The sequence below is a fragment of the Petromyzon marinus genome, chromosome 64 (genome assembly GCF_048934315.1).
Source record: "Petromyzon marinus isolate PM22_M1 ecotype Great Lakes invasive population chromosome 64, UKy_Petmar_22M1.pri1.0, whole genome shotgun sequence".
Classification (NCBI taxonomy): Eukaryota; Metazoa; Chordata; class Hyperoartia; order Petromyzontiformes; family Petromyzontidae; genus Petromyzon; species Petromyzon marinus.
The window spans coordinates 3409012-3645000 of record NC_133730.1 but is presented as its reverse complement, the minus strand read 5'-3'; the positions used below and the strand labels follow the sequence as shown (position 1 = coordinate 3645000).

The window sequence follows — 235989 nt, the reverse complement described above, 5'->3', positions numbered from 1 at the left end:
TGTAGGAGAAAACATTTATTAAAAAGTCTATTTAATTAAGTAGAACGTTATATTCTTGGTTCTTTCGGTAAAGTCACGTAGAAGGGAAAACAATAAAATTATGAAAATAAAAAAACAATAAAATTCACACGACGTTTCGACTGCAACACAAGCAAACATCATCATCAGGTGTGAAAACCACAGCAAGAATATGAATCCCTGCAGTCACGAAAGCTTTAAATTAAAAATGTAAGTAGAACGTGTTGTCTGTGACGTCACATTTCTCAACCCCCCCCCCCCCATCGTCACACATCGTCACAAATGTCTGACCCCCCCCCCCTTAGGTGCGTGACGTCATTACGGACGGCCCCTAAGAGGCGGGGGTGAGGGTGAATGCAATTATGTAATAGATCAGTAATCAGCGACTTAGCATGTAACTCACCTGTAAGGAATTGCAATGTGTGTTGAGTATTACTTAATAATACGCTTCCAGGCTGCCTGAGTCTGTAGCTATCACAGCGGTTGAAATTATTTTGATTCTTCTCAATTTAGATTGATTCTCTAACTAGTCTTGGCTAGTAATCATTAGTTATGCATAACACTTGAACGTTACCAGAATCAATTGAATGCCCTTGTTGGCAAGCATGCTCTGCCACTGCTGACAGCTGTGTTTGGGAGAATTAAATGTTCCTTTGGTGTTTTTTTCATTTAGTCTGAAGATAATGTTACGTCCCGTCTGTCCAATATCACCATTCGTGTAACTTCATTGACACCGGGCACAAAGTTTGGTGGTGGTGTGTGCATCTATCTTTGACAAGGGCAACCTGATCACGAGTTAGAAAAGTACAGGGGAGCGTGGGTTAATAATTATATTTCGCGAGAACAACGTGCACACGTGGGAATGTGTACAATTTCGAGACGGTTCCATGCCGAACGAAAGACATTCCAAAGAAATGGCAAAATCAAAACAAGCCCAGTACTCACAACGGCGCTCGATTCACGAGCACGTGGCCTTCGAAATACCTTGCTGCTATTAACCAAACAAACAAAAAAAGTCACGCAAGATCGAGGGCGCATCCCCGCAATTGCACGCCAAAGTCACCCGCTGGTAGAAGGCCCTCTGCTAGAGGGAGCTCTCGGGTGTTTTTCGGCCTCCTCTTCCACGCTGACCGGAGCGCCCACACTTTAACCCCACCACCACCGCGACCACCACCACGCCACCCGCCAATCGGCTCAACTTGTGACGTACGGAGGTGGCGGGCGGCGTTGGCGGCTTGTTGCGGATTTCGAGAAAACTTTGCCAGGCGCCGCCGCCGCCGTCGTTGAAACCTGCCGAGCCGCGAGATGGCACCGAAAAACCGACGAACCTCTACGGGTTCATGGGTTTCAAATCCAGCGCGCGAGCCGATGGCACTCGTCAGAATCGGAATAATTCATTGACACCGGAGGAAATCCGATGAGCCGGCATGTCCAGGAGACTCAAGTGCCGGCACTAAGCGGCCGCGCGCAAGCAGCGAATACCCCCTTCCCCTGTACCTCCGCCGTGCCGAAAACGCGATCGATGGTCAGCGCCACGTTGCTCGCCTTCGTAACTCCTGCGTCGGTCCGGGTGCTCCGTCAAAGCCGCCGGTGTGCGCGCCTCTTTCCGTCGGGGTGCCTTCAAAGTTTTTTGCCGTGCCGGCCACAGGCATCTCCGCCGAATTCTAAAAAGCTTTCTCACCCCACACCCCCCCCCCCCCCACCAAAGCGGTGTCTCTTAGTATGGCTGCGAAACTTAAACATTCACACTGCAACCCTGAGGAGGGCGCCAGATGTTGCCCGTCGCTCGCCGTCCCCGGGTTTCAGGGGAATCGTCGGCTCCGTGACGAATCGTCGACGCCTGCGTTCAAGAGTTCAGGGTACGTCTGGAACGTTCTTCCTTCCAATACCAGGAAGCCGCTGGGAGCTATGCGCTTTTAAATCATCATCTAGATTGACAAACTAATTTCTTCAGGACTGCTTGTTTGTGGTTTCAGTTTGTCGTCCGTTCCTCCACCCCCCCCCCCGCCGCACCTCCGATTAGCGCGCGGTTGGCTACGTACGGTGCGAAAAAAGTTCAATGTACATACAAGGCAGCAAAATGGTTCAGGAGCTCGATGCCAATGTCGAGGTCTGCTCGTGGCCACGACGAGAGGGCTTCAGCAGAGCGAGAGAGATGGAGAGTTGGTCTCGTTTTGAATATCCTCCTCCGTGAAAGGAGCTCAGGCTGCAGTGGTTTTACTCTGCGGTCCATCGGAGTAAAAAATAAATTACATGCATGGATTCTGCAACACGATTGTCCTCGGAAAGTATCCGTATCGTGACAACGGTCAATTTTCGACAGGGCAGTGGGTTCGTTTTAATTTTCCTGGCTGCATTCGGCGATTCACGACTAACCCTCTGCCAGATGTCTAACAAACCAACCAACGCACCGAACGGCATATTTTCGCAGAATGAATAACTCCCATCTCGAGTCGATACCCCCCGGCTGGGTTGGTGAGACATCGGTGCGGGTATAAACAGCTGTTGTGTAACGGCCAGCAAACACGTTTTTTTTTTACGTGGCATTTTCTAAATCGCAACAAAAAAAAATGTCGTAACATGTGCTGTAACAGCTCTGCAGACCACTTCCCGTGGCCTTGTGAACCACGCAAGACCTTGATTAATGTGGCATGAGGAAGGCCCGTTGCCCAAAACGTTGTCAATATGTAAATGTTTTGCTTTTAAGGTCACAGCGTTATTGTTGACGAATGCGTTGTGTTGTTTATGGGTTCAAATTCTTGGTTCTTTCGGTAAAGTCAGCACTTAGAAGGGAAACAATAAAATAATAAAAATATAAAACAATAAAATTCTCACGACGTTTCGACTGCAACACAAGCAATCATCATCAGGTGTGAAACCCACAGCAAGAAAATTTGAAAAAAAGTGGCGTTTTTTTCTTAACGTTAGCACCACGGAGAGCGATTTTGGCAGTTTGTTCAGATGGAGGAGTCCATCTATGCTCGGAAAAGAGGAGGGGGGAGACGAAGAGAATGGAATGCGGTCTGAAAGCCACCGTAAGCGTGAACACAATCAATTAAGACCCGCAATGGTTTATCAAATCCTTCCGATGATTGCTAAGCCAGAATCCATCTTCTTGACTTTACGGAAAGAACCAAGAATATGAATCCCTGCAGTCACGAAAGCTTTAAATCAAAATTGTTTATGGGTTGTTTGTTTACTGTGCACCACTGCCAATCGATTTCGAAGACAACGCATCAAATATTATAATCAGAGCCACGTGTTCTTTTTGCATGTTCACCACAAAGTACGTGTGGTTAGTGCGAACTTGATTCCTTACAGAATTAATATATTTGACAAACCCCTACTAATTGGCCGTGTCGGGTGGTGACGGGTTTAACGACACATTTATATATTTACGCGATCTAAACCCCCCCCCCCCCCTGTATTGTGGATGATATTGGTCACGAAAGCCTACGCGTTACGCCAATCTATTTGGTGTTCGAACATCTGAACACCTGTTTTATTGCCGGAAAGGGGGAAACGCCTACTCTTATCTTTATACTTTGTCATACTAAAGTTTGGTTGAAACTATTTAAAAATATTAAAATATCATATTTTTGCAACAGACAGGACGGACGCACCTACAGAGGGACAGAGCTGTCACACTGAGCCATCGATGATTGTTTGCAGAGTTCACAGTGGGAGCTGGTGTGGGTTGTTGTTGTTGTCGTCGTCATCGTGAGATTTCAGCCGGACCTCAAACACATTCTCCTGCGGAGGGAGGAGCTGGTAGGAACGTTGGGTTGCTCGGTCAATGGCCAGGGTCAACGGCGGCACCACCACGTGGTGTATTCCGCACAATATGCCCGACTGTGAGGGCGGGCACAAGCCGGCGTGAGTAGGTTGAACGTTGAGTTTTATAAGGGCACCACGGGGTGACCAGCCCCACCCCTCCCACCCCCCACCCAGCCCCACTCTCCCCACCCAGCCCCTCCCCACCCTCCCCTCTCCACCCAGCCCCACCCCTCCCATTTTTGGATGCACGACGGACGGACACAATAATCCCCTGTGGGCTGGTGGTGTAACCAGGAGGTTCCTACCAGTATAAAGGTGATGCATTGAGAGGCATTCCCACAGCGCACCGAGGGAGAATCACTCGTGTCGCTGCGTCGCCCAGAGGTGCCCATCGCAGTCACTTGTGTCATGAGGTGAGACTCGCACGCATCGGGCGTGATGACGCAACAACAACAACTCGCCTATAATTTAAGGTTTACATTCAACACTTACGTGTGTAAAAAATAAAACGTTGAGCTTCTTTCGCACCATACGTAGCCAACCGTGCTAAACGGAGGTGCGGGGGAAGGACAAGAAACTATGTGTCTGTGTGAGTCTATGGGTCTCTGTGCGAGTGTCTATGGGTCTCTGAGTCTGTGTGTCTGTGTGAGTCTATGGGTTTCTGTGTGAGTGTCTATGGGTCTCTGTGTGAGTCTATGGGTTTCTGTGCGAGTGTCTATGGGTCTCTGTGTGAGTTTATTGGTCTCTGTGTGAGTCTGTGGGTCTCTGTGCGAGTGTCTATGGGTCTCTGAGTCTGTATGTCTGTGTGAGTCTATGGGTCTCTGTGTGAGTCTATAGGTCTCTGTGTAAGTCTGTGGGTCTCTGTGTGAGTCTATGGGTCTCTGTGTGAGTCTATGGGTCTCCGTGTGAGTCTGTGGGTCTCTGTGCGAGTGTCTATGGGTCTCTGTGTGAGTCTATGGGTCTCCGTGTGAGTCTGTGGGTCTCTGTGCGAGTCTGTGGGTCTCCGTGTGAGTCTGTGGGTCTCTGTGTGAGTCTGTGGGTCTGTGTGTGAGTCTATGGGTCTCTGTGTGAGTGCCTATGTGTCTCTGTGTGAGTCGATGGGTCTCTGTGTGAGGGTCTATGGGTCTCTGTTTGAGTCTACGGGTCTCTGTGTGAGTTTATGTGTCTTTGTGTGAGTCGATGGGTCTATGAATGTTAAACTTCTTTCGCACCGTGCGCAGCCACCCGCGCTAATCCGAAGTGCGGGGGAAGGACAACACTCTCTCTGCAGATACAATAGTAGAAGTTACCGAACAAAAAGTCTTACGTTAATATGTTAATACACATCGTACATTTAACGCCACATTCAACATTAAATATCCCTTATTATGAATAATATTATTATTGTTATTCTTGGTTCTTTCGGTAAAGTCACATAGAAGGGAAACAATGAAATAATACAAATATAAAACGATAAAATTCTCACGACGTTTCGACTGCAACACAAGCAATCATCATCAGGTGTGAAAACCATCGCCTTGCCAGGCACGCTGAGGAGAGGCTTGCGGAGCCCCAATGCGGTTTCAGGAAAGGGCAGTCCTGCACAGATGCCATATTTTCTGTCCGTCTGCTACAGCAGAGGTGTAGGGAATTCCAACAAGACCTATATCTCTACTTTATTGACCTGGTCAAGGCCTATGACACACACAGACGCACACAGACACACACAGACACATTGACACACACAGACACATTGACACACACATTGGCACATTGACACACACAGACACACACAGACACATTGACACACACACAGACACATTGACACACACACACAGACACACACAGACACACACAGACACACACAGACACATTGACACACACAAACCCATTGACACACACAGGCACACAGAGACACATTGACACACACACAGACACATTGACACACACACAGACACAAACAGACACACACAGACACATTGACACACACAGACACATTGACACACACAGACACACACAGACACACACAGACACATTGACACACACACAGACACATTGACACACACACAGACACACACAGACACACACACAAACACATTGACACACACAGACACATACAGACACACACACAGACACATTGACACACACAGACACACACAGACACACACAGACACACACAGACACACACAGACACATTGACACACACAAACCCATTGACACACACAGGCACACAGAGACACATTGACACACACACAGACACATTGACACACACACAGACACAAACAGACACACACAGACACATTGACACACACAGACACATTGACACACACAGACACACACAGACACACACAGACACATTGACACACACACAGACACATTGACACACACACAGACACACACAGACACACACACAAACACATTGACACACACAGACACATACAGACACACACACAGACACATTGACACACACAGACACACACAGAGACACATTGACACACACAGACACATTGACACACACAGACACACATTGACACACATTGACACACAGACACAACAACAACAGCCGCCATTCGCCACTAAGTGGCGGTAACGTCACCACGACGCTTGTGCCAGGCCATGTGCACCTTGAGGCCACGTGAAGTGTCGAACGCCCGCTGGCAGAAGGTCACGGGGCAGACCCAAGTGCCACGGGTCGACTGACCAAGATGACTGAGATGACTGGCTGATGCACCACCTGTGCCCCCTACTGTGCCAACCTGCTGTGCTTTGGCCACCCGGCGCACCGCTCGTTGTTGTGAGCGTCGCTCCTCTGCCCTCCGTTGTTGTTGGAGGGCAACTGCCTCCAACTGCCCAGTAGCGTCCTTCACGAGCCTCCTCCACAGAGGCCGATCTTGACACCGCTGGTACCAGTCATGGGCAAGTCCACTCAGCTCCACGTCCTCCTCTACCACATCACTCCATCTCTTCTCTAGCCGGTGCCGTGCCCGTTTAGCCCCCTCGATCCGGCCGAACAAAACCTGCTTCGGCATGCGGTGGTTGGGCATGCGGGCTACATGACCTAGCCAACGCAACCTTGCCTGCCGGAGGAGCTCTCCGATGGGACCTTGCCCAGATCTTTCAAGGATTTGAGAGCTCCTCACACAATCCAGCCTGGTTAAACCCAGGATGGATCGTAGGCAGGCTAGCCTAAATGTTTCTAACCGGCGAAGATGTTCCATTAGGGGGGTCCACGTTTCGCAAGCGTAGAGAAGGGAGGGAATGACCGTGGCCGAGAAGACCTGAAGCTTAGCGACAGAACTGGTAGCTTCCACACAGCGTTATGCAACCGATGAAAAGATATTGCCGCTCGACTGATTCGGAGTGAGACCTCTGCTGTTAAACTGGAACCGGTCATAAGCACACTGCCCGGTACAGCTATTGAAGGCTTCACGAACAACGTGGTTAAAATAGATGTTAAATGATGTGGGAGCCAGAGGACATCCCTGTTGCACCCGAAGGTGTACAGGGAATGGCTCTGACTCCCGGCCACGTAGTTTTTTTCCGGGCCCGCTCACCATCATGAAGGTCCTTAATGATCGTGAGCAGAGGGTCAGGGACCCCAAAAGCACGAAGAACAACCCAGAGCCCAGGCCTACTGATGTTATCATAAGCCTTGACCAGGTCAATAAAGCAGAGATGTAGGTCTTGCTGGAATTCTCTACACCTCTGCTGTAGCAGACGGACAGAAAATATGGCATCTGTGCAGGACCGCCCTTTCCTGAAACCGCATTGGGGCTCCACAAGCCTCTCCTCAGCGTGCCTGGCAAGGCGATGTTGAATAATCCTTGCCAGGACCTTTCCCGGAACACTGAGGAGTGAGATGCCCTGTCGTTGTTACAGTCTGTGCGGTCCCCCTTCTTAAAAAGGGGGACCACTAGGCATCCTTCCAATTTTGTGGAACCCGTCCAGTGGTCCAGACTGTTGTTATGATGTCATATAGGGCAGTCTGTGCACAAACGCCACCCTCCCTCAGCATTTCGCTTGGGAGATCATCTCTGCCCGCTGCCTTTCCTGGTCTCAGACTCCGGATCGCCTTCAGTACTTCCTCAACAGATGGCACCTCAGCCAGCCACTCACAGGGGGTGACTTCTTCCAATATTTGAGGCACCGCAGCCTCAGCAGGGTCATCCCCACTTTGTGCCACGATGTTTTTCTGGCTGAGGGATTTCCCTCCCCCAGGACCTAAAAGAAATGCTCAGCAAATCTGCCAACCTGTTCCTGGGGGTCGGAGATAGGATCACCGTTTTTTCCCCTAATGATGGTAATAGGTGTGGCGCTGCAGGTTACTTTTTTGATGGAGTTAAATAGAGATTTGTGATCGCGGACCACTGAGGCAGACTCCATCTCCTCAGCAACCCGCGACCACCACCCATCCTTGCAGCGCCTCACGGCTCTCCGAACCTCCGAGCGAAGGCTGCGGTAAGCCTCCTCATTCTCTGACGTGGGATTCTGTAGCCGATGACAGTGGGCCTGTCGCTTTTTCTCAACTATCCTGAACACCTCCTCTGTCAGCCAGGGTCTCTGCAGCTGCATGAGTCACAGTCCTAGACCTCGCCCATTTACCCTCGACATCAGGAGGAGTAGGGAACGATGCCAACCTCAGCCACAAGCGATGATGAAATTCTCGCTTGCAACTTTCATCAGATAACTGAGACCAGGCCACTTTAGGTTGGAATGGGGTCCTGGGTGTACACCCACCACCGGAGCGGAAGAATGACAGGCACATCTTACAGATGACAAGTCGATGGTCAGAGGGCAGATCAAATCCACGGTAGGTCCTGGTGTCAAGGACATGGGCTCGCATCCGCTGATCCGTCACTATGTAGTCCAGCAGATGTTCTTTCTTGGACCCGGCATGCATCCATGATGTTGTGTGGATGCGCCGATGCCGGAATAGCGTGTTGGTAATTACAAGCCCATGGGCTGCACAACAATCTAGCACCCTCCTACCGTTGTTATTGAGCTGATCTGGCCCATGCCCTCCATTCACTCCAGACCAGGTGCCAGCATCATGACCAACTTTGGCATTGAAGTCACCCAACAAGATGACTCTATCCCGAGGGTCCACTTTAGCCAGCACCTGTGACAGGAGGTCATAGAAGGCATCTGACTCATCAGCTTTGCCTGCATCCCTCCACGGATGTTCGTTTTCGGTGGGGGCATAAGTAACCACGACCACCATTCAGACACACACAGACACACACAAACACATACACACACAGACACACACAACAACAGCCGCCATTCGCCACTAAGTGGCGGTGACGTCACCATGACGCTTGTGCCAGGCTATGTGCACCCTGAGGCCACGTGAAGTGTCGAACGCCCACTGGCAGGAGGTCACGGGGCAGACCCAGGTGCCACGGGTCGACTGACTGAGATGACTGGCTGGTGCACCACCTGTGCCCCTACTGTGCCAACCTGCTGTGCTTTAGCCACCCGGCGCTCCGCTTGTTGTTATGAGCGTCGCTCCTCCGCCCTCCGTTGTTGTTGGAGGGCGACTGCCTCCAACTGCGCAATAACGTCCTTCACGAGCCTCCTCCACAGAGGCCGATCTTGACACCGCTGGTACCAGTCATCGGCAAGTCCACTCAGCTCCACGTCCTCCTGTACCACATTACTCCATCATTTCTCTAGCCCGTGCCGCGTCCGTTTAGCCCCCTCGATCCGGCCGAACAAAAGCTGTTTCGACATGCGGTGGCTGGGCATGCGGGCTACATGACCCAGCCAACGCAGCCTTGCCTGCCGGAGGAGCTCACCGATGGGACCCTGCCCAGATCTTTCAAGGATTTGTGAGCTCCTCACACAATCCAGCCTGGTTAAACCCAGGATGGATCATAGGCAGGCCAGGCTAAATGTTTCTAACCGGCAAAGATGCTCCATTAAGGGGGTCCACGTTTCACAAGCGTAGAGAAGGGAGGGATTGACCGTGGCCGAGAAGACCTGAAGCTTAGTGCGGAGCGACAGACCAGGTAGCTTCCACACAGCGTTACGCAACCGATGAAAATATATTGCCGCTCGACTGATTCGGAGTGAGACCTCCGCTGTTAAACTGGAGCCGGTCATAAGTACACTGCCCAGGTATGGGAAACTCTCCACTCTCTCCACAACTGCCCCATCACCGATTGGGAGTTGTGGGGGTGGAGTGTTCGATGGTACAAAATACCCAGGCAGGTGCTTAGTTTTGGTGGGGCTGATGGTAAGGCCCCATCTCTTAGTGGCACGCTCCAGTCTCAGCAGCAACGTCCCCAACTCCTCCTCCGAAGGAGCAGCTATTACCAAATCATCGGCATACATAACGTGGCTGAGCAATAGGGAGCCATCTCTTGACCGCACCCGGGCATCGATCAGCCTCCCATTATATCTGTACCAAATGGAGATTCCCCCGGTACAGCTATTGAAGGCTTCACGAACTACGTGATCAAAATAGATGTTAAATAATGTGGGAGCCAGAGGACATCCCTGTCGCACCCCAAGGTGTACAGGGAATGGCTCTGACTCCCGGCCACGTAGTTTTACCCGGGCCCGCTCACCATCATGAAGGTCCTTAATGATCGTGAGCAGAGGGTCAGGGACTCCAAAAGCACGAAGAACAACCCAGAGCCCAGGCCTACTGATGGTATCATAGGCCTTGACCAGGTCAATAAAGTAGAGATGTAGGACTTGTTGGAATTCCCTACACCTCTGCTGTAGCAGACGGACAGAAAATATGGCATCTGTGCAGGACTGCCCTTTCCTGAAACCGCAGACACACACACAGACACACACAACAACAACCGCCATTCGCCACTAAGTGGCGGTGACGTCACCACGACGCTTGTGCCAGGCCATGTGCACCTTGAGGCCACGTGGAGTGTCGAACGCCCGCTGGCAGGAGGTCACGGGGCAGACCCAGGTGCCACGGGTCGACTGACTGAGATGACTTGCTGATGCACCACCTGTGCCCCCTACTGTGCCAACCTGCTGTGCTTTAGTCACCCGGCGCTCCGCTCGTTGTTGTGAGCGTCGCTCCTCCGCCCTCCGTTGTTGTTGGAGGGCGACTACCTCCAACTGCCCAATAGCGTCCTTCACGAGCCTCCTCCACAGAGGCCGATCTTGACACCGCTGGTACCGGTCATCGGCAAGTCCACTCAGCTCCACGTCCTCCTGTACCACATCACTCCATCTCTTCTCTAGCCCGTGCCGCGCCCGCCTAGCCCCCTCGATCACACACACAGACACATTGACACACACAGACACACACAGACATATTGACACACACAGACACACACAGACACATTGACACACACATAGACACAGACAGACACACACAGACAGACAGACACACACAGACACACATAGACAGACACACACAGACACATTGACACAGACAGATACACACAGACACATTGACACAGACACACACAGACACACACAGACACATTGACACAGACACACACAGACACATTGACACACACAGACACATTGACACAGACACATTGACACAGACACATTGACACAGACACACATAGACACACAGACAGACACACACAGACACATTGACACAGACAGACACACACAGACAGACACACACAGACACATTGACACAGACAGACACACACAGACAGACACACACAGACACACACACACATTGACACACACATTGACACACTGCCCTCCACCACCCAGCCCCCGTGTGAGTGAGACCCCCCCCTCCCCCCAGTGGAGAGATGGGGAGGGAGGAGGGCAGGGAGGGGAGGGGGCTGGGGGAGGACGAGGGGAGGGGAGCGAGGGGAGGGGTGGGAGGAGGCGAGGGAGCGAGGGGGAGGAGCGAGAGGGTGGGAGGAGTGGAGGGACCTGGGGGAGGGGCTTAGGGGAGCCACCCTAAGGACGCCCCCCCCCACTCTGCCGGGTTAAATGCCACAGGCTCGGGGCGTCTTTGTATGAAATGCAGATGCTTGAGCAGCCATCCTCCGCTCCTCATACGCATCCGCACACCGTCGCCATAATCACCACGGAACCCGGACAATATCTACAGCAGCAGCAGTCGTAGCAGCAGCAGCAACAACAGGAGGAGGAGGTGGAGGAGGTGGCCACGGGAGTGTTTTAGAGTCTGCCGGAGGAGGTGGTGGGGGTGGACGGCTGCCGCTGTTTTGTGGTCGTCCCGAGGCGAACTCTTCCCATCGCCCTGCGTGGTGGTGGTCGTGGTGGTAGTGGTGGTCGTGGTGGAGGTACTGGCGCAGGCAAAGTTCCTACCCGCCGCGTCGAAGTTTCGCGACAACAACAACAAAGTTTCGCGACAACAACAACAAAGTTTCGCGACAACAACAACAAAGTTTCGCGACAACAACAACAAAGTTTCGCGACAACAACAACAAAGTTTCGCGACAACAACAACAAAGTTTCGCGACAACAACAACAAAGTTTCGCGGTTGCGGGGGTGAGTTCCGTCACGTGACTCGAATCTCTTTTTTTTGTGTCACTTTCGTTTCTGAGACGCGCGGTTTCCGTTTATGCAAAAACAAATTGTTGTGTTGTTCGCGTGTGCCCTTACCGATGATGGTGGTGGTGGTGATGTTTACTCTTAAATAGTGTCATCAGCAGCGTGCGTTATGCCCTGTGATGTTCTAAATAGTGTCATCAGCTGCGTGCGTTATGCCGTGTGATGTTCTAAATAGTGTCATCAGCGTTAGTTATGCCGTGTGATGTTCTAAATAGTGTCATCAGCAGTGTGCGTTATGCCCTGTGATGTTACTTCTAAATAGTGTCATCAGCAGCGTGAGTTATACCCTGTGATGTTCTAAATAGTGTCATCAGCAGCGTGAGTTATACCCTGTGATGTTACTTCTAAATAGTGTCATCAGCAGCGTGCGTTATACCCTGTGATGTTCTAAATAGTGTCATCAGCAGCGTCAGTTATGCCCTGTGATGTTACTTCTAAATAGTGTCATCAGCAGCGTCAGTTATGCCCTGTGATGTTACTTCTAAATAGTGTCATCAGCAGCGTTAGTTATGCCCTGTGATGTTACTTCTAAATAGTGTCATCAGCAGCGTGCGTTATGCCGTGTGATGTTCTAAATAGTGTCATCAGCAGTGTGCGTTATGCCGTGTGATGTTACTTCTAAATAGTGTCATCAGCAGCGTTAGTTATGCCCTGTGATGTTCCAAATAGTGTCATCAGCAGCGTGTGTTTTACCCTGTAATGTTCTAAATAGTGTCATCAGCAGCGTGTGTTATTCCCTGTGATGTTCTAAATAGTGTCATCAGCAGCGTTAGTTATGCCCTGTGATGTTCTAAATAGTGTCATCAGCAGCGTGAGTTATACCCTGTGACGTTCTAAATAGTGTCATCAGCAGCGGGCGTTATGCCCTGTGATGTTCTAAATAGTGTCATCAGCAGCGTGAGTTATGTCCTGTGATGTTACTCCTAAATAGTGTCATCAGCAGCGTGAGTTATGCCCTGTGATGTTCTAAATAGTGTCATCAGCGTTAGTTATGCCCTGTGATGTTCTAAATAGTGTCATCAGCAGCGTCAGTTATGCCCTGTGATGTTCTAAATAGTGTCATCAGCAGCGTGAGTTATGCCCTGTGATGTTCTAAATAGTGTCATCAGCAGCGTCAGTTATGCCCTGTGATGTTACTCCTAAATAGTGTCATCAGCAGCGTGCGTTATACCCTGTGATGTTCTAAATATTATCAGCAGCGTGCGTTATGTCTTGTGATGTTACTTCTAAATAGTGTCATCAGCAGCGTGAGTTATGCCCTGTGATGTTCTAAATAGTGTCATCAGCAGCGTGGGTTGTGCCCTGTGATGTTACTCCTAAATAGTGTCATCAGCAGCGTGGGTTATGCCCTGTGATGGTCTAAATAGTGTCATCAGCAGCGTGAGTTATACCGTGATGTTCTAAATAGTGTCATCAGCAGCGTGCGTTATACCCTGTGATGTTACTCCTAAATAGTGTCATCAGCAGCGTGGGTTATGCCCTGTGATGTTCTAAATAGTGTCATCAGCAGCGTGAGTTATGCCCTGTTGTGTCCTCGTTCTTCCACCCATTAACTCGACAATTACCGTGAAGGAAACATTCTGTAGGATGCAAGGAGACGTCTCCTGCGAATTTGTTCCATTTCTGTTTTAAAAACAACTACTAACTCGCTAGCTTCCATAAGTTTATTTCATGATAAGAAAGAAATTCACGTGGTTTTTCCCCCCCCCCTCTCTCTCTCTCTGTCTCTCTCATCGACTGTGAATTATAGTCGCGTTGTAACTAATAACCAGGGGGTTTGCGTGCAATATTGAGAGTGTTTGGGCACTTTGTTCAAAGTAATTTGTGCCGTAATGCATTATTATTACCACTCAACGCGAATTGCTCTACTCGACTAAACGTTACCCAAAGTTTGTCGCGCGATTTCACTGTGGTTGCGCTTAACGTATGGATGTGTAGTGTATAATGTAAACTTCACCACACACACACACACTGATAAACAAATACAAAGATACCACTATGTAGCCTTTAACACGGCTGGGGCAAGTTCTGTTTGCGAACACCTATGGGCATACGGGGTGGGTGGTGGTGGTGGTGGTGTAGACAACACCCCGGCCAAGCCGCCTTTGTCTCACCAGTACTGATGTTTTACACACCGCACCAGGTACTCCTTGTTAAGGCTGAGTCGACCTAAGGGTGGCCCGGGTAACTTCACCACACTCACGGCTGTTGGGCCCCCCCACACACACACTACTTTATAGATATACACACAAACACAAAGATTGCCACCATGTCTTCCGCAATGTTTATGGTCTAATGAGAACAGGTTGAAGGGATTTCGTATTGCGCCGTTATTATTGAGTACCTTGCACGGTGTTTTCTTATTTTTTAAAAATGACTTTTAAAAAGTGTACAAAGTGACGAGAGAGATGATATTCCTGAACCCTGAAAGTGCGCTCATGGCTGATTCAGACTATGCAGCTTAAACAAACAAAAAGCATCCTCTCTCTCTTCGTGCGATTGTCTTGATTTATTATAGAATGTGTTCTTATAAAAGTACAATATTGTTTATCAGCTGCAGGCTGTTGTTTTGGTCTTCGGGTAAAGTTGACCTGGGTTCCTCATTCATTGGGGTCCTGTGTAGGTCTATGGGGTCCTGTGTAGGTCTATGGGGTCCTGTGTAGGTCTATGGGGTCCTGTGTAGGTCTATGGGGTCGTGTGTAGGTCTATGGGGTCGTGTGTCGGTCTATGGGGTCCTGTGTAGGTCTATGGGGTCCTGTGTCGGTCTATGGGGTCGTGTGTCGGTCTATGGGGTCCTGTGTCGGTCTATGGGGTCCTGTGTCGGTCTGTGGGTCCTGTGTCGGTCTGTGGGTCCTGTGTCGGTCTGTGGGTCCTGTGTAGGTCTATGGGGTCCTGTGTAGGTCTATGGGGTCCTGTGTAGGTGTATGGGGTCCTGTGAAGGTCTATGGGGTCCTGTGTCGGTCTATGGGGTCCTGTGTCGGTCTATGGGGTCCTGTGTCGGTCTGTGGGTCCTGTGTAGGCCTATGGGGTCCTGTGTAGGCCTATGGGGTCCTGTGTAGGTCTATGGGCCCTGCGTAGGCCCTGCGTAGGCCTATGGGCCCTGCGTAGGCCCTGCGTAGGCCTATGGGCCCTGCGTAGGTCCTGCGTAGGCCTATGGGCCCTGTGTAGGTCCTGCGTAGGCCTATGGGCCCTGCGTAGGCCCTGCATAGGCCTATGGGCCCTGCGTAGTCCTGTAGGCCCTGCGTAGGCCTATGGGCCCTGCGTAGGCCTGTAGGCCCTGCGTAGGCCTATGGGCCCTGCGTAGACCTGTAGGCCCTGCGTAGGCCTATGGGCCCTGCGTAGGCCCTGCGTAGGCCTGTAGGTCTCGTAGGCCTGTAGGCCCTGCGTATGCCTGTGGGCCCTGCGTGGGCCCTGCGTAGGTTCTGCGTAGGCCTATGGGCCCTGCGTAGGCCCAGCGTAGGCCTATGGGCCCTGCGTAGGTCTATGGGCCCTGTGTAGGTCCTGCGTAGGTCTATGGGCCCTGCGTAGGTCCTGCGTAGGCCTATGGGCCCTGTGTAGGCCCTGCGTAGGCCTATGGGCCCTGCGTAGACCTATGGGCCCTATGTAGGCCCTGCGTAGGCCTATGGACCCTGTATAGGCCCTGCGTAGGCCTATGGACCCTGCGTAGGTCCTGCGTAGGCCTATGGGCCCTGCGTAGGCCCTGCGTAGGCCTATGGGTCCTGCGTAGGCCTGTAGGCTCTGCGTGGGCCTGTAGGCCCTGCGTAGGCCTGTGGGCTCTGCGTAGGCCTATGGGCCCTGCGTAGGCCTATGGGCCCTGCGTAGGCCCAGCGTAGGCCTATAGGCCCAGCGTAGGCCTATGGGCCCTGCGTAGGCCTATAGGCCCAGCGTAGGCCTATGGGCCCTGCGTAGGCCTATGGGCCCTGCATAGGCCATGCGTAGGCCTATGGGCCCTGCGTAGGCCCTGCGTAGGCCTATGGGCCCTGCGTAGGTCCTGCGTAGGCCTATGGGCCCTGCGTAGGTCCTGCGTAGGCCTATGGGCCCTGCGTAGGTCCTGCGTAGGCCTATGGGCCCTGCGTAGGTCCTGCGTAGGTCCTGCGTAGGCCTATGGGCCCTGCGTAGGTCCTGCGTAGGTCCTGCGTAGGCCTATGGGCCCTGCGTAGGCCCTGCCTAGGCCTGTGGGCCCTGCGTAGGCCCTGCCTAGGCCTGTGGGCCCTGCGTAGGCCCTGCCTAGGCCTGTGGGCCCTGCGTAGGCCCTGCCTAGGCCTGTGGGCCCTGCGTAGGCCCTGCGTAGGCCTGTGGGCCCTGCGTAGGCCCTGCGTAGGCCTGTGGGCCCTGCGTAGGCCCTGCGTAGGCCTGTGGGCCCTGCGTAGGCCCTGCGTAGGCCTGTGGGCCCTGCGTAGGTCCTGCGTAGGCCTGTGGGCCCTGCGTAGGCCCTGCGTAGGCCTGTGGGCCCTGCGTAGGCCTGTGGGCCCTGCGTAGGCCTTTGGGCCCTGCGTAGGCCCATGTTCTGCAGCCCCCGTAGCTGGCAGCACAAATTGTCGCTTGTCCACCGCAATGGATGTGTGCACGAAGCGTGGCGTTCAATCCCCACTCCGTCTTTCCCTCTCCACCTTGCCAAAACGTACAAATGTGTTGCACTTTCCATATCTGTCGCACCTGCGACCCGCAGGTAGCTTTTGAGGTGGTGTCGTGTTCACACAATTTTAAAATGAGTTTGAGCAGCTTTGCAGATCAGGTGGTGGCTTCTAAAAGAAAACGAGAGAAGAAAAATAAACTCGTTTTAAAAAAAAAAGTTTTTTTTTTTAAAAACAACGGTTTTATTTTAAAGTGCGCTAAAAAGTAAATGCTGTAACTCGATTGGACAAGGGTAAGTGGACGACATCATGATGACAGGGGGACACGCGGCGCCTGCCTCTGGGGCGAGGGGGTCCCAGAGTTTAGGGACCGCGGTCGTTTTTGACCCATCCAAATACATATTTAACTAATAAGCCGCCCGTACAAAATGTGAATTGCTTTCAAACGGCCAAGTAATTAATTTAATTGACGCCGATTTTGATACAGGCATGCATCGTCACCGGATCTGTGCACGTGTGCAAATTTTGGAATCGATCGGACAACGGGAAAGTGGACGCAATTTTGATCGCAAGATTTGAACCCGGACAAACATTGGAGTCAAGTTGAGTGAAACCGTTGAAAAAAGAAAAGCCAAACCGAATTTTCGTTTTGCCAGTGGCACATCTTTAATGCCGATTTTTTTTTGTCTGTTGCATTGCGAACCGTCGTGTGTGTCGCTCTTGCTGCTCGCGTTGCCTGCAGAATGATGGACACACGTGGACGGTAGATCCGGCACCTTCGGGGCGAATTTTATTTGATTGTTTGCGCCCAAGCGGCGAGGCTCCATTCGGACGACTTGTCGAGGGAGACGTGGGAGCACAAAAGGCAAAGGGATTAAAGCGTTTGCCACAAACAAAACAATTTCTACAAAGCTGTCAACCCATACGGTGTAACCCCGTATTCTTGTACAGGCTAATTGAGTCTTCATGGTCCATACGGCCTACAGCCGTTTCAATACGGACAAAAAACATAGTTTTGTTTGTGTGTATGGGACTTTGTAGGATGAACGTTGAAATTGATAAGAGCACGGGGTGACCAATGCGGTCTGAATTGGTTGTAATAAGGTAGGGCACTGGTAAGGGGTTGACAGGTTTGGTAGTGAGACGCTGGGTAGTGTGACACGGGTAGTGAGACACTGGGTAGTGAGACACTGGGTAGTGAGACACTGGGTAGAGTGACACTGGGTAGAGAGACACTGGGTAGAGAGACACTGGGTAGAGAGACACTGGGTAGAGAGACACTGGGTAGTGAGACGCTGGGTAGTGAGACACTGGGTACAGAGACACTGGGTACAGAGACACTGGGTAGAGTGACACTGGGTAGAGTGACACTGGGTACAGAGACACTGGGTAGAGAGACACTGGGTAGAGAGACACTGGGTAGAGAGACACTGGGTAGTGAGACACTGGGTAGTGAGACACTGGGTAGTGAGACACTGCTAGTGAGACACTGGGTAGTGAGACACTGGGTAGTGAGACACTGCTATTGAGACACTGGGTAGAGAGACACTGGGTAGAGAGACACTGGGTAGTGAGACACTGGGTACAGAGACACTGGGTACAGAGACACTGTGTAGAGAGACACTTGGTAGAGAGACACTGGGTAGTGAGACACTGGGTAGTGAGACACTGGGTACAGAGACACTGGGTACAGAGACACTGGTACAGAGACACTGGGTAGTGAGACACTGGGTAGAGAGACACTGGGTACAGAGACACTGGGTAGTGAGACACTGGGTACAGAGACACTGGGTACAGAGACACTGGGTACAGAGACACTGGGTAGTGAGACACTGGGTAGTGAGACACTGGGTACAGAGACACTGGGTACAGAGACACTGGGTAGAGAGACACTGGGTAGAGAGACACTGGGTAGTGAGACACTGGTAGTGAGACACTGGGTAGTGAGACACTGGGTAGTAAGACACTGGGTACAGAGACACTGGGTAGTGAGACACTGGGTAGTGAGACACTGGGTGGTGAGACTGGGTAGTGAGACACTACTAGTGAGACACTGGGTAGTGAGACACTGCTAGTGAGACACTGCTAGTGAGACACTGCTAGTGAGACACTGGGTAGTGAGACACTGGGTAGTGAGACACTGGTAGTGAGACACTGGGTAGTGCGACACTGGGTAGAGAGACACTGGGTAGTGAGACACTGGTAGTGAGACACTGGGTAGTGAGACACTGGGTACAGAGACACTGGGTACAGAGACACTGGGTACAGAGACACTGGGTACAGAGACACTGGGTAGTGCGACACTGCTATTGAGACACTGGGTAGAGAGACACTGGGTAGAGAGACACTGGGTAGAGAGACACTGGGTAGAGAGACACTGGGTAGAGAGACACTGGGTAGAAAGACACTGGGTAGAGAGACACTGGGTAGAGAGACACTGGGTAGAAAGACACTGGGTAGTGAGACACTGGGTAGTGCGACACTGGGTACAGAGACACTGGGTAGAGAGACACTGGGTAGAGAGACACTGGGTAGAGAGACACTGGGTAGTGAGACACTGGGTAGAGAGACACTGGGTAGAGAGACACTGGGTAGAGAGACACTGGGTAGAGAGACACTGGGTAGAGAGACACTGGGTAGAGAGACACTGGGTAGTGAGACACTGGGTAGAGAGACACTGCTATTGAGACACTGGTACAGAGACACTGGGTAGAGAGACACTGGGTACAGAGACATTGGGTAGTGAGACACTGGGTAGAGAGACACTGGGTACAGAGACACTGGGTACAGAGACACTGGGTACAGAGACACTGGGTAGTGCGACACTGGGTAGTGTGACACTGGGTACAGAGACACTGGGTAGAGAGACACTGTGTACAGAGACACTGGGTAGAGAGACACTGGGTAGAGAGACACTGGTACAGAGACACTGGGTACAGAGACACTGGGTAGAGAGACACTGGGTAGAGAGACACTGGTACAGAGACACTGGGTACAGAGACACTGGGTAGTGTGACACTGGGTAGTGAGACACTGGGTAGTGAGACACTGGGTAGTGAGACACTGGGTAGAGAGACACTGGGTAGTGTGACACTGGTAGTGAGACACTGGGTAGAGAGACACTGGGTAGAGAGACACTGGGTAGAGAGACACTGGGTAGAGAGACACTGGGTAGAGAGACACTGGGTAGAAAGACACTGGGTAGAGAGACACTGGGTAGAGAGACACTGAGTAGTGTGACACTGGTAGTGAGACACTGGGTAGAGAGACACTGGGTAGAGAGACACTGGGTAGAGCGACACTGGGTAGAAAGACACTGGGTAGAGAGACACTGGGTAGAGAGACACTGGGTAGAGAGACACTGGGTAGTGAGACACTGGGTAGTGCGACACTGGGTACAGAGACACTGGGTAGAGAGACACTGGGTAGAGAGACACTGGGTAGTGAGACACTGGGTACAGAGACACTTGGTAGAGAGACACTTGGTAGAGAGACACTTGGTAGAGAGACACTGGGTAGAGAGACACTGGGTAGAGAGACACTGGGTAGAGAGACACTGGGTAGAGAGACACTGGGTAGAGAGACACTGGTACAGAGACACTGGGTAGTGAGACACTGGGTAGAGAGACACTGGGTACAGAGACATTGGGTAGTGAGACACTGGGTAGAGAGACACTGGGTACAGAGACACTGGGTACAGAGACACTGGGTACAGAGACACTGGGTAGTGCGACACTGGGTAGTGTGACACTGGGTACAGAGACACTGGGTAGAGAGACACTGGGTAGAGAGACACTGGGTAGAGAGACACTGGGTACAGAGACACTGGGTACAGAGACACTGGGTACAGAGACACTGGGTACAGAGACACTGGGTACAGAGACACTGGGTAGTGCGACACTGGGTAGTGTGACACTGGGTACAGAGACACTGGGTAGAGAGACACTGTACAGAGACACTGGGTAGAGAGACACTGGGTACAGAGACACTGGGTACAGAGACACTGGGTACAGAGACACTGGGTACAGAGACACTGGGTAGTGCGACACTGGGTAGTGTGACACTGGGTACAGAGACACTGGGTAGAGAGACACTGTGTACAGAGACACTGGGTAGAGAGACACTGGGTACAGAGACACTGGGTACAGAGACACTGGGTAGAGAGACACTGGGTAGAGAGACACTGGTACAGAGACACTGGGTACAGAGACACTGGGTAGTGTGACACTGGGTAGTGAGACACTGGGTAGTGAGACACTGGGTAGTGAGACACTGGGTAGAGAGACACTGGGTAGTGTGACACTGGGTAGAGAGACACTGGGTAGAGAGACACTGGGTAGAGAGACACTGGGTAGAGAGACACTGGGTAGAAAGACACTGGGTAGAGAGACACTGGGTAGAGAGACACTGGGTAGTGTGACACTGGTAGTGAGACACTGGGTAGAGAGACACTGGGTAGAGACACACTGGGTAGAGAGACACTGGGTAGAGAGACACTGGGTAGAGAGACACTGGGTAGAGAGACACTGGGTAGAGAGACACTGGGTAGAGAGACACTGGGTAGTGAGACACTGGGTAGTGCGACACTGGGTACAGAGACACTGGGTAGAGAGACACTGGGTAGAGAGACACTGGGTAGTGAGACACTGGGTACAGAGACACTGGGTAGAGAGACACTTGGTAGAGAGACACTGGGTAGAGAGACACTGGGTAGAGAGACACTGGGTAGAGAGACACTGGGTAGAGAGACACTGCTATTGAGACACTGGTACAGAGACACTGGGTAGTGAGACACTGGGTAGAGAGACACTGGGTACAGAGACATTGGGTAGTGAGACACTGGGTAGAGAGACACTGGGTACAGAGACACTGGGTACAGAGACACTGGGTACAGAGACACTGGGTAGTGCGACACTGGGTAGTGTGACACTGGGTACAGAGACACTGGGTAGAGAGACACTGTACAGAGACACTGGGTAGAGAGACACTGGGTACAGAGACACTGGGTACAGAGACACTGGGTACAGAGACACTGGGTACAGAGACACTGGGTACAGAGACACTGGGTAGAGAGACACTGGGTAGAGAGACACTGGTACAGAGACACTGGGTAGTGTGACACTGGGTAGTGAGACACTGGGTAGTGAGACACTGGGTAGTGAGACACTGGGTAGAGAGACACTGGGTAGAGAGACACTGGGTAGAGAGACACTGGGTAGTGTGACACTGGTAGTGAGACACTGGGTAGAGAGACACTGGGTAGAGAGACACTGGGTAGAGAGACACTGGGTAGAGAGACACTGGGTAGAGAGACACTGGGTAGTGAGACACTGGGTAGTGAGACACTGGGTAGTGAGACACTGGGTAGTGAGACACTGGATAGAGAGACACTGGATAGAGAGACACTGGGTAGAGAGACACTGGGTACAGAGACACTGGGTAGTGTGACACTGGTAGTGAGACACTGGGTACAGAGACACTGGTAGTGAGACACTGGGTAGAGAGACACTGGGTAGTGAGACACTGGGTAGAGAGACACTGGGTAGAGAGACACTGGGTAGAGAGACACTGGTACAGAGACACTGGGTAGTGAGACACTGGGTACAGAGACACTGGGTAGAGAGACACTGGGTAGAGAGACACTGGGTAGAGAGACACTGGGTAGAGAGACACTGGGTAGTGAGACACTGGGTAGTGAGACACTGGGTACAGAGACACTGGGTACAGAGACACTGGGTAGAGAGACGCTGGGTAGAGAGACACTGGGTAGAGAGACACTGGGTAGAGAGACACTGGGTAGAGAGACACTGGGTAGTGAGACACTGGGTACAGAGACACTGGGTAGAGAGACACTGGGTAGTGAGACACTGGGTACAGAGACACTGGTAGTGAGACACTGGTAGTGAGACACTGGTAGTGAGACACTGGGTACAGAGACACTGGGTACAGAGACACTGGGTACAGAGACACTGGTACAGAGACACTGGGTAGTGCATACCTGACAACCCATATGGTTTTCCCCGTATGCGCGTACATGCAAATTCAGTTTTCAGGACCATACGGCGTACAGCCGTTTCAATACGGGAAATAAAAAACGTGTCTTTGTTTGTGTTTCTCCCTTGTGATGGGACTTTGTAGGATGAACGTCGATATTTCTAAGGCTACAGGGTGACCAATAAGGTCTGAATTGGTCTGTAACAAGGTAGGCACTGATAAGGGGTTGACAGGTATGGGAGTGTTGTTCATACCTGTAAACTCGTACGGTTTAGCCGTATTCTTGTGCAGGGAAACTAAGTTTTGAGGTCCGTATGGCGTACAGTCACTTCACTACGGGGGCACAGCACTGTTAATGCGTGACAGTTTATTTGCCTGCAACGTAAATATTGATCAACGATTATAATCGATTATAATCGTTGTGCGATGATGTAAATGTGACCGCATTTTGCCCCCGCACGGATCTCTTGCCGCCTTACGGAAAGAGCCGTCTCTTTGTCTGTTGCAGTAATCATAACAATGGCAACTTGCAGTCCTTTTATCGATCCACTGCTGGATGAAGAGATCCCCCACTCTGTCCGCCGCACTCATCAGTGTGGGGTTTGTGCGAAGCGGTCCGGGGTGGTTGAGAAGGAGGCGTATCATTTGCTAATGATGTTATCAGCGGCTGGGAATTGAACTCTGCTCACCATTTATCGCTCGACGCATTCGTCGCTCCAAAACTGTGGCCTCGGAGGGTACAAAATGCGGGGACGTTTCAGGCGACGGCCCTTTATTCAGAGCGTCCCATGGCTGCTGCCGGGTTCACGGCGCGGTGTTTCAAGTCGGACGGCGTCAGAAGGCTTGGACGAATGATGAAAAAAAATATATAATGTGAAGTTTGGAGTTTATTTTGTCTTAACCGGGTGAGAACTCTTAACCTCTTTCTCGTTCCGAGACGTTTGCAAGTTGCAGGGTGTGCAGCTTGCATTCTATTTACATTTTATTTAGAGGCGTAAGCAGCGCCGCTTTTTAAAGGCGTTGTTACTCGCCGCAGGAGAACCATAGCGACATGCCCGTAGCGCTCTACGATATAGCTGGCTCCAAACTGCGCCACGCGCCCTGTCGCGTGACCTTTTGTGGGAGCCCCGGTACCGACAAAGTGATTTATTTATTATTCCGATGACGTTACACCACCACGTGTCACGTACGTCATCGGAAAGGGAAAGGATTAAAAGGTGCCGGCGTTAAATCTGTGTTTTTGCTAGCGCGACCTGGGGCACCAGCGCCTCCGATTTTAACCACGGTCGGCTACGTACGGCGCGGAAGAAGTTCAACGTTGCAACACGACGAGGGAAGGAAGGAAAAAAAAAGTACGGGCGAAGAGAAAACGGAAAAATCGGTGTTTACCCTCTCTGGCAATAATAAAACAGCAGTTGCGTTAAGATGTTCAAACACCAGATACATACCTTTTGCAACGAACAAAGTAACTGGACTAACCACAGGTGTTTATTGCAAACATGCAAACAATCATGCTCATCGGTCCTCTTGTTTGGCAGTGCGATGCCGTACCGGACAATATTGTTTTCCGAAACTGCAGTTTTGTAAGGGGGGGGCAAGCTTAGTTGTTAATAATAATTATTTTATTATTATTTGCAAAACAATTTTTTTAACATCTTTTACCGTACTATAACGACACTGCTGCGTCACTACTGTACGGCCCGCGGTTACATTTTTTTTTGCCCGACGCGTTTTTCTACGCCGCCACCGCCCACTGCAGCCACTTATTTATTTCGCGGTTTTTCTGATTGCTTTATTGATGTTCCCGTCGCCCGGTACGTTGTCAAATATCCATCGCGCGGTTTGCGCGCCCGTGCCGGACCCTAGTCGTTACGTTCGCGACTTGAAGCCTCGCTGTGCATTTGCCCTCCGCCACCTAGCGGGCACATGTTTCGGTGTAAAACTATAAAGCTGTGAACAAAATTTTTTTTTTTCAATTTAGCCACGTAAGGCCGACCTGAGCTGCTATGTAGCTCTTTTTCAGGAGCGATCTAACCGCAAATGATAGCTCAACGGAGTGGCTATGTCGCGTGGAAATTTATAGCAGCCAAAATACTCTGCATACACACACACACGCCGATTCTAAATGTGGTGGGAAAAACCAGAGGACCCGGTGGAAAAAAATACACGCGACCACGGGGAGATAGCATGTGCAAACAGGCGTCAGGGTCGGGATCGAACCCACGACCTCCTGTATACCAGGCGAGGTAGTTAACATCTCCAAGCCACCGTTGCACGGTGGCCCTGTGCTCTATCAACACAGCCAGGACCGCCACCCACTGTGATGTGCGTGGTGACACATTTTTGTCCGCGTCTGTTTTTTTTTTGCCACGGATCAAAGGTCACACGCATGGCTTCTACACGTGAGTAGTTGTTGTTGCTGCTGCTGCTGCGCATAGACCTTGTAAAAATTCTACACCGTTGGCTCTTGCGCTGGTCCAGACCGGGGGCGGCTTAGCAGCTTGGCTGGCGCGGGCCCCGGTGCCAAGGAACTTGGTTTAGTGTGGCGTGGCCTGGGCACTTATTCTGGCCGATGGGCCACTTGCAAACCCCGATGGCTGCATGTCACCGGATCGGTGGCGAAAGCTTTCGAGTGTGCAGGGCAGTCAAACTGCACCGGGGGGCTCGCAGGTCGGAGTGATGGAGACGCCGGGGGAGGGGGCTGGAAAGAGGGGGAGGAGGGGGCGGGGAGGTGCCGGGGGGTGCGGGGGCATTGAATTCCTTGCGCTGAGACCCATGCCAACCACGCTACACCGTTGCGCACGCAGGCCGCACAGCAGAAAGGTCTACGTCACCGGGGGGGGTCTCTTAAGTCCCATCGGGGAACGAAGAGGATTAACTAACTAACTAACGAACTACACCGCCGGGGCCTCGCGTTGGTCAGCGCGCAGACGCAGACCCTCCGGACGTCCGCGTGGACGTCGCGCGGTTGGCAGTGGCTGCAGCCGAGGCGGAGGAACCGGCTCGTTCGCAAACAGATTTATTCAAAAAATGAAGGAAGGAAAAACTAAACGCCGTACTTACCGCACACACCGACTCGGATCCACCGGCCCCCACACTCCCCCCCCCCCCCATCTGCGCCGGTTTAGACACGGGTACTAAAGTACTCGCAGCTGTATCGCATTGGATCTCGTCGGATCTCGAAAGCCAAGCGGGTTGCAGCCCGGAGGATGATGCCTGCTCGGAGTGGTACCACGGTGGCGATAAATGTCAACGACCTCGCCCGGTATACGGGAGGTCGTGGGTTTGATCTGCGACTCTGACGCCGTCTAGTCTAAACGGACTGTTGGGGCCGGTGCTGTTAGCGAGCGCCTATTAAGGCCTGCACGAGGAGGTGGAGGTGTACGGGTTGCCACCTGTTCGTTTTTTTAAGCTCTACTCGTGGTGCAGCAGAACAGCAACAATCGCATTGGTCAATGCGGGTCATGTGAATTGCGCATCACCCTGGAGGATAGTCCCTCAATGCCGCGGTGCACTGTGGACTACCGCACGCACACACACACAAAGATCCCCCGTGTAGCCTTAACGGACTCGGAGCAAGTGCTGTTGGCGAGTAGCACCTGTGAAGGCTGGCACGGCACACGAGGGGGTTGGGAGGCTAACACCATTCCCGGCCGCCTTTGTCTCCCCAGTGGCGATGTTTACACACCACACCAGGTCCTCGTTTAAGGCCGAGTTGACTTAGGGGAGGAGGCCCAGGCGAGTTTCAGGTAATCGTAACCGGTGTCGACCGGGAATCGAACTCGGATCGCCGCCTTCGTAGTGAATCGCACGAACCGCTGCGCCCACCGCACGCGCACGCACACGCACTCACGCACGCACTCACTCACGCACTCACGCACGCACACACACTCAGGCACACACACGCACATACTCTCGCACACGCGCACTCACACATGCGCTCGCACGCACTCTCGCACACACACACACACACGCGCATGCACTCTCGCACGCACGCACTCGCACACGCACACACTCACGCGCACACTCACGCGCACACTCACGCACGCACGCACTCGCACGCACTCGCACGCACACACGCGCACGCACACACGCACACACACACACACACACGCGCACACACGCAGTCTCTTTATCCTCAAATGCACTTTGCGTTGCCGTGTGGTCGGCTGGGCTGTGCACACTTGGCCCCGTGGAACACGAAGCGTACAAACACGTGCCTGGAGATTGTGCCCCCGTGTTGTTTCCAGGATGTGGCTCTTTGAAGGAGTGGCCGGGTCCTTTGACCCGCCGCTCGTGTGTAGAGGGCCTCTCGTGGCCGAGGCAGCCACTCGTCGTTTCGGCCGCCGCCGCTTTCCCTCGACCCAAGGCCGGTGCGTGTTGGGGGAAGAAAACAAAAAAATTACAAACAAAATTATCCAAAAAAATAATTACAAAAAGTGATAAATTTGTAGCGGTCCTAGGGTTACGCGGCCAGCCTGGGAGGACGCGGCGCTTGGGCCCCTGGGTGATCGGCGGGACATCCGCCATGGTGGCTAGGAGATGTTGACTACCTCGCCTGGTATGCAGGAGGTCGTGGGTTCGATCCCGACCCTGGCACCAGCTGCTGTATATTTGGAGTTTTCGTGTGTCTCTCTCACCCTCTCCCCGTGGTCGCGTGGATTTTTCTCGGGGTCCTCCGGATTTTCCCCTCCACATTTCAGAATCGACGTCACGTGTTTAGAGTCTTTGGCCCCTGCTAAAAATTTGCACTTGACGAGAAGCTGCGTTGTGTTGAGCTCTCGTTGGTGATAACCAGGTCGCTCATGAAAAAGAGCTACTGCATAGCTCAGTTTTGGGCTTACCTGGTAAAAGATAAAAAAATCTTTAATAGTTTATGTCCATTTTATGAGCGCACATAGTGGTGGGGGGGTGGGGGGAGTTAAAATTTGGGACGCCCACGGGGGGACCCACTTTGAGCGTTCGTTCGCTCGGCTGCGACGGAGCGATCGCTGTTTGTGCTCGGTGCTAATGCCGTACCTTTATTATTATTATTATTGTAGTCCGAGTCAACCCTCAACCAGGATGTGAACTCGCAACTTTTTAAATTGCAAGCCGCTCTCTCCCACCACTGAGCCATCTGGCCCGGTGATGCTTTGTCCTTGAGTGGTGCATTATTACCATCATCATCTCCACCGCCGCTGCCACCAGGACCTCTCAGTGTCCCGAGAAGCCCTAAAGATGTCCCACGATAGCAGCTGCCTCAAAACAGAGGGGGGCGATTCTGGGTGTACGTATGTACGTACGTAAGTTGAACTTCTTTCGCACCGTGAATCGGAGGGTGAGCCAGGACCGGTGTAAAACAAACCCTAGCCCCTGTCTCTTGACGAAACCGGGCCAAATAAGGTAGTTTACCCGGCACTTAGCCACAAGTGATGCCTAATGGCTCTGCTGGTTTGTGGTGGTGCATGTGGTGGTGTGTACGGTGACTATGCGGGTTTGTGGTGGTGCGTGCGGTGGCAGCCGCTGCCAGGCAGTAAACTTAGCCTTAGGCCTTGACGTGCTCTGACCACGGCGTGGTCGCGTCCCCAGGTAACGCCCCGTTGTCCGGTTGGCAGCGAAGAGAGAGCCAGACGTGAGTTACGGTATGGCCCATTCACGACGTGGATTCTTCAGCGACGTGCGGCGGCTTCCAGGAGCGTTTGGGCCACTGTTCTTCATTATTAAGGCCCTGCCGGCCCCCGGCTGCCCCTTGGTGGCATTTAGTGTAGCCCCTGACGTGTGTCCCCCCCCCCCCCCCGACAATATGCAAAATACGAAAACACCCCCCCCCCAATCATCATCATCGTGCTGCTGTCAACACCCCCGCCAATGGTTTAAAACGTGTGGCGGCACCCTCGCACTGATGTCCTTTCGGCGAAAGTGGCCCCCCTCTGAAAATGAGTGAAGGACACCGGTTTTGACGTTACCGTAAGATCGTACGGCACTCGGACAGAATGTCAATCTGTACTATTTACCCCCCCCCACTCCCCGCCCTGGTTTAGACACGGCTACTGAAGTACTTACAGCTGCATCACAGTGGATCGCGTCGGATCTCGAAAGCTAAGCAGGGTGCAAGCCCGGAGATGATGCTTGCGTGGAGCTCCATCTAGAGTGGCGCCATGGTGGCTGGGGGGGGGGTGTTAACTACCTCGCCTGGTATACAGGAGGTCGTGGGTTCGATCCCTGGACCCTGACGCCACGGTGGCTATGAGATGTTAACTACCTCGCCTTGTATACAGGAGGTCGTGGGTTTGATCCCTGGACCCTGACGCCACGGTGGCTATGAGATGTTAACTTCCTCGCCTGGTATACAGGAGGTCGTGGGTTCGATCCCTGGACCCTGATGCTACGGTGGCTAGGAGATGTTAAATACCTCACCTGGTATACAGGAGGTCGTGGGTTCAATCCCTGGACCCTGACGCTACGGTGGCTATGAGATGTTAACTACCTCGCCTGGTATACAGGAGGTCGTGGGTTCGATCCCTGGACCCTGACGCCACGGTGGCTATAAGATGTTAACTACCTCGCCTGGTATACAGGAGGTCGTGGGTTCGACGTTTGCTGTACATTTGGAGTTTGCATGTGTCTCTCTCCGTGGTCGCGTGGATTTTTCTCCGGGTCCTCCGTTTTTTTTTTTCCCCCCTCCACATTTAGAATCGACGTCACGCGTTCAAAGTATTCGGCTGCAATAAATGTCCACGTTGACGCTAAGCCCACTTCGTTGGGCTGTCATTTGCGATTTCCAGGTCGCCTCCGATAACAGAGGCTGCTTAGCTCCGTTGGGGCCCTTACCTGGTAATTAGTTTTAAAATTTCGTTTAGGGACCCTTCCACCTTCAGTGGAAGTGTTGAGTGAGCAGTCGCCTACCCCCTTTTATTTGACTGCTTTTGGAACGAGACTTGCCGACCAACCCGTTCGTGAACTCTATAAAAGTGAGCAGCCGTCCCGTGAGAAGCCTCACGTGGGATTTAACTAAAAGCTAAACTATTTTTTTTGACCAGGTAAGGGCCCACACTGTACGATACAGTAAAACCCCTCTTAATGACCACCCCTGTTAATGACTAATCGCTTAACGACGTGCCTCCATAGAGCCCAATGTGTAGTTTATAGTGGTGTAGTGTATAGTGGTGTAGTGTGGTGGATAGTGGTGTAGTGTATAGTAGTGTAAGGTATAGTCGTGTAGTGTATAGTAATATGTGTTTATAATGTTAGTATCTTCCCATTGTTTAACTATGATAAAGTATGTTTTTTTTGGGTGAAAAAGGGTAAACTTTTCGATGCTATCGGAACGAATCAAGCCCTTTGAATGTGTATTTGCCAAACTCGTTTAACGACCAGATCGCCTAACGACCGGTACTGTGGAACCAATCGCCGTCGTTAAGAGGCGGGGTTCTACTGCATAGCTGGAATCCTAAACTACAAATCCTAAACACTCCCGAAGCCTCGTGAATTTCCCCAAAGGTGCAATCCGGCGCTTCGTCTACCAGGTGGCGCCACCGCTCCCATCTTCATCTGGCATTGTCGTGACCAATTTGTGGGGTCCCTCCCCATCGCAACAATGGTTTTTGTGGGTTGGATCGCGTGAATGTTGTGTGTCGCTAAGCACGCCACCGTCACCCGACGCGGCCGATTTCGCGAGGGCTTGTCACGTAAACCAAAACGTGGCTGCTTTAACGACGCGCATTTAAATGTACGGAATCTAACCAGTGAAACCTCTTGTGGCTAATATTGGTCGCGAAAGTCTACGTGTTTAAACTGGTATTGGGGTCTTCTGTGGATTTTTTTTTTAGGCTTAGGCGAGAGGTCAAATATCATATAATCACCATTATCATTGACGCACGCACACACACACACACGTGCGCGTGGACTTCGTCAAAATGGGCCTCTTCTCCACTCTGTTGAATGTTCACCAAAGTTAGTGCCCGCCACGACTGACCGCTGAACAAATAAATTGCACCGTGCGGGGATTTCAACTCGGGTTTGAAGTGTAAATGGGGGGGCTTCATCAGGAACGCTTGTGGTGCGATCGAAACGTCGTAGTTTTTATTTTTTTGTTTTTTTTCTTTGAACCTATCTACGTGACTTTACCGAAAGACTCAGAATATCACTTCAACAATATTAAGTTCTAGGGATTTAAATTGGGGTCACAAGATATCTGGATTTCCCCCCCCCCCCTACCCTACCCCCCGGCTGAATTGGCTAAATGGGACCAGTTGCACCGTGCGGGGATTTCAACTCGGGTACGAAGCGTGAATGCACGGGGGGGGGGGAGGGCTATGTCCGTCTGTGTCGGCTTTTGTAGCTCTCGCAGACGGTCGGCTCAAACTCGGATGAACATTGAAAATAATAATAATAATAATAATACAAATTCCATCGTAATACGCGAACCATTTAAATATCGCTCGATATACACACCTTGCCAGAGTTATATCAATGTTGCGTTCTTAGCGGAGATTTAGCCAACAGGAAACCCAACCACCGTGGATCGACAGCTTCCCCCCAAAACTCGGTGGCAGACGCCAAGCGGCGTCCGCCGTGAAACCTCCTTGCTCGGTGTTGCGGTGTTGGCAGTGGTGCCCAAACGCATAGCTGTGGCTGTGGCCCTTCCTCATAGCTGTGGCTCTTCCTCATAGCTGTGGCCCTTCCTCATAGCTATAGCTGTGGCCCTTCCTCATACAGTGAGGGGAAAAAAGTATTTGATCCCCTGCTGATTTTGTACGTTTGCCCACTGACAAAGAAATGATCAGTCTATAATTTTAATGGTAGGTTTATTTGAACAGTGAGAGACAGAATAACTACAAAAAAATCCGGAAAAACGCATGTCAAAAATGTTATAAATTGATTTGCATTTTAATGTGGGAAATAAGTATTTGACCCCTCTGCAAAACATGACTTAGTACTTGGTGGCAAACCCCTTGTTGGCAATCACAGAAATCAGACGTTTCTTGTAGTTGGCCACCAGGTTTGCACACATCTCAGGAGGGATTTTGTCCCACTCCTCTTTGCAGATCTTCTCCAAGTCATTAAGGTTTCGAGGCTGACGTTTGGCAACTCGAACCTTCAGCTCCCTCCACAGATTTTCTATGGGATTAAGGTCTGGAGACTGGCTAGGCCACTCCAGGACCTTCATGTGCTTCTTCGTGAGCCACTCCTTTGTTGCCTTGGCCGTGTGTTTTGGGTCATTGTCATGCTGGAATACCCATCCATGACCCATTTTCAATGCCCTGGCTGAGGGAAGGAGGTTCTCGCCCAAGATTTGACGCTACATGGCCCCGTCCATTGTCCCTTTGATGCTGTGAAGTTGTCCTGTCCCCTTAGCAGAAAAACACCCCCAAAGCGTAATGTTTCCACCTCTATGTTTGACGGTGGGGATGGTGTTCTTGGGGTCATAGGCAGCATTCCTCCTCCAAACACGGCGAGTTGAGTTGATGCCAAAGAGCTCCGTTTTGGTTTCATCTGACCACAACACTTTCACCCAGTTGTCCTCTGAATCATTCAGATGTTTATTGGCAAACTTCAGACGGGCATGTATATGTGCTTTCTTGAGCAGGGGGACCTTGCGGGCGCTGCAGGATTTCAGTCCTTCACGGCGTAGTGTGTTACCAATTGTTTTCCTGGTGACTGGTCCCAGCTGCCTTGAGATCATTGACAAGATCTTCCCGTGTAGTTCTGGGCTGATTCCTCACCGTTCTCATGATCATTGTAACTCCACGAGGTGAGATCTTTCATGGAGCCCCAGGCCGAGGGAGATTGACAGTTCTTTTGTGTTTCTTCCATTTGCGAATAATCGCACCAACTGTTGTCACCTTCTCACCAAGCTGCTTGGCAATGGTCTTGTAGCCCATTCCAGCCTTGTGTAAGTCTACAATCTTGTCCCTGACATCCTTGGAGAGCTCTTTGGTCTTGGCCATGGTGGAGAGTTTGGAATCTGATTGATTGATTGCTTCTGTGGACAGGTGTCTTTTATACAGGTAACAAGCTGAGATTAGGAGCACTCCCTTTAAGAGTGTGCTCCTAATCTCAGTTCGTTACCTGTATAAAAGACACCTGGGAGCCAGAAATCTTTCTGATTGAGAGGGGGTCAAATGCTTATTTCCCTCATTAAAATGCAAATCAATTTATAACATTTTTAACATGCGTTTTTCTGGATTTTGTTGTTGTTATTCTGTCTCTCACTGTTCAAATAAACCTACAATTAAAATTAGACTGATCATTTCTTTGTCAGTGGGCAAACGTACAAAATCAGCAGGGGATCAAATACTTTTTCCCCTCACTAGCTGTGGCCCTTTCTCATGGCTATAGCTGTGGCCCTTCCTCATGGCGATGGCCCTCATCGTTGTTGCCGATCTCCGAAGTTCGCGAGCCGACCCAGTGGCTCCGCTGCCCGCCCTGCTGTGCGGAGGTTTTTATGCGGGACCCCGCATGCCAGCTGTCTGATAAACGATACCTGGCATCGATGCCCTTATTCCCCCCCCCCCCATCCCCACTCCACCCGATGCATTGGGTGTCTCGCCAAGAACGGACCGCGTAGGATTCACAGAGGCTCGTGTCTCTCACGGGGGTTTTTTTTTGCGGCAGCTATTTATTAATTTACTATGTTATACAACGCTGTTTTTTTATTTTACAAGGTAAGGTCCACTTGAGCTACGTAGCTCTTTTTTTGGAAGCGAGCCAGCTACCGCAAATTGTGGCTCAACGAAGTGGCTCTCCATCGCGTGGAAATTTATAGCAGTAGCGAAATATTAAATCTGGGGGGGGGGGGGGGGGAAATCTGGAGACAAATTCCAGATACGAAGACGTTGTGTGCATCAGCCTGTTGATGATGTCCTGATGCCATTGATGGTTTCTGCCAGCCGTGTCCTCCAGGAGGAGGAATGTCAAAGCCAAAGGCGGTTGTGCTATGATGATGCTCGGCTCTCCAATCAGGAAGTGTTTATATTGTGGGGGTCCGCGTTGTTCCACGCTGTTCACGCGGCGGCACCGGCGGCACCGGCGGCACATGTGTGGCTGCGGCCCTCTCACTACTGATGATGATGTCTCGTCGGCAAAAGTGCCCCCGCTCCCCCACCCCCCGAAGAACACCGGCGTAAGGCGTCAGAAGATTCCCCGCGAGATATTTTATATGGTCGCGGGTGTGCCGCTTGGCCATTGTGCGATGCGGAGGTGGGGGTGGGGATCGACGCCAATGTGTGCCCACTCTTTGATCTCTCCGTCTGGCCGCGCGTGGGCAATGCCACAAAATGAGCAAACTCGCTACTCTCTCCGTCTGGCCGTGCTTGGGCCCTCCGCTGAAAGGACCGCCGCTAATTGTGGGGGGGCCAACGTAGGGGTTTTACTTTTGTAAAAAATAAAAAAACAGCGATGAGACTGGAGCCCTGTGACACGTCTGCGGGGGGGGGGGGGTCGGTGTGCTGGGAGGAATGAGAGAAGTCGAAAAGTCGTGCCCGTCTTGGCGAAGACAAAGAAGTCCCGCGTTTCTTCTGCCGGTAAAAATCCGCGCATTGTCTCCGCCGCTCGTGCGTTTCAGGTGGAACGCAGGGAGAAAGATTTTTCTTGGGAAGCATCTCCCCCCCCCCCCGTCTCCTCACGCCTGTGCGCCCATGTTCTTGTACGTACGCGTGTTGAACTTCTTTCACGTCTCACGTAGCACACTCGTGGTAATCGGAGGTGCGGGGGGAGGACAACAAACGATGCGTCTCTGTTTGAGTCTCTGGATCTCTGAGTCTATGAGTCTCTGTGCGAGTCTATGTTTGTTGGACTTCTTTCGCGCCGTACGTAGCACAGCCGTGCTGAACGGGAGGTGCGCAGGAAAGACACGCGGCCACGGGGATAACACGCAAACTCCGCATATGCAGCAGGCGTCAGGGTCGGGATCCAACCCACGACCTCCTGCATACCAGGAGAGGCGGTTAACATCTAGCCACCGTGGCAGTTGAAACAAATGGGCGGTCACCTTTGCGTATTCTTATCTTTGGTACTCCAGAGTTTTTATTGAGGGGCTGGCAAGGTAGAGATAGGTGTGGGTGTTGTGCAGGAATCTTGAAGGCTCCCGGCTTGGAGAGAAGCTGCTGACTCGTGAAGTCAAAACGTGGCCCCAATGCTCCACCCGGCACGAACACCGCGGCCAGTCACCGGTGGCACGCTACCACCCGGCACGAACACCGCGGCCAGTCACCGGTGGCATGCTACCACCCGGCACGAACACCGCGGCCAGTCACCGGTGGCACGCTACCACCCAGCACGAACACCGCGGCCAGTCACCGGTGGCACGCTACCACCCGGCACGAACACCGCGGCCAGTCACCGGTGGCACGCTACCACCCGGCACGAACACCGCGGCCAGTCACCGGTGGCACGCTACCACCCGGCACGAACACCGCGGCCAGTCACCGGTGGCACGCTACCACCCGGCACGAACACCGCGGCCAGTCACCGGTGGCACGCTACCACCCGGCACGAACACCGCGGACAGTCACCGGTGGCACGCTACCACCCAGCACGAACACCGCGGCCAGTCACCGGTGGCACGCTACCACCCGGCACGAACACCGCGGCCAGTCACCGGTGGCACGCTACCACCCAGCACGAACACCGCGGCCAGTCACCGGTGGCACGCTACCACCCGGCACGAACACCGCGGCCAGTCACCGGTGGCACGCTACCACCCGGCACTTTAACTTGATCACTCGGCGCTGGCACCATAGCAGCCCTGCAGTTGAGCCACGCTGGCCACACGTTCTGTAAGAGGTGGGAGTACCCACGCTGTGCCCCACCACACCAACCGATCTACTGCTCAACTAACCGGTGTTGCGGGCACGTACGTTGAAATTCTTCCGCACCGTACTTAGCCAGCCGCGTTAATCGGACGTGCGGATTCGCACGGTTGGCTCCTGCTGGGTGGACAAAGGTGTGGGGGGAGACGGTTAAAGTGCGGGGACGAGAGCGACGGTTGGCGAGTCGCAGATTTTTTGCACAGGCGACGTTAAAACGCCGTCGGCGGAGCGACGGGCGCGCACGCAGGGGACGCCAAATTCACGCGCGGCGGCGGCGGCGACCGCCGGCGGGGGGTGGGGGTGACGCCGCGGCCGTGTTCTGCGCAAAGTTTCCGATGAGCGGCGCAGTGGCGAACGTGCGGCAAGTCGACGGGAGTGGTTCGCCGGTTTACGTGGCCATCAACAGCCGGGGAAATCGTTTTTTTGAGTTCGGTCTGCGAGCTGAATGTGCCGACGGTAGCCGCCAGCAGTTCCCCGTGGCCTCGGCTTCTCCGGGGTAATTTTGCATTCGTGATTTGCCAATCGTCCGATTTTTGGTTCGTGGAGTTGAAGGTGTACCCAGGTGGCCGCGGATGATTGGTTGAGACGGGAGACACGATGCGTGCCCTCCCATTCCGTGTGTTAGGGGGAGAGGTAGGGGAGTGCGTGGAGGGGAGGAGAGTGAGATGAGAGGTTTGAGAGCGTGGAGGGAAGTAGTAGGGTGAGGTTGAGAGGTGTTTGACCGAGTAGGTCATCGTAGATCATCGTAATGGTCGTGCTGCTGTGTGGCTCTGCCGACGGCGCGCCTTCGGGTCGTGCCTGCGCGTCGCTCGGCACGACGTCCGACGGTTCGCTTGGGAGCCTCTTCCGGGAGCAGCATTTGGTTCCCGAGACGTTGAATGTTGTTGCCGCCTGACGGCACACGTCAGCAACCCGAAAGCGGATTCCTCCTCGGGAGAGTTGGGACAATGAGATCGCGGGTTGGGTCATTTTTTTTCCCGTTCGCCTCTGCTCCTGCATCACAACGACATTCCAGTTGTGTTTAGCGGGCTCTCGTCGTGGGACCGATGCGTCTACATAATATTATACTGAGCCTCTTGTACGTGTGTGTGTATATATGGTTAAACGTTAACCGATGATAGTGACGCGATCTGACCCAAAAGAAACGAACTCGTGCAGCCTAAAGTGCACTTACCATTTGAGGATTCTCATAGGCAGCAGTGCACCGAACGCTACGACGCGGAACCAGTCCCCCAACAAGTTGACGTCGTGGAACTGCAGCCAAAGTCCCCTCCTGAATGGCCTCTCCATGCACGCCGTGGCATGGCTCTCGCGTGCGCTTCTAAAGAGAGTTCGTCGCGCGTCAATCAAACTCAAAGCCGGAATTTTTGTCACTTGGAAGCGAAAATCCAGTTCTGGTGTCATACCTGTCAACCCATACGGTTCACTCCTTATTCTTGTACAGGGAAATTGAGTTGTAAGGTCCATATGGTTTACAGCCGTTTCAATATGGGCCCAAAAATAAAGAATTAGTAAGTAACAATGATTTGTGTCTATTTGTGCTTCTCCCTTGTGATGGGACTTTGTAGGTTCAACGTTGAGATGTATAAGGACACGGGGTGACCAATATGATAAGGTAGGGCACTGATAAGGGATGTGATGGGATTTTGTTGTTGTTGTTGCTGCTGCTGATGTGTGGTCACTGGTGATGGGGCTGACCCCCATTGGCTCAACTCGCACAGATTTTGTTAATGATGGGCGGGCCACGGGGAGTTGAACCCGAGCTGCTACTGGTGCTGGTTTGGTGACCTCTGACCTCTTGAGTTTTTATTCATTTTCCCCACTGCTTCTCCGAGAGTCGTACTTTCTGACACGGCGGAGAGCTCGATTTTGTTTAATTCTCGTGAGCGAAAATGGGTTGGGGAAAGTGGACATGGGGATGGCTCGGAGGCCGACTCCACGCACCTGGAGTCGCGCACGTACGTTGAACTTCTTTTTCACCGTACAGTACATGGAGTCCGTACAATGAGCACAGCACCACAGTGTGTACTGCACGCATGCTGAACTTCTTTCGTACTGTACAGTACAGATTGTACAGTGCGTACCGTACGCGCGTTGAACGACTTGGCGTCGGCGAAGCGGTCGTGAGATTTCCCCAGGAGCGGCTCGGACATCGCTCGGAGCCGCCCAACGTCCTTGAAGCCGTGGACGGGAGTCGAACCCGGACCCGACGACGCGGGGCGACGACCGTCGTTCCGCGCCGTCGGGGGAAGGCGGTGCACGTTGCTCCGGGGGGTCCGCGAGGAGGGGGGCCCCCCCCCCCCCCACCTACCTCGCAGCTGAGCCAAGAGCCGTTGAGGCGCTACGGGGTGGGGGGGCGGGCGGGGGGGTGGTCGGCAGGGTGGGGAGGCACTGCCACTCTGCGCCACAGTGGATTGTTTTAAGGTCTGACTGGCGCTCTAGCGAGACTTAATTACATCATTGCCTAAGTGTGCCCCCCCCCCTCCTGTCCACCCCCCGCAAACCAACCCCCCTCCCCCCCCCCCCCCCCCAAATTTAATCCGCTGCCTTCGTCGCCAGCAACGGGAGTTTTTTTTCTTCCAAGCAAGTTGCCCCCTCCCCCCCGCCGCCGCCCCTACCAAGCCAAGACAAAGATCCCCCGTGCAGCCTTTACCAGACTGTTGGAGCAAGGGCTGTTGGGCGGCAGCACCTCATGAAGGCCGGCGCTGCGGCGCACGAGGCGGTGGGCGGCCAGAGCCGCGCCCCCGGCCGCCTTCGTCTCCCGAGTTGCGACGTTCGCGCGTCGCACCGGGTGCTCGATTTGAGGCCGAGTCGACCTAGGGGGGGCGGGGGGGGGGAGTCCCGGGGCCGTTGGTGGTTCGTGAGCGGGCCTCCGCCGTGTCCCCAACACGATCACCGCCGCTCCCCACCGGCAATAGCCACGCGTGGTGAAGTACGGTCGAACACCACCCCCCCCCCCCCCCCGCGTGGCCCGGTACGACTTGGATCGACCCGAGGGATGTGTAAATGATTTAATGTTGGATTCGGACGTAGGGAGAGGGGGGGGGGCGACGTCAGCCTCTTCCGGCCGAAAGAGAACACAAAAAAAGTGGTGATAGCGGCTCAATTCCATCGAGTGGTTTCGCGACTCCTCCGGGCGTTGAAGGAGCGCGGAGACTACGCTGGGTTTACACCACACGGCTCACAGTTTGGGGTTGCATGGCCAAAGTCGCATGCTGCGGCTTTGTGGTTTTCGCTTTCCACGTGGTGCGCATCGAGCGTTTGACGTTGTGATGCGTTCACGGTTCCACCACCGGTGTTTTTGAGGAGGGGGAGGGAGGAGGAGGAGGAGGCGGGGAGCAGGAGACGTGAAAGCCTGGACGTGGTGCGATGTTTGGGACACACAATGAGCTGTACATTCCGGACGTCCGTGATGCCCCCCCCCCCCCCCACTCTTCCATGACACAGGTTTTTGTTTGTGGGTTTGATGGCGTATTTACGTGATCTAACCCTAAAAAAACAAGCCGTCATGGATGGTATAAAAACAAACCTGTATCGTGGATGATATTGGTGGTGAAAGCCCGAAGCGTGAAACTTCCTCCCACTCTGCCCGTCGTCACCAAGGCGGCATCGCCGCTATACTTAACGTGCGTCTGGCAACGCCGCGATCCCCCAAACTCCAAACCGAAGGCACCCGCACCAAGACGACTCCAGACTCCCGACTCCGTCTCCGGATTTCCATCGCACCCACGGCGACGCCGTTGGAGGAGTGTGCAGAGTTAACCCCCCCCCCCCCCGCCGGCCTCCGCCGGCCCCCCGCCGTGGCTGTGTTGACTCTTCCCATGGGAGTCTGGGTTCACGCGCGGTGGTGCCTCTAAATCAAGCCACGCTTGTTCCTGGAGTGGCTGTTGTTAATGGGTCGGGGGAGTGGCGGTGGGAGGGGGGCGGCAGTGGGGGGGGGGGGGGGGGGTAGGCACTTGGCGCTCCGTGTCGTTGTTACGGCTGTCACTTGTAATGAAAATTTACGGGCAAAGGTGTTGGGGATTGGTGGGTGGGGGAGGACAGGGAGGGACAATTCCATGGAACACGGTGGGGCAATGCCCCTCTTGTAAACACACACCTTTGGAAATAAAATGTGAGCATATTACAGATTTACTGTGTACATATGTTGTTGCTTTAATTTCAAAAACCTCAACCGAATTTTTATCTTAATTTTGACATGACGTAGGCTTCACCCGACCAAAGTTCGTGGTTTCAATAATCCGTTTTATTTTTGCGTGGGGCACAGTGAAGGTGGGCAACCGGGGCATCTCACTCCATCCAAAATCCGATGGAATAAGATGATAATGAAAATTCATAAAGTGCCCTTAAGCGATCGTTCTTGGGAGCGCGAGATGCCCGGTTGCCCACCTCTCTCCCCACCCCGTCCCCCACCCGATAGATCCTCCCTAAAAATACCGATTCTCAGCTCGTGATGTCTAGCAAGATTTTTTTTTAAAGTAATAAATGGGTGTCACCAATCTAATGTGTGTCTATAGCCCAGGTCCGGTTCAGCTTTCAATGAGTACCTGGGTCGGCATATAAATATCAGCACTGGGGAGATAAAGGCGGCCGGGCGTGGTGCTGGCCACCCACTCCCTCGTGTGCTGTGCCAGCCTTCATAGGCGCTCGCTAACAGCACTTGCCCCTACAGTCTGTTAAGGCTACACGGGGGATCTTTTGTCTTTGTCCTGTTTGCAGGAGCGGTCGTGCATTAGTCGGCGCGCTGGGCTACAAACACAGCTACAAACACAGCTACAAACACAGCTACAAACACAGCTACAAACACAGCTACAAACACAGCTACAAACACAGCTACAAACACAGCTACAAACACAGCTACCTGGGGTTCGATTCCCGCTCGCGGCTGCCAACACCAGTGACGATTATCTGAACCGGTCCTGGGCCTCCCCTAGGTCGACTCGGCCTCAAACGAGTACCCGGTGTGGTGCGTAAACGTCGTAACCGGGGAGACACCGGCGGCTGGGCGTGGCGCTGGCCACCTCTACCCCCTTCTGCGCATCGTGGCGGCCTTCACAGGTGGCAGTCTCCAACTACAACAACAACAACAGTGCTTGCTACACTGTGGACCTTTGTCTTTGTTGCGTGCGTGCAGGAGAGCCGGGGGCCTCGATGAATGTCTCGGTGGGTGGCGATGAGTGAGCAGCAGCACCACCTCGATGGACCCTCGCTCCTGAACGGAGACGTCCCCATGATACCCCTCATTCAACCCGCCGGAGATGGCTCGCAGCAGGTACGATTGTGCGCATCCAGTGGCGTGTGTAATAATATGTGTGTGTGTGTGTGTAATAATGTGTGTGTGTGTAGTCTGATGGTGATGATTTCGTATGGCCAATGTGGAGCAACTTGGGGAGAGGTTCCGTGAAGCAGTTTTTAGCCAATCGATTCGTTTGTCCGAGGTGGAGAATTGCAGGTACACTTTACCCGCCTGTACAGCCACACCAATCCTACCCTAACCCACCCACACTGACCCACCCTGACCCACCCAATGCCAACCACACCCTAACCCACCCTACCACATCCTAATCCAGCCTACCACACCCTAACCCACACCCTAACCCCCACCCTTCCACACCCACACCCTAACCCCCACCCTACCACACCCACACCCTAACCTCCACCCTACCACACCCTAACCCACCCTACCACACCCTAACCCACCCTACTACACCCTAACCCACCCTACCACACCCACACCCTAACCCACCCTACCACATCCACACTCTACCACACCCTACCACACGCTAACCCCCACCCACCCTACCACACCCTAACCCACGCCCACACCCTAACCCACCCCCTAACCCACCCCCTAACCCACCTCTACGTGTATATTGAGTGGCAGTGCGAGGTTCTTTTTGCCGCGTGGTTTTGGCGTTTGTGGCCGTGGTGGTGCACGGCGACCGGGACGGGGGAGGAGCCTCCCCACGCCCTTCAGAATTGTGCAAGTTTTTTTGTTTTTGATTACGATAATTTTGTGTCCCTGCACCGAGTCTCGTTCCGCTGACGACCCCCCCTCCCCGTCACGTGAGCAATGCCCTGCTCGTGGCCCAAGCCCCGTTGTGCCATCTTGTGACTCGGCACAGCTTGGCACGACATGAAACAACGAGGCAGTGTTGTTGTGGGCGGCGTGGCCACACTATCTCTCTTTTTTGCTGTACACGCGGACAAATAAAAGAGTTCGGCTTGGGGAGATACATGTCAAAGTCTTTGGGGGGAGGGGGGGGGGGTTTGTGGATCATGAGTTTGGATCTTGATAAGCTATTTGTTTTTTTATTTAAGTTAACAAAACATTTGTCCCTTTGTCGACATTTATCTGAGTCGTGTGACCACGTGGCTAAAGGGTGAAGAGAGTTGACCCTTAACGCGGGTCACCAAATCGACGTTGTCACCTGGGTCACCACATGAACCGCCGGTGGGTCGCTGAGAACCGCACTTTGATGAACCAGGGGGTGGGTCGCTGTGAACCACACTTTGATGAACCAGCGGTGGGTTGCTGTGAACCACACTTTGATGAACCGCCGGTGGGTCGCTGTGAACCGCACTTTGATGAACCAGGGGGTGGGTCGCTGTGAACCACACTTTGATGAACCAGCGGTGGGTTGCTGTTAACCGCACTTTGATGAGCCAGCGGTGGGTCGCTGTGAACCACACTTTGATGAACCAGCGGTGGGTCGCTGTGAACTGCACTTTGATGAGCCAGCGGTGGGTCGCTGTGAACCACACTTTGATGAACCAGGGGTGGGTCGCTGTGAATCGCACTTTGATGAACCAGGCGTGGGTCGCTGTGAACCGCACTTTGGTGAGCCAGCGGTGGGTCACTGTGAACCGCACTTTGATGAACGAGGGGTGGGTCGCTGTGGACCGCACTTTGATGAACCAGGGGCGGGTCGCTGTGAACCGCACTTTGATGAGCCAGCGGTGGGTCGCTGTGAACCGCACTTTGATGAACCAGGCGTGGGTCACTGTGAACCACACTTTGATGAACCAGGCGTGGGTCACTGTGAACCGCACTTTGATGAGCCAGCGGTGGGTCGCTGTGAACCGCACTTTGATGAACCAGGGGCGGGTCGCTGTGAACCGCACTTTGATGAGCCAGCGGTGGGTCACTGTGAACCGCACTTTGATGAGCCAGCGGTGGGTCGCTGTGAACCGCACTTTGATGAACCAGCGGTGGGTCGCTGTGAACCGCACTTTGATGAATGAGGGGTGGGTCGCTGTGAACCGCACTTTGATGAGCCAGCGGTTGGTCGCTGTGAACCGCACTTTGATGAACCAGGCGTGGGTCGCTGTTAACCGCACTTTGATGAACCAGGGGTGGGTCGCTGTTAACCGCACACGCGCGTGGAGGCGTCTGCCCACCGTTGGCGACGATGGAGGAGCCGGAGGCTGAAAATTCCGCGTGTGCGAACCGCGCTGGCTCCCTTTGTGTCGTGCGAGTTTGGATGCGGGGGTGGTGGGGGGGTGGTGGGGGGGGTGTGCCGATGCATCTGCACCATTAAAATGTGTGACGTGATGCGTCAGGACAAACGAGTAATGAGTTTGTAAACAGTTTCGGTTTTTGTTGTGTTGCGCTTCCTTGCCTCCACTGAACCGAGCCTCATCGTTTAGATTGAGAGCTCTTTTGCCGATAACATCTGCGGCAGCATTTGTTTAAGAAGCCTGCTACTGCCGATTTTAGGCCCAGAGCTTGTGATTCGTGATTTTTTTTCCATTGGATTAGATCGCGTAGATGTAGCGTCCGTTTAACCATAACCTTTTTACCATCTGACAGAGCCAATCAGCTCAAATTGTGTGTGTGTGTGTGTATGGTGAACTTCTTTCGCTCACTGTACGTAGCCAACCGTGCTAATCGGAGGTGCGGGGGAAGGACGACAAATCACGCACACAAATCAGTTGTAAAGAAATGAGTTTTCAATGTTGATTGAAAAAGTGCATCGTCGCTCCAGTGGCTTCCGAACATCGTAAGGAGGAGCGTTCCAGACGGCCGCAGAAGCTCATCTGTGAAAGCGCCGCGACGCGGTGACCATCGTCTTTGTTCGACAGTCAGCCAAATGCCTCTGCTGCGAGGATTACCGCAGAGTTCGCATGACTATGGTTCAAGTTGTCACTTGCGGGGGTGGGCGGGGGGGGGGGCAAATTTTCCAATTGATCTGTTATTGTTTTCAGCAAAACCGGAGGTGTTAATGTTACATAACCGAGCAAAATAGTTGACGATTGCTTGATTAAATGCCCCCCCCCACGCGACTGAAAATGCCCCCCCCACGCGACTGAAAATGCTGAGTGTTTCCTGGAGGGAGTGTCCTTGTGCTGTTGTGCTAATTGAGTTGTCTTTTTTTTTCGAAACGTCTCCGACTCTCTTCTCTAGCATTGTCGATGGGGAAAAAAAATCAGTTGAGGGTTGGGAGATGGGGGGGATAGTTTTTTTTTTTTAAAAACAAGGCCTCGGGTTACGCAGTGCACTTTTGTTAAGGATTCGGTTTGTGAAGGAGGGAGGGGGAGGGAGAAGGGGTAGCTCATTCATCGGACAGGTTATACCAGCTCGTTGTAGAAATAACCATTCGCTTGTTGTCTGTAACATAGCCGAAGTTATGTTTACATTTAATGGCAAGGGCTTATAGGCCACCTTAAATCCTTGGGATTTCAGAGTTCATTGTTAATGCACGAGGTTCACGGATCCAGACTCCAGTATGTGTACAGTCATACATTTTATGATTATTATTAATGTTGTTTATTTTTACAAGACGAGAGAGCCGGCTGAGATTTACGGATCCTCACGATGGGGGTTCTCGGTCAAAATGAGAGAGCCATTTGCAGGAAGTTATTTACCTCCTGCGATGTCCTTTAGTTAATCAAGTGAGAAGCCGCTCACATTCATTATCTCCCGTCAGCTGACAGCTTTTCCTTTTTTTAGACCAAAAGTGCGAGCCGTCGGGATTCATCGTTATTTGAGAATTTTTTTTTAATCTCCATTATTTAACCGTTGCAAGAGCCGTTGAGGTTCGTAGCAGCTTTTTTTCACGATATACATGCTTTTTTTTACATTGAAATAAATGAAAAGTAACCATCTCGTTCCACGATGGTGTTTATTTAATCGGGCGAGGAGGATCCGTTCAGATTCGTTGAAGTTCATAGCTCCCGGTCGCTTCCTAACATCGGAAAGGAAGAGCGTTCCAGACGACCGCTGGGGCGCATGTGAAAGCGCCGAGCGATGCGGTCACCCCACCGTCTTTGTCCGATGGCCCGCCAAGTGGCTGCAGTGAGCCGGTGCCAAGAGCCAGTTCAGGCCTAGTTGAGTCAAGGAGTGGGGGGGGGGTCGGCCAAATGCCGTGTAGCTCCTGGGCCGTTCGAAGTGTGGATGCTCGCAAACGAAGGCGGGACGGCTCTCTTCTGAATTTTGAAGATAACTTAACTTCATGGGATCACAAAAAAATACAAACACATCTGTCGTGGCATTCGAATGGGGGGGGAGGCAACGGAGCCAGGCGCGGGAAGATACAGTCCCACCCGGTGGCACTTCCGCAGATAAAAAAAATCGAAACTCCCACGGGACAATTGACGTGAAAGAACCGGCCATGTGACCACCCCCCCCCCCGCCAACGTGAGACTCGTGTCGGGTGATTTGGTCGACGGCCCGTCACGCGGCCTAACCCCACCCCCCGCCCAGACGTCAATCTGTGACGAGCAACCGGGCCGCCAGTTCACGTGTGTCGTGCGGGCCGTGGGACGCGCGACGTTGCGGCGATGACGCCGTGCCGTCGCACTCCGAGCTCAACCTCTCGCGTTCGCGTCGCGCTGCGTCGGCGTCACGCGCTCGTCACACGGAGATTACATTTTAGCCGATGGGCCGAGTTTAAACGGACGGGAACTGTCGATGCTAGTCCGACCGTCTCTCTCCTTATCGTCCTTCCTGCAACACGTCCGACTCGTCGCACCCTGATCGCTTTTGGTTTCCGGTGAATTTGTTTGAGCATGTGCCCCGAGTGCGCCGCTGACGCTCTTCGCTTGTGCTCGTTCAGCGTGTCGTCCGACGTTTCGCTCCGCAAGCCGCGGCTCTGAACGGTGCCGTCGTTGCCGCGCGCTTGATATCCTGGCCCACGCGGCCACCCGATGTCTGTCTTAATTTTGGTCATGGAGTATATAAATATGTTTATTTGGCTGCTGCTATAAGTATCCACGTGAGGAGCTTCGTTGAGTTCCATAGCTCGGTGGAGCTTTACCTGTAGTAGTAGTAATAATAATAAATAACGCATTAAACTCGAGGGCCCCCTGCCAAATTGCCCAAACAAATATACCGAACGGCTCAACCGCACAGCGCCATGATGAATCGTCCCGTTTGTTCCGGGGTTCTTCCCGTCGCTGAAAATAAATAAAAAAAACCCGTTAACCCCTTCCCCTGCAGGGGCAGCGGGCCCTCAATCCGGATTGCGAGGGTCCCGATGCCCCCTCCCCCCTCGCCGCTAAAACCAACAAAGTTTCCCCGGCCTCCCCACGAAACGACAATTTACCCTCCCTCCACGGGTGTTTCTGCTTGACGCTTGCGAGAGCTAACCCAGAGGATGCTAGGGGCGAGACGTTAACTAACCTCGCCTGGTATACAGGAGGGTCATGGGTTAGATCCCGACCCTGACGACGCCTGCTGCTGTGTATTTGGAGTCTGCGTGTCTCTCTCTCTCTCATCATCATCACGCTCGCTCAGAGATGTTGACTACCTCGCCTGGTATACAGGAGGGTCACGGGTTAGATCCCGACCCTGACGACGCCTGCTGTGTATTTGGAGTCTGCGTGTCTCTCTCTCTCTCATCATCATCACGCTCGCTCAGAGATGTTAACTACCTCGCCTGGTATACAGGAGGGTCACGGGTTAGATCCCGACCCTGACGATGCCTGCTGTGCATTTGGAGTCTGCGTGTCTCTTTATATTCCTGTGGTCCTCCGGTTTTTCCCCTGCACATTTAGAATCAACATCACGCGGTTTAGGGTATTTGGCCCGCTGTAGATTCCCACGTGATAAGCCCACTTCGTTGAGCTATCTATCATCTGTGATGGCCAGGTCGCTTCTGAAAAAAAGAGGCTATATAACTCGGTGCGGTCTTACTTGGTAAAATAAACATTTGAACAAGCAAAACGGATGAAGCCGTCCGTACTCCAAACTAGTTTAAATTCTCTCTCTCTCTCGCTCGCCATTTGTCCTGTGCGGCCGCGGTGTAAACGGTTAATGTCCGTGAGCTGTTAGGTGACGATACTGCTGGGGAGCGGGGGGGGTGGTGGTGGTGGTGGTGGTGGTTAGCCGGTGGCCAGGTGGACACGATAAATTGTCTGACCGCCTCTGGAGAGCGTATGGAGCAGAGCGGGTGCGTGCGTGTGCGTGCGTGTGCGTGTGCTTTTCTTCCGGTTGATTCACCGCAGTGTGTCATCTCAACGCGATGACGGCAAGGGAAGAATTGTATGGCGCCACGCCACGAAAACCCCGGCGACCCGGGTTCGATTCCCGCCCGCGCCCACCGAGGCCCGACACCGGCGACGGCGATTGATCCGATCCCCAGTCCTGGGCCTCGCCTGGGTCCACTCGGCCGCAAACGGAGTACCCCGGTGCGGTGGGCAGACATCATCGCCACCGACACCGGCCGGTGGGGGCGGGGGGGGTGGGTGCCCACTGCTTTACCACCCTCGCGAGAGAGCGAGAGAGAGGGAGAGAGAGAGAGCGCGCGTGGCCTCGCTTCCTTTGCAGCTAGGCAACAGGTGGCGGCGCCCGTCGTCGCAGGCGCCGCCATAGGGCGCGCCGGTTCAATCTCCTTTCCGCACACACTGATGCCACGCGTCGCGGGCGGGCGGGCGGGCAAAAAATTGCACGCACGCAATCGCGGTCCACGCGCCCCCCCCCCACTCCCCCCTCCCCACCGTAAACCGTGCGTGGAGAGGGGATGAATCGCGTCTGTCGAAGACGACCTCCTCCTACCGTTGAATGGAAACATTTTTTGTGTTCCGCCGATGTCACGCATCCCCACCCCGCCCCCGTCACCCGGCAACCCCCGCCGCTCGCAGCATCATCAGCATCATCATCAGCATCATCATCAGCATCATCATCATCAGCATCATCATCCCGCCTTGGTTCCATGACGATCCGTGTCCAAATGCCACGTAGTGGCGCGCTCCCGCGGTGGTGCTTGCCCGGTGGTGGGGGATGGGTGGGGGGGGGAACGTTGTCTTGGTGCGACACGGCAGATGAATCGAGAGACGAAGGGGGGGAAAAAAACCGGGAGAGGGCTGGGATTTACCCTCTGCCAACAACGCGAGAGGTGTTAAGATGTCCGAATGCCAAACGGGGGTTTGCGACTCGCAAGGCGTCGAGTCTGCATGAACCACCGCGTTAAGATCTGTCTCTGCTCGCCTATTTTTCTTTCCTCCCCCCCCCCCAAATCCAGGTGCCCCTGAGCACCCGGGGCTCCTAAGCCTTTGCTCGCCCCGCTTTCCGCTCGGAGGCCGCCGCTGACGTACGCGGCCGTAAGCCGATAGCTCTGTTTGCCCGGCGCTGGAGAATTGCGTGCGTGAGTGCGGCGTGTGTGTGTGTGTGAGAAAGAGCGCTAGAGAGAGAGAGAGAGGAAAAAAAGGATTTCTGGCTGCGCTTGTCACTTCCGATCGCAGGCGACTTACGTCGGGGGGGGGGGAGGGCGGCTGTGACGCCAGAGGTGCAAGTGGACGTCGAGAGAGGAGGGGGGGGGGTATGTTGAGTGGTGGGTCAGCACACGGAGAAATACAGTGCGTACGCACGGCGGGCCTGACCACACCGACCCTGCTGAGTCTCCAGGGGGGTGGTGGTGGGGTGGGGGGAGAAAGGTCTCCGGCACCCGACGACTTTGGACCCGGTGACCTGGCGGATGTGCGGTATCCATCCTCTTGAGTCCATTTTGCAATCGGACTCGGCACTGTGGTGTTATTATTCAGGGCGCCATCATGAGATCATGAGATGTTAACTGCCTCGCCTGGTGTACAGGAGGTTGTGGGTTCGATCCCAACCCTGACGCCTGCTGCTGTATATTTGGAGATTGCGGTGTCTCTCTCTCCCCGTGGTCGCGTGGATTTTTCTCCTGGTCCTATGGTTTCCCCCCCCTCCCCCCGCCACATTTAGAAACAACAACAACAACGCGCGTTTCCAATGTTTGGCCGCTGTAAATGAACATGTGAGAAGCCACTCCGTTGAGCGTCTGAAAAAGAGCGAAACAACTGTGGGCCTTACCTGGGGAAAAAAAAAAACCCGGCTAATATTTTAGGTTCTAGTATGCTAGCGAGCTCGCAGTCTGTGTGTGTGTGTGTGTGACCAGCACAGCGCATTGGTGATGGTACGCGGCGGCGAGCGGTCAGATTCCACGGTTAACGGAGAGTGGGGGAGGGGGTTACCTAAGCAACTGCTCTGCGGTGCCTTGGTTTTGCGGGGACCTCCCCTCGCCACCCCCCCCCCGCAAATAAACCCACGGAGTCTCCAGATCAGCTGTTCACCACCTACCCTGTGGGTCTGCAGGCCGCCTGGTGGTCCCCCGATGCTACTGCTACTACCACAGGGGGGCGTCCACGGTAAAAGACGACAAAATTAATAACGACATCCTCGCCAAGGAAATGAATGTGCAATGTCAAATCACCGGGTAGTCGATGTAGGGTGTGGCGGTCCGAGAAATGTTTGGAGGTTCAAAAAGTGGATCCGCCACGGCCCGGTGTGCTGCGGCAAGGCGGGGCAAGGCGGGGCAAGCCGCGCCGGCGCTGATCACGGACACCAAAACGGCGTGCACACGCGCGGCACTTTTAACTTCGGCACTGAACAAGGGTGGCAGGACGGAGCATACAAAAGGTGCGTTTTAGAGTCTTCAACTGCTGCTTTATAACATTTTCCGTCGCGGTGACAAGCCACTTCGTTGAGCCGTATGTTTGCGCGTCGTCTCTCTCTCTCTCTCTCACTGTTCCCCGTGGTCGCGTGGATTTTTCTCCGGGTCCTCCGGTTTTTCCCCCCTCCCCTCCTCCACGTATGGAATCGACGTCACGGCGCGCTCAAAGATAATGTCCACGTGACGACGACCCGCGTCGTTGGGGGCTTGTCATCTGCGACAAAAAGAGACTTTCGTAGCGGCTCCGGGTGGGCCTTGCCTGGTTAAATAAAAAAAAAAGTTTTCTTGACGGCTAGGGGAGAGGATTTTTTTCTCTCTCTGTCGTAGAAACGTCAGCGTGGTGCCGGGCGATCTCGCGACGAACTTGAGCACCGCGCCGAGGTGGCGGATTGAAGCCTTCCCATCCTGTGTTGTGGCGGTAGAGGGATTTATTTTGACCATATTTCACCACGCCGATCGGTGTGGATTGGTGAAACGTGGGTGGGTCCGGGGGGTGGCGGCGGCGGCGGAGGCTGCGCCAGGAGCGGCTCGGCCGATGTCACTCGCCACTGATGCTGGCCGTGGCTCGCAAATCGAACCGAGACCGTTGCGCCACCATGCCTCCACTAATCTCGTGGGGTCTGCTTTAAAAAAATAAATAAACACTTGCCCCCGGCACGCCTCGAGCGTAAAAACTGCCTGGTGTGTCTGATACTTTATCTCTGTAACCGAGGTTAAAATAACTCCAGATTTATTGACGGTGTACGCACAGGCTGTAGGGGCAAGTGCTGTTTGCGAGCGCCTATGAAGGCCGGCACGGCACAGGAGGGGGTGGGTGGCCAGCACCACGCCCGACCACCTTTGTCTCATTTGAGGCTGAGTCTACCTAGGGGGAGGCCCAGTACCGTTTCAGATAACCGTCACTGGGTGATGGCTGTTGGCGGGAATCGAACTCGTGGTCGCCGTGTTCGTAGCGCAGCGCGCTAACCCCTACACTACCGCTCCCCACGTGCACACACACACGCGCACACGCACACACGCACACATAATCACGGTGTGATCCTCTGTAGTACGTGCAGAGAAGGTCCGCGGGTTTAAAGACGGCGACTCTCGTGTGCGAAGAAACGTTACGCGTGGGGGCCCCGCCGTTTGCCTCTCCGTAACAGCGCGTTTGACTTTCTGTTCTAATTATTAATCTCGTACAGTCACTGTGTGGCCAAACCGGAAGAGGACTCCTCTGTGTGCGCCGTGTGAATCTGTTCCCCCAAAGCGTTTCATGTCGCGTCCGATCAGACTCAGCCGAGCGTTTAAACACGTGGGGGGTGACCCTCTTGTGGGGGCTGCAATGGTTGGTAGCCCCCCCCCCCCCGCAGCCCTCCCCTCGCTCTTCTCTCCGCTGCCCCCCCCCCCCTCGAGTAGTCGGTGTGGTTCGTGGCTGGACAATTCCTCGCCTCCGTGAATGTGGTCGCTGTTTTTACATCTTCACAATTCCCGCGCGCGCGCGAGCTTGCGTTCCCGCACGCACGCGCTTTGTTGGAACGATTGATTTTGCATGTTTATGATTTTGTTAAACAGAACGACCTGCGTTTAATATGTTCCCCTGAGGTGAGTTGTTCAATTGCGTGACAATTTACATGTTTTAGTAGTTCGTGAATTCCTTACAGATGGATTGTCGCGTTTTGACGTCAGTTTCGATTCTGGAATCTATTTGTTGTCCGTCGAATATGTTTCGTGCGGTTCCTTGTGTGTGTGTCTGTGTGTGTGTCTCTGTGTGTGTGTCTCTGTGTGTGTGTGTGTCTCTGTGTGTGTGTCTCTGTGTGTGTGTGTGTCTCTGTGTGTGTGTCTCTGTGTGTGTGTGTGTGTCTCTGTGTGTGTGTGTCTCTGTGTGTGTCTGTGTGTCTCTGTGTGTGTCTGTGTGTCTCTGTGTGTGTGTGTGGGGAGTGGTCGTGTAGCGGTTAGCGCTGCGCTGCGCTACGAACCTGGCGACCCGAGTTCAATTCCCGCTCACGGCCAACACCCAGTAATGATTATCTGAACCCATCCTGGGCTTCTCCTAGGACGACTCAATCTCAAATCAGTACCTGGTGTGCTGTGTAAACATCACCACCGGGGAGACAAAGGCGGTCGGGCTTAACAGCACTTGCCCCAACAGTCTGTTAAGGCTACACGGGGGATCTTTTTCATTGTTGTGTGTTGATGAGTTGTGCTGCCTAATTTGCATAATTTTGGTCACTCCCAATTAGGCTGATTGTGACATCAAGTTTTAATAATTTCCAGGGCATCGTTGTTAATCGACGGCTCGTGGGTTCTTCTCCGCGTGGGGTTGCGTGCGAGCGTCAGGAATCGATGTCACAATCGACGAGCGAATGAAGACAAATTGCACCGTTGTATTTTTTGACGGTGGGGTAAACCTTCACCCCGAAAATGTGACCCTGGCGATGAGCCGCGATCGGGAACCTCGCTGCCATCGACTATCGCATCAAAGTTTGAATCCTGACCCATTATTTTTTTTTTTATCCAAAGCCTCCTCATCGCCAGTCCATTTAAAAGAACATTCTGTAAAAAAAAATTCTAATTCAATGACTGGATGGCTGAGTGTGTCGGATGGACACCGCCGGGAATCCTTGATTCTCGGCGGTGCCCAGCTGATCCCAGGCAAGCCACTCGTAGTCAAGCCGGGTTCTCACTTCTACCGAGTCGTTGGTGTCAGCCCGGTTACTAATTATTAAAAAAAAAGTCCCCATCACGTAACGTTGCACTCAGTTCCGCATTAAAATGTTTCTGAATTCTGAGAATTTAAAATTATCGGTTTGACTGCCTTGCAACCCGACGTTACTCTCCGTGGCAGAGTGGGGCGGGGATACTACCGCCCCTCGTGAGAGCGGACAGGAAGAGGGATCTCTCAGAACTACCTGCGTGACATCTCCTTCCACAGGCCGTTCTCTAAAAGAGTTGGGGGGGGGGGGGGGGTTCACCTTGTGTCGTCACGCCAATAGCAACGTTAGGGTTTGAAAGCTGGGAGAGACGAAAGGAAACGTATTTTCTGTTCTTGGCCTATGATGGCGGAATGTTCATGAGCTCAATGCCAATGTTAAGGTCTGCTGCTGGCCATGACGAGAGTGCTTGAGTGAGCCGAGAGAGAGTTTGTGTCGTTTTGCTGTTCATCCTCCTCTGTTGGAGCGCAGACCACAGTGAGTTTACTCTGCAGCCCATAGTTTGGGCTGCATGGCCACAATCGCACTGCTGTGGCTTGTGTCTTTAATGTATCTCCTTGTATCTAATGAGTCTCTACGTGTCTCTATGGGTTTAATGCATCTCCATGGGTCTCTGTGTCTCTACGTGTCTCTGGGTTTACTACAGGATCCATAGTTTGGGCTGCATGGCCACAATCGCACTGCTGTGGCTTGTGTCTTTAATGTATCTCCTTGTATCTAATGAGTCTCTACGTGTCTCTATGGGTTTAATGCATCTCCATGGGTCTCTGTGTCTCTACGTGTCTCTGGGTTTACTACAGGATCCATAGTTTGGGCTGCATGGCCACAATCGCACTGCTGTGGCTTGTGTCTTTAATGTATCTCCTTGTATCTAATGAGTATCTACGTGTCTCTATGGGTTTAATGCATCTCCATGGGTCTCTGTGTCTCTACGTGTCTCTGGGTTTACTACAGGATCCATAGTTTGGGCTGCATGGCCACAATCGCACTGCTGTGGCTTTTGTGTCTTTAATGTATCTCCATGTATCTAATGAGAGTCTACGTGTCTCTATGGGTTTAATGCATCTCCATGGGTCTCTGTGTCTCTACGTGTCTCTGGGTTTACTACAGGATCCATAGTTTGGGCTGCATGGCCACAATCGCACTGCTGTGGCTTTTGTGTCTTTTAATGTATCTCCATGTATCTAATGAGAGTCTACGTGTCTCTGTGGGTTTAATGCATCTCCATGGGTCTCTGCGAGTTTAATACAGGGTCCAGAGTTTGGGTTGCATGGCCACCAATCGCACTCCTGTGGCTTAAAGTGCCTTTCATTTTCCATTCGTGAAGGAGATTTGGTGCGCATCGTCCCGGGATGAGGTGTTTTTTTAATTCTGGACGTCCACGTTGCTCCGCTCCGCGTCCGCCTTCCCTCCGTTCCGGATCTGGGCGAAATTCGTGGATTGTCGACGGCGGCAGTGCGATCCCAGAAGGGGGCAATCGGGTGATTGAAAGATTCAAGAAAAAAATGAAGGATGTAAACAAAAATAAAGGATTTTTAAAACGGATGTTGGCCATCATCTCCAGCATCCGACCAAGCACCACGACCACCTCCGAGTTATTTCCAGCCCCTATCCCCCCCTCCTCCCCCCCCCCCGGTAGTTCCCCGCATTCGTTTGACCTCTTGCGATGCTGAATCCTGGCTGTGGGGTGAGGGGGGGGGGCAGGTTCACTCCGGCAGAGCTGGGGGGCAGCACGGCGGAAAACGGTGATGGGCGCGGATGCGTTGTTGGCACATTCGGAGTCTGGAGGGGGGGACTGCTGAACGTCGGCATCGGTAGGTGGTGGGAATCTTGGGGGGCGCGGGGGGCTGGGGGAAGGAGGAGGGAGACGGAGAGAGGCTGGGAGAGGGGGTGGTGTGTGTATGATGTGTGTGTGTGTAAATGTATGCTGTGTGTGTGTGTAAATGTATGCTGTGTGTGTGTGTATGTGGTGTGTGACGTTGGTCGGGGGCGGTGGTTTGGGTGGCTTCCTCGATCCGTAGGGTTCGGCCTTCCCACCGGTTGGTCACGGCCGCGCCGAATTCACCCACTGCCCCCCCTCCTCCTCCTCCTCTTTCCCTCCTCCACGCCCCCCCCCCGCCTCCCCTCGCAACGGAAGATACCGAGATCCGCGGCGGCAGATGGCACAGTCCCCGTTGTTACGTTGAGTCTGTTTCCCGGGCAACCTCCGTGTGCTAAACGACGGCGGGGGGGGGGGGGCGGTGAGCCGGAGGGGGGGGGGGGCTGTAAATAATAAATAATAAAACGCAGACTCCGCCGAGGCGTTTTATTTACGCGCGCGCGCGACGTTTATTCTTTTTAAAAGAGCCGAGGAAAAGGGAAGGGTCCTCCAGCCCTCGGGCTGCCCCCCACCGGATCTCGCTGCTGCTGCGGCGGCTGCGGCGGCGGTGGCTTTGGGCGCTGCTTGTGGGGGCTTTTTTTTTGGGGGGGGGGGGGGGGCTAGCGTGGCGAGCGGAACGAGAGATCCGCGTGTCCGTTCGGAGGCTCACGCCGCTTTCCTGCGCGGAGTGAATCCAGCCGTCGCCGCTGTGTTTTTCTACAAATATAAAACAACAGCGGCAGCAGCAACAACAACAACAGCAACAAAAATCTGTTGCTGCTCAGCCAACAAGTTGATTCATTTTTTTTCTTCCGCGGCGGCGGGGGGGCGGGGGGAGCGGGTGGTGGGGGTTATTAATCACCGAAGCGCCGCGCACGGTCGGGGCGGCATCGCCGCTCCTCCGCATGCCCCGCGGTGTCGACTCCGGGTGGTGCCTCTTCTTGCACGGGGGGGGGGGGGGACGACTGTCAGTGAAGGGTGGAGTGGGGGGGGGATGTGGTGCGGACAGCAATAAGCGGCTGCTGCTGCCGCCTCTGCTGTCGCCGGCTACCGCTGCTGCCGCTGCTGCTCGCGGTATGAGACTGCCGTCGGCGCTGCTCGTGGCTGGATGGTGGTGAAAATGAGAGCCACGGTGAGTGACGGGGACGCGGGGACACGGAGGCGGAGAGACGCGCGTACTGCGAAGGCGCTCGTGTGTGTGTGTCCTGACGTCTCTGTGTGTGTGTGTGTCCTGACGTCTCTGTGTGTGTGTGTGTCCTGACGTCTCTGTGTGTCCTGACGTCTGTGTGTGTGTCCTGACGTCTCTGTGTGTCCTGACGTCTCTGTGTGTGTGTGTCCTGACGTCTCTGTGTGTCCTGACGTCTCTGTGTGTCCTGACGCCTGTGTGTGTGTGTCCTGACGTCTCTGTGTGTGTGTGTGTGTGTCCTGATGTCTCTGTGTGTCCTGACGTCTCTGTGTGTCCTGACGTCTCTGTGTGTGTGTGTCCTGACGTCTGTGTGTGTGTCCTGACGTCTCTGTGTGTGTGTGTGTCCTGACGTCTCTGTGTGTCCTGACGTCTGTGTGTGTGTCCTGACGTCTCTGTGTGTCCTGACGTCTCTGTGTGTGTGTGTCCTGACGTCTCTGTGTGTCCTGACGTCTCTGTGTGTCCTGACGCCTGTGTGTGTGTGTCCTGACGTCTCTGTGTGTGTGTGTGTGTGTCCTGATGTCTCTGTGTGTCCTGACGTCTCTGTGTGTCCTGACGTCTCTGTGTGTGTGTGTCCTGACGTCTGTGTGTGTGTCCTGACGTCTCTGTGTGTGTGTGTGTCCTGACGTCTCTGTGTGTCCTGACGTCTGTGTGTGTGTCCTGACGTCTCTGTGTGTCCTGACGTCTCTGTGTGTGTGTGTCCTGACGTCTCTGTGTGTCCTGACGTCTCTGTGTGTCCTGACGCCTGTGTGTGTGTGTCCTGACGTCTCTGTGTGTGTGTGTGTGTCCTGATGTCTCTGTGTGTCCTGACGTCTCTGTGTGTCCTGACGTCTCTGTGTGTGTGTGTCCTGACGTCTGTGTGTGTGTCCTGACGTCTCTGTGTGTGTGTGTGTGTCCTGACGTCTCTGTGTGTGTGTGTGTGTCCTGACGTCTCTGTGTGTCCTGACGTCTGTGTGTGTGTGTGTCCTGACGTCTCTGTGTGTGTCCTGACGTCTCTGTGTGTGTGTGTGTCCTGACGTCTCTGTGTGTGTCCTGACGTCTCTGTGTGTGTCCTGACGTCTCTGTGTGTCCTGACGCCTGTGTGTCCTGACGTCTCTGTGTGTGTGTGTGTCCTGACGTCTCTGTGTGTCCTGACGTCTCTGTGTGTCCTGACGTCTCTGTGTGTCCTGACGTCTCTGTGTGTGTGTGTCCTGACGTCTCTGTGTGTCCTGACGTCTCTGTGTGTCCTGACGCCTGTGTGTGTGTGTCCTGACGTCTCTGTGTGTGTGTGTGTGTGTCCTGATGTCTCTGTGTGTCCTGACGTCTCTGTGTGTCCTGACGCCTGTGTGTGTGTGTCCTGACGTCTCTGTGTGTGTGTGTGTCCTGATGTCTCTGTGTGTCCTGACGCCTGTGTGTGTGTGTGTCCTGACGTCTCTGTGTGTCCTGACGTCTCTGTGTGTCCTGACGCCTGTGTGTGTGTGTGTGTCCCGACTACGAACCCGGCGACCCGAGTTGGGATCCCGCTCATGGCCACCGACGCCAGCGATGATTATTTGAACCGCTCCCAGACCTCTTTTTAGCTCGACTCGGCCTCAAATGGGTACTTGGTGCGGTGTGTAAACGGCAGCACTGGGGAGACAAAGGCGGCCTGGCGTGGTACTGGCCCCCCATCACCTCGTGCGCCGGGCCGGCATTCATAGGTGCTCGCGAACAGCACTTGCCCCAAAAGTCTGTGAAGGCTACGCGGGGGATCTTTGTCTCCGTGTCTGCATCGCATGCGGTTGTCACAGCGATGTCTGTGTGTGTGTGTGTGCGCGCGTGTTGGTTTGCTTATTTCGCTCTGTCTGTTTCACTGTGTGGTGTGTGGTGTGTGCGTGTATCAGAAGACGTGTTTTCGCAGCAGTGTCTCTGTATCGCATTCGTTTCGCACGATTGTCGCGGGACATGTGTGTCGCCTGTGCGTCGCTTTGGTTTATATGTTGCCCGGCGGATCTGTGCGTCGCGGGTCGTCTCGGTTATTCGGCTGCCGTTGCTGTGCATCGGACGTGCATCGGACGTGCTCGTGTAGCTATTGCAGCGATACCGTCTCCGTGCCTGGCGATTGTTTAGTCTCGCGATTGTGTCGCTGTAATAAGATGTGCGATTATTACAGCGACGTGGTGGGGGGTGGGGGTGGGGTGGGACTCTGCTGCGTTTTGTGTCCGTGGCCACGTCAATATGACAGATGCGCGTGCACGTGTGTTCACGTCATTGTCGTATCAACGCCGTGCTGAGTTATTTATCCTGTGTGTCAGATGTGTTTACAAACACGATCACGCGCACACTTGTGTCTCTTGGGTTATTTAGTCTTCGTTCGTGTGTGTGTGTGTAATCGCACGTCTTGGTATCATGAACACAGCGTTGTGTGTATCCCGTGTGTTAGTTTCGTTGTGTGTATCCCGTGTGTTCGTTTCGTTGTGTGTATCCGTGTGTTCGTTTCGTTGGTACGGCTGTGCGCGTGTGTTTTTGTTAATTTGAATCTTCGTGTCCGCGTGTGTTAAATTAATTATTCATTCTTGTGTGTCTCCGGGTTGTGCGTAATCGCATGATTATTACTCCGGCAATGTGTGTGCGTGTGTGTGCGTGTGTTCATTGTGGTTGATTAGACTCTGTGTGTGTTTAGTCGTTTGCTCTGTGTGTGTCCTGTGAATTGGATGTATTCATGTAATTATTGCGGTCATCTGTCAATCTAAGGTTATTTAATCTGTCTAGGGATTCAAGTGGGTTTTTATTCACCGTTCGTACGATACACATTGCCGTGCGTACATGTGTGTGTTCATGTGGGTTGTGTTAATGGTACGTGGAGCGGGAATGTAGCGGTTAGCGCGCTGCGCTATGAACCTGGTGACCCGAGTTCGATTCCGGCTCACGGCCAACACCGGTGATGATTATCTGAACCGGTCGTTGGCTTCCCCCTAGATTGACTCGGCCTCAAATGAGTACCTGGTGTGGTTTGTAAACATCGTCACTGGGGAGACAAAGGCGGTCGGGCGTGGTGCTGGCCACCCGCGCCCCTCGTGTGCCGTGCCGGCCTTCATAGGTGCTTGCCGACAGCACTTGCCCCAACGGTCTGTTAAAGCTATACGGGGGATCTTTTTCTTTGTGTTAATGTCACAGTATTGTTGGCAGGAGTACATTATGAATGTGCTGTTTAAACGTCGGGTACACCGAGACAGATCACGGAAGCTAAGCAGATTGGAAGCCTGTAGGGTGCCACGGTGTCTAGGAGATGTTAACTACATCGCCTGGTATGCAGGAGGTCGTGGGTTCGATCCTGACGCCTGTTGCTGTATATTTGGAGTTTGCGTTTCTCTCTCGCTCGCTGTCCCCGTGGTCGCGTGGATTTTTTTCTCCGGTGTCCTCCGGTTTCCCCCCCCTCCCCCCCACATTTAGAATCGACGTCACGCGTTTAGGGCATTTGGCCGCTAGCTATAAATTTCCACGTGACGGTGAGCCACTTTGGTTGAGCTATCGTCATTTGCGGGCAGGTGGCTTCTGCAAAAAAGAGCGAGACAGCTCAGTGTGGGTGAAATTTAAAAAAACACCCAGTTTATTAGTATATATCGCTTGGACGGACGACCAGCATTCGGACAGGTGTTATAGGCTGCTGCTGACGCTGCTGATGCTGCTGCGGGGCGATCACGTGGTGGGGTGTAGCGGATGTGAGTGCGGCAATATTTCGTAGCTGCCCAGCAACTTCCATGCTTCCACGCCTGTGCTGCCTTTCGCCTCTACAATCCCCGCCCCCCCCCCTCACGCCACGGCCGTGACCGGCATGGGGTGGAGGCAGACCCTCATCCAGCAGCGGATTGGTTAAAAGGGCTGTAACGCGTACCTGCACTCGCGTTGGTCAGCCAGCGCGTCCGTGCGGGTGCCGGCGGTGTGGTGGGTTAGTGGCGCGCTGCGCTAAAAACCCGGCGGACCCGAGTTCGATTCCTGCGCATGGTCCATGCCGTTGACGGATATCTGAATTGGTCCCGGGCCTCCCCTGGGTCGGCCCTGGCCTTGAATGAGTACCTGGTGTGGTGTGTAAACGTCAGGACAGTGCTGGGGAGACAAAGGCGGCCGGGCGTGGTGTTGGCCACCCGCCCGCCGAGTGTTGCGGTGCCGGCATTCATAGGTGCTCCTCGCTCACAGCAGCACTTTCCCCAAACGGCCTGTTGAAGGCTATACGGGGGATCTTTGACTTTGTGTGCTATCAATGCGCTTATGAATTATGGATTTCATTTAAAGGGTTGCAAGTTGCGTGTATTTGGATGCACCCTTTCACAATGTATAATATATTCTTTGGTTCTTTCGGTAAAGTCGCGTATATAGAAAATAAATGAAAATAGAAAAAGCAAAAGCTAACGACGTTTCGATCGCAACGCAAGCAGTCGTCATCAGGCGGAGAGAATAGGGAGGGCAAGCCTCCAACTGCAACTGTTTATTATTTTAATTTAATTTTATTTTCTATCTACGTGACTTTATCAAAAGAACCAAAGAATATGAATTCCTGCAGTCACGAAAGTTTTAAGTCAAATTTGAAGTGTAATATTTTTTTGCAAGTGCGTACACTTTGCAGTTTGTTCGTAGGGACCGTGTACATGCATATGTGGTCACAAGTATGTGTTCATATGGGATGCCTGTGCATTTGTTTAATGTGTGTGGTTTTTTTTTTACATGTGATCGTCCTATGTGTTTGCATATTTATAGGAATTTCTATCAGTCTGTGATGCTGCATGGTGTATCTGTGTCCCATTGGTGCATTGATATACACAGTACACTGCAGTGTGTGTGTGTGATACAGGTCACATTAAAATGGGACCTTTTTACCAGTATTAAATTATGAAAAAAATAACAATAGCTTTTAACCTTTCTGGCAATAGAACAGGAGCTGTGCTAAGATGTTCAAACACCAAATAGAGCTTTTGCAAACAATCAAGTAACTGCATTAGCCCACACACAGTGCTCGTGGTGAACATGCAAACAAACACGTGGCTCTGATAATGTATGGGCATCGTCTTTGAAACTCATTGGCCTACACCAGAGGCGGCAGCCTTCTTTAGGGCCCAGTCTCACCACCAGTGTCAGACCGGAGAACAACGCCAAAAGGCGACCAGTACAAGGACAATGCCACACGTTTACATTATGAGACCTCCTTTGCCAGTAACAAAATATAGGAATAGGTTTTACCCTTTTAACTGGCACAAAAACTGACACCTTTATCGCCTTTTGGCATCTTCTGGTCCAACACCAATGGAGACTAGGCTCTAAGAAAAGCCCTCTCGGGTGTGGACCAATCAAATTCAAGGACAGTGCATATTATTATCAGAGTTGTCTCTTTTGTTTGCATTTTGACTGCTTGTGTTGTGGTTATTGCAAACATGATGCCTTGAATAAAGGTGTCAGTTTTTGTGCCAGTTAAAAGTGTAAAACCTATTCCTAATGCCACACGTGTCAGAGCGTTTCTAGCTCGATGCAGGCCAATCTGTGTGTGTAGACTGCGTTGTATTTTGTCATTGAGATGTGATTGCTCTGGTGCACTCTGTGACCCCGAGTTTCGATTCCCGCTCACGGCCAACATCGGTGACGAATATCTGAACCGGTCCTGGGCCTCTCCCCAGATGGACTCTGTTTTTAATGAGCACATCGGCACTGGGGGATACAAACGCAGCCGGGCTGGGTCGCTGACCCACCCCACCCAGCTCACGCGCCGTACCGGCTTTCATGAGGTGCTCGCAAACACCACTTGCCCAACTCCCCAACAGCCTTCTAAAGGCTACACGGGGGGGGGGGCGGGTGGAATATTTGCCTTTGTGTCTTTGCTGTCGGCCCTTTCGTCCAATCCACTGCTGGACGAGGGCCTCCCCTCGCCTGTGCGGGTCGCTCGCGTCGATTCGGCCGTACTTCGCCGCGCTGCTCGGCACGATTCGACGAAGGGGTCGCGAAAACCTCGGGGAGCCGTTTGGGGCATCGCCCCTTGGCCGCGTCTGGGAATCGGAATTTGGTTTCTGCAGGCGTTTGGTTTTGCTGGGAGCGCTATCCCTGCTGCCCCCCCCCCCCCACCGCATCGGATATTTATTTTGCGTGTGGGAATTATGATCGCATGCAAATGTTACGTGGTGGGGCAGTGGGAGTGGGGTCGTTGAAAGGGTTTGGCATTTTAATGTCCCGCGTGTCCTGAGCTGCTCTTCGTGCCTGTGCGGAGCGGCGATGTTGCTGGGTGAGAGTTGATCAATCCGTGTGCGTGCGTGCGTGCGTTCATCTTGACAAAAAAAGTAATTTGGTAATTATAGCAAAAATAAACGAGGTAATTGTTTTGGCAAGCGCCCAAAAACGTTGTTGCCATTCCCACAGCCAGTGCCTATCTTGGCGTTTTTTTCGTTCTATTTCCTACAACATTATTTTACATGGTGTCTGTTTTCCAGTGCAGGTATGGCCATTGCACATCTCTCGAATGGCTATGTGAATGTCATCAACCTATATGATCAATAATAATATTTCACATCCCTTTGTTTATCCACTGCTGGATGAATGCCTCTCCATCCCATGGCGGCCTGTTTGTGTGACCATACTTCACCCCTCGCTGGTCAACGCGGCTCTGGGTGAATACACGTCATGGTGGAGGAACGTAATGCGTTTACGTTGCTACCGGGGAAGTCCTTCGTTAGTCTTTAAGACCTTTTTTTTTTGGTCCGCAGTGTCAGGCTTCGGGGAAGTCTCTCTCCGCCGTCGTGCATTCGATTCCGCCGAGCCGGTCACCGCAATTCAATTTGACTCTATTTCACCATGCCGGATTTTGGCGAAGGCCGTTCGAAGCCGGAGATCACCGGGAACACGTGGAGGCACGGCGCCACGGCACCACGGCGACACAGATCCGGCTCGCCCCGCTGCGTCGTCGCGTACGACCATCGTGCAGTGCCACCACCCTGTTTGCGCGAGGGTGGGTGGGCGTACGCTGGCGCTGGCGCTGGCACTGGCACGGTGGCGCGGGTGGGCGCACGCTGGCGCTGACGCGGGCGGGCGGCCACCTGGTCGATAGCACCGGTGAAGGCGCAACCAAACCCTGCTTGGCTTGCGAGATATACAATTCGTTCGGCCGGCCGATCGGGCGTATATTTCCGGGTATCGGAATGGGAAAAATTTCTTTATGCCAGAGGAAATCCGATGCGCTACGAAGCTTTTTTTTTCACAGACGTCGTCCTCGAGTCTCTTGTTCACAAGTGCGTGCGCGAGCTCTCTCCACGGCGTCCGCACCTTTGCCTTCTTAAACCGAGAAATCCAGAGCACAAATAGACCACGCCATGACTTGGGCCGCCGTGCGGTTCGTTCGTACGTTCGTGCGTTCGTTCGCGCGCCTGCCCTTGCACTTGAAACCGCGTCGCAACAGCAGCAATGACGACAACGGCCTCGGTTCGCTACTAAGTGCCAGTGACGTCACCGTGGCGCAGGTGCCAGGCTGGGTGGACGTTTGAGTGAATTGTCAAAGGCTCGCTGCTGGCAGGAGGTCACGGGACGGACCCCACGTATTTATTGGGTCAACCGGCCGAGGTGGCACCCGTGAGAACGATGAGCGGAGCGCGGACGCAACTCCGGCCTCCCCAGGGCCACGGAACCCGCTCGGCAACTTGCGGACTCTCCGCCCCGCCTCGGACGGAGTTGGGGGCGGGGGTGGGGTCGGGGTTAGGGCAGTGCCACCGCAAACGTCCGTGGCGCTTTCGCTGAATACGGAAGCGAGGAATTCTGCAAATGAGGATGTGGGCACGGGGGTCACCACCCCACCTCGACTCATCGTGGCGACCCGCGACGTTCGAGCGAAACGCCCGCGCACGTGGGCGCCGTTCCGTGTGGGTTTTACAACCTCCGCACAGGTTGTAGGGCCGCCGCGGTGGCGAGATGTTAAGGACCTCGCCCGGTACGCAGCAGGTCGTGGGCTGGTTTGATGCCGACCCTGACGCCTGCTGCTGTATATTTGGAGTTTGCGTGTCTCTCTCTCTCATCATCATCATCACGGTGGCTCGGAGATGTTAACTACCTCGCCTGGTATATAGGAGGTCGTGGGTTCGATCCCGACCCTGACGATGCCTGCTGTATATTTGGAGTTTGCGTGTCTCTCTCCCCGTTGCCGCGTGGGTTTTTCTCCGCTGTCTCCGGTTTTTCCCCTCCGCATTTAGAAACAACGTCACCGTGCCTTCAGAGTATTTGGCCGCTGCTGTAAATTCCCACACGATGATAAAATCCACTTTGTTGTGGCCAGAGTGGCTTCTGAGAAAGAGCTACGTAGCTCAGTGGGGTTTCCCTCGTAAAATAAAAATCGTGAATAGTGCTTAGGAGTTAACAGTTAATTCGTTAAATGAGTTCTAACCCCTTGGTGACCTTTATTTCACCGATCTCAGCAGATCGTCGCTTGGTTAATTTCAGGTTTTGAACCTAACTGAGGTCTGACAAGCTCTGCTGCCCCCCCCCACCACCCCGCAACCCTTTTGATTACCCTGGACTGACACAATGTGGTGAAGTACGGTCAAACAGGACATCATCCGTCGGTTCGATTGACGCAGGGTGTTACGTTTCCGTGGGCGTATCGCGCCCGTCAGAATTTCCACCTCCCCCCCCCCCCCTTGGAATTTGTATTCCCACCGCCCCCTGCGCGCACGCCACACAAAAAAAATGTATTCCACGTGAACCCTGGCGCCCTTTGGACAGATTCGCTCTGCTTCCTGCCTGTGAGCACTCGACTCGGACCGCGGCGGTGGCGGTGACGGCCGTGGCGGTGACGGCCGTGGCGGTGACGGCGACCGTGGCGGCGACCGTGGCGGCCAATGAGGAAGAGGCAGGATGTGCGTAGGGAAGCCGTCGCCACGGTGTGCGGTGGATTTGGTGCGCCCTCGCCGCTCCGGCTCCCATTCTCCTGGCGTGGCACTGTAAACGGTTCTGAGGCAGGTTCCTGAATCCTGCCTCTGTATCCCCCCCGCCCACCACTCCCAACCCCCGTGGGTATCCGTGGGTTCATCCGAGGCTTAATTTCTCATGGAATATTTTCTGGAGCCCCTCACCCCCACGCCCCCCTCCCCGAACCTCAAATCTCCCAGACATCAAAACCCAGACTTGGCAGTAGGGGTTTGGAGAAGGTGGAGGGAGGGGAAATCTTTTTTGGCGCTCAGCCCCTGGACAGCTCCGGCTGAAAGAAATTATTGGCTATTCCACGATTAGTCGCTCGGCAGGTTTGCGTGCGGTGGGGTCGAGTGCGGGTTACCCCCACAACCCTCTTACGAGACGGGATGTCTGGCCGGCGTGGAAGAGGAGGCCAAATTACCCTCTTGGTGGAAGCCCGTTCTCTCTTGAGCCCTCTCATCGCGGCGGCGGTGGCGGCGGCGGAGCGAGCGATTGCAGGGCTGCACCTTTGCCCTCCTTTCGTTTTTGTTTGTGAGGACGTGCGTGTTGCTGTTGGCACAGTGGCGGTGACGGCAACGGCGGCTTCCTCATTAGCGTTCAGCCCACGCCCGCTCACGCAGCCCCACGTGGGCCGCGCTGACCGGGCGTCTGGGTTCCTCAGCGGGCGCTCGGCTGCACCGCCGACCGCCACCTTACCCCAACGTGCCCCTTCACCTTCCGCTCGGCTCGCTCCTTCGGCTTTCGCGGTATCTCTCTCCCCGATCGGTTCCATGCCCAAACTCCCCCCCGCCCCCGCCCTCCCCTCCTCTTTTTCCCGACGCGCCCGCGTGGTGGGCACGCGCCCGCGGGCCCCGGCCACCGTAGTTTCGGCGGGCCGGCGTCTCTTTGTAACCGGGCGGTGACGGCACGGCGACCCGCGGGCTCGCGTCGATCCCTCCGCTCGCGACGTGAGCGCGCCGAGCCGAGCCGAATCCGGCACGGTCGGTCGATCGGCAGCTCTCGCGCGTCTGGGCGGGGTGAAGCGTGGGCAACTCCGCACCTCTATCAAAGATGTGTGGCAAGCGTGGAAGAGTAGGCCAGCATGCCTACTAACTAAAGCGGCTCTGTAGAGTTTTTTCCTCTGGTGGAAGCCCTTCCGCCAGCAGTTGCATGGGGAAGAAATTGCAGGGCTGCGCCTGTTTTTTTTCTTGCCTTGTAGGCTCAATGCGGCTCACGCCTCGCAATAAAACTGCTGACGGCTATTGGCTTCCTGTCTCTGGCAAATCCCTTCTGCCCTCCTTCGTGTCCATTCACTTTTTCATTCCTTGCAATATCCTACTTTCTCATCTCCACGCAAGTCCTTCCGGTGGGACAATCTGCCGTGAGAATCATCTCCCGGCGGAGGAATGGGGGGGGGGGGGGTGGTGGTGAATCCGCGTCCGCGAGCGGCCACGAAGGCAACGGCACGGCGTGGCGGGGGTCAAGCGGCGGCAGTGCCCGTCTTGGCAACGACGTCGCCGCCGCGCGTTGCAAGGTGCGCTGTCGTGGAGCGATGCAGTCGGGAGCACCTGACGAAATCGGCCATCGGAGATCTTGCCACCCCCCCCCACCCCTTCCCCCCCCATGTGCGTGGAAGAAAGTAAAGGGGGGGGGGGGGGGGGGTGGGAGTGTCGTTGCCCCATGCCACGGTCGTTGCGGATCGTGAGTCGAGGTTTTAATTTGCATCGATTTCGCTCGGTCGATCCGGCACCCGGCTCGGAGTTGATCGGGCCAGCCGTCTCCAAAATAATCGATTCGTTGGCGCGCAATACTTGGATCGAGCAGTCGTGTGACGCGCACGCCCCCTTCTTCATTTTGATTGGCTAACGTCGGCGAGGAATCGGCGATTCCGTCGCAGTCCGCTTTTATTGTACCACGGCGCTCTGCGTTTCTCCCGTGGCCGGTGCTGGCCGCACCGCCAAAATATTTGGCACTCGTGCGTGGGAGACGCAGGACGGAATTTCGACGATGTACGTAGAAGAAGATGATGGTGATGATAAAAAGAAAGGTGATTTATCAGCACCTCCCAATTACCACGTTTGGCCAACGTAGGGTGCGAAAGAAGTTCTGCGTGCGTACGTATGTACGTACGTTATCACACTCGAGTATTTTGCGAATCGTCACGAAATGTTCAATCGGGGAACTCCGAGCCGGAGCTCAAAGTCTTTCACGTGGCAGCTTGGACGGGGTGATGGCCATGAAATGGGTGGTGACAGCCTTCAACTGTCGCTTGAAAGTGGATGATGGTGGTGCTTGGATGCTAATGCTGCTCCTGCGAGTACGCAGCAGCGGGAGAGAGAGTTCCAGATGGCTGCTGCCGGTGCAGCTGCGGAGAGATGGCACGGTCCTGGCCCTTGGTACGATGAGCAACTTGTCAGACGTTGTCGGTGGGACACGCGGGTTTACTGGTGATCATGAGACGGCGGGGGGGGGGGGGTGAGGAGCGTGTGGGTAGGTTTGGCGGGAGACGCTGTCGGTTTTCAACGCGGCTTGGCACGGGGGGGTGGGGGGGGGGTGACTTTGAAACTATCGCAAAGGGGCACCTCGTTTTCACAAATCGTCGTCGGGGCCACCACGTGGCGGCGCCGTTCATCGTAAAGGGAAATCTGGCTGTCGCCTGATGATGCCGCTTGTTGTAATTACTGACGAAACGTCGTACTCTGATTGTAAATGTTGTGGCTTTGCTCTCAAGAACACACCGGTGTGCTGTACTAGTAACGAATTGGCACGTTCTGTTTACGTGACAAACCTTACCAATTGGCTTTGTCGGGCGGTGGCGGGTTTCACGACACATTTATATATTTTCGCGATCTAACCCAAAACAAACCTCTTATGGATGATGTTGGTCGCGAAAGCCTCCGACTCGGTGTTAAACTGAAGGGACGGTCGGTTTGAAAAGAGGAGCAAACGGGCGGCTCGCTCGGACGCCACCAACTGACGCCTTCGGTCGGGGCCAAGAGGACTCCGCCGTTGGTTTGGGCCGCGCGCGGTCCCGTGGTATACCCGTGTGTGTGCGAATGCGTGTCGAACTTCTTTCGCGCACCGTACGTAGCCAAAGGTGCGGGGGAAGGACAACACAATCAGTTCTAAAGAATTTTTTCTTTTGAAATCGAGATGATTAAAAAGTGCACAGCTCCCTTTGGCTTCCTAGCATCGGAAGGAAGAGAGCGTTCCAGATGGTCACGGAGGAGCATCTGAAAGCGCTGCGCGACGCGGTGACCACAGTCTTTGTTCGATGGCCGAGCCAAAAGCCGCAGCCGCCGCTGCAAGAATGACACCGGATTTGGTGCGATGGTGGTTTATGCTCCTTGACAAGATGAGCGAGGCATTGCAGTTCATTTGTGCTCGGCACTTGGTGTGTGTGATGAGTGCGACCGGTTATAAACATTTAGACTGGCCTGCCTACGATCCATCCAGGGTTTAACCAGGCTGGATTGTGTGAGGAGCTCACAAATCCTTGAAAGATCTGGGCAAAGTCCCATCGGTGAGCTCCTCCGGCAGGCAAGGCTGCGTTGGCTGGGTCATGTAGCCCGTATGCCCAGCCACCGCATGCCGAAACAGCTTTTGTTCGGCCGGATCGAGAAAACCCTCTTCACGACGGCAATTGGTTCGACGAAACTGGTCGTTAAGCGAGTTTAGAAAATGCACGTTATACAGGAGGTCGTGGGTTCGATCCCTAACCTCTGACGCCTGCTGTATGCAGTAGAACTCCTCTGAGCGACCACCCTTGTTAACGACTAATTGCTTAACGACGGGCCTCCATAAGATCCCAATGTGTAGTGCATAATGCTCTAATTAGCGCGCAACTTTATCTGTGATGAACGCTGCACTTTCCGTCGTTTTCATGCGGCGCCCCTCGCAAGCATTTGCGGCCTTCAGGCCAGAAAAGTCACTGAAAAAAATTGCACACGAACGACGCATTCACGCAAGCACCCGATGCTCCGTTTCGAAGTATTAAAATTAAACGTACTTGAATTGTATTACGTTTTGAATGAGATGATTGTATTTCTTCATTAAAAGCTTATATAATTTTACATCTGGAAGGCTTCATTGAAAAGGACATTTCGTGTGAGTTTTCTCTCGTCGTTAAGTAGATGGCTTTGCCAGGGGTTCGGTTCGACGCGGACTTTCACCCGTTTGGGATTGCGGGATCGAGATAAGGCGACGTAGAGCTGCTGGCCGTGCGAGAAGACCGCCGTCTGCAGATCGATTCCAACGTTATCGAACGTCTTGTCCCTGCGCCTCCGTCGTTCATGCAGAGGGGGCGCGTGTAGGTCTGCAGCGCCCCCTCTGCATGAAAACAACGCAAAGTGCGGCGTTCATCACAGATAGATAAAGTTGTGCGCTTATTATGACATTATACACTACACATTGGGTTCTATGGAGGTCCGTCGTTAAGCAATTAGTCGTTAACAGGGGGTGGTCGTTAAGAGGAGTTCTATTGTATACAGCAGGCGTCAGGGTCGGGATCGAACCCACGACCTCCTGTATACCAGGCGGGGAAGTTAACATCTCTGAGCCACCGTGATAATGATGAGAGAGAGAGAGACACGCAAACTCCAAATATACAGCAGCAGGCGTCAGGGTCGGGATCGAACCCACGACCTCCTGTACACCAGGCGGGGAAGTTAACATCTCTGAGCCACCGTGGCGCCCCACTCGGCAGGCTTACTCGTGCCCTCATCGCACGAACGCTTCACGGTTGCGTGCAAGTGTCCCCCCCCCCCCCCCACCTGGAGTCCGATTCTCCAAGGGAACAAAATATCGCCACGGTGCGAGCGCGTCCCGCGGGGCGCTCTCTTGGAGACAGACCCCGAGGCCCTGCGGCGCGAGGCCTTTATCCGTAAACAAGGAAATTGCCTCCGTGGATAAATGATGACTGGCTGCGCGTCGCCGACGGTGAATATCGCCACTGCGGGTTTCCAGACACACGTGCCAATTATTTGATCCCGTCCCGGTGCCGCATGAAAGCAAACAGAATCGGCCTGCCCGTCAGGGTGGGGCTTGAAAAGATTTGACGCTGTAAATCACGTGCCCGCGCCTTTTTTGCAAACTCGCGTACAGCCAAGACTAGCTGCTGCGCCTCTCCGTGGCCCGAATCGTCCGCGCGGCGCCTCCGACAATTTGTGGAAAGGCCCCCATCGGCCCGCGCATTTGTCGCTTCTTCCCGTCGTCCACCACGGCTCGGCAACTCCTCGGTTCCCTCCGTTGTGCACGAGGAACGCAACGCCGACCTTGCTGTGGAGCCCCGCAGACTCGCGTAGACGCGCTCGCCGCGTTACGCACGGTGACGCGAGTCCGGCGACGGATCGCGCTTCGTGGCCTCGCGCTGAGACCCGTGGAGAGGCTTCGCGGAGACACCCGAGCTTGAGCGCAGTGATGGTTACGTCGACCTGCTCATCTCCCCCACCCTGCCCCTCCCCCCTCGTGTGTGTGGAGGGTGGGGGGGGGCCACCAGCTCCCCCGCGCGCGCAACCACGCGGTTCGGTACTGACTCTGCCTCGTCTCTGCGCGTCTCCGTGTGCCGCAGGTGATCGTGGTGCACGTCAATCCTGGGGAGACGTTCACGATACGAGCCAAGGATGGCTCGGTGCAGTGCATACAGGGTAAGCCACCCACCGATAATCACCACCATGACCTACCGCCACCACCACCATGGGCGGTGGCGCTGTTTACTGTTCAGTCGGCGTTGGGGCTTCGTGGCGACGCGGAACGACGCCTGGTGGAGCGAGCGGCTCGCGGTCGGGGAAGGTTTGCGAGTTTGACTCCCGGCTGGGGGGGAGGGGGTTTGACTCGGCCCATCGATAAAACCAGTAGGGGGGACTTGACCTCGCCATACGGATGTGGAATTGCAATTACTGGCTCGCCAGGTGTGAACGGGATGTTGAGCACCACGATGCCTCCGCTGTGGCTCATTCGAGCGGGAAATCGCTTGGGACTGCTTTTGTAGTTTCTTGAGCTTTCACAGAAGTGTTTATCCGAAATGAAACGACGCTTTGTCGGGGGGGTGGACTCTGTACAACCCACGTGGATCGAAAGCCCCATGAGCTCGCCCACCATAGGGAAAAGTGTCGTCTTGAGGCCGCGACCGTGAAATGTAGATCTGAGTCGAAACGAAGTGTAGTGTGCACTCATAAGGGGAAAGGATCAAGTAAGTTGTGCAAATGTGGCTAATTTGCGTTGCGCAAGTGCAGTGAACAAAAACGTAAAAAATAAAAAAACCCCCGTCGCTTTCGGGAGAATTCGCTCCTAAACCGAAGCCGGTCCCTTTTTTTTTTTTGGCGAATCGCCGTGACAAAAAGGGTTGCAACGCTTTTAAGTTTCCGCGAATTTTTGCGATTTATTTAAGGAAGCCGGTGAGTTTTGGAAACCTCCCCCCCCCCCAACTTCGGCATTTCCTCAACGGCAGCCACCCCCGCCATCGTGTTAGGAGGAGGGGGGGGGATGGAAGGGGGGGGGCGATGTCGCTGCTGCTGCTCTGCGTAATTTCGGATTGTGTAATTGGCAAGTATGTTTTTGAGTGTTGAGAAAGTTTGTCCATTTTGGGTGACACTTGGCGTGGTTTTAAATTTAACTGTGGAAGGGAAAGCCGGTTGAACCTGGAGATAAACTGATGCCGAACAGCTTGGCGTGGTTGGCTAGGCACGGTGCGAAAGAAGGTCGAGTTAAACTAAACTATTTTTTTCATTTTACCAGGTAAGGCCACTGAGCTACGAAGCTCTTTGTCAGAAGCGACCTGGCCACAAATAATAGCTCGACAAAGTGGCTTATCGTTTTGTGGAAATTTAAAGCAGCCAAATAGTCCAAACGCGTGTTGTTGATTCTAAATGTAGAGGGGAAAATCCAGAGGACCCGGAGAAAATCAACACGACCACGGGGAGAGAGACACGCAAACTCCAAATATAAACCCACGACCTCCTGTATACCAGGCGTGACACCCCCAACACACAACGTAAAAACGGCACACAGAGAGTCACCCGGGTCGAGAATCGAACCTCAGGGGCTCGGCGCTGTGAAGCGTGTGCGGTGTTCCCACCACCGCCCATGTGTTCTATAAGTGTGTGTGTGTGTGCGGTGTTCCCACCACCGCCCATGTGTTCTATAAGTGTGTGTGTGTGTGTGCGGTGTTCCCACCACCGCCCATGTGTTCTATAAGTGTGTGTGTGTGTGCAGTGTTCCCACCACCGCCCATGTGTTCTATAAGTGTGTGTGTGTGCAGTGTTCCCACCACCGTCCATGTGTTCTATAAGTGTGTGTGTGTGTGCGGTGTTCCCACCACCGCCCATGTGTTCTATAAGTGTGTGTGTGTGTGCGGTGTTCCCACCATCGCCCATGTGTTCTATAAGTGTGTGTGCGGTGTTCCCACCACCGCCCATGTGTTCTATAAGTGTGTGTGTGTGCAGTGTTCCCACCACCGCCCATGTGTTCTATAAGTGTGTGTGTGTGTGCGGTGTTCCCACCATCGCCCATGTGTTCTATAAGTGTGTGTGCGGTGTTCCCACCACCGCCCATGTGTTCTATAAGTGTGTGTGTGTGCAGTGTTCCCACCACCGCCCATGTGTTCTATAAGTGTGTGTGTGTGTGCGGTGTTCCCACCATCGCCCATGTGTTCTATAAGTGTGTGTGCGGTGTTCCCACCACCGCCCATGTGTTCTAGAAGTGTGTGTGTGTGCGGTGTTCCCACCACCGCCCATGTGTTCTATAAGTGTGTGTGTGTGTGTGCAGTGTTCCCACCACTGCCCATGTGTTCTATAAGTGTGTGTGTGCGGTGTTCCCACCATCGCCCATGTGTTCTAGAAGTGTGTGTGTGCCTGTGCAGTGTTCCCACCACCGCCCATGTGTTCTATAAGTGTGTGTGTGTGTGTGCAGTGTTCCCACCACTGCCCATGTGTTCTAGAAGTGTGTGTGTGTGTGCGGTGTTCCCACCACGCCCATGTGTTCTATAAGTGTGTGTGTGTGTGTGCAGTGTTCCCACCACTGCCCATGTGTTCTAGAAGTGTGTGTGTGTGTGCGGTGTTCCCACCACCGCCCATGTGTTCTATAAGTGTGTGTGTGTGTGTGCGGTGTTCCCACCACCGCCCATGTGTTCTAGAAGTGTGTGCGTGTGTGTGTGTGGGCGCGGGCGTCTGGCAACCCGGTCTCCCCGAGGCCTGTGGCTCTGTAATTGGGTTAACGCCCCCGCACGGTCTGCAGGAACAATCCCCACGGCTGAGAGGCGTCCCGCAGCGAGGCTGTCTGGTGTAATGCACCCAGACGGGGGCCCCTCACTAAAGACGTAATCCCCCCCCCCCATAATTCCTGGATCGTCTTCCCTCTTTAATGAAGAAGATTGACTGACGCGTGTTTGCTGGCCAGGTGCCCTCCATCCCTCCCTCGGTGTGCTGGGGCGAAGTGTGGGTACACCCACCGATTGCAAGATGTCTGGTCGGCATGGAAGAGTAGGCCTGAAATATCCCCTGGAGAAGAGGGGGCCCTCTAGAGCAAGCAATTGCAGGGTTGCACCTTTACCCCTCGTTTGAGTAAAGACTGCTTCTGCAGTTGAACACGGTGCTGCTGGTGGTGGTGGTGGTGACGATGTGGTCATACTTATTAACTCCAAAGTGAAACGGATAACATTATCACCGTCGTCGTCACCGTATTCCCATCGTTGCTCGCCATGCTTTTATGTGAATATGCTTTGGGATCAATCCTCGTTTTGATGAACAGCGTTGCGCTTCTGATAGAAATTTTTACTTGGTTTCAGTCGACGAGGTGCTGCCCCCCTCACCCCCACCTCACCGCCCCCCCTTCCCCCCACCCCCCACCGCGTGTCCCTCGTCTCACTGTTAGATTTGGACCGTCGCGAACCGTCTAAATCGGCTTTTCAAGGAGAGCCACTCGTCAGAGGTCCCGGCGTGTTTAGATTTGCCGAAGAGACGCACCCGGCCAGGGGGGGGGGGGGGCTCATCGGTGGAGCGAGAGCGGCTCGCAAAACCGTAAGGTTGCGAGTTCACATCCTGTTTGGGGGGTTAGCCCGTAGCGAATGGCCGTGGTGGCGAGACGTTAACTACCCCGCCTGGTATGCAGGAGGTCACGGGTGTATAGTTGGAGTTTGCGTGTCTGTCTCCCCGCGGTCGCGTGGATTTTTCTCCGGGTCCTCCGGTTGTTCCCCTCCACATTTAAAATCAACGTCACGCTTTCAGAGTGTTTGGCTGCTATGCAATTCCACGTGACGATGAGCCACTTCTTTGGGATATAATTTACGGCCCAGGTCATTTTCTGAAAGCGAGCTTTATAGCTCAGTGGGGCTTGCCTGGTAAAATAAAAATAGTTTATTTTTTAATTTAGTTTCGAATTGCCTCCGGGAATGTTAAAATGAGTATCACCTTATGGTTGTCATTCCATCACAGGAATGTGGAATGTTTTTACGACTGGCTGATTGTGCTCTCAACAGGATATTGAGCATCGCGCCTTGTTGCTCATTGGAGTAGAAACTCCCTTCTGACTATATATTTTAAAGAGACCCTCTCCGCTGCACTCGATGGGCCCACTTGTCCATCCCCATTCCCCAAGGGAACGCCGAAGCGGAGTGCACCGAGGATATTTGTACTGTGTGTGTTGAACTGCTTTCATCATCATCATCACCACCACCAGCATCAGCCTTGATCAGTCCACTTCTGTGAATGTCCAAATGATGTGCCGCTTTTGTTGAGCAATCACTTTGTGGCCAAGTTGCTTCTAAGAAAATAAGTTAATAGCTCAAGTGGGCTTTGCCTGGTAGGATGATGGTTTAGTTTTATTTATATATTATTTATTTATGTGTTTGGGTGATTTGTTTACCTTGTACTTTGCACTACTGTCATATTTTTTATATTGGTTGTTGTAACGTTCCTACACAACCCTACTGTTAAAATAGCTTAATAGCTCATCAGATTCCTCCAGTATAAATACACATTCTGAAACTGCAACTGTCATTGGATTGGTATATTTCATCATCACCACCAGTCATGATTAATCCACTGCTGGATGAAGGCCTCCCCAAGCGCTCACCATCTCTCACGCTCCTGCACTTAGCAGCTAGCTACAAGCCGATGTTAGCACCTCATCTGAACTGATGATGTCCTGTTGGATGCATTCTATTCCTTTATTACCGCTCCTTCACTGCTCGAGACTGTCAGCCATCATCCCTTTTTGCGAGGTGTCTTGTCCCCAAGCCCACTTTCACAGTTATAATGATGCAATTAACCTGCGAATGCTCTCTCATCCATGTTGCTCCTCATATGTGCACGTTGAACTTCTTTTGCACCGTACATAGGCAACTGCGCTAAATCGGAGGTGCGGGGGGAAAGGACAACAACCTTGGGTCTCTGTGTGCGAGTCTATCGGTCTCTGCGTGTCTGTGGGTCTCTGAGCGAGTCTGTGGGTCTCTATGCGTGTCTGTGGATCTCTATGCGCGTCTGTGGGTCTCTGAGCGAGTCTGCGGGTCTCTGTGCGAGTCTGCGGGTCTCTGAGCGAGTCTGCGGGTCTCCGTGTGAGTCTGCGGGTCTCTGAGTGAGTATGTATGTTGAACTTCTTTTGTAGCGTACGTAGCCAACCGCGCTAATTGGAGGTGCGAGGGGAAGGGACAACAAACTAAACACGCACGCAAAAAAGATCTTAAAACGCTCAGCGGTGTTGCGTGTGTGCGCAGTCGGCTCGGCATGCAGAGTCCGCGGCCGGTGGTCGCATTTGCACAACCTGCTACACCTGGCCGCGGCTACACCTGACCACCTTTGCGGCTCACCAGCTAGCGCCACCACCACCGGGGGGGGGGGGCCCCATTTGGCGAGCGACGGTGGCTCCCCAACTCCCACAAGACGCGGCAACGCCCCCCCCCCCACCTCGCTGGCATTTGGCACCAACTTTATTCTCAGGATTTATCCCACACGTTCATCACACCCACACCCCACACCAGCCCCCCTCCCGAAATTTTGAAGGAAACGTCGGGTGGGTGCGTCTTCTAATTTAGTGGGCGCATGTGCCTGCCCGTGTGGCGTGGGTGAAGAAATTTCCCGCAATCTTGATTGACGCCCGGGCTCAAGTTTGGGTTTTGCCGTCGGTGCCATTCCGGGAGCGTCTTCTCAAACTCAGAGAATATGCTGCCGGAGAGAACCGCCCGGCTGTGCTATCGTCACACCGGCTCGTTGAACGGCGTTCGAACGGTTTGTGGAGTGAGCCAGCGGGAAAATTATTGTTAAAAAGTTGTGCCGGTCCCAATTATTCATTTAGACAATTTGCAACGCGCGCGCGGTTTTCGTTCACGCTCGGAGAGAGAGAAATTCGGAGGCTTGGGAAACCACAGACAAGGCCGCCAAGGATTTGGTGGTGACGGCTTTCGGACAGGTCTCCATCCAGCCGGTCGCCCGCAGGAATTACGACGGTCGGCTCCGCGGCAACAATCTGCCGCCCGCCGTTCTGCGACAGAGCGGCAAGGATTGTCCGTGTCGCGACGCGTCGCCGTTCGGGGGAAGGGAACGAGATTTTCACAATATGACGGGGAAGATTTTTTTTAAAAAAAACCAGAGGCGGTGGCACGGCCAGAATCTTTCCATTCACCCCCGCCGAGTCGACCGGTGAATGCGCTCAACGTGGAGGGCTCACCGGGTCGGTGGGTGGGGGGGGTTCGCCGCTTGAATGGCGTAAATGTCACTGAGCGCGATGATGCCCCAACATGCGAGGCAGTAGTACAACGCATCGATTTTTCACGCCATCGCTCGCGTGAAAACCAATTGATACAATGCCCGGTATTGGGGCTGCAATTCCCGTGGGGCCGCATAGTGGCGGCGGTGGCGACAGCGGCGGCGTCCGTGCACCAGTCTTCCCCCCGATCCTGCGATCCTGCCCCCCTCAAGCCTCTGCCCCCCTCCACCCGACCCACCCCCTCCCCCCACCCCCCGGCCGTTTTGTTTTTGAGCGGCTTTCAAAGGGCAAAGCTTGACAGAGCAGGCAAAACGTGCTTTTCATGTTGGTGCCATTTCTTAATTTGTATATTCACTTTTGTTTGGTAGTAGTAGTTGGGTTTTAACTTGCTTGGCAGTGGCTGTATGTGGGATTTGGTCCTTTCTGTATAATTAATGTACAGCGTTATGGGACGCCGTTGGTGTGGGGGTGACGCCTGTGTAAAATGAAAGTGTTATTGTCGGCAGATAAAGAGACACGGGGAACCGAGATGGTTGCACGGGCAACACAGTTGATGGCGACTTCTAACGTCACAAGCAGCGGGTTCAGGGGTTAAGCCAGCGTCAAGATTCGTAATTCATGTTTGGGTTGGCGGTGCCACATCATGATCTGGCCATGTGTTTTTTGTGTGTGTGTGTGTGCGCGCGTGTGTGTATGTCGTGTGTCGTGCCGTGAGACCTTCCACCACCCGGCCGAAACGGCGTAAGCGAAGTGAAATGGTCTTGCGTCCCGAGCGTTTTTTGACGACGATGGTTGTTGTCGTCAGAGCGCACCGGCGAGTTGGAAGGACGATGCTCGTCGTCGGAGCGTAACAGTTGGATACGGTGAGCCCCCCCCCGCCTCCTTCAGTCGTCCAATCGCTGAGTTTGGAAAAGAACCAATTCTTGAATCGAACCGTGGGCTCCCCCCCGAGTCGTAGCATTGCATCGAATCCCCTCGGAGTGGGGGGAGGAGGAGGGAGGGGAGTGGAGGGGGGGGGGACCCAGGGTGGGTGGTGGGGTGGGTGGTGGGGTGGGTGGTGAACCTTTTCATGAAAAATAATTGGGGGGAAATATCGTCTCTGATTCGCATCCGAATAACGAGAAGCTACTGAGAAAAAAATTAAGCCTCTCCCATCTCTCGTCTCACTCCGTCTCCATCTCTCGTCTCACCCCGTCTCTATCTCTCGTCTCTCTCCGTCTCTATCTCTCGTCCCACCCTGTCTCTATCTCTTGTCTAACTCCGCCGTCTCCATCTCTCATCTCACTCCGTCTCCATCTCTCGTCTCACTCCGTCTCTATCTCTCATCTCACCCCGTCTCTATCTCTCATCTCACTCCGTCTCTATCTCTCATCTCACTCCGTCTCCATCTCTCATCTCACCCCGTCTCCATCTCTCATCTCACTCCGTCTCCATCTCTCATCTCACCCCGTCTCCATCTCTCATCTCACCCCGTCTCCATCTCTCATCTCACTCCGTCTCCATCTCTCATCTCACTCCGTCTCTATCTCTCATCTCACTCCGTCTCTATCTCTCATCTCACCCCGTCTCTATCTCTCATCTCACCACGTCTCTATCTCTCGTCTCACCCCGTCTCTATCTCTCATCTCACTTCGTCTCTATCTCTCATCTCACTCCGTCTCTGTCTCTCGTCTCACCCCGTCTCTATCTCTCATCTCACTCCGTCTCTATCTCTTGTCTCACTCCATCTCTCGTCTCACTCCGTCTCTATCTCTCATCTCACCACGTCTCTATCTCTCATCTCACTCCGTCTCTGTCTCTCGTCTCACTCCGTCTCTATCTCTCATCTCACTCCGTCTCTGTCTCTCGTCTCACTCCGTCTCTATCTCTCATCTCACTCCATCTCTCATCTCACTCCGTCTCTATCTCTCATCTCACTCCGTCTCCATCTCTCGTCTCACCCCGTCTCTGTCTCTCGTCTCACTCCGCCGTCTCTATCTCTCATCTCACTCCGTCTCTGTCTCTCGTCTCACTCCGTCTCTATCTCTCATCTCACTCCGTCTCTATCTCTCATCTCACTCCGTCTCTATCTCTCATCTCACTCCGTCTCCATCTCTCGTCTCACCCCGTCTCTGTCTCTCGTCTCACTCCGCCGTCTCTATCTCTCATCTCACTCCGTCTCTGTCTCTCGTCTTACTCCGTCTCTATCTCTCATCTCACTCCGTCTCCATCTCTCATCTCACTCCGTCTCTATCTCTCATCTCACCCCGTCTCTATCTCTCGTCTCACTCCGTCTCTATCTCTCGTCTCACTCCATCTCTCATCTCACCCCGTCTCTGTCTCTCGTCTCACTCCGCCGTCTCTACGTCTCCCTCGTGCTGCCGCCACTTCCCCCGTCTCGTGCGAATCTCTCCTCGCCTCTCGCCGCCGCCCCCCCTCTCATTTTCTCAACTTGTTTCTCTCGTCCAGCTTGCGCGGCATCCCTCTCCCTGAAAGCGCCTCTCATCTCTCCCGGTCGTGTCGCGACAATCTTACACGGTCAAATTGAAAGTGGGGAGGATGCGGATGGTGGGTGGAGGGGGGGGGCCGGCGGTGAGGGAGGAGGGGGGAGCAAAAAAAATGTATTCTGGCTGTCCGCCTGGTGAAGCTAGTTGTAATTACTGGCGAAACGTCGTCGTACTCAGATTGTAAATGTTGTGGATTTGCTCTTCAACACACCGGTTCGCGCTGTGCTGGTAACGAATTGGCCACGTTCTGTTTACGTGACAAACCTTACTAGTTGGCTGTGTCGGGTGGTGGCGGGTTTAACGACACGCATTTTATACATTTACGCGATCTAACCCGAAACACAAAAAAAAAATACTTTTCCGAAATGTTGTCTGCCTCAGGCCCGCATTGGTGGGCCTGCAGGGTTCCCCTACGCTAAACGAAGAGAGCCGGCTTTGATCTTTGGTACGAAACGTCTTCACGGTGCAGACACAAAACAAATGAAACAATTGAAAAGGCATCCGTTAATGCCTCTGCTGCTACTGCTGCTGCTGCTGCACATATCAATTAAGCAGCAGGAGCAGCAAGCCCCGGCCGCTGGCTGGAAGGCTTACACACTCGGCCTATAGCCATGGCTACCGCGAGGCTGTCGCCGTGGCAACCGCTCAGCGCCGTCACCAGGGAGACCCGGGGCCGCGTGAAGCCATTAAGGGAACAGATTGGCCGCTGGAGAAATGGCCGCCGCGCGCGTGTGTGTGAGAGACTTGGCCCTGGGTGTGTGTGTGTGTGCGCGTGTGCGCGTGTGTGTGTGTGTGTGTGGGGAGCGGTGGTGGTAGCGGTTAGCGCTACGCTGCGCTACGAACAACGGCCACCCGAGTTGGATTCCCCGCTCACGGTCACCACCGGTGACGATTATCTGAACCGGTCCTGGCCCTTCCCTAGGTCGACTCGGCCTCAAATGAGTACCTGGCGCGGTGCGTAAACATCGCCACTGGGGAGATAAAGGCGGCCGGGCGTGGTGCTGTGCCGTGCCGGCCTTCAAAGGTGCTCGCTGAACAGCACTTGCCCCAGCAGTCTGTTAAGGCCATAGGGGGGATCTTTGCCTTTGTGTGTACGTCTGTGTGTCTGTGTGTGGGGAGCGGGTAGTAGTGTAGCGGTTAGCGTGCTGCGGCTACGAACCCGGCCACCTGAGTTCGATTCCCTCTCACGGATTCCATCCGGGGACAATTATGTGAACCGGTCCTGGGCCTCCCCGAGGTCGATTCCGCCTGAAATGAGTACCAGGTACGGTGTGTAAACATCGCCACTGGGAAGACAAACACAGCCGCGCGTGGTGCTGGCCACCCACCCGCTCACGCGCCGTACCGGCTTTCACAGATACTACTCACCAATAGCACTTTCCCCAACAGTCTATAAAGGCTATATGGGGGGAGGGTGGGCCTTTGTTATGTGTGTGTGTACGTGTGCGCTACAAAGCCTGCAAGCCGCGTTCGATTCCAGGCCAAGGCCAACAACAGTGATGAATATCTGAACCGGGTTCAGAGCCTCCCTTAGGTCAACTCAGCCTAAATTGCTTTCCTGTGGTTGGTTACATAAAACACCCTTGGTTTTTCCATTGCCTTATAATGGAAACTTAAGGTGAACTTTTTTTTTCAATGAAGTCATCTAAACATTGACATTGGGAAGACAAAGATGGCCGGTTCACAGGTGCCACGCTGCCCCACACCCACCCACACCCCTTCGTTTGCCGTGCCGGCGTTAATAGGTGCTCGCTAACAGCACTTTACTTGAGCTTGTGTGTGTGTGTGTGCGTGTTTCACATCCTGCTCTGGGAAAAAAAAAATCCTTGAAAATCCGAACAGTGTGGCCTAAAACGCAAAACCCGGCGCGTTTTTACCGCGCCGAACTTTCATTTCTTATAAATCGAATAAAACCAAACGCAATAATCGTAACGCTAACGTAATTACATCGGCGTTGTGCGGCTAATGCACGGGGCTGCGGGAGTGATTGAATCTCGGGCGCGTGTCACGCCACGTCCCCATGGCTCCTGGAGTTGGGGGTGGGGGGGTGGTGGACGATGCGGACGCCGCCGCCACGTCGCGTGGCCCTGCCACCTCGATCCGTCGTCGGCGGAGAACGTGATTGGCTTGGAGGTTGAGAGGAGAATTAGTCCACTTTGCGGACACGATGGGTAGGGGGGGGGGGTGCAGCAGTGCCTGATGGGACAGACCACTTGTTCAACTTTATTTTTTTAATTATCTTCGAGCTGCTGGCCCTTTTGATAATACGGTCACACGGTCAGCTCCGTCGAGCCGGTGGTCGAGGCAAGGCTGAGAGAATCGTATGCGCAGTGGTGGTGGACACACGATGTGCACGCAAGGCATATGGGATGGGAGCCGTGCCTCCCCTGCTGTATGTGAGCAGCAGCAGCAGCAGCAGGCTTCTGCTTGTCGTTAAATCTCTCCCCAAGTCGTCGCCATCACATTTTTATTTATTTGCGCTCTGCACAACCCCAACGTTAATCGAGCAAAAGCGCTGAGCGACTCCGAATGTTGCGTTCGGCATGTGGGGGGGGGGCTTAGGGATGATGCGGCCACGGTGGTTGTTGTTAGCAGGTGGGACTCTGGGCAGGTAGGACTCTGGGCAGACGAAACTACGCTCACCTGGCAGTCTAAAACGCCACCTTAGCAAGCCTGCAAACAGCTGGGGTCTTCCCTATCAGTCGACCATCCAAGTAACCCCCCCCCCCCGGCTTAGCGTCTGAGATCTGATGTGATTGCGCACATTCGTGGGTAGGGGGTCGGGGTGGGCAATTTGGTTTCCGATGTAATCTTTGTCGGTGGGCAGATGGTGCAGACGAGTCGGCCCTCGTGCGGGACGCTCGCCGTTCGCGTGGTGCCGTAGCAAGAGGTTGCATGGGGGGGCATCTCAGCCACGTGTCCCCCCCCCCACCCCGTAACCCCACGTGTGTCCTTTCTTAACTCAGCGGTTGAATAAAAACAAAAACGGGGGGCATCTGCGCGAGACGCCGCTCGCCACCTCTTAAAGAGGGGGGGGGGGGGGGGGGGTGGTGGTGGTGGTGGTGATCTGGCTGCCTGGAAAAGTACAACGACAAAGATGCCCCCCCGTATGACCATAACAAGACTGTTGGGGGCAAGTGCTGTTTGCGAGCAGCACCTGTGAAGGCCGGTAATGTGGCACACGGAGGTGGCCAGCACCAGGCCCGACTGCCTTTGTCTCTCCCATCGGCGATGTTTACACACACCGGCGCCAGGTGTACTCATTTGAGGCTGAGTCCACCTAGGGGATGCCCCGGGACCGGCTCGGATAATTGTCGCTGGTGTTGGCCTTGAGCGGGATTCGAACCCGGGTCGCCGGGGTCGCGGTGCGTCGCGCTCACCGCTGCGCCACCGCTCCCCACCGTCATCACACCGATCGGACACGAAACCTCCACCCCCCCCCCCCCCGTACCCCCACCATCACGTTGTGACTAAGGGCATGGCACTGCGCACGGGGAAGTGATAATTTAATCACAGTACTTCACACGCAGTTGTCTGAGGTAATTAAGTTAATACACTTAATTACATTAACACAGGGGGGTTTACATTTTTTTTTACACTCTATCCAGATTTGAGCCAGTTTGGCGTTAATTATTTCAGCCGGAGAATCGCTGGCCGCACCTGGCTCTTTGCCAGATGGTCGTGAGGAATCCACGCACCCGCTGCTGAACGACGACAAGAAACTTCACCGTAAATGAACGCTCGCTTTTGTTGCGTAACAGTTGCCGCTTGCGACCGTTACATTTCTTTCCCCTCGACGAAGCCGAGCTCAACTCCTGCAGGCGATGCCGCCCCGCGCAAGCAGCGAGTGGCGGAAGCACGGGGCGGAAGAAATTACTGGACCCTGGCGAGAGCCGCACTTGAGCGGAGATTTTGGCGTGGCATTGAAGTCGTCCCCCGGTGTCTGCAGCTGCCGAGTGGGCCCAGCGAGGGCCGCTGTTGCCCCGAGTGCTCCCTCGCTGCACGGCGGAGCCCGTTGCTGTTCCGCTATCCCTTGCCTGGCTCGTGCACCCCTGTGCTTGAGCTGGCGGGGGGGGGGGGCCCCGCCGAGGTGCATCATTGCTCGGACGCTCTTCAACGTGATAATGTCTCCCGCGGGAACCCCGTTGCTGCCACCCTGCCGCTGTGCCGGCACCGCCGGCCTTTTGTAAACGGTCCGATTTAGAGGTCGGCATGGAATGGCGTTGGCCGAGGAGGCGATTTAAAGGTGCAGCCCTGAAATCGCTTGCTCGCGCCACCGCTGCCAGAAGGGCCTACGTCGAGGGTGCTTTATTATTGGCCTACTCTTCCACGCTGTGGCCGGTCGTCTCGGGGAGAAGTGGCAGCGTACCCCGCCTCACACAACGTACGCCGATTTGACAAACGTCGACCGTGATATGCGCCGCCCCCCATCGTAAGCTGCCCGATGCCACATGTTTAACAACGAATTCCCAGCACCATGGCCAGGGCGGTGGGGGGGGGGGTGTTACGCGAATCTCACATCCGGCGTGCAGTGTATCATCGCCGAGCCTTGCGTCGCCACGCACTCGTTGGCACCGTGGTGACGGTCCCGTGGTTCGTGATGAGCGCGAGGCGAGGGATCGGTGCCCGTGTGTGTGTGTGTGCGTGCGCGCGGGGGGGGGGGGGGGGGTGCTGTGCCGTTGGAAGTCCGTCGTGCGCCAGCTTCCTAGCCAAATTAACGGAGGTAATTGTCCTCTTTTTATTGTCATCGCGAGCGAGCGGCCTCCCGATTGAGATTAATGACCGCTTTGAGCGGGCGACAAAAAACCCAGTGTTACCGTATTAGGCGAGGGCTGACCGCGCTGTTACGCAATTCAAGAGCAAAGGGAGACCGTCTCCGCCAATGTTACACCAAAGACAACCCGTATCGCCGGAACGGATGCGTCGGGGCAAGTACTGTTCGTAAGCAACTATTAAGGCCGGCACGCCCGCGCAACGGGTTGGTGTGTGTGGTGAGCGTGATGGATGATGGGTTGGTGTGTGTGGTGAGCATGATGGATGGGATGGTGTGTGCGGTGAGCATGATGGATGATGGGATGGTGTGTGCGGTGAGCGTGATGGATGATGGGTTGGTGTGTGTGGTGAGCATGATGGATGGGATGGTGTGTGCGGTGAGCATGATGGATGATGGGATGGTGTGTGCGGTGAGCGTGATTGATGGGTTGGTGTGTGCGGTGAGCATGATGGATGGGACTGTGTGTGCGGTGAGCGTGATGGATGGGTTGGTGTGTGCGGTGAGCATGATGGATGGGATGGTGTGTGCGGTGAGCATGATGGATGGGATGGTGTGTGCGGTGAGCATGATGGATGATGGGTTGGTGTGTGCGGTGAGCATGATGGATGGGACGGTGTGTGTGGTGAGCATGATGGATGGGTTGGTGTGTGCGGTGAGCATGATGGATGATGGGTTGGTGTGTGCGGTGAGCATGATGGATGATGGGTTGGTGTGTGCGGTGAGTCCGATGGATGGGTTGGTGTGTGCGGTGAGCATGATGGATGATGGGTTGGTGTGTGCGGTGAGCATGATGGATGGGTTGGTGTGTGCGGTGAGCATGATGGATGGGACTGTGTGCGGTGAGCGTGATGGATGGGTTGGTGTGTGCGGTGAGCATGATGGATGGGACTGTGTGTGCGGTGAGCGTGATGGATGGGTTGGTGTGTGCGGTGAGCATGATGGATGGGATGGTGTGTGCGGTGAGCATGATGGATGGGATGGTGTGTGCGGTGAGCATGATGGATGATGGGTTGGTGTGTGCGGTGAGCATGATGGATGGGACGGTGTGTGTGGTGAGCATGATGGATGGGTTGGTGTGTGCGGTGAGCATGATGGATGGGATGGTGTGTGCGGTGAGCATGATGGATGATGGGATGGTGTGTGCGGTGAGCGTGATTGATGGGTTGGTGTGTGCGGTGAGCATGATGGATGGGACTGTGTGTGCGGTGAGCGTGATGGATGGGTTGGTGTGTGCGGTGAGCATGATGGATGGGATGGTGTGTGCGGTGAGCATGATGGATGGGATGGTGTGTGCGGTGAGCATGATGGATGATGGGTTGGTGTGTGCGGTGAGCATGATGGATGGGACGGTGTGTGTGGTGAGCATGATGGATGGGTTGGTGTGTGCGGTGAGCATGATGGATGATGGGTTGGTGTGTGCGGTGAGCATGATGGATGGGTTGGTGTGTGCGGTGAGTCCGATGGATGGGTTGGTGTGTGCGGTGAGCATGATGGATGATGGGTTGGTGTGTGCGGTGAGCATGATGGATGGGACGGTGTGTGTGGTGAGCATGATGGATGGGTTGGTGTGGGTGGTGAGCATGATGGATGATGGGTTGGTGTGTGCGGTGAGCATGATTGATGGGTTGGTGTGTGCGGTGAGTCCGATGGATGGGTTGGTGTGTGCGGTGAGCATGATGGATGATGGGTTGGTGTGTGCGGTGAGCATGATGGATGGGTTGGTGTGTGCGGTGAGTCCGATGGATGGGTTGGTGTGTGCGGTGAGCATGATGGATGATGGGTTGGTGTGTGCGGTGAGTGCGATGGATGGGTTGGTGTGTGCGGTGAGCGCGATGGATGATGGGTTGGTGTGTGCGGTGAGCATGATGCTGCTAATCGCTACGCCGCCACCACCCTGCAGTGCCACCATGGCACATCTATCACTGTCGTCGCTGCGATGGCGGTTTTGGTGACCTGCCTCCCCCCTCGGTCCTCCATCTCGCACGTATGGTCCCACCCTACTGCCTGCAGGCTCCTCTTCCAAATCGACCAGAAATCTTGACTAACAACTATAAACTCTTTAAAAAAAATGTCATTTCACCAGGTAAAGGTCCACTGAGCTCTACCGCTATTTTTCAGAAGCGACCTGGACACAAATGATAGCTGAACGAAGTGGCCTGTCACGTGGAAATTTATAGCAGCCATAATACTCTCAACGCACGTGTTGATTCTAAATGTGGAGGGATAAACCGGAGGACCCAGGAGAAAAATCCACGCGACCACCGGGAGAGAGAGAGAGAGAGAGCATTCTAACTCCAAATATACAGCAGGCGTCAGGGTTTGGATTGAACCCACGGCCTCCTGTATACCAGACGAGGTAGTTAACATCCCCTAGCCACCGTGGCGCCACTTATGAGCAGGCATTATTCGTGACCTCTGGTTAAATGACCGTGCGGTAATGCTATTGTATAACTTCGGGCGATGGTCGTGACGTGAACTTTAATTTCATTACGCCGATTTACTTGTCAAGTCGGCAGCGTCTCGTCCTAAGGGTCGCCGCGGCCCTCGTTACCGCGTGGACGTCGCTCGGCGTATGGAGCCAAGCGGAGTTGAAGGGCAGCTTCACGAGTGTAAAATTAGACCGTGTTAGATTAATAGACCGCACGCGCGCCGCTTCTGCCGAGTGACAGGCGACGCGGCGCGCCAAGTCCGCCGAATGCGCGGCGCGCCGACCGATCCCACCGGCGCCGGACGAGCGACCGGGCCCACGCTGCTTTTCCCCCCCGCACGCGCCGCGTGGGTCCGTCGCGCGGGGGGGGGGGGGGGGGCGGCAGTGGGGGGGCGGCAGTGGGGGGGCGGCAGTGGGGGGGCGGCAGTGGGGGGGCGGCAGTGGGGGGGCGGCGGGGGGGGGGGCGTAATTTGCGAGCGAGGTGGAGATTAGGGAAGTTCAGGAGTGGGGGTGCGGTGTGGCGAGTGTGGTGCAGGAGGTTTGGGGGGATGATGGGATATCGTAAACTGTCGGTGGGAGGAGAGTAAGAGTAGAGGGGAGCGTTTAAAACAAAGGCGGGAGACGGAGGCGGAATGCAGAAACGAGAGGAAGACGGTGGGGGTGGGGTGGAGGTCGCGGGGAGAAGCAGAGGGAGAGAGAGAATGGAGAGAGCAGAGAAATGCGGTGCGAGATAGTGAGATGGTGAAACACGGAGAGAAAGGAATGGAAGGTCAGAGAGCGAGCGAGAGAGGTGTGAGGAAGAGAGAAATTTTGAAGAGGATGCGAGCGCTGATTTCTGCAGTTTGGACCAGAGGTCACGTGAAGGGATGTCAGCGGTGGTTCTGCGATATGCGTTTTCACGGGCTGTCCTCTAATTACAAAGGGGCCCCGTCAGGTTGCCACGTCGTGAGGACGTATCATTGGCAGAAGAATCCCACGATACTGCATCCGCCGTCTCGAGCGGTGTGACATTAGCAGCTGCCTCGACAAAAGAGGACAGCCCCGGGACTAACGGGACAGGTGACAGCCCCACTTGGACTGCACTGCGAGGCACCCAAAACGGGATCGTCCGTCTCCCGACGCGGACGCAGATGGCGCGGTCGGGATAACGCCGGGGGAAGAAATTGACGTGGCGCAAAAAAACGTATGCACAAACGAAAGAGGATGGGCGAGAGAGAAAGATGTTGGGAGGGAAGGAGGGAGAAGAGAGGAGAGGGAGCGAGCGCATGGCCTCCCGCTTAATTATCATTAACGACGGGCGCGCACCGTTCCCGGCCGGTGGGCTTGATGCGCTCCCGTGACGCAAATGCGGGCGTCTCGCTGTCGTCACAGGTGCCTCGGTGATGTCATTGAGTGGGCGTGTGACTTATCCACAGCCCTGAATGAAAGAGGGCTCCCCCCCCCCCCCCACCGTGGAAAGTGGAAAGTGAAAAAAACCCCAACCGCATTTCGTGTCCTCGCGAGAGAATGGAAATAGATTTCGGAGGCACGGAAATAGCTCGGGTAAATAAAATGTGCGTACGTTGTGCCTGGCGACAGGACTTTGAGGCTCACGGGTAATAATAGACCGATTGTTTTAATGCGTCTTTGGTGAGGCAGAGCGCCTGTTTTATGAGCTATTTTTAAATGCGTTGTGGCTACGCCGTCTTAGCGGCAAGAATTCAGCCGACCTCGCATCGTCAATATCTGTCACGTGCTCGGCAGAGAATCCCTAATTAAATGAAAGAAACATATTGTGCTGTTGGTCATTTTCCACAAAAAAAACAAGTTTAATTTACAGTGACCCTGTAAGTTCACATGTACAAAAATATCATGGGAGCATGTACAATTTTCCCTCAATTTAAATTATAAAATTGTTCAATTTAATGATGTACAAATACCATTACACTCGATACTTGCAATCTAATGTACGATGCAAAAAAAATCCCACAAAATCTAATATAAAAAAATTACAACAGAATAATCCCTAACATCTATATTTCCCTCAAATTTTAAATTCTGAATTGTGCCATCGTAAGAATAAAATTATGTTTGTTAAATGGTTTTTTTTAATATTCCGTGTGTGTAAAAAAAAACCCACCGCTGGGGTTCTCAATGAGCAGGCGTCTGTGACTTGCATTTAGAATAAGAGTGAGTCATAGCTCGATGCAGCACACGAACGAGGATTACCAAAGAAATTCCAACTGCGTACCACCACAAGGCCCTCCGTTTCCACCGCATGCAGCAACAATGCCTGTCAAGGGGGTGGTGGTGGTGGTGGGGGGGGGGGGAAGTCTGTCCCATTCGGAAAATAAGAAGCACATTTTCGAGCAACGTTTGCCACTTTCGCTCGGTTCTTCTGCCAGCCTCGATTGGAAGCACGTGTCACACGAGGTTCCTCTCGCTGTCTCTCTCTCGTGTCCGCTGTTGTGCTCGCAATAATTGGCCATGCTCGACCCACGGTGGCTAGGAGATGTTAAACACCTCGCCTGGTATGCAGGAGGTCGTGGGTTCGATTCCGAACCTGACGACTTTTGTATATTTGGAGTTTGGATGTTCTCCCCATGGTCGTGTGGACTTTTTTTCAGGGTCCTCCTATTTTTTCCCCCTCCACATTTACAATTGACATCACACGTTTAGAGTATTTTTGCTGCTGTAAATGTCCACGTTGATGAGCCACTTTGTTGAGCTATCTGATAGCCAGGTTGCTTCCGAAAACAAACTACATGGCTCAGTCGACCTTACCTGCTAAAATAAAAATAGTTGACAGTTTTTATTATTATTATAATAATCCACCTGCTGCTTGTACACACGGCTGATTGCATCGCTCCATCTCCTCCGTGGACGGCCTGTCGTGTACGCGTTCCATTCCTCGGTAGCCGCCCTGTCGTTATTCTGGACCGTCGATTGTCATTCCGTCCAGCCCAGGACCCGTCTGGACCCCCAGTCCCCCACCGACTTCTCTTCAGCCAATGTGGTGCCATTTAAGCTGCGTACATCCATCCCGCTATTTAAGGAACGGAACAGGAGGATTTCTACACAAATCTGGCTGTCGCCTGATGAAGCTCGTGGTAATTACTGGCGGAACGTCGTACTATAATTGTAAATGTTGTGGGTTTACTCTCCAACACACCGGTGTGCTGTACCAGTAGCGGGCGAATTGGCACGTTCCGTTTACGTGACAAACCTTACTAATTGGCTGTGCCGGGTGGTGGCGGGTTTATCGACACGTTTATATTTATGCGATCTAACCCAAACCCCCCCCCCCCCCCTATATTATGGATGTGTACATGCCGTCGCATCCTTGATTTTTTTGTTACGTAGAGGGTCCTATAGGAGGGGGGGAGGCGTTTTTACATCCATTCACTCTTCGTCGCTGGGCGGACGAGTAGCCGTCGCTCGCCCACCGGGATTAGCCCGTGACGGGGAATCGAACTCTGTTCGGCGACAGTTTGCCGGCTGGGGTGCGGTTATTCGCCGCGGCCTCTTTTGCCTGTTGTGAGTTGAGACGTGGCGGGGGGGGCCTGTGTCCCGTAGATTGAGCGTTGGGAAGCGAGAGAGAGCGGAGGGAGAGAGATGACAATTACGGACGCAGTGCCCCCTGATGGACACGCTCGGGAGGGTGCGGACGGACACGGGCTCCGGACGCTCTCGCCTCGGACGGAGGGGGAGCACGGCGTTTGTTTATCCACCGGACGGACGGCACACGCCAGAGCTGTGACGCCGCTCATTTGCCATCGAAATGACCCCGCGTGTGCCGCTCGGGTTTTACAAATAAAAACGACTTTCGTTTTTTTTCAAGAGCCATATATATTTTTTTAGGTTTCCATGCCCTCTGCTGTTTTTGCCCCGACCAAAAAAAGGATGTCCCCGACCAAAGAAAAACGGAACAAAAGCTGAACTACGCGCCACCGCCACTGAACTAAATTAGGAGCGGATGTTTTGCAACGAAAGCTTTTGTTTGCTCGATGGACCTGAGCACGTGGGTGGCAATGAATACGAATTTGGGGAATTTTAACTCTAATTGAGCGATCGGCAGGCGAGCAACGGTTTACCCTCCCGCCTATGGCGAAGCTGACGGATCGTCAACGATGTAGAGGTGGCGGATCGATTGAGGGATCGACTCCTCCCTCGTCCCCCGTTGTTTGTGTTGCTCTCCGTCCGTCCTACGCTCTGTTCAGTTTAACGCATCGGTGAAGTCAAGCGTAACATCGGCATCTCGTTTGCACAACGTCGTCGTCGTCGTCGTGATGGCTTCCCCGAGAAGTCGCCATCGATCTTACAATCCTCCGATATAATAATCAACCCAAGCACCCACAAGCGAACTGATTTTATTGCTCCCAATCTCCTCGATGCAACGGTCCTCATAGATGCGTGTGCCATTCCTTGGCTGCCCCTCGTTGGCATATCATTTCCATGAGCCAAAAACGCCTGTCTTTATACACACTCACGATTCGTTCCCCTGTACAATGAGCCTCAGGAATCGTTCATAATCGATTCATCGTTGACACCCCTGATAACCACCGATAACCCAGGGCCCCCACCCCCTCCTTACCGGAGAGAAAGTGAATCTCAGAATGTGCCACAAGGTAGAGCTGGAATTTTATTTCTTTGTTATCAATGACTCTCTCGATTTACCGGTTCCATGTGACCCTCTTTCTTTCTGTCTCGCAGAGTTATTCCAAGTGCGCGTCTCTCTCCACACTTTTGTGCACTTTTAAGTTTTCGTTCTTATTTCCGACTAACCTGAGAACACGAGGACAGTTGGAGAACGTCCACCGCAATGAGTGATTGATCATCTGCATGTAATACACAGTCTCTCTCTCCCCACCTTGCCCAAACATGCTGTGCTGCACACTCTCTTCGATATTCGCCTTAATATCCATTGTGTTACTTTGACTCGCAGATGCCAGTGAGGAGGAGGTGCTCTCCAAGCTCTTCAATTCTCATGACTTGTATACAGTGGACTCTCGATTTATCCGCCTGCGTTTAATCAAATTTGCGCATTAACCGCACACCTGAGATTTTGACAACAAATAAATAACTCGTGGATCTTTCCCTTAAGCCCAAATGAATAATATAAAAACGGTTATACATTGTTACTTTTTGGAAATGTTTACTACAACTCGCGTGCTTGAACCGAACAAAATATGTTGCTCCGCTTAATCCGCAATAGACGTGATATACCCTTTTTAGTGTTTTTTGGCATAAATGTCCGTGGGAAATTGATATTGTTGAATTGTACGCGACCTTGAATTATTCGCGGCCGTCCTCCCCGTCATTAGCGCGAGATAATCGAGAGAGAGTCTCCTGGATTTTTGCAAACTCTCCAGGCCAGCTCGCACACTCAAAACACAAAAACGCGTTCTTTGAGCGACAGACAAAAAGAAAAAACGTCTTTCGATGACGCCGGCGGCCGTCGTCGTCGTTGTGTGTGCACGCAGTAATGGACGCGCATATTAATCGTGGAACGTGCGTTCACTTTTTATTCAGGGAAAATATGCGCAAACGCGCCCGCTAATCAAAAGCGGAGCCTTGTGGTATAACGAGACTGTCCCCTGGCGCCTCGTAACACGTATATTTGTATAAATGAAGTACATTGAAAGGTAAGAAACGGAACTGGATAATTTCTCTTTAAATGCGTGCGGCCGATGAGTTGTAAGGCAGCGGCAACAACGGTGCTGCTTTTGGATGAGCACACAAAGAGAGAGAGAGAGGCCTTTGGAAAGATGAAAGGGGGACCGTGAGCAGGTCCTGGTCAGGAGCGGCGCTCGCAGCGAATTATGCACAACACCTGCGTGTTGCCGCTTCGCTTTATGCTTTCCATTGCGTAGGAAGAAAGTTTATTGTTGTTGTTGTTTTCGATCGGTGCGTACGGACATTTAAATGGAGGAAACGGAACGGGGGGGGGGGTGGGGGGGGGGAAACGACAGCTTGGGAAAAGAAGCGTGGACAGAGACGCACGCTTGAAATTCTGGCGAGAGATGCAAAGATGGAGGGGACGCGCACGCGCATCGGAGAACGTACGCAGGGCGATTCGCGTGATTCAAAGCCTGCTGTCAAGGACGCGTCGATAGAATGGATGGTGGTCGGTGGTTGCGACGAACGAGAGAGGGTGGCAGCCCAAAAGAAGAGTAAGCGACCTGCAGGGCCCCGATTGCCGTGGAGACGGGGCTGTGAAGTCGGCCTGTACGCAGGTTGCTAGGTGAATACTGCATCGCGGGCGCTGCAGGATTTCAGCCCTTCACGGCATAGTATGTTACCAATTGTTTTCTTGGTGACTATGGTTCCAGCTGCCTTGAGATCATTGACAAGATACTCCCGTGTAGTTCTGGGCTGATTCCTCACCGTTCTCATGATCATTGCAACTCCACGAGGTGAGATCTTGCATGGAGCCCCAGGCCAAGGGAGATTGACAGTTCTTTTGTGTTTCTTCCATTTGCGAATAATTGCACCAACTGTTGTCACCTTGTCACCAAGCTGCTTGGCAATGGTCTTGTAGCCCATTCCAGCTTTGTGTAGGTCTACAATCTTGCCCCTGACATCCTTGGAGAGCTCTTTGGTCTTGGCCATGGTGGAGAGTTTGGAATCTGATTGATTGCTTCTGTGGACAGGTGCCTTTTATACAGGCAACAAGCTGAGATTAGGAGCACTCCCTTTAAGAGTGTGCTCCTAATCTCGGCTCGTTACCTGTATAAAAGACATCTGGGAGCGAGACATCGTTCTGATTGAGAGGGGGTGAAATACTTATTTCCCTCATTAAAATGCAAATCAATTTATAACATTTTTGACATGCGGTTTTTTGGATTTTGTTATTCTGTCTCTCACTTTCAAATAAACCTACCATTAAAATTATAGACTGATTATTTCTTTGTCAGTGGGCAAACGTACAAAATCAGCAGGGGATCAAATACTTTTTTCCCTCACTGTAATTGCCATCTGTTCCCGTCTGTACGGGGATCGAGTGTCGCCCACGCGCCCTCTACCCCCCGTATGTGGGAGCATTAGAAATGTTACAGCACTGCCCTCTGCCGCTCAATATGTAGCCATGCAGTGGCCTAACGTAACACCTGCCCCTGCACATTGCTGACCCATCCAAGCGCTATTGGGCTCGTCGCGTGTTCTATTATGTCCTCGCGTGAGGTGGTGGCGGCAGCAGCAGCAGCGATGTATTTCATGTGCTCGAGGTTTTGCTGCTGGCGAAGACGACGAGAGGGCTTCAGGAGAGAGAGAGAGAGAGTTTGTGTCGTGACCTCTGCGTCCGTGCCACCGCCACACACCTCGTCCCTTCGTTGATCTTAACATTTAGCATTTCCCGTTGGGGTCACGGAACATGATGCAGAGAGACAGAGCCTTGGGGCGGGCTATTTTTGCACATGATGGCACCTCTCGATTAGCACGGTTGGCTACGAAACGGTGCTAATGAATTTCAACGTACGTATGTGCATGGCAACAGCGATATGTTTCAGGAGCACAATGCAAATGCAGAGCTCTCCTGCTGGCCATGACGAGAGGTCTTCAGCAGAGAGAGAGAATTTGTGTCGTTTCGCTGTTTCCTCCTCCTCCTCCTCTGTTGAAGGAGCCCAGACAAAAAGTGGATTTTCTACTCGGTCCATAGCTTGGGTTGCATGGCCACGATCATTCTCCTCTGTGGCTTGTCTTCAACGTATCTCTCCGAGCCTCTATGTATCTCCCGTGGGTTTACTTGCACGGTTCCATAGCTCGGGTTGCACATCCACGATCGCACTACCGCGGCACGTTTTTAATTTTCCGTTCATGAAGGAAATGCGCGCGCATTTGCTGCGCCGCCAAATTTCGAAACGCCTCAAAAAAGCCACCGTGCCGAAACCGAACGGGCGCGCGGTGGGAGCGAGAGATGCTGTCCAACGCGAGGGCGGTGGAGGGGGGGCTTGGGCGGCGTGAGCGTCGTTCGGCATTTATTTTGACGCGCGCCCACGTTGGTGGCGCGCAAAGGACCGCCGCGACGGGAACGATTTGTGCACGACGAGCATCACGTTGAAATTGAAACTCCGCGTTCGACGCAGGCTCGGAAAACCGCGCGCGCGCGCGTGCGCGCAACACCCTCTTCTGTTCGTGGATTTTACGGAGCGCCGGGACTCTCCGTCTGTCTGTGGGATTGATGACGGCGTGTGTGTGCGTGTGTCTACGGCCTTAATAGGTGGACGCTAACAGCACTTGCCTCTACAGTCTGTAAAGGCTATATGGGGGGGGGGGTCTTTGTGTGTCTATCAACGAAGTGAGCGAGCGGTAGCGGTTAGCGCGCTGCGCTACGAACCCAGAGACTCGAGTTCGATTCCCGCACACGGCCAACACCGCGGACGAATACCTGAATCGCTCCTGGGCCTCCCCTAGGTCGACTCGGCCTCAAATGAGTACCTGGTGCAGTGTGTAAACATCACCACTCGGGCGTAGTGCTGGCCACCCCAACCCCCTCTTGTGCCGTTCCGGCCTTCATAGGTGCTGCTCGCTAACAGCACTTGCCCCAACAGTCTTCATCATTGACGTATTAAAATGTCAGCGTGCATCCGTTATTCCGTCACCAGCGTTGCATCGCTCTGCGCGTCTTTGTTCCACTGCCCCAGTTTGCCTTCACGTTTCTCTGTTTACGCGTTTGCACGCGGTGGATGATTTTTTTGCCGGGGCGATGGTGGCGCATGCCTGTAAGTCGAGCACTGGGGAGGCGGCGGCAGCGCGGGTTGGTGGATCGCACAAATGCCGTCTTTTAGCGTCTCAAAAAGCGAGCAAGCCCCCCCCCCCTTTCCCTGTCACCAATATGCCATACAGACGCATAGAGACCCACAGAGACGCACAGATATGCACAGACACACAGAGACACACACACAGATAGGGGGATGCACAGAGCTGCATAGTTTTCACAGTTTCAAATGTGTGTTTGAACCAGGTGTGAGCACTCCAGAGACCAGGATAATGTAGTCGTCTCATCTGTCAGACGAGTGCCCTGGAGGAATTGTTGTGCTGAATTTGGCATCAACAACAACTGCTGCTCCTACTGCTCCCAACAGCGACCGCATCCAACTCCCTCGTCCACTCCGATTAGCGTGTTTGGCTACGTCCGGTGCGAAAGAAGTTCAACATACCTACTCGCACAGATACCCATAGACTCACACAGAGACCCATAGTTTGTTGTCCTTCCCACGCACCTCCGATCAGCACTGTTAGCTATGTACGGTGCGAAAGAAGTTCAACATACATAGACTCACAGAGAGACCCATAGACTCGCACACAGAACCACAGACTCGCACAGACCCACAGATACCCACAGCCTCACACACAGAGACCCGCAGACTCACACAGAGACCCACAGACTCGCACAGAGTTCCACAGACTCGCACAGAGACCCACAGACTGACACAGAGACCCACAGACTCACACAGAGACCCACAGACTGACACAGAGACCCACAGACTGACACAGAGACCCACAGACTGACAGAGACCCTCTCTGTTGGCTACGTACGGCGCCAAATAAGTTAAACGTGTACCCCCCATCTCATAAACCCCCCACTATCACCCTCCCACTATCACCCCCCCCCCCCCACTATCACCCCCCCCACTATCACACCCCCCCCCACTATCACACCCCCCCCCCCACTATCACCCTCCCCCCCACTATATCACCCTCCCCCCCCACTATATCACCCTCCCCCCCCACTATATCACCCTCCCCCCCTCACTATATCACCCTCCCCCCCCCCACTATCACCCTCCCCCCCACTATCACCACCTCCCCCCCCCCCCACTATCACACCCTCCCCCCCCACTATCACACCCTCCCCCCCCCCCCACTATATCACCCTCCCTCCCCCACTATATCACCCTCCCCCCCCTCACTATATCATCCTCCCCCCCACTATCACCCTCCCCCCCACTATCACCACCCCCCCACTATCACCCCCCCACTATCACCCCCCCCCCACTATATCACCCTCCCCCCCTCACTATATCACCCCCCCCCCCATCACCCTCCCCCCCCGACTATCACCCCCCCCCCCCACTATCACCACCCCCCCTCCCCCCACTATCACCCCCCCCACTATCACCCCCCCCCACTATCACTCCCCCCCCCCACTATCACCCCCCACTATCACCCCCCCCCCCACTATCACCCCCCACTATCACCACCCCCCTTCTCCCACTATCACCCCCCCACTATCACCCCCCCACTATCACCCCCCCCACTATCACCCCCCCCACTATCACCCCCCCACTATCACCCCCCCCACTATCACCCCCCCACTATCACCCCCCCACTATCACCCCCCCACTATCACCCCCCCCACTATCCCCCCCCCCACTATCACCCAAGCTGCTGCTGCTATTCTCGCCTCAGCAGCAGCTTGTTGAGGAGCTGCGTGTCTGTGACGTGGCCTGCCAACACAGGCGGCTGCGCAGCGCGCCTCAACAACTTCCTCTTCCTTCTCACGGCTGCGGCTGCTGTTGCTGCTGCTGCTGTTGTTGTTGTAACAACGACCCCCTTACAGCCTGGCCTTGCCTGCCTTCGGCTGGCTCGGATCGCCATCACGTTTGTTACATTCCCTCTCGCCTCCTCACCTCTTCATACAAAGAACCGCCGCTGTCCTTAGAGCACGGGATAATGCAGGAGGAGTCTGGTAAGCAGCCACGGTGTACCCGTGTGTGTGCTGTGTGGTGTGTGTGTGCTGTGTATTTCTAGCTATAGCCGTCGGCAAGAGTTTTCTGAGGTAAATTACGTGACGATAATCGCTGTTGAGGCCATGGGAAGTGAGAGGGGAGAGATGAGAGAGATGAGAGAGGAGATGAGATAAGCCCCGGGGGCTGACTTGAGGCCTAGTTGTTGACGCGGGCCCCCATGCACACAACACAGGCTCGAGCGGCTGGGCTTCGTGTGTCACCTTTTATTATAAGTCGCGGTTCGCGAATGTCTTTTGTTTGTTTGTCGTCGTCGTAGTTACTGTTGCGGTGTCATCGTAATGAAGTAGAGGTGGTGGTGGTGTTGTTGTGGTGGTGTTTACACACACACAAAACCTAACTCCCACAAGGCTGCCCTGTCAAGCGAACAACCCCCTTATACCAATACAGTCGGGCATGTGCCCGTGTGTGTCTGTAGTGGGGAGCGGTGGTGTTGTGGTTAGCGCGCTACGCTGCGCTACGAACCTGGCGAATCGGTGACGATTCTCTGAACCGGTCCTGGGCCTCCCCTAGGTCAGCTCAGCCTCAAATGAGTACCTGGTGCGGTGTGCAAACATCGCCACTGGGGAGACAAAGGCGGCCGGGCGTGGTGTTGGCCACCCACTCCCTCGTGTGCCGTGCCGGCCTTAATTGGCGCTCGCTAACAGCACTTGCCCCTACAGTCTGTTAAGGCTACACGGGGGGATCTTTGTCTTTGTTGTTGTGTTGTTGTTGGGGGAGCGGCAGTGTCGTGGTTAGGAGACCTCCAGAGTTCGATTCCCGCTGCTTCACAGCCAACGTCGGTGACGATTGTTTGAACCGGTCCTGCGCCATGCCCTCCCCCTAGGTCGACTCGGCCTCAAACGAGTACCTCGTGCCGGTGTCTGGTAGACACCGTCACGAGGGAGACAAAGGCGGTCGGGCGTGGTGTTGGCCACCTCACCCCCCCCCCCTCGTGTGCTGTGCCGGCCTTCACAGGTGCTGCTCGCTAACAGCACTTGCCCCTCCAGTCTTGTTAAGGCTACACGGGAGGGTCTTTCTTTGTACAGGGCGGTCCAGATGTCTTGTGACCCATTCCCCGATTGAATTCCCTATAACGTAATGGTTTTTTTAAAGTAAGGTTTAATTTTAAACAATTTTTAAAAAGGGAAGAAAAAAACAATTTTAGGGCTGAATTAATGGGGGGGGGGGGGTCACAAGACATCTGGACCACCCTGTACGTACTGTGGTGGGTGGGTTAGACAGTCTGGTCCCTTCACCTGATGAAGGCCACTTGTGTTGTGGCCGAAACGTCGTGATTTTTGTTGCTTTATTTTTTACCTACGTGACTTTACCGAATAGAACCAAAGAGTATGGATCCTTGCAGTCACGAAAGCTTTAAATCTAGAATCACCAAGTACATTCCAGCATCCGCTGCACTTTCCATCTGCCGCACACCGGCACAGCTCCGCCTGGAGCAAACAAAGTTGGTGCGAAGTGCAAGGTCGTCGTCCCGTCTGTCACGAAGGCCACTTTCCAGGCCACGATCCCGCTTGGCTTCCGAGATGTTGCGCCGAGGTCACGAGCCAACAACGATGGACACGCTGGCAGTTTTGGTAGTTTAAAAAAAAATTTACAGACTGTTTGCTTTACTGTTTAAACAGTGCGTTGGCAAATGATAACCCGAATTTCTGGCTTCACATCGCTTCAGTAGCTAGCTAGTGGCTGGTATTGTGCATTTACGTTTCATGCTGACACTGCCCGACTAAGGCTGTTTGATAACAATAGCGATAATTATAAGTAATCTACAAATTATCCGGTGGAGCTGCTGCTGCTGTTGATTTGTTAGCAGTGGTGCACAAACACAAATAACAACAACAACAAAGGCTCAACTCATTCGTCAATAACAACCACTGCCTTGAGCCACCTTCTCTGGATTCTCTATTATAAGGTCGCGCTAATTTTACAAGGACACACTCATTACACACAAAGTGCGTGCCGCAAATAAGCCGCAATACTTTTCTGACCTCGTCAAGGAGCATACACCATAATTGCGCGAACTCCGGTGATCCTCGTAACCATCGGACAAAGACGGTCACCGCATCGCGTGCTTTCAGGTGCGCTCCTGCGGCCGTCTGGAACGCTCTTCCTTTCCGATATTGGGAAGCCACTGGGAGCTATGCACTTGCAAAGCTAGAGTGAAAACTAATTTCTTCAGAACCTCTCTTTGTGTAGGGTTTTTGTTGTCCTGCCCCCCGCACCTCCGGTTAGCACGGTTGGCTACGTACGGTGCGAAAGAAGCTCGACTTATGTACATACAAACAACTTGTAACGTAGTGCCAGACAGTATTCGCTCTCTCTTGAGGAGATAGAACGATTCAGAGGTGCGAGGAACTATGCAAGGGGGAAGGCAGCAGCGGCGAGCCGCCACAAAATTCCCCCCCTCACCCTAGGCTCCAGCTCTGCGGTCCTCTCTTTCTCGGTGTTCTCGGCCGATTAACCCTTTCCCGTTCTGAGACGTCTGCAAGTTGCAGGGTGGGTGGTATCCAGTTCACCGCTGACTCTCAGAACGTGCAAGTGGCTCGGCGTAAATTTTATTTAGCGGCGTAGTGCCGTTGTTTTTAAAGACGTTGTGTTCACCGCAGAGAACCGAAACCACACGACCGCATTCTTTGATAGTTGGCCAAACTTTGCCGCACACCCTCCCGCATGGCCTTGTGGGAGCCTCGGTAGCGACAAAGTTAATTTATTTTAGTTTTCATTCCGATTCCGTTCCGATAACGTTCACATACGTCAATGGGAAAGGCTAAATAAGTGTTTTACGTGTGGTAGGAAACCGGAGCACCTGGAGAAAACTCGATCCCATACAGATGGAGTCCACATTTTTGCTGTACCGCTTTTCCCTAACAAGCCGGGGTATGGTACTTCTTTGATGCCCACGGGAATGGAGTTTCATGACATTTGCGCAGTCGACCAACCCTCCTCGCTGCCTCCACAGTGCTGGATTACAGGCCAAGTGCGTGGCCACCTTTATGGCTGCATTGTTATTAAATACTGAGCTGACAGCGTCATTGCTTCTTCACTCATTAAAACCTTTCTGCCCCTATGGGCACAAGCGAGGGTAATATTGGTAGTGTGCTGCTATCGACCGCCTAGTGGGAAGGATGTTGAAGCTGCATCTGCACTGAGAGAGCTTTTTGGGGGTCTCCCTAAAGGTGAAATAGTTTTAGTAGGTGATCTAAATTGAAATTGGCTAAACCCGCCGGCCATGGTCACAAATTTTGCAGATTAATTTAATCTGTTTCGATTAATAAATGTTCCCACAAGACCAAACCTAAAAAAATCCAGGACAGTCATATCTGCTTGACGTCATATTGACAAATGCACCTCACAATTTCACACTGACTGGTATTCTGGGTAATAACCTTAGTGATCACTCCATTTTTGAGATGAGATCATCAGCCAGACCCAAAGCCCCCCCTAAATTGGTTGAGAAGCACTCTGAGACACTTCAGCACTCAGGCATTTACTAATGATGTGCTTCACTCGGATATTGACAAGGTCTGTGATATCCCCAACCTGACTTCAGCTTGGGAGACTTTCTGGTAGACGTTTCTCCAAATTCTTAACAAACATGCTCCATTGGTTAGATTTCAAACTAAAGATAACCGCCCACCATGGTTTGATCCTTTGATTACAAAGCTCATGAAAACTAGGGACAAGGCTTGGGCATGTGCTCAGAAAAGTAATTTGGTCAATGACTGGCTAGAAAACAGGATTTGAAGGAATAGATGCGTCAAAAAAATACAGCATGCAAAAAATGCCTACTTTTCCTCCACTCTCCTGGACTCACATGGAAATGCCAGGATTTTGTGGAAAACAATCAAATGTATTGAAAAGGCATCCAAAACAGACAAATCTGCCCGTTGAGCTTAACCGAAATGGGGAATATTTTTCAGATCCCCAAAAAATAGTTGACAAATTTAACCTTCATTTTTCTGAAGCTGGGAATCTTTTTGATAATGTATTGGGAGTCACCCCTGCTCATGCAAATTCCTACACCCCTGTCCAAACTTTAAACAAATTTAGTTTCCAGCCAATCCATGAAAGTAATGTTCTGAAACAACTGTCCTCCCTCAAAGGGTCCTCCTCTACCGGAGCAGATAGTATTCCCGTCTTTGCTCTACTAACTGTTGGTCACCTAACATACAAACCTATAGCCCATATTTTCAACCTGTCCATCAAAGAAGCATCAGTTCCTCTAGAATGGAAACATTCCTATGTCCGTCCACTTCACAAAGGGGGCCCTAAAGATGATCCAAATAACTACCGACCTATCTCAATTTTATCCCTGTTGATGAAAAATTTTGAAAAATTATTGACCTACCAAATTAGCAGTTTCCTGTCCAACAATCTACTACATCTAAAACAATCTGGGTTCCGAAAAAAATACAGCACCACATCTGCTGCATTAGACTTCCTGAATTACATTTACAGTAGCCTTGATAATAACCAGTACTGTGCCTGTCTGCTTCTAGACCTGTCCAAAGCTTTTGATACAGTAGACCACACCTGCTTAGTAAACTAAGTTGCCTCGGTTTTTCCGAAAACGCAGTAAAATGGTTACAAAATTACCTTTCATCTCGCACCCAAAATGTATTCAAACAGTGTTAAGATAACAAAAGGGGTTCCACAGGGTTCCATCCTCGGCCCCCTTTTGTTCTCTCTTTATGTCAATGACTTGGGCACTGACCTGGATCATTCCAGGGTAAATCTTTTTGCAGATGACACGATACTGATTACTGCTGGCCGCTCTCCGGATGACGTGATTGCTAAGTTACAGGGTGATTTCAACAAACTACAACATCAGCTAGTTGCTCTTAAACTAGTCCTGAATACCTCCAAATCCAAGGTGCTATGCTTCTCACCAGGACTAAAGCAGGAAGTTATTTTTCCCCAATTACATTCCTTAAATAATTATCAAATAGAGCAAGTCAAGATCTATAAGTATCTTGGGGTCATCCTGGATTCAAATCTGAATTTTGAAGATCACATTGATTATATTGGTAAAAAGACAAATAAAAATAGGTTTTCTGTATTCACACAAGCACTGCTTCCCCCCAATGTTCCGTTTGGAATTGATAAAAGCTACCATACTGCCTCTACTTGACTACTGTGACATCGTGTATAAATCAGCCCCAAGTACTGTACTGAAGAAGCTTGATTCCACCTATAACTCGGCCTTAAGATTTATATTGAACTGCCCATATAGGACTCACCACTGTGATCTCTCATTGGGTCAAACTTAACATCTCTTAATGTTCGACGGCTTGTGCACCAGATCTTATTTATTCACGATGTACTTTAAAAAAATCCGCAGACTACCTGCTGGATCTCCTCTCTGTTTAAAAGAACAAATTTTACCTCAGGTCTTCGCTCATTTATCAGCTTCACATTCCCTGTTGCCCCCAGGGTCTGCAATGCTATTGCCAATAAACTGCAACTTGAATCTCTACCAATGAGATCTTCTCTCAAAACTGCTCTAGAGGAGTTGTACACCCCTAGCTGCCACTGCTATTCATTGGCGTAAAATAAAATAAAAAGTTTCGCTCCGGATGACGTTTGAAAGTATTATCTGTATTTTGATTTAGCGTGCCGATCTTAAAGGTGCATTGAAAAATTTAATACTCCGACTGATGCTTCTGTTGTTGTAGAGTAACTCATGCAGCCAGCTACGGCTCTAGAATTTGGTGTTATTTATGTAGTTTATTGTAAAAATTCGGTCACAGTCCCCGTGATCACTGTTGCGTTGCAATTTTGGCTTTATTCTTTGGTGATTTCGAAAAGTTTTTTTGTTTGGACATGTTTGTTTTGTTATAGTACGGAGTTAGACTGATGGCCTTAATCTAGGTTTTCTTGTTGTTGTTTGACTTGCATCCCACTGGGATTTTTTTGCACACAGCGTTGGTGTACGGTGCTTTTTTCAGGAATATTTTGCCGTTTTTTCATGGATTTTCTGTTTGCACAGTCACATAGTCACTTTAAGATGTTTTTTTGTTCGTGTTTTTGTTTTTTTATTTGTTGTGGTTGCACCCGATTCAAGAGCCGAATGGCTCACAAGGCTGTACCAAAAAAAACCCTGCACACAGGAGTCACAGTCTCAATACAGCGGAACCAATTAAATATCTTAATAATCGCTCCTTTATCCAGGACGGCCTCACCATTCCCCGGATGCTCCTCCACATACAATGCATTCTTGCTTGGCGAACGTGCCTCACTGTCGTCCATTTGCTTCACGAACGGGGGGGGGGGGGGGGGGGGCAAACAGCAGTGTGGAACGTAAGCGGTGGAAACTCGGACTCCATTATTTTTTCGTATGGATGTGAATTGAGTAGCCACCAAGTTCTGTGAAGTAAGTCAAGTCGATGTCCTGAGTTATGAATCCAGCTCCTGGCTCTTAGAGGATGGCAAGTGAATGCCACAATTCATAATCAAGTTCTGGATTTGGCCACGCATTGATCTGACCGTTGTTAAGAACCCTCCACCACCTGATGCAGCAAATCAAATTGATTGTCAAGCGGTATACACGCGTCTAACGGCCTGCCGATTATTATCGTGTCGGCTCACCGGGAAGCTGAAGAACGATTCTCACAATCAAGTTTTTCCTTGAGATTTAAATTTAGCCTTGATCATTGTGGCCTTACCCACGTGTTGTTGCTTGTGTTGAGTGGAATCCCACTCAATGCCACCAGAGGGATGCTCTCAGTGGACACGAGCTCGCGCAGAGACCCACAGGCCCGTATTTTGAGAAATTACTTTACTTTCTCTTCGTGAAGGCGATAGTAGCATTTGCCATGGCCGGTGCGAATATAATGCTAGGCAGTTCACTGCTTGATGATCAGGTGTATATTTATATCGAATGCATTCACACGGCACAAAAAGTAGAGAACACGGTGCTCCGGATATACGCCTACGTATGTATGCACTTCTTTCGCACCGTACGTAGCTAACCGAGCTCATCAGAGGTGTGAGAGAAGGACACAATATGGGTGACTGTGTGAGTCTATGGGTCTCTGTGTGAGTCTATGGGTCTCTGTGTGAGTCTATGGGTCTATGCGTGTGAGTCTATGGGTCTCTGTGTGAGTCTATGGGTCTATGCGTGTGAGGCTATGGGTCTCTGCGTGTGTGTCTATGTACTTTGAACTTCTTTCGCACCACATGTAGCCAACCATGCTAATCGGAGGTGCGGGGGAAGGACAGACTTTCTGCCACGTGCCGCATCGTTTTGGTTTATGTCAGTTCGTGTGATTTGCCCAAAATCCCGGAAAGTTGGATTAATTTGTCCTGTTGAGCTTTCTCAGTGAAGTTAAGCTTTAGCAGTAAGTGCAATAATGATGTTTTTTTCAATAGCAATGGCAAATCTTTAGCCGGCAAAAGCTTTCGTTCGAGTACCAGGCCTTTGTTTCTGAATGGCCATGCTTGGCATTAGGGGCTTCGAGGGCTGCAATGGTTTGCTGCCCCCCCCCCCACATCTGCCGCAATGAAATCGAAGTCGCGATTCAGGATCGCGATTAAATTCGAGGATTGATTGATTAATGTTCGACGGCTTGTGCACCAGATCTTATTTATTCACGATGTACTTACAAAAAATTTCGCAGACTACCTACTGGATCTCCTCTCTGTTTCAAAGAACTAATTTGACCTTAGGTCTTCGCTCATTTACCAGCTTCACATTCCCTATTGCCGTACAAAAACTGGAGGGAAGGGCCTTTGCTATTGAGGCCCCCAGGGTCTGGAATGCTATTGCCAATAAACTGCAACTTGAATCACTACCTATGAGATCTTCACTCAAAACTGCTCTAGAGGAGTTGTACACCCCTAGCTGCCACTGCTATTCAGTGGCCTAAAATATGGCTCTAGATTTTGGTGTTATAATTTATTTATGTAGTTTATTGTTAAAAATTCGGTCACATTTCCTATGATCACTGTTACATTGCATTCATGGCTTTATTTTTGGTGATTTCAAAAACTTTTTTTTGTTTTGGCCATGTTTTTGTTTATTGTAGTACGGAGTTAGACTGATGGCCTTAATCTTAGTTGTCTTGTGGTTGTTGTTGTTGTTATTTGACTTGCATCCCACTGGGATTTTTGCACACAGCGTTGGTGTACGGTGCTATTTCAGGAATATTTCGATATTTTTTTCCTGGATTTTCTGTTTGCACAGTCACATAGTCACTTTAAGATGTTTTCTTGTTCATGTTTTTTGTTTGTTGCGGTTGCACCGGATTCAAGAGCCGAATGGCTCACAGGGCTATACCAAATAAATGAACTACTTTTTTACGTGTCGGGGTGAACGTTGCGGCCCTGTAGTGGCCGCAGCGGTCACATGAAGCCGTCACACGCAGCATCTACGACTTGAATCCGTTGCGTTGTCCCAACCCGGCTTTGGTAGACTTTGCACAGGTGCCGCGTGTTACGCAAGCTGCTTTGGGGAGTCTGGCGCGTCTGCGACACTTCAATTCCCCTGCGTGGGTGTTCGCCATGGCGCCGTACACCTCTCACGTTGCGCTCTCGGGTTGTGCCGCCGCCGCTCCCGGCACGTGGCAGCGAAACGTCGGACATCGTGCCAAACAACGCGCGGCGGGGGGCACGGCTCGCACACACACACACACTGGTTAGAGAGCTTATTCCTGTTGCGCAGAGCGAAACTTGGAATGAACGCCACGGAACAGAGGACTGAGCTTTTCTTCATTGCAGCGCGGAACGTGAGTGATGCGCAGGTCGCCAGACCAACACCACTTTTTAGGGAGAAGACACGTATGCAGGCATCGCGATGCTGGCTTGGACTCCTGCCAAGGCTTGCCTTTCCGCAGCCTTAACAGGCACTGCTGGCCAATAAACTCTTGGCCCAGGAGTCAACACTGGCGGGGGGTGGGAGGCGTATTTTGCGCTTGTTGTTGTATGCTCGTGTTTGGGTTTGTCGGGCGAGAACGGTGGGCGAGGTTGAGCGAAGTGTTCGATGTTGCCGCTTTGGATGCGTGCGTGCGTGCGGTGGCGGGATGACGGGGTGGAAGGTTGGTGTTTTTTTCTCTCGGCGCGGTGTCATGGCAGGGTGGCTCGCGCGGCTGGCTTCAGGAGCATGGAGAAACCCAGACGTGCAGAGAAAGCCAGACGGCCAGATCAATTCTCTATAAATAGTCCTATCAGGCTGATATGAGTGCTTTGACCTTTTGTGTATGTGTCTGTTGAGTCTTTATGTTTCTGTGTGGGTGTGGTTGCTGGCCACACGCCAACCCCTTAGTGCGCCGTACTGCCCAGAGCAATATCTCGATGGTTATGCTGGCAATTGCCGTCACTGTCTGAGCGTGGAATTTGGGAAGAAATCGTCCAGGGGTTGATAACGTTGCACGGTTGAAACTGGTGACCTGAGCTCAGATACCTGGACACAGCTTTCGTTGGTGGCAAGTGGGTATCGGGACCTGTTCCAGAGCCTCACCTGGTTGACTCAGCCTTAAATTAGAAACCGGTGTTGGATGTGTAAACGTTAGCACTGGAGAGAAAACGATTTGGCCGGGCATGATGCTGGTCCACATCACCCAACCCTGTTTTTTGCTGTGGCGGTCTTAATTGGTCCTCGCCAAACAGCGCCTGCCCCAGTGCAGCCTGTTAAAGGCAACACGGGGCATCTTCTTCGCCTCTGCTGGGTGTGTGTGGAGCGGTGGAGTTTTTAGGTTAGCCAGCTCACGGGTACTTTACTGCGGCAGCCGCTGGTCCGAATCCTGGGCACAGTAATGGGCAGCGGCGTTTGGTGTCAGAGATTGGCTTGGCTCAAATGAGTCATTTTATAAAGTAATTGCAGGTTTTAAATTCGCCCCCCCTCCTCCCACATTTTATATTTTATACTCCGAAGATTAGACATCGCATGCTGCGCGGTCTTAATTTATGTTATGAAAGGTTTCCTTTTTTGTTAGCTAAAGTTTCTGAGAAGCTGCATTTGTTTCGTCAAACTAATACCGTATTCTCCGGATTATGAGACCCTCCGGGAAAATAAGACGCACCTTCCCCCCCCCCCCTCCCCCAAACTTGGTCCTGGCCTCAATAAGCAATCACGGTATGCAAATCTGGTTAATTGCACGCACACTCACACACCTACCGGATTATTAAGCACCCCCTCAAACACTTGGGTAGGGAGGGGAATGAGTGGGTCACGATCTGGAGAATACAGCACTGCCTCTTTGGGGTAAGGCCCCATTAGCTCTCACGAGCTAATGCCTCAGATGGATTGCAGGCCGTTAATAAAGTTCGCCTTTGAAGCCGAGTAAAATATGCCCCAGGAGCGGTGGTTAATCCTTTACGAGCTCTGACCGCTCAGAAGCCGATAACTTTGGCCTATTTATTATGTTTATAACCTTGCAAATTGTGCCATGATGGCACATTAAATAGCAAAACGGAACGGTCAAGGTGCAGCCCTGCAATGTCTTGCTCATTCCGCTGCTGGTGGAAAGCACCTCTACTTGAGGGGGCCCGTAGCTCTAGAGAAGATCCCCTCTAGAGAGAGCGTGTGTTTTGGCCTACTCCTCCACGCTCAGCTAAATGCCTTCCATGCCCGGCATTTTGTTTGAAGAAGAAAATTCCAGGCCAGCTTCAACCTTTTTCCGTGTCATCAGCGATGCAGTTGAACTAATATTTGCCGTGTCGCAAGATATTATCAGTACGAGTATTCCCTCTAAATGTTGTATCCTAATGAGTGCAAAAAGCAATATTCCATATGAACCCATTATCTGAATTTCTCTACAACGGTGTATAATGAGTTAAATGCATTCCTGCTTTCCTTTGTATAAACATCATACTTTTTGTCTTTTTTTATGTGGAGGCAGAGACTAATAGAATTGTGCTTAATCACCCATAATATTTCATAACACCGCATAATGAGTTTTTTTTTATACAAGAAATAAGTAGTTCTGCTGCAGCGTCAAAATAAAATGTTTAAAGTCTACAAGTAGACAAAGGCGTTGCTCTGCAACAGAAAATAAGAGGCATCTGTCATTTTCATATTATCTTGTACTCGGAACACAACAAGTAATCTGCATTTTACGTAATAAAATGCCAAGGTAATATTCTCTGGAATTTAAAATGTTTTTTTATCTGGCGTAATAATTACATTGCTAGGGCAATTTTAAATGAACAGTGGTCAGTCTTTTTGTATTCGTTACTCCAACCTCTTCGGTGTCGATATCTATTATTGTTATTAAATGTCTTCCGAACATTTCCGCCGTTTCAATTTAACTCAATGCACCCACTAACAATAGACTTATTGTTAGGGTGGATAGGAGGCCAGCCAGCAGCTAGCCAGGACACTCGAGGCATCGATTATTTTTAACCGTAGCATGATTAAATGACGTCCCTGCTGAAGGAATGTGTTCTGGTGGCTTGATTTCAAACAAGGTTCTTGAGCTAGGCTAATTGTTGTCGTCTAATTCATCATCATGATCAGCCATAAGCTGGGCGGCTGTGGCTATGCACGTGGTCTGTAATCTAATACTGTGGAGGCAGCAAGAGATTGGTGTGTATCACTGCGCAATTTTTTGCTAAACTCCCTTCCCATGCCAGGCAAGGTGGTTGTCTACCCTTGCTCGCCAGGAGAAGGCGGTGCAGGAAAGTTCCGACGAATATCACCTGTCTATTGAGCAGGGAATCGAGTGTTGCACCCTCGCACGCACTTGTGGGTTTCCTCCAGGTGCTACGGTTTTCTCCCCACATGTATAAACACTCAGTAATACTGGTAGGAAACGTAGTGGACTGGAAGCCCAACCGGGATTAATTCACAGGAGGCAGGGGATTATACAATGCACTTTCTGGTGTGACCTCTTTTACGCTGCACTTTCTGGCGTCGTTTTAGAATTCTCCTCACTTTTCATTTTGCTTTCTTCTGCGCACGACCCTAACAAGTTTGGCTTAAATATCCGTACATAATTACTTCATAATTACTTCAAAATTTCCTACCAGCCCCCTCCGCAGGAATGTGTTTGTCTGAAAACATCTTCATGCCTCCGCACACACCTTTGTGTTTGCAAATTGTGCGGCATTTGCAGATTGTGCAGCGTGTGGATAGGCAGTTTTGCCTGAATGAGGCTGTGTAAAAGTATTTGTTAGTATTGTTATTAATTATTTAAAGCTGATATCTTCTGTGTGTGTGCTCTTATTCTCATTTTCAGGTCCAGCCCAGGTTCCCATGATGTCTCCCAATGGGTCCATACCTCCCATCCACGTGCCACCAGGCTACGTGTCGCAGGTGAGCCCCAGCACAGCACTGACATTTCAGTTGTATTCCGGAGAACTCCGCTTATCCTCCGGCCCTGTTGCCTGCAGGTGACTCCTCTCTTATCCTTGAACGATTTACGGATAACGGTATGATGCCGTTCCACGGTGCAGGGATGGGAAAACAAATGTGTATAACCGCAGGTGATATGAAGAACAGCGGTGTGAGTAATAGGAGTTATTTGTTGACCGTATAGGACCGGCGGATCACAAGATCCGAGGGTAATATCTGTGCGGACAAGAGTTGTATTTGCACTCTTGTTTTCTCCCATGCGTGACAATACTGAGACGGTACTGGTCAGGTATTTTGCAAAGCAGGACTCACCAAAGTGTGTTGTGAGACTCATCAAAGGTTTGCAGAACGAATTAATTTATTATTAAAAATAGATTTTAAGTGGGTGTTTTATTTTTATGAAACATGCTGGCTGTTTTGATTAGGCTTTAAATACATGTAATTGTGACTTAAGTCGTCTTTAAACACCACAATGCGAATGCCATCGATTTGCATATGAAGAATGCAGCTCAGCAGATCTTTGACAATCCACTGCTAGATGAAAGCCTTACTTTTGCCGTGTTGGTTATCAGGGTTGTTTGACCATACTTCTTCACCACGCTGGTCAGCGTGCGTTGGCGAAGAACGGTGCTTCAGGGATCACTGACCATTGATGTTGGCCATGGCTGGGAATTGAAGTCGGATCTCCGACTTTGTCGTGCATTGTATGTATGTTGAACTTCTTTCACGCCGTGCATAGCCAACCGTGCTAACCGGAGGTGCGTTAACCACTGTGCTGCACTCTTGAGAGCATATTAGCCATTGCATGTCAAATCAATTCCTGACTGGCAATTAAACAATTAACCCTTTCGACGTGTACGCCATCTGTTTTTCTTCCTATTCCTTTCCGATGACGCAATAAAAACGAAACCGGAAGGAAAAATGAATTAAAATAACTTTATCGGTACCGAGGCTCCTACAAGGCCATGCCGGAGTGTGTGTGGCACAGTTTGGCGCTAGCGATCACAGAGCGCGGGTGTGTCGCTAAAGTTCTCTGCGGCGAGTACAGTGTCTTTAAAAACAATGGCGGCGCTACTAAGCCTCAAAATTCAAATTTACACTGAACAAATTCAGCGGTGAATGGGACCCCCACCCTACAACTTACAGACGTTTCAGAATGGGAAAGGGTTCAGTGGACTACTTTGTATGGCCAGCTGGTTAAGCAGGTGAGTGAGTAGCTCGCTATCGGATGGTTCGAAGTTCACAACCTGGTCGGGGGTTGACTCAACCCATTGACAATCTGGGGTCTATAAAACGAGTATCGCTTTGTGGGGAAGTCTACGATGGTTGTCCTATGGGTAGACTCGCCCCTTCCCTGCCAAAGGAATGTGGAATTTCCACCACTGGTTTAAGGCCGTCATAAGCAAGATATGATCACCAATGCATCAATGCTTATTTGACCTGACAATCACTTTAAGCTAGACTTGACCTTTGTGTCAGTCATGTGCAGGAGTGCGCACACGGTTTATATATCATCGCATACACACAGCATGGAATGTGATGTACAGTAAAACCTCGTTATTTCGATATTTGATGATTCGTAATTGGGGGGGGGGGGAGAATTCGGCAGGGCTGCGTTTTTTGGCATATACTATATATTAGTAATTCGCCATGAGCCAAATTGCGGTGCCGACTGGTCCAATTTCGGCATAAATGTAGTGCGACGCCGCGCGCCACAACCAAAACAATGACTCGGTCCAGTGGTGGAGCGCGTGGTGAGCGTTGGTGCAGACCCCGTTGCCTTGCACTTTAACTTTGTTTATGCGCTCTGTGCAAGCCAACACTTTCAGAATTGTCGTCTACACCTCCATCAAGAGGTAATGGAAAGGGTTCGAAGTATAAATCCCTTGGTCTCTGAGAATTGATGCAGGTGTGTCAATGTGTATCGTGTGTGAAGAGTTTGGAAAACAAATTTGGGAGAATTTTTTTTATTGGAGTACCATTGTACATACTTCGGAATATTGGATAATTTCGCAAAGGCCAGAAACCCCTTATGTGTTGCATTAACAAGTGTTTACTGTACATGCACGATGTTTAAGTGTGTGTGTGTTGAGCACATATAATGCACCTTATTCTCATGCACCGCAATCCACATCCACACGTACGACGCGTTGACAACTGCGGTGAGGAACACAAGTTTTATTGTTTAAAATAACTCCCCCACTCCCGCCCACCACGACCAAAATGGCAATGTCCACCAAAGGGAGCAGCAGAGAGCCCCTCTAAAGCAACCATTTTGGTCTGGTGCTGTTCCTTCCGCCTGTGTGAGTGTGTGCGCTGGTCTTGGTGCGTGCATTGCTGCATATTGTTCGTGCTAATCGTTCGCTACCAGACCACCTGGTATGGGGAGCAGTCTTCATGTTAATGTGAATCCATTGGGATCTCGATACTTGAGCCATGGTGGGACGTCTTCAGCGTCACGGCGGGGACGCCGACGGCGCCGCGTGCGGCGCGGACGGGCAAACCACACCGGAGGACCAGCTCCGGCGGGCGCATCGGTGGTGGTGGCGGCGGTGGCGGCGGTGGATTGTGGCGGAGTGACGAGCAGCGGTGTTTTTTGCCCGCGGTAACCATCACGAGCGCTGGTACCCGGCGGCGATGTAACGATAGACATCAGCGAAGGGATGCCTCGCTGGCTAGCGTCGCGAGCGCTGGTCTTTGCCGGTGCTGGAAGTGTGGGCATCAGTGGAGGTGGGCTCAGCTGGCAGGGATCATGGGACTTGGTCTCCGCCGGCACTGGAGGGGTAGGCATGGGTGGGCTCAGCTGGCAGGGATCCTCAGCGCTGGTCTCCGCCGGCACTGGAGGGGTAGGCATGGGTGGGCTCAGCTGGCAGGGATCCTCAGCGCTGGTCTCCGCCGGCACTGGAAGGGTAGGCATGGGTGGGCTCAGCTGGCAGGGATCCTCAGCGCTGGTCTCCGCCGGCACTGGAGGGGTAGGCATGGGTGGGCTCAGCTGGCAGGGATCCTCGGCGCTGGTCTCCGCGGGTGCTGGAGGCGTGGGCAGCAGCGGAGGCTGGGGGACGTGGGCTTGGTTGCGGCCGCGTTTACTCGCAGCATTGCGTGCGCGTCTTCTCCGGGCTGCAGCCGCCCGAAGAGCAGGGGCGAGGGCTTGTCTGTGGCCTCTGACCCTGCCCACAATGGGCGCCACCAGCGTTGTTGGTTTCTGCAATTCAGCACAAAATAAACCGGATTGAATGTCTTCAAAGGTAACAAAGATAAAGGTGCAAATCCTGAAACTGCCTGCTCAAGCCACCGCCAGTGGACGGGCCTACACTAAAGAACTCTCGAGCGCGCCTATTGTAGAGGGCATTTGGCCTACGTTACACTGGAAAAAATTGGAGTACCCACACTTTTCATCGCTAAACAGTCCAATCGGTTGAATGGCTGTGGTGTAGCCATTTCTGCTGCTGAGTGGATAAGAGACTGGGAGGCATTTAAACCAACTGGCCCTTGGTTTCAGTGAGAAACGCTGGGACACGGAATGGAATCTGGGAACCTCTGGATTGCAAGTGCAGTATATCGTATCAAACGTATATTTGAGCTGTGTCATCATTTTCCTTTATATATTAGAATTTTTTTTATTTAACAAAATGTGAGCATATTGTAGCCTGTCGCGCACTTTGCAAGTCTGGGGGAGTCAACAGTAGTGGAGAACCGTCTAATATCGGTGGCAAATTGCATTTGAACCAACAATTAATCTTCACCTTTAGAAGACCAGCTCGGACTATCTTGGTGAAGTGTGGTCAAAACAACCCCGCGAATAACACGGCATGGGGGAGGCCGTCATCCAGCAGTGGATGAATCATGACTGGTGGTGATGATGAAATATACCAGTCCAATAACAGTTGCAGGATCAGAATGTTTATTTATACTGGAGGAATCTGATGATCTATTAAGCTCTTTTTATCAGCTGCCCAATAGGGTTGTGTAAGAACGTTACAACAAACAGTATAAAAATATGACAGTAGTGCAAAGAACAAGGTAAACAAATCACCCAAACACATAAATAAAACATTAAGAAAACTAAACCATCATCCTACCAGGCAAAGCCCACTTGGGCTATTAACTTATCTTCTTAGAAGCAACTTGGACATTAACGGCAGCCAAAATAATAATAATAATAATCTCTGTAATCTCAACGCGAGCTTCTAACCGCCCGCTCGCTCGCTCACCTTGCGACGCACAGAGAACCACAGCTGCACGAGGGTGATGACGACTTGGCACAGAACGTTGAGGCGGTCGAAGGTTTTGACTTTGGCCCAGAGTGGGAGTCTGCCGAAGGGACGCTGAGCCTGGACGTTGTAGACGGCCGAGGTCTCGTTGGTTCTGTTGGGACAGCAGCAGACGGACAACGTCGACAACGTGAGACGGGGGGGGGGTTACATGGGGTCCGCTCCCTTGGGAGCCCCGTCGCGTTGGTTCGCGTTTGCGTCGCGACCCGGGGGGGGGGGGCACTGCTACGGGGGGGGGGGGGTGTTGGTGGCACTGCTACGGGGGGGGGGGGTGTTGGTGGCACTGCTACGGGGGGGTGGGGGTGTTAGTGGCCCTGCTACGCGGGGGGGGGCACTGCAACGCGGGGGGGGGGGTTGGTGGCCCTGCTACGCGGGGGGGCCCTGCTACGTAGAGGAGGGGGGGCCCTGCTATGTCGGGGGGGGGGCTGCTACGTAGAGGAGGGGGCCCTGCTACGTAGGGGGGGGGCCCTGCTACGTAGAGGAGGGGGGGGCCCTGCTACGTAAGGGGGGGGGCTGCTACGTAGGGGGGGGGGGCTGCTCCTTACCTGGCCGCGTCGTCCTCTATCCGCCTGGCGCGTCCACCGCGGGGCCGGATGGGCTCCCGTCCCCACGCGGCGTGCGACGTTGCGGGGCTGCTGGCGTCAAACGCGACGGCGTCTTCGCCGTCTCGGAGAGACGATTGGTGGTTGCTGTTGTTGTTGTTGTTGATCATCTCGTAGAAGGTTGTTGTAGCGTTATCGATCGCGGACATCGCTGGCTGATCCCCACGATGGATTAGGAGGATGCCCAGAAGCCACAAGACGGTTTTGACGCAACTCGCCATGTTTATGAAGAATTTTTTTTATTTTATTTTTAACAAAACAAAATAAAATAAAAAAAATCTCCTCAGCGATGTCAAAGTTCGCGGCTGCCCTCTCGCGGCGCGTCCCCGAGCGAGCGAGCGAGCGAGCGGCGTGACGTCAGCGCGTGACGACAGCGCGTGACGACAGCCAGTGGATATTACGTCACTAGCACGTGACGGACACCACGTGGGGTGGGGCGGTTTTTGAATGGCGGTGAACAGAAAGTTTGTTACGGGTTACAAAGAATGGACTTGTCCCCGTCGTACGAACGTGGAAATGCAACCGCTTACTCCAGGGTCCGTAACATGGTAAGATGAACACCGCCTCTTATGCTCATTTTGTCTTTATTTGATATTTACCAGATAAGTTTACAATAACTTCCCACATGTAGGGTCCTATCAAAATGAACTTTTAAGTTTATAAATCGTCAAATTTTAATGGAAATGAAGTAATTTCAATAGTGTGAAATGTGCATTTAATTGTACATGTACATCTCAATTGCATGTTTGAAGACTTAACTTTTAAGTATTTAACCCTCGGTGGCTCTGCGGCTGAGTAAGCAAGACCCACGTAAAGTTAGTACAGTGCCTCTGTGTGAGTAAGTTCACACTGGTTGTTAAATGGATGGACTTAACCCCGTCATACGATTGTGGAATTTCAACCGGTGGACTGCAGGGCCAGGAGATGAACACGAACTCTGATGCTTCATTTGAGCAGCAAATCACCTTTGACGTGCCTTTACTTACACTGAGAGTTAACTATACTGTACATCTAATTAATCTTTAACAAATGAGCGGTTCCTCTACTCCACAAAGCTAACCCACTGCTCACTAAAGAGCCCCCCCCCCCCCCCGTGTTTTCGCTGCACCTCTGAGTGAGCTCTTGTAGAGTTTTAACCACGAGCTAAAGTTAGCAAAAGTTATAAACACAAACAGCATTCACTTGACGCCCTTGTCCAGAGCCTACACAGAGCACCAAACTTACACACAATAAACACTTTGCTGGCTCTCTTGACTCTGCCTGTATCTTTCACCTCCCCCTTCTATCTCGGTGTGTGTTGTGGTTATTTTTAAAACAAATAAACAGTTTAATTAACTCGCGGTTACTGTACAATTTAGTTTTGTCCTATACTCCGTTGAGCTACGAATTATCATTTGTGAGAGCCGGGTCGCTTCTGAAGAATAGAGCCACGATGTTGTGGCTCAGTGGGGGCCTTAACTGAGAAAATAAAATAAACTTTATCGTGTTCTCGGTTCTTTCGGTAAAGTCACGTAGAGGGGAAACAAATAATACAAATATAAAACAGTACAATTCTGACGACGTTTCGACTGCAACGTAAGCAATCATCATCAGGTGTGAAAACCACGGCAAGAAGTATCTTATTGTTTCCCTTCTACGTGACTTTACCGAAAGAGCCAAGAATATGAATCCCTGCAGTCACGAAAGCTTTAAATCAAAATCTAAACTGTTTATCGTTTTAGTTCGCACACGCGCGTGTGATTGTGTGTGTGGCGTTGACGACTTTGGGGTTACTGCATCTCTTAAACAAAAACAACATTCGTCGTTTAACAATTAACGCAAGACACCGGTTCTGTTCAACAATTGCTGCACTGTTTTTTTGTCCCGTCTCTTTCTGTGTCTACGTGGCTCTGTAACTGCGATCAGCACGGTCGGCTACGTACGGTGCGAAAGAAGTTTAACGCGCATGCTGCTGCGTCTGCGTTTGAACTTTGTGTGGGTTGGGTTTGGTGGATGTCCATGCGTGGGCAAGCGAGTGTGGTTTTTGGTGTTTCTAGTACACTTGCCTCAAGGTGCACCTAGCCTGGCACAAGCGCCGTGTGGTTGACGTCTCCTTGCCAACTTAGTCGTGAAAGGCGGCGGCTGTTTGTTGTTTCTAGGCACTGGTTGTTGAGCTATCATTGAAACGCTCTACAAAGACAAAGATCCCCCGTGTAGCCGTTACAGACTTTCGGGCAAGTGCTGTAAGTGAGCACCTGCGAAGGCCGGCGCTGTGGCACACGAGGGCGTGGTGGCCAGTACCACGCCCGACCGCCTTTGTCTCCCTCGTGGCGGTGTGCCCATTACGGTATAAGGCCATCAATAATTCACCTGCACAACTAATCGGCTTAAATGATAATTTTGCTCGGGGTGGGGGGGATAAAATACAAAAAACCCCACTTATAATTAACAATAAGAAACTGATGTTTATTTTATTATTTCACCCCAGGAGAGCCTCACAGTTACTGGACTTGTTCAGGCGGGGTGGGGGTCTCTGCAATATTTTTCGTCCAATGTTGCTGTTGTGTGCTGTGTACGTAATCCCAATTTAACTAATTTTAAGGGATTTGTTTCAGGATTGCGATATGTATGGCCGGATACCAGTTACCTTGTAGGGTAACTACTGGACAGTTTTAACAGAGGCACAAACGTAGAGACACTCCACGCAGGCACACCCGAGTCTAGAATCGAACCCAGGTGGCTTGTGTGGCCGTGATGAACAACAAGTGGTTAGCTTGCTGCATTCGCCACCCTAATTCAAACTGGTGTCGCGCGATCAAATAAATGCATTGATTTTGGCTCTGAAAATGGGGGTCTATAAAACGAGTATCGCTTTGTGGGGAAGTCTACGATGGTTGTCCTATGGGTAGACTCGCCCCTTCCCTGCCAAAGGAATGTGGAATTTCCACCACTGGTTTAAGGCCGTCATAAGCAAGATATGATCACCAATGCATCAATGCTTATTTGACCTGACAATCACTTTAAGCTAGACTTGACCTTTGTGTCAGTCATGTGCAGGAGTGCGCACACGGTTTATATATCATCGCATACACACAGCATGGAATGTGATGTACAGTAAAACCTCGTTATTTCGATATTTGATGATTCGTAATTGGGGGGGGGGGAGAATTCGGCAGGGCTGCGTTTTTTGGCATATACTATATATTAGTAATTCGCCATGAGCCAAATTGCGGTACCGACTGGTCCAATTTCGGCATAAATGTAGTGCGACGCCGCGCGCCACAACCAAAACAATCACTCGGTCCAGTGGCGGAGCGCGTGGTGAGCGTTGGTGCAGACCCCGTTGCCTTGCACTTTAACTTTGTTTATGCACTCTGTGCAAGCCAACACTTTCAGAATTGTCGTCTACACCTCCATCAAGAGGTAATGGAAAGGGTTCGAAGTATAAATCCCTTGGTCTCTGAGAATTGATGCAGGTGTGTCAATGTGTATCGTGTGTGAAGAGTTTGGAAAACAAATTTGGGAGAATTTTTTTTATTGGAGTACCATTGTACATACTTCGGAATATTGGATAATTTCGCAAAGGCCAGAAACCCCTTATGTGTTGCATTAACAAGTGTTTACTGTACATGCACGATGTTTAAGTGTGTGTGTGTTGAGCACATATAATGCACCTTATTCTCATGCACCGCAATCCACATCCACACGTACGACGCGTTGACAACTGCGGTGAGGAACACAAGTTTTATTGTTTAAAATAACTCCCCCACTCCCGCCCACCACGACCAAAATGGCAATGTCCACCAAAGGGAGCAGCAGAGAGCCCCTCTAAAGCAACCATTTTGGTCTGGTGCTGTTCCTTCCGCCTGTGTGAGTGTGTGCGCTGGTCTTGGTGCGTGCATTGCTGCATATTGTTCGTGCTAATCGTTCGCTACCAGACCACTTGGTATGGGGAGCAGTCTTCATGTTAATGTGAATCCATTGGGATCTCGATACTTGAGCCATGGTGGGACGTCTTCAGCGTCACGGCGGGGACGCCGACGGCGCCGCGTGCGGCGCGGACGGGCAAACCACACCGGAGGACCAGCTCCGGCGGGCGCATCGGTGGTGGTGGCGGCGGTGGCGGCGGTGGATTGTGGCGGAGTGACGAGCAGCGGTGTTTTTTGCCCGCGGTAACCATCACGAGCGCTGGTACCCGGCGGCGATGTAACGATAGACATCAGCGAAGGGATGCCTCGCTGGCTAGCGTCGCGAGCGCTGGTCTTTGCCGGTGCTGGAAGTGTGGGCATCAGTGGAGGTGGGCTCAGCTGGCAGGGATCATGGGACTTGGTCTCCGCCGGCACTGGAGGGGTAGGCATGGGTGGGCTCAGCTGGCAGGGATCCTCAGCGCTGGTCTCCGCCGGCACTGGAGGGGTAGGCATGGGTGGGCTCAGCTGGCAGGGATCCTCAGCGCTGGTCTCCGCCGGCACTGGAAGGGTAGGCATGGGTGGGCTCAGCTGGCAGGGATCCTCGGCGCTGGTCTCCGCGGGTGCTGGAGGCGTGGGCAGCAGCGGAGGCTGGGGGACGTGGGCTTGGTTGCGGCCGCGTTTACTCGCAGCATTGCGTGCGCGTCTTCTCCGGGCTGCAGCCGCCCGAAGAGCAGGGGCGAGGGCTTGTCTGTGGCCTCTGACCCTGCCCACAATGGGCGCCACCAGCATCGTTGGTTTCTGCAATTCAGCACAAAATAAACCGGATTGAATGTCTTCAAAGGTAACAAAGATAAAGGTGCAAATCCTGAAACTGCCTGCTCAAGCCACCGCCAGTGGACGGGCCTACACTAAAGAACTCTCGAGCGCGCCTATTGTAGAGGGCATTTGGCCTACGTTACACTGGAAAAAATTGGAGTACCCACACTTTTCATCGCTAAACAGTCCAATCGGTTGAATGGCTGTGGTGTAGCCATTTCTGCTGCTGAGTGGATAAGAGACTGGGAGGCATTTAAACCAACTGGCCCTTGGTTTCAGTGAGAAACGCTGGGACACGGAATGGAATCTGGGAACCTCTGGATTGCAAGTGCAGTATATCGTATCAAACGTATATTTGAGCTGTGTCATCATTTTCCTTTATATATTAGAATTTTTTTTATTTAACAAAATGTGAGCATATTGTAGCCTGTCGCGCACTTTGCAAGTCTGGGGGAGTCAACAGTAGTGGAGAACCGTCTAATATCGGTGGCAAATTGCATTTGAACCAACAATTAATCTTCACCTTTAGAAGACCAGCTCGGACTATCTTGGTGAAGTGTGGTCAAAACAACCCCGCGAATAACACGGCATGGGGGAGGCCGTCATCCAGCAGTGGATTAATCATGACTGGTGGTGATGATGAAATATACCAGTCCAATAACAGTTGCAGGATCAGAATGTTTATTTATACTGGAGGAATCTGATGAGCTATTAAGCTCTTTTTTATCAGCTGTCCAATAGGGTTGTGTAAGAACGTTACAACAAACAGTATAAAAATATGACAGTAGTGCAAAGAACAAGGTAAACAAATCACCCAAACACATAAATAAAACATTAAGAAAACTAAACCATCATCCTACCAGGCAAAGCCCACTTGGGCTATTAACTTATCTTCTTAGAAGCAACTTGGACATTAACGGCAGCCAAAATAATAATAATAATCTCTGTAATCTCAACGCGAGCTTCTAACCGCCCGCTCGCTCGCTCGCTCACCTTGCGACGCACAGAGAACCACAGCTGCAGGAGGGTGATGACGACTTGGCACAGAACGTTGAGGCGGTCGGAGGTTTTGACTTTGGCCCAGAGTGGGAGTCTGCCGAAGGGACGCTGAGCCTGGACGTTGTAGACGGCCGAGGTCTCGTTGGTTCTGTTGGGACAGCAGCAGACGGACAACGTCGACAACGTGAGACGGGGGGGGGGGTTACATGGGGTCCGCTCCCTTGGGAGCCCCGTCGCGTTGGTTCGCGTTTGCGTCGCGACCCGGGGGGGGGGGGGCACTGCTACGGGGGGGGGGGGGGGGTGTTGGTGGCACTGCTACGGGGGGGGGGGGGGGTGTTGGTGGCACTGCTACGGGGGGGTGGGGGTGTTAGTGGCCCTGCTACGCGGGGGGGGGCACTGCAACGCGGGGGGGGGGTTGGTGGCCCTGCTACGCGGGGGGGGGCCCTGCTACGTAGAGGAGGGGGGGCCCTGCTATGTCGGGGGGGGGCTGCTACGTAGAGGAGGGGGCCCTGCTACGTAGGGGGGGGGGGCCCTGCTACGTAGAGGAGGGGGGGGCCCTGCTACGTAAGGGGGGGGGCTGCTACGTAGGGGGGGGGGCCTGCTCCTTACCTGGCCGCGTCGTCCTCTATCCGCCTGGCGCGTCCACCGCGGGGCCGGATGGGCTCCCGTCCCCACGCGGCGTGCGACGTTGCGGGGCTGCTGGCGTCAAACGCGACGGCGTCTTCGCCGTCTCGGAGAGACGATTGGTGGTTGCTGTTGTTGTTGTTGTTGATCATCTCGTAGAAGGTTGTTGTAGCGTTATCGATCGCGGACATCGCTGGCTGATCCCCACGATGGATTAGGAGGATGCCCAGAAGCCACAAGACGGTTTTGACGCAACTCGCCATGTTTATGAAGAAATTTTTTTATTTTATTTTTAACAAAACAAAATAAAATAACAAAAAATCTCCTCAGCGATGTCAAAGTTCGCGGCTGCCCTCTCGCGGCGCGTCCCCGAGCGAGCGAGCGAGCGAGCGGCGTGACGTCAGCGCGTGACGACAGCGCGTGACGACAGCCAGTGGATATTACGTCACTAGCACGTGACGGACACCACGTGGGGTGGGGCGGTTTTTGAATGGCGGTGAACAGAAAGTTTGTTACGGGTTACAAAGAATGGACTTGTCCCCGTCGTACGAACGTGGAAATGCAACCGCTTACTCCAGGGTCCGTAACATGGTAAGATGAACACCGCCTCTTATGCTCATTTTGTCTTTATTTGATATTTACCAGATAAGTTTACAATAACTTCCCACATGTAGGGTCCTATCAAAATGAACTTTTAAGTTTATAAATCGTCAAATTTTAATGGAAATGAAGTAATTTCAATAGTGTGAAATGTGCATTTAATTGTACATGTACATCTCAATTGCATGTTTGAAGACTTAACTTTTAAGTATTTAACCCTCGGTGGCTCTGCGGCTGAGTAAGCAAGACCCACGTAAAGTTAGTACAGTGCCTCTGTGTGAGTAAGTTCACACTGGTTGTTAAATGGATGGACTTAACCCCGTCATACGATTGTGGAATTTCAACCGGTGGACTGCAGGGCCAGGAGATGAACACGAACTCTGATGCTTCATTTGAGCAGCAAATCACCTTTGACGTGCCTTTACTTACACTGAGAGTTAACTATACTGTACATCTAATTAATCTTTAACAAATGAGCGGTTCCTCTACTCCACAAAGCTAACCCACTGCTCACTAAAGAGCCCCCCCCCCCCCCGTGTTTTCGCTGCACCTCTGAGTGAGCTCTTGTAGAGTTTTAACCACGAGCTAAAGTTAGCAAAAGTTATAAACACAAACAGCATTCACTTGACGCCCTTGTCCAGAGCCTACACAGAGCACCAAACTTACACACAATAAACACTTTGCTGGCTCTCTTGACTCTGCCTGTATCTTTCACCTCCCCCTTCTATCTCGGTGTGTGTTGTGGTTATTTTTAAAACAAATAAACAGTTTAATTAACTCGCGGTTACTGTACAATTTAGTTTTGTCCTATACTCCGTTGAGCTACGAATTATCATTTGTGAGAGCCGGGTCGCTTCTGAAGAATAGAGCCACGATGTTGTGGCTCAGTGGGGGCCTTAACTGAGAAAATAAAATAAACTTTATCGTGTTCTCGGTTCTTTCGGTAAAGTCACGTAGAGGGGAAACAAATAATACAAATATAAAACAGTGCAATTCTGACGACGTTTCGACTGCAACGTAAGCAATCATCATCAGGTGTGAAAACCACGGCAAGAAGTATCTTATTGTTTCCCTTCTACGTGACTTTACCGAAAGAGCCAAGAATATGAATCCCTGCAGTCACGAAAGCTTTAAATCAAAATCTAAACTGTTTATCGTTTTAGTTCGCACACGCGCGTGTGATTGTGTGTGTGGCGTTGACGACTTTGGGGTTACTGCATCTCTTAAACAAAAACAACATTCGTCGTTTAACAATTAACGCAAGACACCGGTTCTGTTCAACAATTGCTGCACTGTTTTTTTGTCCCGTCTCTTTCTGTGTCTACGTGGCTCTGTAACTGCGATCAGCACGGTCGGCTACGTACGGTGTGAAAGAAGTTTAACGCGCATGCTGCTGCGTCTGCGTTTGAACTTTGTGTGGGTTGGGTTTGGTGGATGTCCATGCGTGGGCAAGCGAGTGTGGTTTTTGGTGTTTCTAGTACACTTGCCTCAAGGTGCACCTAGCCTGGCACAAGCGCCGTGTGGTTGACGTCTCCTTGCCAACTTAGTCGTGAAAGGCGGCGGCTGTTTGTTGTTGTTTCTAGGCACTGGTTGTTGAGCTATCATTGAAACGCTCTACAAAGACAAAGATCCCCCGTGTAGCCGTTACAGACTTTCGGGCAAGTGCTGTAAGTGAGCACCTGCGAAGGCCGGCGCTGTGGCACACGAGGGCGTGGTGGCCAGTACCACGCCCGACCGCCTTTGTCTCCCTCGTGGCGGTGTGCCCATTACGGTATAAGGCCATCAATAATTCACCTGCACAACTAATCGGCTTAAATGATAATTTTGCTCGGGGTGGGGGGGATAAAATACAAAAAACCCCACTTATAATTAACAATAAGAAACTGATGTTTATTTTATTATTTCACCCCAGGAGAGCCTCACAGTTACTGGACTTGTTCAGGCGGGGTGGGGGTCTCTGCAATATTTTTCGTCCAATGTTGCTGTTGCTGTTGTGTGCTGTGTACGTAATCCCAATTTAACTAATTTTAAGGGATTTGTTTCAGGATTGCGATATGTATGGCCGGATACCAGTTACCTTGTAGGGTAACTACTGGACAGTTTTAACAGAGGCACAAACGTAGAGACACTCCACGCAGGCACACCCGAGTCTAGAATCGAACCCAGGTGGCTTGTGTGGCCGTGATGAACAACAAGTGGTTAGCTTGCTGCATTTGCCACCCTAATTCAAACTGGTGTCGCGCGATCAAATAAATGCATTGATTTTGGCTCTGAAAATGGGGGGGGGTCAAACAAACAAACATCCCCGAATCCTAGAAAGAGTCACCCGGAGTGAATCTACTGCTGGATCAATCTGGAAACTCCCCCCCCCCCCCTTCCCGTCATGGCCCTCTCGCATTAGCCACCGATTAATCGGCTCAATCGAACAAATTGTCCAGGCTCACAATTGCAGTTGTGAATGCAAAACCAAGTGAAAAATATCAATGATGATCAACTCGAAACGTCTCGCATCCTATCGGTTATGCGAATCGTCGCCATTTGGCGATTCCGTTTTGTTGCGATTAGATTCGAGACTTAAGATTCCAGAATGTATTTTAGCATTGTGGTGCGAGCGTTGTGTGGGGACGGTGGGTTGGTTAACATGGACCCATTGCGTGTATAACGGTAACCGAGTACTGTGGTTAATGCAGACTTGATTCCTTGCAAAACGTTTCTTTCAATTTGGTGTTTGGACATCTTAACACCTGCTGTTTTATTGCCAGAAAGGGTTAAAAGCTATTATTATGTTTTAATACTTTTGTTGTGTTCAACACGGAGGCAACACTTTTTATTTAACAACTTCCCTAGCGGGTAACACTGACCGTGACTCGGGTTCTATAGTAGGTGATGTGGCTAACTACGTGAGTAGCGAGTTAACTCGAGACGAAGACCCGGAGACGATGAGACGCGGGACCCAGGCTTGCTTTCCACAACACGAGCCAAGAACGTTCTCGGGAGTGCCCCTTGATGCTGCTGAGCGTGGCCTCGCTTCGCCGTTTTCGGCCACGCCCCCTTCGAGACCTTTCCCTTTAGGATCTCGACCGAGCATCACGTGTCCTCTCGGGTTCACTCGGGCTACCGCGTCCTCACTCGCCCTCTCTCAGGCCATCACCAGGACGATGCCCCCCGAGGGCTGGCTGACATGCCGTACTTACTCTGGTGCTAGAGAGAGGCTCCAGACGCACAGTTGCACTCCTGTAACAGTAGGTGGCGTGAACACCCTTGTGACACCATTTATGTCACTACACTGATACTGGCAAAAAGGTCCCGTTTTTTTAATGGTAACCGGTTCGCCAGATATCGCACCGCCGCTGGTGTTATGCCATGAATGCAAACCGAACTCGGGTAGCGATATTGATAGTCAGAATCAGTATACGTATATATGCTGAAGGAATCCGATGAGCTGTATAACTCTTTTTCACAAATGTTCAGTAGGGGCGGGTCAGAAAGTTACAACCTATAAAACTATAAAACTACTATAGGAGTGCAAAGTATAGGAAAGATAAGAAAATCACTAAATATATAAATGATACTAAACTATATCCTTTTTATTTTACCAGGTAAAGCCCACTGAGCCACAAATAAAAGTTCAACAAAGTGGCTTATGTAAAAATGTATAGCTGTCAAATAATAAAAATAATTTACTGCAATGCGCTAACCACTGTGTCACCACTCCCAGCATCTGAGTCTGGGGAGAAATATAATAATCCTAACAGCTTCCCGAAAAATTATTAATCATGCTTTAAAAAGGTGCTCTTGTGACATAAATATCTATCTTCATAAATGGATCTTACAAATATAAGCAACCTTATTCAAAACTGATTATAAGGATATTAATGATTTACTGTATAGCTTGTAATGCAATGCAGCAAACGTGTTCATAATTTATGAGAAATTTAACTCATTTTGGAGAAATTCAGTTTTTTTGTTCAGGAGGTGGTGTCATTAACATGATACCATTTTGAAGAAGATATAATTAACATGCCTTCTTGCTATTATATAATATACTGTTATTTCTTATGTATGTTTTCCTGACTTTTATTTAAAGTTGTTTTCCTTTACTCTACGACGCTCTGATACCTCTTTGCGGCCTGTTGCGCTTCATGCATTTCTAAAGTACCTAAATAATAAATAAGATTAATTAAGTAAGAAATGTATTAAACTGATGGTCATGGCTCGTTTAAACATTAATATTGTTTGAGTAAAATAACTTAATAATGAGAATGAAACTGCCAAATCAACGGGAGGCGTTGATGCGGTCTAGCGGTTTTGCGTTTGCTCATTGCAGAGGTTCTGTGGTTCGCATCCATCGGCTGCCCCGCTAAATACTGTGGAGTATGAACCATAAAAATACCACGCTCCATTTCCTTCACTCGCAGCAGACGTTAAAGATCCTGTGACATCACGAGCAAGAGTTAGGCCCTTGCAAAGTGTAGTCTTGGTCCAAATTTGCCGCGTTTGGAAAGTTGCTCGCAAATTACTCGGTTGGAATCTGCATAGGAATCATCTCCCTCCCCCACCACTGCGAGAACTTGGCAGGACCTTCCTGAGAGTTACGAGACTCGGTGAGGCTCTTGCAACAAAAGATTTAATACCTAAATTGAAATCTGTATATTCCAGTATGAGACATCTCACCTTCATATAGCTGATGACTATACCGCATCTTTGAGATTACACATTCAGACGCTGTATACATCCACATTGTTTTGCGTGATGTATATACTCACACAAACATCCATAGACGCACACACAGAGACAGACCAATGGAGCAACCGAACTAGGCTGACTTGTCTCCCACTCGTTTTTTTGTGCTGCAGCAACCTCTTGAGACACGGTTGTGCTTATACGCTGCGCAAATCCACGTTGCACCGCGTTTGCGCTCGGGCGTTTTGCAATACCTCGGGGAAGGCAATCTGCTGGTCTGTTTGTCCGTGACTTTCTGGTCATCGATCAAGACTCTCTAAATAGAGAGGAAGGAAATGAAGCGTCCCGTGGAGGCTGCGTATGGGCGATGCCACTGATCACGATAGCACCTCGTGACGGACCGATGCGGTACCAATCATCTATCGTGCGCATTGCCGTGGAAATACGTTGCAGTTATCGTTGGAGCGCAGCGCTTGCGTCGACCGTTCGTGCGCTGCAAACGTTCGCCCCGACGTTTGGTGGCCATGCACGTGGCCTGTAGCCCAGCGCTGTGGAGTCGGCGAGGAGTTTGGTGGATCGCACAGATTCGCGAGACTCCTCAACTCCTCGCTTGCCAGGGTTTGGTGGCAGAACATAAAGTAGGATTTATTTTTTATCTGCATTCCATCTGTGCGGAGATTGAGTGTTACATCCCTTGCAGTTGTAGGTTTTCTCTGTTCTCCAGATTTCCTCCCACATGTGTATATAAAGAATCGTTGATGAGGTTGAGCAAACATCCCAATATAGGGCCACAGAGCTTGGGCAATTGTTGGTGCCAGTTCTGGCTGACTTCCCCATTTCTGTGACTTCCACGCTTCTAGATATATTTTATTTAAATAGTGTCAGAAGTGCACCTTGCCTCTTCAAAACAGTTGATAAAAGCAACTTGAACAATCGACAAGCCCATTATCCACTTATCACACGTTTATAAAGACACAAATAGTATAGAAACCCATATTAGGCTTTCCTGGATAAATTAGGGACATTTTATTTTGATGCAGCAGATATGTCAACCTCTGGTCACCGAGATGGCAACATTGAGCGAGTAATCGCTGAAATTTCCAGAAAGCGATCCAAGGCTCCCCAAATTAAAACGAGAGGGCACAAAGCAACCCATGCGGTGACTGACTTGGTGAAATATGGTTAAACATCCTTCTGGACCAACTCGGCTTCGGGAGTAGATAGACAAAGGGTCTGTTAAGCTGCGCTGTTCATATTGAACCAGTGCTGTTCAATTTAAATCGATGCTCATTACATTTCAGGTTTTAAAGACTTAAGGCTGAAGTCATCATTTCATTTTTTTATGTAACTTAATCAAAACAGACAGCACATTTCATTAAAACACCCATTATTGCCTTTATTATTATATAGGCCCTCAATTGCTTCAGTTACTAGACCGTGTGTGAACCTTAGTCTTTGAATGCAATTTACTTGAGGGGGAGAGTTGGGGCTGTGGTTTGATCCTGGCGGATGTGGGTAACTGTGGTTGACCTTTCTTCCATTTCTTTCTCCTCTGTCCCCTCTCCATCCTCCCCTACTCACCCCCAAACCCACGCTCACCCACCCACAAACCCACTCACTAACTCACTCGCCCACCCGCTCGCCTACCCGCTCGCCTACCCACACGCTCACTCAACCACTTGACTATCCACATTCACCCACACACTCATCCACCCACCCACTCGCTCACCGGCCCACTCACTCACTCAACCACCCACTCCACCTCCTCCAAACCGCCACAACACTTTCCCCCCCCCCTTCCCCTCCAAAACCCAGGTGATCGAAGACAATGGCGTGCGGAGGGTGGTGGTGACACCGCAGTCCCACGAATTCCACCCGCACGGCCACCCCAGCCTGCCCCCCCCGCACATGCATCCGCACTACATGCACCACCCGCCGGCGCACCTCATCCCGCACCCCCAGCACATGTACGCGCAGGTCGCGGAGGTGCCGCCACAGTACCTCGCTCAGCCGCTGCCCCCGCAGGTCTACGAACCAGGTGACGACGACGATAATAATAACAAGAACGTTAATCCACGTGTTTTTTTTTCGTATTTAAGTATGGCTCTTAACACGTAGTACGCTTATCGCAATGAATATTATTCGTAATAATAAAGTTTTTCTTTCGGGTTAGTTGGTGCCAGGGGATGGAGCTGAACCGGTGACCTCTAGCAGGTCGAGTCCGCTGGACCCGTTGCACCATCGCGTCTTGACAGCATTGGCTACTGTGTTGGGGAGGGGCGGTCATCGTTATCTGTGGTCGCGTGGATTTTTTTTCCGGGTATTCTGGTTTTTCTAGTTTTGAAGCTTTCGTGACTGCAAGGATCCATACTCTTTGGTTCTATTCGGTAAAGTCACGTAGGTAAAAAATAAAACAACAAAAATCACGACGTTTCGGCCACAACACAAGCGGCCTTCATCAGGTGAAGGGACCAGATTGTCTTGAGGACAGCGCTGGAGTGAAACACAGCCAAGCTCAGACCGCGACCTTTAAGCTGTGTGAGAGTAATTAAGGTGCTTTGACAAAGGAATTGCATAAAAATTTGCATTTTAATAGGCGGACTTAGCATGATGAAAGATAGGGAGGGGGTCGACCTGTGCAGGCTGGCGAGGTGACACGGCAGAGTCTACATGCTGGTTGTGTGAAAAGGGGATTTTAAGCTGCGAAAGTTTGAGGTACCACTACTTGAAAAATATACTGTACCATTGAAAAATTTGTTTAATGTTTGGTTCGATTTAGAACATCTTTCCAATGGTTGACTAATTTGAAACCATCTTCTCGGTTGAAATTGTGTCTGTTTTGTAGATCTGAATTTGCCTCGTGAACAAATCTCTGATAAAAACCCGTGGGTTTGCAAAGAACCTTGGTATCGGAGAAAATTATATCGTGATCACCCACAGCGTTGTAACAGTGATCAGCTACGGCAGAAGATTTCGTTCTGCCGTGTTTCAAATCTGATTTGTGCTCGCGAATTCGTTCAGAGACATGTCGCTTCGTCTCCCCGATATAGCAATCACCGCAGGTACAACTCAATTTGTAGATTTGAATCGGACGCCATCCAGACTTCCACCCTCAGACCTTCCCTGTGGAAGAGATATCTGGATGACACTTTTGTCATTTATCCACATGGCCTCCCAGCTCTGAACCTTTTCCTACACCACATCAATTCCAGACATCCTGCCATCAAATTCACCATGGAAGTGGAGAAGGATGGCAGGCTACCATTCTTGGATGTTCTGTTTGAGAGGAGACCTGATGGCTCGTTGGGGCATTCTGTCTACAGGAAACCCACCCACACGGATTCCTACTTGAAGCCTGATTCCCACCACCACCCAGCTCAGAAGAATTCTCTCATCAAAACTTTATACCATAGGGCTCATTGCATTTCGGACCAACACCACCTGACCAGTGAATTAAAACATGTACACCTTGCCCTCAAAAGGAATGAATACTCTGACCGTACCATCCGCCAAGCTGTTTCTCCCTCCATACAGAAACAAACACTTGATACTCCGGTCAAAACCATCACACTACCATATATAGCAGGCGTTACTAAAAAGATTTCCAAAATTCTAAACAAACACAAGATCCAGGTCCGGTTCAATACAGTACACAAAATTCGTGATCTGATCACATCCGTGAAGGATGTCATTCCTGACTTACAGTACCCCGGGGTTTACAAATTGAGTTGTACCTGCGGTGATTGCTATATCGGGGAGACGAAGCGACATGTCTGACCGAATTCGCGAGCACAAATCAGAGTTTGAAACACGGCAGAACGAATTCTTCTGCCGTAGCTGATCACTGTTACAACGCTGTGGGTGATCACGATATAATTTTCTCCGATACCAAGGTTCTTTGCAAACCCACGGGTTTTTATCAGAGATTTGTTCACGAGGCAATTCAGATCTACAAACACAGACACAATTTCAACCGAGAAGATGGTTTCAAATTAAGCAACCATTGGAAAGATGTTCTAAATCGAACCAAACATTAAACAAATTTTTCAATGGTACAGTATATTTTTCAAGTAGTGGTACCCCAAACTTTCGCAGCTGAAAATCCCCTTTTCACACCACCAGCATGTGGACGCTGCCGTGCCCCCTCGCCAGCCTGCACAGGTCGACCCCCTCCCTTTCATCATGCTAAGTCCGCCTATTAAAATGCAAATTTTTATGCTAATTCCTTTGTCAAGGCACCTTAATTACTCTCACACAGCTTAAAGGTCGCGGTCTGAGCTTGGCTGTGTTTCACTCCAGCGCTGTCCTCGAGACAGTCTGGTCCCTTCACCTGATGAAGGCCGCTTGTGTTGCGGCCGAAACGTCGTGATTTTTGTTGTTTTATTTTTTACCTACGTGACTTTACCGAATAGAACCAAAGAGTATTCTGGTTTTTCCTTCCACATTTAGAATCGACTTGCATTTGGAGTATTTGTCTGCTATAAATGTCCAAGCGATAAGCCACTTTGGTTGAGCTATCATTTCTGGCCAGGTTGCTTCTGAAAAAGAGCGATATAGCTCGGTGAGCCTTACCTGTTAAAATAAAAAAAAAATTGTCGAGTTCACCTGCACCTTCCTTTCATCTTCCGCGGACTGCCGCAGACTCGGCGGGGCCTCACGGGCGGCAGAGCTACGCATACCGCGACGAGCGCGCCAGCAAGACACACGAGCGGCTGCAGAAGAAGCTGAAGGAGCGGCACCACCAGGGCGAGTGGCACAGCCGCGAGCGCGCCGACACGGCCGGCGGCAGCCCCGCCGCGTCGCCGCGCAAGAGCCAGGCCGCCTCGCCCGACAGCTGCGCGTCCCCGTCCCCGTCCTCCGCCGCGACGGCGGTGCCGGCGCCACCGCTGCTGCTGCACAACGGCCACAAGGGCGGTGGCAGTGGCGGCAGCCCCTCGGCCACCTCCTCCGGCTACTCCAGCTCGCTGTCGGCGTCGCCCTCCTCCTCCGGGTCCGGCAAGCGAGGCGCGGAAGAATGCCGGTCGTGCGGCACGCAGGCCGACGAGAGGGACGCGGCAGGTAAACACCCCCCCCCCCCCCTTACCTGGAATTTGTTTTTGTACGGCGAGTGGGGGGGAGGGGGGGCAGGGAGCGCAGGCTAGTGACCTGGTTAGTTTTCCTGTTCGTGAATGTTGCCAATCCTTGCTTTGGTTTTTGACAAAAGCGTGAATATTTCTGGGATTTCAGGTGATTGTGCTACTGGTGTAGGTTTTCGCGATTAGGCCGTGTACTGTGTTCAGCTCTTGAACGATTCAACAACTGAAGGTTCAGTTGCTGGAGAAGCTCCCAGCACATGGAGCAAAGGAACAACGGACATCGTACCAAATAGCACACGGTACAACTCGACACGTCGGAGCCATTGCAACGTTTATTTTAAATAGTTTTTGTGAGTGGGTGGGTGGATAGAAGAGTGAGTGTGTTGTTGTCACCTGCAGTGTGGTGAGTGAGTGAGTGACTGGGTGGATAAGTGAGGGTGTTGTCGTGACCTGGAGAGTGTTGGTTGAACATAGCGTGGGTGAAACAACATGGTCAGTCTGGTGGACCGAGGTGGAGGAACCAAATTAGTGAGGTTCACGGCAACGGTGACCACGGTGGTAACGATAGATGTATGTACGTACGTTTGTTGGGCTTCTTTCGCACCTTGCGTCACCGACCGTGCTAATTGGAGGTGTGGGGGAAGGACAACCAATTAAATGCAAAAAGCAGTTCAAAGGAAATCGGCTTTCAATCTAGATTTAAAAGTGCCTATCTCCGACACCTTCCTAATATTGGATGGAAGGGCGTTCCAGACGGCCGCGGAAGCACATCTGAAAATGCGCGATGCGGGCAGAAAGCCATTGCAGAGGATGACCGGAGGGTCCGCATGATGGTTTTATGCAAACTACCACATAATCCTTATCAGAAGACTGATAGGGAGGCGACTGACTGCCTATGAGCGAGTGTCTGGGTGTCTGGAGCGAGAGGGTATCTGTGAGATATTTGTTTTAAGGGCATAGCTTTTTTTTTCTCATCTCAGTTTCCCCCCCCCTGCCCTGAGGTAGCGTTTGCCTTCAACAGCGAGATGTTAAATGGTTGAGAGCGCGGTGGCTGCCTTGGCATAAGCGGGGCCTTGGAGCGTGCGCCTTGCCACCCGACAAAGGGCACGCCGACCTACGGCTTGTCAAGGTCGTTTGACATCGAAATGTTTTCTTGACGTTTTTGACATTCACGAAGCAAGAGAGCCCCCCCCCCCCCCCCATGCGTTAAAAATATTTTGAGAAGGCACCGTGACCTGTTGCTTTTATTTTGTTTATACCTTGTGATAGAGTAATAATGATAACAATAATAACACGACTGATTTTTTTTTTTAGTTACGGGAAAGCCTCATCGAGTCTCCAAACCAACTGACGGTTATTACATTGCCGTGCCGTCTTAATTACAGATGGTTCAGGCAGTCGCGAAGACTTGGGCGTGTGCGGTGCGCTTGTATAATTGAACACCTTGTTGCGGACGGTGCAGATTGCACAGATGAGAGCGTCTTAATGAGACAGATGATAGATTTTAGAGTTGTTATCGCCTCTACCGAATCGTGGCAAATTGTCCCAATTGTCATGGGATAATTGGGGTGGTTGAGGGAAATTTCCAGAAGCCTATTTAAACCAGTGGGGCTATGCTAATGCCTGCTAAACATTTTAATGGCTTTAATTGTCTGGGGGTTTATCCAACCTTGGAAGGAAATGTAATTTCCCACTTCCCTATTGGTGTACGGTTTATATTTAAAATATTTGAACGGTTGTACATTGCCACCTGTTTAAACTGCATTACACCCAGTCTATGGAATTCTTTCTCCATTCAGGACAGGAACCCAGTTCCTGACGGGCGCCACGCTGGTGAAATGTTAATTGCCTCGCCTGTTTTGCAGGAGGTTGTTGGTTCGATCCCAACCCTGACGTCTGCATATTTAGAGTTTGCATGTCGCTCTCTCCCCGTGGTTGTGTACATTTTTCTCCGGCTCCAGTTTTTCCCCTCCACATTTGGAATCAATGTGCGTTTAGATTATTTAGCCACTATAAATTTCCACACGATGATAAGCCACTTAGTTGAACTTTATTTTGTGGCCAGGTCGCTTCTGAAAAATAGCCACATAGCTCAGTGGGCCTTACCTGGTAAAATAGTTGATCGTTTTATAGTTGGAGACTTTTAAGTCCTGGCTTAAGACCCCAGAGTTTCATCCAGTGGAGACCTTTCCGCTCGCAGCGGCACCACCATGCAATTGCAGGGCTGCACCTTTACCTATAACAGCTCTTTCGCTAGGTTGGGGGTCGGCAGCCAAAATTACAAGAGGCATTTTTGTTTTCGAATTCTGTAAAAAAAAAGCAATATTTAAGAGGCCCCCTCCCCCCCCCCCCAATGCACGTGGTGAATACGAGACGGTGGGTCCTGAATTAATAACGATCACGAAGCAGTCCTCAAAGAGCCACGTCTGGCTCAGGATCCACAGGTTGCCAACCCCTGCGCTCAGTAGTCTTCAAAAAAATTATGGCCGATGAGTAAGCACCATGCTCTTTGGTGGGTTGTGACCGTCATTGGCTGGACTTTCATACGATTCTGAGCCATACTCATAACCTTTGTGCAATGTCTTCAGTGGAATGTTTCTTCGAAAATTATGAACAGGAGTGATTTAAAAAAAAAACGTTTATTTTCCCCCCTTTCCCTCTCTTAAATTACCAGGCCTGTGGATGAAACTGCTCATTAGCGGGCAGTCGTTGAGTGGGAGAGCAGACGTTGAAGTATTGTGAGGCTTTCGCCGTTTTTAATTCAGCCTCGGCAGACGCTCACAATTGTTTCCAGAGCCGATGAACGGAGTGGCCGTTTTTGATTTGGTGCATTAAGATCAATCCGTACACGCCCGTAGAGCGAACAGAAATTTGAGGCTAAGAGTCGATTATCGCTTTAGGCAGATCGCATGCGAGTAAAAACGTGCTAATCTGGGCCAAGTACAAATACACACAAACCCACCGGATAGAATTATGACAAATTGCCTCTTATAATCCGGAGAATAGGGTCCCCACTTTGTTGAAAGTCAACAGTGGTTGGCCAATGGATAGAGACTTCCTGCTCAGAGGCAGGTGGAGGTTTCCACACTCTGGGGGGCTTTGAGCGGTTTTGTGAGTACTACCATGCGGTCCGTTGAAGTGGGATCCCACTCCCCCGTTGACTTCGAAGTTTGGCGTAGAATCTCATTAAGCGAGCACAGGGATGTACCTTTTGTGTCGCCTCCCCCACAAAACCCAGCCAAAGGAAAAATCTGCGAAGCAAATATCCCCCTGCCTGCGATACACTTCAACTTTTTTCAAAGTGGGCAGAATGCGGAATGATTGGCCTCTTGCGTAAACGGTGACCTTTCAGATGTGCCCCACTTGCCGAAACCCACCGAGAGACAAAGCGGCCGTGTGTGCACGCGTGCACTTGGTTGGCCCCCGCTTGCCGCTAGAACGATAGGCCGTCACGAGCGAGCGGAGCGAGTGCCCCCCGCTGGGCTACGTTTGGCAGAAGCATTGTTACTTACTTTGCCCCTCTTTGTTGTTTGTTTACGGTCGGATACATCCACTGGGTCTAAAAAAAAGTGTTGTAGAACCGCATGTAAGCGTAGGCTCCCCCACCCCCCGAGTTTTTTTTGAAGCCCACGTATTTTCCGCAGAATCTGGCACGGGTTGTTGCGTAAGTGGCGGAACGAGTCCCAATTCACGAATGATGACGAGTCGGGATTTTATTTTTATTTTTCCGGTGGGTTATGCACTTTATTTGAAGGTGGTTCGAGGATAACGAGCACTGTTTATTCCGGGATTATAATTTGGTTCAAGAATCAACATTTATGTTTTTATAACATTGCAGTGAATCACTGAAGGGGGGACCACATTAACTAATTACGAGCAAAAAATATGTGAACTTTATGGCGGTACCCCCGGGGAATCATAGTACCCCGGCTCTCGCATAATGTCCGTGATGCAGTCATTTTTAGTCTGTTGATGGTCGGCGATGCGGCGATCGACTCATCTCGACGAGCTGTACTCACGATGCACTATTCAATGTTTGGCGTTTCGACATTGCTGAGTAGCACTGATTTCGGATTGATTGGTACCCCTGGAAAAAAATAGTGTCCCAGAAATAATATATTCAATTGCCTCGGCCATTTTGTATTATTTGGTACCCCAGGGAGCGGTGGTGTAGCGGTTAGCGCGCTGCGCTACGAACCTGGAGACCCGGGTTCGATTCCCGCTCACGGCCAACACCCAGTGACCATTATCTGAACCGGTCCTGGGCCTCTCCTAAGTCGACTCGGCCTCAAATGAGTACCTGGTGCGGTGTGCGGTAAACATCGCCACTGGGGAGACAAAGGCGGTCGGGCGTGGTGCTGGCCACCCACCCCTTCGTGTACCGTTACGGCCTTCACAGGTGCTCGCTAACAGCACTTGCCCCTACAGTCTGTTAAGGCTATATGGGGGATCTTTATCTTTACCGCCATAATGATCATATATACACCCATATCAAACTTGCATCCATTTATCAGTCCACTGCAGGATGAAGGCCTCGCCACACCCTGTCTGTAATGTGGCTTATGTGACCATACTTCGCCTTGTTGGTCAGTGCAGGTTGGTGGAGGGAAATTTTGCTGGGAGCAGTTTAGATGCCACTCACTGCTTGATGTTCGCCGTGGCACGGAAGCCGAACTCGATTCATCGGGTTCAAAGCGCAGTGCGCTAACCACCGCTTCTCCTCTGCCGCGTACAGCACGCGACCATAAAGACATCGATTGTCACCATGAGCGGTTCGACGCACGGGCGTTAATCTCCCTTATTTTTTGATGCTTCGGTTCCCCTCCCACGTGGAGGGCCCCTCACTTTCAAGTACTTGGGGATGCTTGCGACTGAAAGCGCGCCCGCCTCCCGTGGGATAGTCTTGATATACACTGCGAGGCTTTGTTTGATTAACGGACGGACGTACCTACGCGTGGCGCGATGAACGAGGCCCGGCTGAGGCGGCAAAAGGGAAGCTGCAACCATCCGTCCAGCGGAGGGAGGTTAAACGAAGCGGTGTCGGGAGCAGGCGCTTTCTCTTATAAACAGAATAAAAAAGAATCAAATCTGCTGTATTTTTATCGGGATGCAGATTGAGTTATGAATCGGCTGCACTGACGTGAAACAAGCTGCTGGATTTGTTTTGTAATACACGGAGAGACGAGTCTCGAAGGAGCAAGAGGTTTTCCTCACGCAAAATGTGCCCCCTCCCTCCCAAAGTTGGAATGGATCGCTTGTTAAAAGCTTCACAGCTTGCTGTGTCGTGAATGCCTGGCACCCAACAAAACCATTATAATAATTTTTATTTTACCAGGTAAGGCCCACTGAGCTATTTAGCTTCTTTATCAGAAGCGACCGGGCTATCGCAAATGAGAGCCCAACGAAAGTGGCTTATCATCACTTGGAAATTTATCACGGCCCAAATACTCTAAACGTATGTTGCTAAATGTGGAGGGAAAAACCGGAGGACCCGGAGAAAAATCCACGTGACCACGGGGAGAACATGCAAACTCCAAATATGCAGGCGTTGGGATCGAGCCCACGAACCTCCTGTATACCAGGCGAGGTAGATAACATCTCGCCACCGTGGCGTCCAACAGAATCTTGGGTTACCCATCTCATCGCGTGCTTGGAAATAACAGCAGATGGTAGTTTTTTTTCTTCATTATTCATGTTAGTAATGGGTTAAAGCTGGCAAGGGGTGAAGGAGGTTAAAGGGTAGAGAATGGCAACATTCCTTTCTTCTCACAGCAAGTTGACTGCAGTTCATTCTGCGTGTTGATGCAATTCTGGCTTGGCTAAAATTTGCAGTGATTGTAAAATGTCATTAATTTTAGGCCTCTTGTTTTCCGGAGAGACTCGGTGATCTGCTAGGCATTAGATTAGCGGACAGTACGTTGCCTACATACATCTGCCTGGGCTCCACATAAAAACAAATATATAAAAGTCTTCTTTAAGCCAACTGGCAGCGTGTGGTTTCAGCAGCGTCGATTAAATACGAGCAAACTGTGTACTGGTTTTGATACGGAGCGTCTCGTCAGCAGAGAGTGGGTCTCGAATCGATACTGGTGAACTGCCAGATATTAAAGACGAAGGGGGACCCTCTATTTAATCTATAGATCCATGCTGGGCAATTAAACCACCATTGTTATTACTGACAGGAACAGAAGCAAGATACAAATGCAAGATTGTAGTGCCTTTTTTTTAAGCCAGACAAACATAGAATAATGTAATGAGCTATAAAGCTCTTTTTTTACAGATGTCCAATAGGAGCACGTCTGAATGTTACAAAAATAAACAATACTAAAATATGATTGGAGTGCAAAGTACAGTAAAGGTAAGCAAATCGCTTTAAAAAAAACTAGTTTTAATTTACCAGGTAAAGTCGCCTGAACTATGGGCTTCTTTTTCAGAAGTGACCTGGCCACAAATAACAGCTCAACGAAATGGCTCACCACGTGGACATCTGAAAATAATAGCTTTATATCTCATTGGATTCTTCCAGTATCAATACATAAATACATATTCTGATTCTCAGAATATGTATTTATACACATAGATTCATGCACTGTGCCTTTTAATTGTTCACGAGCCATGACAAGGACTGGCGCGATGGGGCGCATTCCGGGCGGCGTGGTGGTCGTGGGCCTATTGGCCTCGGCTTAATCGTCGTGTCCATTGTTGTAACCCACCGCACCCTTCAGGAGACTTCACCATGGAGAACAAGAGGTTGCAAGAGGTCCTCTCTGAGATCGAGAAACCACAGGTAATGTTGCGAACTTCCCCGCACTTCCGCTCGCGCTTGCATGTGGCCACGCTGGCCAAACACCACACTACACATTTCTGAACCGGTCCTGGTCATCTCGGCCTTAAAATAATTACCGAGTGCGCGAAGTGTAAACTTCAGCATTGGGAAGACAAAGACGGGCGGACGCGGCGCTTGGCCACCCCACGACCTTGTATGCCGTGCCATCCGTGTGCCCCACAACAGTCGGTTAAAGGCCACATGGTGGGGGGGGGGATTTGTTTGTCTTTGTGTCAGGTTGTGGAGGTGCTGGCTCGCGAGGTCCAAGTGAGTTGGCAGCCGCTGCCCGGGTTGAATCCGGAAGACGATTCCAGCGAGAGCCAGGGCCAGCCCTCGTGTCTGTACGAGCTTTCGCTGTCTACCAAGGCCAAGGAAGCCAAGTACAGGACGGTGTACAGGTACGGCGGGGACGTGTGCCGCTTTCATCGTCATCGTCATCAATATCATTATCGCCTTTGGCAAACGTGGTAACGTTGCATTTTCATCAACTCTGAGAGACTAGCGAACGATTCTGAGTCGCTGGAAACCATAGAAAAGCAGGGAAGGCAGCCAGAACTGGCATCAAGAGTTGCCCACGTTCTGTCACCCTATAGTTGGTAGTTTGGCCACCGCCATTAATGGGTCTTTTATACGTGTGGGAGGAAACCAGAGAACCCGGAGTAATCCCACATGTGACAGGTAGAGGGGGTGGGGAGCGGTGCGGTGACGATCAATCTCCGTACAGATGGAATACAAATGGGAATGATCCCACTTGCACTGTTGTTACATTCCTGGCAAGACAGGAGATGGTGACGCCGGGCATCCACGGTTAATGAGGAAGTTTCACGAATGCGTGTATGGGTGTGATGCACCAACCCTCAGTGCCTCCGCGGTGCTGGGTTACAGGCCACGTGCGGCAAAGCCACACCGCCGCACCCGGCGTGGTGACGCACCCTTGCGTTCTGCACCACGATCGCCGCGAAAGTGATTGTCGTCATTGACGGAATCGGTGTCACTCGCGATTTCGAGTCGCTTGAAAAACCGGCGTCGCCACCTCCGCCAAATCCAGATGCTCAGGCTGAGCGAATGTGATCAAAAAATTAAACGCGGTCGTCGGTTGCGTTAGCAACCGGCTGATGCCGCCACAATGGCTAGAGAGGTTAATTACCTCGCCTGGTATGCAAGAGGTCGTGGGTTCGATCCTGACCCCTGATGCCTGTATATTTGGAGTTTGCGTATTCTCACTGTGGTCACGTGGATTTTCCTCCAGCTACTCTGGGTTTTCCCCTCCACATTCGCTTTTGAAAAAGAGCTAAATAGCTCGGTGAGTAAAATATTAATTGTAAAAATAGTACTAGTAGAGTATGGGTTAATCAGCAGGAGATATTAGAAATTGGACCGATGAGCAGGTGTGCGCGTGAATTAAAAGGAGGAAGTAATTAAGTGCATGTCTGCGGTCTACATTAAAATAAGTAAACAAAGTTCTGGGTGAATGGGAATAGGAACCATGCTGAGAGATTTAATTCAGCAGAATGAAAGTTAACAAACCTTAAACAAGATTGGATTCCCCCTTGTTAATTTATATAGTTAATCAGCAAAGCACACACTGCAAGAGAATCAAACTAACCTAATGTCAAAACACTTCCTGGATGCGGCTGTTGCCTGCTTCATACCCTGGGTGCACGGTCACGGAAGGCCATCTGAAGCGTATAAAGGGTGGAAACCAGGTACCCACCTCTAGTTCCCACGTGTGTGTCGCTGGATGGGAAGTCGTGGTCGGGTGCTCAATGACGCTTGGGGACGTGGGCCTTGTAGGGTTCTCGATTAATCGGCCAGGGTTCTTGGTTAATCGGCCACAACATAGTTAATCGTGCAACGTTCCACTCGAATCGTCGGTCTTATCTACGAAGCGTCCCCAGCTCCGGTTAAAATGTTTTTTTTTAAATCTAGCTCGAGCATTACTCCGCGAAGCTGAACAACAGAACAATCTGCCCTTCCCCCGCCCTCCCTCCCCGCCCTCCAGCTAGCAAATCACTCGGCAAGCTCGGGGACACAAAGTGCCGCATCTCGTACGCGGCACGGCTTTCGGATAATAATAATGTTGAGTAAAAAACGTTTGAGTTGTTGACCCCGCGCGGCAGCGAGCACTTACGAAGCCCGCGCACATTAGTCTATCGAGTGGCCTGCGTTTACCCCTCTTTGCACAGCCTGTACGGGAGAAGCTGGCCTTGCACGTAAGCAAGCCAGCAAAAAAAAAACACCATGTTAAGGGAGCCTCTGATTCTTTTTTTGTTCGTAAATGCGCTGCAATGGGACACTCGGCATGAATTTAAAACGATGTTTGTGATACCCTGCGATTTATTTGGTTCGGGGATTGCTTTTGTTTGAAGAACTTTCTGAAATTAGAATACCCCCCCCCCCCCCCCAAACACGTCTTAACGTTGTTGTGAGACTTTCCCAGAAATATCACGATTAACAGACAGATCCGACTGTGCAAAGAAATGCACTCGTGCGAACACACAGAAGGATGCACACACACACACACATGGGCGCCACGGTGGCGAGACGTTAACTACCTCGCCTGGTATACAGGAGGTTGTGGGTTCGATCCAGACCCTGACACCTGTATATTTGGAGTTTGCGTGTCTCTCTCCCCGTGGTCGCGTGGATTTCCGTTCGGGTCCTCCGGTTTCTCCCTCCACATTTAGAATCATGCGTTTTTAGAGTATTTGGCTGCAATACATTTCCACGTGATAAGCCACTTCATTGAGCAATCATTTGTGGACAGGTTCCTTCTACAAAATAGCTACATAGCTAACGTTGGCTTTGTCTGTTAAAATAAAAAAAATTGTGCAGTTGAGTTTTATGGTTGACGCGCACACCGCTCACTCTACCACCCGAGCCACCTGTGGCCGGATAGAGAAAAGCTCGGCTCTTATGTTGTACATCGTGGATTACGAGCCAAAATTATGTGGTCGTTCGTTTTTGTTTTTATGAACGGAGACCGTCGTACGTAGCCTGCCGAGCCGGGGGCTGGGGGCGGGGGGGGTGGCCCCTTTACGGCCCGAGTTCATCGCATGCGGCGCCATCGTCGCCGCCGCTGACGCTGCCTGGCTAATGAAGTTGCCTTCTGTCCCACGACAGGGGTGAAGAGCCGGAATTCAAGTTAACAGACCTGAGGCCTGCGACGGAATACCACATCAGGTTTGTCGATGATGATACTGCACGTCGAACCGCGGTTACTGCCACTCGCCCATACTTCGCCAGGACTCACCAACACCCGCCAGCATTTGCCAGCACTCACCGTGACTCATTACTAACTAACATTCGCCATTATATATTTTTTATTTCCCGCATTGCGTATTACTCGCCTTCCAGAAACATTAACTAACTCAGTTGATATTTTTGTGGCACTCACAAAACGGATTCATTGTGGTCCCTTGGAAAGAGAGAAAGAGACGGACACACAATGGGGGGGGGTGTTCAATATTCTGAGCCCTGATTGGATGTGGCGAGCGACGCTTCAAGTGTGCTTTGGTGTTTTAACACGGCCTCGCGTGCGGAAATGGGCGAAATGGTGGCCGATCTTTCATCATCGTCAGCGTCTGCTGCTGTGGCCGCCCCCCCCCGCCCCCTACTCATCATCCCCCCCCTCCCCCACTGCCCCCCTCCCCACCTTTGCCAGGGTGTGCGCTCTGTGCGACGGTGTCAAAGGCTCGAACTCGGAGCACGCCACCTTCACGACGTCCCCCGCCGCTCCCGAGACCCCCAGTCCCCCGAAGCTCACGAGCAGAACCAAGTCTACGCTCGTGATGCAGTGGAAGGTATCTCTCGCTCGCTCACTCGCTCGGTTGCACCAGGGCAGCGCTCTGATCCCCCCCCACCCCACCCCACCGCCGCGGTCGTCGTCACGCTCGCCGACGCGTCGAACCGCCGTCGTCGGAGCCGACTGCGGCTCGTCTCTCACCTTTGTTTCTCTCTCTCTCTGTCATAACGCAGCCTCCTGCGGACAACGGCTCGAAAGTGACGGGCTACGTCTTGGAGTGGGATGAGGTATGTTGACCGCACCTCCGAATGGTGCGGTTGGGCTACGTACGGCGCGAAAGAAGTTCAACATACGCACATTACATGCACGCCGAACGGCTACCGCTCGCTCGTCTCTCAGCGATTTCCTACTCAAACGACCACCACGTTCCTATGGCAGGGACGAGTATATCCATGGGAACACCACTCCGTTGACTCCGCCACAAAAGTGGTACTCGTTTTATCGACCCTCGGGATGATGGGCTGACTCAACCTCTGCTTGCTCTTCCGATGAGCCACTGATAAGTGACAAAAGTAAACGGTTATCGATTTAGAGGTTTGTTTCCCCATCTCCCGATATTATTGCTACTGCACGATCGGAGTCGCGTCACTACACACCCTTTCAGATGCGCTTCTTTGGCTGTCTGGAACGTTCTTCTGATATTAATAAGCCATTGGAGCTATGCACTTTTAAATAATCTAGATCGAAAGCTAATTTCTTTAGGCCTGCTTTTTGTGTTTAGTATGTTGTCCTTTCCCTGTATCCTTCGATTAGCATGGTTGGCTACGTATGTTGCGAAAGAAGTTAATCATACATACACAGAGTGCCCTTGGAACTGCCCTGCGGAGGAGAGATATCACAGACCAACTTCAAACAGCCACTGGTCCACACACACACCATGCTGCAGTCACCTGGCAGTCAAAACAATACTGTTATAATTTTTCATAACTGGGATTTTTATTCTTAGTTTTTTCGGTAAAGTCACGTTGAAGAGAAACAACAAAATAACAAAATATATATAAAACAATAAAAAAATTCTCACGACGTTTCGACCATAACTCAAACCGACACACCTGATGATGACCGTTTGAGTTATGGTCGAAACGTCGTGAGAATTTTTTTATTGTTTTATATATATTTTGTTATTTTGTTGTTTCTCTTCAACGTGACTTTACCGAAAAAACTAAGAATATGAATTACTGCAGTCACGAAAGCTTTAAATCAAAATTTAACTGGGATTTTGTCAAACTTAGTGCAGGACGACTACACTCGAGCACCCAGTTTGACCGCGGAGGCGGCTGCCTGAATTCGAAACCCAGGATCTGTCGGCGCCGTCAGCTCGGCGCCCTGGCTTCTTGCGTCCCCGTGCCGCCCCACGTGTTGCGTGACACGTTCACTTTTCCTTCGCCCATTGTTCTCCCCACGTGCAAAGGGAATCAAGGGCGGCGCTTTCAAGAACTGTTACAACGGCCACCAGCGGCAGTACCGGGCCAGCAAGCTGTCGCCGTCCGTGGCCTACCGCTTCCGCCTGGCGGCCAAGAACGACGTGGGGACCAGGTCGGCGATAACCGTCGAGTGCCGGTCGTCGGCGTGAGAATGATTTCGGCGTCGGCGATGATAATTTCGGCAGCGGCTTGCACCGCCTCCCGCCGCACGGTATTCGCTCGTCGCCGTTGGAGCGAGGGCGACTCGGAGGCGCAGAGAACCACGGACAAGCCACGCGATGAGCCGGCGCCAACGATTGCCCAAGCTCTGCGGTCCTCCATATGTTAAGATGCGTTTTACGCACAGGAGGAAACCGGCGTGTCCTGGATGAAACTCACGGACACGTGTGAGGGGGAAGCGCTCTATCTCATACAGATGGAACGGGTGGTGGGGGGGGGGGGGTCCACATTATTCCTGTACTCCCTTCTGGCAAGCCAGGGACATGGCATAAAGTTTAGGTAAAAAAAAATTGTCTCGCTTTGCTCACTCGGCTGTATATATGTAAACTAACCGACATCACGAGTTCAAATCCGGCCAAACAATAGTATGCCCCTTCCTCGGTGATCTGATCCACGTGAGAACTGAAGTAACCAGGATGAGTCTCGGTCGCAAGAGTGACTTGCGGCAGTCGTCTGCCAGTGAGTTTGGCGACGATTGCTATATGCACAATCTAAAACTGAGTAGTTTTGCTGGTGATTAAAAAATTTTGCTCACTTCGTACCCTGACACCGGCACACAATAGCCTACTGTTACGAATGACGTTGGGGGATTTTTAACAATCGCCGCGAGGCAGTCGGCGCGTGGTATCAATACAGTTGTTACACACAGCCGTAATAACCAGGGCGGCCGCTGGATTCGAACCGCCGTGACCCTCTGCACCAAGCGGGGAACGGCGCGCTTACCGCGGGGGCCGCGTCGCCACCCCTCGAAAGGGAGAGAAGGGGGGGGGAGGGGGATCGAAGAGGAAAACTCGGCGCACGCAACGATCGTGAAAAAAAAAAAATTCTTCTTTCTTTCTCCCCTGGCCGCGCAGTGACTTCAGCGACGAGGCGTGCTTCATCACGTCGGGCAGCATCCCGCCACCGCCGTCTGCCCCGTGCCTGCACCGCGCTGCCGTCACCTGGCTCGCCATCACGTGGAGCCGCCCCTCCGGCCTGCCCGCCGAGGAGAGCCTGCAGTACCTGCTGGAGATGGACGACCCGAGCACGGTTGGCGCGCCCCCCCCGCTGCCCCCTTCACCCACCCCCTCCCGGGCCTCCTCTCCACTTGGGTTACACTACCCTGTACCTTTTTTTTCCATTGCGTAATTCCAATTGGGCGATAGACAGTTTTCAGCTTTTGTGATGTTTGGCCTGTACCGGTAGCATATTGTGTGGGTTGAATTTAACTATGGGAGGAAAATGGAGAACCCAGAGGAAACCCATTCAGAATAAGCGGAGAATATCCAAACTCGGCACAGACTAGCGCCTGAGTCGGGAAGGGGACACCCAGGCCCTTGTTGCTGTGAGGCACAAGTGGCACCGCTGTGCAACGCATCGGACAGATGATCCGCGTGTATTAAAAATATCGGCAAATTGACGATTAAAAAGTTAGAACCCGTGGGGAATACAAACATCTCTTTGTGCCAAGTTGGATTGCGCAACGGTGCAGCGATTAGTGCACCGTCGCGATTACAAACACGGCGACTCCAGCTAAGATATTCGGCCGCGGCTACCGACATTAGTGGCGAGTGGCATTAAAGTCCTGTGCTGGAATCCTCTTGTTATCTTAACGGAGTTTATGTAGCGCCTTCGCCAAGGCACTTTACAGAGAATTAACAACGGTACAACAACGTGTGTCTGAATTTGATGGTGGAGATGAGGTGAATGAAATCGACGAGAGGAAGCAATGGGGGGGGGGCGAATCTCCGACGATGCGTGAATTCGGTGAAAGCAAAATTCGTGACCGTACATGATGATGAATGTTTGCGTCGCGTCCAGCGTGGAGTAAACGTGGTCAGAGGGGCGCTCGTGACCGGCACGGCACGTTTACGGGTGAGGTCTTAAAGCCAACATTCGATTGACAATAAATGATCACGTAGTTCAATTCGACCCACGCCAACGCGATTTGCTGTTGGCCAAACATCCCGAAGCAGAAAACGTACCCTCCGTGTTACTCGGCTGGAATTACTCGATGGTAAATATCACTCGCAGCGCCGGCCTGCGCTGATGTGTCAGCATCAGACGTGCCCGCAAGACTCGGTGTGGGTTTGTTTGTGTTTCACATGCGCGCGTTCTCCACAGGGCTACGGATTTCGGCCCAAGTACAACGGAGAGGAATTGATATACACCATCAGGAACCTGAGGAGAAGCTCCGAGTATAAGTTCCGGGTAAGTTGCCGCATTGGTTTGTTGTTGTTGTTTTTGTGTATTGGCGTCTTGTCAATCCATTAGCCGGATGCACTCCCCCGGAGCCAAGTTTCAGTTTTCATTTCATTTATTAGACATAACCCTGTGAGCCATGCGGCTCTTGACTCGGGTGCAACCGCAACAAACAAAAAATCATGAACACGAAAAATCTTTAAGTGACTACACGCAACAGAAAAATCCAGGAAAAAACAGCAAAGTCTTCCAGAAAAAACACCGCATTTCAACGCTGTGTGCAAAAATCCCAGTGGGATGCAAGTCGAACAATAACAACCAAGTTGGTCACTGGGTGGGGTTGTTTGGCTATACTTCACCACGCTGGTCAGTGCAGGTTGGTGAAGTGGGGTGGGTGGGTGCCCTGGGATGGGTTCACCGCTCGTGTGGTGGTAGCTACGGCCGGGAATGAAACTCGTAGAGCACGCAGGTTCTTAGCGCGATGCCGTCGCTACTGCGCCACCGCTGCACCCATTTAGCTGAGGAGTTGTCATCGCACAAATAGCCCTTCCAAGTTGGAGTGGGCCAAAGTAAGCGGGGAATTCATGTGTGGTAAATCTACTTGATGTTTCAGGCATTCAAACAGAAATTTAGACCATCGACTTGCGTGATGTGAGACTCTGGATCGATCACTGGCGGTCGCTGAGATGCAAACCCACCGATCTCGGCAGCTTTAGTAGCGTCTGCTTGCTACGACAGCCGTTTTGAGCCGTCCCTCCTCCTCATCGAATTGCTAAGGGAACGTGTGTATGTATGTTGAACTTCTTTCGTACCGTACACAGCCAACCGTGCTAATCAGAGGTGCGCGGGAAGGACAACAAACTTAAACACAAGCAGTTCTCAAGAAACGAGTGGATTTAAAAGTGCACAGCTCCAGTGACTTCCTAATATTGGAAGGAAGAGCGTTCCAGATGGTCGCAGAAGCGCATCTGAAAGCGCGCGATGCGGTGACCGCCTTTGTTCGATGGCCAGACAAAAGACTTCCTGCGTGCGTGTGTGTGTGTTCTTGTGAAAATGCGTTTATATTTTTTTTATTTATTTCCTCCCAGCTCTTCGTATCCAACGTGGAAGGGAGGAGCGGTCCGAGTGAAGTTGCGACGTTTGTAACTCAACCAGACAAACCCGGAGCTCCGAGCAAGCCGGTTGTCAAGGGGAAGCTACTTCCTCACTCCTTCAAGGTCCTATGGGGTACGTACGCACACCCCCCCACCGTCGGTCGGTCGGATAGCGTGGCACACAATCCACTTGGGAATGTCTCTCTCCCTCGATGTGCCGTTTGCTGTCTCAAAGACGTCGGCGATAGTGTCCCGTGCCTCTTTCCACGATATTTACTCAAGAACTTTGCTTTTGAAACTCCATTCCGGTTCCTTTTCGATACCCCCTTAGGGTTGCATCCAAGTTCTTTCGAATTTGCAAATGTAGCTTCGATTCGCCGTGTTCCCTCGGCTTCTTGAGGTACTTGGAATGTTTCCAAGTCGAAACAAAATTCGCGTGCAAGCTCTTGTTTTCCCGTTGGCACGTCCAACACATCTTAAACTCTTCCTTTCATTAATTTATCTCGTAAGTTTTTGTTTGTGTGTAACCTGCCGCTATCCGAAGTATACATTTACGTCACTCGTCTTGTGTTTGTCAGTAAAATGTTTAGCATCGTCCTTCTTACAAACCACATTTCTGTTGCTGTCTGGTTTGCTGTGTTGGGGTCTTTGTAATTTTCTGGCTCTCACGTCCATACAGGAGTACAGACCCACATGTAACAGTGCAGTATTCTAATTCTCGTTTCCATTAATTTTTTTCATATTTCGACGTGGATCCCAGTTTATGTAATATAGTAGGGGCTTTTCTCTAATACAAGCACACTTAAATTTTGATTTAAAGCTTTCGTGACTGCAGTAATTCATATTCTTAGTTTTTTCGGTAAAGTCACGTTGAAGAGAAACAACAAAATAACAAAATATATATAAAACAATAAAAAATTCTCACGACGTTTCGACCATAACTCAAACGGTCATCATCAGGTGTGTCGGTTTGCATAAATTTATTTTGAAAACGGCATATTTATTTATATATATATAAATAACGTTTGCGTCACGCGCAACGATGGCAGTTTGCCAGGACTAGTCCATCTATTTTTTGAAAAGAGGAGGGGGGAGACGAAATTTGTTTTTATGTATGCTGTCTGAAAGGCACTGTAAGCGTGAACAATCAATCAAGAACTGAAATGATTTATCAAATCTTTCCAATGATTGCTAAGATAGAATCCATCTTCTCGGTTGAAATTGTCTCTGTGTTTGTATATGTGGATAGCCTCATGAACGAATCTCTCATGGAAGCCAGATGGCTTACAAAGAACCTCCGTCTTGGAAAAGTCAATGGCATGTGAGCCTACTGAATTAGAACAATGATCTGCTACGGCCGAGGTGTTGGTCCTACCGTGTTTAAGGTCTGCTTTATGTTCACGAATGCGGTCCGAGATATGGCGTTTGGTTTCTCCAATGTAACTACTACCACAGAGGCAACTTAGTTTGTAGACACCAGGGTATTGTATGTCCGGAATCACATCTTTTACAGACGGAACCAGATCACGGATTTTATGTAATGTGTTGAAACGGACCTGGATCTTGTGTTTATTCAAGATTTTGGAGATCTTTTTTGTGATCCCAGCAATGTAGGGTAAAGTGATGGTTTTGAAAGGCTCCTCAAGAGGGTTCTTCTTCATGGTTTGAGTGATAGCTTTGCGGATTGTATAGTCGGAGTAACCATTAGCCCTAAGAGCTTGGTGTACGTGCTTGAGTTCACTGCTTATGTGTTCCTGGTCGGATATGCATTGGGCTCTATGATACAGAGTCTTGATGAGAGAATTCTTCTGTGATGGATGGTGGTGGGAATCCGGTTTCAGATAAGCATCCGTATGGGTAGCTTTCCTGTAGACAGAGTGGCTCATTGAACCATCAGGTCTCTTTTTAATTAGGACATCCAAAAAAGGTATCTTGCCATCTATTTCGACTTCCATGGTAAATCTGATGGCTGGGTGTATGGAATTGATGTGGTCGAAGAATTTGTCTAGAGCAGGCCGGCCATGTGGCCAGATGACAAAAGTGTCATCCACGTACCTCTTCCATAAGGTTGGGCGCAGAGTGGCAGTCTGGATGGCGTCAGTCTCAAATTTCTCCATGAAAATGTTAGCTATAACTGGAGAAAGGGGGGAGCCCATTGGGGTGCCCTCAGTTTGTTTGTAGAAAGTTCCATTCCAAGTGAAGTATGTATTGGTTAAACAGTGTCTCACCAGGGGGGGTACCTCAGTGTTTAGTCCTTGATGAACCAAGTCTTCAATGATTGCAATGGTGTCAGGTACAGGAACCTTGGTGAATAAGGAAACTACATCAAAACTGACAAGCAGGTCGTCTGGGGACAGGGAAATACCCTTGATTGTTGATACCAGGTGAGTAGAATTTTGTACCGCAGAGGTGGTCTTTCCAGTGAAAGGACGCAGGATTTCAGACAAAAAACGAGCTAGTTTGTAGGTGGGGGAGCTGATAGTAGAGACTATGGGACGAAGAGGTGTATCAACTTTATGTATTTTTGGTAAGCCGTATAATCTTGGTGGCCTGGCAGCAGAAGGTTTCAACGAAAACTGTTTAGATTGATCAATTAATGCGGTTGAATCAGAAATTATTTTGTTGGTTTGTGTGACGAGGCTGTTGGTGGGATCTCTTTTTATTTTTGTATAACTACCATCGTCGAGTAATTCTTTAATTTTGTTGTTGTATTCTATTTTATCCATGATAACAGTAGCATTGCCTTTGTCAGCTGAGAGAACTACAATATCATTCCTCTTTTTTAATTTATATAATTCAAAACGCTCATCTTTGCTGAGGTTGCTAGCTGGCATCTTAGCGTTTTTGAGGGTTGCAGCGATTTCAGATCTTGCTACGTCTGCAGCGATGTGACCCAGGCCCCTGAGAGCAACGTCTACTTGGGCAATTATATCATTAACTGGTATGTGTTTAGGTGTGACTGCAAAGTTTAGACCTTTAGCTAAAACGGATTTCAGACCATCGGAAATAGAACTGTTACTGCGATTAATTACGACTTTATTAACGTCTAACTTTTTGGTGTGTGGGTCCGGTCTTTTGTTTAAGAGGAGGTTAAATTTGGAAATCAGGTTTTCCTTACATTTGGTCGACATAGTAGCAGCTGAAGAGGCAGTCATATTGTCTACATGTTCCCAATCCGATGTGGACATTATTGCCGTCAATGATAAGTGTGATTTGTAGAGTGTCTTGTCTAACTGATCTAGTTCTGTGCGTATAAGTCTGATTTTTTCTGAGATAAGAGCTAAGCTAGTTTTGAAAAGAATTCGTTTCGCATTAGAAGAAGTTACAGTAGCAGAGGTGAGTGTAAATGCGATTGGTATTACCCCAGAGTCGCGGCATCTCTTCAGGAAGGTGAGAGACTCGATCAGCTGAGCTTTCTTATCCCGGAGTTTGTTGAAAGATCTTAAAGTTATGTGAAAACCCTCCCCGTAGAGGCGATTAAATTTTGATTTAAAGCTTTCGTGACTGCAGTAATTCATATTCTTAGTTTTTTCGGTAAAGTCACGTTGAAGAGAAACAACAAAATAACAAAATATATATAAAACAATAAAAAATTCTCACGACGTTTCGACCATAACTCAAACGGTCATCATCAGGTGTGTCGGTTTGCATAAATTTATTTTGAAAACGGCATATTTATTTATATATATATAAATAACGTTTGCGTCACGCGCAACGATGGCAGTTTGCCAGGACTAGTCCATCTATTTTTTGAAAAGAGGAGGGGGGAGACGAAATTTGTTTTTATGTATGCTGTCTGAAAGGCACTGTAAGCGTGAACAATCAATCAAGAACTGAAATGATTTATCAAATCTTTCCAATGATTGCTAAGATAGAATCCATCTTCTCGGTTGAAATTGTCTCTGTGTTTGTATATGTGGATAGCCTCATGAACGAATCTCTCATGGAAGCCAGATGGCTTACAAAAAACCTCCGTCTTGGAAAAGTCAATGGCATGTGAGCCTACTGAATTAGAACAATGATCTGCTACGGCCGAGGTGTTGGTCCTACCGTGTTTAAGGTCTGCTTTATGTTCACGAATGCGGTCCGAGATATGGCGTTTGGTTTCTCCAATGTAACTACTACCACAGAGGCAACTTAGTTTGTAGACACCAGGGTATTGTATGTCCGGAATCACATCTTTTACAGACGGAACCAGATCACGGATTTTATGTAATGTGTTGAAACGGACCTGGATCTTGTGTTTATTCAAGATTTTGGAGATCTTTTTTGTGATCCCAGCAATGTAGGGTAAAGTGATGGTTTTGAAAGGCTCCTCAAGAGGGTTCTTCTTCATGGTTTGAGTGATAGCTTTGCGGATTGTATAGTCGGAGTAACCATTAGCCCTAAGAGCTTGGTGTACGTGCTTGAGTTCACTGCTTATGTGTTCCTGGTCGGATATGCATTGGGCTCTATGATACAAACAAACTGAGGGCACCCCAATGGGCTCCCCCCTTTCTCCAGTTATAGCTAACATTTTCATGGAGAAATTTGAGACTGACGCCATCCAGACTGCCACTCTGCGCCCAACCTTATGGAAGAGGTACGTGGATGACACTTTTGTCATCTGGCCACATGGCCGGCCTGCTCTAGACAAATTCTTCGACCACATCAATTCCATACACCCAGCCATCAGATTTACCATGGAAGTCGAAATAGATGGCAAGATACCTTTTTTGGATGTCCTAATTAAAAAGAGACCTGATGGTTCAATGAGCCACTCTGTCTACAGGAAAGCTACCCATACGGATGCTTATCTGAAACCGGATTCCCACCACCATCCATCACAGAAGAATTCTCTCATCAAGACTCTGTATCATAGAGCCCAATGCATATCCGACCAGGAACACATAAGCAGTGAACTCAAGCACGTACACCAAGCTCTTAGGGCTAATGGTTACTCCGACTATACAATCCGCAAAGCTATCACTCAAACCATGAAGAAGAACCCTCTTGAGGAGCCTTTCAAAACCATCACTTTACCCTACATTGCTGGGATCACAAAAAAGATCTCCAAAATCTTGAATAAACACAAGATCCAGGTCCGTTTCAACACATTACATAAAATCCGTGATCTGGTTCCGTCTGTAAAAGATGTGATTCCGGACATACAATACCCTGGTGTCTACAAACTAAGTTGCCTCTGTGGTAGTAGTTACATTGGAGAAACCAAACGCCATATCTCGGACCGCATTCGTGAACATAAAGCAGACCTTAAACACGGTAGGACCAACACCTCGGCCGTAGCAGATCATTGTTCTAATTCAGTAGGCTCACATGCCATTGACTTTTCCAAGACGGAGGTTCTTTGTAAGCCATCTGGCTTCCATGAGAGATTCGTTCATGAGGCTATCCACATATACAAACACAGAGACAATTTCAACCGAGAAGATGGATTCTATCTTAGCAATCATTGGAAAGATTTGATAAATCATTTCAGTTCTTGATTGATTGTTCACGCTTACAGTGCCTTTCAGACAGCATACATAAAAACAAATTTCGTCTCCCCCCTCCTCTTTTCAAAAAATAGATGGACTAGTCCTGGCAAACTGCCATCGTTGCGCGTGACGCAAACGTTATTTATATATATATAAATAAATATGCCGTTTTCAAAATAAATTTATGCAAACCGACACACCTGATGATGACCGTTTGAGTTATGGTCGAAACGTCGTGAGAATTTTTTATTGTTTTATATATATTTTGTTATTTTGTTGTTTCTCTTCAACGTGACTTTACCGAAAAAACTAAGAATATGAATTACTGCAGTCACGAAAGCTTTAAATCAAAATTTAATCGCCTCTACGGGGAGGGTTTTCACATAACTTTAAGATCTTTCAACAAACTCCGGGATAAGAAAGCTCAGCTGATCGAGTCTCTCACCTTCCTGAAGAGATGCCGCGACTCTGGGGTAATACCAATCGCATTTACACTCACCTCTGCTACTGTAACTTCTTCTAATGCGAAACGAATTCTTTTCAAAACTAGCTTAGCTCTTATCTCAGAAAAAATCAGACTTATACGCACAGAACTAGATCAGTTAGACAAGACACTCTACAAATCACACTTATCATTGACGGCAATAATGTCCACATCGGATTGGGAACATGTAGACAATATGACTGCCTCTTCAGCTGCTACTATGTCGACCAAATGTAAGGAAAACCTGATTTCCAAATTTAACCTCCTCTTAAACAAAAGACCGGACCCACACACCAAAAAGTTAGACGTTAATAAAGTCGTAATTAATCGCAGTAACAGTTCTATTTCCGATGGTCTGAAATCCGTTTTAGCTAAAGGTCTAAACTTTGCAGTCACACCTAAACACATACCAGTTAATGATATAATTGCCCAAGTAGACGTTGCTCTCAGGGGCCTGGGTCACATCGCTGCAGACGTAGCAAGATCTGAAATCGCTGCAACCCTCAAAAACGCTAAGATGCCAGCTAGCAACCTCAGCAAAGATGAGCGTTTTGAATTATATAAATTAAAAAAGAGGAATGATATTGTAGTTCTCTCAGCTGACAAAGGCAATGCTACTGTTATCATGGATAAAATAGAATACAACAACAAAATTAAAGAATTACTCGACGATGGTAGTTATACAAAAATAAAAAGAGATCCCACCAACAGCCTCGTCACACAAACCAACAAAATAATTTCTGATTCAACCGCATTAATTGATCAATCTAAACAGTTTTCGTTGAAACCTTCTGCTGCCAGGCCACCAAGATTATACGGCTTACCAAAAATACATAAAGTTGATACACCTCTTCGTCCCATAGTCTCTACTATCAGCTCCCCCACCTACAAACTAGCTCGTTTTTTGTCTGAAATCCTGCGTCCTTTCACTGGAAAGACCACCTCTGCGGTACAAAATTCTACTCACCTGGTATCAACAATCAAGGGTATTTCCCTGTCCCCAGACGACCTGCTTGTCAGTTTTGATGTAGTTTCCTTATTCACCAAGGTTCCTGTACCTGACACCATTGCAATCATTGAAGACTTGGTTCATCAAGGACTAAACACTGAGGTACCCCCCCTGGTGAGACACTGTTTAACCAATACATACTTCACTTGGAATGGAACTTTCTACAAACAAACTGAGGGCACCCCAATGGGCTCCCCCCTTTCTCCAGTTATAGCTAACATTTTCATGGAGAAATTTGAGACTGACGCCATCCAGACTGCCACTCTGCGCCCAACCTTATGGAAGAGGTACGTGGATGACACTTTTGTCATCTGGCCACATGGCCGGCCTGCTCTAGACAAATTCTTCGACCACATCAATTCCATACACCCAGCCATCAGATTTACCATGGAAGTCGAAATAGATGGCAAGATACCTTTTTTGGATGTCCTAATTAAAAAGAGACCTGATGGTTCAATGAGCCACTCTGTCTACAGGAAAGCTACCCATACGGATGCTTATCTGAAACCGGATTCCCACCACCATCCATCACAGAAGAATTCTCTCATCAAGACTCTGTATCATAGAGCCCAATGCATATCCGACCAGGAACACATAAGCAGTGAACTCAAGCACGTACACCAAGCTCTTAGGGCTAATGGTTACTCCGACTATACAATCCGCAAAGCTATCACTCAAACCATGAAGAAGAACCCTCTTGAGGAGCCTTTCAAAACCATCACTTTACCCTACATTGCTGGGATCACAAAAAAGATCTCCAAAATCTTGAATAAACACAAGATCCAGGTCCGTTTCAACACATTACATAAAATCCGTGATCTGGTTCCGTCTGTAAAAGATGTGATTCCGGACATACAATACCCTGGTGTCTACAAACTAAGTTGCCTCTGTGGTAGTAGTTACATTGGAGAAACCAAACGCCATATCTCGGACCGCATTCGTGAACATAAAGCAGACCTTAAACACGGTAGGACCAACACCTCGGCCGTAGCAGATCATTGTTCTAATTCAGTAGGCTCACATGCCATTGACTTTTCCAAGACGGAGGTTCTTTGTAAGCCATCTGGCTTCCATGAGAGATTCGTTCATGAGGCTATCCACATATACAAACACAGAGACAATTTCAACCGAGAAGATGGATTCTATCTTAGCAATCATTGGAAAGATTTGATAAATCATTTCAGTTCTTGATTGATTGTTCACGCTTACAGTGCCTTTCAGACAGCATACATAAAAACAAATTTCGTCTCCCCCCTCCTCTTTTCAAAAAATAGATGGACTAGTCCTGGCAAACTGCCATCGTTGCGCGTGACGCAAACGTTATTTATATATATATAAATAAATATGCCGTTTTCAAAATAAATTTATGCAAACCGACACACCTGATGATGACCGTTTGAGTTATGGTCGAAACGTCGTGAGAATTTTTTATTGTTTTATATATATTTTGTTATTTTGTTGTTTCTCTTCAACGTGACTTTACCGAAAAAACTAAGAATACAAGCACACTTGTTGAGTAAGGCCTAGGAGGTATGTATGTCGAACTTCTTTTCCACCGTACGTTGCCAACCGAGCCAATCGGAGGTGCGAGGGAAAGACAACAAACTAAACACCAAGTTCTAAAGAAATGAGTTTTCAATCTAGGTGATGATTTAAAAGTGCACAGCTCCAGAGGCTTCCTAATATCGGAAGGAAGAGCGTTCCAGACGGCCGCAGAAATGCATCTTTGTTCGATGGCCAGCCAAAACTGTTCGATGCTTATATCCAAAGTGTCCTTCTGTCAGTAGTTTCCACCCCCCCCCCCAACCAGTGGAGTGTAAACCACGCATTGCACATCGGCGTGATGACATCACCCACGTCCCGCAGCATTGTGCTGACATCACCCCCCCTCCCCCGCCCGCCTCCCCCGCCCGCCTCCCCCCATGTTCCACTCCAGACATGCATCCCGGGCAGTGCGAGTAAATGTCAATTATTTTTATTTTGTCGTGCCGTTCGTTGATCAACCTCTTCCGAGAGGCGCCTTGCAGTGAACGTATTTTGCATACTTCCTCGCACCGCTCAAAAAAATATAAATTGTCACATGACCGCAACGACCACACCACAACTTCTCTCCTCATGAGCGTCGATTAACGTTCACTGTGTGCCGGTTCGAACGGGCCTGACCCTGCTCACGAGACACTGCGTGCCTTCAAAACCGGTTGTAGAGTTCAACTTTGTGCTGCACCAATGCCGCCGATTTATCCTCTGAACTGTCGACCGTTCCAGAGCCGCCAAAAGACAACGGCGGCGTCGAAATCACCAATTACACGCTGGAGCTGGTGGAAGGGGACAAGATGCGTGAGTACCTCACTTGTCTGTCTCCTCCCACACGTATACGCTCATTCACTGCCCGATACCACCTTCATATGAAGAGGACCGCAGAGCTTTGGGGATGGCCGGCGGGGAATCTGGCGCTGGCTCACCGCCTCGCGGCTGCTGCTGCTGCTGCCCTTCCCGCTCGTTCGTGGTTCCTCCTTTGCGCCTCCTTGAGTCGTCTTCACTCTCTCTCTCACTCTCTCTGTCTCTTCGAGGGACGGGCGAATACTGCGGGCGGGTGCGTTACGGGTTTAAAAAAATCGTCATTCTCGTCAAGCGGCGGCTGACGATTGTGGCGTGTGTGCGTGTGCGCTGCCGCCTCTGCAGCGTGGGAGGAGGTGTACAGCGGACCGCAGCGCGAGCACTCGTGCGACCACATGAGGCCCGGCGCGTCCTACCGCCTCCGCGTGTCCTGCACCAGCGAGGGAGGCACAAGCCAGGTGAATTTGCGCCGTGGACGGCACGGCTACAGCTGCGCCTGTGTGTTTCCCCGGGTGCAGCCGCCGCTGCTGTTGCTGCTGTCCTACCAGCCGGACGCGACCCCAGGGACGGGGCCGGGGTAGCGGACCCCTGAGTTGCGAACGATCTCGCTGCAGAGTGTCTTGAAGCGTCGCCTGGCGCTGTCTTGTCTGGTGGAGTTTATTCGTGCGCTCGCATTGAGGCTGCAAACTGCAAACAAGAACAACGGATAGTCTCCAGGCAACTCGCTTTCCTCTCCGCAGTGTGCCCAACGCTGAGACAGCGCTCACCTCTTGGCAATCAGGCCTGTCCTCCTGACTCTGTGCCTTCGTGTGTGTTGTGTAGTTGTTCGCTAACACCACTTGCCCCAACAGTGTGTTACAGGCTTTAAGGGGGCGTCTTTGGGTATAGCTGTGCTCTTGTTGGCCCTTGGCTTGGTGCTGGTCACACCACTCCGTCGTGTGCTGTGCCAACCTTAATAGGCTCTTGCAAAAACAGCACTTGCCCCGACAGTCTGCACGGCTATTGTGCCAATCTTTGGCCTTTGTGTGCACGTGTATTTGCGTTTGTACGTGTGCGCATGCCTTGTGTGTGCGTGTATGCGCAAATGCGAACATGGTTATCATTGCGAACAGCAACTTTATTTTCGTGGACCTTTTAGAGAGCGTGCATTCCCAGACAGAAAAGGCGACGCTCGGACATTTTGCTTTTCAACTGCACATGCTGCCGCTTGCAAAACCTTGGAGAGAAACGTTTGGAAGAAAACCTTCAAAACTGTTATTTTTACCGTAGGTCGCCTCACATAAACCAGAAGCCGCCGCGCTTTTAATAGGGTCAGCGATAAAAATAAACTTCACATTTCTACAAACCCGTACCTCCGGTGTGGGGAGGGGAATCGTTGACATTCCCCCCCTCCCTTACGTCCGTGACCTCCTCCACCCGTATGTCCCAACGCGAGTTCTTCGGTCGTCCGAGTGTGGGGGCTACTGTTGCGTGTGTCGAGGTCGCATCTCCGTTCATCTCCGTTCATCTCCGTTCATCTCCGTTCAATGGTTGACCCGGGGGGGGGGGGGCTTTACCCGAGTCCCTCGGTTTATTTACATCTCCGCCTTACGACAGTTTTTTTCTTTGAGGCCTTTTCTCCTTGTTAATTTTGTTATGTGTTTTGGGAGTGTGTGTGTGTGTGTGGGGGGGGTGGGGGTATTTGTATCTGTGGTTAAATCATGAGCCTGACTGCTTATGTTCGGTTTTAGAATTTCGTTTTAGTCATTTACTTACTCGCTTTTAGCTTTGTGCAGCGCCTTGTGACCTCGGGGTGAAACGCGCTTTGAGTGTGAATTATTATTATTAGCGACGTGAAACGATGGCTCCAAGTGTTTCTCAAAGCCTGGCAACGCTGCTGAGATGTCAAGTGACGTTACGGCGGTGTTATCGGGTGTCACGAAATATTGTGATTTTTGTTTTGTTTTTTGCGGCACCAAGATCTGAAGCCCCAGCGACTGGCGAATGTCCGCGACCCATCTTTTAGCCCGAGCCGGTTTTGCAAATCGGACTTAACACGGCGGCGTTGCGTGTGTGAGATCAGCGCAGTACGCGGTGGACTGGGTTCCACGAGAGTGCGTGATGACAAATGTTCAGACTTAAAACAACAATTGGCGCTTTTAAGTCCGTACTGAAACATTTATCAATCTCCAGTGCCTATCGCATCGAGTCTGGTTCTGTGCCATCCTCGCATTAAACATCGCGTCGATTGACAGGCTGCGGTGTGCACCACCTACACCGTGTGTGTGTGTGACGGCGGTGTTCACCACCTACACCCTGTGTTTGTGTGACTGTGGTGTGCACCACCTACACCCTGTGTGTGTGTGTGACTATGGTGTGCACCACCTACACCCTGTATGTGTGACTAGTGTGCACCACCTACACCCTGTGTGTGTGTGACTGTGGTGTGCACCACCTACACCCTGTATGTGTGACTAGTGTGCACCACCTACACCCTGTGTGTGTGTGACTGTGGTGTGCACCACCTACACCCTGTGTGTGTGTGACTGTGGTGTGCACCACCTACACCCTGTGTGTGTGTGACTGCGGTGTGCACCACCTACACCCTGTGTGTGTTACTATGGTGTGCACCACCTACACCCTGTGTGTGTGTGACTGTGGTGTTCACCACCTACACCCTGTGTGTGTGTGACTGCGGTGTGCACCACCTACACCCTGTGTGTGTGTGTGTGACTGTGGTGTGCACCACCTACACCCTGTGTGTGTGACTGTGGTGTGCACCACCTACACCCTGTTTGTGTGTGACTGCGGTGTGCACCACCTACACCCTGTGTGTGTGACTATGGTGTGCACCACCTACACCCTGTGTGTGTGTGACTGTGGTGTTCACCACCTACACCCTGTGTGTGTGTGACTGCGGTGTGCACCACCTACACCCTGTGTGTGTGTGTGACTGTGGTGTGCACCACCTACACCCTGTGTGTGTGTGACTGGTGTGCACCACCTACACCCTGTGTGTGTGACTGTGGTGTGCACCACCTACACCCTGTGTGTGACTGCGGTGTGCACCACCTACACCCTGTGTGTGTGTGACTGGTGTGCACCACCTACACCCTGTGTGTGTGACTGGTGTGCACCACCTACACCCTGTGTGTGTGTGACTGGTGTGCACCACCTACACCCTGTGTGTGTGACTGTGGTGTGCACCACCTACACCCTGTGTGTGACTGCGGTGTGCACCACCTACACCCTGTGTGTGTGACTGTGGTGTGCACCACCTACACCCTGTGTGTGACTGCGGTGTGCACCACCTACACCCTGTGTGTGTGACTGTGGTGTGCACCACCTACACCCTGTGTGTGACTGCGGTGTGAAGCTTCATGTGCACTGCATTGGCCGTCCTGTTCCTGTCCTCGACGCCGCGTGAATGTATTTGACATGGCATAATCGTAGACTGCATACGTTGTTACGTGGTTGCTTAGTGCGCGCCACTCTTGCAAAAATGATGCCCCAGCTGAAAATTTGATATAATTAAAATAAGAGTTTGTGGTAGGCGAGGCTAGAATTCAGCTGCCACAGCCTGCAAGGTTTGCTGAGATACACAATTTCCTTCGTTATTTCCTCAGCGGCTGTGTCCTTGCGCCTGTATTCATGGTTGTGCGTGGGTGTCTGTGTGTACGTGTGTCCGTTTGTGTGTATAGTGTGTCGGAGAGAGGCAGCGCAGTGGTTAATGCACCTCGCTACGAACCCAGTGACCCGAATTTGAATGCTGCTCACGACCAACATTGGTGACGAATATCTGAACTGGTCCTAAACCTCCCATAGGTTGGCTCGGCCTTAAATGAGTACCCGGTGCGGTGTGTAAACATCGCCACTAGGGAGACAAAGGCGGCGGGGGGGGGTGTGGCGCTGACCACCCCCCCCACCCCCTCATGTGCCGTTCCGGCCTTCATCGGTGCTACTCGCTTAACAGCACCTGCGCCAAAAGTCTGTTGAGGCTACACAGGGTGGGATGTGATCTCTGTCTTTGCAGTTCTCAGAAGTGTGCGCCATTCAGCTGCCGCCGATTGCCCCGGGTCCCTGCAACCCTCCTCGGGTCTTGGGGAAACCCAAAGCTCGAGAGCTTCACATCCGATGGAGTGAGTGTGCGACACCGCGACTCCGGGCTCCGTTTCCGCGAGAACTCCATTTACGTTCCATCGTTGACGGTTGCTGTGCGGGTTAATTTTTGGGTCGTATTCTATAGGAAGAAAACCCGGGGGAACCTGGAGAAAGAACCAGGGGGTGTGGGAGAACTTACAACCTCCACGCACATAAAGGCAACAGGGGTTGGGCGTCGAACCCGGGGCACTTATTGCCGCGAGGTGCAAGTGTTACCGCTGAGCCCCAACCCTTCCAAAAGTGCACTCGAAGCGACGCGGCGCCGGCGACCTCCACTCCTGCGATTTAAAGCTTTCGTGACTGCAAGGATTCATCTTCTTCGGTTCTTTCGGTAAAGTTGCGTAGAATGAGACTAAAATAATACATTGATAAAATAAAATAACACAATAAAATTCTCACGACGTTTCGGCCACAACACAAGCGGCCTTCATCAGGTGAAGGGACGAGACTGTCTGGAGGACTCCAGCGCTGTCCTCCAGACAGTCTCGTCCCTGGAGTCCTCCAGACAGTCTCGTCCCTTCACCTGATGAAGGCCGCTTGTGTTGTGGCCGAAACGTCGTGAGAATATTATTGTGTTATTTTATTTTATCAATTTATTATTTTATTCTCATTCTACGTGACTTTGCCGAAAGAACCAAAGAAGACTCCACTCCTGCGTTCAAGCACACGTCGTGTAACGCGCACGGAGCAAGCGGTGCCTCCTCGCTAGCAGCACTTGCCCCTACAGTTCCGTCTAAAAGCTATTCGGGGGGGTGGGGGGGATCTTTGTCGGCAATTATTCATGAGCGAGTTACGGACTCGTGGCTGAAGCATTGTCAGTGATAAATTATATTGGACCTCCCCGTCTGCCCATCCCTAGCACCTCCGATTAGCACGGTTGGCTACGTACGGTGCAAATTGAAGTTCAACATACGCGCACATACCCCTAGAGGGCGCTATAGCCGCACATGTGAGTCACAACCGGCTTGGGGTGAGTGGGATCCAATAGACTATCATTGACAGTGCTGCAGATTAATCAAATTAACCGGTTAATAAAATAATTCCGGTTGTCGGAGAGTTATACATATGGTGCACAAGATAATCCAAGTACATAAAACGTTTTGAGAAATAAACTAAGCCTACATTTTTCACTCTCACCGAGCTTAAAAGACGCTACGAATCTGAACAGCGTTCATTCAAGCTCTGTCGTCCCGACAGTTCTGTTCTTTCACCTGGAGAAGGCTACTTGTGTTGTGGCTGAAACGTCGTGAGAATTTTATTGTATTATTTTATTCTCATTCTACGTGACTTTACCGAAAGAACGAAAGAAGATGAAAATAATTATTCTCTTCTTACAGAGGTACTCACCAAGTCAGTAGTGGGGCATTCTTAGTTGATTTTAGAGCAACAGTGGGGCCGTTTAGAGTACAGTATACTGTAGTACAGTATACAGTAGTGCAGCACTGTACACACACGCTTCCGCTAGCGCCACCACTCGGCAGCGTCCTGACGCTTCCGTAAACAACAACGGATCTATGATAAGCGCACGGTCAAGAATGCCCTGACGGCTGTCGACAACATATCCACATACGTGAAGGAAGATTCGTATGGCCGTCTGATGCCGGTTAATAATAGGGCATTCCGGATGGTGCAAAGTGGCGGAAAACGGAGCTTCAGCCGTGCATCGCATTTGCCCGGCGATCTGTACGGCTAAATGAGAGGTGTTGTTGTGTTGCTGTTTTCGTGAAGGCCCGCCAGCGATGGACGGAGGCTGCCCTGTGGCCGAGTACACCGTGGAGCTCGGCGGGCCCCAAGTGGAGCCGCGGGAGGCCTTTGTGGGCCCTGAGCTAGAGTGCACGGTCCAGAGCCTGCTGCCCGGACGCTCGTACACGCTGCGAGTACGAGCAGCCAACAAGGCCGGGGTGAGGACCTCCACCCCCCCCCCCCCCCCCCCCCCCCCCCCAGAGTTGAATGTTTAACGAACGGCATTCATAGAGCGTGACACACCTCCGATTCGCACGGGTTGGCTACGTACGGTGCAAAAGAAGTTCAACATACATACGACTCCGAACGGTGCAAGGGTTTTGGTTTGTTGCATGTGAGAATCGATATTACTTATGTAAATTTTTAGTGATTTATATATATATTCAGTTTACACTTTTTTTGTTCAATAAAAAAACCTGAAACGATGCCGACGAGAAAATTGACTGCGAAGAGGAACGATCCGTAAATCGAAAAGCGAACCTCAATCGCAACGATCCCGGCGGGTTGTTTGTGGGGCTGTCGATGGACTCGGTCGATGACGCTAACTCGTCCCCCGTCCCGCGGGCCGCACATGTCGCCCGGTATCTAGTACGGACCCTACTCGGAGCCCATAGAGATGAACACAGCAGCCGGCGTGCCGGAGCAATGTCAGCCGCCTACCATCACCTGCAGAAGCGCAACTTCGGCGAGCGTCAGCTGGGAGGTGAGCCTCAACCCGCGCGTGGCGCACAAGCCCCCCCCCCCCCCCCCCCCCCCCCCGTATATGCCACGGCGGAGGAGGAAGTGGGGGGCGAGGGCCGTGCCGGGGGAGTTGGGGGGGCTCGTCAGCACCCACGAACGAACCGGCCCGGCGCCATCGCAGGGATGGTGCGGAGCCGCCGCCACCGCCCTTGCCCACGACCGCGTTTCGTGAGGAGCTGGCGTTTACGTGGTTTCGGTAATCACCGGTGAAACGTCACAGTGCTGGAATTGTAAATGTTGTGGGATTTACTCTCCAAAACACAACCAGTGTGCTGAACTAGTAACTAATTGGCACGTTTTGTTTGCGTGACGAACCTTACTAATTGGCGGTGTCGGGTGGAGGTGGTCTAACGACACATTTATATTTCTGCGATTTTTTACAAAATAACCTTTAATTGTGAATAAGATGGGTCGCGAAAGGCTACGTGTTAAACTTGGGGTTTATTTTGGCACGTGTAAAACCCACCTCCAATTTAGCACACAGACCCATAGTTTGTTGTCCTTCCGCCACATCTCCGATTAGCACGGGTTGGCTACATGTACGGTGCAAAAGAAGTTCAACGTACACATACGCACAAGCCATTGGGCAATAAATGCTAATTTTCGATGGGGGACATGGTTACACCATAGAAACCTGGTTGCTACAGCAACAAATAATCTTCTCGGCAATCCAAAAACAACTATACGTGACCAAGATCCAAATGGCAAGGTCATGCATCAACATGGCGTACAACCGGCACACAAAATGCAAGGCTCATAGAACGCATCACATACGAGCAACGCATTGATAACTTAAAGTCTGCGAAGCGGAGCCGTCAACTGCACGCACACGTGAATGAAATTCAGGCCCCATGGTCCTGTAACCCTATTGGGTGACGACATGACCCTGGCCGAAGCCATAGGGCCTTGCTTGAGGGGCGATGAAATCATGGGGAAAACCCACCTTCCGGAAGATTCTACCAAGTAATAAAATGCGAGTCACCCTTCCGGCATAATTTTTTTTCTCTCCCTTTTTTGATTATTGGATGTAATTTTTTTCGACATTTTGGGCGGAATCAAAACATTGATTTGGGAAAGGTCGGCGATTTATTATTTTATTTTTTCTACGAATGTTCTCGGCAAGAGGAGCATGTTTTTGGTTGCGCGGTTTGTGTCCTCCACGCACCGTGTGGGAAGGTGCAGTTGCATGACGGGCTGACACAGCGCGCGCTGTACGTCCATAGATTTCCCCGCTGTTGGCAACAATCTCCAGGTTCATTAAATTCCCACTAATTTATCCCCGTGTTCCTCGAGGGTTGCGAGTAATTCTCTCTCCGCTATCGTTTTACGGTAACTCTCGCTATGGACAGTTCGTACGGTCGGTAACGTTTCCTGGAAACATGCTGGCGCGGGAGGATTCTCTGAAAAGCGAATTTATTACGTCTGCGCGTGGATGTGTTTTTGTGCGCGTTCTTTTTTTTTGAAGAGCCTTTGCGACTAAATATCTTATTTCTACTGGTCAAGGCTGCAGCTAATAAAGTGTTCTCATAAATGAAATACCATAATCGGCTTCACAGTATGAGCGCCGTGGGTTACTTTCATATAATAATTGCACTTGTATATTGTGTTTAGATTGTCATTCATGACAGGTAACAATAGATGGTCAAGTAGCGGAACATGAGTGCGGTTTTCCGGGTATTTGCCTGCTCTTTGAGAATTTCCTGCATCAAGCTTTTTCCACTCACGACCGAGGGACAAATTCATCGTCTTGTCTACCAGAGCCGTGTTGATTGGTTCAAGCGTACGCACGTGTACGCGTGCTCCCTGCGATGGCTCCTCACCTCCACGGTGTTATAGAAGTTGTTGCGATTTTAAGTTGTCAAAAGAACGATGGCTCACAACGCGGATTTTTTCTGTGTGTTTAATGTTGTGGGCTCTTCTGAACCACCCCCCCCCTTCTCCCGCTCCTCTCTGAATCGTACAGAAAGGTTCAACTGTGTCAGAAAAATGTGAGCCGGCCTCTTTTGAGCCAGATGTATTTCAAATAATTTTAGGGTTCACTGTGAATGTCCAAGGCTCATCGAGCAAGATGAAGGCAACTTCGAGAATACGGTTAATTTTTTACACCCTTTGGGGCTCATTGAGCCAGAATAAAACACCTTGAGGATGCTTATAGGTCTGCGTGTATGTCTCTGGCTCGGAGGCAGACTATAATAAGGCACCTTTGGGATTCTTAAGCCCATATATTAGTCCTGGCTTGCCTCGATGCTTGGCCCTGGCCCAGGTGAGCCGCCTCTAAGCCGCCGCCGCGTTTAACCTGAGCCGGCTCTTGAGTGTGGTCCCTGCCATGGTCCAGGATTTCCACGGTGTCGATCCTGAGCCACGCCACGGCCGAGTTGCTCACTTGAGGCATCTGCGGGAGTCACTGAGCACCTCGAGCCTGAGCCGAGCCGCGACTAAGAATACAGACCGCACGGTTCGCGTCAACACCAGGGGCTCACCTAGGGGGTTGGGAGCGGCATACCACCGTGAACGATCGCGTAGTTTGCCAATCTGATCGTTCACATGGTCGCTGCCAAATCAATTGAAATAGGCAATAATAACGAGAAAGAAATAGCTGAGATGTGACAAATATTACGTTGTAAGGTCATCGCGTATGCGAAGCTGATTTCCTGTAACTGAATGTCCTATAAACCCTGCTCAAGAAATTGTGTGCGGTTTCACAAGTGTGCTCCCGCTTTTCATATCCGAGTCGTGGGCGAATCTGCCGTGAACATGGATACGCAGGAAGTGTGGACGAAAGCAATCGGCCGACTCGGCGCCACGCTGCATCCGCTGCCAACCCGGCGTGCGTTTGTGCGAATGAATCCGTCCTCTCGCCAGAGTCCCTTTAACAACGGAGCGGACGTCACGGAGTACCGGCTGGACTGGGGGTGCGAGGAGGGCTCGCTGCAGCACACGTACGCCGGTGGCTCGCAGAGCCACGAGCTCAAGGGGCTCTCCCCGGCCACCTTCTACTTCTGCCGCGTCCAGGTGGGCACGGCGCTGCGTGTCTCCCGCGCAGACGTAGCGAGGCGCCGGGGGGTCGGGGTGGCGTTTAGAATCCGTCGAGATCGGGGTTGGTTCGTCATGTTCGACATTCCGTTCAGGCTGTCAGCTGTCCAGGCAGGCTTCCCCGCCAGTTCAGCATCCCAACTGTGCGCTCGGGCTTGCGTGCAAAGGACTTTGAACTCTTGTCTCCGCGAACGTTGCGTCCGTTTCGTGAAATAGCACACGCAAATCGTCAACCTGTTATCGTCATCGTTGCTGCTCGTCACGTGCCACCTGCTCATCAGGTCACCAGCGACCCGCAGTAATATCAGTCGCATGCAAAATACGCTTGCGCCCGGCGCGCTCCCGTGCTCTCGTCTCGTCGTCTCGTCGGGTGGCTGCAGGCGGTGAATTCGGCCGGCGCCGGGCACTTCAGTGCCGTCGCCACGGCCTGCACGCCCCCGTCGGCGCCGGCGGCCGTGAGCTGCGTCCGCGTCCTGCAGGACGGCGGCGACTCCGGCCTCACCGAGCCCAACGCCGACGCCGCCGCGGCCGCCGCCTTCTGCCCGTCATCGTGCTTGGCCGTGGCGTGGGATGAGCCGTGCTGCCACGGCTCCGACATCGTGGCCTACAACGTGGACTTTGGCGAGAGGCAGCCAGCGGCGACGGAGCGAGCGGCCGCCCGGCGGCACGTCATCCGCAACCTCGCGCCTGACACCACCTACAGGTGGCGACGACACCACCGCAGCTCTCAGCTGCCGCTGCGCGCGGTTTTTTAACGTGAACGTTAACGAAAGTTTGTGATTTTTGCGTAACAAAAAAAAAAGCTCGCAAATTAATCTTAGTTTGCAATATGGCATACATACATGTAAATGCAAAATAATTGTTTGTTTTAAATTGTAAACTAATTTCAAATCTTGAGGTTGTTTTGATGCTGTTACGAGTTCACGGTATACAGTTCCCTAATGCGACACAAACCTACTGCTCACAATTCTAGATTTGAAGCTTTCATGACTGCAAGGATCCATACTCTTTGGTTCTATTCGGTAAAGTCATGTTTTATTTTTTTTTGCCTACGTGACTTTACCGAATAGAACCAAAGAGTATAAACACTGCTCACAGTTTCTTATCACACTCCGTGTTTCTCATCAACAACGCTTCGTTTTAATTGACTCCAATCGTTGCTCCCCCCCCCCCCCCAGAAGCTATCAATGGCCAATGCCTTAACGGCAAAAGCAAAACGACCCGGACTCACCGCGGCGCGGCAAGCAAAACAATCGCTGCACACGCAGCAGGGGTGGGGGGGGACCCCCTCCTCATCGTCCGCTCTTAGACACGCGCTTGCGTTGGCAAAGTTCGCAGACGCGAGCTTGCGTTTAGCAAAGCGTAGTGTATGTGGGAGCCCGGCAAGCTTTGGGGCCTTAACCACCGGCGAGCCGGAGCTCCCCGTGGGTAATTGCGGTAAAAATTTCCGTCCGCCAAGATGACACCAATTTGGAGCACTCCGGCATGCTTAATCGTCTTCTTTTGTATGGCCCCTGATGCAGCTGCAGAGCAACTACAATTTCACATTCAGGTGGTCGAGCCAGATAACTGCGTTGGGAGCGTATTGCTGTGATATGTCCTTCGTATTTGTGGAAAGGGGCGTTCCGTCGTTATACGTTGTATGGTCTGTTTTGGATGACCACAGACAGTCGCACTATAAATGTTTAATTTGCGCATTAGGTATCCGCATCTGCCATGGTTTTGTGCGGATATAATTTAGCGTGGACCATGCGCACTACAGATTTTTTTGGCTTCTGTAATGTTTTCGTCAATGTCTGCATCATAGCAGGAAAAAACACACGCTTATTAAAAAAAAGTTATCATTTAGATACGTTGGTAAGTTGCTTTTTCTAAGCAAGTTCAGTTTTCCAGAAGCACGCGAACCCGACTTTGAACCCAGTCTGTCTTTAATACCTGTCCACGGTCGACATATATTGCTGTCCTTTCCAGCTGTGCCTTTTGACAGATGTCTCTATAGGAGGTGATTGCCACTGATTAAATAAGGGCCCTTCTTAGCATTTTTCTTCTCCGTGATGCGGGGGCATCGCTGGTAGTCCAGCGTTAGTCGCCCGGCTGCGAGCTCTTGGCGGACGCGCGCCAACTCCCACCCCTCGCTCCTCCTCTGCCCGCCGCTGCTTGGCGCGCAGGATACGAGTGCAGGCGGTGAACGCGGTCGGGGCGGGCCCCTTCAGCCAAGCGGTCAAGGCCAAGACCAAGCCGCTGCCTCCCGAGCCGCCGCGCCTCGAGTGCTCCGCCTACGGCCCCCAGAGCCTCAAGCTCAAGTGGGGGGAGGGCGGTGCTTCCTCCAGGGCGGCGGCCGCCGACTCGGTCGTCTACAGCCTGCAGATGGAGGACCGCGCCGGATGGTGAGGCGATGGCGGCGGCGGCGGTGGTGGCAGCGCGATGCGCGAGGCCGTCTGATGAGTCGGCCGATTTAAAAACTGTTGAAACGATGCTTTTTATTTCGCCAGGTTAAGGCCCCCCCCCCCCCCCCTCCAGTTTACCAGCTCTTTTCAGAGGCGACCTGGCCACCACAAATGATAGCACAACGAGGTGGGCTTATCGTCGCGTGGAAATTTGGAGCAGCCGAATACTCTTAAACACGCGGCGTCGATTCTGAATGTGGGAGGGAAAAACTGGAGGACGCGCGGAGAAAAATCCACGCTGCTACCGGGAGAGAGAGACATGCAAACTCCAAATATACAGCAGCAGGCGTCAGGGCCGGGATCAAACCCACAACCTCCTGTATACCAGGCGAGGTAGTTAATAGCTCGCCACCGTGGCACCGTATGTACAAAGGTCAACTCCTACTATACACAGGTGAGAACTCTGCATGTCGGTGGCCAGCTGTGAAATCCGGGTTGAACAACGTCATCACTAAAACCCTGTTTTGTTACGCTTTTGCCAACGAAGGTGAAAACCGTTTGATGCATTAGCCCTGTCCGTTCGTCTCTATCTTTGTCCACTTCTCTATTTGCCCCCGTAACATGAATGTTTGTATGTATGTTGGACTTCTTTCGCACTGTACGTAAGCTAACCGCGCTAATCGGAGGTGCGGGGGAAGGACATCAAACTAAACACAAATGCCACTTTTGAGAGAAATGTGTTTACATTTTTTTAATTGAACAGTGCATAGCTCCAGTGGCTTCATAATATCGGAAGGAGGGGGTGCACAGATTGAGTTCTCACTGGTTCAACAAAATAAACCTGCAACATCTTTTTCGGACGGCTGACGGCTGACGTTGGTGTCGGGCAACAACTGCAATGTTACGTATCGAGGTGGTTGAGCCAGCTGATTGCGTCGGGGCGAGCGGAATGTTATAAATCGGTACTGGGACAAACATCCCGCGGGCAAAATGGAGAATAGCCTTGTGTTCCGACGTCGAATCGGCGTCGAGACAGGCGCCTGCATTCCTTCGGAGTGCCACCGGCGCGCTCCGTAGCCGCGCGGTTGACAATGTACTTGTAACCGAAATAATTCGCACAATGGAAAAAAAAACAACAACCGACCAGACATTGAGCCCTGGGCGGGGGGGGGAGAGTGGGCGGGGGGAGGGTGGGCGGGGGCGCCCTTCAACATGGCTGGAGATTGAAATAAAATATCTATGCTTGTTCCATTGCTTTTTGTTTGAACACATCAGGGATGTGTATTGCTCAAAGCGAGCGTCGAAGGCTGGTGGCTCATCTCCCGTTTACAGCGCTGAGGCAGTGGTGGACATTCAACGTTCCTGTGGGTGGGGGCGAGTCCATCGTACGGCAGCCGCTGTTGACCTCCCCACAGCCACTGTTGACCTCCCAGCCACTGTTGACCTCCCCACAGCCACTGTTGACCTCCCCACAGCCACTGTTGACCTCCCCACAGCCACTGTTGACCTCCCCACAGCCACTGTTGACCTCCCCACAGCCACTGTTGACCTCCCCACAGCCACTGTTGACCTCCCCACAGCCACTGTTGACCTCCCCACAGCCACTGTTGACCTCCCCACAGCCACTGTTGACCTCCCCACAGCCACTGTTGACCTCCCGACAGCCACTGTTGACCTCCCCACAGCCACTGTTGACCTCCCGACAGCCACTGTTGACCTCCCCACAGCCACTGTTGACCTCCCCACAGCCACGGTTGACCTCCCCACAGCCACGGTTGACCTCCCCACAGCCACTGTTGACCTCCCCACAGCCACTGTTGACCTCCCCACAGCCACTGTTGACCTCCCCACAGCCGCTGTTGACCTCCCCACAGCCACTGTTGACCTCCCCACAGCCACTGTTGACCTCCCCACAGCCACTGTTGACCTCCCCACAGCCACTGTTGACCTCCCCACAGCCACTGTTGACCTCCCCACAGCCACTGTTGACCTCCCCACAGGCACTGTTGACCTCCCCACAGCCACTGTTGACCTCCCCACAGCCACTGTTGACCTCCCCACAAAGTGGCACTCGTTTTTGACCGCAGAGGGATTGATGTAGCCAGGATCAGCCCCCCCTCACCTCACCACCGCAATCAGGATTTGAGCTCTCAATCTGGCGATTGCGAGCCGTTCGCTCCGCCGTTGGACTGCCTGGCCGGTGTTCTGTCTGTTAAAGAGTATAAAAGTTAAACAGGCCTTAAAAGAGTTGCTAATATATTCAAATACTAAATAGATACCTTTTGCAAGGCATCAAGTCTGCATTACAGTTATAACTGCTCGACCAGAGCTATAATACTTCACCACGGTGATCAGGAAGGGTTGGTGAAAGTGCGGAGCACAGCTGTGTGAGCATAGCAGTACATTAAACTTAACTATTTAAAGATAAACTATTTTTGTTTATTTTAACCGGTGAGGCCCACTATATATGGCTCTTTTTCAAAAGCGACCTGGCTTTCACAAACGATAGCACAAAGAAGTGGCTTATCGTGTAAATTTATAGGAGCCAAATACTTTAAACGGACGTTTCTAAATGTAGAGGGGAAAAATCGGACCACCCGGAGAAAAATCCACGCTACCACAGCGAGGGAGACGCGCAAACTCCAAAAATAATAGATATTCGGAATACATTTCATACACAAAATGGTCAGGCAGTTCACTTGCATTGGTTCAAGCAAGCCTGGCTCTGCTGATGAGACGAGGAATGTCAAAACCGGTCCAGAGGTTTGCTTCTAGTAACCTTTTCTCGTTCCGACACTTCTGCAAGTTGCACGGTGGGGTGGTGTCCCGTTCACCCCGGAAACTTGGAGCACGCGAGCGGCTCGGCATTAATGTGAATTCGAGAGGCGTAGCAGCAGCACCGTAGCAGCAGCAGCACCGTTGCTTTTAAAGACGTTGTGCTCGCCGCAGAGAACCGTCGTGGCACGACCGCCGCGCTCTACGACAGCTGGCGCCAGACTGTGCCGCGCCCCTCCCGCATGGTCTTTCTGGGAGCCTCGGTACCGAAAAAGTGATTTGATTTTAGTTTAGGTAAGGGTTCCCGTGGAGAGAGACAAACGCGGGAAGGTGGGGGGGGTTCGTGACGCCCTCTGCTCTGCGTCCGCGCGCCAGCTTCACGGCGGTGTACACGGGGAGCTGCCACACCTTCAAGGTGCAGCGTCTGAGCGAGCGGACGGCCTACGCCTTCCGCATCCAGGCCACGAACGAGGCCGGCGACGGCCCCTTCTCGGAGACGCACACCTTCCGTACCACGCGCCTGCTGCCGCCCGCTGTCAAAGGTGCGGACAGCGGTCCCCCCCCCCCCCGCTCCTCCCCCACACACACACACACCATGAACTCCCCTTGGAATGCTGGTTACATCCTCCCTCGCCTCTCATTATCGCCCCCACCCCCCCCCCCCCCCCCCCCAGATTCATATAGACATTGTTATCTTATTCTTGGATCTTTCGGTAAAGTCACGTAGAAGGGAAACAATAAAATAATAAAAATATAAAACAATAGAATTGTATTGTTTTATATTTTATTTTATTGTTTCCCTTCTATGTGACTTTACTGAAAGAACCAAGAATATGAATCCATGCAGTCACGAAAGCTTTAAATCAAAATATATTGTTATCTTGTTAAAGGTACAGTGCTGATGGTTTCTATATGCACTATAACTATATCTAACAGCGTGCTCCTGGCCAATCGCTGTGCAGCTCTCGACACGATGTCCGACGTTTTGCCCCACGTGCCGGGAACTGAGGGTGGCTGGGCTTGTCTCAGATTCTGTCGCGGTTTTAACCGGCCAGGCTTTTCTTCCGTGGCTTTTGTCTCCTTTTGTAGATACCGCACCTCTGCGGCGCTGATCCCATTCCCACCTGGGCTGTTTCTGCGCGTGCGCTTTTCTCAAAGTTGTCCCGAGATACTGGACATGGTTCTGACGGGCGCGCTGTGGTGCCGTAGGCTCCTGCGTGCGTGCGTGCGTGTCTTCCTGTCACGTCCCCCTGGGTGCGACCCAGCCTCTCCCGGGTTCTACCGGGTTCGAGAACTTTGTCGGTGGAGGAGCCGGCCGAGGGGTTGGCTACAGATCAACGGCTACTGCCGAGACGCTCGGGGAGCTCGAGGCCAGGAAGGACCCTCGGGAAGGGGGCTCGCTTGGGGGATTTTGCCGGGGTGGGGAGGCGGGACGGCCCCTAGGCGTTGCCGGCGGAGGGTTGCCGCGCCGCCTCTGGGTGCGATGCTCTGACACTCGACTTGCCCCCGCGCACGTTACCCCCGCAATCGCCACCCCCCCCCCCCCCCCCCCCCCCCCCCCCCGCGGGCGCGCGCAGGCTTGCGGGTGCAACAGATGGACGGCAACGCTTGCGAAGTGCTCTGGGAGGCCGTGCCACCCATGCGGTCGGACCCCGTGATCTACGTGCTGCAGCTGGCGCTCGTCGCCACCGCCAGGGACGCCGATTACAAGCAGGTCGGCGCCGGCGCTGCGACGGCGTGGCGGACGCGATTGAGCGGGATGTGGTCGGGGGAGATGACGTGCACCGTTTTTGGGCGTGCCAGTGACGGCTTACCTGGAAACAATACAATTAATAATTCCACTGGGGTCGGTTTACGCTGGGGGTTTGGCAACCTGCGGATCCGGAGCCTGCATGCGGCTCTTTAACTACTGCTTCCGTGAAATTATTGATTTAAGCACCACCGCCTCTCCTGTTCACATTGCATTGCGGCTCTTGATATATTTTGGTTTGCCGACCCCTGGTTTTTATATATATATAAAAAAAAATGTTTTTAATAATTCAGCCCGTTCGTTAACAACGCTGCGCGACCTTTAAAGGAAAAATATATAATAGGTGACGTTTCAGGGCAATGGCCCTTTTTAGTGTTTGCGCTATGAACAAGAGCTATCACAAAAAAAACCACCGCTTTTATTATACGTTGGGCAGCGGCAGTGTTGTAACCCCCCCCCCACTGCTGTTGACGAAGGCATCGTTTTTTTTTATTGTTGATCGCGCTGCCAAATGCAGCAGCTTCACCAACTTCATCGGCCGCATGTAAAATCAAATAAAACTGAACGAATGACCCGGTGACATTCGCCGATTGGACAAGCGGACGAGTGACCGTCGCGTTGTGAACGCTTGCCCCCCCCTCCCCCCCCGTCACCCAACCCCTGTTAGGTGTACAAGGGCCCGGACACGCAGCACCGGCTCTACGGGCTGCACACGGGCAGTGAGTACCGCCTGCGCGCTTGCGCGATCCGCCAGTGCACGGAGCAGCAGGGAGTCCCCCCGGCAGCCGCTCAGCTATCGTCAACAACAACAACAACAACCTCCTCGTCGTCATCGTCGTCAACGGTGTCATCGTCGTCTTCATGTTCGTGGTCGTCGGCGGCGACCGCCGCCACGGCGACGTCCCCGTCTTTGTCGCCGGGGACGGGGGCGACCACGCGGGAGCTGATTGGTCCGTTCGGCGCCGCCGTGACCTTTCACCTGCAACGGCCGCAGTCGCAGGCCTCGGCGGACGGGGCCGCCAGGCCGGGCGGCGGCCACGACGGCGGCGGTGGCGCCGCCGCGACGGCGGAGGTGGCGGCCAAGGCGCTGAGCGACGAGCAGTGGGCCGCCATCATCCTCGTCGCGTTCGCGGGCTTCTCCATCCTCATCGCGGTCTTCATCCAGCACATGGTCATAATGTGAAACTTCGTTTCGGCTGCCCCGCGGCAATTGTAAAACGGTACACGCGGAAATATTTAAGGAGATGAAAACGTATTTCTTGGCCGTTTTTTTTTATTTTTTCACTTAATTTTTTTTTTATTTTTACAAAAACGGTTAATTTGTGGCACGGAGTACATTGTGTTTTTTTTGTTGTTGGATGGTTTTTGGGGTGGTTCAAGGCAGTTATGCTAATAATGGTTTGTTTGTTTTGCAGTTCCAATTACATCTTAAATAAAATAAGATAACTATTTGGACAACGTGCCCGAGATTGCACGTTGAGAATCCTGTGTCTTTTCCAAAAGAAAGTGCGCTAACTTTGTAGTTTCCCTTCGATTCTCTGAACCATTCCACTCTCTTGCGGTGTCGTGGATTCATGCCATGGGACTCCTTGTCCACAAGGGACACGGGGGAAGAGATCTTCGCCGTTAATTTGCCGACGCGAGTTGGACCGTCGACGTTTGTCCCCGCAATATTTAAAAAACGCGCCTACACACACAACCCCCCCCCAGCTTGTCCTCGTGGCCCACACCAATTCGGACGAGCCACGCTTCCAACGTCGCCTTTCCGCCACTTTTCACTTCGGCGAAACCGTTCCGAGTGTGGGCGCCGGCGAATTTGGCGTTGGTAAAAGCGTGGGCCACCTTCGAGGATTCGATGTTCATTTTAAAATCCAGGCTTTGGTTTAAGAATTTTTATTCTTTTTTTTTTCGGCGTCAGCACACCGTGGTCCGTGCGTTTTGTGTGCGTTCGTAGATGCCCTCTTTTTTTTTCTTCCTTCGAGCGATTTCCTTTCGGTGATGGCGAGTCGCCGGAGGCCACCACTTACGCGCTCGATAGCAGCCGCTGCAGTCGGAAGAAAATGTCCTTGCACTCAAACATTTACGTTGAACAGTATTGACCCTGGAGATGTTGTGTTGTTGTCGTCTTTAACGGTGGCCTCATCACGTGGTGGGGGGGGGGGGGGGAGGGGTGCTGCCGTGTGTCTTGTCCGTACTCGCGGATGTTTATAGGGCGACGACTAAATATGTGCCATCGTTTCCAAAGAAAAGGCGTAAAAAAAAACGAACTAAGAAATATCAAGTGCAGCACAGAACCAATATTTGGAGATGAAAACAAACATCGATCTTTTAATCGGCCACAGAGAAAGCTGCGTCGTGTGCGAACATATCCACGAGTGGAAAAGGGACGCCAAAATGTACGCCGTCAAAATCCGTGGCCTCTCTTTCCTGTCGCCACCGACGGGAGAGAAGCGCGAGCGGTGGTGGAGGGAAGGCGGCTGGAGGCGGCGGTCCGATGCGTGTTCCCGCTTGCCGGGACAACGGCAGCAAAACCCCTCTGTGCCGCGCTTGCTTTGGTGTTTCGGCAAGAAGCCGGCGGCAGCGTTTGCGCAGAGCGCCGTGCCGCCACCCCCCCCACCATTCTCACCTTGCTGTCGGTCCGATGGGAGAGGGCTGTAATCCAGCGCTCTCTGCGCGTCTCGGAAGTGCGTTTTGTTAACCTTGGACCGTACCGCGATGTTTTATTGTTGTGGGTGTGAGTCCCTTATGCCAGCTACGCCCCGATCCGCACTTTCTCTTTCCCCCCTCGATCGACCCCTGCGCCCGACGTGTGTGTATCTATTTGCCGTTTGTATCTGAATGTATTCGTTGAAGCGTAAGGGACCCAATGTGCCTCTGCTTAGGGCGCGGTTTTTTTGCGCGCGGCCACACTCTCCGGGAAAGCCTCGGGCAGCCTCCGGGCTAACTCGGGCGAAGGGGCAAAAAGTCGATTTCAGAATATAAAACAAAAAAATTACAAAAACAATTACGTTGAAAAAACCCCAAGCTAAAATCTGTAACTCCCATCATGCAAAGCCAAATTCCAGTCCAAAGGCAAATGTTTAAAACCTAGTCGCCCCCCGCCCCCCCCCCCCCACCACCACTAGTATGACTGTGACGGCGATTACTACAGCCGCTGATTATGGAACATGCCGGAACGTTTGGGGCTTACCGCTTGCCGCCCTCTCGCACACGGCAAATGTGTGGTCCCGCACGCACACACATGTGCGTGTGCGCTCAACTCGGTGATGACTCACTAGCTAAAAAATACAAAAACGTAGAAAATCGGGGGCGGGGGGGAGCAGGCAGTGCGACGGAAATGCACACAGCGATAATTCCTCCAAGCATCGTCCGTCGCTGCCAAAGTCGCTTTTGCTTGGCGCGTGTCCGGAAACGGCACCTCCCAGACCTGTGAAGATGATAAGACCGGATCCCCGTTCGTTCGCCCAATACCTCATGGGGATCGCGGCTGAATAATTCCGATGATTCTCTTAAATAGTTTCCTCTTTTCCTCCGCGATCCGACCGGCCCGTCTCGGTTTCTGTTTCGTCGTTTTTATTGTGCCGTGCGCGCGATGGCCGGTCGTCGTCCGTGGTATTGGAGAGACGGCGTGCTACATCTACAAGCCGGGAGACGTATGCATACCGATTGCAAATATGCTCCTCGGCAGATTAGGGTATATTTTTTTTTCTGCGTAGTAAAAAAAAAAGATATATGACGTGTGTGCGTGCGTGCATGTGTATGTGTGTGCAGAGTACATATATGTAAAATTATATACACTATATGGAATATACACTGTGTATACACTATGCACATATAAATGCACATACTCAAAAAAAGCTCGAATGCTGGCAAGCGTTTTATTTTCTTACCGCGTTACTTTTGAATCCTTTGAGCTGCGTCGTTTTCGTTTCGTTGGAAACGTGGCCGGATTGAAGACGCGCGGTCGGAGCCTCACTGACGCATAACGGCGTGAGGGGCGTGTTGGGCCGATGGCGATGCCCGTCCATCGTGTTAGGTTCTTGCTGATAATTCACGTATTCCAGTTTTTTCTCTCGCGCCATCATCCCCACCCCCCCACCACCACCCTCCCATAAACACGTTTGAGTTTGTAAGTTAATGAAACGTAACGGTGCAATTTCTCGGCGTGTTGTTGATGTGCCGGTTGCGCGTCGACGCTATTTATTACGATTGCCTCACGATTCGTTCTCCGCTTGCGGGCGCCAAATTCCGTTTCCTCGTTCCTTCTTGCGTCGCGCAGGGCGACGCGCTCCGCTCGCAAGTTCATAAACCTTCGTTTGCTCCTCGCCCGTCACCTCGCGATCGTTCACGCATTCGTCCAGAAGCTGTTTAAAAAAAAAAAATACTAAACCCGGACACACGGGTTTAGCTGTCACGCGCCAAACGAAACGGAAGGTTTCAAACTCTAATACGAAGTGTTTACATTTTTATCCTCGTCCGCGTGTTTCAGAGACGTGGCGATGCTGCTCCCGGCGTCGTGTTGTAGTGGTGACCCCACGCTGGGCTCTCATTCCGCGGGTCGCCGGTTCCATTCCGTCTGCGGATGGCGCTGCAGGTGAAACGACGTCGCAGGTTTCTTCAAATCCCCACCCGCAGTCTCTGGCCGCCCAGCGGTGTAAATGGGTTAACCACTGTTAAGTTGATCGGCGGCTCACGTGCGGTGTGGTGGGGGGTAAAGTGTGCCGTACTCCCCACCTCTTCCAAGATTGTCTGGCCCCTGTGGAAGAGTAGACCCAAAACACCCGCTTGAGGATGGCCCATCTGCCAGCGGTGGCGCGAGCAAGCAGTTGGAGGGCTGCGCCTTCTAGCTTTCACCCCGGGCGAGGCCGGCAGGCCCAGGACGGACATCCGGGGTGCGGCCTTCGGTCGACGGCGGGCACCGTTGTACGCGAAGAGCGTTGCGCGAGAGAACGGCGTGGACGATGTCTCGCGTGCGGGAGGAGGACTGGGTGCGTGGAGTGACGTTGGCGGGTATTTTGCGCGTGGCTTTTGTGGTTTTTACGATGGGCTGGCCCGAGCGAGGTATAGCAACGGAGCCGTTTCCTTTCGGCTTGTCGCGCGAGAGTGGGCAGCGGTCGTCGGGATCCCGTCCGCCCACTGCAATCCGATCGTTTGAACGATCGATCGCTGATAATTATTGGCGCGCTTGCCGCTGGGCGGGAGGTTCTGGTCCATTTGGCTTGACGTGGGGGCGGCCGTTAATTTGGAAAGGAGCCCCGGATAGCAATCGGCGACAACAACCAACATTTTTGCTTGCAACATTTATCCGATTAATTGACTGAAATCATCATCCCAGCTCTGATTTTGTGCCAGCCAGAACTGTCCACTGAACACGTCCTCACCCTGAGCACGTCCTCTGTTGAGGAGAGAGACACACACGGGGGCGGTGTGGTTTTGCTGAAACTGATCCGTGTCCTGTACGTACGTACGTATGTACGTTGAACTTCTTTTGCACCGTACGTAGCCAACCGTGCTAATCGGAAGGTGCGGAGGGATGGGAGGGGGGGGGTAGGACATTGAACTAAACACAAAAAGCCCGTTGTGACTTCAATGGCAGCGGTTTCGTGCAAAGTAAAGCCAGCCGCCACTTGCGCTGTTGCCCAACGTGCACAGCACGGGGTGGACATTGCATGCTGTGTGTGTGTGTGTACGTGCGAGTGGCTGCGTTTGGAGCCACTTCTAAGCACGGTTTGTCTGGGTTAGGTCTCGCTGTCGCTTCGCACCGCTGCGGGTGCCATCGATGAGCGTTGTGCCACGATGCCGCAGTCGGTTCAAAGTAGTGCGCGGCGATAGCTTCGAGAGGGTTCTAGATTTGAAGCTTTCGTGACTGCAAGGATCCATACTCTTCGGTTCTATTCGGTAAAGTCACGTAGGTAAAAAATAAAATAACAAAAATCACGACGTTTCGGCCACAACACGAGCGGCCTTCATCAGGCGAAGGGACCGTGCTGTCATGAGGACAGCGTTGGCGTGAAAACAGCCAAGCCCAGGTCGCGTCCTTTAAGCCGTGTGGGAGGAAGCAAAACGCCTGACGAAGGAATTAGCATAAAAATGAGCACGATGTACGTAGGAGGTGCATGGGCCATGATTTTTGTTATTTTATTTTTTACCTACGTGACTTTACCGAATAGAACTTCGAGAGGGTTCACAAACGCTCGATGGTGATACGCAGAACAAAACCCGCCCCCTCCCGCGGCGGTGCACGCCGGCGGTGCCTTCGGCAAGGATAACCGTAACTCCGTTCCAAGCGCGCAGAAATAAACGGGGTAGGCGGTGGGGGGGGCGTTGAATCGCGGAGCGCTCTCGCTTACAGAAGTGACCCGGCGAGGCCGAGGCTCCTCCCCACGGCGACCTTTGCACAAACGCGCCGGCACGGTTTCGGCTACGAATTGTAAACGTTGACCGAATTTAAATTGACAAACGCACGTTGTGATTTTTACAGACCCCTTTCCCCCCTCCCCTTCCCCCCCCTACCCCGTCCTTTTTTTGTGCGTTGGTGTTGTTTTTGCGCCATTTGTGCCGAAGCCTCGCGCACCGGTTTGCACCGAGGCGAGGCGCCCGCCCCGCGTGCAAGGCGTTGTGTCCACCAACGGCAGATGCGCTCCTCGCTCGTGGCGTGTCTCGCCCCCCCGCGCAATGCCGTTGGACGTCCGCAAAAGGGAGCCAGATCGGTTGGGACTTCTTGCCCTGGCTTGATCCGTAAAGCCGATGTCTCGGGAACGGGAATGCGGAGGTGCGCAACGATGAGTTGCGATCGATTCCGTTTCCCCCGCGACCCGATTGGACCGCTTGTTCCCCGTTGTTTAGTCGCGTGTAGAGTTGGACACTTGTTTCTCCCCGACGTTCATCCCGAGTCTCAAGATTTTTCTTTTTTCACGGGGGGGGGGGGGGGGTGGGCGGTGGTGGGGTGGTCGTTGGCAGCGTTGCTTTGTGCTTTTTTTTCCCCAAAAATCATTTGCGGGTAAATTTCAACATTTTGCCAACGTTTGGATTTGTCTAATTTCCCCGCCTCCCCCCCCCCCCCCATCAATTTTTGTCACTGTTGTTTGCTCCGTTGGGCCGAGTGACATCTGCACGTGGTATGTATGTTGATTGTGGATACATCGCACGCTTTTGACGCGTGTATCTTGAGCCGAAGGAAACCACTTTAATCGACGTGTTCGCGATAAAGGCTTCCACCAATACCGAAGGAAGGAATGGCCTTGCTTTTCTCCCCAATATCTTTTTGCACTTTTGCTCTTTTTTAACGTTAAGTTCTTAAGGTTTTTTTTGTGTATCCTCTTCCTGTGTGTGTGTGTGAGTGATGCTGAAATGTAGTCAAGATTCAAGTTCGTTAAGGGGTAGCGGTAGTGCAGCGGGGTTAGCGCTACACTGCGCTACGAACCCGGCGACCCGATTTCCATTCCGGCTCACGGCCACCACCAACACCAGCGTGACGATTATCTGAACCGCTCTTGTGCCTCCCCTTGCTCGACTCGGCCTCAAATGAGTGCCTGGCGCGGCACGTAGTAAACACCGCCGCTGGGGAGACAAAGGCGGCCGGGCGTGGTGGTGTGCTTGGCCACCCACCCCCTAGTGTGCCGTCGCTAACAGCACTCACCCCATCAGTCTGTGTTAAGGCTTTAGCAAGGTGGGAGCGGGAGGGGCTCCTTTTTCTCCGATGCTGAACGTTAACGAAGCTCCCCAAGGTGTCTCGTGATTGCCATTGACAGCGACGTTCTGCCCACGGTGGCGCCGGTCGTGCCGCCACGCTCGGGATAACCGGGGGGGGGGGGAGGGGTGGGGGGCACCACGGGTTTCCCGCAGTGCCACCCTCGTAGTTTACCCCGCCCCGAGTAGCCCCCAGCACGAGCTGTGCCCCCCCCCCCCCCCTCTCGCCGACGGCACCGGAGCGGCTCGTCGTCCGTTCGACTCGTTGCGCGGCAAGGCCAGCTGTGCTTTGTATCAGAAGCAGTGTGCTTGTATCAGAAGCAGTGTGCTTGTATCAGAGGCAGTGTGCTTGTATCAGAAGCTTGCGCCTTTCCCCCCCGTCCCTCCAGCGTTAACAAAGCATATGTTGCTTATACCAGAAGAACTGTGCTTATTATTTCGGTGTGTGCTTGTGTACAGTTTCACACTGCCTGGCTCGCATCCTTGCAGCCTACTAGCGCCACTGCTATACACAAGGAGTTGGTGACATGAAGGATTATTGAGTTTCATTAAAGGCCTGAATCGTGACGATTCATCTCACCCGATCAACTATGGTGGGGGAGCGTGGGGGGGGGGGGAGGTGAAATGTTCCTATCGTAGCTGATTGTACGATTGTGTGATTGTGGTGAGTAAATTGCCCAGAACACGAGAAGTGATGCTGCTGCTGCTGCTGCTCGTGATGTGCGGGACGAACACCGGCACGGTGGCGCTCCCCGGCCCGAGCGAGTGGCGAAATGCAGAGCCGTTGGCAGTTCCGCTTTGCCGCCGGGCGCCTTCCAACACAGACCCACCGCGCGGTAACTACCATGGTCTCTGCGTCATATACAAGGCCCCACTTGTTAATAGCGGATGAAGCGCCGGCCGTGTTCGACGGTAGGGATCGTGAACACCGCCACCCGCAAGACACGTGCCAGTTGCACGGTGCGGACATGCCGGCACCGGGCGCGATGGGGTGGTTAATTTGGCCGGGGCGGGCATGGGACGACGGTCGGATGCGCCACGACCTTGGCTACCTCGTGGCGCGTGGGACAATTTGGCGCCGGGCCAATTCACGAGCACTTAACTGGGATTTCATTTTTGTTTGGTAGCAACTCCACAGGACGGTGGTTGGCGGTGGTGTGGTGAGTTAGGAGTGGCGTTGGCGGTTTTCGTGAAGCTGCTACAAGAGTTCAACAACGCTGCAATGGTAACGAACGTCGAGACAGTACGGAAGGAGTAACGCCGCTGTATGTTCACGGCGGTGGTTGCGTTTCGCAACGACGCCGCCGCCTTGTGCTTGAAGAAATACAATCGTTTGTGGGAAGAGTTGAGGGGGGGGTGGCGGTGGGAAAGAATTTGTTGTGGCTGCGGTGCGTTTGTAAATGGCTGAAGTGCGAGAAGTCGTGAGGTGGTCTCTGTGTGAGTCTATGGGTCTCTGTGTGAGCCTGTGGGTCTCTGTGTGAGTCTATGGGTCTCTGTGTGAGTCTATGGGTCTCTGTGTGAGCCTATGGATCTCTGAGTGAGCCTATGGGTCTCTGTGTGAGCCTATGGGTCTCTGGGTTATTGTGTATGTTGAACTTCTTTCGCACCGTACATAGCCATCCACGCTAATCGGAGGTGCATGGGGAAGACAACAAACGTGTATGTGTCTTGTGTGGAGCGGTGGTGTAGTGGTTAGCGTGCTGCGCTACGAACCTGGCGACCCGGGTTCGGGATCGAACCCACGACCTCTTGCGTACCAGGCGAGGGAGTTAGCATCTCATAGGCACCGCGGCGTTGGGACACGTGCGTTTGGGTTGTGACTGTGCGGTTTGTATGCCCCCTCCCCCACCTCTTCCGATACGTCCCCCCCCCCATCCCCACCACCGCCAGCGTGGAAGAGTAGGCCAAAAATACCCTCCGGAGATTTCTGCCGAGTTGTTGGAGGCCTTTCCGTCGGCAAGTGGCGTCCGCTAAAAGGGGGGGACACCGTTGCCTGCGCGGCCACGCTTTCACCTTCCCCTGTTTACCCCGTGATCTGAAAGTTGCCGTTGCTTAACCAACCACTGGGCCGCGGATGCGTCCCGTAAATGTTTGTTATTCTTCCTTTGTCACTTGTTGGGGGGGTGTGTGTGTGTGCACGCAAGTATACAGTAAAAGCTTGGATTGCGAGTAACTTGGCCTGCGTGTGTTTTGCAAGACGAGCAAATTTTTAAAATAAATATTAATTTGATAAACGAGCGAGGGTCTTACAATACGAGTAGTAGTACGTACACGCTTTGTACTGCCGAGCGTCACGTGATCACAACTGATGTACGAGTGCTTTGATATACGAGTGCTTTGGATTACAAACACGTTTCCGGAACGAATTATGCTCGCAATCCAAGGTTTTACTGTAGTTCTTTATTGCTTTCCGATTTTGCCCACAATATCGGATGTGTGAACCGTTGTATATCGGGAGCGGCGAAAGGTGTGCGATTGTGTCCTCCAGATTATGAGGCGCGCACAGCTTTTATAACCCCACCTCACCCTCCCTCCTCCCCACCGCTGTATTTTATGAACGAACTTTGGGGCGCGCATCTTTCGATCTTCCCGCAACGTCGGCTTTTTTTTGTATATACCACCGTCGTTCAGAAACCACATTCTGAAAGACGGCTCATCCATAACCATGCCGTATTTTCCCAATTATGAAAACTAAAATTAGATGACCAATCTTTAGGGCGGGGGGCAGTGTATCTTTCTGGAGCGGCTTATAATTCGGAGAAGATGGTAATGGTTTTTTTTTTTTACCTCTGCAAATGATTGGTTGATTATTATTCTCAGTAGTGTGACCGATGCACGCGTTAGCCAGAGAGGCATTCGCCAGATCCGAGGCGGTCCGCTCATCTTTGTTTACGGATATATTTTCAAAAGCGACCGAGCGCAAGGACCCAATCCCCCGAAATACTTACGGCAAAGTTGAGTCTGCTTAGTTAGTACTTGGGTGGGTGATCGCTTGGGATTGCCAGGCCCGGCCAAGAGGTGGTATTGCCGAGCGTCTCACCCCCGGTCGTGCGAATTCGGAGTTTACCCCGGGGTCTCCGGTTTACTCTCACGTGAAGGCGAAACGCTCAACTAATGGAATTGGTCAAAAACATACCCATTGGCAGGGCCCAGACTTTTTTTTACAAGTAAGCAGCAAGTAATCACATCCTCACAAATTTCATCGGTTGTGACCAAGATGGCAAAATGCATCACGGTTCTTCTCGGCGAGGCGTGTAACACTTGAAAACGCCCTCCTGCGGGCTTCGAGAATACCACCAACTTGCTCGCGAAGGCCCACTCCACCAGCGATATGCAACTGCCCGTCTGGGCAACAGTGGCCAAAGTGTGTGTCCCCCCCCCCCCCCCGACAATGGAACGAGGAGGCACCGATTCGGTAGAAGATCGCTTTCGGGAGCCAGCAAATATACGGACAGTACGAAATCTCCTCGTGCGAGAATCGATGGGGGATGGCTTTGTAATTCATAATAGAGTTTGTTCCGGGTTAGATCGTGTAAATATATAAATGTGTCGTTAAACCCGCCACCACCCGACACAGCCAACCAGTAAGGTTTGTCACGTAAACAGAGCGTGGCCAATTCGTCACTAGTACAGCAACACCGGTGTGTTGGAGAGCCAAGCCACAACATTTACAATCCGAGTACGACGTTTCCGCCAGTAATTACAACCAGCTTCATCAGGTGACAGCCACAAATCTCGCTCTTCAACACACCGGTGTGCTGTACTAGTGACGAATTGGCCACGCTCTGTTTACGTGACAACCCTCACTGGTTGGCTGTGTCCGGTCGGTGGCGGGTTTTAACGACACAACATGTATATATTTACGCGATCAAACCCCAAAGAAACCTCTTATGGGTGATCTTGGTCGTGAAAGCCTACGGTGTTAAACTGGCTGTTATAATTGATTTTCTCCATTCAATCTTTTAATTTGTGACGGTTCGTGTGTGGTGACCCCGCTGACGGCAGGTAGTAGTAGTAGTAGTCGGTAGACGCGGGGATCGTGACCCTTGAAAGTCGTGACAATTCGTCGAATCGCAGGAATTGTTAGACCCCTACCAAAGAGAGCAAGCCCCACACCCCCTTCCGTGGGGGGGGGGGGGGGGGGGAGTTGATGGACCACGTCAGTACGAGTGCGCACGTTCGTCGAAGTTGTCGCCGCCGCCGCTGTCTTTAAGGGGGTTGTGTACCGCGCGGGCAAAAAGATGTCCGACGTTTCGCACCACGTTCAGTTGGCTTCCCGAAGAGGCCAAAGAGCCTGACGACGAATCGAGGAGATGAGAGGAGTCTCTGTGGCGTCAGTATTTTCGCGGGTTTTCTCACCGAGTCCAAATGCGTGCACAATTTACACGGTTTTTTTGCTGTTGTTTAAATGTAACCCCAGCGGACAACTGAGCGTTAGTTGTTATTTTTGTTGTTAAATTGCGACTATGCTAATAACGATGGTAATTATTATTTAATGTGTTCCTAACCCCCCCCAACCCCCATCTCTCCCACCACAGTTTGAAGCTCTTGTTTGTGAAGAGTCGATTTGCAGGATGCTGTTTTAATTGTCACAAATAAGAATGTCTTTTTTAATCGGGTACCTCATTGAAGAGCTATTACATTCCAGGTGTAAGGAAGACGAGTTTTAAATGTGTGTTGTGTCGCACAGCTGTTAGCCGCTTGTCATGTGTGAGGTGAAGTTGGTTCATGAACACGTGCCCTCTTGCGTACCGCCACATTGAATATTGTACAAAAAAGAAACAACTAACTCAACTTTCAAAACGTCTCAAATTGCGGTCACCACCCCCCCTGTACATTCAGTTGCGAGTCTACTTTTCTGTAGCTTAAATTACACATTGTATTATTGCCTCGTCAAATAAATGTTTATATCATTGCATGAGTTGACTTCCTGGCCATGTGTTGTCGGTCTGGGTCGCATCGTCGTCATCGTCGTCGCCGGATTTAAACCACTATAAATAATACCTCCTCCTGTCTCTCCACATTAAAATAAAAATGTAAGTACACGGTGCTTCAGCAAAAATGTTAACACTGATATGGGACTATCGTTATAATGGAAAAAATGAACAGAACACATTTTAACATGTTAACAAATGTTATGTTAATATCTTCAAAAAAAGTCAAAACAGTCTCCCACGTGTTCGCCATCGTTGTCGGCGCGTGCCTGGAATCTCCTCCACGTGGTCTCCAGAGCCCCGAGGCGGCAGCACATGTCACGTGGTGGCATTGTTGCAAATTTTCTCGGGAGTGTTCACATTTTTTTGAAGCAACCCTGTACTTTAAAACGCAACCCCAGAGAGTCCCGCGGCCTTTGCTGGGAGGGCATCGCTTGCAGCAGCAGCAGCAGAAATTGGTTGTCATTACAAGCAACACTCTGGGCCGGTTTCAACATGCAGCGTCTCGCCACCTTTGCTTAAAGCAGTGGTTGTGCTTGACCTTTTAGGACAGCCCGCTTGGCAGAGAGAGGGCATCTCGCCACCCCCAGGGGGTGCACGCACCCCGGGTGAAGAACCACTGGCTTAAAGCGATGCAGGTGAACTGCCAGATGCTGTCGATCCGTATTTGTTTATTGGCTATGCAAACCTACTTTTAAAGTTCTATGTATGACGTTATACGGGCAAGTCCACCGGCACGTACACCACCTCTTTCCTAAAATCCGCCAATCAAATGCTAATTTTTTATGCTAATTTCTTTGTCAGAACACCTTGTTTGCTCGCACACAGTTCAAAGGTCCGCTGTCTGAGCGTGGTTGTGTTTTGCTAAATTCTCCTGTTTGATGAGTACTAGGTGCCTCGGTGAATGTATATGCTCTGACTTTAACATAGCTATTTCTGTGACCAGTTACAAGCTAATCACTCAGCTATTTCAATGCTAAATTCTATGCTAATTCATTTGTCAAGGGGTACCTCTGCGGATGTGTATACTTTAACTTAGCTATTTCAATGAGCCATTTCAATGCTAAATTATATGCTAATTCCTTTGTCAAGGCGCTTGGTGTTTTTCTTCTCACACAGCTTAAAGGTCGTGATCTAAGCGTGGGTTCTCTCCAGCGCTGTCCTCCAGACAGTCTCGTCCCTTCACCTGATGAAGGCCGCTTGTGTTGTGGCCGAAACGTCGTGATTTTTTGTTATTTTATTTTCACCTACGTGACTTTACCCAATAGAACCAAAGAGTATGGATCCTAGCAGTCACGAAAGCTTTAAATCTAAAACTCGTTATTAACTGAGCGCGGCGGTGGCTAGGAGATGTTAACTACCTCGCCTGGTATACAGGAGGTCGTGGGTTCGATCTCAACCCTGATGATGCCTGTTTATTTGGAGTTTGCAGGTCTCCAGAGTCGCGTGGATTTTTCTCCGAGTCCTCCAGTTTTTCCCCTCCACATGTATCAATAGGCACTTTCGAGTATTTGGCTGCTATAGATGAGCCACTGTCGTTGAGCTTATCATTCGTGGCCAAGTCGCTTCTGAAAGAGAGCTACTTATAAGCTCTGTGGGCCTTACCTGGTAATATATATAGTTTACAGTTGTATAGTTTTAACATTCTCCACGCCGCCACTTTGTGATGATGTTTGTTTGTCAAACCAAGATGAGAGCCCATTGAGACTGAGAGCCATTTTCAACGGAGACCTGCGTCGCAAGGAAATAACGGGAGTTTGCGTGCAACCGAATGATTGAAACGGCGTTTGTTTGGGCGACACATTTATCGACATAGAGAAACTACGGCTGCAGCGCCGTGCGCCCGTGAGATTCTTCAGTTCGATTATTGTTCGTTTCGTTTCCTTGATGTGAAACAAACGAAACTCCTCGTTCTTGCCAATTCCCAGAAAGTGTTGGAGAGCGGTGCGTTGCGTCACATTTTTTTCGAACTCAATTATTTTACCGGGTGAGGCCCGCTGAGATACACCGCTCTTATTTCAGAAGCAACCTGGCCACAAATGGTAGCCCAATGAAGTGGTTTATGTGGAAATGTATAGCAGCCAAATACGGTGAACGCACGTTGTTTCTAAATGTGGTGTCAAAACCCACGCGACCATAGAGAGAGAGAGAGACATGCAAGTTCGAAATACACAGCAGGCGTCCGGGAAGGGATCGAACCCACGACCTCCTGCATACCAGGGCGAGGTAGTTAACATCTAGCCACCGTGGCGCCGCTGAAAAATAGAACCACTTCCCGGACCACCTTTTGCCTTGTTTTAATAAAATAATTTCATATTTTGTATTTCCGTGCGTCTGGAAAGCGGGGCGCGAGAACGTCACCTGATGTCAAGCGGTTCACTCTCTGTGATTAAAATACACGAACGAAGCTTTCACCGCTGCAACAAAACTAATTACTTTTTTTTCGATCGATGGGGGGGGGGGGTTGAAATAAATAAATTGGAACGATGTTACTCGCTCCAAAGAACCGTGTTCCAATCGAGCCGAGGCATGTTCGCCTTCCAACACGGTGCCATCTGTTGAATTTATTCCCTCCGTATTGTTTTTTTCAAGCTTTACGCACAATTAGATTCCATCGGGCTACCGTGAACAACTCGCCCGGAACGTGTGCCCCATCGCGTGAGGTCTCAACATCCAAGGAGAGTTGAGTCTGGGTGGTCCACGGTGGCTATGAGATGTTAACTACCTCGCCTGGTGTACAGGAGGTCGTGGGTTCGATCCCGACCCTGTCGCCTCCTGCTGCTGTATATTTGGAGTTTGCGGTGTCTCTCTCTCTCTCTGTGGTCACGTGGAATTTTTTTCTCCGGATCCTCCGGTTTTCCCCTCTACATTTATAAACATACATTTCATGAGTATTTGGCTGCTATATCATTATCCACACGATGATAAGCCACTTCGTTGGGCTATCATTTGTGACCAGGTCACTTGTGAAAATAAGCTGTATAGTTCAGTGGGCCCTTACCTGGTTAAAAAAAAAAAAGTTTAATTTATATTTTGCCCTCCCACCCCGCCTGTAATTTTTCACCACTACTGACCAGCTACGGCCTATATTGCACGTGATTATTAATCCAGCCGCCACCATCGTTGGAATACAAGTCGCAGAAATGCAAGTGTACCCTAGGGTACTTGACTTTTCAGCCGCACACGGTACATTTAATAGCGCGTGAGACGCAGCCAAACACGCACGGTGTTGGGTCGCCTCTCGTTCGAGGGTATTCGAGTGCGTTTGGAGAGGCAAGCTCGTAATGATTTGGCCTTGGCTGTAGTGCAAGATAAGCTCTCTAAGCATGCCCTGGGCAGTGCGTGTGGCCGCATCTTGTCGCAGAAAACCCTCCGGTAAACCAATCCTCAAAAAATTCGCGCATTCAGGGATTTTCGCAGCGCGATTCGCGGTTCGGTTACTGTCCGTCGGCAAGGGGGGAGCCCTCTTGCTCTGTTGCATAGCTGCCAACCCATAGGGTTCACCCCGTATCACCTTATCATTTTACAGGTGAATTGAATGGGTCTGTAGTAAAGTAGGGCACTAATTCTAGATTTGAAGCTTTCGTGACTGCAAGGATTCATACTCTTTGTTTTTTTTCGGTAAAGTCACGTAGGTGAAATAAAATAAAACAACTAAATTAAATCACGACGTTTCGGAGGCAACACAAGCTTCAAGTGACACAGATGTTCTGCTGTGACTGTTCCACCTGAAGACGGAAGCTTGTGTTGCCTCCGAAACGTCGTGATTTAATTTAGTTGTTTTATTTTACCTACGTGACTTTACCGACAAAAACAAAGTATGTAGGCCACTGATAAGGGGTTGACAGGCATGGTAGTGAAACACTGGTCCAGAGACACTGGTAGTGAGACACTGGTAGTGAGACACTGGTAGTGAGACACTGGTAGTGAGACAGGTGGTGAGACACTGGTAGTGAGACACTGGGTAGTGAGACTGGTAGTGAGACACTAGGTAGTGAGACACTGGTAGTGAGACACTGGTAGTGAGACAGGTGGTGAGACACTGGTAGTGAGACACTGGTAATGAGACACTGGTCCAGAGACACTGGTAGTGAGACACTGGTAATGAGACACTGGTAGTGAGACACTGGTAATGAGACACTGGTCCAGAGACACTGGTAGTGAGACACTGGTAGTGAGACACTGGTAGTGAGACACTGGTGGTGAGACACTGGTGGTGAGACACTGGTGGTGAGACACTGGTAATGAGACACTGGTAGTGAGACACTGGTAGTGAGACACTGGTAGTGAGACACTGAGACACTGGTAGTGAGACACTGGTAATGAGACACTGGTAATGAGACACTGGTAATGAGACACTGGTAATGAGACACTGGTAATGAGACACTGGTAGTGAGACACTGGTAATGAGACACTGGTAATGAGACACAGGTGGTGAGACACTGGGTAGGGCATAGCTGCCAACCCATAGGGTTTACCCCGTGTTCTCGTAAAGGTAAATTAAGTTTTCCAGTCCGTGCGGCGTACAGCCGTTTCCATACGGACAAAACATGTTTTGTCTATTAGTTTGTGTTTCTCCCTTGAGATGGGACTTCGTAGGATGAACGTTGATATTTATAAGAGCACGGGGTGACCAATAAGGCCTGAATTGGTCTGTAATAAGGTAAGGGGTTGACGGGTTTGTTGTTGCGCCTCCGATTGAGTCGTTTTAGCGGTGCAAATGTGTTTATTATTTATCTGGCACATTCGGAGCGTGACACCGACGCGTAAGGGCGCTACTCCTTGCGATTGAACGGCCAGAAGGATCTTTTTTTTTGTTATCCTCCAATAACAACACCGCGTGGCCTTCGTAGGAAATATATCATACATGTGACGTTTCGGGCAATGGTCTTTTCTCCAGAATACATAGAAATATCACACGAAAAATCTATTACCTGTTTCGTGCTATGATGAAGGGCCATTGTCCGAAACATCGTTGGCCACAGGATTTTTAATGGCGCCGCGGTGGCTAGGAGATGTTAACTACCTCGCCTGGTATGCAGGAGGTCGTGGGTTCGGCCCCAACCCTGACGCCTGCTGCTGCTGTATATTTGGAGTTTGGACGTCTCGCTCTCTCCCTGTGATCGCGTTGATTTTTCTCCGGTGCCTCCTGTTCCCCCCCCCCCCCCTCCATATTTAGAATCAACGTGCAGTTATGGTATCTTGGCCCCTTTAAATTTCCACACGATGACGATGGCCAGGTCGCTTCTGAAAAAGAGCAGCGTAGTCAACAGCGCTCTCATCAGTCCATACCGAGAACCCAAGCCTCTGGCATTCCTCTTCCACCTGTGACAACACTGGTGTAACCATCAACCGCATCATAGCCATCAATGTGCTCTCAGGAGTACATTGAGCACCTATACATTACCACGCGGTGACGATGAGCCACTTCGTTGAGCCATCATTTGTGATGACCTGGTCTCGCTTCTGAAAAATAACTATGTAGTAGTAGTAGCAGTTCAGTGGGGCCTTACTTGCTAAAATACATTTTTTTTAATTCCCCCCGTTACTTTTAGTAATGCCCACTGTGAGTGGCGCGGATGGCACGGAGTATTACATTGTGTAGTGTATAGTGTAGTTTATAGTAGTATTAACAATGTATAGTGTATAGTAGTATTAACAATGTGTAGTGTATAGTGTAGTGTACAGTAGTATTAACAATGTGTAGTGTATAGTGCAGTGTATAGTAGTATTACAATGTGTAGTGTATAGGGTAGTGTATAGTAGTATTAACAATGTGTAGTGTATAGTGTAATGTACAGTAGTATTAACAAAGTGTAGTGTATAGTGTAGTGTATAGTAGTATTACAACGTTTAGTGTATAGTGTAGTGTATAGTAGTATTAACAATGTGTAGTGTATAGTAGTATTAACAATGTGTAGTGTGTAGTGTATAGTAGTATTGCAATGTGTAGTGTATAGTGTAGTGTATAGTAGTATTAAAAATGTGTAGTGTATAGTGTAGTATAAATAGTAGTGTATAGTAGTATTACAGTAGGACTCCTCTTAGCGACCACCCCGGTTAACGACTAATCGCTTAACGACGGGCCTCCCCAGAGCCCAATGTGTAGTAATAGTATGTAGTAGTGTAGAGTATAGTAGTGTAGTATATAGTGTAGTGTATAGTGTAGTAGTGTAGAGTATAGTAGTGTGTAGTGTAGTGTATAGTGTAGTAGTGTAGAGTATAGTAGTGTAGTGTATAGTGTAGTGTAGTAGTGTAGAGTATAGTAGTGTAGTATATAGTGTAATAATAGTATGTAGTAGTGTAGAGTATAGTAGTGTAGTATATAGTGTAGTGTATAGTGTAGTCGTGTAGAGTATAGTAGTGTAGTATATAGTATAGTGCAGTAGTGTAGAGTTTAGTAGTGTAGTATATAGTGTAGTGTAGAGTATAGTAGTGTATAGTGTAGTGTAGAGTATAGTAGTGTAGTATATAGTGTAGTAATAGTATATAGTAGTGTAGAGTCTAGTAGTGCAGTATATAGTAGTGTAGTAATAGTATATAGTAGTGTAGTATATAGTGTAGTAGTGTAGAGTATAGTAGTGTAGTATATAGTCGTGTGTCGTGTAGTGCCTCTATAGAGCCCATTGTGTAGTGTATAGTGTAGTTATAATGTAGTATGTAGTGTCGTATATTCTAGTGTATAGTAGTGTAGTGTATAGTGTAGTGTATAGTAGTGTATAGTGTAGTGTATAGTAGTGTATAGCGTAGTGTGTAGTGTATAGTAGTTTATAGTAGTGTATAGTATAGTGTATAGTAGTGTAGTGTATAGTAGTGGTGTATAGTAGTGTAGTGTATAGTGTAGTATATAGTAGTGTAGTGTGTAGTAGTGTAGTGTATAGTAGTGTATAGTAGTGTATAGTGTAGTAGTACAGTGTAGTGTATAGTGTATAGTAGTGTAGTGTATAGTAGTGTAGTGCATAGTGTAGTGTGTAGTGTATAGTGTAGTGTAGTGCATCCATAGAGCGCAATGTGTTGGCTTACCGACCATTCCCCTGTTAACGACTGGCTGTTGTAGGTACAGTAAATATTAATGCATCGATTAAACATGTTTATTTTAATAGTACGTGTTCATAATGTTGTTAACATCTTTTTGTGTTAATATCCATTGTTTAAATATGATGAAGTACGTTTTTTTGGGTCAAAAACGCAAACTTTAGATGCTATCGGAACGAATGAAGCCTTCAACGTAAATTTCCCATTCTCGCTTAACGTCCAAATCACTTAACGGACCGGTCTGGTGGAACCAATTCCCGTCGTAAAGAGGCGCGGGTTTCTACTGCGTAGTTGTTGACACCGTTAACCAGGGCGGCCGCCCAGGATGGCTGGGGGCGGGGGGGGTTATGAAGGTTCGAACCGCAAACGCCCGCGACGAGCGGCGAACTCGCTTCACGCGGTGGAGTCACTCGCCCCGTCTCCACGACATTCGAAGCCAAAGCTCCTCACACGCACACCACCACCACCACCACGCCACCACCACCACGTGCGCGCCACCACCACGCGCCACCACCACCACGCGTACACCACCACCACGCGTACACCACCACCACCACGCGTACACCACCACCACCACGCCACCACCACGTGCGCGCCACCACGCGCCACCACCACCACCACCACGCGGACACCACCACCACGCGTACACCACCATGCGTACGCCACCACGCGCGCGCCACCACCACGCGCGCGCCACCACGCGTACACCACCACGCATACACCACCACCACCACGCGCCACCACTACGCGCCACCACCACGCGTACACCACCACCACCACCACCACGCGCGCACCCCGCGGTGCCGCTTATGAAGGAGCCACACGCTTCTCCGCAGCTCGGGATAATCGATGAGAGACGCTCCGCAGGAGGCCCACGTCAATTTGCAGACAATCTTTTTGGTGATGATGATGCGGCTGCTGCTGCTGCTGGCGTTGGTGCACAACAACAAACAACAACACCAACAACACAAACATTCGCAACGACAAATCCGCGGGCGCGTGCGTATACCGATGCGTGCCCCGTATTGTGCGTAGGCGATATGCGACCATCAACAGCGGTGACATTTCTTCGTTGGTACAACTGAGTCGCAGATGCATCGATTCTGTCGGGTGCATCTCAAATAGCGGAGACATTTGTTGACCCGGCGGGCGACGACAACAAACAACAAACAACAACAACGACATCGGTGAGGGCACTTGGAGCGGCGAACCGAGTTCCAATCTCGGCTCACGACCAACAACTCTGGCGGATGCTTGGAGCTGCTCCCTCTCATGCTCCACTCGGCCTCAAATGAACTCCCTCGCGCGTCTGTGTTCTCGCATCGCCACTCGAGAGAGAGAGAGAGACAGAGGCGCCCGTGGGTGATTGTCGGCCACCCAGCCCCCTCCCGTGGCCCTGCCGGCCTTCGTAGGCGCGGCACTTGTCCCGGCAGCCCGTGGAAGGTTACACGGGTGACCTGTGCGCTCCTCGCTCTCGAGAGGCTTGCTGCTGCTGCTGTCTGTCCTGTCTGTGTGTGTGGGGGCGGTGATGGGAGGAATCGGCGAGCAGAACAACAACAAATGAGCGCTGAGTGGGGCGGCTTCCGGTTTTTTTTTTGTGAAAATGCAATTCGCGAATGAAAAGCGACAGCGGCAGCGGCATCTTAACAAAATGTTTCCGCTGGAGGTGCGTCCGCTAATTACTGCGAGCTCGACACGAGGCGTGGGGAGGAAGGGAATTCTTGGAATTGCATCGAGAGGCGGCACGAGGAGCACGTGGAACGGAGAGATCACGTGACCGTCAAGAACAAACGGCTGCCCCCCCCCCCTCATTTCCCGTACAAAATAAATTAATGTATTCCGTGCAACCGCTCGTGGTAGCGACGTTCGTCGAATCTGAATCTTTTATTTCGACTGCGGGATGGAGGAATCCGATGAGCTGCGAAGCTCTTTCACAGTTTTCCAACATGGGCGGATGAGCAAAGTTACAATTACTATAATAATGAGCCAAGAATGAACGTCTGTGTGTAACGCGCGTGACGTCACTCCACGTCGACCAGCCCCCCTCATTAATAATCATGACCAGGTGACGTCACTCGACATGGGGGTCGGTGGGGGGGCGCCTCTCCTCGGCGTCAACTGACAACCCTCACTACAAAGGCAGAACCCTCATCACGTGACGCGATCTCCCTCACGCTGCTGAGACATCGAAGTAAAAAGGACGTCGTGATGAACGAGGGATTATAACATTAACATGAAATCGGTCTGTGTCACCGCGACCTTACAAATTGCACGCGAGTTGATGCAATTAATATGACGTCGCGGTTTGATTTTCGCTTGCAAGTTTCAGATTTACTGCAATACACACCCGTCCTTGGACGGGCTATAGGCGAGTTTATAATAGCCTCGAGGTGTGATCGTGCGTAAGAAATCAAATATTGGCGGCTCCACCTGGTTGATTGCCGCACCCGCTGAGCTGATAATGTAGTCACTACACCACTGATAATATAGTTACTACGCCACTGATAATGTAGTTACTACACCACTGATAATGTAGTCACTACACCACTGATAATATAGTTACTACGCCACTGATAATGTAGTTACTACACCACTGATAATGTAGTTACTACACCACTGATAATGTAGTTACTACACCACTGATAATGTAGTCACTACACCACTGATAATGTAGTTACTACACCACTGATAATGTAGTTACTACATCACTGATAATGTAGTCACTACACCACTGATAATATAGTTACTACGCCACTGATAATGTAGTTACTACACCACTGATAATGTAGTCACTACACCACTGATAATATAGTTACTACGCCACTGATAATGTAGTTACTACACCACTGATAATGTAGTTACTACACCACTGATAATATAGTTACTACGCCACTGATAAAGTAGTCACTACACCACTGATAATGTAGTTACTACACCACTGATAATGTAGTTACTACACCACTGATAATGTAGTTTACTACACCACTGATAATGTAGTCACTACACCACTGATAATGTAGTTACTACGCCACTGATAATGTAGTTACTACACCACTGATAATGTAGTTACTACACCACTGATAATGTAGTCACTACACCACTGATAATGTAGTTACTACACCACTGATAATGTAGTTACTACACCACTGATAATGTAGTTACTACACCACTGATAATGTAGTCACTACACCACTGATAATATAGTTACTACGCCACTGATAATGTAGTTACTACACCACTGATAATGTAGTTACTACACCACTGATAATGTAGTCACTACACCACTGATAATGTAGTTACTACACCACTGATAATGTAGTTACTACACCACTGATAATGTAGTCACTACACCACTGATAATATAGTTACTACGCCACTGATAATGTAGTTACTACACCACTGATAATGTAGTTACTACACCACTGATAATGTAGTCACTACACCACTGATAATGTAGTTACTACACCACTGATAATGTAGTTACTACACCACTGATAATGTAGTCACTACACCACTGATAATATAGTTACTACGCCACTGATAAAGTAGTCACTACACCACTGATAATGTAGTCACTACACCACTGATAATATAGTTACTACGCCACTGATAATGTAGTTACTACACCACTGATAATGTAGTTACTACACCACTGATAATGTAGTTACTACACCACTGATAATGTAGTTACTACACCACTGATAATGTAGTTACTACACCACTGATAATGTAGTCACTACACCACTGATAATATAGTTACTACGCCACTGATAAAGTAGTCACTACACCACTGATAATGTAGTCACTACACCACTGATAATATAGTTACTACGCCACTGATAATGTAGTTACTACACCACTGATAATGTAGTTACTACACCACTGATAATGTAGTCACTACACCACTGATAATGTAGTTACTACACCACTGATAATGTAGTTACTACACCACTGATAATGTAGTCACTACACCACTGATAATATAGTTACTACGCCACTGATAAAGTAGTCACTACACCACTGATAATGTAGTCACTACACCACTGATAATATAGTTACTACGCCACTGATAATGTAGTTACTACACCACTGATAATGTAGTTACTACACCACTGATAATGTAGTCACTACACCACTGATAATGTAGTCACTACACCACTGATAATATAGTTACTACGCCACTGATAATGTAGTCACTACACCACTGATAATATAGTTACTACGCCACTGATAATGTAGTTACTACACCACTGATAATGTAGTTACTACACCACTGATAATGTAGTCACTACACCACTGATAATGTAGTTACTACGCCACTGATAATGTAGTCACTACACCACTGATAATATAGTTACTACGCCACTGATAATGTAGTTACTACACCACTGATAATGTAGTTACTACACCACTGATAATGTAGTCACTACACCACTGATAATGTAGTCACTACACCACTGATAATATAGTTACTACGCCACTGATAATGTAGTTACTACACCACTGATAATGTAGTTACTACACCACTGATAATGTAGTCACTATACCACTGATAATGTAGTCACTACACCACTGATAATGTAGTTACTACGCCACTGATAAAGTAGTCACTACACCACTGATAATGTAGTTACTACACCACTGATAATGTAGTTACTACACCACTGATAATGTAGTTACTACACCACTGATAATGTAGTCACTACACCACTGATAATGTAGTCACTACACCACTGATAATGTAGTTACTACACCACTGATAATGTAGTCACTACACCACTGATAATGTAGTTACTACACCACTGATAATGTAGTTACTACACCACTGATAATGTAGTCACTACACCACTGATAATGTAGTCACTACGCCACTGATAATGTAGTCACTACACCACTGATAATGTAGTCACTACACCACTGATAATGTAGTCACTACACCACTGATAATGTAGTCACTACACCACTGATAACGTAGTTACTACGCCACTGATAAAGTAGTCACTACACCACTGATAATATAGTTACTACGCCACTGATAATGTAGTTACTACACCACTGATAATGTAGTTACTACACCACTGATAATGTAGTCACTATACCACTGATAATGTAGTCACTACACCACTGATAATGTAGTTACTACGCCACTGATAAAGTAGTCACTACACCACTGATAATGTAGTTACTACACCACTGATAATGTAGTTACTACACCACTGATAATGTAGTTACTACACCACTGATAATGTAGTCACTACACCACTGATAATGTAGTCACTACACCACTGATAATGTAGTCACTACACCACTGATAATGTAGTTACTACACCACTGATAATGTAGTCACTACACCACTGATAATGTAGTTACTACACCACTGATAATGTAGTTACTACACCACTGATAATGTAGTTACTACACCACTGATAATGTAGTCACTACACCACTGATAATGTAGTTACTACACCACTGATAATGTAGTCACTACACCACTGATAATGTAGTTACTACACCACTGATAATGTAGTCACTATACCACTGATAATGTAGTCACTACACCACTGATAATGTAGTTACTACGCCACTGATAATGTAGTCACTACACCACTGATAATGTAGTTACTACACCACTGATAATGTAGTTACTACACCACTGATAATGTAGTTACTACACCACTGATAATGTAGTCACTACACCACTGATAATGTAGTCACTACACCACTGATAATGTAGTCACTACACCACTGATAATGTAGTTACTACACCACTGATAATGTAGTCACTACACCACTGATAATGTAGTTACTACACCACTGATAATGTAGTTACTACACCACTGATAATGTAGTTACTACACCACTGATAATGTAGTCACTACACCACTGATAATGTAGTTACTACACCACTGATAATGTAGTTACTACACCACTGATAATGAAGTTACTATACCACTGATAATGTAGTCACTACACCACTGATAATGTAGTTACTACATCACTGATAATGTAGTCACTATACCACTGATAATGTAGTCACTACACCACTGATAATGTAGTTACTACACCACTGATAATGTAGTCACTACACCACTGATAATTTAGTTACTACACCACTGATAATGTAGTTACTACACCACTGATAATGTAGTTACTACACCACTGATAATGTAGTTACTACACCACTGATAATGTAGTTACTACACCACTGATAATGTAGTTACTACACCACTGATAATGTAGTTACTACGTCACTGATAATGTAGTTACTACGCCACTGATAATGTAGTTACTACGCCACTGATAATGTAGTTACTACACCACTGATAATGTAGTTTACTACACCACTGATAATGTAGTTACTACACCACTGCTAATGTAGTTACTACACCACTGATAATGTAGTCACTACACCACTGATAATGTAGTCACTACACCACTGATAATGTAGTCACTACACCACTGATAATGTAGTTACTACACCACTGATAATGTAGTCACTACACCACTGATAATGTAGTTACTACACCACTGATAATGTAGTTACTACACCACTGATAATGTAGTCACTACACCACTGATAATGTAGTTACTACACCACTGATAATGTAGTTACTACACCACTGATAATGTAGTTACTATACCACTGATAATGTAGTCACTACACCACTGATAATGTAGTTACTACATCACTGATAATGTAGTTACTACGCCACTGATAATGTAGTCACTACACCACTGATAATGTAGTTATTACACCACTGATAATGTAGTTTACTACACCACTGATAATGTAGTTACTACACCACTGATAATGTAGTTTACTACACCACTGATAATGTAGTTACTACACCACTGATAATGTAGTTTACTACACCACTGATAATGTAGTTACTACACCACTGATAATGTAGTCACTATACCACTGAAAATGTAGTCACTACACCACTGATAATGTAGTTACTACACCACTGAGAATGTAGTTACTACACCACTGATAATGTAGTTACTACATCACTGATAATGTAGTCACTATACCACTGATAATGTAGTCACTACACCACTGATAATGTAGTTACTACACCACTGATAATGTAGTCACTACACCACTGATAATGTAGTTACTACACCACTGATAATGTAGTTACTACACCACTGATAATGTAGTTACTACACCACTGATAATGTAGTTACTACACCACTGATAATGTAGTTACTACACCACTGATAATGTAGTTACTACGTCACTGATAATGTAGTTACTACACCACTGATAATGTAGTCACTACACCACTGATAATGTAGTTACTACACCACTGATAATGTAGTTACTACACCACTGATAATGTAGTCACTACACCACTGATAATGTAGTTATTACACCACTGATAATGTAGTTTACTACACCACTGATAATGTAGTTACTACACCACTGATAATGTAGTTTACTACACCACTGATAATGTAGTTACTACACCACTGATAATGTAGTTTACTACACCACTGATAATGTAGTTACTACACCACTGATAATGTAGTCACTATACCACTGAAAATGTAGTCACTACACCACTGATAATGTAGTTACTACACCACTGAGAATGTAGTTACTATACCACTGATAATGTAGTTACTACACCACTGATAATGTAGTTACTACACCACTGATAATGTAGTCACTACACCACTGATAATGTAGTTACTACACCACTGATAATGAAGTTACTATACCACTGATAATGTAGTCACTACACCACTGATAATGTAGTTACTACATCACTGATAATGTAGTCACTATACCACTGATAATGTAGTCACTACACCACTGATAATGTAGTTACTACACCACTGATAATGTAGTCACTACACCACTGATAATGTAGTTACTACACCACTGATAATGTAGTTACTACACCACTGATAATGTAGTTACTACACCACTGATAATGTAGTTACTACACCACTGATAATGTAGTTACTACACCACTGATAATGTAGTTACTACACCACTGATAATGTAGTTACTACGTCACTGATAATGTAGTTACTACGCCACTGATAATGTAGTTACTACACCACTGATAATGTAGTTACTACACCACTGATAATGAAGTTACTATACCACTGATAATGTAGTCACTACACCACTGATAATGTAGTTACTACATCACTGATAATGTAGTCACTATACCACTGATAATGTAGTCACTACACCACTGATAATGTAGTTACTACACCACTGATAATGTAGTCACTACACCACTGATAATGTAGTTACTACACCACTGATAATGTAGTTACTACACCACTGATAATGTAGTTACTACACCACTGATAATGTAGTTTACTACACCACTGATAATGTAGTTACTACACCACTGATAATGTAGTTACTACACCACTGATAATGTAGTCACTACACCACTGATAATGTAGTCACTACACCACTGATAATGTAGTCACTACACCACTGATAATGTAGTTACTACACCACTGATAATGTAGTCACTACACCACTGATAATGTAGTTACTACACCACTGATAATGTAGTTACTACACCACTGATAATGTAGTTACTACACCACTGATAATGTAGTCACTACACCACTGATAATGTAGTTATTACACCACTGATAATGTAGTTTACTACACCACTGATAATGTAGTTACTACACCACTGATAATGTAGTTTACTACACCACTGATAATGTAGTTACTACACCACTGATAATGTAGTTTACTACACCACTGAAAATGTAGTTACTACACCACTGATAATGTAGTCACTATACCACTGAAAATGTAGTCACTACACCACTGATAATGTAGTTACTACACCACTGAGAATGTAGTTACTACACCACTGATAATGTAGTTACTACACCACTGATAATGTAGTTACTACACCACTGATAATGTAGTTACTACACCACTGATAATGTAGTTACTACACCACTGATAATGTAGTTACTACGTCACTGATAATGTAGTTACTACGCCACTGATAATGTAGTTACTACGCCACTGATAATGTAGTTACTACACCACTGATAATGTAGTTACTACACCACTGATAATGTAGTTTACTACACCACTGATAATGTAGTTACTACACCACTGATAATGTAGTTACTACACCACTGATAATGTAGTTACTACGTCACTGATAATGTAGTTACTACGCCACTGATAATGTAGTTACTACACCACTGATAATGTAGTTAATACACCACTGATAATGTAGTTTACTACACCACTGATAATGTAGTTACTACGTCACTGATAATGTAGTTACTACACCACTGATAATGTAGTTACTACGCCACTGATAATGTAGTTACTACACCACTGATAATGTAGTTACTACACCACTGATAATGTAGTGACTACGCCACTGATAATGTAGTCACTACGTCACTGATAATGTAGTTACTACACTACTGATAATGTAGTCACCACACCACTGATAATGTAGTCACTACACCACTGATAATGTAGTTACTACACCACTGATAATGTAGTTACTACACCACTGATAATGTAGTTACTACACCACTGATAATGTAGTTACTACACCACTGATAATGTAGTTACTACACCACTGATAATGTAGTTACTACGCCACTGATAATGTAGTTACTACACCACTGATAATGTAGTTTACTACACCACTGATAATGTAGTTACTACACCACTGATAATGTAGTTACTACACCACTGATAATGTAGTTACTACACCACTGATAATGTAGTTACTACACCACTGATAATGTAGTTACTACACCACTGATAATGTAGTTACTACGCCACTGATAATGTAGTTACTACACCACTGATAATGTAGTTACTACACCACTGATAATGTAGTTACTACACCACTGATAATGTAGTTACTACACCACTGATAATGTAGTTACTACACCACTGATAATGTAGTTACTACACCACTGATAATGTAGTTACTACACCACTGATAATGTAGTTACTACACCACTGATAATGTAGTTACTACACCACTGATAATGTAGTTACTACGTCACTGATAATGTGGTTACTACGCCACTGATAATGTAGTTTACTACACCACTGATAATGTAGTTACTAAACCACTGATAATGTAGTTACAACACCACTGATAATGTAGTTACTACGTCACTGATAATGTAGTTACTACGTCACTGATAATGTAGTTACTACACCACTGATAATGTAGTTACTACACCACTGATAATGTAGTCACTACGCCACTGATAATGTAGTTACTACACCACTGATAATGTAGTCACTACGTCACTAGTAATGTAGTTACTACACCACTGATAATGTAGTCACTACACCACTGATAATGTAGTTTACTACGTCACTGATAATGTAGTCACTACACCACTGATAATGTAGTTACTACACCACTGATAATGTAGTTACTACACCACTGATAATGTAGTTACTATACCACTGATAATGTAGTCACTACACCACTGATAATGTAGTTACTACATCACCGATAATGTAGTTACTACGCCACTGATCATGTAGTTACTACACCACTGATAATGTAGTTACTACACCACTGATAATGTAGTCACTACACCACTGATAATGTAGTTACTACACCACTGATAATGTAGTTACTACACCACTGATAATGTAGTTACTACACCACTGATAATGTAGTTACTACACCACTGATAATGTAGTTACTACACCACTGATAATGTAGTTACTACACCACTGATAATGTAGTTACTACGTCACTGATAATGTAGTTACTACGCCACTGATAATGTAGTTACTACGCCACTGATAATGTAGTTACTACACCACTGATAATGTAGTTACTACACCACTGATAATGTAGTTTACTACACCACTGATAATGTAGTTACTACACCACTGATAATGTAGTTACTACACCACTGATAATGTAGTTACTACGTCACTGATAATGTAGTTACTACGCCACTGATAATGTAGTTACTACACCACTGATAATGTAGTTACTACACCACTGATAATGTAGTTTACTACACCACTGATAATGTAGTTACTACGTCACTGATAATGTAGTTACTACACCACTGATAATGTAGTTACTACGCCACTGATAATGTAGTTACTACACCACTGATAATGTAGTTTACTACACCACTGATAATGTAGTTAGTACACCACCGATAATGTAGTCACTACACCACTGATAATGTAGTTACTACACCACTGATAATGTAGTTACTACACCACTGATAATGTAGTCACTACACCACTGATAATGTAGTTATTACACCACTGATAATGTAGTTTACTACACCACTGATAATGTAGTTACTACACCACTGATAATGTAGTTTACTACACCACTGATAATGTAGTTACTACACCACTGATAATGTAGTTTACTACACCACTGATAATGTAGTTACTACACCACTGATAATGTAGTCACTATACCACTGAAAATGTAGTCACTACACCACTGATAATGTAGTTACTACACCACTGAGAATGTAGTTACTACGTCACTGATAATGTAGTCACTACACCACTGATAATGTATTTTACTACACCACTGATAATGTAGTTACTACGCCACTGATAATGTAGTTTACTACACCACTGATAATGTAGTTACTACGCCACTGATAATGTAGTTACTACACCACTAAAAATGTAGTCACTACACCACTGATAATGTAGTGACTACGCCACTGATAATGTAGTTACTACATCACTGATAATGTAGTTACTACGTCACTGATAATGTAGTTACTACGCCACTGATAATGTAGTTACTACGCCACTGATAATATGGTTACTACGTCACTGATAATGTAGTTACTACGTCACTGATAATGTAGTCACCACCACTGATAATGTAGTTTACTACACCACTGATAATGTAGTTACTACGCCACTGATAATGTAGTTACTACACCACTGATAATGTAGTCACTACACCACTGATAATGTAGTTTACTACACCACTGATAATGTAGTCACTACGCCACTGATAACGTAGTTACTACACCACTGATAATGTAGTCACTACACCACTGATAATGTAGTTACTACACCACTGAGAATGTAGTTACTACGTCACTGATAATGTAGTCACTACACCACTGATAATGTAGTTTACTACACCACTGATAATGTAGTTACTACGCCACTGATAATGTAGTTTACTACACCACTGATAATGTAGTTACTACGCCACTGATAATGTAGTTACTATACCACTAAAAATGTAGTCACTACACCACTGATAATGTAGTGACTACGCCACTGATAATGTAGTTACTACATCACTGATAATGTAGTTACTACGTCACTGATAATGTAGTTACTACGCCACTGATAATGTAGTTACTACGCCACTGATAATATGGTTACTACGTCACTGAGAATGTAGTTACTACGTCACTGATAATGTAGTCACTACACCACTGATAATGTACTTTACTACACCACTGATAATGTAGTTACTACGCCACTGATAATGTAGTTACTACACCACTGATAATGTAGTCACTACACCACTGATAATGTAGTTTACTACACCACTGATAATGTAGTCACTACGCCACTGATAATGTAGTTACTACACCACTGATAATGTAGTTACTACACCACTGATAATGTAGTTACTACGCCACTGATAATGAAGTTACTACGCCACTGATAATGTAGTTACTACGCCACTGATAATGTAGTTACTACACCACTGATAATGTAGTTACTACACCACTGATAATGTAGTTACTACACCACTGATAATGTAGTTACTACGCCTCTGATAATGTAGTTACTACGCCACTGATAATGTAGTTACTACTACTACTACATATGTAGCTATCACCGTAACGCTGTTGAGACATATGTAGCTACTACTACATATGTAGTAGTAGCTACATATGTAGTAGTAGCTACTACTACATAAGTAGTAGCTACGGGCCCTGCACTTTCAAGGGCCCCGCGCAAAATGCTTTCAAGCTATCAATTCCAGTTCAGTGATTTTGCACTTACTTTATCACTATAGTACTATACCGCCTTCGACTTTTACGAACGACTGGGTGTTTAAGGTGAGTGATTTGTCGTATTATCTGGCTGTATAGTAAATAAAAAAATGCAATTACTTTATTATGCCAGTAAAAAATGTATGTTTTAATATTTACGTATTTTTTTTTAATTTAGGGCCCCTTTGTAACAAATGCTACAGGCCCCGCACTAGCTTAATCCGGCACTGTCGGTCGCGAAGGGGCTAAGGAAGTGTTGAACGTACAGCGGTTGACTGTGCGGTCCATCGTTTGACTTGCGTGGCCACAATCACACCGCAGCTGATGTGGCCTGCTTCGTTCATTTTCCATCCGTGAATGAGATTCGGTGTTCGTCGGCTTGCGGCCGATGTTTTATAAACTACTACCAACACTTCTTATTTTGTTTTACCACCGAGCTATAAGAGCTGTTTTTTTTAAACGACCCGGCCATCACAAATGATGTGGCTCATCACCATCACGTGGGCACTTGATAGCAGCCACATACTCTCAAAGGCACGTTCATGTGCGGTTGATGGATCTGACGCGGTTGATGGATCTGTTGATGGATCTGATGTGGTTGATGGATCTGTTGATGGATCTGACGCGGTTGATGGATCTGTTGATGGATCTGATGTGGTTGATGGATCTGTTGATGGATCTGATGTGGTTGATAGATCTGTTGATGGATCTGATGTGGTTGATGGATCTGTTGATGGATCTGATGTGGTTGATGGATCTGTTGATGGATCTGATGTGGTTGATGGATCTGTTGATGGATCTGATGTGGTTGATGGATCTGTTGATGGATCTGATGTGGTTGATGGATCTGTTGATGGATCTGTTGATGGATCTGATGTGGTTGATGGATCTGATGCGGTTGATGGATCTGACGCGGTTGATGGATCTGTTGATGGATCTGATGCGGTTGATGGATCTGACGCGGTTGATGGATCTGATGCGGTTGATGGATCTGATACAGTTGATGGATCTGTTGATGGATCTGATGCGGTTGATGGATCTGATGCGGTTGATGGATCTGATACAGTTGATGGATCTGTTGATGGATCTGACGCGGTTGATGGATCTGATGCGGTTGATGGATCTGTTGATGGATCTGTTGATGGATCTGATGTGGTTGATGGATCTGATACAGTTGATGGATCTGTTGATGGATCTGATACAGTTGATGGATCTGTTGATGGATCTGTTGATGGATCTGATGTGGTTGATGGATCTGTTGATGGATCTGATGTGGTTGATGGATCTGTTGGTGGATCTGTTGATGGATCTGACGCGGTTGATGGATCTGATGCGGTTGATGGATCTGATACAGTTGATGGATCTGTTGATGGATCTGATGCGGTTGATGGATCTGATGCGGTTGATGGATCTGATACAGTTGATGGATCTGTTGATGGATCTGACGCGGTTGATGGATCTGATGCGGTTGATGGATCTGTTGATGGATCTGTTGATGGATCTGATGTGGTTGATGGATCTGATACAGTTGATGGATCTGTTGATGGATCTGATACAGTTGATGGATCTGTTGATGGATCTGTTGATGGATCTGATGTGGTTGATGGATCTGTTGATGGATCTGATGTGGTTGATGGATCTGTTGGTGGATCTGTTGATGGATCTGATGCGGTTGATGGATCTGATGTGGTTGATGGATCTGACGCGGTTGATGGATCTGTTGATGGATCTGATGCGGTTGATGGATCTGACGCGGTTGATGGATCTGATGATGGATCTGATACAGTTGGTGATGCTTCCACCAGTGTGGTCGAGGAGGACTCTCCGAGCCGTGGTTCTCGGTGGCGACTGATGATGGGAGCTCCGTTGTCCAGCACTCCACGGGGACACAGTGAGCCGACGGCTCGCAGTCGAGAGGACTTTAACAACGAACAGCGCGGCGTCTCATCCACGAAGAATCACAAAGCACGACGCTCACTTTGTGTGTTTTTATGTCCACGTGACTGGGTCTAAAGCACGAGCGTGGTCTCATTAGGCCCAGGTGCACGCCGGTTTCGTACGCACAAAACACCTTGTTAGGTAGATGCCCCCCCCTGACCCCCCCCCCCCACCCGACTCCCCACCTGACTCCCCCCTCGACCCACCCCCACCTAACCCCCCCCACGACCCCCCCCCACCCGACCCCCCCTCGACCCCCCCACCTGACCCCCCCACCCGACCCCCCACGACCCCCTCCACGACCCCCCCGACCCCCACGACCCCCCCCCTCCTGACCCCCCCGACCCACAACGACTCCCCCCCCCACCCGACCCGCTATTCGCACTGCTGTGGAAAACAATTAAAAACAATTCAAGACAATTCAAAACAAAACAATAAAAAACAATTAAAACCAATTCAAGATAATTCAAAACAAAACAATTAAAAACAATTCAAGATAATTCAAAACAAAACAATTAAAAACAATTCAAGATAATTCAAAACAATTAAAAACAAAACAATTAAAAACAAAACAATTAAAAACAATTCAATTCAAGACACTTCAAAACAAAACAATTAAAATCAATTCAAGACAATTCAAGGGCCACGGTGATGACGACGACGAGGAGGAGGTGACGTGGAATGAGAAGAGGTGAAGAAGGAACAATAACAATCACACAATCCGCATCTTGTGTTTGATGCGAATGAAGTTGTTGAAGGGGGGCAGGGGGGGGGGGGCTCGCCTCTGTGATTGCGAGGAAAAAAATAAAAAAAATTCCCGCAGCATCGAGGAAGCGACGGTCTAAGGGCACATTTGGCAGATTGTTTAAAAAAAGTACACACACACATATATATTTCTTTTCAAATCTTCCAGCGGACATCGACGAAAAATCTTTGATTTTATTGACAAAAGTGTACACCAGTGTAAAAGGCTCGTTTAAAAAATGAATTTTAATTAGAAAAAAAAATTGTAATTGAAAAAAATGTAAATAGATTAAATAAATAAATAACTATATTTTTTACTTTTAATATAATTTTTTTAAAATTTAAATAGAAAATAAATAAAAGAATCAACGGGGGCCCGTCGGCTTGCGTGTGAATATTTAAGCGGTGTGGCACACGAGCGACGTAGCTTAACAAACAAAACAAAGACTCGAGCACATCCGTCAATAAGACTTCCCGACGAAGGAAAATATAGAAAGATTACGACGTTTCGGGCAATGGCCCCTTCCTCGTACGACTACCAATGGGCGAGTCTGCTGGGGTGCTGTTCGTATTCGCATCTCCGGTTTGCGCGGTTGGTTACGTAGGGTGCGAAAGAAGTTCAACATACAGTACATAGAGACCCATAGACTCACACAGAGACACATAGACTCACACAGAGACCCATAGACTCACACAGAGACTCACATAGACTCACACATAGACACACAGACTCACACAGAGACACACAGACTCACACAAAGACCCATAGACTCACACAGAGACCCATAGACTCACACAGAGACCCACAGACTCACACAGAGACCCATAGACTCACACAGAGACCCATAAACTCACACAGAGACCCATACACTCACACAAAGACACACAGACTCACACAGAGACACACAGACTCACACAGAGACACACAGACTCACACAAAGACCCATAGACTCACACAGAGACCCATAGACTCACACAGAGACACAGATTCACACAGAGACCCATAGACTCACACAGAGACCCATAGACTCACACAGAGACCCATAGACTCACACAGAGACCCATTGACTCACAACCAGACCCATAGACTCACACAGAGACACATACATTCACACAGAAACCCATAGACTCACGCAGAGACCCATAGACACTCACACAGAGACCCATAGACTCACACAGAGACCTATAGACTCACACAGAGACCTTTAGATTCACACAGAGACCCACAGACTCGCACAGAGACCCATAGACTCACACAGATACCCATAGACTCACACAGAGACCCATAGACTCACAACGAGACCCATAGACTCACACAGAGACCCATAGACTCACACAGAGACCCATAGACTCACACAGAGACCCATCGACTCACAACGAGACCCATCGACTCACACAGAGACCCATAGACTCACACAGAGACCCATAGACTTACACAGAGACCCATCGACTCACAACGAGACCCATAGACTCACACAGAGACACAGTTTATTGTCCTTCCCCCGCACCTCCGATTAGCGCGGTTGGCTATGAACGGGGCGAAAGAAGTTCAACGTACGGACGTTGTTTTCGTCCGTCAGCGGATCAGCCCATTGGCCGTCAGAAACGAGAGCTTGGATGACAGCGAGGGTGTCGGGGAATCGTCATCGTCAGCCTCACACATGCGACAGTCACACGACTGGTGTGTCACGGTCAAGCGAAGAGGAGTCGACAAGAGTCGCTTTAAAGAACAAGACACTGCTCATAATTGGCAGGCAAAAAACAAAACATCTTCATATACAGAGGCCCGCAGAGCGTGGGCGATTGTTGGTAGCCGGCGGCTCCTCACCACGTGACTGCTGCTTCTGCTGCTGATGTCTTCCCGATCAGAATCAGAATCTTTATTTAGACTGCAGGAGGAATCCGATGAGCTATGAAGCTCTTTTTCACAGTCTGGGCGGGTCAACGTCCTCCTCCTAGCTCCTCTGAGTCGTCCTCTCTCTCTCTGAGTCGTCCTCTCTCTCTCTCTCTCTGAGTCATTCTCTCTCTCTGAGTCGTCCTCTCTCTCTGAGTCGTCCTCTCTCTGAGTCATTCTCTCTCTGAGTCGTCCTCTCTCTCTGAGTCGTCCTCTCTCTCTACGAGTCGTCCTCTCTCTCCGAGTCGTCCTCTCTCTCTGAGTCGTCCTCTCTCTCTGAGTCATCCTCTCTCTCTGAGTCGTCCTCTCTCTCTGAGTCGTCCTCTCTCTCTGAGTCCTCTTCTCTCTCTCTGAGTCGTCCTCTCTCTCTGAGTCGTCCTCTCTCTCTGAGTCGTCCTCTCTCTCTGAGTCGTCCTCTCTCTCTGAGTCGTCCTCTCTCTCTCCGAGTCGTCCTCTCTCTCTGAGTCGTCCTCTCTCTGAGTCGTCCTCTCTCTGAGTCGTCCTCTCTCTCTCTGAGTCGTCCTCTCTCTGAGTCGTCCTCTCTCTGAGTTGTCCTCTCTCTCTGAGTCGTCCTTCTCTCTCTCCGAGTCGTCCTCTCTCTCTGAGTCGTCCTCTCTCTCTGAGTCGTCCTCTCTCTGAGTCGTCCTCTCTCTCTGAGTCGTCCTCTCTCCGAGTCGTCCTCTCTCTCTGAGTCGTCCTCTCTCTCTGAGTCGTCCTCTCTCTCCGAGTCGTCCTCTCTCTCTGAGTCGTCCTCTCTCTCTGAGTCGTCCTCTCTCTCTGAGTCGTCCTCTCTCTCCGAGTCGTCCTCTCTCTCTGAGTCGTCCTCTCTCTCTGAGTCGTCCTCTCTCTGAGTCGTCCTCTCTCTGAGTCGTCCTCTCTCTCTGAGTCGTCCTCTCTCTCTCTGAGTCGTCCTCTCTCTCTGAGTCGTCCTCTCTCTCTCTGAGTCGTCCTCTCTCTCTGAGTCGTCCTCTCTCTCTCTGAGTCGTCCTCTCTCTCTGAGTCGTCCTCTCTCTCTGAGTCGTCCTCTCTCTCTGAGTCATCCTCTCTCTCTGAGTCGTCCTCTCTCTCTGAGTCGTCCTCTCTCTCTGAGTCATTCTCTCTCTCTGAGTCGTCCTCTCTCTCTGAGTCGTCCTCTCTCTCTGAGTCCTCCTCTCTCTCTGAGTCGTTTTCTCTCTGAGTCGTCCTCTCTCCGAGTCGTCCTCTCTCTCTGAGTCGTCCTCTCTCTCTCTGAGTCGTCCTCTCTCTCTGAGTCGTCCTCTCTCTCTGAGTCGTCCTCTCTCTCTCTGAGTCATCCTCTCTCTCTGTGTCGTCCTCTCTCTCTCTGAGTCGTCCTCTCTCTCTGAGTCGTCCTCTCTCTCTGAGTCGTCCTCTCTCTCCGAGTCGTCCTCTCTCTCTCTCTCCACGAGAGTGAACAGACAACCGCGTGGCATGCCACAAGTCGAAGTCGTTAAAAAAGAGTTTCCGGATTGCACCGCTCGCCACCTGTTGCTCGGCGCAATGTCCGACGTTTCTCCCCCACGTGCTGGGAGCCTCTTCACGTAAGACCCTGCGGGGTGCTCTCAAGAGCACGGCGGAGAGCGAAAGAGTCGCACGGCGCGAAAGAAGTCCAACGCCGTCCACGCAAACACTAAAAGGGCGACAGTCTCGCGCCCGCTGCGTGACGGGCCACAGGCCACAAGATTCGTGCGGCGAGCCGCCGTTTTCTTCCTAGATGCGAAGCTTTCGCGACTGCGGGGAATGACCCCGTGGTTCTCTCGGTGAAGTCACGTGGGACATAAAACGAAATGATGACAGGATGCGACGTTTCGGTTGCAGCACCAGATGGTTGCTTGTGTTGCAACCGAAACGTCGTATTCTGTTATTGTTTTTTTTATTTTATCTCCCACGTGACTTTACCGAAATAAACAATGAGTGCTTTCTTCTTCTTCTTCTTCGAGCGCAGGGTCCCCACCCCCCCCACCGCGCAACCAAAATAAACAAGAAGGGGCATTTTTTTTTGTTGTTGTTCGAATTTGGCAACAACAACAACAAAAACACTCCCAATAATTTGTCCAAGACCCAGCAATGAGCCGGCAACGCAACGCGGTGGATCCGAGACAGCGGGGGGCCCTCAATAAATAATTGTCGCGCAGCGGCGGTCCTTGAAGAGCCACCGCGTGCGGCTTCTGGAGCCGCAGGTTGTCGACTTTCCCCCCCCCCCACCCTGCCCATGGCCAACTCGACATTCACGGCCAGGGAATCGAAAAACCACGAGAACAAGAGGAGCCACTTTGGTTCGAATTTCAAGAACCGCGTGCAGCCCCCGGAGCCAGCCGCAGGTCGTCGAACGCCGTCGTAGCACAGGGCGAGTCGACGTCAAGTCCACGTGAAGTCCACGTGAAGTCCACGTGAAGTCCACGTGAAGTCCACGTCCACGTGAAGTCTACGTGAAGTCCACGTGAAGTCTACGTCGACATGAAGTCCACGTGAAGTCCATGTCAAGTCCACGTGGAGTCCACGTGAAGTCTACATGAAGTCCACGTGAAGTCCACGTCCACGTGAAGTCCACGTGAAGTCCACATCGACGTCAAGTCCACGTCAAGTCCACGTCCACGTGAAGTCCACGTGAAGTCCACGTGAAGTCCACGTGGAGTCTACGTAAAGTCCACGTCCACGTGAAGTCCACGTCAAGTCCACGTGAAGTCCACGTCGACGTGAAGTCCACGTCGACGTGAAGTCGACGTGAAGTCCACGTGAAGTCCACGTGAAGTCCACGTGGAGTCTACGTGAAGTCCACGTCCACGTGAAGTCCACGTCAAGTCCACGTGAAGTCCACGTCGACGTGAAGTCCACGTCGACGTGAAGTCGACGTGAAGTCCACGTGAAGTCCACGTGAAGTCCACGTGGAGTCTACGTGAAGTCCACGTCCACGTGAAGTCCACGTCAAGTCCACGTGAAGTCCACGTCGACGTGAAGTCCACGTCGACGTGAAGTCGACGTGAAGTCGACGTGAAGTCCACGTGAAGTCCACGTGAAGTCCACGTGAAGTCCACGTCCCAGGGTGCAAGTTGGCGAGCAGCGCGACTGACCCCACCAGAGAGACATCGCGCTGGGGTGGTGGGGGACGTGAAGTGGCGCTGGCGCTCGCTCGGCGTGTGGGCCATCTGTGCGTGCGTGCAGTCTCTGCGCCATGGTGGGGGGAGGGGGGGGGTAGTGGGAGGGAGTAGTGGGGGGGGTCATCGTTAATTGTCCCACTTGGGGAAGAGGCGCGCGGCAGTGCGAGAGTGGTCACCGTTCCCAAGCGGTCGATGATGGAGCCATCGCAGTTGTTGTTGTTGTAGTTGTTGTTGTAGTTGTTCTTGTTGTTGTTGCGAGGCTGTGTAACCCGCCGAGTTTTCGGTCGACGACGACCTCAAGTTATCCCACCGAGCACAGGCGGACTGCTTCTTGCTAAAATCCGCTTTGCTTCCTTCCCAGCGGTGTAAATGTGGCGGCAGAACGACGTGTCGAGAGTGAACACTGTGAACCCTGCGACTGCGTGCCGAACGGAATCAAGGGTTCACCTTCAGTTTTTGTATTTGACACGCGGAGAGACCCCCAGGCTGGCAGAGAGAGTCACGGGCACGCTCAGAAACCCACAGGCACACACACAGAGACCACAGGCACACACAGAGACCGACAGACACACACAGAGACCCACAGGCACACACAGAGACCCACAGACACAAACACACAGAGACCCACAGACACACACAGAGACCCACAGGCACACACACAGAGACCCACAGACACACACAGAGACCCACAGACACACACACACACACAGACCACAGGCACACACAGAGACCCACAGGCACACACAGAGACCCACAGACACACACAGAGACCCACAGGCACACACAGAGACCCACCGACACACACACACAGACCCACAGACACACACAGAGACCCACAGACACACACACACACAGACCCACAGACACACACAGAGACCCACAGGCACACACACAGAGACCCACAGACACACACAGAGACCCACAGGCACACACACACACAGAGACCCACAGGCACACACCGAGACCCACAGGCACACACAGAGACCCACAGACACACACACACAGACCACAGGCACACACAGCGACCCACAGACACACACAGAAACCCACAGGCACACACACAGACCACAGGCAAACACAGAGACCCACAGACACACACAGAGACCCACAGGCACACACATAGACCCACAGGCACACACAGAGACCCACAGACACACACAGAGACCCACAGATACATACAGAGGCCCACAGACACACACAGAGACCCACAAACACACACACACACACAGACCACATACACACACAGAGACCCAGAGACACAGACACAGAGACCACATGCACACACAGAGACCCGGAGACACACACAGAGACCACATACACACACACAGACCCACAGACACACACACAGAGAGCACAGACACACACAGAGGCCCAGAGACACACGCAGAGACCCAGAGACACAAAAGAGACCCACAGGCACACACACAGAGACCACAGACACACACAGAGACCCAGAGACACACGCAGAGGCTCACAGACACACACACAGAGACCACAGACACACACAGAGACCACAGAGACTCAGAGACACACAGAAACCCACACGCACACGCACAGAAACCCACAGACACACACACAGAGACCACAGACACACAGAGACCCAGAGACACACACAGATACCACAGACGCACAGAGACTCACAGGCACACACACAGAGACCACAGACACAGAAACCCACAGACACACACACAGAGACCACAGACACACAGAAACCCACAGACACAGAAACCCACAGGCACACACACACACAGAGACCACAGACACACAGAGACCACAGACACACAGAGACCCACAGACACACACAGAGACCCACGTGCTGCATCAGGCACACATCTGAGGGCAAGCCGACCTCGGAGGGGAGACCCAAGGACCGGTTGCTGAGATACTCGTCGCTGGCGTCAATCGTGTTGGTAGCCGTGTGCGCTGGAATTGAACTCGGGGGCTGGGGGGGGCGAGTGGGGGGACGAGGCGGGGCTCTTGGCGGCTTCGTGTCGCGGCGCGCTCGGACTGAGCGGGAGCTTCGCTCCGTCTGTGGGTCTCTGTGCGTGTCTGTGGGTCTCTGTGTGAGTGTCTGGGTTTCTGTGTGAGTCTATGGGTCTCTGTGTGTGTCTGTGGGTCTCTGTGTGAGTGTCTGGGTTTCTGTGTGAGTCTATGGGTCTCTGTGTGTGTCTGTGGGTCTCTGTGTGAGTCTATGGGTCTCTGTGAGTGTCTATGGGTCTCTGTGAGTGTCTATGGGTCTCTGTGTGAGTCTATGGGTCTCTGTGTGAGTCTATGGGTCTCTGTGTGAGTCTCTGGGTTTCTGTGTGTGTCTGTGGGTCTCTGTGCGTGTCTATGGGTCTCTATGTGTCTCTGGGTCTCTGTGTGTCTCTGGGTCTCTGTGCGTGTCTGTGGGTCTCTGTGCGTGTCTCTGGGTCTCTGTGCGTGTCTGTGGGTCTCTGTGCGTGTCTCTGGGTCTCCGTGCGTGTCTCTGGGTCTCTGTGCGTGTCTGTGGGTCTCTGTGCGTGTCTCTGGGTCTCTGTGCGTGTCTCTGGGTCTTCGTGCGTGTCTGTGACACATCTCCCCTGCACCTCATCCACCACCACACCCCCACCCCCCACCTCCCCACCCGTCGACTGCGAACGTGGGGGCCTCAGACGCACGTGGTGGTGCTGCTGCTGCTGTTGTTGTTGACGCCGCACTGCGCGTGCGCGTGCGCAGCAGCAGCAGCCTGCGAGCTTTCGTCCCGCGCGCTGCTGCTGTTGTTGTTGTTGTTGACGCCGCACTGCGCGTGCGCGTGCGCAGCAGCAGCAGCCTGCGAGCTTTCGTCCCGCGCGCTGCTGCTGCTGTTGTTGTTGTTGGTGGTCCAGTAGAGTGGGTACGGCTCGCGTCGAAAGAGGCAGGCGGCGGCCGTGCGGAACTTGCGCGACATCGCGTTGTAGAGCACCGGGTTGATGGCCGCGCTCAGGTAGAAGAGGATCATCGCGGCCAGGTTGAAGTAGCGGCTAACCTGGTGCACGAGTTTGCTCTCCGAGTCGAAGGAGCTCGTGAAGAGGTAGCGACCCACGTGGAACGGCAGCCAGCAGAGGATGAAGGCGACCACCACCACGGCTGCGGTGTCCATGAGCGGCACGCAACACGCGGCACACGCAGGCGCGCATTAGGGGGAGGGCGATAGGATCGCCATCATCATCATCACCAACATCATCATCATCATCATAATCGCTACCATCATCATCATCATTCGTAACTATCGACATCATTTTCACCGTCATCATTGCCATCGTAATTAACGCCGTTTTCATCATTATCGTTATCATCAGGATCATCGTCATTGCCGTCATCATCATCATCATCGCCATCATCATCATCATTATCGCCATTATTATCATCACCATCATCATCATTGATTATCGACATCATCTTCACCGTTATCATTGCCATCATGATCATCATCATCGCCATCATCGCCATCATCGTTAACGCCATCATCATCGTCATCGTCGCCATCATCATCATCATCGTCGTCGTTTATCGCCTAACGTGAGGAATGTGTTTCCGTGATTCTCGGATTCGCTGCAGATTGAAACAAACAACGACAAAAACGCGCCTCTAGATTTGACCCAAGCGCCGCACAACATTTCGGATGATCCGGAATCTTAGTCGCTCGGTTTGGAATGTATCTATAATCGTGACGTCACAGCAGGTGGCATCGCTCACGTGAAATCCGTGACATCACGTCCGGTCATTCCTGCCCCGGGACCTGGCCGCCTTTGTCTCCAACCCCCCCCCCCCTTCATGCTGATGTTTGCAACAGCAACAACAACAAACGCCATTTGCCACCAAGCGGTGGTGACGTCATCACCACGGGGCCTGTGCCAGGCTAGGTGCACGTTAAGTCCACGCAAAGTGTCGAAGGCCCGCTCGCTGGCAAGAAATCACGGGACAGACCCAAGTGCCATGGGTTTACTGACCGAGATGACTGGCCGATGTTTGCACACGCACACAAACCCACACACGCACACACCCACACACCCACACGCACACAAACCCACACACGCACACACCCACACTCGCACACACCCACACGCACACAAACCCACACTCGCACACACCCACACGCACACACACCCACAAAGATAACAGGGAGGTCAGCCTACAATGCGAATGCACTAGTGCCCACGGGAGGTAATGACAGGGGTATCAGTTGTGAGTGTGAAGGGACTGGTGGCTATGGGAGGTAATGACAGGGGAGTCAGTTGTGAGTGTGAAGGGACTGGTGGCCACGGGAGGTAATGACAGGGGAGTCAGTTGTGAGTGTTAAGGGACTGGTGGCCACGGGAGGTAATGACGGGGTATCGGTTGTGAGTGTGAAGTGACTAGTGGCTACGGGAAGTAATGACAGGGGTATCAGTTTTGAGTGGGAAGTGACTGGTGGCTACGGGAGGTAATGACGGAGGTATCAGCTGTGAGTGCGAAGGGACTGGTGGCTACCGGCAATGATCGAGAAGGAAGCGTGGTCACGTGACGGGAGAGGACGGTGGAGTCTGCCGGTGGAGCGAGCGTCCAGAGTCAGCGAGAATGATCGAGAAGGGGGGGGGGGGGTTTGGCCTCGTGTTGGTATATAAGGGGGAGATGCGCGGGAGACTCGGGGCTGTTGCGGTGGGGGTCTCCGCCTGATGTCAAGTGAAGGTGTCTTCAATAAAGTGCCATCTCAAGAGCAGTGTGCCAAGTTGCCATTACACATGCACTCTGGATCAACTAAGCACGTGCTTGCTGTACTGCTCCATTCTTCCCCGGAAGGCGAATCCATTTCACACACCATTACTCTCCCCCACCTCTTCCCCGGCCTCACCCCACACCCCCCCCCAATCACTGTGCGGTAGTAGATGCGTTAAAAATAAAAAATAAAAACGCGAAGCACGAAGCGAAGCCGCACGAGGAGAGAACTGCCTGCCGAGCAGCGCGTACGGCACGCACAGAGCAGAGCGTACAGTGTATAAACAACGCAATGCCCGACCCGCAAATACAAAGGAGATCATCGCAGCGACGGTACGCTACTCCCGGTTAACTGGGCTTGACCACCTGAATGTGGAATTGTAGCCTGTTGCTCTGCGCCTACGTCAGCAGCGGTACGAAGGAAGGAAGCACAAGTACGCACGCAACGCCGTCCCACGTCCCGACCGCGTTAGTCGCATCCGAGTGAATTCAAACCGCGCGATGCAGCGATTTTTTTGGGTCGGAGTTTGCCAGCCGCCGGAATTGGGCAGACCGAAGGGGCGTACAGCGAAGAAAAGCCATCACGAAAGACTGTGGTGAATTGTAGCGCCTCCGGTAGCTCTCGGGTGGTCATAGGATGCCAAGTACAATTCAACGTACACGGCCAGTCTCAGGTTATTTAAACATTTAATTTAAAATATATAGCGTGCTTCAAAAAGATGTTAACGCTTCCGAGAATTTGCAACCGCACCACGAGAAGTGTGCTTCCGGGCGCTGTAGACCACCTGGAGCATATTCCAGTCGTGTGTTGACAACGATGGCGAACAAGTGGAGACTCTTTGACTTTTTGAACCTATTAACATTGCATTTGTTACCTTGCTGCAGTGCGTCATTGTTACCCGTTCTTGTTCCCCATGAAAAACGATAGTCCCATGTAAAATGGTAACATTTTTTCGAAGCACCCTGCGCTTGCAAAATACTATTTAACGATATACATCCACAAAGCCGATCGTATGTCTCCTTGAAACGTCAGTCGCTCCGCGTGATGAAATTCAAGTATTTATCACGCAACCCATCGGTCGCACGGCCGTCTTGAAGGCGTGCGGCATTTCTCGAAGCATTGCTTCAAGACAAGCAAACGGCGGAGCGGTTTCGACACGCAGCGTTCTCATCAGCAGCAGAGGCGGTCGGTTTCCGCTTGAGTCAATCGCCAGCATTCGCAACAAAAACAATAATAATCCACGCTCGTAAAGCGCGTTTCACCCAGGTGTCGCAAGGCTCTGCACGGAGCTAAAAGCGAGTTAAGTGAAACCAAAAACTCAACGCAATTCTCAAAACTCTCTACAAGCACGCAGGCTCATCATGTCACCACGGATACAACATATACCACCCCACACACACTGCCAACACACAACACACAGCAACAACGCACTCACCAAGAAGGCCGTGCGGTCGTTGAGGTTGTGTAAAGTAAAAACAATGTCACGTGGACAGATTGACATCAGGAGACGCTTTTTCTTTTTAATCATTAAAATTTTCCACACACGCAAATATTTTATTGGTGAGTTTCGCGCAATATTTGCAACCGTTGCTGCTGGAGTACAGTGCAGCATTTGGATTACATTGTATATCCACCCGCGGTGACCCCCTCCCCCCCTCCCCCATTCAATTAATATTCATGAATTAACTTTATTTATTAATGTTTTTGACTGGGTGTGAAATTACTTGTGTGTATGAATGCGCACTGCGCGAGGTCTCGATTCGGCTGCGGGGCACGCTCCAATCGGCAACCCCGGACCCAACCAAGGCAAATGGAAACATTCCATCTCAAGAGATTGTTACCACCCAGGTGAGACATTTTGACGGAAAAAAATGTTTTATTAAAATAAAACAACACTTAATTATTTGTTTTTACTCTTTTAGCAGGTAAAGGACCCACTGAACTATATGGCTCTTTTTTCAGAAGCGACCTGGCTATCACAAATGATACAGTGAGGGAAACAAGTATTTGATCCCCTGCTGATTTTGTACGTTTACCCACTGACAAAGAAATGATCAGTCTATAATTTTAATGGTAGGTTTATTTGAATAGTGAGAGACAGAATAAAAACAACAAAATTCAGAAAAACGCACGTCAAAAATGTTATAAATTGATTTGCATTTTAATGAGGGAAATAAGTATTTGACCCCTCTGCAAAACATGACTTAGTACTTGGTGGCAAAACCCTTGTTGGCAATCACAGAGGTCAGACGTTTCTTGTAGTTGGCCACTAGGTTTGCACACATCTCAGGAGGGATTTTGTCCCACTCCTCTTTGCAGATCTTCTCCAAGTCATTAAGGTTTCGAGGCTGACGTTTGGCAACTCGAACCTTCAGCTCCCTCCACAGATTTTCTATGGGATTAAGGTCTGGAAACTGGCTAGGTCACTCCAGGACCTTAATGTGCTTCTTCTTGAGCCACTCCTTTGTTGCCTTGGCCGTGTGTTTTGGGTCATTGTCATGCTGGAATATCCATCCACGACCCATTTTCAATGCCCTGGCTGAGGGAAGGAGGTTCTCACCCAAGATTTGACGGAACATGGCCCCGTCCATCGTCCCTTTGATGCGGAGTTGTCCTGTCCCCTTAGCAGAAAAACACCCCCAAAGCATACTGTTTCCACCTCCATGTTTGACGGTGGGGATGGTGTTCTTGGGGTTATAGGCAGCATTCCTCCTCCTCCAAACACGGCGAGTTGAGTTGATGCCAAAGAGCTCCATTTTGGTCTCATCTGACCACAACACTTTCACCCAGTTGTCCTCTGAATCATTCAGATGTTCATTGGCAAACTTCAGACGGGCATGCTTTCTTCAGCACGGGGACCTTGCGGGCGCTGCAGGATTTCAGTCCTTCACGGCGAAGTGTGTTACCAATTTTTTCTTGGTGACTATGGTCCCAGCTGCAATGATATCATTGACAAGATCCTTCCGTGTAGTTCTGGGCTGATTCCTCACCGTTCTCATGATCATTGCAACTCCACGAGGCGAGATCTTGCATGGAGCCCCAGGCCGAGGGAGATTGACAGTTCTTTTGTGTTTCTTCCATTTGCGAATAATCGCACTAACTGTTGTCACCTTCTCACCAAGTTGCTTGGCAATGGTCTTGTAGCCCATTCCAGCCTTGTGTAGGTCTACAATCTTGTCCCTGACATCCTTGGAGAGCTCTTTGGTCTTGGCCATGGTGGAGAGTTTGGAATCTGATTGATTGCTTCTGTGGACAGGTGTCTTTTACTGGTAGGAACGAAGTTGTAAACTGAGTGTACCAGCCTGCAATAGATTAATGTGTCCGTCCGTCCGTCCCCTTTCAATACTTTAACGAAGTGAAATCTCGTGCTGTTGGGTGTAAAATCAGCAATAGACAGCGCAGAGACTTGATATGTCTTATTGCACCCAACATTTGGAAGTCACATTATCTCATTTGCGAACTTCTACCAGCCCACCCTGCAGGGACCTGTTATACAGGTAACAAGCTGAGATTAGATTAAGGGTGTGCTCCTAATCTCAGCTTGTTACCTGTATAAAAGACACCTGGGAGCCAGAAATCTGTCTGATTGAGAGGGAGTCAAATACTTATTTCCCTCATTGAAATGCAAATCAATTTATAACATTTTTGACATGCGTTTTTCTGGATTTTGTTGTTGTTATTCTGTCTCTCACTGTTCAAATAAACCTACCATTAATATTATAGACTGATCATTTCTTTGTCAGTGGGCAAACGTACAAAATCAGCAGGGGATCAAAAACTTTTTTCCCTCACTGTAGCTCAAGGAAGTGGCTTATCGTCACGTGGAAATCTGCAGCAGTCAAATATTCTAAACGTGTGATGTTGATTCAAAACGTGGATGGAAAAACTCGGAGAACCCGGAGAAAAATCCACGTGTTCATGGGAAGAGAGACACGCAAACTCCAAATATACAGCAGGCGTCAAGGTATCGAATCCACGACCTCGTGCATACCAGTCGAGGTAGTTAACATCTCCTAGCCACCGTGATGATGTTAACACCCTTGCCTGGTATACAGGAGGGTTCGTGGGTTCGATCTCGACCCTGACGCCTGCGGTATATTTAGAGTTTGCGTGTATCTCTCTCTCATCATCATCACGGTGTCTAGGAGATGTTAACTACCTCGCCTGGTGTACAGCAAGTCGTGAGTTCAATCCCAACACTGACCCCTGCTGTATATTTGGAGTTTGCGTGTCTCTCTCTCGCCGTGGTCGTGTGGATTTTTCTCCAGGTCCTCCGGCTTTTCCTTCCACATTTAGAATCACCATCACCACACGTTTAGAGTATTTGGCTCCTAGACATTTCCACGATGATAAGCCACTTCGCTGAGCTATCGTTTGTGGCCAGGTCGCTTCTGAAAAAGGGCTACATAGCTCAGTTGGCCTTCTCTGGTAAAATAAAATAAAAAAAATAGTTTCGTTTATTTAGAAGCCGAGGGACCTCAATGAAGCCACAAGCAACAACAGCAGCCGTTCTCCACGAAGTGGCGGTGACTTCACCACGGCAACTGCGCCAGGCTATGTGCACTTTTGAGACCACGTGAAGTGTCGAAGGTGACGGGACAGACCCAGCAGGTGCCACGGGTTGACTGACCGAGATGGCTGGGCCGATGCACCATCTGCTGTCCCCCTACATGTGCCAACTTGCTGTGTTTTACCCGCCCGGCGCTCCGCTCGCTGTTGTGAGCGACTGCCTCCAACTGCTGCCGAGTAGCAGCGTCCTTCACGAGCCGAGGCCACCAGCAGACACCACTGTCACCAACCCTGCCGCAAAAGGTTGCTGGAGACTGTGGCCTGGCGAAAGTTTTAAGTGGGGGGAAATGGACGCAGATATTCTTAATTTTATTTGGTGATGCAGCTGCAGGGTTTGGCAGTGGTAAAAAAAAACACACACACACAAAACACAAAAAAACACACCAAATCACAAAACACTACAAAAACACACCAAAAACCTAAAAAAAACACAAAATAAAAAACACAAAAAATAAAAAATCACCTCTCCACACGTGTGCGTCAATAACACCGTGGCCCTCATAAGGAGGGGGGGGGGTAGGAGGGGGGGGGAGGAAATTTAATAAAAGTCGAGAATTAAAACGACGTTTTTGGGCAATGGCTCCCCTACGTGGACGCGTACAAGGAGTCATCTCGGTAGGGCTGCCTGCTGCTGTCTTCAACACGAGTGTTGTCTCTGGGCTGCTGTTGTAGCTGCTGCTGTTGATGTTGCTGCTGTTGTAGCTGCTGCTGCAGTTGCAGTTGCTGCTGCTACTGTTGTGGCTGCTGCTGCTGCTGTTGCTATTGCTGCTGTTGTGGCTGCTGCTGCTGTTGTTGCTGCTGCTGCAGTTGGCTGCTGCTTCGGCTGTGGCTGCTGTTGCTATTGCTGCTGTTGTGGCTGCTGCTGCTGTTGTTGCTGTTATTGCTGCTGCTATTGCTGCTGTTGCTGCTGCTGCTGCAGTTGCTGCTGCTTCGGCTGTGGCTGCTGTTGCTATCGCTGCTGTTGTGGCTGCTGCTGTTGCTGCTGCTTTTGTTGTTGCTGCTGCTATTGCTGCTGTTGCTGCTGCTGTTGCTGCTGCTATTGCTGCTGTTGCTATTGCTGCTGTTGCTGCTGCTGCAGTTGCTGCTGCTTCGGCTGTGGCTGCTGCTTCGGCTGTGGCTGCTGTGCGGCTGTCGCGGGGTAGAGTGACGACCCGGGGTAGGCATTAGCGCTCAGACGAAACTCGTTGTTGTTGTTATTGTTGTTGTTATTGTTGTTGTTATTGTTGTTGTTATTGTTGTTGTTATTGTTGTTGTTATTGTTGTTGTTATTGTTGTTGTCCACACGAGAGCGGTGACCACCTTGCCTTCCACTCGCACCGACGTTTGCTCGCTCCGTGCCGGGCAGAGGCGGTGGTTGGACGCGCGATTTTTGTTGTTGTTGTTTGTTGTTATTGTTGTTGAAATGCATTTTTTTGTGGGGTGGCGTGACACCAACATTTCCAAAGGCGGCGGTTGTTGGAAATTCGTGGTGGCGCGCAAACCCCGAACCCAACCCAACCGCGGAGTGGAGAACGTTCGGCATGGTAAGAAGACGCACCTCCGATTAGCGCGGTTAGTTACGCACGCTGCGAAAGAAGTTCAACGTGCATACATAGACTCACGCAGAGACCCAGAAGCTCACATAGAGACCCATAGACTCACACAGACACACATAGACTCACACAGAGACCTATAGACTCACACACAGAGACCTATAGACTCACACACAGAGACCCATAGACTCACACAGACACCCATAGACTCACGCAGAGACCCATAGACTCACGCAGAGACCCAGAAGCTCACATAGAGACCCATAGACTCACACGGACACCCATAGACTCACATAGAGACCCATAGACTCACAAAAGACCCACAGACTCACAAAGAGACCCATAGACTCACAAAATACCCACAGACTCACACAGAGACCCATAGACACACAAAGAGACCCATAGACTCACAAAGAGACCCATAGACTCACAAAAGACCCATCGACTCACACATATTAACTATGTTACCCTATTTGTATTTTTTATTTTTAAATTATATCTTAAAGCTATTTTATATTAGATATTTATTTAATTTTATATACTTCAGCCCCTTGGTGTTAGACTTTTAACCCTTATTATAGTAAGACTTGTTTAAAACTGATTTAAGATTTTAGATTCCCATATGTTGAATGTATGCACCATCCTGCCAAAGTAAATTCCGTGTCGGTGTGAACTTACATGGCGAATAAAACCCTTTCTGATTCTGATTCAGAGACCTATAGACTCACACACAGAGACCTATAGACTCACACACAGAGACCCATAGACTCACAAAGTGACCCATAGACTCACAAAAAGACCCATAGACTCACAGAGAGACCTATAGACTCACACACAGAGACCCATAGACTCCCACAGACACCCATAGACTCACATAGAGACACATAGACTCACACAGAGACCCATAGACTCACAAAGAGACCCTTAGACTCACAAAAAGACCCATAGACTCACAGAGAGACCTATAGACTCACACACAGAGACCCATAGACTCCCACAGACACCCATAGACTCACATAGAGATCCATAGACTCACACAGAGACCCATAGACTCACAAAGAGACCCATAGACTCACACAGAGACCCATAGACTCACACAGACACCCATAGACTCACATAGAGACCCATAGACTCACACAGAGACCCATAGACTCACAAAGAGCCCCATAGACTCACACACAGACCCATAGACTCACACAGACACCCATAGACTCACATAGAGACCCATAGACTCACAAAGAGACCCATAGACTCACACAGACACCCATAGACTCACATAGAGACCCATAGACTCACACAGAGACCCATAGACTCACAAAGAGACCCATAGACTCACAAAGAGACCCAGAGATTCACACAGAGACCCATAGTTTGTCGCCCTTCCCACACACCTCCGATTAGCATGGTTGGCTACGTATGGTGCGAAAGAAGTTCAACACACATCCATACGTGGAGGGTTACGACACATTTATACTGACGCGATCATCCCTAAAAACCCGTTGTTATGAATAACATTGGTCGCGAAATTCTACTACGTGTTAAACCAGCTTGGTGAAGTATGGCTAAGTACTCCCCCCCCGCCCGCCCCCACCACGATCCGCACGGCACGGGCAGACCCTCATCCAGCAGTGGATTGACAGTACGCAGACTCTCATTGGCTGATACCACTCGACCCAGTCGTCAATGACGCCGTGCACGGCCTTAAAGCAACGGAGCACGTGCTCAGAGAGCAATCGCCTGCCTGGAGGACATTTAACTGCTATGAAGAAGGGGCCGTTGCCCCGAAACGTCGGCTAACTGTATATTTCTGTCAAGGCCACGTGCAGCGTTACTTGACACGGAACGCGTTGAGCTGCACTGTTGCCTGTGCACCACTTTCAACGGAGCAATTATCATCACCGTCACCACCACCACCACCAAACATCTGTGAAAAGAGCTTCATAGCTCATCGGATTTTACCGAGGATGAATAAAGATTGTGATTCTGAAACACTTTGTTTACTTCGATGCACTGAACTGTGTGCCGCATCGATTTGTTTTGTAGTCGTCTCTCGCACTCCAGCCTATTTATTTGGCCAACCGCCTGGGTTAGGAGGAGAGGCAGCTCAGAGCGCAGTTATTTCGTACGTCCGCTGATGTCCATGGCAGAGGCAGCGACTACAATTTCACATTCAGGTGCTCAAAGCCCAGATGACCGCGTCAGGAGCAGCGGAGTAGTGCACCGTCGTGATGTCTCCTTCTTCGTATTTGTGGATCGGAGCATTGTACGGTCTCTGCTCTGGATGACCACAGTCGCACACCACTGCTGGGGAGTTTTCAAATTTTCTATTTGCGGATGATAGCTGATGATCTGCTGCTGCCACGGTTTGTGCAGTGGATGAGGTTTAGGGGTTGGACCGTGAGCAGCTTCGTAGGAGATCACGTAGAAGGGAAACGATAAAATAATATTAATATAAATCAATTAAATTATCACGACGTTTCGACTGCAACACAAGCAATCAACATCAGGTGTGAAAACCACAGCAAGGAAATTTGAAAAAGTGGCGTTTTTTAACGTTGCACCACGGAGAGCGATTTGGCAGTTATGCAGATGGACAAGTCCATCTATGTTCGGAAAAGAGGAGGGGAGAGACGAAAATAATGGATTCAGTCTGAAAGCCACCATAAGCGTGAACAATCAATTAAGACCCGAAATGGTCTATCAAATCCTTCCAATGATTGCTAAGCCAGAATCCATCTTCTCGGTTGAAATTGTCTCTGTGTTTGTATATGTGGATAGCCTCATGAACGAATCTCTCATGGTAGCCAGATGGCTTGCAAAGAACCTCTGCCTTGGAGAAGTCAATGTTATTTTATTGTTTCCCTTCTACGTGACTTTACCGAAAGAACCAAGAATATTCAATCCCTGCAGTCACGAAAGCTTTAAATCAAAATTTAAGCTGGTGTTTGTTCTCTTGAACTCCGTTCAGCTCTCGGAGCTTCGTTGGGGGATTGAACTCGCATAGTTGTAGGTGAAGGGTATGGGTCCAACAGGGGCTTGGGGTGACTTCAAGCGGTGAATGGGAAGGTCCTGGTGAATGTTTATTGAGGTCCTGGTGAATGGTAAATGGGAAGGTCCTGGTGAATGGTTATTGAAAAGGTCCTGGTGAATGGTTATTGAGGTCCTGGTGAATGGGAAGGTCCTGGTGAATGGTTATTGAAAAGGTCCTGGTGAATGGTTATTGAGGTCCTGGTGAATGGTGAATGGGAAGGTCCTGGTGAATGGTTATTGAAAAGGTCCTGGTGAATGGTTATTTGAGGTCCTGGTGAATGGTGAATGGGAAGGTCCTGGTGAATGGTTATTGAAACGGTCCTGGTGAATGGTGAATGGGAAGGTCCTGGTGAATGGTTATTGAAAAGGTCCTGGTGAATGGTTATTGAGGTCCTGGTGAATGGTGAATGGGAAGGTCCTGGTGAATGGTTATTGAAAAGGTCCTGGTGAATGGTTATTGAGGTCCTAGTGAATGGTGAATGGGAAGGTCCTGGTGAATGGTTATTGAAAAGGTCCTGGTGAATGGTTTTTGAGGTCCTGGTGAATGGTGCATGGGAAGGTCCTGGTGAATGGTTGATGTCCTGTTGAATGGTGAATTGGAAGGTCCTGGTGAATGGTTACTGAGGTCCTGGTGAATGGGAAGGTCCTGGTGAATGGTTATTGAGAAGGTCCTGGTGATTGGTTATTGAGGTCCTGGTGAATGGGAAGGTCCTGGTGAATGGTTATTGAGGTCCTGGTGAATTGAAGGTCCTGGTGAATGGTTATTGAGAAGGTCCTGGTGATTGGTTATTGAGAAGGTCCTGGTGAATACGAAGGGGCTGACCATTGTTCTCGATTCACAGGACTTCCCGGAGCGTTGCAGCGTCGCTGCAGATGGGTGGGGGATAGATTTGTGACAGCACGGGCAACCAGGGTGTTGGGGTCAATTTTGAGCGTGTCGAGGTCAACTTGGGGGCGTCGGGGTCAAATTGAGGGCGTCAGGGTCAAGTTGAGGGTATCGTGGTAATTTTGAGGGTGTTGGGGTCAAGTTGAGGGTGTCGGGGTCAACTTGAGGGTATCGAGGTCAACATGAGGGTGTCGGGGTCAACTTGAGGGTGTCGGGGTCAACTTGAGGGCGTCGGGGTCAACTTGAGGGTGTCGGGCTCAACTTGAGGGTGTCGGGGTCAACATGAGGGTATCGAGGTCAACATGAGGGTGTCAGGGTCAACATGAGGGTATCGAAGTCAACTTGAGGGTGTCGGGGTCAACTTGAGGGTGTCGGGGTCAACATGAGGGTATCGAGGTCAACATGAGGGTGTCGGGGTCAACTTGAGGGTGTCGGGGTCAACATGAGGGTGTCGGGGTCAACTTGAGGGCGTCTAGGTCAACTTGAGGGTGTCGGGGTCAACGTGAGGGTGTCGGGGTCAACTTGAGGTTGTCGGGGTCAACTTGAGGGCGTCGGGGTCAACGCGACGACCGATCATCGATCCCCCGCCCTCCAGAGCAGCAGCAGCAACAACAACAACAACGCGAGGCGCCCTGCCAAGGATGACCCCAAACCCCGCCCCCGGCGCGTGCTTTTGGGCCGTTCTCTTCGGGTTGCATCTCGTTGCGTGCTCTTGGCTCCACCTCGCCGCCTGCTTGGACGCCGTCGACGAAGCCCTTCTCAGGCTGCAAAATATTTTTTTTTGCATTGAACATCGACAGCGCCGAAAGCGTTGGGCGTTTGGGTTTGGTACGCCGGCCTCTCGCCCGTAAGCTCAAGAGGACCAACGGGGTATGGGCGTTTTAGTTTGCGTGTCTCTCTCTCTCTCTCATCATCATCACGGTGGCTGAGAGATGTTAACTACCTCGCCTGGTATGCAGGAGGTCGTGGGTTCAAACTCTACCCTGACGCCTGCTGCTGCTGTATATTTAGAGTTTGCGTGTCTCTTTTTCTCATCATCATCATCATGGTGGCGAAGAGATGATAACTACCTCCGGGTCCTCTGGTTTTCCTCTCCACACTTAGAATCAACACACTGTTTAGAGTATTTGGCTGCTTTAAATTTACACACGTGATCATGATAAATTTACACACGTGATGATGATATATTTACACACGTGATGATGATAAATTTACATACGTGATGATGATGATAAATTTACACACGTGATGATAAATTTACTCACGTTATGATGATACATTTACACACGTGATGATGATGATAAATTTACACACGTGATGATGATAAATTTACACACGTGATGATGATAAATTTACACACGTGATGATGATAAATTTACACACGTGATGATGATAAATTTACACACGTGATGATGATACATTTACACACGTGATGATGATAAATTTACTCACGTGATGATGATAAATTTACACACGTGATGATGATAAATTTACTCACGTGATGATGATAAATTTACACACGTGATGATGATGATAAATGTACACACGTGATGATGATAAATTTACACACGTGATGATGATAAATTTACTCACGTGATGATGATAAATTTACTCACGTGATGATGATAAATTTACTCACGTGATGATGATAAATTTACACACGTGATGATGATAAATTTACATACGTGATGATGATGATGATAAATTTACACACGTGATGATAAATTTACTCACGTTATGATACATTTACACACGTGATGATGATGATTAATTTACACACGTGATGATGATAAATTTACTCACGTGATGATGATAAATTTACATACGTGATGACGATAAATTTACACACGTGATGATAATAAATTTACACACGTGATGATGATAAATTTACACACGTGATGATGATGAGCCGCTTTCGTTGAGCTATCGTTTGTCATAGCCAGTTCGCTTTTGAAAAAAATAAGCTATATAGCTCGGTGGGTCTTACCTGGTAAAATAAAAAAATAGTTTACAGTTAATGCACGCTTTTAACAGAGGCAATTATCCGAACCGGTCCCGAGACTCGCCTAGGTCGACTCAGCCTTCAAAGATCGTGTACGTCATACGAGGAGGGGCTGCCCGCCCCCCCCACACACCTCCTCGTGTGCTTTTAGTTTTTTTCTCTTTTTGCAGACCTTGTTCGATCCACTGCTGGATTAAGGTGTTGCCCTGGCCTCGTTAAATCTCACGTGCGTTCATACAGAGGCGCCTTTGGCTCGAGGCGCTTATACGCAACGGTGGCATGGAACGGAACGACTTAGGGTGACAGGGGGCGACCTGCAAAGGGTGTTGAGAGACGAGTGAGCAGCACGGGATGCTTAGAGGGGGGTAGCGGAAGGGTTGCAGGGGAGGGACGGGAAGGAGTGGAGGGGCGAGGGGAGGGAAGAGGAGGCGAGCCTTTGAGAGAGGAACCCGAAGGAGGCTAAGGAGGGGGAACTGCTTCACGTACGGGGAAAGTGCTCGCCGAGAGCCGGCAGCCAGCGGTGGAAATTCCACATTCCTCTGGTGGGGGGGCGGCGGGGATTGGGGGCAAGCATCTCCATGCGTGTGACAACTGTTGATGTGACAACTGTTGATGTGACAACTGTTGATTTCACTACAAAAGTGGTCCTCCCGAGAGGGGCGATGGACTGAGTCAGCACCCCCCACCCCTTCCACCCACCCCTCCATGGAACAAAATTACTCATCCCGCTGCACTCTGCGTCCACAGCGCCGACAACTCCGGCAGCGCCGTTTACGGACGGAGGAGCAGGAGGAGCAGGAGCGCTTCACTATGGAGGTTGTTTCTCCCTCCCTCTCTCTCTCCCTCCGACTCTTTGCAATAAATGCGGCGACAGACCATTATAACATTCACCGCGGGTGGAGGGGATGCTGAAGCGTGCGGTTGCGAACCCGGCGACCCCCAGTTCGATCACGTCGGCGGCGAGTGTGAAGTTAATGTGCGAGAAGAATAATAATAATCGGAATCACGATAATCATTTGAACTTGGAACGTGCCTCGCAGCGTTTGACTCGTAGAGAGATAGGGGGCTCAGAGGTGCGAGGAGCCACAGATAAGCGCGAAGGCAACCACGAAATGAGCTGGCGCCAACAATTGCCCGTGCTCTGCGGTCCTTTATCTATCACGGTGTTATCAGCCAATTCGGCATCAGAATATGTATTCATACTGGAGGAATCCGATGAGCAATGAAGCTCTTTTTTTTTAAACAGATGTCCAGCAGTTTTCACGGATGTCTCGCAGGGTGGGCGTTTCACGCGTGGGAGAAAAACGGAGCGCCACGAGAAAACAAACCCACGCGTTTGTGCGAGGGGGAAACACTCTATCCCACACAGACAGAATAGCTGCAGTCCGCGTTATTTGGCTGTAATCTAACGTCAGACCCAACAGTCTCCACCAGCGTCCCAGTGAGAAATGAAAGCCGTAGAGATATTATGTTATGCCTGGCTACACGGAATTTCCCGTGCAACACGTAAACATTGAGTTGAGTTGAACCGGCGTCAAGAGGAAATTCAGAAGGCATTTAAAAACAATGATATTTCTTTCGTTCGTACGTCTGATGTAGATGCAAAGCAACAGCTACAATTTCACATTCAGGTGGTCAAGCCAGACAACCCCTATCTATTATCATAAAAAAAATACGAACAGATAGCGACACTAAAAAAGTTGGGACGAATGAATACAAAAGGCTGACCGCGGTTCATTGATAATCGCTTAAACGTCTAAATCGCTGCCCCTATTAAAGTAATTATTTCGCAAGAATATTCTTTATCTCCTCGATTATATGCGTAAAAAAACTTCACCACGCATATTATCTTACCATTTTACTATTACTGCATGGAAAAAAGAACAGATTAATTGTATTACTCCCGGTAGATGAAGGTCGTGAGAAGATCGTGTATACGATGATAGCTGCTGTCTCTTATTTACAGCGTTTGTGGGACGCAATTAGCACGAACGTCGCTGTATAAAACCACATCATTCTTCAACTAAATCATTTCACGCTGCAGAGCTTCGAACGGGTTCGATCTACTCGTGCGAGGAGTACAAAACACATAGAAATCAGTGGCTTCACATCCGCTCCATGTGCCCGTAACTAGACTCGAGCATCAGTGGCGAGACAGGCGAGGCACACTCGCACCTGGGTGAGCTCTTCTCGAAAGACTCCGCCTGTTTCACCTGCAGGCCGACACTTTCCAGGTGTGACCAGTGGACTCCTCTGGACTGATTCATTTCTCCTAACTTCGTGCACGGCGCACTGAGATCCCTGGATCATTTGCGCCTTATAAATGTGAATAATAATAATCGTCAATACAGGTTTTTTTTCTGGGTTAGATCGCGTAAATATATAAATGTGTGTCGTTAAACCCGCCACCACCCGACACAGCCAACTAGTAAGGTCTGTCACGTAAACAGAACGTGGCCAATTCGTCACTAGCACAGCACACCGGTGTGTTGGAGAGCAAAGCCACAACATTTTTTAAATCCGAGTACGACGTTTCTCCAGTAAGTATGACTAGCTTCATCAGGCGACAGCCAGATTTGTGGAGAATTGGCACGTTCCGTTCACGTGACAAACCTGACTAATTAGCTGTGTCGGGTGGTGGCGGGTTTAACGAAACAGATTTATAATGTATTTACGCGATCTAACCCCCCCCCCCCCCCCAAAAAAAAAACCCCTGCATCGTGGGTGACATTGGTCGCGAAAGCATACTACGTGTTAAAGTTAATCAAAATAATAATAATAAGAGTCATTATTATTATAATAATTATGGAATAATTTACCCAGCATCTTGACGGTCTGCCGATGGGACGAGTCCCGCGTGGCCATGCAGACCCGGCGAGCGGCGCGCCTGCGGCAGCGCTTCCTGCGGCCCAGCTCCCTGCCGATGAGCGAGTAGAGAACGCTGAGACACAGCACGGGCATGAAGAAGTAGATCGTGGACACCCACACCATCACGTAGAGGAGGCCCGACGTCTCGGCGTAGCGCGTCTGGCGGCACACGGCCGAGACGCCGTCTCTGGGTCCACCGCCGTCGCCACCGCCACCCAGCCCGGTGGTGTTTTCGAACTCCACGCCCACGACGGCGAACACGGGGCCCGCGCTCAGAGCGGCCACGCTCCACAAGAGGCAGATGACCCGTGCGACCCTCCGCTTGGTGATGACCACCTTGGCCTTGAGCGGAAAGCACACGGCGAGGTACCGCTCCACGCTGAGCGCCGTGATGTGCAGGATGGTCGCGTAGGTACAGCACTCGCTCGCGTACTGGAACCACTTGCAGATGAGGTCGCCGAAGATCCACGGCACGAACTGCCAGATGCGGAACAGGTCGAAGGGCATGCACAGGAAGATGCAGATGTCCGACAGCGCCATGCTGGACAGGTAGAGGTTGGTGGTGGTGCGCATCACCTTGAAGCGCGTCACCACCAGGATGGTGAGGACGTTGCCGGCGACACCGACGGCGAAGAGCAGCAGGCAAGCGACGGTGATGGCGCTGAGGACGGGCACCGGGAAGAGGGCCCCGGGGAGGGTGCCGTGCTGAGTCGCCGCGGAGTCGTCGGAGTCGTCGGCGTCGTTCGAGAATTCGTAGAGGTCCGTGAATTGGCGTGGATCTCCCGTGCCGTTGGCGGCCGTGCCGTTGAGTGGAAGCTCCATGCTGCTGCTGCTGCTGTTTTGATGAAGATGATGATGCTGTTTTGATGAAGATGATGTTGCTGCTGCTGCTGCTGTTTTGATGAAGATGATGCTGTTTTGATGAAGATAATGTTGCTGCTGCTGCTGTTTTGATGAAGATGATGCTGTTTTGATGATAATGATGCTGTTTTGATGAAGATGATGATGCTGTTTTGATGAAGATGATGTTGCTGCTGCTGTTTTGATGAAGATGATGTTGCTGCTGCTTTGATGAAGATGATGCTGTTTTGATGATGATGCTGTTTTGATGAAGATGATGCTGCTGTTTTGATGAAGATGATGCTGCTGCTGCTGTTTTGATGAAGATGATGCTGTTTTGATGATAATGATGCTGTTTTGATGAAGATGATGTTGCTGTTTTGATGAAGATGATGATGCTGCTACTGTTTTGATGGAGATGTTGCAGCTGCTGCTGCTGTGTTTTTATGAAGATGATGATGCTGTTTTGATGAAGATGATGTTGTTGCTGTTTTGATGATGCTGCTGCTGCATTGATGAAGATGTTGCTGCCGTTGCTGTGTTTTGATGATGATGATGTTGCTGCTTTGATGAAGCTGCTGCTGCTGCTTTGATGAAGATAATGCTGCTGCTGGAGTTTGATGATGTTACCGAGTCTCTCGTTCGCTGGCTGTCCCCCGGTATCGGTCCGTCTCTCTCCTCTCTCTCCCCTCTCTCTCGCGTCCTTAATGATTACTAACAGCTGCGGCAATTGACTAACGACAAACGCCGAGACTGATGTACTAGATATTTAAGTATTACACCAACACCACCGCCATCCCCACCGACACCACGACCACCAAGCAGATCCATCAGTGCTGGCGTCTTATCGGGCTGTTCAAGTCAAGGAAAGCTGTCCCGTCGCCTGCACGCTGACCTTCGTCTTTTCTCGCTAACACACACACACAAAAACACATCCTATGCAGTGTATAAAGACGCGCATCGTCCCTTGTCCCTCCGTGATGCGCACGGCCGCGCTGTTTTCACGCGATGTCTTAAGACGACGCTTTTGCAATTTAAACGCGGTGATAAATACAAATCGAAATGAAAAGTGTACATCGCTCACTCTCTCTCTCTCTCCTTCTCTATCTATCCTACTTTGAATCTTTCACGCACACACACACACAAATCAATCAATCTGGCTGCATAAGCGGAAAGCACGAAGCTCATATCGCCCGGACAGTTTTCATCATCATCATCACCACCTCCACCACCACCGTAATCATCACCATCACCGCAATCATTCCTGCGCCGAGCGATCGCGCCTCGGGTTTCACTTCAGCCGAGGAGTCGCCGCCGCCGCCGCCGCCGCTCTGTTCGCCGAGAGAGTGGGGGAGGGAGCCATGCCCTCGGTTGGAGGTGTGGATCGGGGAGGAGTGGTGGTGGTGGTGACGGGGAGGGGAGAGTCTTATAACGGTTGTCAGGATTACGGTGATTCATAAACGTGCGGGGAGCGGTGTCTCAGCGGTTAGCGCTGCGCTACGAACCCGGCGAAACCCCCGGGTTCGACTCCCGCTCACGGCCAACGCCAGTGACGATTATTCTGAAACGGGCCTGGGTCTCCCCTAGGTCGACTCAGCCTCAAATAAACGAGTACCTGGTGGCGATGTGTAAACAAAAATAAACATCGCCGGGCTTGATGCTGGCCACCCCCCACCCCCTCGTGTACCGTGCCGGCCTTCACAGGTGCTGTTCGCTAACAGCACTTGCCCCTACTGTCTGTTAAGGCTACACAGGGGGGGGGGGAGGGGGGGGGTCTTTGTCTTTGTATAAACGTCGACTCGTTTAAACAGCCGTCAATTGGCAACATTGAGCGGTTGTGACATGCCCACCGTGATCATGTCACAGCCATATTTTTAATTTTTTAAAATTTTAAAATTGTAATCCACTGCTGGATGTGGGGCCCTCACCACGCCTGCGACTGGCCCTGACGGAACGACGTTTTTGTAAATGTCCTGGGCCCCCCTGCCTATTACCCCGCCCCTCCCCTCCTTCTACCGCTCCCCCCCCCACCTGCCCCCCCCCACCGGGCCCCCACAACCACGGCCCAGAGGAGCAGGCTAGGAGGGATTATTTGTGGAGCGTGTTGCCCCAAGGGCTGGGGAGACCCTGGGGAAGAATCAAGTTGGGATGCTCACCAGGTGAGGCAGCGGTGTCTCGATCCAGTGAGTCTCAACCTAGGGTGAGCCCTCCCCCCGCCTTGTTGAATATTCTTCAAACCAAGCACCCCCTACCGCCCCCCCTTGCCCGACTCTGGGGCCGTCCATAAATGACGTCACTCGATTTTTTTTACGATTTTTGACCCCCCCCTCCCTCGTCACACGGCGTCACAAAAAGTCAGACCCCCCCCTCAAATATGACGTCACAAAGCTCTGCCCCACCCCCCCCCCCAAATCGTATTTCCATTTTGAAAATTAAAACATGCTTCAAATCGCTTTAAACTATTGTCATTGTAGTGCGTGTTTAACGTGGCGCTGCACTCTGATGTTGTAGGAGTGTTGTTATAACAATTAGTGGTTTCATAACAATTCTATATTTATTTAAAGTTGCGCATTTTTATTTGACGTCACATTTCTCAACCCCCACCCCCCCCTCGTCACACATCGTCACAAAAATCTGACCCCCCCCCCCCCCTTAGGTGCGTGACGTCATTTATGGACGGCCCCTTACTTCTCCAACACACAGCCGGTGGGCGCCGAACTGGTGACGAATTGGCGCGTGTTTTTTTTTGGTTTCACGTGGCAAAAACCTTTTTTTACACGTTGTCTGCGTCGGGTTTAACGATGCGCGTTTATATTTACGCGATCTAACTCAAACAACAACAAAAACACACCCCCTCAATTATTGACGAGTGTACTCATACACGTGGCATTTGCTATGCGTGTCGGTTGGCCCAATCCAAGTGGCTATCCAGGCTCAAACCTTGCTCAGCTTCCCACACGAAGTGCTATCCCCGAGTGATGATGGACCGAGTCAACCTTCCCCCCCCCCCACCACCACCACCACATCTCATCGGAGTTGAAGTCGAACGCTGCTGATTGCGAGGCACTCGCTCAACCCCTGAACGGCCTGGCCGGTTATTATTTAAACGGCGTGATGACACAGGGGATAAAATGGCCTTGTGTTATTTTTTTCTCTCTCTCTCTCGCTCTCCTCCCGCTTCCCCTCATCCTCCCCCCCCCCACCACCTTTTTAAAATTCACAAATCTATTGTGCACTCATTCCCAATTACTATAAAAAAAATTAATTATGCGCATGACTAATCGGTGGCATAGGTGCCCATTAAAGGAATTCTCGCAGGTATTGACCGGTGACGAGTCACCTGGCACGTGACATTGTGCCATCGGTGCTAAGTCTCGTGTATAGAAAGTGTCAAATCGTGCGTCATACACACACACACATAAATAAATACGGATTGCATTTCACGCCTCGCTAATTGATATTGAATTCCTGACATTTGGCTGCTGGCTTGTTTCACCCGCCCCACGGCGTCTCTTCTCGACCCACAAAGAAGACTTCGTGATCTTTTACAGCCCCTAAGCGGTTTTTGTTGGGTGGAAATTCCACATTCCCATGGCGGAGGCCAGTCTATCCGAATGACGACCACCATTTACTTACCCACTCTCCCATACTGAGTGTGCACTTCT

At 50.7% G+C, this 235989-nt stretch overlaps 4 protein-coding genes across 9 annotated transcripts; 1 reads left to right on the top strand and 3 right to left on the bottom strand.

The window, feature by feature from the left end:
- The first annotated feature begins 11691 nt into the window (after positions 1-11691).
- FNDC3A (fibronectin type III domain containing 3A) lies at positions 11692-184168 on the top strand. Of its 6 annotated transcripts, XM_032977717.2 has the most exons (26): positions 11692-12232; positions 40792-40929; positions 69748-69823; positions 108464-108540; positions 126877-127099; positions 129703-130119; positions 136862-136923; positions 137200-137360; positions 140086-140145; positions 140627-140765; positions 140941-140994; positions 142179-142303; positions 143265-143439; positions 144514-144600; positions 145680-145818; positions 154921-154992; positions 155338-155450; positions 159005-159110; positions 160861-161033; positions 161465-161578; positions 164479-164628; positions 165030-165352; positions 166818-167036; positions 170187-170353; positions 171389-171525; positions 172229-184168. In XM_032977717.2, the coding sequence occupies exons 2-26, from the start codon at positions 40813-40815 to the stop codon at positions 172742-172744; spliced, it is 4002 nt and encodes a 1333-aa protein (XP_032833608.2). In that variant the 5' UTR covers positions 11692-12232; positions 40792-40812; the 3' UTR covers positions 172745-184168. The 6 variants fall into 6 exon arrangements, with proteins under 6 accessions (XP_032833608.2, XP_032833613.2, XP_032833612.2 ...); XM_032977722.2 differs by lacking the exon at positions 69748-69823; XM_032977721.2 differs by lacking the exons at positions 11692-12232; positions 40792-40929 and adding an exon at positions 48804-49539.
- LOC116956265 (uncharacterized) lies at positions 110743-113853 on the bottom strand. Its single transcript, XM_032977723.2, has 3 exons — positions 113396-113853; positions 112791-112944; positions 110743-111781 (listed from the first exon to the last, which is right to left on the bottom strand). Exons 1-3 carry the CDS (start codon positions 113671-113673, stop codon positions 110975-110977), a joined length of 1239 nt encoding a protein of 412 aa, XP_032833614.2. The 5' UTR covers positions 113674-113853; the 3' UTR covers positions 110743-110974.
- Positions 117162-120222, bottom strand: LOC116956266 (uncharacterized). The gene is made up of 3 exons (XM_032977724.2): positions 119764-120222; positions 119149-119302; positions 117162-118137 (listed from the first exon to the last, which is right to left on the bottom strand). The coding sequence occupies exons 1-3, from the start codon at positions 120039-120041 to the stop codon at positions 117394-117396; spliced, it is 1176 nt and encodes a 391-aa protein (XP_032833615.2). The 5' UTR covers positions 120042-120222; the 3' UTR covers positions 117162-117393.
- Positions 184169-207093: 22925 nt separating the features above from the next.
- LOC116956262 (growth hormone secretagogue receptor type 1-like) lies at positions 207094-233730 on the bottom strand. The gene is made up of 2 exons (XM_032977716.2): positions 231436-233730; positions 207094-214988 (listed from the first exon to the last, which is right to left on the bottom strand). Exons 1-2 carry the CDS (start codon positions 232304-232306, stop codon positions 214531-214533), a joined length of 1329 nt encoding a protein of 442 aa, XP_032833607.2. The 5' UTR covers positions 232307-233730; the 3' UTR covers positions 207094-214530.
- Positions 233731-235989: the final 2259 nt, after the last annotated feature.

Bases quoted from the DNA above. Each gene is read 5' to 3' on its own strand.
- LOC116956262 (XM_032977716.2), bottom strand. From the start codon at position 232,306: ATGGAGCTTCCACTCAACGGCACGGCCGCCAACGGCACGGGAGATCCA. The intron at 214,989-231,435 runs GTAAATTATTCC...TGGACACCGCAG, and splicing joins GCAGACCGTCAAGATGCTGG to CCGTGGTGGTGGTCGCCTTC.
- LOC116956266 (XM_032977724.2), bottom strand. From the start codon at position 120,041: ATGGCGAGTTGCGTCAAAACCGTCTTGTGGCTTCTGGGCATCCTCCTA. The intron at 119,303-119,763 runs GTAAGGAGCAGG...CTGTCCCAACAG, and splicing joins ATAGAGGACGACGCGGCCAG to AACCAACGAGACCTCGGCCG. The intron at 118,138-119,148 runs GTGAGCGAGCGA...GCTGAATTGCAG, and splicing joins GGTTCTCTGTGCGTCGCAAG to AAACCAACGATGCTGGTGGC.
- LOC116956265 (XM_032977723.2), bottom strand. From the start codon at position 113,673: ATGGCGAGTTGCGTCAAAACCGTCTTGTGGCTTCTGGGCATCCTCCTA. The intron at 112,945-113,395 runs GTAAGGAGCAGC...CTGTCCCAACAG, and splicing joins ATAGAGGACGACGCGGCCAG to AACCAACGAGACCTCGGCCG. The intron at 111,782-112,790 runs GTGAGCGAGCGA...GCTGAATTGCAG, and splicing joins GGTTCTCTGTGCGTCGCAAG to AAACCAACAACGCTGGTGGC.
- FNDC3A (XM_032977717.2), top strand. From the start codon at position 40,813: ATGTCTCGGTGGGTGGCGATGAGTGAGCAGCAGCACCACCTCGATGGA. The intron at 108,541-126,876 runs GTGAGCCCCAGC...TCCAAAACCCAG, and splicing joins CACCAGGCTACGTGTCGCAG to GTGATCGAAGACAATGGCGT. The intron at 159,111-160,860 runs GTGAGTGTGCGA...GTTTTCGTGAAG, and splicing joins AGAGCTTCACATCCGATGGA to GCCCGCCAGCGATGGACGGA.